The sequence below is a fragment of the Eurosta solidaginis genome, chromosome 4 (assembly GCF_040869045.1).
Source record: "Eurosta solidaginis isolate ZX-2024a chromosome 4, ASM4086904v1, whole genome shotgun sequence".
In the NCBI taxonomy this organism is placed as follows: domain Eukaryota; kingdom Metazoa; phylum Arthropoda; class Insecta; order Diptera; family Tephritidae; genus Eurosta; species Eurosta solidaginis.
The window spans coordinates 214,105,680-214,394,037 of record NC_090322.1 but is presented as its reverse complement, the minus strand read 5'-3'; the positions used below and the strand labels follow the sequence as shown (position 1 = coordinate 214,394,037).

Here is a 288,358-nt window from a genome sequence, read left to right as displayed (position 1 = left end):
CATACATTTTAATAAGCTTTTTCCGTCTAACTCTGCCCTCCCCCACCCCTCTTCACTTTTTCCTGATCCTTTTATTCACTCCTCCCTCCGTCTTTTTCGCTTTATTTATCTCCATATTCGTCTCATTCTATTTCTTTCTCAGTCTCCTTCTCTATTTTCTCTTCTCTCACGTTCTTTTCATTCTTCTTCATCCCTTATTGCCTGTCCCAGAGGGTGGTATGTATTTTGTTCCAGTCCCAGTCCCAGTCCGTCTCTGGTCTACTTCGGGGAAAAAAGAATCGCAAATACTAATATAGGCAAATTTATATACGAAATTTCAGGCAAATCGAATAGGACGTATGTAAATAGGTATGTGGGTATCATTAATTTTTGTCTTTATTTCGGCTTCGCATGCATATTTATAAGTTTTGTCAGGTTGATGCGACTAAATCGAATATCACAATGAACTTTAGAGTTCTCAGCAACAGCTTTCATTTTATATCCATATTGTATAAACACATTCTAGGGGCACCCGGGTCCACGTTTTGATCTCAAGACCCTAGGCACGTAGCGAAAAAAAAGGTAGACGTTGGCCTATTCTCAGAACTACCCAATATGCTCACAATATTTCATTTGAATCGGTTCAGCCATTTCGGAGGAGTTAAGCCTCTAAAACCGCGACAGAAGAATTTTATATATTAGATTAGGGTGGTTCCTATACGAGTGCAAACTTTTTTTTTTTTTTTTGGCAGGCCACCATCACTATTATTGATCTGTCCTGAGAAACTATTTCGGTATTTTTCTCAATTTTTTTGAATAATATTTAGTGGTCCCTACCGAGGATTGAATTTTATAAGGCGCATTTTCTTTTACGCTACTATTTACTATTTTACATTTTCTAGTAACTTTCAACGATTTTTGTGTTCCAAAGTAACTTCAATAATCTTTAGAGTTATAAGCAGACCTTTTGCAAAACCTTCATTAAAAATTTAATTTACGTATCTTTTCCTGTTCTACATTATATTGTAACGAATTTACTTGCAATCCTTTTATTTACAACCCTCTGCTAAGTTCGTATCACTAAACTGTTGAATAAATAACTCCAATAGGTAATAATGGAAAATGGGCTTTATTAAAGTACTTCACAATAACACTCAAACTGTGCAACGAATAGCTTGCTTAATAACCAAACTGATTGATAGCTCAAATGAAACTCTTTCAAAATAATACTGCTATTGCTCGCTAGATATCGTCTTAATCGAAACTGCTTGACAACTCAAATCAAACTGAATTCCAGCGGCTCCACAATTGTCGCCTTTTATACTCTTTGATTTCAAGATTCGCATCTTCTAGACGCTTCCAGAATCTACTAGTCCAGCAGCTCTCAAACTTCTCAGCTGTAAGTACAATTGCACAATTTTATACATCTTCTAGGCGCTTCCAGAATCTACTAGTCCAGCAGCTCTCAAACTTCTCAGCTGTAACTACAATTGCACAATTTTATAGTTTTTCTCATTGCATACTTATAGGAGTATCTCAGATATATGCATGTGTTTGTGCATTGACTCTCCGCTGCTCGTATACGTACATGGTACATATGTGTGGGCGCCATAATTGATTCGTTTATGTAGATACATAATGATTGAATTATTGATGTGAATTCACGTCACTGCTTAGCATCGGCTTAGAGATAGCAGCACCCCTTTGTTTTGCTAATATTCGTAACAATATTATAACAATTAATTTTCGAAAAATGTGTCCTTCGGTTGCTCTCTCTAAATACATTACAAAAAAATATATACGCCATCAGAATTTTTGAATAAATAATTATTTTACGGGGCGCCTCGTTTATTTTCGTCGAAATATAAGAACCACCCTAATGTTTATCCTCGATTTTATATTTAAGTTTTATCGGTATCTATTTTATAACGAATCGATGAGTCTTCTATGAAAAATCCTTAACACGCCGATAAGAAATTGGTAACACTCCGATAACAATTCGATAACTTATTGATAACAAAAGATGTCTTTTCGATAAAAAATCGAGAACATATCGATAAATAATCTATGGCTTCGTTAGCACGTCTGATAATTTTTTAATCAAATATCGAGAAATTTTCAATAAATAATCGATGACTTTTCGTTTGTAAATCGATTAATTTTTGATAACAAATCGGCACCTTGGTAAAATTAGCAAAACTTCAAACCCAAATAACATATCTATAACTTTTCGATAGCGAATCAATAAAATATCTATAATTTTCTGATAAATAGTTGAAAACTTTTCGATATTTTATCGATAAATTTTCAATAACAATCAAATAATCGATCATTCAAAATTCGATAGCACAATTTTTATGCAAAATCTTAAAATTCAATTCCTCTAGAACATTTTATGATACAAAATGTTTTCTGACTAATCGGCATGATATTCATACTACATACGTAGTTACGAATTAGTTTACAACTAGCACGATCGACTATAGGGTTACTATACATTTTTATGTGTCATGAAATGTGTTAATCATAACGACATACTTCATAGTTCAAAGTAATTGCATACAGCATTAACGAAATTAATGATCCTTATTATAACTTGTCAGACAGGCAACTGCCAAGCCTTACACCCACACATACTCAAGTCATAAGTGCTTTTTATTACTACTAAGTAGTGTATCCAGACAGTTAATGCCTTATTACACTTTCACACCAGAGTTCAAAAATAACTCGCAAAAAATGAAAATATTTCACAAGCTATGGCAATAGAGGAATATAAATCTAGGTATTCAAATAGCTGTTTATCCTCATCATCTTCCGATCAATTTCGGCCGTTACCCAGTAAGTCAGACCGGTCATCCCTGTTTAGCAATGATCAACCGTAAGCACCAAAGGGTTTCAAGGCTTCCTGTTTCTCTCAACTTAGGGGAAATCTTCCGGTTCATCTGAATTCTCAACATGTGTAATTTCTGGGCCGTGGCGTTTTCATGCATTTGCATAATCTGAACTAATCAACCCATTAAATTAAATATGGATGAGATCCGCTACTAGGGTTATCTGCTCCAGCATTTCCATAAATGCATAATAAGCGGCCTCTTCCGAAGCCTCCTTTAATTTCGAATAGCTCAGAGCGGTCACTTCCCATCCCTACAGAGGTGATCGTGTTGCTCAACATTATTCAATATTGGTAAATGATGAATAATAAGTGTTCTCGCACTGCTCGGCTACATTGTAAGGTTAAAGTTGGCTTACAGCGATCAAGTGTACCAGACGACTTAAGTAACCATCAGCTGTCTGTTTCATGAGTAGCTTTTCGATGTCGAACTTCCCTTAGATCATAGGGTGCACTTTTTCTTCGGTGAACAGAGGCGATTTCCCAAGTCGTTATTTGGAACCTGAAACAGGCGCATATCACGACTCTATCTTCGGTAGTGATTTGTCAAGCACTCCGAGTATATTTCTGCCATGAAAATCTTCTCAGTGAAAATTCATCTGCCTTGCAGATGCAGTTCGGAATCGGCGTAAATCATCTAGGTCCCGTCCCGCAAATTTGTAGGAAAAACTAAAAGGGGCTTGACGCTAATTTAAAGAGAAGCATAGCCTAAAATTCTTCGGAGGTTATCCTGCCTTATATGGTTTTTTAAACCTTAGTACCACATTTTTCGTATGATTTTGATATAATGGCGGGGGCAGTCATTTGATGTATTTTCCAGTTTTTCAAAAAGGAGTCTTCATCCACGTCGGCCGCATTATCTACTGCTGCGTAGTTGCAAATAAATGTAATATTAAAAACTTCGACTTGATATGGATCACATCAAAATGCCCGTTTACACAGTGAACTATAGTTCTTGGCGGCTAGGGACATTTTCCAACCCAAATTAAAATCCTGGCTTTGTATTTCGGTATACGTCGTAAGGCCCTCTAGCCGTTCTGGCTTGGCCCGGCCACCCTACCTGACCGACTGACCGTGACATCAGCCTATATTATCACGATGACATTCGTCAGATGGGAAACTTAACCTTCTTTTTTAAGAATCCAGGCATTCCAAGTGGAAGGTGTGGTCATTATCACAAGAAATGTATCTGGTCTCAGGCTTTTTTGCCTACTTTTTTATTTATAAGGCTACAAGCCCAGTGCACAATTCGGGTACTGGATTCGGATGCAAAACCTCTCTTTCGACTCATATTTCCTATCTAGGATTAGGGGGCTGACGTGCTGAGGGGATTCTGCTATCGTCTCATCAAAATGTGGGTTTCTCCGGTTAGCTGTTGTGCTAGGCAAGGTTTACTCGACGGCTCGCTTGTATGTAGACCGTTGCTGTACAAATTATTTTCTTTCGTTTATTGTCGGCTTATATTTTTCGGTCATTTTTAAAAGAACTTAAAGCTTTATTGGTAACAAAAGTTTTATAATAACAAACCGATTAGTCTTTGATAACAAATCTATAACATATCGAAAACAAATTGGTTACATTCCGATAAGAAATCGATCGGAATCGAAGTGTTAACAATTAAACATTCCATTGAACAATTGACAACTTTTTAAAACATATTGACATTTTTTGGAGAAATACTCGATAAATTTTTGATCCAAAATCGATCCCCCTTTGATAACGGATCGATAACAACCCGATAACCGATAACAGTGTTATCAATTTAAATATACAATTCTAAATCTATGAATATTTAATAACATATCGACGGTTTTTCGAGAAATAGTCGATGAAGAATCGATAACTTGTTTATACCATGTCGATAACTTTCCGATGAATAATCGATATTTTTCCCATAGTAAATCGAGAACTTCGCTTTAACAAATCGAATAATTTTTGATAAAAAGTCCATAATTTTTCGATCAAAAAGCGATAACACGCCGATAACAAATTGATAACACCCCATTAACAAATCGATAACTTTTCGATAGGTTAGGTTAGGACAAGTGATAACCGTACTGGTATGGGAAGCTGACTTCGACAGCAAGAAGGTGCCTTGTAATACCACATAAAATAACGATGAAATAGCTATAGCCACTTAGAGAATAGTTGCCTAGCAACGATATAGTTTCTAATGAGACTGATCTCAACCTTGGGTAAGGCCTCTGGAGATTCCAGTGTTCAATAGCGACCGAAATTCTTTCGCCTAATTCTGGCGAAAGCTCGGCAATGAAGAATAAAGTGACTGGAAGCTTCCACCTTATCATGCTCCATACAGCAGGGTGGGTTTTCCAGTATATTGAGACAAACCGCATGGATTTCTACTTCACAGTGCCCTGTCAAAACCCCAAATGACCATTGATAGACGAGCCTTAATAAATTTAATCATTTCAGCAGACCTCCTGGCGTCCACTTCCGACCAGAAGGGACTTGCTACACTGCAAGAGGTGGTGTCCAAAGGAGCGAATCACAAGTAGCTAGCGTAGTCCCGAAATTCCTGCAGCCATCTTCATCCTATTCAATTGAACCAATGCAGGCTAAGAGATCTGCTTTACAGTTGCCTAGGATATCACTATGGCCCGAAACCCAGATAATTTTAATCACAAATAGTACGCAAGCGAGGTCAGGCAGTCCCAGACCACCCTTGATAGGACCATTGATAACCGCTTGACTATCAGAGTAAATAATTAATTCCCTAACAGTAGTAGCACTGGATCGCATTTCATCCACCGCATCCTTAGCCGCAACAGCTTCCGCTTGAATGATGCTGTAGTGATCAGCCAACTTAACCCTGCTGCTTACATTTAGGTCTTGACAAAAGGCCCCCCAGACTTTCCGTCTAACTTCGACCCATCCTTGTACAAGCCAACTGGTCCCATGTAACAGAGGAGTCCCCTTCCCCATTCCTCTCACGGTGGAGGGAATGACTGGGGTGAAGGGAGCAGTAATCGGCACACAATAGTCTCTCTTGCCAGGGATAAAGTAGAACTTGGTAAGAAGGCAAGTGTGCTCGAAGTTAGAACTTTTCGATAATAAATAAATAATTTTTTGAAAACTCGTAGATAACATACATACATACCTATTCCGAACCGATAAAACGTCTATAAGCAATTGCTTACACGCCGTCCGGTTTCGGTTTCAGCACCCCTTTTGACTTCTATTTCTTTTTCTTGCTTGATTTACTATCTGATTGACTAGTTCGACATTTATTTACATATTTCCTTCTTTTTATAGTAAACGTTTATTCGGCATAGAAATAAACAAATATCTTCAAGAAATCGCCGAATTTATTATCTGCCAAGTCTTATTTAGGAGCCCTTCTTACATATTTATGGGCATATGAATGGCGCTACATTCATTGAAGTCCTTTTATGTTCTTTACGCAAATAAACATATAACGCTATTTTCTTTTCGAATGTATCTATTCAAAATATTTTCAGAAGAAAAACAAAGCTGAGTTAATTTTCGGCTGAAAGGGCATTGATGTGTGCTAATGAAATGGAAATAACAGCGAAGGTACAGATAAAAAGGGTGCTCATGTTATTAATAGAATTGACTTAACCAAATGACATACGCAAGCAACTGCATGCACACACGCAAACATACATTCAGTGTACGTAAAAAAGCATTTCAATTTCTTTATCGCCGACGGTATATCGCGGTTAGGCTTCCGTTGAATGAATGAATGAGGAGTGACATAAAATAGTGCGGGGCATAATTGATTGAGAGTCGTACTTGAATGATGGCATAATGGGTTTGCGGCAACTCTCTACCAACAACTACAATCACCACCACATTGACGACCTCAACACATATTGCTACAGCGTTATTATTTCAGTTGAATGCGAATACTTCAAAAGCAATACATGCTCTTAGGCGCGTGTATAGGTGTCGCGCCGCGATATTTTTTGTGTGGCGAACTTTTATGACACGTTGGGCTTTGACGGCATTAAGGCGCATCAGAAACCTTTAAATATACATATATAAACAAGTAAGGAAAGCTAAGTTCGGGTGTAACCGAACATTACATACTCAGCTGAGAGCTTTGGAGACAAAATAAGGGAAAATCACCAATTAGGAAAATGAACCTAGGGTAACCCTGGATTGTGTTTGTATGACATGGGTATCAAATGGAAGGTATTAAAGAGTATTTTAATAGGGAGTTCTATAGGTCGACGCCTTTTCGAGATATCGCCATAAAGGTGGACAAGAGGTGACTCTATAATGTGTTTGTACGATATGGGTATCAAATGAAAGGTATTAATGATTATTTAAAACGTAGCACAGTGTTTCGACTGTATGGAGTTAGGTGGAAAAAAGTCAAAACTATTATAGCTGTGCTCCTATATTAACATAACCACTGAAATTGGATTATACAGAAGCCCCATGCTTCTAATACTAAAAATTTTAGTGTGTGTGTGTCTACATATACATTAGGGTGCTTCAAAAAAAATGTTTTTACCAACACTTACCCTTTTAAATCCTTTTTGTTGTAAAGATAATTATACTTTGCCTCAGATTTGCTCAACAGTCGTTTATTTAATAAAAATAGAACTACAACGTACTTCTATATAAGGTTATCATTCACTTATGTATTTGCTGTAAATAAATATTTCAAAATTTGCATTTGTCTCTGACTTTTTTGACTTTTGCTTGATTTGGCTTTTTCTTTCATTGAAAATGCTTTGGTTCTCTCCTCAGATTTGCCAAACTTTTAGGGGCAATCTATATGATATACGTAATAAAAACTTCAATGTTTTTATCAGCGCTGGAGTGTAGACAATTGATAATCACAATTTTCAGCCTTTGCAATGTAAGAAGCAACTGGTGTGTTCATTTGACTAGGTTTGGCATTGCAAATGTACATGTTTTTCCATCAACAATTGTTGAGAGGAGAGTATGTTTCACTAGGAAATTTTTACAATCAGTTGGCCTCAATTGATTAATCTGAGCCCTTATATTATCTGCTTCGCATTTCACTAAATCTGGTGTTTATTTTTGAAAAATAAATTTGATTGGACGACAATATCGTGTTGATAGGGGTTTGGAATTTATCCAAATTGGAGTATCGTGGTCATCATTTAACACAAGCTTTAAAGGCACGAAACAAATTAAAAATAAGTACTCGTCAGTTGCAGCAGCATTTTCAAACTTTTGCTTGTATATGCTATGCCCTGAAGTCCCATCTAAGCCCCATTTGCAAATAAGTGTTGCTGATTAGACTTTGTCAGATCCAGAAATGGACATAGTGTCTAAGACGCGCTTAGTGGTTATGTCTAGCAAAGACTGCAATGTAAAACAAGCATAAATCTCATCCACATGACTGCATTCATCAGGTGGAAAGCATATTTTCTTAGATTTCGTTAAACTATAAAACGATGGAAAGACATCGTGATCTACACCCAGAGCTGCATTTCTCAATAATTTATAGCTTTTGGTAGTTAATTTAATGTGAAAGTAGATGCCTATCGCCAGAGAGACACCTTTGTTTTGAAGCATTTACCTGCGCATTTTTCATATCTTTAGCACTGTCTAAGTCATCGCCTAGGTCTTTAATAATGCTAGCAGCATCTTTTATCCTTGCGAGCCCAGGGCGTGCTCGGCAGCGAACAAAATTTCCTCCAAAGTGTAATTGTTAAGTATAAATCCTACTCTTTTTATTTTAGTTTTCTGCAGTCTTGGAAGTCCTTTGAGGGTCGACCGAATTGCTATTATTTTGTAAAAGTTTCTTCAGCAGCATACGAAGCAGCATTTGGTTCCTCCAGTAGAAAAAGTATATCCTCACCCATTCAACCATTGCTCATACTTAGAAGAGAACCGCTCAATCCGTTTACCAGCGAAATTCCACTTCTTGTCAATTTTCAACATCAACAATTTTATGTTTCTTTTTAATTCATCTTTCGCATTATCGGATATACAAAGGTTTGTCTTTGTAAGTATGTTACTATATATTTTTTCAAGTCTTTCATTTTTAGGGTAGCTTTGCCACAATTGGAAAAATTCTTTTCGTGAAATTATATAAGATGGAACTGAAAATCGAAAATTTAAAAAATTTAAAATTACACATTTTTGCAAATCCGTGCGCTACAATTTGCTTATATGAGCAGAAACTACAATATGAAACAACTTTTATTGAGTTACTAAGGGGTACTCACTTTTTTTTTTTTTCTACTAATCTAAAAAATGTGCAATTCCTTGTTGTTTTTTAAGAAAAAAAAACACCAAGATCCAAAATTAATGATAAATATTTTACCTGGATTAACCATGACTCGTACTGAATAGATATCGTTTAAAAAATTACGGTTTAAATCAAATTTATTACTGCTTAACGCACTTAAACCCATTAATCAATATCACCACACAAATGCACCGTTTTTCGAAGACCGGTGGCAGCTAATTACCCGAAATTTCGCGCACACAACTTTCAGTAATTGCTCTCTAACATAAACAACTTTTCGCTTTTATCTGTCACTATGACTTTTTTCCACCTGCCACCTTATAGCCGAAACACTGTGCGTAGTGGGCCTTAGTTCTATAGGTGGACGCCTTTCCGAGATATCGCCATAAAGGTGGACCAGGGGTGAATCTAGAATGTGTTTGTACATTATGGGCATCAAATTAAAGGTATACATGAGGGTTTTAAAAGGGAGTTGCCCTTAGTTGTATATGTGAAGGCGTTTTCCAGATATCGACCAAAATGTGGACCAGGGTGACCCAGAACATCATCTGTCGGGCACCGTTAATTTATTTTATTCATATATGGAATACCACGAACAGTATTCCTGCCAAGATTCCGAGGGCTTTTGATTTCGCTCTGCAGAACTTTTAAATTTTCTTCTACTTAATACGGTAGGTGCCACACCCATTTTACAAAGTTTTTTTTTTTTATTTTTCGTAAATAAACCAATCCAATTACCATGTTTCATCCCTTTTTTCATATTTGATATAGAATTATGGCATTTTTTTTTTTCATATTTCCTAATTTGCGCAATCGAAAAAGTGGGCGTGCTCATAGTCCGATTTCGGCCATTTTTAATACCAAGATAAAGTGAGTTAAGAAAAGTACGTGAACTTAGTTTAGTAAAGATATATCGATTTTTGCTCAAGTTATCATGTTAATGGAGGGTGGGGCCGTGTGTAGAAGTCCACGAAAGTGGGGAAAGCTTCTGACCGCCATTCACCTGGGAATGGCCAGAGCGAGTCTTTTGCATGCGGTTCAAGCAGCTCACTACTGCCGGTCGCTTGCGGCCAAGTATCCTCTGGGTAGCCGCTAAACACCCGTTTAGCGGTGAGCTAATGTGAGAAGGCGACAACCTGGCTAGGCCACTCTGATATAATCGGTTTAAGGGCTAGCCGGGGGAGATTTCATCGGCAGCGTCTGTACACCTCTAGGTGCGGCTGCAAGCGGGCGTCTGTCTTGGAGCAAGCGGCTCGCTATATAAACGTGCCAAGTAATATTTTCACCCCCGCTGAGCGGGTTGTGCGCTGGGCTTGGGACCCGCCACGTAAAACCATACTCCAATGAAATATAAAAACAAGCCTCGGATAAATACACCTTCTATTGATGACGACCATGGCAAACGTTTGAAGGACAATGAATTGAGGGCATGCACCTGGAACGTCCGCTCCCTGAATGGGATTGGTGCAGATGCCCGGCTGGTTGATGTCCTCGTCAAAGCAAAATCTGACATCACCGCCATCCAAGAAATGCGTTGGACGAAGCAAGGAAGAAAGAAGATCAAAAATTGTGACATATATTGGAGTGGCCATGCGAATAAGCGCAGTTTCGGCGTCGGATTCGTGGTGGGAGAGAGACTTTGTCGCCAAGTGCTGGCGTTCACGCCTGTGGACGAGCGTCTCGCCGCTATTCGAATAAAAGCAAAATTTTTTAATATATCATTCATCTGCGCCCATGCGCCGACAGAGGAGAAAGACGATGAGGTGAAAGACACTTTTTATGAACAATTAGAACGCACATACGAGCGCTGCCCCCGTCATGATATAAAAGTCGTGCTTGGCGACTTTAACGCCAGGGTGGGCAAAGAAGGTGTTTTTGGCCCTACAGTCGGAAAGTTCAGCCTACACAATGAAACTTCTCCTAACGGACTGAAGCTGATTGACTTTGCCGGTGCTCGAAACATGGTCATATCAAGCACGAGGTTCATGCATAAAAAGATACATCAAGCTACATGGCTGTTTCCTGATCAAAATACTCGCAATCAGATCGATCACGTTGTGATAGACGGACGGCATGCCTCCAGTGTTTTAGATGTGCGAACGATCCGAGGACCTAACATCGATTCGGACCATTATCTCGTTGCAGCCAAAATACGCACCCGCCTCAACGCGGCTAAAAACAAGGAACAAAAAACACAAGGAAAGCTAGACGTCGAAAAGCTTCAATCACAACAGACTGCCAATGATTTCGCAACTCGACTCTCACACCTGCTCTCTGAAGGCACAACTCATCCTGAAGGAATACAGGAGCAGTGGGAGCATATCTCCATAGCACTTCATACTGCCGCCGAGGAAAAAATTGGTTACCGGCGGCCACGAAAAAACAACTGGTATGATGAAGAATGCCGCGTTGCAACCGAAAGAAAAGACGCTGCCTACAGGGCTACGTTAAAAGCGAGCGCGACAAGAGGAGTGTGTGAACGCTATCGTGAGTTGAAAAGGGAAGCGAGACGCCTTTTCAGGAAGAAAAAAGCAGAAGCAGAAATGCGTGAGTGCGAGGAGCTTGAGCTGCTAGCCCCCAGGAATAACGCCCGAAAATTCTACCAAAAAATACGGCGACAGACGGAAGGTTTTAAGACCGAGGCAAACTCCTGTAGGAATGAAAGCGGCGACCTTGTAACTGATGTCCAGAGAGTGCTTAGATTATGGAGGGAACACTTCTCTGCTCTCCTAAATGGAGGCAGCAATTCACCGCGCAGAGATGAAGAACCCGATCCAGCAATCGATGATGATGGAATATATGTCCCCACGCCCGATTATGACGAAGTTAGAATAGCAATAACCAGATTGAAAAACAACAAGGCCGTGGGCGCTGATGGATTGCCTGCGGAGCTATTCAAGTTCGGCGGCGAGGAGTTGGTAAGGCGCATGCAGCAGCTTCTTAGCAAAATATGGGCGGACGAAAGCATGCCCGACGGTTGGAATCTAAGTGTTCTTTGCCCAGTCCACAAGAAGGGGGATACTGCAAAATGCACCAACTATCGTGGAATCAGCCTTCTTAATATCGCATATAAGGTCCTTTCAAGTGTATTGTGCGAAAGATTGAAGCCCACCGTGAACCGGCTGATTGGACCTTATCAGTGCGGCTTCAGACCTGGTAAATCTACCACCGACCAGATTTTCACAATGCGCCAAATCTTGGAAAAAACCCGTGAAAAGAGAATCGACACACATCACCTCTTCGTCGACTTTAAAGCCGCCTTCGACAGCACGAAAAGGAGCTGCCTATATGCCGCTATGTCTGAATTTGGTTTCCCCGCAAAACTTATACGGCTGTGCAAAATGACGTTGAGCAACACCATCAGCTCAGTCAGAATTGGGAAGGACCTCTCCGAGCCGTTCGAAACTAAACGAGGTTTCAGACAGGGTGACCCCCTATCGTGCGATTTCTTTAATTTGATGCTGGAGAAAATTATACTAGCTGCAGAACTTAACGGCACTGGAACAATATACTATAAAAGCGTGCAATTACTGGCATATGCTGATGACATTGATATCATCGGCCTAAACACCCGCGCTGTTAGTTCTGCTTACTCCAAGCTGGAAAAAGAAGCGGTAAAGATGGGTTTGATGGTGAATGAGGACAAAACGAAGTACCTGCTGTCATCGAGCAAAGAGTCAGCGCATATGCGCCTTGGCAACCACGCTACTGTTGGCAGCCATAATTTCGAAATAGTAAAAGACTTCGTTTATTTGGGAACCAGCATCAACACTAGCAACAACATCAGCACTGAAATCCAGCGAAGAACCAATCTTGCCAATAAATGCTACTTTGGACTAGGTAGGCAATTGAAAAGTAAAGTCCTCTCTCGGCGAACGAAAATCATACTCTACAAGTCACTTATCGTACCCGTCCTGCTATATGGGGCAGAAGCATGGACCATGACAACAGCAGATGAAGCGGCTTTGGGAGTGTTCGAGAGAAAAGTTCTTCGAAAGATTTATGGACCTCTACGCGTTGGCGATGGCGAGTACCGAAGAAGATTTAATGATGAGCTGTACGAGCTATACGCAGACATCAACATAGTCCAGCGAATTAAAACGCAGCGGCTGCGCTGGCTAGGCCATGTTATGCGAATGAAGGATGATGCTCCGGCCAAGAAAGTGTTTCTATCGGAACCCGCCTATGGAAGCAGAGGTAGAGGGCGGCCCCCACTCCGTTGGAAGGACCAGGTGGAAAACGATTTAAACTCCATTGGTGTGACCAATTGGCGCCGGTTGGCGGAGCGAAGGAGCGGCTGGCGCGCCTTGTTGGACGGCCATAACCGTTTAGACGGTTAAGCGCCAATTAAGTAAGTAAGTAAGTAAGTATCATGTTAACGGCCGAGCGTAAGGACAGATGGTCGACTGTGTATAAAAACTGGGCGTGGCTTCAAACCGATTTCGCCCATTTTCCCAGAAAACTGTTATCGTCATAGAATCTATGCACCTACCAAATTTCACAAGGATTTGTAAATTTTTGTTCGACTTATGGCATTAAATGTATTCTAGACGAATTAAATGAAAAAGGGCGGAGCTACGCCCATTTTGAAATTTTCTTTTATTTTTGTATTTTGTTGCACCATATCATTACTGGAGTTGAATGTTAGCATAATTTACTTATATTCTGTAAATGTATTAAATTTTTTGTTAAAATTTGACTTAAAAAAAATTTTTTTTTAAAGTAGGCGAGTTCGTCATCCGATTTTGCTAATTTTTAGTTAGCACCATATAGTAATAGGAGTAACGTTTCTACCCAACTTCATCATGATATCTTTAACGACTGCCAAATTACAGCTTGCAAAACTTTTAAATTACCATCTTTCAAAAGTGGGCGGTGCCACGCCCATTGTCCAAAGTTTTACTAATTTTCAATTTTGCGTCATAAGGTAAACACACCTACCAAGTTTCATCGCTCTATTCATCTTTAGTAATAAATTATCGCACTTTTTCGGTTTTTCGAAATTTTCGATATCGAATGAGTGGGCGTAGTTGTAGTCCAATTTCTTTCATTTTAAATAGCGATATGAGATGAGCGCCAAGGAAAATACATACCAAATTTCATCAAGATACCTCAAAATTTACGCAAGTTATCGTGTTTATGGACGGACGGACGGACGGACCTGGCTAAATGTATTTCTTTTTTCGCCCACATCATTTTGATATATAGAAGTCTATATCTATCTCGATTAGTTTATGCCGTTACGGATTACCGTTATGCGAACAAAGTGAATATACTCTGTGAGCTCTGCTCAGCTGAGTATAAAAATGTTACTTTAAATTTGTTGGGCTCGAAAGGTGCAATTCAGACACTGTAGCTACTTAAATTGTTTGCTGACAACATAATAATTAAATAAAGAGATTTTCGTAAATTTTTTTCTTTTAATTTTTGTTCTTCGGCTTGAAGCGTTTACAAATTTAATTAGAACTTGTTTGCTCTCATAAGCAAGCGGAATAAAAAAGAAGCACACAGAAGATTGTCACGAATAAGTCATTCGAAGGTTGTCAAATCATACATATATACTTACACCCAAAGTGTGTTTATTAAATTTTAAGAGCTTTAATACAGTTAGTGTGATTTTAAAATCTTGCACGAAGCTGAAGAGAATTTTGTGTGGTACAAACAAGTTGCTATAAAAAGAAGATGAAATGAAAGAGAAAGAGTAAATGTAAGGAGCGTTACACTTCTGAGCCATAGCTAGTAGCTGATGGTATTAGAAAAAGTTAAGAGCTATGATTATAACGAAAATTTGGATAAATATGCCTCCGACTAGAGTAATTAACACGCTGCATAGACTAGTAAATATAGGTAAGAAGATGATATCTATCCGCTGCTTTGGGTGGTGACCTTTAACCAACGAGTACATACATTGGACAGAGAAATTTCCCTCAAACGCTCAGCAATCTAATAAGACAACATTATCAACCATATGTAACTGGGCAAGAACTTCAGTATTTGGTGCAATCCAGAAACAAACTGAACTGGTTTTCTTCTCAAGAAAGTACGAAAACCCGCTTTTTACAACACCCAAAATTGGCGACGGAAGGTGGTTTTCAGCAATAAAGTCAAGTATTTCAAAGTCATTTTCTAGTCACTCTAGTGACAATATATCAGAGCATGTAAGGAAAGCAACAACTACACCATTCTCGCATAAAATAGCAATTCATGCCCCATGTGGTTTTTCTTCCAAAATAGTACATTGGATCTATACAGCCATTGTACGTCCTATTCTTATGAATGGTATTTCGGTTTGGTGGCAGGCAGTTGCAAAAACCACAAACCCCAAATGCTTACACAAATCCAGAGAAGCTTGGAGCTTTGCATTAGTCTAGCTCTTGCTTCTGCTTCGAGTGAAGCACACAAGACCATCCTACATATATAACCACTGAATTTAATAGGTAAGGAAATTGCCACTATCGCAGCCTTGCGAATTAGACAACATGCCGTTGAAAGAATAGGGAAGTGATCGTGCTACGATTTCGAGCACCAAAGCCACATTTTCAGTAGCAGTATTACAGATTATTGCACTCCTAGCCATATTTTCGCTAGGAATTACACAGTTAGTATTCTCAACAACAATAATAAGCAAATAGGCTAAATGCTGCTCAGGGTGCTATCAATATACTAACCGAAGGGTCTAATCTCCATAGGAAGGTGGGGGTGGTATATTTTCACTGAACCTGGTACTAGAGATCTCTTTCCGCCTTCGCGACCATTGTAGCGTTTTTCAAACTTATATGTTCACGAGTGGAAGTATGTAGTGAGAGAGAAATATTCTTCCAAGTCTCAGTCACTTGTCAGGTCGAAGATTGTTCACGGTTAGCAGGTATGAGAGCCGATTGAAGTAACCATCAACTATCTGTTTCATGATCATGTAATTCTAACTGTATTTCCCCCGTCCAATTGATGCAATCACTCACAAATTGTCATCGAAATCCTCATACAGAACGCTTTTTAATCTGAATGAAATTATTCTGTTAATAACTTAAATTTTATTATAATTTTGTTTTGAGGTGATTAACTATAAATGATTGTTTGACCTTCTACTACTGTTATATAAACTCTTTTTAACTGAAAATTATTTTCTATTTTTTAGTTCAGTTAGCTATAAAAGCGTGTTTTTTTAGTTTTTTTAAACTATTATTTATTTAACTAACTTCCCGGTTACCTAGAGACTTTTTACTTAGCACATAGTTCGAGACTAGTTAAAAATTTAATTTATAGAAAACAAAGTTCCGCTAGGTTGCGTGCCAATTGAGATAACTACAAATCCCTGAAAAAAGAGGGGAATTTTTGGATCGACTATTGAGTAACTTGCCGGTGAGCTAGAGACTTGAAACTTGGGCCGCGGGTCAGAATTCTGTGACAACGCAACATTTGATTAAAAAAAATTCGCTAGGTGGCGCATGGATCGAGATATTAGGAAACTTAATTTTAATTTTGGAATTTTTCAATACATTTTAAACTAACTTCCCGGTTACCTAGAGAATTGTAACTTGGCACATGGTTCGAGACTCGGTGAAAATACAATTTATAGAAAACAAAGTTTCGCTTGGTGGCGTGCTAATTGAGATAACTACAAATCCATGTAAAACGAGGGGAATCTTTCGATCGATTTTTGGGTAACTCGGCGATGAGCTAGAGACTTGAAACTTGGGCCGTGTTTCAGAACCCGGTGACAATGCAACATTTGATCAAAAAAAATGCGCTAGGTAGCACGCGCATCGAGATAGTTAAGAAAACAAATTTTAATTTGGGAATCCTTCGATCCATTTTTAACTAACTTCGCGGTTACCTAGAGACTTGAAACTTGGCACTTAGTTATAGCCCTGATGAGACCACAACTTATAGAGAACAAAGTTCCGCTAGGTGGCGCGCTAGTCAAGATAACTGCAAGTCCCTTAAAAACGGGGGGAATCTTGCGATCGATTTTCGAGTAACTTCCCGATGAGCTAGACACCTGAAACTTGGCCGTAAGTCAGAACCCGGTGACAGTGCAATAAATATTCTATCAAAAAAAAATTCCGCTGGGTGGCGCATGGATCGAGATATTGAGAAAACTTGTTTTAAATTGGGAATCTTGCAATCAATTTTTAACTAACTTCCTGGATATCTAGAGACATGAAACCTGAAATATAGTTTAAAACTCGGTGACAGTGCAATGTTTGATCAAAAAATTTGAGCTAGGTAACGCACAAGTCGAACTATTTAGAAGATTAAGCCATACCTTCATGGCTAGCCTCCTGAGTGTTGCAGGCGTTGTAGAATTCCACCTCGTTCCACGATTTTTAGCTGTGCAAATTAAAAAGCTGACAAACGAGGTGGAATTCTTTTGTTATGATGCGAGGTGGAATTCTGTTGTTTTCGCCGGTGTTTTCGGCGAAAATTCCACTAATTCTCTTAAATCTTGCTATTTTTAACAAACAAATAAAGATACGAATTTTCACTTAGGAATTACTTAAATTACTAATCAAAGTTGCAATTACTTATAGTAGGCAGTACCAAAAAATTTAAAATAAAATTATGATAAAACAAATTTAAGTACTACCTTTATATAAATGGACCAAAAAGTAAAAGGCAATTTTTCCTTTAATACAGACATAGTCTTATTGAATATTGACTAAAACACTTTAACAATAGCTCTTGTAAAAGAATTTTGGGATTTAAAATTATAAAGGTAGAGCGCGTGTTTTAATTTTAAATAACCAATTAGTTAATCCCAAGTACATGGTTTGCGTTAAATTGAAAGATTGCGCTCCACCTTTATAGTTTTAAATCCCAAAATTCTTTTACAAGAGCTATTTTTAAAATTTTTTAGTCAAAATTCAACAAGGCTATGTCTGTATTAAAGGAAAAATTGCCTTCTATTTTTTGGTCCATTTATATAAAGTAAGTCCTTAAAATTTGTTTGTCATCTTTTTTTTTGTAATATCTTTCTCAATTTATCAGTTATAAGCTTAAAATTTTGGCAAATGCTTCCATGTATGGCACACATTATTACCTGAAAAAATCGTAGAGATCGGTCGTATACATATACAGCATAGCTTTCATACAACCGGTTGTTCAAATTATTCCAAAAATAAAGTTAGGCAGGCCGCGATTGACTTTTAGCTCAACAGGGGAGCCTTTGGAAAGAATTTGGGCCTAAATCTAAAGGCTGTATATTGGTTTCATGGTCAAGTTGGTTGTACTCTATGGGGTGCTAGCCTAGTGGAACTCCCTGGGCACAGCAACTTACGAAAATGTTATTTTAACTATATCCGACAGTGCCGGTGTTCATCAGCAGAGCTCTTATGCTGCAGCCGTCACTGCGGCAGGTTTCGTTAAAAGGCTTACGGCTTTCCCACATCAGATACTCAGTCAACCTGAAAAAATTTGGCTTTGTCCAATTACTGTCAAAATATCGCAAGGTTAAAGACCTATGTTGTCTGCCAACCTTTAATTGACGAGTTCGAGAATGCGGTAGATCAATTTAAAACCAGTACAACTACGGTTAGAGAACTTAACATCAACTTGAATAATCAAGCGAATATTAATGCTCACAGCACAAAGCAATGGTGCGATTGGTAGTGCCTGAACTCGATCGGGTTTGCAAGGACCAATTTTAAAATTGTGTTTATTCTCATCGGTCAAATAGGTTACCGAGCAACTGCTACATGGAATTTTAGTGCACATTTAAGATGAGAACTCTGTGAAAATCAGAGTTCCGCTGATCTGCTCCTCTACAAATGGCCTTCGAGCCAGCTTAGAAAACTCCGAGCATAAATTTAGTCGCGCAAATTTTTTATTTTTTTCCCCGCAGAAGGAATCATCAAGGGCCTCAGAGTCAGTGTGGAACTGTAACGGCCTGAATTGGGTTCAGCGCTAGGCATGGCATCTGTTGCGGCCAAATGGCATGGTGTTCGGGAGCTGGGGCTGAAACCCGAATACGTATACGGCATATATCACGCAGGGTAGCGAAATCCTTCTGTGTGTGATGGGAACTCTGCCGAAATAGTTGCGTGCACAAAAATACATTTAACAACAGTATTTTGGGCTCTCACACTCTTCGATGACAGACGACTACGGAGTCCACGCGATACATTTAATATTCTGTAAAACTCTTTCTCCTGTAACTGGCATCACCGCGTCAATTTATGCTATAGTATAAGACGTTTGTCAAAAATAGGCAAAAAATTTCATTCTCGGTAATATGCCATTCCAGATGCCGTTAGGAATCGGCGTAAAACATATAGGCATGAGCATACGCAAATTGGAACAGGAGCTCGGCCCAGATTTCTTGGGAAGTATTTATCTATTTTTTAATCCCAGGAGGTTCGAGAACGTCTCATTCCTAATTATATCGTAGCTATGCAAGGAACCTCAAGGCAAGTTGAGAGTCTATATTTTGTTTAAGCATGGCATACCCAAAAGCCTTTTTTCACAGCATAATCAGATATCAAATACAAATAAGGTGAAAGTTACAAGGAACAGTATCGATTTGATGATATTAGTTTTTGGCATTTTCTAATCCGTGGGGCCTGGGAAATACTTCCTTTTTATTAACCAGATGTCGTTGTTGTTGTTGTTGTTGTTGTTGTTGTAGCGATAAAGACACCCTACGAAGATTTTGGGGACTGTTATCGATATTGGTAGTCTTTGCCAGATATATATCCGGTACGTTCCGCAAACAACCACCATCCCTGTAGGAAAAATTACTGGTGCGGTTCTATGATATGAAAAATAGCGGCAACTTTAACATGGAGCTGTCATTTGAGGTGACCAATTTCCACCGAATAGAGACTATGGTGGCAGACCTGTGATGGATTGAAAGGATTGGTCCTTTACCAAGACTATAGTACGAGACCTGTGACGGGTTGAAAGAATTGGTCCTTTAAAAATGTCGCTGTACCGACGAAAAACTCGTTTCGGTGTAAGTTTCTATAATTCAGTGGCGTAAGATTAATATTATAAACCATTTTAAAGTAATTGGTAAAAACACTTTGAGAAATTTAAATAGAATTTTTCAAAAACAATATGTAAACTACGTACATAAATAAGCTCGGGATCTTTTTTGATTAATTTTAAGGCGCATTCGGAATCATTTGGGATAATTTCGGAACTGTTTAGGAACTCTTCGGGTTCATTCCAGCACTATTCCGAGATGATTTTCGGATCGTTTCGGGATCTTATTATGGTCAGTTCAATAATGTTTCGGGATCTATACGGGACTATTCCAGGATCATTTCGTAATTACTATCGTGATAATTTCGAAGTAATTTTTGAACAGCTTCTGTATTGGTTTCAGTATCAGTTTCAGACTGCTTCGAAACTATTTTCATTTCAGCACTATAACCTGATCATTTTACTATTAGTTTCGGAATCATTACAGACTATTTCGGTTGACTTACGTGTCCTGAACTTTTATATTTCCTTGGGTTTCGATATACCAAGTTCTTCTGAATTCTCACTATTCAGGAAAATGCTATAGCAAACCCAACAAAAGCCGAGAATTCACGAAAATTATTACGATTGCCCCTTCAGTGTAATTGAACTGATCAATACAGACCCACTACTACCACGACTCTTGGTGATGCAGGGAGTGGCAACTCACACCATCTGCATCACAAGGGGGCGTTCTAGCAATCCTTTTAGGACAATTCACACCATTTGCCTGAAGGTATTAAGGTAAAAGCACGACCATCTCGGCAATTATTTATTATGACCATATTGAACTTTATAGGCCATATTGCTCCCCCACCCCCTAGTTTCGTGAGAAACTTCGGGACGCCAGAGCCTCGCCTACTAAATATGAGTATGATAGATTTGTATTTGTAACAGGATTCGCCTCGCGTAGGTGAGGTTGACACTGATCAACACTGGAGTGACGCTTTCCAGGTGAAGTTGCATGGAAATATTTTAAGATTTCCTGCTAATTCTAAGAGATTAATATCTCAGCAAACAATCTTACACAACAAATACAGCCATCCGAAAATTTTACAAACAATTTTAAATGATATCGTCTTCTTATGAGTTGAAGATTAATGATGTGCAAAGAAAACAAAAAACCGCCTACGCACAAACAAAATTTAACAAGATGATGACACTAATCTTGTGTCTCACACTTATGTAAGTAAGAACAAGCAGCACTCTTTACAGCTCAACCTAATTGGCTTTAAACTTTTAAAAACTCGAGAGAGATTGAACCCACATTTACTGTACATAATCCTCAGCTGTATTGTTCCATTAAATTCTAAGTATTATATGTTTAAGTAAGCTGTTGATTCCTTATTTTCAATTTCATCCGAAAATTTCCCTTTTCTTTTAATTCTATTTCTTTACTCATTCTTCTTGTTAATGAAGTACTTATTTGAGATGTTCAGCAGTTCAGTTGTTGTTTAGCGAAAAAAATTCGGTTAATTAATCCACTCTCACGCTTGCTTAATTAATAGCAATCATTCAGCTGGAAAATAAATTGGCCAAGTCAAGAATTAATCGATAATTAAATCCCTAGCAAGTTATCCTAATCCACATTATTTTCAAATATATGTATGTTTTTGCTTTGTTTTACTTTTAGTCAACTTGCAAGATACCCAATAAGCAAACACACACAGGCACAAATATTAATTTACATTTGTTTGGTTTGTATTGCTTAATTGCTGGTATTAACTAATCTTTCTGTATTCAAGCAAACACCAAAAACAAAAGAATGTAATATTTTGGTTGTAAACATGAACTTACATGTGTACGCATATAAAATGTACATTTGGGACTTTAGATCAAGTAACATCTGTGTTATTTTGCACATCAAAAGGGCATTTATTACAAATGTTAGTAGGGAGGACCGTCTTTTTACGCGTTTTAGCTTTAACTTAATTTATGCAGTGATTTAGACTCAAAATTTATATTAAAATCCCTCCGACATCTTGCTCATGACGTCTACTTCCTCTTCCTGCCCTTTTGGTTTAAGGCTTTCGAGGTCCCCTTCAACCTCACTTGCTTTTTTATACTCAGTTGAGCAGAGCTCACCGAGTATATTAAGTTTGATTGGATAACGGTTGGTTGTACAGGTATAAAGGAATCGAGATAGATATAGACTTCCATATATCAAAATAATCAGGATCGAAAAAAAATTTGATTGAGCCATGTCCGTCCGTCCGTCCGTCCGTCAGTCCGTTAACACAATAACTTGAGTAAATTTTGAGGTATCTTGATGAAATTTGGTATGTAGGTACCTGAGTACACATCTAAGAATCGCTATTTAAAATGAACGATATCGGACTATAACCACGCCCACTTTTTCGATAACGAAAAGTTCGATAATTCATTACCAAAGACAGATAAAGCGATGAAACTTGGTAGGTGTGTTTACCTTATGACGCAAAATTGAAAACTAGTAAAACTTTGGACAATGGGCGTGGCACCGCCCACTTTTAAAAGAAGGTAATTTAAAAGTTTTGCAATCTGTAATTTGGCAGTCGTTGAAGGCATCATGATGAACTTTGGTAGGAACGTTACTACTATTACTATATATGTGCTAAATAAAACTTAGCGAAATCGGATGAAGAACACGCCCACTTTTAAAAAAAAAATTTTTTAAGTCAAATTTTAACAAAAAATTGAATATCTTTACTGTAAATAAGTAAATTATGTCAACATTCAACTCCAGTAATGATATGGTGCAACAAAATACAAAGAAAAAAGAAAATTTCAAAATGGGCGTAACTCCGCCCTTTTTCATTTAATTTGTCTAGGATACTTTTAACGCCATAAGTCGAACAAAAATTAACCAATCCTTTGAAATTTGGTAGGGGCATAGATTTTATGACGTTAATTGTTTTCTGTGAAAATGGGCGAAATGGGTTGATGCCACGCCCAGTTTTTATACACAGTCGTTCGTCTGTCCTTCCGCATGGCCGTTAACACGATAACTTGAGCAAAAATCTACATATCTTTAATGAACTTAGTTCACGTACTTACTTGAACTCACTTTATCTTGGCATCAAAAATGAACGAAATCCGACTATGACCACGCCCACTTTTTCGATATCGAAAATTACGAAAAATTAAAAAAATGTCATAATTTTATACCAAATACGAAAAAAGGATGAAACATGGTAATTGGATTGGTTTATTGACGCGAAATATAACTTTAGAAAAAACTTTGTAAAATAGGTGTGACACCTACCATATTAAGTAGAAGAAAATAAAAAATGTCTGCAGTGCGAAATAAAAAACCCTTGAAATCTTGGCAGGTATTACATATATAAATAAATTAGCGGTATCCAACAGATGATGTTCTGGGTCACCCTGGTCCACATTTTGGTCGATATCTGAAAAACCACTCCCTTTTAAAACTCTCATTAATACCTTTAATTTGATACCAATATCGTACAAACACATTCTAGAGTCACCCCTGGTCCACCTTTATGGCGATATCTCTAAAAAGGCGACCACCTATACAACTACCACCACTCCCTTTTAAAACCCTCATTAATACCTTTAATTTTATACCCATATCGTACAAACACATTCTAGAGTCACCCCTGGTCCACCTTTATGGCGATATTTTGCAACGGCTTCCACCTATAGAACTAAGACCCACTCCCTTTTAAAATACTCATTAACACCTTTCGTTTGATACCCATATTGTACAAACGCATTCTAGAGTCGCCCCTGGTCCACCTTTATGGCGATATCTCTAAAAAGGCGACCACCTATACAACTACCACCACTCCCTTTTAAAACCCTCATTAATACCTTTAATTTTATACCCATATCGTACAAACACATTCTAGAGTCACCCCTGGTCCACCTTTATGGCGATATTTCGCAACGGCTTTCACCTATAGAACTAAGGCCCACTCCTTTTTAAAATACTCATTGACACCTTTCGTTTGATACCCATATTGTACAAACGCATTCTAGAGTCACCTCTGGTCCACCTTTATGGCGATATCTCTGAAAAGGCGACCACCTATACAACTACCACCACTCCCTTTTAAAACCCTCATTAATACCTTTAATCTGATACCCATATCGTACAAACAAATTCTAGGGTCACCCCTGGTCCACCTTTATGGCGATATTTTGCAACGGCTTCCACCTATAGAACTAAGGCCCGCTCCCTTTTAAAATACTCATTAACACCTTTCGCTTGATACCCATATTGTACAAACGCATTCTAGAGTCGCCCCTGGTCCACCTTTATGGCGATATCTCTAAAAAGGCGACCACCTATACAACTACCACCACTCCCTTTTAAAACCCTCATTAATACCTTTAATTTTATACCCATATCGTACAAACACATTCTAGAGTCACCCCTGGTCCACCTTTATGGCGATATTTTGCAACGGCTTCCACCTATAGAACTAAGACCCACTCCCTTTTAAAATACTCATTAACACCTTTCGCTTGATACCCATATTGTACAAACGCATTCTAGAGTCGCCCCTGGTCCACCTTTATGGCGATATCTCTAAAAAGGCGACCACCTATACAACTACCACCACTCCCTTTTAAAACCCTCATTAATACCTTTAATTTTATACCCATATCGTACAAACACATTCTAGAGTCACCCCTGGTCCACCTTTATGGCGATATTTTGCAACGGCTTCCACCTATAGAACTAAGACCCACTCCCTTTTAAAATACTCACTAACACCTTTCGTTTGATACCCATATTGTACAAACGCATTCTAGAGTCGCCCCTGGTCCACCTTTATGGCGATATCTCTAAAAAGGCGACCACCTATACAACTACCACCACTCCCTTTTAAAACCCTCATTAATACCTTTAATTTTATACCCATATCGTACAAACACATTCTAGAGTCACCCCTGGTCCACCTTTATGGCGATATTTTGCAACGGCTTCCACCTATAGAACTAAGGCCCGCTCCCTTTTAAAATACTCATTAACACCTTTCGCTTGATACCCATATTGTACAAACGCATTCTAGAGTCGCCCCTGGTCCACCTTTATGGCGATATCTCTAAAAAGGCGACCACCTATACAACTACCACCACTCCCTTTTAAAACCCTCATTAATACCTTTAATTTTATACCCATATCGTACAAACACATTCTAGAGTCACCCCTGGTCCACCTTTATGGCGATATTTTGCAACGGCTTCCACCTATAGAACTAAGACCCACTCCCTTTTAAAATACTCATTAACACCTTTCGTTTGATACCCATATTGTACAAACGCATTCTAGAGTCGCCCCTGGTCCACCTTTATGGCGATATCTCTAAAAAGGCGACCACCTATACAACTACCACCACTCCCTTTTAAAACCCTCATTAATACCTTTAATTTTATACCCATATCGTACAAACACATTCTAGAGTCACCCCTGGTCCACCTTTATGGCGATATTTTGCAACGGCTTCCACCTATAGAACTAAGGCCCGCTCCCTTTTAAAATACTCATTAACACCTTTCGCTTGATACCCATATTGTACAAACGCATTCTAGAGTCGCCCCTGGTCCACCTTTATGGCGATATCTCTAAAAAGGCGACCACCTATACAACTACCACCACTCCCTTTTAAAACCCTCATTAATACCTTTAATTTTATACCCATATCGTACAAACACATTCTAGAGTCACCCCTGGTCCACCTTTATGGCGATATTTCGCAACGGCTTCCACCTATAGAACTAAGGCCCACTCCTTTTTAAAATACTCATTAACACCTTTCGTTTGATACCCATATTGTACAAACGCATTCTAGAGTCACCTCTGGTCCACCTTTATGGCGATATCTCTGAAAAGGCGACCACCTATACAACTACCACCACTCCCTTTTAAAACCCTCATTAATACCTTTAATCTGATACCCATATCGTACAAACAAATTCTAGGGTCACCCCTGGTCCACCTTTATGGCGATATTTTGCAACGGCTTCCACCTATGGAACTAAGACCCACTTCCTTTTAAAATACTCATTAACACCTTTCGTTTGATACCCATATTGTACAAACGCATTCCAGAGTCACCCCTGGCCCACCTTTATGGCGATATCTCTGAAAAGGCGACCACCTATACAACTACCACCACTCCCTTTTAAAACCCTCATTAATACCTTTAATTTTATACCCGTATCGTACAAACACATTCTAGAGTCACCCCTGGCCCACCTTTATGGCGATATCTCTGAAAAGGCGACCACCTATACAACTACCACCACTCCCTTTTAAAACCCTCATTAATACCTTTAATTTTATACCCGTATCGTACAAACACATTCTAGAGTCACCCCTGGTCCACCTTTATGGCGATATTTCGCAACGGCCTCCACCTATAGAACTAAGGCCCACTCCCTTTTAAAATACTCATTAACACCTTTCGTTTGATACCCATATTGAACAAGCGCATTCTAGAGTCACCCCTGGTCCACCTTTATGGCGATATCTCGAAAAGGCGACCACCTATACAACTACCACCACTCCCTTTTAAAACCCTCATTAATACCTTTAATTTTATACCCGTATCGTACAAACACATTCTAGAGTCACCCCTGGCCCACCTTTATGGCGATATCTCTGAAAAGGCGACCACCTATACAACTACCACCACTCCCTTTTAAAACCCTCATTAATACCTTTAATTTTATACCCGTATCGTACAAACACATTCTAGAGTCACCCCTGGCCCACCTTTATGGCGATATCTCTGAAAAGGCGACCACCTATACAACTACCACCACTCCCTTTTAAAACCCTCATTAATACCTTTAATTTTATACCCGTATCGTACAAACACATTCTAGAGTCACCCCTGGTCCACCTTTATGGCGATATTTCGCAACGGCCTCCACCTATAGAACTAAGGCCCACTCCCTTTTAAAATACTCATTAACACCTTTCGTTTGATACCCAGATTGTACAAACGCATTCTAGAGTCACCCCTGGTCAACCTTTCTGGCTATATCTCGAAAAGGCGTCCACCTATAGAACTAAGCCCCACTCCATTTTAAAAATACTCATTAACACCTTTCATTTGATACCCATATCGTGCAAAAAAATTCTAGAGTCAACCCTGATCCACCTTTATGGCGATATCCCTAAATGGCGTCCACCTATAGAACTATGGCCCACTCCCTCATAAAATACTCTTTAGTGCCTTTCATTTGATAGACATGTCATACAAACACATTCCAGGGTTTCCCACGGTTCATTTTCCTACATGGTTATTTTCCCTTATGGTGACATAGCTCTCAACTGAGTATGTAATGTTCGGTTACACCCGAATTTAACCTTCCTTACTTGTTTCGTATTACAATTGTTATCCTGGGTGCTCCTCTGTGTGACACACAGCAGCACCGTTTGACTGTTTCTCCCCTCTCACATCTTCGTACTGACGTTCGCGTCTTCTACCTGCCCCTTAGATTTAACGCTTACGAGGTCCTTTTCGACTTCCATCACTTCTAGCTTATTAGGATTGTTATCCTTCTCCCTATCCCTCTTCTTTTCCTAAGTGGCATATAAAGGTGTCCTGTGGACGAAACGGCGCAGTTGCCAGCCCTTAGCCGCTCAGCCACATAATAGGGCACTACGGAGCTCAGCTAAGCCCAAGCACCAACGACAAGTTTCCTATCCTAGTGAAGGTAAGTTATTTCATACGTACAATCAAACTTGGAAATATTTACTTTCGTTCTGCTTTAAATAAATAGCCAAAATATAACACAAATTGTTTAAATATTAAAACTAACAATAAAACAAGTAACGGTGTCTAAGTTCGGGTGTAACTGAACATTATATACTCAGCGTGAGCTTCAATTGATCATTTCATTTCAGAGAAATTACTTTTCTACATAACACGCGGCACCGCCCGTTTAAAAAAAAATGCCTCCCCATTTCCTCTTACAATAAAATTTGATAAATGAAATATCATTGACTCAAAACTATTTTTTGATAAGTTATAGCTTATTATTCAGATCTACGACCCTTTTAAACTCGTTTTATATCTACGGGCCGTGGTCCTTAACCGATCCCGTCCATTTTTACTAGAAATATTTTCTGCTTTAAGGAAAAGATATGTACCCAATTTCATTACGATATGTACAGTTTTCATCGAGTTATGGCTCCCGTAAGATTGAAAATTGCTTAGACAAAAAAGGGGCGGTGCCGAGAGAAAAGTTCTTCGAAAGCTTTATGGACCTCTACGCGTTGGCAAGTACCGAATAAGATTTAATGATGAGCTGTACGAGCTATACGCAGACATCAACATAGTCCAGCGTATTAAAACGCAGCGGCTGCGCTGTCTAGGCCATGTTATGCGAATGAAAGATGATGCTCCGGCCAAGAAAGTGTTTCTATCGGAACCCGCCTATGGAAGCAGATGTAGAGGGCGGCCCCCACTCCGTTGGAAGGACCAGGTGGAAAACGATTTAAACTCCCTTGGTGTGACCAATTGGCGCCGGTTGGCGGAGCGAAGGAGCGACTGGCGCGCCTTGTTGGACGGCCATAACCGTTTAGACGGTTAAGCGCCAATTAAGTAAGTAAGTAAGTAAGTTTTTTCCAATTTAATGTTATAATTCAATTTAGAAAGTAAAATTCTATTGATTCAAAGCTCTTTGTCGCTAAGATATAGCTTATTATTTTCGTCCGCGACCCTTTTAAAAATCTTTTTTTCAAATTTGTATTAGGAGTCTCAATATCAATCCACATGTCATATTTCAGCATTCAAGGTGTATTATTTACTAAATAATCAGGTTTTTTGTGTTTTCCAAAATATTATATATATAAAAAGTGGGCGTGGTTATCATCCGATTTTGCTCATTCTCAATACCAAACTATTCTGGGTCCAGATAAGCTCTTGTACCAAATTCGGTGAAGATATCTCAATATTTACTCAAGTTATCGTGTTAACGGGCAGACGGGCAGACGGACGGACATGGCTCAAACAATTTTTTTTTTCGATTCTTATGATTTTGATATATGGAAGTCTATATCTGTCTCGATTCCTTTATACCTGTACAACCAACCTTTATCCAATCAAAGTTAATATATTCTGTGTGCAAAGCACGCTGAATATAATAAAGCAATTTGTATGTGTGTTCGCTGTCAACCATCCGTTCAAACATGCGTCCAGCAAGGGCACCCACTACATCAGATGTTTAGTAAAATCAAATGGTTAAAAAAAGCCAGCTAGCGAAACCCAGAGACCACAGACCGTTCATTTCAAAAAAATCATTTTTAAAATGCGTATATAATGAGATACTTAGCATACTTTTTTTCTGGGTAGTGGACTAGGGACCGATTTATGCGAAATTTATCATGCTTTTTTTTGTAGCTCGCTTAATTTTGAAGGAAACAGCTTGCTAGAAATTCAGATAGAGAAGACGAGAAAAATCAAAATGGGGGAGAGAGGGGGAAGGAGAAAGGAGAAAGGGATAGAGTTATAAAATGGTAGTGAGATAGAGAAAAGGGGGAGGACGCAAAGAGAGAGAAAGAAGAGGAAGAAGCGGATCCAAACTAGGAAAAGGCAGATATCGGGAGAGAGTAAGTGACAAAAACTGTTTAAAAGGCATTTAGATAGCAGCCGGGTCTGTTATTTAATATTGTGGCGAATGTAAGCAATTTCGTTTCGTCACTGTGCTGCTTGTAAATATATGCACAACAACAGCAAAATAAACAACTGCGCATATGTACATGTAAACATCAAAACAAGCAGTCACACATATATGAAAACAGGAAAGCTAAGAGCGAAGAAATTAAGAGATTATTTCAAATATACAAATGCAGTCATCACCTTAGAGCAAAAGTTAATACTCACGCATATACTTAGAAGACAAAAGTAAATACGAGATACATTAAGTGGAAATAAATAAGCAGCTGCGCGTGGAGGTTTTTCGTGAAAAATCTAGACCTTTGGTGAACTATGCCAACGACGCAACAGAGAGTACAAATGCTGCGCAAGCTGAGGAATAATCAATTAATTTGACTTTAACACGCTATTAGTGAAGTACGCGAGTATTGTTATTATGAAGTACTGCTACCACAGTAGAGTTGTAAATAAAGAACACTTTGCCATATTAAATATTTGAGTTATTTATTTAACAGTTCAGCTATTGGAACGTTAACAGAAGCTCCAAGATAATCAAGAATTTCCCGAAATTCGGTGCAGTGTAAAATACAAATGATCTGCGATCTGCTAAAGTATTATGTTCTTACTTCCCCAGAGCACCTCTGTTGTTTTTGTTGTTGTTGTAGCGATAAGGACACACCCCGAAAACCTTCAAGAGTGTTATCGATCTTGATGGTTTTTTCCGGATGCAGTCCGATACGTTCCGGTAACAATCACATAAGACACCAGCCGGCCCATCTCGGGTACGATTTAGTATGACCGCATGAAAGATTTAAACCCATAACGTCCTCTCACCCCCTTATATCCATGAGGAACTTGGAGTCGCCAGAGCCTCAGCTGTTAAAGTAACAGAATTCGCCACGGGTAGGTGAGGTTGACAACCGGGTTGGAGAAGCTACATTTTAAAGGGTTTCGCTACACAACCCCTTGAATCAGTATGGTATTTTAATCGCCTCTTACGTCAGGCATACCTGTCGCGGGTGGGGGGATCAGAGCACCTCCCTTAGGCTGTAGTTAACGTGATATAGAGACAACCTACCTATAGAGACTACCTCTATATCATATTTTAACGGACTAATCTATATATTTAGTACATTCAATTCAAAAACTTCTGGATATAACAAAATTATTTGAAACATTTTTATATATTTTCATAATAATTACGGTCCCTTTAACAATCCAAACAAATGAACCGAACCATATAAACTATTTAGCTATCCACAACTTGAAAGTCACATTTTACCGCAACTCCAACACTTTTCCGCTTCTCCGCCTTTTTCAGCATTCGCCTTCATTAACAAATGCAATCATTAGCGCCATTTTCTATGCGTCAGCTGGTGCAAGTCCTGCTTTTCCCGCAGGAAACTCAACCTGCAAATATTTCATTTAACTGTACATACCATTACATCCTATCGCTTTGCAGCATTTGCTATCACAATAAAATTTATTACCACCCACTGTGGAATTTAATTACCAACAAGTCATGCTACACTTCCGTTGTTATTGTTCCATATCCGAGTGCTGCTGAAATTACTCACTGAGTATTTGTTAAATTTGGCTAAACTAAATTTGGTAAATTAAATAGCGCGAAAAAAAAATATATATAGAACAGCAATTATTCAATGAGCCACAGATGCGTGAAGTGGGTATTGCTTTTATATGTTGATTGGAACAAATTCTTTATGAAAATGTTTGCTGGGTTGGAGCTGTTTTGGTCGATATGTATAAAGAAAAAACCAAGAGTTTTTACTTTTCTCTTCTATGCATTTCGACGCATCCGCGTCATCATCAGGAAGTCTATTTATTTTCAAACAAACAACATGAAAACACAAAAGTAATCATTATTTTCAATAAACATTGCAAATTCAACATTAAAACAATAACTCACAATAATTTAATTAATTGTACAAACAAGACAATAATATCACAGGACAATCGACACATTCATTTTTTTTATTTTCTATTTTTGTTTTTATCATTTTTTATTATTGCTGTATAAGCGCTATTTGTATTGTCAATGTCTTCTTTAAAATTCATGACATTCGTCATATGTTGTTGGATGCGGAGACTTTCCAGTGTCATCCTCCTTTTGCATCTTCTCTCAACATCTAAAATTTTTGCGTTCCCAAAATCAGCTGTATGGTCATTGTCAGTCAGGTGTTGAGAAAGCACGGTATTTGTTTTTCTGTTTTTTGCGTCCATTTCATGTTCGTGTATTCTCGTTCTCAATGCTCTTTTCGTTGTGCCAATGTAACATTTATTGCAGGCATTGTTGTTGTTACCGTTGCATTGAATTTTATACACTACATTGCATTGTTGTCCCTTGTCTATTTTGTCTTTTGTTTTTGTAAAGAAACGATTAAGTGTATTGTGTGGTTTGTGAGCAAATGTTATATTGTCTTTTTTCATAATTCTCCTGAGCGATTGATTACTTGTTAGTCCGGGTATATAGGTAACTCCAATATAAGTTTTGTTTGTGTTTGCTTCTGTTTGTCCATTTGATGAATTAGGGTGGTCCATTTCTTGTGTCGTATTACTTATAAGCTTTTCTATTAGAGTATTCGGGTAGCTATTTTTGAAGAGAATATTTTTTATTTTCTTCTTGTTTTCTTCTATGAAATCACCGTCACTTAGAAGATGTATTTTCCTTATTAGACTTGTTGCTGTGTTAATTTTCTGCTTCCATGGATGATTGGAGTGATAATTGATAATTCTTCCTGATGCCATCGACTTTGCATACCAGTTGAACGTTAAGTTTTGGTTTTTTCGGTGTATTTCTACGTCTAGGAAGGCAATTTTGTTGTTCTGCTCTAATTCTTTAGTAAATTGTATCCTGGTATGCTGTGCATTAAATACTGTTAGTATGTCTTCCACGTCTTTAGCTTTAACAATTGCGAATATGTCATCTACATATTTGGTTATGTATTTGACATATATGTCTTTGCTTTTTAATTCAGCGAGGCTGTCGTCCAATATTTTGTCCAGAACGATATTTGCAATGGTTGGAGATAGCGGGTTGCCCATTGGCATTCCGTAGATTTGTTGGTATATGGTGTTGTTATATGAAAAATAATTGTTGTCACGTAAGCAGAAATCTAGTATCGTCTGGAACTGTTTTTTGTCTATTTGTGTATGTGTCTCCAATTTTTCCCATTTTCGCATAATAGTGCGTATTGCTAAATGTATGGGTATATTCGCAAAAAGAGATACGACGTCGAATGAAATAAGAATTTCGTCGTCTTGAATTGTGAAATTATTGATTTTTTCTTTAAGTTGAAGTGAACTTTTTATATTAAGATCATCGGTTATAATATTTTCTAAAATGCTTCCAACAAATTTTGATAATTTGTAACATGGTACATTAATAGATGAGCAAATCGGTCTAAGTGGTGCGTGTGGTTTGTGAATTTTCGGAAGTCCGTAAAGTCTTGGAGCATTAGCAGCCGCGGATGTCAGCTGAAATTTTTGTTTTGCATCGAGTCTCCTTTGTTTGTAAAGATTATTTATAATTGTGTTATTCTTCCTCATCAGTTTTTGTGTGGGATCATTCCTAATTGTTTTGTATGTGTTTTTGTCGTTTAGCAACTCTTTCATTTTTAGTTCGTATTCATTTTTGTACATCATAACTGTCTTGTTGCCTTTGTCTGCATTTGTTATTATGATCTCGTTTCTGTGTTGGTTAAGGAATCTTTTGGTGTCTGTCAATGTTTTCAGTATAAACTTGTCCTTAGTGCAGTTTCTAATTTTTTGCTGAAAAGTATTGATTTTTGCCGCAATGTCACTCCTTACAGTATCTTTTTCCCTCTCGTCCTCAAAACTTTGTACGCATTGTTCCAAATCGGCGATTATTTCAATGGGTGAAAATGTTTTTCTTGACACTGGTAGGGCGAATTTGTTGCCAAGTGACAATAACCATATTTTATGTGATGGTAGTAAAATTATTTTACTTTTAATATTCTAGTTTTAATTAAGGAATATTTTCAATTTTAATGACTAAATTTTCAATGACTTCCAAACATATTAAATAAAACACATCTAAATAACAGTAATGATGGTGTGGCTGAATGCGTTTGTAACACTTCAACCGACGTAGGAGAGCGGGTTCAAATCCCACTCCCGGGAGAAAAGGCTTTGAAGAGATTTGCAAGGTATAATCGAAACAGATGTCATTTGTCCGTTCTGATGTCACCTTGTTTAAATTTTTCCCAAATTATCCAATAAATTATAAATTAAAAAATGCTTCAAATATATATTTTCATATATATTAAAAGCAATGAGGGCAATCCCCGCTTAATTCATACCAACAGTACTTAATTTAGTTGAAACAGGCAGGTGAACCAGGGAAATGATTTCCGAGCTGGAGGCATGGCTAGAGTGGCCAAATGGAGAGGTCGAATTTTACTTGACATAGTTTGAGCAACACGAAGCTCGCCACACCTTTTTTGAATGCGATCATTTCGCAGAGCAACGGAAAAGGGTGGGAGCAACACTAGATGACCCATCCCCAGGCGAAATTAATACATGTGGGTGTTCAGCAGATACGCGATGAATATTCTCCCTGTGAAACGGCAAGATGGTTGCTTAGCCCCATAATGTGAGAATAACCAAAGAGCCATGCCCGAAGTTGTGCTAAAAGCGGTCCAACGGTGCGAAAAATGCGCGTGTCATGGAAGTTAGATTTAAGTAGGAAGCCCATCAAGAGAAGAAGCGAGTCCGATTCCTTCATTGATTTTATGATGTAGCATTATTTTGCGGAGCTGAAATTGATGTAAGCTCACGAATAGCAAAGGTCTGGGTGGCGTTTCAAAAACTGAGAAAAGTGTGGCGATCTAACACACTCAGTCGCAGCACTAAACTTAAAATATTCAACAGCAACGTGAAGTCGATGCTACTATACGGTGCTGAAACGTGAAAAGTGAGGCAACTCATCAGCAATAAACTACAGGTGTTCGTAAACAAATGCTTGCGCACAATATGCCATATATTCTTTCCTAACATTATTTCAAATGAAGATCTTTTAAGACTGACGAACACTGAGCTGATTCAAACAACCATAAAGAGTAGAAAATGGCAATGGATCAGCCATATACTAAGAAAAACCGAATCATATAGATCAAAAAGGGTGCTTGACTGGAACACACAAGGAACTCGGCGGAGGGGACGACCACGGACGACATGGATTAGAAGTTTTCACGCCGAATGTCGGTCGGAAGGGTCGTGGAGAGAGGTCAAGAGACTAGCCCATACAGAACTCGGTGGAGACAATTTGTTTTTGCCCTATGCTCCTAAAGGAGTGATATCTATTTTATAATGAAAAAAAAAATTTTAATTTTTAGATATATTGTCATTCATATTATTAAATTAGATATAAAAGTATTTATTTTAATAGAATGTAAATGTATTAATAACAAAATTTCGAAATTTTTGTGCAATAAAAAAAAGTTATTAAAATGATTAGTAATTTAGGATTTTATGAAAAATTTTAATTTTGTGAAAATTTAAAATTTTTAAATTATTTTTTATAAATTTTATTATATTTTTTATTAATTATTAAATTAAATTTTTTATATACACTCTTTTGTTATTTATTATTTTAAAATATAAATTTTTATAATTTAAAAGTAAATTATTTTATTAAATATAGATAATTTAAATTTTTTAAATTATTGATTAATTTTTATTTTATATTTTTTTATAAAATTGATTTTTATTGAAATTTAAGAATTACTAATAATTTTCATTCTTATATTTATTTCATTAAATATTTATTAGTAAATTAATTAGGGTTTAATTATTAATTATTTTTTTAAATTAAAATTTTAAGAATTACTAATGATTTTCATAGTTTTTATTTTTTGTTAATAAATAAACTTATGAAAAATTTTTGCGGGAATCTAAGTACATTACGAAGTTATGTATTTGAAAATGATTAATTGATTTTTATAAACTTTAATTGAATTTTAGTTATTAAATATAGTTATTTATTGTTTTTTAAATTAACTAATTTAATTTCATAATTTAAAATTCAATAACTGTTATTTATTTTTTATTGAAATTTTATGAAAATTAAAAATTTTTAAATTATTTATTTATAAATTTTATTTTATTTTTTTATTAATTATTATATTTAATTGTTTATATACTATATTTTGTTATTTATTATTTAAAATATTATTTTTTTTAATTCAAAATTAAATAATATTATTTTATTAAATATAGAAAATTTAAATTTTTTAAATTATTGATTAATTTTTATTTTACATTTTGTTATAAAATTGCTTTTTATTGAAATTTAAGAATTACTAATAATTTTCTTTCTTATATTTGTTTCATTAAATATTTATTAGTAACTTAATTAGGGGTTAATTATTAATTATTTTTTGAAATTTTAAATTTAAGAATTATTAATTACTATCATAGTTTTTATTTTTTGGTAATAAATAAACTTAGGAAAACATTTTTGGGGGAAGCTAAGTACTTTATGAAGTTATTTATTTGAAAATTATTAATTAATTTTTATAAATTTTAATTGAATTTTAGTTATTAAATATAGTTATTTAGTATTTTTTTAAATTAACTAATTTAATTTCATAATTTAAAATTCAATAATTGTTATTTATTTTTTATAAAATTTAAATTTTATGAAAATTTAAAATTTTTAATATAGAAATGTCAAAAATAGGTATGAAGGATATAAAAAAAATTATTTTACCGTCCTACTCTGAAGCTCTGAATATGACTGTTTTGCGATAGAGACAGATCTACACATGGCATAAGGTCAAGGTCCGAAAAGGCAATTGATGTTATGACCACTTCATATGGAAATAGAACCAATTGGCGTTATAACAAGTTGAAAGAGTCATAAGGCTGATTGACTTTACAAAGGTTTCGGGGAGTGCTACCGATGTTGAAAGGACCATCCTTTGCCGGACACAGGTCTGGTAATTTTCGGTAACAAGCGCCATTAAGGTACAAGCCTAACCATCTGGGGAACGATTTAACACGCACATCTTAAATCTTCTATGCCAACCCACCCCCTACCCCATGATGAACTTGGGGGCGCTTGCAAACGAAACAGGTCTCGCCGCGATTTGGCGAGGATGACAAGCTAAAATTTATCGTGCTGGCAACCTTTCGAAGAGGTTCCGCTACACAACCCCTTGAGTAACGTACTTTTTCTTCTGAATACAAGAAACTTCTGGAGGTTTGGTTAGACGTATTCCATGTATTATTTTTATTTCAAAGCAATTTTACGGGCCCAGCTTTGGAATAACACACCGCGCGATTTTTTTTCCAAACTTTCAATAAGTTTTATTTGGATAGAGTATTCTTCTATTGTAAGAAAAATCCACGCTGGGTAAATAATAAATCCGATTTTTCAATAAAAGGACACCGGAATATGGCCTTTTGAAGTTGGTATAAGGTGAATTAATGTTATGGCAGGCGGCCATATGTCACCCCTTCGTTGCAACCATTTTATATGGTCATAATTAAATTTGATCTAAAAGAGATTCAAAGTTGACAAAAAGTCAATTGATATTATGGCCGGTACAATAACACTTCCTTAACTCCTACCCTTTGTCGTTGCTATCCAAATTCTTACATTTAATAGAAATCATTGCAGAACTGGAAGTAGGCAACGCAAGATTTCAGTACCATAAGCTCTGCTGCTGTTGTAGCGATAAGGTTACTCCCCGAAGGCAACGCAATATATAGCTTCTCCAACCCATAAGTTCTGCTAACATGCTTGTATACTATATAAGTACCGCAGGCCTTCTCGTGAGCAACCACTTCCAATTGGAAGATAAGAGCTGCACTTTGTAGGAAAATGGGAAGTGCAACCAATTTCGCTGTGCAAGCTGAAAAGCCCTATTTAAAAGCTCGTTGATTCTTGAGGGGAAAACTAGCGTCAAAATGTCTATCAAATTTCAATAAAGGCGATGTCTAGCCTGCTGTTACTTTGGTTTTCCCACCCAGGTTCCGTGAGTATTATTGCAGATGCTGTTACAGTTGCAGTTATAAATACCAATGCTCTGTTCTAGTGTAAACACGTCCTGAATTATGGTAAACGCTTTTATTGGACACGATCTTAAAGCTGCCGTTAGTCCGAGGTTCAGGTCAGAGTTTTGCTGACATCTTATTTTACAAGCAAAAGTAATGTTGACATTTCAGCTTGGGCCTCCTCTTTATTTCAATGCAAAGATAATTTATTCTTGTGAACTTTAATAGTATGATGCTGTTAAAAGTACCCGCTAGGGAAAATCTTTAGTTCAAAACTAGTGCGCTTCTAATGCATTCCGCACCACTACCACTTCGCCATCTATCGTTTTTACATGCTTTCATCGGCCGAATTTGACATGGCCTTGCCCCAAACGGTTGAAATTTTCCCCGCCTTTTTCTCGGACCGAAGGAGGTAATAAGTTCCACTTTATAACTAGTTGTTTATTGGCACTTTTTCAAAAGTTCCGAACAAGTTTAAAAATGTACAGCTAAGATCTAGTTCTTTTCTTGGTACTATTTCGTTCGATCCGAAACGGGTCCAAATTTTGTTCTACATGTTGTTTTTAGTACGATAAAATATCTGTTTGGTATCGAAAAGATATCGACTTTTCATCGAAAAGTCACCCATTATTTATTTATAACAGTTGTTACAAAAAATTTACGGATTTGTTGTTGAAAAGTTATCAATTTGTTACCCAAGTGTTGGCAATTCGTTACCGAAAAGTTAAGGTAAGTTTTGTATAATTTACCTAAAATGAATCGATATGTTTTCAAATATATTTTCAATTATCGAGGTGTCAACAATTTGTTATAGGCGTGTTATCGATGTGATATTGATTTCGTATCAAGAATTTATATAATTTAGAATGAAAAGCTATCGATTTGTTATCAAAAAGTTATCGATTCTTTATCCTTATCCCCTAATTGATACCTCGTTGCCAATGGATGTGTTTAAAAAAGAAAACTGTTGACAAACTGTTTCGTGATGTCAATAAAAATCTCAATTGCGTCTATTTGATGCGCTCAACAGTTTACTCATCATACATATTTTGCACCCAACGTGCTGGCTCCACCACCTGGCAGTGGCTTAATATTTCGGAATACTATCAATAAGTAAACTTTTGATGTGAGCTATAATTTAACGATTTCTTAGGCCCACGTGCAGAACGACAATTTATCTTTTTAACTCAGAGTTAACTTGACATGAGGAGTTAAACATATACATTTTTAACAAATTTTTCAAATTAACTCTGAGTTAAAAATTTGTGCAAATGGGACTTAAAATTTAAGAAAGACTATTTAAATTGATAGTGAGCTCAAACAACCTCCCTCAACGTTGAGCTAACCAGTGGCATGACCACAACGCACGCGATAAAGTACAGACTTCCTATGATGCATATGATGCATAGGTGAGAAAGGTCACTATTAGAGATGTGAGTTCAGCGAAAGGAGTATGGGAACATGATTTTTAAAAGTTGCTTTATAGGAAAGAAAGTATCAAATGTTGTTTCGAGGATATCAAATATCCTTTTGAGGCACATGAATTATATAACGGAAACAAAGCTTCGTAACATCTCTATTTCCTATCAACAGTAGGCCTATGTATAAAAGTTAGAAAATATTCAAAAGCCAACACACATAAACTCTCAATTGACTCGTGATCATGTAAACTTCGCAAACTAAATGATTTTTTTAATAAAGCTATACGAAATTTACACGGTATGCAAGCTTCCATGAGCTTCCCTACAATTAACAAATAATAAAACAATTTTAACAATTAATTCTTAGTAATTACTAAGTTAGACTCATACATTTTTCTTTTCTTTCTACTGTAGCCATTTTAAGTACACTCTGCAAAGAATTCCTACAAGCGAATGTCTCAGCCATATTATATATGATGAATAATGAACAATTCGGACATAGCACTGCCTCCGCCCAATATTTTCTACAATTAGCCGGTTATCTGGGTATACCGGTAATCTCATGGAATGCCGACAATTCTGGCTTGGAGAGACGAGCCTCTCAATCGACACTTCAACTTCAGTTAGCTCCAAGTATAGAACATCAAAGTGCTGCTATGTTGAGCATTCTAGAGCGTTACAAATGGCATCAATTTTCGGTTGTCACCTCTCAAATAGCTGGACACGATGATTTTGTACAGGCTGTACGAGAGCGTGTCGCCGAAATGCAAGATCATTTCAAATTCACGATACTCAATTCGATTGTTGTAACGCGCACCAGCGACTTGATGGAGTTAGTGAATAGCGAGGCTAGAGTGATGCTCCTCTATGCCACACAAGGCGAAGCGGTTACTATTCTTAGAGCTGCTGAAGAAATGAAGTTAACTGGTGAAAATTATGTATGGGTTGTTAGTCAATCGGTGATCGAGAAAAAGGATGCACATTCACAATTCCCAATTGGTATGTTGGGTGTACATTTTGATACGAGCAGTGCAGCATTAATGAGTGAAATATCGAATGCTATAAAAATTTATGCATTCGGTGTTGAAGCCTACCTCACAGACCCGGGAAATCGGGGGCGACGTCTCACCACGCAATCGTTGTCGTGTGAAGATGAGGGACGTGGGCGATGGGATAATGGTGAAATGTGAGTATGATATAAATATATATATATTAGTATACAGTAGGGCGGGTCAAATTGTATGGAAAAAAAAACTTCAGGTGCACACCCAGTTTCTGAATCTATGGGTCATACTGAATAATATTGTCCATGGGACCATAGGTCTGAAATGAATTTCGAGTTCGCTAATCAAGTGAGAAAATTTTGATATAAAATTTTCTAACAAAATGAGGGAGGCTCGAAATTCATTTCAGAACTATGGTCCCATTGGCAATATTACTCAGTAAGTGGATGTGCCTTTTCAACAATAAATTTGACCCACCCTAGTATATAGTTTTTAACAAAATCGAAGTAAATTTAGGTTCAATCTCGGTCACAGCTATCCGAATAGTTTCGAAAAGCTCAACTAACAAAAAAATTTATTTTATTTAGTTTTTTTTATAAAAAGCAGTAGAGTTTGCCTAGATAATAAGTGTCCCCAGATTGAATAATTTAAATTGTATATCACACTCGAATTAACATCAGAGGACACTCAGGAATAATTCTCTACGAAGATTTACATTGCAAGCTCTGCTTTGACGTAGAAATAATTGGGGAATTGCTGATCAGCAAAACTTATGAAATTGTGCAATACTTTCTACTCGTAATAACTTCAGAGAGTCTCCCTAAAGCTATGACAAGAGAAGGTATTACTAGTAGAAAGTATTGCAAAATTTCATAAGTTTTGTCGATGTTAAAGTTACTTTGCCGGATATTGGAGCCGTTATGCTGTGCAAACTGGCGCTCCTAACGTGATAGCCCGACCATATTGGGAACGATTAGATATGACCACGTTGAACCTTTTTCGTTATCCCACCCTCTCCTTTCGTGGGGAACTTGGGGTCACCAGAGCCTACCCTGCTAAGTAAAAATTATTCTCCACGGGTAGCTGCAGTTGGCAATTCGGTTGAAATGCTGTGAATGTCGTTAGCGAAACTATGAAATTCGATAGAAGCAGTAGAATTCTTAGTTTGAGTATACCCATCTCGGGTGAAAAAATTTTATTTGGACTTCACGATGATCCGTTAATGATGAAACCACATCTAATGCCACTAGCTTTTTCATAGAGTTCTGGGAAAACTTATGATGTTCAAGCATATTGTGTTCCGGTAATTCAAACTCGCCAGTCTCCATTCATCTGCAAAAGGGAAGGGTTTCCAGTATATCGAGATGCATCCGACACCATCATTGAATAGCAACCCGCCATAACAATAAACTAGCCGTATTAACCTCATTAACCCTCTTCTCTGCAACAGTATCTATCATTTTTTCTTAGCTGACTAGCTTTACCAATCTTCCCTCTTTTCTTTGGTCCATTCGTGATTCACTTGATAAATCCACTTCAACACAAAGACATTTTCACTGTAATCCGTCCTACCTTAGAGAAAAAGGAAGTCAGTAGAATTGCTGTAGTGCCCGAAATTCAAAAGACCATGACAAGCACACCTACAATAGCATCGGCTTGACTGCCTTCTAATAAATACCTGACTAGAAATCGCAGCTTTTAAGATGGCCTCTCTACAGCATAAAAAGGCGGCAAAAGCATCCACCGCCCTAACCTCTACGCTGAATTTCTAAATAAGCTTATTGTCCTTTATATTCCCTTCATACCAGAAAGTACAATCTGGAGAGTTCTGAGATTGGGTTTAGAGCCAACATGACTGCCCATCTATCACAATTTTCAGATAACGAGCTACACATCACGCGTTTTGCTCACACATTCATCCACGATCAGGGTTGTCAGTTCATCTGAATCGTCAGCCCCTTGCCTTCCACTGGCTTTGAGGTCCGCCAAAAGATCGTAAACTACCCCACTTTAAATTAGATGAGACAGACACTTATGTGGCTTGTCTGCACATACTGTTCTCTGGATTGTCTTCCCGTATGATGCCGTTCCTAAATTTCTTTCGCACTATAGCTTTTTATACCTTAGGTTAAGTTGAACTGGCCGGTCCGCGAGTACCTCACATAGACTAAATGAGTCCGTAGTGTTACCAGAAATTTATTTAACAACCGAAATGAAAACCCCTATCAATAATCAGGACATATGTTATAAAATAACTCTGTCCTCTTAGTCATAGAAGGATTCTGGTACTTGATCTTTCTATTACTTCTGTCACTTGCTGCTTCAAAGAATTTTGAAGACTCCTCTAATGTTGAGGAACTCTTTTCTGGATCCCTGTAGTTCAGCGGTTTCTCTAAAGTACTAACGTCATCGCTAAGACGTTATTCAAGACTAAGTTTCCGAAAGCCACATCCCTCTCCTCTCTTTTTTTTTTTTTTTGGTTCATGATTTCAAATAAATGCTCATTTCTATATTCTCTTATTAAAATTTAAATTCAAAATTAATATTCCTTTACTTTGAACTTCCTTTTCCTTTAGATTCTTTCGTTACTTACGCAATGTTTCCATTGAAGGCGATCTCAATAAACCGAATATAGAATTCACAGCCGATGGTGATCTTAAGTCCGCTGAGTTGAAAATCATGAATTTACGACCGGGTGCGAACAATAAGAATCTTGTGTGGGAGGAGGTAAGTAACAGCACTTCTTAAATTAAGCTTGATTGCTTGCACTTCCAAACACTTCACTTTTCTTTCGCTATTCATTTTCAATTTTATAAACCCTTTCATTTTTTTTAACATTTTAATCGCGTCGTCGTCCAACACCGTTAAAGTTGTATATGATTTTTTCACATTTTCTCTCTCTGCCCACTTCATTTACTTCCACATACATCTCATTATTCCTCTGCACTCTTTGCTCTTACTACGACTTTCGTCTTTCCCCAAACTCTTTTTCCGTAACAAAACTTAGATTGGCGTTTGGAAATCATGGGAGACACAAAAGCTCGATATCCGCGATATCGCTTGGCCGGGTAACTCGCATGCTCCACCACAGGGTGTACCCGAAAAATTCCATTTAAAGATAACATTTCTCGAAGAGGCACCCTATATCAATCTATCGCCCGCCGACCCAATCAGTGGCAAATGTCTAATGGATCGTGGTGTGCTTTGTCGTGTCGCTGCCGATCATGAGATGGCCGCCGACATCGATGTGGGACAAGCACATCGCAATGAATCGTTCTATCAATGTTGTAGTGGATTTTGCATTGATCTACTGGAAAAATTTGCCGAAGAATTAGGTTTCACATACGAATTGGTTCGGGTCGAAGATGGTAAATGGGGTACACTTGAGAATGGTAAATGGAATGGGCTCATTGCAGATTTGGTAAATCGTAAAACCGATATGGTATTGACATCGCTGATGATCAATACCGAACGTGAAGCTGTGGTGGATTTTAGTGAGCCCTTCATGGAGACTGGTATTGCGATAGTGGTGGCGAAACGTACAGGTATTATATCGCCGACAGCATTTCTAGAACCATTCGATACGGCGTCGTGGATGTTGGTAAGTTTTTGAAAGCAAAAAAAAATTATGTTGGTGTTCTCATCTCTAAACCTTGGTGTTCTTGTTCGCAGGTCGGCATTGTTGCCATACATGCAGCTACATTTATGATCTTCCTTTTCGAATGGCTTTCACCTAGTGGTTATAATATGAAACTTTATCTACAAAATACGAGCGTAACGCCTTACCGCTTTTCGTTATGTCGTACCTATTGGCTGGTGTGGGCGGTACTTTTTCAAGCTGCCGTTCATGTAGACTCACCGCGCGGTTTCACCTCACGTTTTATGACTAACGTTTGGGCTCTATTTGCTGTGGTCTTTTTGGCTATCTACACTGCCAACTTGGCGGCCTTCATGATAACGCGGTAAGTTCATTCGTTAAACAGGGTGCAAAATAAGTACTGGGTTAGCTGATTTTTTCATGAGGTACAATTTTTAGCTCAAGGTCGAGGTCGTTGATGAGGAACACTGTTATTAATGAGGAATTTGTAGGATTATCTATGCTTTATATATCATGGAACATCCATTAAAGTCAGTCAATATTTCCTGTTTTAATTTCGGCGACAAACACAAAGACTGCAGCGCGCAGATATATGGATCAAAAGAACCCTATGACATGGGTATTATCGAACTCTGATTTAGCGCTCAATCAATCCAAGTTCAAACACGAGCCGTACACAATAGTTGATAGGAGCGGTCTCGAACATTGCTCTTACTTTGGGGTAATCGGTGGTTGGCAAAAGCTTGGGAAAAGATCGCAGGTATAATGGAATCGCTGAAGTTGATCGGCGGAACGATGTTGGGCCACCAATCGTTTTAGAAGCAGCGATAAGTGTAGGGAAGGCAACAAATGGGGGTAAGACAGCAGTTGGCGCAAGTTGAAAAATGCGCTGACCTACAAAGACAGTGAAGCGACGAGTCGTGCACAAATAGTTAAGCCGGAGAGATGGAAGCATTCAAGGCTTTATGAAGGGCAACCCTTTAAAAAGTGACCAGCGCATTTTTTAACTTCACCTACCTGTGGCGCATCCTGTTTATTTAGCAGGCGAAGCTCTGACGACCTCAAGTTCCTAATGGAAAGAGGGATTGGATGACCCAGAAGATTCTTAATGGTGCTATTTTCCGGAGCGTAATAGATGTGTATCCGGCAAATGACCATCAACATGGATACAACTCCTCAAACCTTTGGGAAATATTCGGATCACTGCAAGGAGAAAAAGAATAATATGGGATAACGGAGGTCAGTGTTGACCATTGATCCGTGGCACTTCTTCAAACAGTAGTCAGCGACGGCAGTTGTTCCATTCGGAAGGGTATTTATCTATAATGACTTTGCGTGGACTCACATTATGGCAGATTCACTCGCTGGATACCACTTTATCTAAAGCTGCAGCCTATACGAAAAGTGACTGGATGCTGCATTTTACAAACCGGAACTTCCTAGGCTGACTTGCAGGCTGAAGGAAAGTGCACCCCAAAGGCACAACAGTAGTCTCTCGGACGCATATATTGAACCCCCTTCGCCAACCCCCTCTACTTATCAGGTGACAAGCGCAATCGCCTTAAGGTTACAATACGTCGTTCTTGCAAACGAGGAGTGGTCCACTGGCGTACCCGAAAGGATTGAAGTTCCATCAGTAAATCACTATTTTTAAATATCGACCATTGGAACGTGTTAGACAAAGCGCAATTAGACAAAACACAACTTCAGTCAATTGCTATTGGCTGTCGATCGTCAGCTGATGCTTTCTTAATTGACTATTCCGCAGTTGCTCAATTGGCCTTATTTTGCTATGATGCTGTATTAAGTTCTAGTTTTGAGATCAGGTGATGCAACATTGGGGTCGTAGTATTATAGCGCTATTTCTTATCTTGGAAAATTTCGTAGGTCGACCTCATCAAAAAATATTGACGATTCAGCCATATCAATACTTTTAGCTCACCCTGTTTATATTTTCACTTCTTTTTTCACGTATTCATGAGTCATATCAAATTTTTTAGCGAGGAATTCCATGAATTCAGCGGTCTTAATGACAGCCGTTTAGTGCATCCTTATTCGCATAAACCATCATTTAAATACGGTACAATACCTTATAGTCATACCGATTCGACTATTCATAAATATTTTAAAGATATGCATCTCTACATGAGACAGTGAGTATTCCAGCGTAAATACTTATTTGTACAATTAATGTAACTCAACTACAAACCTAAATTTTTTTCCCACTTCTTATATGCTTAGATACAACAAAACTAGCGTCGCAGAAGGCGTCGCGGCCGTACTAAATGGTAATCTAGATTCGTTCATCTACGATGGCACGGTATTGGATTACTTAGTGGCACAAGATGAAGATTGTCGATTAATGACAGTCGGCAGTTGGTATGCTATGACAGGTAAAGCAAAAATGTATTATATGTAGATGACAGCAAGAATTTGTAAAAATATGCAATTAAGGTATGCAGCTTTTTTGTAACGTTAGCCGATTTTACATAACTTCTGGTAGTACGACATAATCCAACAAATTACTTTGCTCTTCTGCATTTTTATACCCAGCTGTACTTGTACACAGCGTATTATAACGTTGATTGGATGAGGGTTGGTTGTACATGTATAAAGGAATCGAGATAGATATAGATTTCAATATATCAAAATCATCAGTATCGAAAAGAAATTTGTATTATGGTTGTTTAGCGACCTATTAAATTTTACCTTTTTATTTATATGACCACGAGCCAGCAAGTAAAAAGGAAGAGAAATTTATTTGAGCCATGTCCGTCCGTCCGTCTGTCCGTTAACACGATAACTTGAGTAAATATTGAGATATCTCCACCAAATTTGGCACACGAGCTTATCCGGACCCAGAATAGATTAGGTTTTGAAAATTGGCGAAATCGGATGATAACCACGCCCACTTTTATATATATAACATTTTGCAAAATACAAAAAACCTGATTACTTAGTAAATAATACACCTAGAATGTTTAAATTTGACGTGTGGACTGATATTGAGACTCTTGATAAAAATTTGAAAAACAAAAATTTAAATGGGCGTGGCACCGCCCACTTGTGATAAAATTCATTTTACAAATATTATTAATCATAAATCAAAAATCGTTAAACCTGTCGTAACAAAATTATTCAGATAGGTCGCCTTTACTATAGGGAATGCGTTGAAGGAATAATAACGAATTCGGTTAAGGACCACGCCCACTTTTATGTAAAAGATTTTTAAAAGGGTCATGGACGAATAAAATAAGTTATATCTTTGCAAAAAAGGGCTTTATATCAATGGTATTTCATTTTACAAGTGGATTTATAACAATAAATAGGAGAAACTTCAAATTTAAAAAAATGGGCGTGACACCGCCCCTTTTATGACTAAGCAATTTTCAATGTTTCGGGAGCCATAACTCGAAGAAAAATTTACATATCGTAATGAAATTGGGTACACATATTTTCCTTAAGCAGTAAATATATTTATAGTAAAAATGGATAAGATGGGTTAAGAACCACGCCCACATTTATATAAATTACTTTAAAAAGGGCTGTAGGCAAAAATTGTTAGTTAAATCATAGCGAAAAATAGTTTTGTACCAATCGCATTTTGTGCCGTTGTAACAAGATATGGGAAAAAATACAAATCTTGGAAAATGGGCGTTGCACTTCCCCTTTCTTACGATGCATTTCCCAACGTTTATAGAGCCATAACTCGACGAATATTTGGTGCACATCTATGTCTTTTAACAGGAAATATTTTCAGTAAAAATGCACTAAATTGGTTAAATCGCTTTCTTTTATATAACAGATTTTGTAAAAGTGCGTAGATGCAGGTAATAAGCTATATCTAGTAAAAGTTAGAAAATTTCGTTAATAACCCTGCCCTTTTTTTGTAATAACGCTGTTTAGTACAAAGGCACTTGTGTGTTTATGTTCATTGTTCTGTTATATCTTTTTTTTTTAAATAAGCAGTAGGGAAATCCCCATATTTGAAGGAAAAGTGCATTATTACCCGCTCAAGTTCATTGGTGTTAGCCTCTGTATCCTTTTTGCTTCTTTCAAACGAAAATTAGTTCGGAATAGAACCATATGTATATGTATTATTGCGCAGCCTTGTAAGACTATTATTAAGCATACAAAACAAACAACAACAGAATTTCAAGTGTACAGCTGGGTATGTAATGTTCGGTTTCATCCGGTTGCAAAAATTATATTAGTACCTGAAATAAATAATTATTAATGTGAATATTAATATCCCCAAAGAAAAAGATGTAAGGTAACGTCGAAACGCGTCGGGAATAACAAATATACCCTGTTTTAGTTTATGGCCACAAATGCTCATTTTAGCAAACCAATGGTATTTCATTTCCCAAGTGGATTTATAACGTAAAATAGGAAAAACTTCAAGTTTAAAAAAATGGGCATGTCCCATTTATGACTAAGCAATTTTCTATGTTTCGGGAGCCATAACTCGAAGAAAAATTATTTCAGAATAGAACCATATGTATATGTATTTTTGCGCAGCCTTGTAACACTATTAAGCACATAAAACAAGTAAGAACAGCATTTTAAGTGTACAGCTGGTTATGTGATGTTCGGTTTCACTCGAACTTAGACTTCCTTATTTGTTTTCGAAGAATTTTGGTCCCAAATGAAAGATTGGTGTTGCAGCCGTGATTCAGACATTTATCCGAATTGCCAACAACAAATTTCTTTTCAACCAATTGGCCGCCGAGATCGCGACGAAAGGGCTAAGGGCAATTCTATACCCTTTACCTTGCTTCGTCGCTTTTTCATGCACCAATCGGGTGAAAAGAAACGTGTTTCCGAAAATTTGTATCAATGTCTGAATTGAACTGCGACTATCTGTTCGTGACTAAAGAATTCGCCACGTAGGATACAAAACGATAGTATGTATGTAGGTGAAGCTATCCGTCAGCTATTGTCCAACAGAGCTAGCTCTATAATATTATACGCCACACCAGTGTGACACGGATCTAAAATGACCCACCAAAAATACATATCAGCAGTCTACCAAATCACGGCTATATGAATAATAAGTGCTTATCGGACGGTGGTCCTTGACTAGGCGATTCTTGTCGGAAAATCCCAGCAGATCTGCTTCCAAGGAAAATGGCCGATTTGTATGAAATTGGAATGGGCCAATCATCAGAACATTACAAGAAAAGCGCAAGGTCATGAACAATAGCTACACTCAGGAAAAACACTTACCTAAAACAATTACATATTCTCAAAAAAAATTCCTTAAATTTAAGAAAATTTCAATGTTATGAGTAATAAGTTCTCATTTTTGTATAAAACTTCTCATTAATAGGTTAAAAAAAATTTCTTAAATTTTTTAATAAATACTCGTACTTGATAGAATAGTTCTCCTAATATTAACATGGAGATAAGCTTGCGGACCTCGACTAGAAATCCACGGCCATGACAATTACATAATTAAATTTTTAGTTTTTTTTTACGCAATTTTCTCCATATTTAATAAATTATTGGTTATAGACCAAGGAAAAAACACACCCTAATATTTGAGAAAATTTCTTGTCGTGATCAAATCAGTCGCGTTTTTTTCTTCGTTTTCTGGAATTTGTAGCAATTTTTTGTGTATATGGCAAGAATCGAGGAAAGGGCGTTGCAACTTCGCGTTAGCTCGACATATAGAGGAATGGTATGGGCAGAAGCGAGGCGCATATATTGAGTGGGCACGGTTCAAGAAATATTTACATAAGCGTAGGATAGAGGAGGATATTTTCTGTCCAAACTTTTCCACCGAACTGAAAAACTCAGAACACGTAATTTTTCTTTGCCCCCGTTTTCTCGGCAAAAGACTCTCAGTACCCAACAGAGTTTTTGAAGAGGAGTCTTCCATAAGTACAAATAGATTGTTGCACTACTGTGAGCAAAATGGCCTTTCTAGTAACGATAAGGGTTACTTTGTAGGTCTAAGGACGTAAGACCTGCAGATTATCTGCGACACTTTGCAGCCCCGCGCTCCGCGTTTCACGTCTTTCCTGCTTGAACTTTCATGTGCAACTCTCGCCTTCTATTAATATGGCCCAATCAGATTGGAACGTCTACGGTATAAGCTTCTTGGAATGCGCCCTTTTTAATTAGTTCATACGTTTTTTAATTTCCACTTATTCACACATCGCCAGGGACTCAATATAAATGTATATTTCTCCCTATGCCGATTCTTTCCATGGTTTTCTTACACTCTGACTCTGACTTAATTGCTGCTTAGCTGTCAGTATAAAGTTTGCGCGGCTGCAGTTTAAGCTATTCTGCTGCAGTGTATCCACTGCTTTAGTGATTACTGCTATTTTTGCCTAAAAACAGCATAGCTAGGTAAGTGAAATCCTAAACAAATACTTCGAAGCCAATAGGGAATCATTTTTTGAAGCCTTGAACAAAATTTTGCTCTTAAGAGATGTCGGTCAGAGTCCTGAAAAAATACTAAATATTTCAATACCACCACTTTTCACAAAAAAATTCAAAGCTTCAGTGATATCTTTGCTGACCTTAATTTTTGGCAAAAATATGTCAATGAATATGTATTTTGCACACACGAGTGTAAATTGAACAACAATAACAAATTTATCATTATTGGTAGGCTAACAAAAAACGGATAATCACAAATTTATACTACTTTATTCTGAAAAGCTTTTTTATCCTTAAAAAAAAGCTGCTAACAATACTTTATAAAATTTTCCTTATGAACCCTCAATCCAGGTTACGGTCTCGCCTTTAGTCGCAACTCAAAATACGTCCAAATGTTCAATAAACGTCTGCTGGAATTTCGCGCCAATGGTGATTTGGAGCGCTTACGTCGTTACTGGATGACAGGCACATGCCGACCTGGCAAACAAGAACACAAATCATCCGATCCACTTGCGTTAGAGCAATTCTTATCGGCTTTTCTTCTACTTATGGCTGGCATTTTATTTGCAGCTCTGCTACTCTTACTCGAACATGTCTATTTTAAATATGTACGTAAACGTTTGGCAAAAAAGGACGGTTGTCATTGTTGTGCTTTACTCTCGTTGTCGATGGGTAAAGCATTGACATTTCGTGGCGCCGTATTTGAAGCAACCGAAATACTCAAAACGCATCGTTGTAATGATCCGATTTGTGATACACATTTATGGAAGGTGAAACATGAATTGGATATGTCACGATTGCGGGTACGACAATTGGAAAAGGCATTGGATCAACATGGTATTAAGCCGCCGCAATTGAGGTAAGTTGGTCATAACTTTGTATATGCAGTAGCGAGCAGAAATGTTTTACTTCCATAAAAAAAAATATCTTGCAGACTTTATAAAGAGGAAACCCCTACAAACACCCTTATATATATATATACTGGGTTGGGTAAATTTGTATGGACGAAAGTTAGCCGATATCGCGCCATCGATTTTTCGATAGGATTTGGGCTCAAAAAAAAGAGTTGCACTACGCATACCCAAAAAAATAATTTTATTGTAAAAGTTTCATGTATACCCGACCTAAAAATGTCCGCTAAAAACGTTGGCGATAACAGTTTTTTGAAAAAAAAAAAATATTTTATTGGGTCGGACAGGGTATACATATGAAAATTTTATTAGTATGTCAAGAAGAACCCCTTAAAAATCGAAGTCGAAAAAAAGTCAAAAAAATTAAATTTCGCAGGCTCGAGCCTTATTTTTTTGGGTATGCGTAGTGGAGCTTTTTTTCCTGAGCCCAAATCCTATCGAAACATCGATGGCGCGATATCGGTTAATAAATCGATCCAATCTAATATATATGATAAAAAATTAATGGAAATTTTAGCAGACTTACATAAGTAAAAAATAGAAATTTTTGTAAAATTTTCGAATTTTTTCCAAAACGTCTTCGAAATTTTTTTTTCACTGTTTATAGTTAGTTACAACATTTATTGAGGTTTTTTTTAATATCAATAATAAAAATTCAATTTACGAAATTTCAAAAATTTGCCTCTGCTTTTTTTCTGCTCGCTGCTGTATACTCTACCATATGCGCATATTAAAGTTTATGAGCTATTAATTTTATGTATTTGCCTTTTTGTTTTTCTCTTTCTACGATTTTGTTTATTTATAGACTAACGTCATCTACGGATATGCTAAATCATCATCATCTCAAAGAGCGTCCCCCGCTGCTGGGTAATCTGAGTTTGGCTGCGAGTGCACAAGATTTATACAGGTGGTAAGTTTTTTTCAACATATGAATGTACCTTCTTCCCAAACAACATTCTCCTCGCCCTCACCATCCAAACATGGAATGTTAGTACTCAACATTTCCCCCTCCTCCTCCCTTTTGAAGAACATTATAGTTGTAGAGTGTAGAAGTTCGTTCTGTAGCTAAGTTTGCTTACATCTGCATGTGACCTTACCCAACCCATATACCCGGCCTTACGCCTTTTATGCCAGCAAACATTTTGAAGAGTGTTCAGCGATTCCATTCAACATAAAAAAAGGTCCATCTATTTTTTGTTGATGAAAAACAACACATTTTTTGAATTAAGATTTATTTTATTGGAAAGAGGGAAGAATAAGACAAATTTAACAAGTAAGGAAGGCTAAGTTCGGGTGTAACCGAACATTACACACTCAGCTGAGAGCTATAAGGAAAAATCACCATGTAGGAAAATGAACCTAGGGTAACCCTGGAATGTGGTTATATGACATGTGTATCAAATTGAAGGCATTAAAGAGTATTTTAAGAGGGAGTGACCCATAGTTCTATAGGTGGACGCCATTTCGGGATATCGCCATAAAGGTGGACTAGGGCTGACTCTAGAATTTGTTTGTACGATATTGGTATCAAATGAAAGTTGTTAATGAGTATTTTAAACGGGCGTGGGCTTAGTTCTATAGGTGGACGCCTTTTCGGGATATCGCCATAAAGGTGGACTAGGGCTGACTCTAGAATTTGTTTATACGATATGGGTATCAAATTAAAGTTATTAGTGAGGGTTTTAAAAGGGAGTGGTGGTAGTTGTATATGTGAAGGCGTTTTCCAGATTGTCGACCAAAATGTGGACCAGGGTGACCCAGAACATCATCTGTCGGGTGCGGCTAATTTATTTATATATGCAATACCACGAACAGTATTCCTGTAAAGATTCCAAGGGCTTTTGATTTCGCCCCGCAGAACTTTTTCATTTTCTTCTACTTAATATGGTAGGTGTCACACCCATTTTACAAAGTTTTTTTCTAAAGTTATATTTTGCTTCAATAAACAAATCCAATTACCATGTTTCATCCCTTTTTCGTATTTGGTAGAGAATTATGGCATTTTTTTCATTTTTCGTAATTTTCGATATCGAAAAATTGGGCGTGGTCATAGTCGGATTTCGGCCATTTTTTATACCAATACAAAGTGAGTTCAGATAAGTACGTGAACTTAGTTTAGTAAATATATATCGATTTTTGCTCAATTTATCGTGTTAACAGCCGAGCGGAAGGACAGACGGTCGACTGTGTATAAAAGCTGGGCATGGCTTTAACCGATTTCGCCCTTTTTCACAGAAAACAGTTATCGTCCTAGCCCCTACCAAATTTCACAAGGATTGGTAAATTTTTGTTCGACTTATGGCATTAAAAGTATCGTAGACAAATTAAATGAAAAAGGGCGCAGCCACGCCCATTTTGAAATTTTCTTTTATTTTTGTATTTTGTTGCACCATATCATTACTGGAGTTGAATGTTGACATAATTTAATTATATACTGTGAAGATATTAAATTTTTTGTTAAAATTTTACTTTACACAAATTTTGTTTTAAAGTGGGCGTGGTCCTTCTCCGATTTTGCTAATTTTAATTAAGCGTACATATAGTAATAGGAGTAACGTTCCTGCCAAATTTCATCATGATATCTTCAACGACTGCCAAATTACAGCTTGCAAAACTTTTAAATTACCTTCTTTTAAAAGTGGGCGGTGCCACGCCCATTGTCCAAAATTTTACTAGTTTTCTATTCTGTGTCATAAGGTCAACTCATCTGCTAAGTTTCATCGTTTTAGCTTTCTTTGGTAACGAATTATCGCACTTTTTCTGTTGTTCGAAATTTTCGATATCCTTCATTTTAAATATCGATCTGAGATGAGTGCCCAGGAACTTACGTACCAAATTTCATCAAGATACCTCAAAATTTACTCAAGTTATCGTGTTAACGGGCGGACGGACGGACATGGCTCAATCGATTTTTTTTTTTGATACTGATGATTTTGATATATGTAAGTCTATATCTATCTCGATTCCTTTATACCTGTACAACCAACCGTTATCCAATCAAAGTTAATATACTCTGTGAGCTCTGCGCAACTGAGTATAAAAATGAAGACAAAGGTGAAAAAGTCGTGCGTATCAAGTGCTCGTGAATTTCAGTATGTCAACATACTGGTGAATGTCTAGAAAACTAACGGTTTTTATCGGAACCTGCCGACACCGACAAGCTATTGTTTTAGTTTCAACAAATATAGTTATAATTGTAGAGTTCTCGGTTTTTTATAGGCTTGTTATCGATATTTTAAAAAGTTGTCTTCGCTTTTTTATTGAAGTTTAATCGGTCTATGTTTCATAACAAACCCAGTGGTCATCGAAAACAAATCGATAAATTGCCGATAACGAATTGTTAATACTTCAATAAGAGTTTGATAACCTTTCGATATCTAATTGATAAACTATTGTAAAGAAATCGTTAAATTTTCGGTAACAAATCAATATAGTTTTGAAAATATATCAATAACTTTTCGATAATCTATAACATATTCAATCCTTAAATAATTGAAAATATTTCGATATTAATTCGTTATCTTTTTGATAACAAACTTCTGATTTTTCAATCAAGTGTCGGTAAATCTTTGTTATCGATAGCAAATTATTAACACTGCGATAAAAGCGCGATAACTTTTCGATAGTAAATGGATAACACGCCCATTACTTTTCGATGATAAACTCACAATTCATCGATAACAAGCATTTCGACAACTTATAACTTTTTTAGAAATTCTTGTCTTGCCTTAATTTGCTGTCTGATTTCACTCACACCAATTCTATCACGAACATTGTTCCCACATAATTCATTAGTAAAGTGACCAACTTACGTTTACACTTACCTTACACTTACACTATGGATTCAACCATGTAATGCGCAAATTTTCTTTACGACAACGCATGTCCAAAAAAACTGTAAAAAATGGCAGTTTTACTAATACGAATTAAAATACGACGTGGATCGACGAAAGAAAGGCAACGGAAACGTCGAAGAATAAAGCGAATACGTATAATATTTTTACGAATATTAGCAACACTAAGGAATACTGCCATCTCTAAGCGATGCTAAGAGTGATTTGTATGCACATCCATAAATCAATCATTATGTATCTACATAAACGGATCAATCATTATGTCTATACATATGTACGTACACGCAGCGGAGAAGCAACGCACAAACACATGTATATATCTTTCCTGAGTTGCTCACAAGAGAGGGCAATAATTTGTGCAAGTATTACTCACGTGCATATCAGAAGCTATAAACGTAGCTGTGGCTGGTGATTTTGTAACTGATAACTAACTAGTAAGTTAGTTCTGGAATGGAAAAGCCTAGAAGTATGCATCGAGGGAATCAGACAGTATAAAAGGCAACAACAGTAGAGGCGCAAAAATCAGTTTGAGTTAAGAAAGCTATCAGTAAGCGAAGTATAAGTGTTATTGTGAAGTACTTTAATAAAGGCGATTTTGCGTTATTCAAGAGTGGAGTTATTTATTCAACAGCTTAGTGATTCGAAATTAGCTGAAGTTTTCAAATAAGAGTTTGCAGTAAATTCGTTACAATTGGTGTCAGAAGAGGAACTGTTGAATAAATTCCGAAGATTCGGAATACAACTTGGACATGGCAAAGTTGAGTGAATTGAGGATCCAGCAACTGAAGGAGTTGGAGAACCGTTGATTGAATACAACCAGCAATAAGATCGAACTTCAAGCACGGATACGAGAGGTAATGGAGTCGCAAGGAATTGATGTGGACGACTATGTCTTTTATCCTGATTGGGACGAGACAACAACAAAAATTGAAGAGAAAAAAGAAACATCACAGACAGTTACGAGTACAGATTTGAACATGATTTTGGCTGCAATATCTGCACAAATATCGACAGTAACATCAATGTCGTCGCAAATGTCATCTCAACTAGAAGAGCAGAAGACACATATTGCAGAAATGTCATCAGAAATAAATCAAGGATTGAAGCACACGAAACGCGTGTGTCAGAAATGTCGACACAGATTACATCCAAGATGGAAACTCAGCTGGAATCGCAGGAGAACCGTATAACAGCGAAGATTGAAGCACAAGAGGCACGAATATCCGGAATATCGGCGCAAATTACAGCACAGATATCATCGCAGATCTCTGCTCAACTGGAAGAGCAAGAAGGACGTGTTTCCTCGAAGTTGGAGGCGCAAGATACAAAAATTTTACTGTTTGAGGAAAAAATCGAGGCCGAGGTGGATGCTTTGAGAGGACGTATTGAGCAGTTGCAACTAAATCGCCCAGCAGTTTCAACGAGAAATCCAAAGGTAAAAACACCATTCTTTGACGGTTCTGTTTCTTTCCAGGTCTTTAAGCTGCAATTTGAGAAGACAGCAACAGTGAACAACTGGAATGCTGAAGATAAAGTTGCCGCACTCTTCGCAGCATTGAAAGGGCCAGCTGGCGAAATTTTGCAGACTATTCCAGAGTACGAACAGAACAGTTATGACGCATTGATGGCTGCGGTAGAACGACGGTACGGAAGCGAACACAGAAAGCAGATATATCAAAAAGAATTGCAAAACCGTTACCAAAAAGCTAATGAGACTTTGCAAGAGTTTGCTTCGGATGTTGAAAAGCTGGCACATTTAGGGAATGCGGACGCACCCGTGGAATACACTGAAAGGGTAAAGATTCAGAGCTTTATAAATGGCATACGGGACGTCGAAACAAAGCGAGCTAGATACACAAACCCAAAGCCAACATTCGCAGAAACGGTTTCACAAGCTCTGATTCAGGAAACATCGTCGCTTCTGTGTAAGCCAGCTTTCAAAGCACTCCGTGTGGAAGTAGAAAGGCCAGAGTGGGTAGACGCAATATTGGAGGCGCTGAAAGGATCGCGAAAGCGGAGTGAGAGAGTTATCAAATGCTTCAAATGCGGAAAGTCCGGTCACATTGCACGTCATTGCGATCTTGATCCTAGTGGTTGCAACAGCATGAGTGGTTTTAATAACAAAGCTGGACGGGATGAGCAAGAGCGAGTAAGATGTAGAGATCGAGAGCTATCTCCAGCTATTGAAAGTCCTGTGATATCTGTGTCGCAAACTGGAAGGAAATCAAGCAGTCTTATCGTCAGAGGGAATTTCGATGGCAAGGAGCATGTACTGACTGTACATACAGGTGCATCTCATACCTTGTTTCGATCTGATTTGGTCAACAGGATAGTAAAGCCATTACCTGGAGCAAGAATGCGTACGGTCACTGGCGAGTATAACCAAGTCCTGGGAGAAGTGATCTGTGAAGTCTTAATTGGGAAGGTCATGGTTCTACACAAATTCGTTGTGGCGGAGATCGTTGATGAAGTCATATTGGGAGTGGACTTCTTGGTTGACCATGACATCAAGATCGATATGCAGAGAAGGGTGATGCTTTATGAGAACCAGGATGTGCCACTTAACTTCAGTTTGGAAAAAGGGTTCAGCAGTAAGCGAGAGCTGGTGGGGGAGATTCCATAGAGACCACGAAAGTCAAGGAAAATAGATCGAGCAAAGGTTGATGAAACAAATGGGCCAAACAAATCACAACCGAAGGTACCTGTGAGAGAAACACTGGCATTGAAAAGCCCTAACGGACGCACTAAAACGAAGGAAAAATTTCGCAGAATGCAAGGGTGCTTTCAAGGCAGGGCACACTACTTTTGTGAAGCGTCGGAACGATACTGATTATGCAAAGAAAATCCGTCCAGCGCAAGCTCTACGAAGTAGTTCATTGGGCAAACAACAGAGTGTGAAGGAACGAACCAGGGTAATGAGTAGTACGATGAAACCCAGGTACGATGAGAACAATAATTCGAAGGGTTTCTTGGCGGGAGATTTGGTACTGTTATACAACATTCACCGGAGGAAAGGTGTTTCATCCAAATATGGGTGCAGTTGGGAAAGCCCGTACAAAGTTGTGAAGAAGATTAGTGACACCATCTACCGCATACAAACCATTGGGAAACCACGAAGTAGAAGAGTGGTACATTTGGAGATGCTAGCGGCGTTTAGGTCAGGAAATTTGTTTGATCGGGACAATCAGACTTAGGTGGAGAGCAGTGTTACGAATATTAGCAACACTAAGGGGTACTGTCATCGCTAAGCGATGCTAAGGGTGACTTGTATGCACATCCATAAATCAATCATTATGTATCTACATAAACGAATCAATCATTATGTCTACACATAATCAATCATTATGTCTACACATATGTACGTACACGCAGCGGAGAAGCAACGCACAAATACATGCATATATCTTATCTGAGGTGCTCACAAGAGAGGGCAATAATTTGTGAAAGTATTACTCACGCGCATATGAGAAGCTATGAACGTAGTTGTGGCTGGTAATTTTTTAGCTGATAACTAACTAGTAAGTTCTGGAATGGAAAAGCCTAGAAGTATGCAACGAGGAAATCAGACAATATAAAAGGCAACAACAGTAGAGGCGCAAAAATCAGTTTGAGTTAAGCAAGCTATCAGTAAGCGAAGTATAAGTGTTATTGTAAAGTACTTTTACAAAGGCCATTTTGCATTATTGAAGAGTGGAGTTATTTATTCAACAGTTTAGTGATTCGAACTTAGCAGAAGGTTGCAAATAAGAGGATTTGCAGTAAATTTTTTACAATATAATTAAGGCCAAGAGGAAGACGAAGAAAATGAATAGGAAATCACATTAAAAGACTTAAGTTAAAGATAAAAAGGTAGCAAATATGAAAATGAAAGAAAGGCAAAGGCAAATACTAAGATATTGACTGCTACGCAGTCTAAAAGAAAGGCGAAGCAACCGATTTTTAATTTGTTTTGCACCCCGTATGTAGTTTGATCTAACTTGAAATATAGGATAGGTGACTGGGTGACTAGAGTCTCGAGATATAGGCCAAAACGTGGACACGGGTACCCGTAGAATGTGTTTATAGAATATGGATATCAAATGAAATCCGTTGATGAGTGCTTTAGTAGAGGGTAATTTTCATATACCTGGGTACCCGGGTCTCGAGATATAGGCCAAAACGTGGACCCGGGTACCCCTAGAGTGCGTTTATAGAATATGGATATCAAATGAAAGCCGTTGATGAGTGCTTTAGTAGAGGGTAATTTTCATACCCCTGGGTGACTCGGGTCTCGAGATATAGGCCAAAACGTGGACCTGGGTACCCCTAGAATGTGTGTATAGAATATGCATATCAAATGAAAGCTGTTGATTAGTGCTTTAGCAGAGGGTAATTTTTATACCCCTGGGTGGCTATAGTCTCAATATATAGGCCAAAACGTGGGTCAGTGAATGCCTAGACAGTGTTTATACAATATGGATATCAAATGAAACCTGTTGATGAGTGCTTTAGAACAGAGTAGTATATTATCCAGAGACGGACTGGGATTGGGATTAGGACTAGGAATGGAACTGAGACTCGGACTGGGACTGGGACTTATGTATACTCTGCCGAATTCAGAAGAAAAACAATCCCACAAACCGTGCCAATTACCGCGGAATCAGCCTGCATAATATCGCGTGTAAGGTTCTACCAAGCACATTTTGCAAAAGTTTGAAGCCCAAGGTCAACAGACTGATTGGACCCCTCAGTGCGGCTTAAGACCTAGTAATTCTTTTATCGACCAGATCTTCGCGATGCGCCAGATCCTGGAGAAGGTTCAAGGTAAGAGAATCTCACCATCCTTTCGTTGATAGCGCAAAAAGAAGATGCTTGAATGCTGCTATGCCTGAATTTAAATTCCCTGCAATGCCGATAAGACTCCGCCAAATGACGCTAAGCAACACCCCTAGCTCGGTATGGATTTGGAAGGCACTTTCCTAGACATTCGATACAAAACGAAGCTACAGACAAGGCGACTCCCTTTCTTGTGGTTTCTTTACCATTATGTTGGGGAAGATAGTCCTAGCAGCGTGGTGTTAGAATCTATTATAAGAGCGTACAATTAATGGCGTATGTTGATGGTATTGATAATATTGGCCTGAACAAATACGCTGTGAGTTCTGCCTTCTCTGGGTTAGATAAAGATTCAAAATAGTGTATCTTGCGGTTAATGAGGACAAGGCGAAGTACTTGCTGTCACTCAAGAAAGAACGGGGCATTCGCGCCTTGGCAACCACGTCACTGTTAACAAAAACAAATTTGAGACTGTAAAGTATTTCATCTATTTGGGAACCAGCATTAACAGCAAAAAAATACCATCTTAGAAATCAGACGGAGAGTAACTCTTGCCAACACATGCATAGACAATTGAGAAGCAAGGTCCTTTCTCGACGAATGAAAATCACGCTCTAAAAGCCACTCTCATACCTGTCCTAATGTATGGTTCGGAATCATGGAAGCTGTCGAGTGAAGTTGAGTCATTTTCGAGTGTTCGAGAGAAAACTTCTCCGGCCCGTGATTCCGACGGCGAGTATCGAAGGAGGTATACTGATGAGCTGTATGAGATTTACCCAGACATGACGATAGCGCAGCGAATAAAAACTCAAAAATGGCTAGGTCATGTTATGCGAATGAACGAGGACGCTCCGGGCAAGAAATTATTTCAGTCGACAAGGCAGTTTGGAAGCAGAATAAGGAGGTGACCTCCACTGAGTTGGATGAAGCTGGTGAAAGAAAGCTTGAACACCCTTGGTGCTTCCAATTGCCGTCAGTTATCGCGAAACAGGAGTAGCTAACGTGGCTTCTTACAAAATGGCCATAATCGCTTAGGCGGTTAAGCGCCAATCAATGATGATGAAGCTTTGCGACAAAGACTGTTGCTCCTTGTTTTGTTCGGTGTGCAGAGAAATATGTTCTTTTATATTTTCTTTCTTAATTTTTTCCCCTTCGGATATATATCCAAAATTCGCCCTAAACGGGCCAAGTAAGCATCCTGTGAGCATCAAAAATGAGCAGTATATGGCCGTTATTGCTACGACTTAGGACACTTTTATCGTTTAAGAGTCCAAATGTTTACTGGGAGCTCACTCTGAATTTAGATAAGAAAATAAATTTGTGAGTACGTATTACTCGTGAGGATTGATGTGTAACATTTCGTGGTGACTGCCTCGAGAAACGTTAATATAAATGTTTTCAGAAAGGAAAAAGCGTTCTTAGTGACGCACGTATAAAAATTTGATTAAATATTTTGACATTCAATGCAGGAGTGATGAATTATGATAACGAAAAAACGTTTTATATCATAATTTCAGCGAATTAAGCAAACAACCTTTTCGACTAGAGGTTTTAACAAATGTGTCGAATGACTTTGTAAGTGCACGTACTGCGTTCAAAATGTATATAAGGGCCCATGAACTGATGAAATCTGAAAAGTTGCATGATCATATGATATGCGAGGGTTATTTCAACGGTAATTTGGGACAAACTAGTTTTGAACAAATTTGCCCTTACAATGTCTGTTGCGCCGGCCATTCATGTAGTGCTGGATGTATGACAATACTGGTGACAGACAGCTCCGACGACCGACAACACTGCTGACAGATGATACTGAAAATGAACGAACTGAACGAATCTTGACATAAAACGACCTATATTTGAATAATGACGAATACGAACGGACAGTTGAAGTTGGGAAGTCAAGAGGGTAGGACTATCTGAAGAAGACGCCACTGAGCGCAATTACTTATTAATTCCTAAATATAAAACTTGAACTATTAATTTAACCATTTATTAATAAACAATAAAATATGATTAATATACGTATATATTAATTTTATAAACAAACGTACATGTGATTATTTGTCTTTTGGTGAGTGAGTTTTGTACCCAACTCGACTCGAAGTCCTACATTCATTTGAACGCATATATTTGTAAAGAAATTATACTATTATCATAAACGTAACTGTAATCGTTAACGTAGCCATTATCGGACCTGTAATTGTGAACATAACTGTAATCGTAATCGTCATAGTTATGTTGACCCTTACTTTAATAGTAACCGTAGCTGTAATCTTAATCGTACCTCAAAAAATAACTGTAATCGTAACCGCAACCATTGACGTAATCTTAGTAATGAATTGTAATCGTAACAGCAAACGTTGATTTAACCGCCGCCATTTCAGTAGCCGTACTTGTCACCATAACCGTAAGCCCAATATAATCCGTCTCCGTAACCACAAAAGTTTTTATAACAGTGCCGGACACGTAACCCTAATCGGTTACATAACCGTAAAAACAACCATAACTCTAGCCGCGAATAACTGTTATTGTAACCGTAAATGTTGTTGCAACCATAACCACAGCCGTCACTTTAACCGTGTCCAATTCAGGAGATCTAGGCCGAGCTCCTCTACTAATTTCCTACAAATTAGCGGACGAGACCTACATATTTTATACCGACTGTAAATAGCATCTGATAGTTAGATACATTTTCTTAGCGAAGCTTTTCATAGCAGAAGCACACTGCTTTGAGCTTTTTTTTTAACTTTTATCTAAAGAGTTGAGTGTTGATATCCCCTTTAGTGTGGTAGGCGGGCATGCTACATGGTGTACAGTTCCCGCTTTATACCTTCCCTTTTAATTATTTTTTCTTTTTGGCTCGACTTTTTTCGTCACTGTTTCCTAGTTCTCAATTTTTTTTGTACTCAGTTGGTTTATGTTCACTTACTGGATTTTTTTAAACATACTCGTGCTCATGTCAACTCAAGCATGCATATACACTTATCCAGTTACAACAATGAGTCACCTCTACCTCTATCCACATATCTAACTCTACTTCTAGCTCTACCTCTACCTATCCCACTTTCCCTCTTCTACATCTATATTTGCTGTTCTTATCTAAAACTTTCCTTTTCTTAATTCTTTGCACTACCCTACCTCCCACACACCACCTCCTCTCTCATACACTCTCTCTTTCTTTTGCCCATAGAAAAATCTTCGCTAAAGTTTTAATGAAGAAAGCTAAGCGAAATTCGTTTAATTTATATTTGTTATGAAACACATACATACACGTTTCACCTACAGAAATGGCAGCAGAACGCTAGTTGTTATTTGCTTTCTGTTATCTATCTAAAAACCGACTGTGCTTATATCTATAAAAATACTTTCTGCCAAATATTTAAATTCGTTTACATTGTCGTGATTGAAAACTATTTCTATTAAACAAGTAAGGAAGGCTAAGTCGGATGTAACCGAACATTACATACTCAGCTGAGAGCTTTGGAGACAAAATAAGGGAAAATCACCATGTAGGAAAATTAACCGAGGGAAAACCTGGAATGTGTTTGTGTGACATGGTTATCAAATGGAAGGTATTAAAGAGTATTTTAAAAGGGAGTGGGCTATAGGTGGACGCCATTTCGAGATATCGCCATAAAGGTGGACCAGAGGTCACTCTAGAATGTGTTTGTACGATGTGGGTATCAAATTAAAGGTATTAATGAGGGTTTTAAAAGTGAGTGGTGGTAGTTGTATATGTGAAGGCGTTTTCGAGATATCGACCAAAATGTGGACCAGGGTGACCCAGAACATCATCTGTCGGTTACCGCTAATTTATTTATATATGTAATACCACGAACAGTATTCCTGTAAAGATTCCAGGGGTTTTGATATCGCCCTGCAGAACTTTTTCATTTTCTTTCACTTAATATGGTAGGTGTCACACCCATTTTACAAAGTTTTTTCTAAAGTTATATTTTGAGTCAACAAACCAATCCAATTACCATGTTTCATCCCTTTTTTCGTATTTGGTATAGAATTATGGCATTTTTTCATTTTTCGAAATTTTCGATAGCGAAAAAGTGGGCGTGGTGATAGTGGGATTCAGGCCATTTTTATTACCAAGATAAATTGAGTTCAGGTAAGTACGTGAACTAAGTTTGGTAAAGATATATCGATTTTTTCTCAATTTATGGTGTTAACGGCAGAGCAGAAGGGCAGACGGTCCACTGTGTATAAAAACTGGGCGTGGCTTCAACCGATTTCGCCCATTTTCACAGAAAACAGTTATAGCTATAGAATCTATGCTCCTGCCAAATTTCACAAGGATTGGTAAATTTTTATTGGACATATGGCATTAAAAGTATTCTAGACAAATTAAATGAAAAACGGCGGAGCCACGCCCATTCTGAAATTTTCTTTTATTTTTGTATATTGTTGCACCATATCATTACTGGAAATGAATGTTGATATAATTTACTTATATACTGTAAATATATTAAATTTTTTGTTAAAATTTGACTTTCAAAATTTTTTTATTAAAGTGGGCGTGTTCGTTATCCGATTTTGCAAGTATTTATTTAGCACACATAGTAATAGGAGTAACGTTCCTGCCAAATTTCATCATGATATCCCCAACGGCTGCCAAATTACAGCTTGCAAAACTTTTAAATTACCTTCTTTTAAAAGTGGGCGTTGCCACGCCCATTGTCCAAAATTTTACTAATTTTTAATTCTGCGTCATAAGGTCAACCCACCTACCAAGTTCCATCGTTTTAGCCGACTTTGGTAATGAATTATCGCACTTTTTCGGTTTTTCGAAATTTTCGATATCAAAAAAGTGGGCGTGGTTATAGTCCGATTTCGTTCATTTTAAATAGTGATCTGAAATGAGTGCCCGGGAACCTACATACCAAATTTCATTAAGATACTTCAAAATTGACTCAAGTTGTCGTGTTTAAGGACAGACGGACGGACGGACGGACCGACATGGCTAAATGAATTTATTTTTTCGCCCACATCATTTAGATATATAGAAATCTATATCCATCTCTATTAGTTTATGCGGTTACGGGGTACCGTTATGCGAACAAAGTGAGCTCTGCTCAGCTGAGTATAATTATAGGGTACAGAAGTTTTTATTCAAATATTGCTTGCATAGACCACTCTAATATGTGCTCATAAATATTACGTATACGTCATGTATGTGCATACATTAACTTACTATGTAGATATGTATATATCTTTATTTACATACACATATTTAGCATACTCGATTATATCTAGATAATTAAAGCTATAAAAGCACATGGAAATTACTAAATTAAATTACTGTAACATAAAGTTGGTTATAGTAAAAACTCTTAATTGTCTAGGCATCTGTTTATATGACAAGGACTTAGGTGGCATTACGGAAAGTGCTTGATTAAAGTCACGCGCCACACAAATTTTCACATGATACTAATTGCCTTGCTATGCGTTGTATTGATTTTTTTGCTATTTCCACGAAAATATGGGTATGACCATGGTTCAACTATATGATTGGCTCATCTCTACAGCAACAAAAGTATGTTTGTTCAGATGGCGCAAATCTGCGTGTTGGTGTTAGGCGAATGGAATGCAATTGTTGGGTGTTGTGGGGAAATAATGCACCAAATTAGATGGATTTACTAAAAAAATAACTTAAAGTGATGTGAAACTATTTTTTAAAAAAAATTTACCAGCACGGCAGTAAATTATGGTCAATATGTTGGTTACATTTTACGTTTGCCATAACCTTTTGACAATCCCTATACCAGTGAAATGAAAAAAATAAAATCAGTTGATGGGATGAGCCAACCAAATAATTGAGCTATTATTGTGACTGCATTTTGTATTCCTTGAGGTAACCATGAATGTAGATATTTAAGTAAACTTTAATAGAATTATGAACCAAAGCAACCACGCATTAATGTGAGATAGGGGCAATTAAGTGACACATTCACTTGCACTTCACTTACAAATCATAAATCTAATGACTGACGTAAAAACAACTAAAAAACTAGACAAAAAACTATTTGAGTTCTTCACTGAAAGCATTGGAAGTAAACTCATCACAAAATTCATTTACTTTGTGTGTGACCAATATTTGATGCCAATGGTTTTGTTGATTGATTGGTTGATTCATTAGCTCCTAATCTATCAAAATGCACCAAGAAGCCATTTTTGGGGCAAAAAGGTTCTTATCAAGTTTACACTTTAAGCAGATCATAAATATTTATGTATTCATTCTAGAGCAATGATCTCGTTGTTCTGTCCTAAATTTGGCCTATTTGCATACATTTTAACAAGCTTTTTCCGTCTAATTCCGCCCTCCCCCCCACCCCTCTTCACTTTTTCCTGATCCTTTTATTCATTCCTCCCTCCGTCTTTTTCGCTTCATCTATCCCCATATTCGTCTCATCCTATTTCTTTCTCAGTCTCCTTCTCTCTTTTCTCTTCTCTCACGTTCTTTTGATTCTTCTTCATGCCTTATTGCCTGTCCCAGAGGGTGGTATGTATTTTGTTCCAGTCCCAATCCCAGTCCGTCTCTGGTCTACTTCCCGGAAAAAAGAATCGTAAATACTAATATAGGCAAATTTATATACCTAATTTCAGGCAAATCGAATAGGATGTATGTGGGTATTATTAATTCATGTCTCCATTTCGGCTTCGCATGCATATTTATCAGCTTTGCCAGGTTGATGCGACTAAATCGAATATCACAATGAAAATTACTTTAGACCTCTCGTCAACAGCTTTCATTTGATATCCATATTATATAAACACATTCTAGGGGTACCCGGGTCCACGTTTGAACAAAATCGACCGACGCATCTCTTCAAACACCGGCGACCAACTAACACACATTTTAGCCTTTCTTTTCATATATATAGATTTTTATTTTTCACACTTCACTATAATATTAAAACGAAATGCAGATATTCGTTGCTTTTGATATTCGGTTTAAAAATTGCACATGGAAAAACTAAAGACTCTCCTGAGTTAAAAAAAAATGTCTTAGTACTTCTAAATCGCGGACCCCCTCAGAAACCCCGGGTCCGGGGGTAATCCCCCCATTCCGTGCCCCTCTCGCCGGCCTGGTGATGTTTAATTAAACACCAAACAATTACACGGAAGTATATCCGCACCACCTGAAAATACGAGTGCCGGTGCGTATACGTAACATTTTATTATTACGTATAAACATATAAAAAAATGTGCAATAAAATAATATTGCGACTATAAACTGAGATATAGGTAGGTAGGTTGAACTGGCAGGTCCATGAGGACTTCACATAGACTGATTGAGTCCGTAGTGTTACCAGAAGTTTGTTTTAACGACCAAACTGAAAAACCCTATCAAAAACCAATAACTCCGTCCTCTTGGCAAATACTAGAAGCTTCCTAGGACTTAAGCCACTTGCTGCTTCTAGATCTGACAGCTGTATCACTCCTAATAGCTGGAGTCTTAGCCTGGCAAGTGCAGGGCACGAGCACAGAAAGTGCTCGATCGTTTCCTCCTCCAACCCGCACTTCCTACATCTGCTATCACTGACCAAGCCTAGTTTAAAGGCATGTGACGCCAGAAGGCAGTGTCCAGTCAGAATACTCGTCATGAGTCTACTGTCCTCTCTTTTTAATGATGGGAGCAACTGTGTTAGTCTAAGGTTGTAAGACCTACACATAATCTTCGACACTTTACAGCCCCGCGCTTGAACCCACGCCTTTCCCGCTTGGTCGATCATGTGCACCTCTCGCCTTCGCTTAATCTCGCCCAATCTAATTGGGACATCTACGGAGCAAGCTTCAAGGGATGCGCCCTTTTTAGCTAGTTCGTCCGCTTTTTCATTCCCATCTTTTCCCATATGCCCTGGCACCCAATACAGATGTATGCTTCTCCCTGTTCCGATTCTCTCCAGAGACTGCTTACACTCTAACACGCATTTAGATGCTGTGCTATGCGAGATTGTTGCCTTAATTCCTGCTTGACTGTCAATATAAAAGTTAACACGGTTGCAGCTTAAGCTATTCTCTTCCAGGGTTTCTACTGCTTTGGTTACAGCTAATATTCCCGCTTGGAAAACGCTACAGTAATCCGGCAGCCTGTAGGATCTGCTTATTTCCGGATCAGTGCAGTATACCGCAGACCTTACTCCTTCCACTACTTTGGAACCATCGGTGTACACACGTATCGCCTCCTCCGCCATTTCCGCACCCTTGTGCCAACCGTCCACCTCTATTGTGGCCTTAAGATCTCCCTCGAAGCGCAGATAGGTAATCATGTAGACTGTTCGTCTTGTGATTGATGACGCTATACTACTATGGCCATATGGTCGGCGCTCAAGCTGCCCCGAAGCACCGAGCCTGGTTGCGGTCGTTAACGCTTTGTTCTTTGCTAACAGGTCTACAGGTGGGATGGGCAAAATGGCATACAGTGCAGCCGTCGGGGTTGTTTTCAGGGCTCCCGTAATGCTAAGCATCGATAGTCTGCATACCCCCTCTAATTTTTTGAGGTATGTTATTTTTTGTGTGGCTTTCCACCAAACAAGAACTCCACAGTATAGAATAGGGCTTACAATCGCTGTAAAAACCCAATGAGAAAGAGAGCGCGATAGGCCCCACGTACACCCCAGCATTATTTTACATGCATAGAGTGCCGTTGAGGCCTTCTTGACCCTCTCCTCCACGTTGAGCTTCCATGACAGCTTACTGTCTAGGATGATTCCTAAATATTTTGTGCAAGGTTTTTCCTGTAAGGTCACCCCTCCTAACTTAGCCCTAGTCCAATTTGGGACCTTGTACCTCTTTGTAAACAAGACCATATCCGTCTTCTCCGCATTGACTTTCAACCCGACATTAGATGCCCAGGTATGACTATCGCGAAGCGCCCGATCCATCAAAGAACTAATCGTTGGAAGGCACTTTCCACTTATGACAATTGCAACATCATCTCCGTAAGCCGTAAGTTTTACGGGTCCCTCATCGAATTGCCTGAGCAGTTGGTTGATGACCAGCGTCCACAGCAGAGGTAATAGCACCCCTCCCTGCGGCGTGCCCCTGTCCACTGATTTCGTGGCTTCGTACAATCCCCAAACTGAGATATAACCTATCCTGTATTTCAAGTTAGATCAAACTACACACGGGGTGCAAAACAAATTCAAAATCGGTTCAGTAGTTTAGGAGTCCATCGCGGACAAACAATGTGACACGTGATTTTTATATATAAAGATATATGTATATATATATATATATAATATTTTTTAGTTTATCCATAAAATCGGGAAATAATAAAAAAGTTTTTTAATTTATTAGAAACGAGTTGGCCTTAATCTAACTAACGAGAATACTTGTATTTAAAAATTTGGTTTTCTGCTGCTAAATATGTATACTAATTTACAAGATTTTCTAAATCCCGGTATTAGCACATATTCGAAAATTAAATTATTTTCCATTTGCACAACATTTTTGTTTAATCGTAATACTTGAAAATTAACAGAAAACACGTGCATTGTGGATATGAAAAGTGTGATACCTTAGGCTTTAAGGTCAAACTTATAAACAGCTGTGATCACCTGATTTTCTACCTAACTATATTGCATTCATCCCCCTTCTCTTTCTATCATTCGTTAAATATAGGAGTTCGGTTTGGACCGTATGCACAACCATCTGTTTTGATTTTGAGCGGGTACGATTTTAAATAATTACTTTATTACTCATTTGATAGCATTTTTATATGGCCTTATTTCCAATCTGTACGATTATTTCCAATCTGCATTGGAAATAACGCCATATGCTGTCATTTCTCAAACAAATTGGAAATAACGCCATATGGCCTTATTGCATATGGTGTTATTGCAACCCACCAACAAAAGCTGTCAAAGTCTTCCCATTGCAAGCCTGAAGTATGTAGTTTGGGAACCCATTAGTGGAGAAGCACTGCTGAAAAATCTGTAAATTATAGATTGGCATGAATAACGTGTAGTCGGAGGGAAATCGCTCGTGATATTTGCTGTAAGCATGCCACTTCACCATTTGCACAGTTTTTTGACTGACTTTTTGTGGGTACCCTTCCAGATTTTTTTGTAAACTGTTTTGCAATCTTCGCAAACCCATTGATCAATATAACTCCATAACATGTAGGGCTGTGCAATTTGGAGGATTGCTTATTTTTGCTAAAATATCGACTCCGCTATTTCAGAAACCTTGCACTCTATAGCACTCAGCTTTACCACTTTTTTGAAGGGGTTATAACGATTGTAGTTGGCGCACAGGGAACGTATATGAAATGGAAATAATAACTGAATTAATTTAATAAAATTATCGAACGTAAAGTTGGGAGGATGGGCCGACAGTTGAACGCACGCACAGACGGCGTTGGGGTTGGAAGTCTTCACTTATATGGTTCCGTTAATGCTATTTGGATTCAAGGGGTTGATAAGTACAATACGAAGCCTTATAGCTTTAAGAAAATATGTTCCCACTGCTCCTTAGCATCGAAGAGTGCTCTCAGATAACAAATATGAAATCTGATCAGGAAGTCATTAGCTGTTTGTCTCGTGAGCAACTTCTAAACGGCAAAAGTTCCTTGTGTAAGTGCGCGCATTTGTTTCGATGCACAGAGTTGTGTAAGGAGCTGATGGTGACATGTGGTCAACGGCCAGAAGGTCAGTTGCCGTTATGACCACTTCAAATGGCCATAAGATTAATGGGTCGTATGCCCACTTCATATGTTCACAAGATCAATGGAATTTGTGACCTTTCTTAATATGACTTTATGGCCATTTAAGTAATTTCTGCCTTATGATCCTTTGAAAAAAAACCATAACCATAATATGGTATATTAATGGCCGTTAATCTTATATCATCCATCTTCTCGAATAATCCCAAATTCATCAGGTGAAGTTCTCGTTTTGCGTTCATGCAATAGCAGCTAAACTTATTTGCAAAAGCGTTATTGTAATTGTGGGTAAGCAACATAACCACAAAATTTATGCTAAAAAGTTTTAAGTCAATAGCATTAAGCTAATAATTCGTAAAATCTGATAGTAAAGTGAAATAAAATTCAAATAAACAAATTGCATTTATCATGTTTTGCTATATGAAATTAGAACAAATGTGGTTAAACTAATCCCTTGGTGTAAAATCTGTTAATAAATGAAAATGAAATGTTTACATACATATAAATATATCTTGTTATTTCCATATATGGATATACCTGCATACCACATTAATACCTGCATATGATTGATGTTATCTATATATGTATGTAGAACTCATCTCAATTAAGTACTTGCCACACTCGTTTAATATGTACTTACATACATCGTTTTACAAATGAATATTTTATTATGTGCATACATAGTTATATGCATTCGCTGGTTTCCATTACATTTTTGTAAATCACGAAAGGAAATTATTTATTCAATGGGGATTACCTTTTCGAGATTTTCGCCATTCATACATGTTTGTAGGTATGAATGTATTTTTGGTTACGAGCAAACTAGCGGACTATTGGAAGCAGTCTAAGGTGGGATGGGAGAAATCGTACGAAATTTTAGAGGTCACGTTTATACATACATAAATGACAAAAATTATCGATGTGCTTTTAATTTTTATCGACGTTTGATATGTAAAATGTATTGATCTATTTTCAAACAACTTATCGATATGTTATTAAATAGTTATCGTGTTAGTATTGAAAATGTATCGAAATATTACCTGTTCATTTTCGAAAAGCTATCGATTTAGTATCGAAAAAGTTATCGTTATGTTATTAAAAAATTATCGCGTTGCTATCGAAAATGTATTGATTTCTTATCTGCTTACTAGCTTTTGCTGAGAAACTATCAATTCATTTTCGAAATCTATCGATTTGTAATCACAGAACTATCGATTATTTATCGATATATTAATAAAAGTTGTCAATTCACTATCGAAAAAATATCTTTATTGAACTTTTATCGTCTGTTCACCTTATACATTTGTAAATTTTAATGAGTTATAGACGTATTTCACAATAATTTGAGTGGAATACTTTATTAGCCGCCGCGTCCTTGTCCATTCACATAATACGACCCAGCCATCGAGCCTTTGAGCTTTTATTCGCTGCACTGTCGTCATATCTGCGTAAAGCTCACACAGCTCAACATTATACATACCTCCTTCGATATTCGCCGTCGGCATGACGGACAGGACCATACATTTTCGGGAGAGTCTCTTCTAGCTCTATGAAATTTATAGACATTAGTTTTCTAAGCTTAGATACACGTGTATGTTTACTCGTCCAACTTCACGAGTACTGGGTACTCACGCCTTTTATTTCATTATACTCAATGTGCTTTGCACGTCTGTTAACACCGTTAACTTATTATTTAAATATCTTCACCAAATTTAGTATACGGGCATATCTGGGTCCAGAATAGATTGCTATTGGAAATGGGCGAAATCGGACGATAACAACGCACTTTTTCGATATCAAAAATTTTGAAATGTGGAAAAAATGAGATAATTCAAAAACGTAGATCGTAAATCTAATGAAATTTGGTGGGTAAATTGGTTTCATGATGCAAAATATGAATTCCAAAAAATCTTGGAACATGGGCGAGGCACCACCCACACTTTGGAGAAGAAAATTAGGAAGTTTAACAATGATATTTCACATACTAAGTTTTATTGTAAGAGGAAATCGGGAGACACTTTTTTTAATAGGCGCTGCCACGCCCCTACTCCGATGAATCATTACACAACATTTCTAGGGCCTCAAAAAAATTAATCCCTTGTAACAAAATTCGAAAAAGTAATTTACCTGAAATGAACTGTAATTGAAACTCACGCTGAGTATATAATATTCGGTTACACCCGTACTTAGAGATCCCTACTTTTTTTGTAGATTTGTTTTTTTTTTTTTTTTGTTTTTTTTTTTTTTTTGTGGCATGTTTTGCTCATTCAGGTTGCCGACAAATGTGATTTAACGGGGCTGCTTCAACTAAGTGTACACCGTGTGGCCCGAAAATGGCTATTTTCCCAATGGAGCTACACCTCCGTTACTGACGTAATATATTCTATTTATCGACACCTTGCAACTTCCTAAGCGGTGTAGACTTTTATAATCCTTTCACCTGTTACAAAGCCATATAGGTCTGCGATATAGAAAATGTTATCTTTAATGTAGCAGTATATCTCGCCATCTTTGACTTTACTGAGGTAATACTTAAGTTGAATTTACTGAATCTTAATACTCATTTAATCCCATTAAATAACTCGTGCTGATAAAAAGCTTCATCTTCAAGTTTGTAAAAATATCAATCGAACTCTATTAGCTTGCATTCATGTGTGTATTATGGTAACAGAGGCCTCAGATGAAGAAATCTCACCCATGTAAAAGCGCGAAAGCATGGGTTTAAGTAGCAATCAACCGTCATTAGTTTAATGCATATTTAAGAGAGCTGCTAGGTTAACGAATGCTCAAGTGACCTCATTTACTAATATTATTACGAAAGTTGATGAAACAGCATTAAAGGTAGTTAGCTGCGAGCAAACCATGTTATTTGGTTACGTTTAGCTAATAATTGGAGTTAATTAGATTTAGTTCTGGTAATTACATGAAATAATTTACTAAAAAGGGTGTTTCAAAAAAACACCAAATAGGTATTAACAGCGACAATTTTTATTGCCTGGGAATATCGCAATTGCAACCAAGTTCTATTTTGAGCCAATCAGGCAGTCAAGAAGTAAGGTCCACAATATAGGGCCAAAAACCATGGCTAGAAATGATGAAAATTAAATTTCTCTGTATGATTTTAGTATAAATCTATTACGTTTTTTGGTACTACTTCGATAGTTCCGAGCTAGTGGAAATATTTAAGGTTTAGATCACGTTCTGTCTCTCGTTTTTTTAACAAAATAAAATCTTTTTACTATCGAACTAATAATTATTTAGTACTTTAAGTCTAGTTCTGAAATAGTAAATATGTTTCACTACTTTCTAACTTCCCTACAGGGTTGATACTGATGTACTCCCTACTAGTACACCAGGGCGTATGAGCAACATATTGGCTTGGAATTATTAGTACGCAGGGCAATGCAAAGTACTATGCAAAAGCATGTAAACATTAAATCAATCAAATATGTATATATTTACAGATTTTTAATGTTATTGTTGCTATCGTTGCTATTGCTATAGAGCCATAAAATTGCACACAATATTTGAAAAGTGAATTTGAATATATGTCCAATAGAAATCCGGGTCTTTAAGATGTCATCATAAGCTTATAACCTCTTTTTCGAATATACATATGTATATGCATATGCAGATTATTGTTTTTGACTTTTATTTTTGGTTCTGCTTATGATATATTTCAATACTCATTTAACCGATAAGAATTTATTCCATCGAGCCCAGAAAATTACATCGCCCAAGTAGTCGCCGCCAGAGTTGATTATCCGTTTTATGTTAGCCCCATCACTCTTGCCAGAACTCCGGGCGACATGTTTTCAGGCCTTTCTGACAAATACTCATCTTAAGGGTTTGAAGAATCTGATGCTTATTGACTTAATCGACCAGTTTCCCATAAAACCCATAAAAAGAAGTATGGGGAACTCTTGTTATGTGAAGTGCTAAAATATAAACAAAAAAAAAACACAAAAATTTATTCAAATGTATGAAAATTTATTTTCACTTCAACTTTTCTCAGCTCAGGATTTCTACCCGCCCTTCCTCCTAGTAAGATATCCAGTTAAATTAGTAAATCTTCTGTAGTTACGAAGATACGAGGTAGCCGATTGCTATTTTGATTGCTTTCTATAACAACATATTAAGACTGAGATCTCTATATATGAATGTGCTCGGGGAACTAGAAACTATTATCGGTCCCGTAAAGTAGTATTTCTCTCCATATTTTAAATTCAATTATCGTGTTTCATTTCGCAGCGATTGCATCATATTGTGGAGCATATTTCTGTGTAGTAAATTTTTCTCTTGACGCAAATTTATCGTCAGGTTTTGAGCCGCTTCTTCTCACATATGAAGATGTTGCTAATGGTATTTCCAAATTGATGCCTTCCTCACGTACTGACGTAGAGGAATCTCTGCACTGTTATTAAGGAATTGTTCTGCTTTGATATTCCCTTTATTGACTATATTTAACAGATCGCTATCAACAGGTGACTTTATAGATGCTTGGAAATTGGTATCCATAAGCCCGGTTTTTAAAAGTGGTAGCAAAAACAATATAAGTAATTATAGACCAACTAGCTTTACCAGGCGCACGTTGTAACGCCCGAGATCGAATGGATGTTGCGTTATTTTTTCTGTTTTATTTGTTGATAATTTAATTTATTGTTCTGTAAATTGAATTGTGTTTTGTACGCATATTTGGTAAAATTTTCTGTTAAAACATTTTATTCTTGTATCTTATTTTATATTATTGTATTGCTTTTACCGCTGATGATTGCTGCTTTGATTACATTCGGAAGAAGCATGACTGGTGAGTCAATTTTCAAAGTTGATATATGCGCAGGCATTCCTTTTGGTTCTAAGGAGTATAGAAATTCATTTGGATAATTCACAATTTTATCTTCATCTGTAACTGTGTCGATCGATTTATATTTCGTCACTTCACCAGGAAATTAATTTTGAAAGCGATCATTGATTTTGTTAACATGATCATTTTTGGGAGCTAAGATAGTTCTTTCGCATAGCCAAAAAACAAAAACATTTAAATTTAAAAACTTTCGTCCTGATCGAAGGAACCTCGAGCCAAAATTTGGTGATGATCGAAGTATAGCAAACACGTTTTCATAGAGAGCACACACACAGAATTTGATTTTTATAGAAGATGTAGATAGACTGTAGCTAAACAATTTTTTAACAGCGGCAGATTACTAAACGTCCAAAAGCCATAACAGCTAAACTCAACAATGCAGTCAAACTTTAGGTGTTAAAATAACTTAAGTTTGTACGGCAGCCATAGTTTTCCCCATTCCACATTTTACTGGAGGTTTTAGGACTTAACGTCACATAGCTCCTTACCAATTTTAATTCTCCTACCATTACGACATCCAGATATATGCAGTATAATATATTCCATTTGTATGGGAGGTGCCACGCCCCCTTTTTGCCAATTCCATATTTTCTTGGTGGTGTTAAGGATTGACCTCAAATAATTCCTTACTGAATTTCAATGTTCTGGCATGTATACCTTCAAAGTTATGCAATACCAAAGATTCCATTTGAATGGGAGGTTCCACGCCCCCTTTTTCCCAATTCCGCATTTTCTCGGTGGTGTTAGGGATTGACCTCATATAACTCCTCATTGAATTTCAATGTTCTGGCATGTATATCTTCAAAGGTATGCAGTACTAAAGATTCCATTTGTATGGGAGATGCCACGCCCCTTTTATATATCGAAATTATTTTTAGCCTAAAACCTTTCCGTTCATCGAAGGAACCCATAACCAAAATTTGGTGATGATTGATGTGTGGGAAATACGTTTCCATAGCGAACACACACACACACAGAATTTGATTTATTTATATATATATGGCTAAACCGATTTGGGATTTCAAAATCAGCTAAACATCATCTCTCCTTCCTGTATCTTTCCTAAAAATTACATGGCAATCTGTCGAGCCGTTCTCGAGTTATGGAGTGACAATCAAAATGTACACTTCTTTTTATATATATATAGATCTCCAAACTATCTACTGTTTCAAAACATTTTGAATCTATTTCTAACCCTTCTTGCATGGTGATGGAAATTTCCATCATAACATATAGCGATCAAAAAATTTAGCACCAAGCATATATATTGTAGGTTTTTTGCATCTGGCATGTCTGTTGACCTCTTATAAACAGTTGGTAACATCCCTGTTAAATGAAAAGCTATCCACGCCATCAATATAATGGTTTAAGGTTGACATTCTACAGTTTTTTGTGGTTGGAAGCAAAGTGTAATTTCGTGAATTTTTTTTTTTTAAATAATTTGAAAGATATTTTCATTAAAAAAGACAATTATGAATGTGAAAAAGGTTTGTTTTTATGTTTTCATTACTTTCTTTAAATTATATAAGGCATATCGCACGTAATCTGACCAAAACGATGTGACAGAAATTTACATCATTGTGCAGATACTCTACCTTTAGTGCGAGTGAAATTGTGGTGTTCTATTATTATGTTTTATTTTTTTCTTTTAGAGAAACCTAACCGATCGGGAGATTGAACTTTATTTTAACTATTTAGAAGACGGTGGGCTATTAGAAGATGATCTTGATGACGAAAATTCTGACGATGAGTGTCGCGATGCAGATGATGTAATAAGAGTCTTACAAGAGGAGAGCGACGATTGTGACGAACAATTCGGAAGAACAAGAAGCTACTCTTTCATCTTCATCTCTGACTAGTTTGGCCACTTTTTCTTTTGATAAAAGGAAGTTGATATGGAAAAAGGGAAATATGGTGCATCATAGAGATAATATCAGTTTCTCTGGAAATTCTTTTGTTTCTAATGAGATATCACAACTGGAAACCCCATATCAATGTTTCACCCTTTTTATCACAAAAGATTTCATCAACAGATTAGTAGAGCAATCAAATTTATATATAACTCAATGTGATCCCAAGTCCACTACATCTATCACAGACTCAGATTTGAACAAGTTCCTCGGCATTCTTTTATACATGTCGGTACAGAAATTTCCTAGCACCAGATCATACTGGTCTCCACAATTTGTGTATGGCCCGATTTCGTCAACAATGCCACTGAATAAATTTGAGAAAATAAAATTGTCATTGCACTTCTGCAACAATGAACATCACAAACCTGTGGGCCATCCAGAACATGACCGGCTTTATAAAATCCGGCCTGTAATTCAGCATCTCAATGAGAGATTTGGCACAGTGCCTATGGATCAAAGACTATGTGTGGATGAACAGATGTGCGCCACAAAAGTAGGGCACTTTCTGAAACAATATTTGCCTAATAAACCCCACAAATGGGGTTTTAAATTATATGTGCTTTGCGATTTGATGGGATACGCCCATAAATTCGAAATATACTCTGGGGAAAAAATGCTGACAAACTTGCTGGTGAGCCCGATCTTGGATCAACTGGAAATGTTGTTATTCGCTTGCTTCGTGAAGTACCAAAAATGATTAACCACAATATCTATTTCGATAATTATTATACCTCCTTACCATTAGTGCACTTTTTAGCAAAACAAGGCATACACACTGTTGGAACTGTACAACAGAACAGAATTCCAAATAGTAAATTGCCAGATCGCAAAAGTTTTATGAACAAGTCAGTGGCTAGGGGTAGTTATGAAGAAAGAGTATCTACAGTAGATGGTGTTGATCTAAGTTGCGTGGCGTGGAAGGATAACAAGGTGGTAACGCTATTATCCACATATGCTGGATCCTTGCCAGTCACTGAAGTTAATAGATATGATAAGTCAAAGAAGGAGAAAATTAGTATTACTTGCCCGTTCATCGTTCAAGTGTACAATAAATATATGGGAGGAGTAGACTTTATGGATAGCTTCTTTGGAAAAAACCATATCACTGTGCGGTCTATAAAGTGGTACCTGCATATATTTTTTCATTTACTGGATCTTGCGGCAACAAATTTTTGGATTCTTTACAAAAAAAACTCTCAAGAAAGGAATGTACCTAAGAAAAATATGCTTACATTGGCTCAATTTCGAAATGAAGTCGCCTTTGTGTTATGTAACAAAGGACCCTATACAAGTGCTAAAAGAGGGCGCCCAAGCAACAGTACTCTTGAAGAGGAATTGGCAACAAAGAGAAAAAAGGGTTCTTCTCCAGCTCCTCCACACCCAAACGATATAAGACAGGATGGCTTCGATCATATGCCGAAAGTAGGTGGCTCACTTCGATGCAAATACCCTAAATGCAAGGGTTATTCTACAATTTCTTGCGGCAAATGTGGAGTTAATTTGTGTCTTAATAAGAAACACAATTGTTTTGATAATTATCATCATCAATAAAATGTGATAGAAAAATATATTGCATACATAAGCTTTATATGTTTTGTACTAAGTTTAACATGATTATTTGCATGATGATGGAAATTTCCATCATACAGTTTTTTTGTTACTTCAGAAAAAAAAAACACACTAGGATTTTTTAAACATTTTTCCGTGAATATAGAGCTTGAATTATATCACCCAGATTTTTTTCACATAAAAATAAAAAATCATGCAAAGAAGGGTTAAGGACAAAATTTATTTTACATTCAAAAGTTTAATTGTTCCAAAACAGCATGGTTTTATAATGTTTCAAATTTGGCAATGTTTAGCGAATATTGTGTTTCGGCTTTTTCTAGCAGATGCCAGGTAGACTGTGTCTGCACGGACTTTGCTAAGGCCTTTGGCATAGGATTCTGGTTGTGAAACTTGAGTGTCTTGGCTTTCATTCTAGATTTTTAAATTGGCTTAAGTCGTACTTTTGTACGGACATGCGTTGTGGTATGGTTATGGTTATGGTTATGGTTGATAATGCCTCCTCTTATGCGTATGTTGCGACATCGGGTGTCCCCCAAGGTAGCATTCTAGGTCCATTGGTTCATTGCTATTTGTGTTGTTTATCAACGATATTTCCTCATGCTTTAAGCTCTATTACTTTTTGCTATATGCCGATGATTTGAGGATATTTTCGAGAGTTACTAATTTAACGGACATGGTTAAAATTCAATTATACCTTAATAGTTTTTAATTGTGGTGCCTTAAGTCGCACCTTTCGCTTAATATCAGGTAATGTTTTCTTGTTTCTTTTTCAAAATCTAATAACCTTTTAGCATCATCTTACAGTATTTAATTTAATTAAATTTATTTGGATTAAAGTCGACCCAGACACAATGCGGTCGACTACTAAGATATATAAAATAGAAAATTAATGTTACAATTAAAAATAATTAATTTCAACCATATATATGAAAGAAAGTACAAAATATCAGGCCAGACGTGAAAGTATTGAATTTTGCAACTCGGAAAACGAACATTCAAAACTGATGCAGTTATACAAGTTGTTGTAGTGCAAACACCAGCTTCGCAGTGGTTTATTTTTGGCAAAATTTTGCCGGCAAAGTGGTAAATAAAAAGGCACAAAGTGCCTAGACGTTCTACCAGGAAGAGCAAAATTTAGTCTACTAACATGGTCAGATGAGTCAATCTCGCCCATAATGAGATTGTGAATGAACATTACCCCGAGTAAAGTTCTTCGATTTTCTAAAGTTGGCAGATTTATAAGGAGAAGCCTATTTCTATATGGTGGCAAATGCACACTAGAATCCCAGTTAAGATCACGTAGTGCAAATATAATGAATTGCTTCTGTACTGACTCAATACGCTTTATAAAGTTTTGATACCCTGGGCAGCAGACACACGAACAATAGTCTAAGATTGGTCATACCAACGATGTGTAGAGGGTCTTAGTCAGCTCATACTGTGCAGATATCCAGTGAAATTAGGGATCTTGGTGTTATTTTCGAAGCCAAGCCCTCCCTCAACAGCCACATTGATTTTATCGTATCGAAGTCTTATGCTATGATAGATTTTCTTATAGGAAATAGTTCCGGTTTCTCAAATGCCTATACCTTAGATTTGCTTTACACCACTTTTGTGCGTCCCCATCTGGAGTATGCAGCTTTTATCTGGCGTCCATTCCATCAATTTGGGATAGACAAGATAGAGCGTTTTCAAAAAGTGTTTCTTAAATACGCTTTGCTTTGCCTTCGCTTCTCGGACCCAGTTCCTTCCGACAGGTCTCGCTTATTGTTAATAAGTCTTAAATCTTTAGAGAGAAGAAGGTCTCTCCTCTCGCTAACTTTTGTTTTTGGCACTATCCAAGGATCTGCTGACTGTAGCACATTTATCTTAATGGCCCGCAAAGGACACTGCGATATTCAAATATTTTTTATTGCAAAAACTTTAAGGCAAACTATCTTCGGAGTGCTCCTTTGTCAAGGGCTGTTAATGAATTCAATATGTTCTCTAATTCTATTAATATTGATTTTTTGGTCCCGAAATCATATTTTGCGTATACCTTGAATTTAATATAATCTATTAAGTCGCTTAAATTTTAATTTTCTCATAATCTGTAAGAATGTTTGTTATGTTCGTAGACTAATTCAAATAAATAAATAAATTACATGGTAATATCGCATTTCCTGATAAAAACTCACAAAAAGTGCCCCGCTGCGTGTTGACTTTGGAAGTTCATAACAAGCACGAAACTCAACACATCAACAAATTTCTAAGCATTTGTTTTTTTTTTTTGGAAAAAATACTTGCTCCTGACATTAATCAATAACGATGTGATTAAAATTCGTTATTTAATAACATTTCATCTAATGCTCATATGTACGTACTTATATAATACATACACGCCAAATTTATTGACGTCCGACATATCTAAGAGTGATGAAGATATTTATTTCCTCATGATACAGCGTTGATACACAAAGCCACATAGAAGTACTACAGAAGCCTAAACCAGGTTTCACTAACCTCCGAGGAGATTTAGGCCGAGCTTCTCTTCCGATTTGCGTCGGTGTGCCACGGGGCCTACATGTTTTATGCCGACTCCGAACGGCATGTGCAATGCAGATGAATTTTCACTTAGAACCTTTTCATGACAGAAATGCACTTGAAGTGGTTGCTAAATTACTTCCGAGGAGCGACCCCTGTTAGAAAATTTTTTTTCGAATTAAAAATGTATGTCTTTATAAATTTCTTGATGTTACTTTGCTCGGGAGGTGAACCCAGGACCCTCGGTGTGGTAGGCGGAGCACGCTACCATCACACCACGCTGACCACCCAGTTTATCAATAGCATCAGTATTTATATCATCCGTTTAAATGAGCATCAAAAGACCTAATCAATCAAAGTGTTTTCATTAAAGCATTAACGACTTTCATTGTACCATATGACACTCACAGACGTTCTTAGTTCACATTGAGCTTAGACTTTTTAGACACAATTTCGCTTTATAAAATAAGCAAAGGGATGTTAGCTTTGCTACATAGGAATAGTTACTGCTCGTTCTTTCTATGATGGTCAATCTGGTCGTCACCATTATGGAAAGAAAATTAAATGGAGACGAAAGGAAAGGAAAATAAAACGAAATTTGAGGAAAGGAAAGGAATGTTAAGTTAGGTAAGGTTGAAAGCGCTGAGCCGAAAAACATATTTTGCAGCACTATACTTAGGCGGAGTTTCCAAACAGTCTATATCCCTTGCTGTATTTTACCACAACTGGCTTTCACTACTACTCCCACTTCGCAAGTAGCTCACCGCATTCTATTTAACTCTGCACGTTTTCCTTCTCCTCAGTAGAAGAAGTGAAGGACTTTGGAACAGTGTTCAGTGTGTACCGTTAGCAGTGATCCCTGATTTATTTATCATAGGAAAGCAAAATTATTATTGATTTCCCGCACTTGTAAAGAATCAACTACATCACAAGAGCTTAAAATAATTGTTTTTTGAAGGCTGCATGCGGTTCTGCTCCTTTCAGCCAGCTCAGCTGTTCTAGTTCTTTCTTCAATATCCTGTTGTCCACATATCCATATATGTTGAATGTGATGCCATCTGACTATGAGATCTGCAGCATTCGTGATCAGTTTTGTTTCGGCATTGTTTTCGGTATAGTTTCGGATATTTTACGAGATCAAGTTAGGTTACCGAATCAAGTCGGAGTAATTATACTCAGTTGACCATAGCTCACAGAGTATATTAACTTTGATTGGATAACGGTTGGTTGTACATATATAAAGGAATCGAGATAGATATAGACTTCCATATATCAAAATCATCAGTATCGAAAAAAAATTTGATTGAGCCATTGTCCGTCCGTCCGTCCGTCTGTCCGTTAACACGATAACTTGAGTAAATTTTGAGCAATCTTGATAAAATTTGGTATGTAGTTTCCTGGGCACTCATCTCAGGTCGCTATTTAAAATGAACGATATCGGACTCTAACCACGTCCACTTTTTCGATATCGAAAATTTCGAAAAGCGGAAAAAGTGCGATAATTCATTACCAAAGACGGATAAAGCGATGAAACTTGGTAGGTGAGTTGAACTTATGACGCAGAATAGAAAATTAGTAAAATTTTGGACAATGGGTGTGGCACCGCTCACTTTTAAAAGAAGGTAATTTAAAAGTTTTGCAAGCTGTAATTTGGCAGTCGTTGAAGATATCATGATGAAATTTGGCAGGAACGTTACCCCTATTACTATATGTACGCCTAATAAAAATTGGCAAAATCGGAGAACGACCACTCCCACTTTAAAAAAAAATTATCAAATTTAAAAAAAAATTTAATATATTTACAATATATAAATAAATTATGTCAACATTCAACTCCAGTAATAATATGGTGCAACAAAATAAAAAAATAAAAGGAAATTTCAAAATGGGCGTGGCTCCGCCCTTTTTCATTTAATTTTTCTAGGATACTTTTAATGCCATAAGTCGAACAAAAATTTACCTATCCTTGTGAAATTTGGTAGGGGCTTATATCCTAGGACGATAACTGTTTTCTGTAAAAAAGGGCGATATCGGTTGAAGCCACGCCCAGTTTATATACACAGTCGACTGTCTGTCCTTCCGGTCGACCGTTAACACGATAACTTGAGCAAAAATCGATATATCTTTGCTAAATTCAGTTCGCGCACTTACCTGAACCCACTTTGTATTGGTATAAATAATGGTCGAAATCCGACCATGACCACGCCCACTTTTTCTATATCGAAAATTACGAAAAATTAAAAAAATGCCATAATTCTATACCAAATACGAAAAAAGGGATGAAATATGGTAATTGGATTGGGTTATTGACGCAAAATATAACTTTAGAGAAAAACTTGGTAAAATGGGTGTGACACCTAACATATTAAGTAGAAGAAAATGAAAAAGTTTTGCAGGCCAAATCAAAAGATCTTGGAAACTTGGCAGGAATACTGTTCGTGGTATTACATATAAAAATAAATTAGCGGTACCCGAAAGATGACGTTCTGGGTCACCCTGGTCCACATTTTGGTCGATATCTCGAAAACGCCTTCACATATACAACTAAGGTCCACTCCCTTTTAAAACCCTCATTAATACCTTTAATTTGATACCCATAGCGTACAATAAAATTTTAGAGTAACCCCTGGTCCACCTTTATGGCGATTCTCGAAAACGCGTCCAACTATATAACTAAGGCCCACGCCCTTTTAAAATACTCATTAACAACTTTCCTTTGATACCCATATCGTACAAAGAAATTCTAGAGTCACCCCTGGTCCACCTTTATGGCGATATCTCGAAAAGGCTTCCACCCATAGAACTAAGGCCCACGCGCCTTTAAAATACTTATTAACACCTTTCATTTGATAGCCATGTCGTACAAACAATTCTAGAGTCACCCCTGGTCCACCTTTATGGCGATATCTCGAAAAGGCGTTCACATATAGAGCTAAGGTCCACTCCCTTTTAAAATACTCATTAACTCCTTCCATTTGATACCCATATCGTATAAACAAATTCTAGAGTCACCCGTGGTCCACCTTTATGGCGATATATCGAAAAGGCGTCCGCCTATAGAACTAGGGCCCACGCCCTTTTAGAATACTCATTAACTCCTTTCATTTCATACCCATATCGTACAAACAAATTCTAGAGTCATCCGTGGTCCACCTTTGTGGCGATATCTCGAAAAGGCGTCCACCTATAGAACTAAGTCCACGCCCCTTTAAAATACTCATTACCACCTTTCATTTGATACCCATACCGTACAAACAAATTCTAGAGTCACCCCTGGTCCACCTTTATGGCGATATCTCGAAAAGACGTCCACCCATAGAACTAAGGCCCACGCCCTTTTAAAATACTCATTAACACCTTTCATTTGATAGCCATGCCGTACAAAAAAATTCTAGAGTCACCCCTGGTCCACCTTTATGGCGATATCTCGAAAAGGCTTCCACCCATAGAACTAAGGCCCACGCGCTTTTAAAATACTTATTAACACCTTTCATTTGATGCCCATATCGTACAAACCATTCTAGAGTCGCCCCTGGTCCACCTTTATGGCAATATCCCGAAAAGGCGTCCACCCATAGAACTAAGGCCCACTCCCTTTTAAAATACTCATTAACACCTTTTGTTTGATACCCATATTGTACAAACGCATTCTAGAGTCACCCCTGGTCCACCTTTATGGCGATATCTCGAAAAGGTTTCCACCCATAGAACTAAGGCCCACGCGGTTTTAAAATACTTATTAACACCTTTCATTTGATACCCATAGCGTACAATCAAATTTTAGAGTAACCCCTGGTCCACCTTTATGGCGATTCTCGAAAACGCGTCCAACTATAGAACTAAGGCCCACGCCCTTTTAAAATACTCATTAACAACTTTCCTTTGATACCCATATCGTACAAACAAATTCTAGAGTCACCCTTGGTCCACCTTTATGGCGATATCTCGAAAAGGCGTCCACCTATAGAACTAAGCCCACGCCCTTTTAAAATACTCATTAGCACCTGTCATCTGATACCCATATCGTACAAACAAATTCTAGAGTTAGCCATGGTCCACCTTTATGGCGATATCCCTAAATGGCGTCCATCTATAGAACTATGGCCCACTCCCTCTTAAAATACTCTTTAATACCTTCCATTTGATACAAATGTCATACAAACACATTCCGGGGTTACCCTAGGCTCGTTTTCCTACATGGTGATTTTCCCTTATTTTGTCTCCATAGCTCTCAGCTGAGTATGTAATATTCGGTTAAACCCGAACTTAGCCATCCTTACTTGTTTTGGGATGGTTTTCATATGGAAATTAGAACTATTTCAAGACAATTTCGGAATTGTTTTCTTGATCGTTACGGGAAAGTTCGAGATTGGTTCGGGCTGTTTTGTGACCGTTTAAGAACTGTTTTAACATAATTTTTGGGATACATTTCGGTATTGCTTTCTTGATAGTTTTTTGATTCGGACTGTTTGCATATCAATCGCGGGTAACAATCAGTGCCACGCTAGCATTTTTTCATATGCAAATACTTTGTCCGTGAAATGCGAGTACCTTTCTTGTTTTCTCGTTCTTTCTTTTCGAGAATTTCCTGCAACTGATCATCCATAAGGATGTGCAGGGTCTCAGCTGCATATCATGCCTATTTTCCATCAGTACAAAGGTTTTATTTAAATGGCTCCTGACCAAATATTTCAAAGTCTTGTTGAGTCATTCATTAACTCCACCGAGCCGCAATGCTATTTCCAGTATTTAAATTTGCAATATGTAGGGCTATATATCATAGAGCTCCTAAACTCTTTCAGTTACTTGTATTGCTAAAGAGACTACCCGAATTTTTTGGGGCGTATTTCGGATGAAAATGGTCCTTTGCTATAGGTCTATGAACCTAAATTGCCATTAACCACATACACGCTCACCTGAGATGCGATTATAGGTCGATAATATGTTTATCTCACCATGTTTCTTCATACGCTACTTAAAAGGTTTTTTATAGAGGCTCAACCTGATCCTTGTTAACAGTGTATTGTTTCTACAGAGCTTTTTTGACTGACAGACATTGTGGTTTTGTGGTAGTGTACTCCGCTTAACACGCCGAAGATTGTTGATTCAATTCAAGGCCAAAGCAACAAAAATAATTTAGAAAAGCGGGTTTTTCATTTAGAGGCAAGTTTTTCTAAGCGGGTCGCTCTTTGGCAGTGATTCTCAAACACTTCAATTGGAAAATCTGTGGAAGCTCATCTGCCTAGCAGCCTCCAGTCCGTAGTTGGCTTAAAGCCGTCCGTAATCGGCTGCCGCTCCAATTTTTAGGCCTATATCTTCTCGAAGGTAAATCACGCCAAACTTTTTGACCATGAGCGTATGTTGTAAGGCAACGGACCAACATCAAAGCGTTGTTGTTGTTGTAGCAATGCTCGCCCCACCTAATAGCCGCGACCGATCACAAATTGTCATCAATATCCTCTAACGGGAGTCCAAGGAAACTTGCCGTTTCAACAGGGGTGGACCATAAGGAAAGGGGTGTTAGAGGCGTTGGTTCCACATTACAATTAAAGAGATGGTTGGTGTCATGTGGGGACACATTGCAAGCAGGGCATACATTTTGTATGTCGGGGTTGATTCTGGATAGGTAAGAGTTTAACCTGTTACAGTATCCAGAACGAAGTTGAGCAAGAGTGACACGCGTTTCCCTGGGGAGTATGCGTTCCTCTTCTGCGAGTTCTGGATATTTTTCTTCAAGTACTGGATTCACCGGGCAATTCCCGACATAAAGGTCCGACGCCTGTCTATGGAGTTCACCAAGGACCTGCTTGTGTTTTACCGCTTCATACGGCTGGGTTCTCAGGTGCCGTATTTCCTCAAAATGCTTACGGAGATGACACCTTAGGCCCCTAGGCGGTGCTGGTTCGTCAATCAGATGTCTGTTGGGATGCCCAGGTTTCTGGGTATTCAACAGAAACTGTTTGGTCAGCATCTCATTTCTCTCCCTGATGGGGAGTATTCTCGCCTCATTATGCAGATGGTGTTCTGGGGACATAAGAAGACAGCCCGTGGCGATTCTGAGAGCAGTATTTTGGCAGGCCTGTAGTTTCTTCCAGTGGGTGGTTTTTAGGCTTGGCGACCATATGGGTGACGCTTAGCACGTAATCGGCTGGCTAATTGCTTTGTATGTGGTCAAGAGCGTTTCTTTATCTTTTCCCCAGGTACTGCCAGCAAGGGATTTGAGGATTTTATTACGGCTCTGAATTCTTGGAACAACTGCGGTTGCGTGCGCACCAAAATGTAGATCCTGATCAAACGTCACACCCAAGATTTTGGGGTGTAGGACAGTCGGTAGCGTAGTGCCATCGACGTGGATGTTCAATATGGTCGACATTTGGGGCGTCCATGTTGTAAATAAGGTCGCGGAAGATTTAGTCGGTGACAATGTCAGGTTTCGCGAGGTGAAAAAACTGGAGAGATCAGGGAGATAGCCGTTTATTTTATTGCATAGCTCATCGATCTTTGGGCCTGGGCCTGTGGCCATTATTGTGCAGTCATCGGCGTAGGAAACGATTGTGACTCCTTCCGGTGGTGAAGGTAGCTTAGATATGTAGAAATTAAACAAAAGCGGGGATAGGACACCACCCTGTGGCACCCCTTGTTTAATTCTCCTTTGTTTTGATGTTTCGTTTCTGAATTGCACCGATGCCTGCCGACCACCCAGATAATTTGCGGTCCACCTTTTAAGACATGGGGGAAGGGTGGACCCTTCCAGGTCTTGCAGTAACGAGCCATGGTTGACCGTATCAAAAGCTTTTGATAGGTCTAACGCTACGTGTACTGTTCTATGGTGGGGATATTGATTCAAACCGCAATTTATCTGGGTGCTAATGACATTTAGCGCGGAGGTAGTGCTATGGAGTTTTCTGAAGCCATGCTGATGAGGGGCTAGCTGCAAATGTGCTTGGAAATAAGGGAGCAAAATGGCTTCAAGCGTCTTTGCCACTGGCGATAGGAGAGATATCGGACGATATGACTCACCTACGTTAGCTGGTTTCCCAGGCTTTAGTAGCGGGACCACCTTGGCCATTTTCCATTTCTCGGGTATGACAAAGGTGGAAAGAGACAGTTTGAAGACATGTGCCAAATATTTGAAACCCTCTTTCCCTAGGTTTTTAAGCATCGGCATGGCTATGCCGTCTGGGCCCACTGCTTTGGATGGTTTAGCGCGACCAATGGCGTCCTCAACCTCTCTAGCGGTGATGGTAATTGGTGACGCGCTGAGTTTGTGTTTATGTGCGTGTCTATTGGCTCTCCGTCTATCTTTGTCGACCGTAGGATGCATTATATATTGTCGGCAGAAAGCGCTCGCGCATTTTTTCGCATCCGACAGCGCCTTATCGCCAAAGGCGATGGAAACTTTGTCTTTGTGCTTAGTCGGATTCGATAGGGACTTTACGGTGGACCAAAGTTTACCTACACCGGTAGAGAGGTTACAACCTCTTAGGTGCTCTTCCCATTTCGCCCGCTTGTGTTCGTCCACAAGCAATCTGATGCGTTGGTTTATATCCCTTATTTGGGGGTCGCCTGGATCGAGCTGTCTTATAAGGTCGCGTTCCCTCGCTAAGCTCGCGGCCTCCGCCGGGAAGTGGGGCCGGATTTCGGGAATTCTCCCGGCGGGAATGAAATGTGCCGAGGCGGATTCAATGACCTTACGGAAGGCACGCTCCCCTTGGCGGGCATCAGTCGGGATAGGGAGGGCAGCAAAGCTGCTGTCTGTTGCAGATTTATATTCTTCCCACTTTCCTTTTTTTCGCTTCCCAAGGCAGTCGGTTCTATGTACCGGAGCGACTCTGGATTTTTCCCGACCAATGACTGTCATTTCAGTGTGACCCCATTTAATTCAACATCAAAGCGTCGAAGACAGCTGTTCCTTAACTAAGCACCTATCGACTAACCTACTTAACCTAACTCACGAGGGGCATACCTACCGCTGGAATATTTTAAGTCCCTTTACCTGCGGCTGCCATGGTGTGGTAACATGCTTCGACTACCATGCCGGCTCAAGTACTGGCAAAATAGTATCACATTTAGAAACAAGTTTTTTCAATTAAAAAAAGTTTTTCTGAGCGTAGTCGTAATCGGCTTAATACTGAAGCACGACGCAAATTAAAACAGAAGCTCTACTTTAATCTCTTGGGAGGTACTATATAGCGCCTTCTATTAATTTTTTTATTTTACCGGCTGGAGAGGTTAAGTAGCAGCAAAGCCACATCAAAAATTTATAAACCAGTTTTTTCAGTTAGAAAAAGTTGTTCTAAGCATAGTCGCCACTCGGCCGTGAAAAGCTTCTCAGTGAAAACTCATCTGCCTTGCAGATGCCATACGGAGTCGGTGTAAAACAGAGGCACGACGCAAATTAAAAGAGAAGCTCGGCCTAAATCTCGACCAAATTGCAGACCAAGGGTGAAGTTTTTTGGAAGGATTTTCCTTTCCTTTGTCAAATAGGGGAAAATCCCCATGTAGGAAAATGAACCTAGGGTACCGCTGGAATGTGTTTGTATGACATGGGTATCAAATGGAAGGTATTAAAGAGTACTAGTATCGCCCGTGGTCGAAATTCGACCAACTTGTATTTTTTTCAACTCACTCTATGCATCCAGTGTTGGGGTAGTGCAATAGTGCGTTAATAGTTGAGCAGTGAGTGGAAATATAGCAAACTGATCTATCTTACTTAAAGTTCTCATTAAAATTTTGAATTTGACCTAAGACGTTATAATCTTTGATTGTATGTTCTTAAATTTTCTACAAACATTTCAAATGTAATTATAAGTTTTGGTATGGAGCTCCTTAAAAAAAAAATATAACAAATATGTAAAATCAAATGAAATTTACATAGAATTGTGGTGAAGTTACTTAAATTGAATTGAAAATTTGCTTTTTCCACACCACCCGGGAGATACGCCGTTGGCGCGCTACCGAAGTTAGTTTTGGGTGCTCAGTTCCCAAGTAAGCCTATATCACCAATATAAACTACATATATCGCCCATTTACTTCAATAGTGTCATAATTAAAAAAAACACGAATTTTTAGTTAAGAACGAAGAAATGTGCTAAAGGAATTAAACCTATTTCGCACCACCGGTTAGGTATGCAATTGGGGCTTTCGAAAATTTCGAATAGAATAGAGGATACCTTAATAAAAAATAAAATAAAAATATAAAAATAAATTAGCATAAAAGACAATATACAAATTTTAATGTAATATCTTTGTAGCAAATTTATTTATTTTTTGTTCACTATAAGACCTGCTATATCTAAAATGAGCATAAAATCCGGAAATGCAAAAAACATTTGGGTCAAATTTGCAATTAATTGTTATAAATAAATAAATTTAGTGAGTTTGAACAAAAGTTGACTCATTATTTCTGATTTCATTCTTTTAAAGCACCTAAAATGAAAAACAAAGAATCGTGTAAGTAAAATTTGTCCAAAAAAACAGGCCGGTTATGTTATTACTTCTCTTTAAAGTTTTTTTGTGTGCAAACAATTATTTTAGAACAATTTTTTAAGAATTTTGGACCAGACCAATATAGGTAATTGGCAACAATGGGACAAAATATTTTATTTCCACAGAGAATGAGCGAAGCAGTAGTTCTCTCACCGTTTGGCGTGTACAAATAGCGCAACAAGCAATGCGACAATTGAGAATTTGTAGCTATGTACTCAGGGGGGTTTGTGAACATAATCCGTCTTACAGATGGCAATTTCGATAGTTGCACAGATTTTCGAATTTACAGAAAACTTTTTTCTATTAATTATAAACAAATAGAGTAATATTTGTTAACAAAAATAGGTCTATGCACTGCGGCTGATCAATACGAATCGATTCATATAACTTTTATATGATTTTACGTATGCTAAGTATGCTAAACAGCCTGTCAATTAATTGTATGGAAATTTTGTTAGCGTATTAATATATAGATTTTAAAGGGAGTGAGCCTTATTTCTATAGGTAGACGCCTTTTCGAGATATCGTCATAAAGGTGGACCCGGGGTGACTCTATAATGTGTTTGTACGATATGGGTATCAAATTAAAGGTATTAATGAGGGTTTTAAAAGGGAGTGGCCCTTGGTTTTATATGTGAAGGCGTTTTCGAGGTATCGACCAAAATGTGTACAGGGTGACCCAGAACATCATCAGTCGGGTACCGCTAGTTTATTTATATATGTAATACCACGATCAGTATTCATGCCATGATTCCAAATTCTTTTGATTTCGCCCATGCAGAACTTTTTGATTTTCTTCTACTTAATATGGTAGGTGTCACACCCATTTTACAAAGCTTTTTCTTTAGTTATATTTTGCATTAAAAAACCAATCCAATCACCATCTTTCATCCCTTTTTTCGTATTTGGTATAGAATTCATTTTTTTCTTTTTTCGAAATTTTCAATATCGAAAAAGTTGGCATAGATAGTCGGGTTTCGCCCATTTTTAATACCAAGGTAAAATGAGTTCAGATTAGTACTTGAACTAAGTTTAGTAAAGATATATCGATTTTTGCACAAGTTATCGTGTTAACGGCCGAGCGGAAGGACAGGCGGTCGACTGTATATAAAAGCTGGGCGTGGCTTCAACCGATTTCGCCCTTTTTCACAGAAATAAGTTATTGTCCCAGAATATAAGCTCCTATCAAATTTCACAAGGATTGGTAAATTTTTGTTCGACTTATGGCATTAAAAGTATTAAATGAAAAAGGGCGGAGCCACGCCCATTTTGAAATTTTCTTTTATTTTTGCATTTTTTTGCACCATATCATTACTGGAGTTGAATGTTGACATAATTTACTTATATACTGTAAAGATATTAAATTTTTTGTTAAAATTTGACTTTAAAAAAAATTGTTTTTAAAAGTGGGCGTGTTCGTAATCCGATTTTGCTAGTTTTTCCTTAGCACACATACAGTAGTAGGAGTAAAGTTCCTGCCAAATTGCATCCTGATATCTTCAACGACTGCCACATTACAGCTTGCAAAACTTTTAAATTACCTGGTTTTAAAAGTGCCGCGCCCATCGTCCAAAATTTTACTAATTTTCTATTCTGCGTCATAAGGTCATAAGTAAGTTGCATCGCTTTATCCGTCTTTGGTAATGAATTATCGCACTTTTACGGTTTTTCGAAATTTTCGATATCGAAAAAGTGGGCGTGGTTATAGTCCGATTTCGTTCATTTTAAATGAGATGAGTGCCCAGGAACTTACATACCAAATTTCATTAAGATGCCTTAAAATTTATTCAAGTTATCGTGTTTACGGACGGACGGACGGGCATGGCTAAATGAATTTCTTTTTTCGCCCAGATCATTTTGATATATAGAAGTCTATATCTATCTCGATTAGTTTATGCCGTTACGGGGTACAGTTTATTTTTAATAAAAATAAAACATAAAAAATGTTTTTAGATTTTATCAAAATGAAAACATTCAAAACAAGCCCGCTTCTGACTTGTACCGCATTCCACAAACCCATTTCTTTAAAGACATATCGGTAGCTGTTACACAACATCTTTATAGCTTGTCCTTCATAGTATCTCTCCCTTCCACACTACACAACCTCTTTATGACTTCTTATAATTTATCTTCGACCACCCGTAGAAGTCGCCCATGTAATATAACTTAAGACATTTCCATTTTGCTGCAACTATGCAAATTTTAATTTTTTTCTTAAAAGCTAATAATAAATTGTATTCATTAAGGTCTTACAAAACGGAAATAGCGGAAATGGAGACTGTGCTGTAAGAGCCCACATCAAAACCCAACCACCAACCAATTTTACTACCAACATCGATCTACACCACCAATAAAGCAACAAAGTTCAACCGTCATGGAAAGGGTGCGAGCTGCATGTGCTAATATTTCAAAATGAATAAAATAAATGATGGATGCTGCTGTCTGCCCGACTCAGCCAACGACTTTTGTATATACATTAGTCTGGGTCGAATTATTAACCGATATCGCGCCATCGATTTATAGGATTAGATAGGATTTGGGCTCAGGAAAAAAAGTTCCAGTACGCATACACAAAAAAATAATTTCGAGCCTGCGAAATTTCCTTTTTTTTACTTTTTTTCGACTTTGATTTTTAAGGTTTTTTTCATGACCTGCTAAAAAAATGTTCGTATGTATACCCTTTCCGACCCAAAAATGTTCTCTAAAAACGTGGGCGATAACAGTTTTTTGAAAAAAAAAATATATATATTCTTTAGCGGACATTTTTGGGTCGGACAGGGTATACATATGAAAATTTTTTTTAGCAGATCATGAAAAAAGCCTTAAAAATCAAGGTCGACAAAAAGTAAAAAAATTAAATTTCGCAGGTTCGAAGTTATTTTTTTTGGTATGCGTAGTGGAACTTTTTTTCCTGAGCCCAAATCCTATCGAAAAATCGATGGCACGATATCGGTTAACTTTCGTCCACACAAATCGACCCAGGTTAATATACATATATAGACTTGGTGTACAATGCGGAAGCAATCGCTAATAAATTGTCGTCATCCAGTGGCAAAATACTGAGCCAGATAAATAATTTTGCATGTAAATGCAACAACAACGATTTGAGCCAGATAAATCCAGATAGAAATCTGGTTCAATTTTTGAGCCAGATAATTTGTTAATTACTTCTTTTTAATCTGGCAACGCTGCCTTTAATAAACCTACTTTTTCAAAAATAGAAGTCGCTGTTGAGCCTTTTTCCGTACGAGTTAAATGAAAAATAACAGCGACATCTGCGTATCACATTTCACGTGTGCGAAAATTTCACGACATCTGCTTCTCAAGCCTCTCAATGATCCAGAGCATTCCCGTGAGAATTGAGCGTGAGCCGGAGCTGTAAAACTCACTGGATGACGGCAAGTATGTATCTTGTTAAGGTGTGAATACAATATAGATAAATATGCACAAGTAACGTTGGTATGAAAATAAAGTATACAAAATTACAAAAACAAGTATGTAAAGGATGAGGCAGAGCAGGGAGATGGGCTGAGAAAGCAAGGCAGCAGAGTGCACCAGCTTTATGGTCTACATTTTGCTGCTTTTATGGAGACTCATAGCAATAAGTTAACAGTAGAAACAGCAACTAAATATATACATAAATGTGAACATACATACACACATGCATACATACACATAGCGTTAAAAAAATTAAATATTTGAATTTAAATGAATTTATAAAACAATGTCAAAGCAAAGCATCAAAAAAATTGTATAATATCCATTATGTATTTATAAATGTATGTGTGTGAGTAGTAAAGCTTCAAAAAAATTGTAAAAATTTGAATTCAAATTACGAATAAAACTTAAACAACAAAAGGTAACAAATGTGTAATTAAAAATGTATTAATAAATAAAAATCAAAATAGTTTTAAAATACAGAAAGCTAACGAACAAACAGCCCACACAAAATTAACTAAATGTGAGCAGAAATAACTAAATAAAAAGAATTAAAAAAATGCTTTAACAAATTCAAGAAAGAAACTAAAAAACAAAAAGCGCAATAAAATGTAAAATTAAACTTGATTAAATGAAAGCACTTAAATTAGACACTGTACAACAAATGAGAGATTTTTCAATGCAACATAAAAAGAATCGCATACTTCCCTTATACATTTTAGATGATTAAACTCTGCAAGTCTTGCCGGAAATATTTTTATACTCAGCTGAGCAGAGCTCACAGAGTATATTAACTTTGTTCGCATAACGGTAATCCGTAACGGCATAAACTAATCGAGATAGATATAGACTTCTATATATCAAAATGATCTGGGTGAAAAAAGAAATTCATTTATATGTCCGTCCGTCCGTCCGTCTGTCCGTCCGTCTGTAAACACGATAACCTGAGTAAATTTTGAGGTATCTTGATGAAATTTGGTATGTATGTTCCTGGGCGCTCATCTCAGATCGCTATTTAAAATGAACGATTTCGGACTATAACCATGCCCAATTTTTCGATATTGAAAATTTCGAAAAACCGAAAAAGTGCGATAATTCATTACCAAAGACGGATAAAGCGATGAAACTTGGTAAGTGCGTTGACTTTATGACGCAAAATAGAAAATTAGAAAAATGTTGGACAATGGGCGTGGCACCGCTCACTTTTAAAAGAAGGTAATTTAAAAGTTTTGCAAGCTGTAATTTGGCAGTCGTTGAAGATATCATGATGAAATTTGGTAGGCACGTTATCCTATTACTATATATGTGCTAAATAAAAATTTGCGAAATCGGATGACGAAAACGCCCACTTTAAAAAAAAATTTTTTTTAAGTCAAATTTTAACAAAAAATTTAATATCTTTACAGTATAAAAGTAAATTATGTCAACATTCGACTCCAGTAATGATATGGTGCCCTTTTTCATTTAATTCGTCTAGAATACTTTTAATGCCATAAGTCGAACAAAAATTTACCAATCCTTGTGAAATTTGGTAGGGACATAGATTCTATGACGATAACTGTTTCCTGTGAAAATGGGCGGTTGAAGCCACGCCCAGTTTTTATACACAGTCGACCGTCAGTCCTTCCGCTCGGGCGTTAACACGATAACTTGCGCAAAAAAAGATATATCTTAACTAAACTTAGTTCACGTACTTATCTGAAGCCACTTTATCTTGGTATAAAATACGAAAAATGAAAAAAATGCCATAATTCTGTACCAAATATGAAAAAAGAGATGAAATATGGTAATTGGATTGGTTTATTGACGCAGAACATAACTTTAGAAACAACTTTGTAAAATGGGTGTGACACCTACCATATTAAGTAGAAGAAAATGAAAAAGTTCTGCAGGGCGAAATCAAAAGCCCTTGGAATCTTGGCAGGAATACTGTTCGTGGTATGACATATATAAATAAATTATCGGTACCCGACATAATATGTTCAGGGTCACCCTGTTCGACATTTTGGTCGATATCTCGAAATCGCCTTCACATATACAACTAAGGGCTACTCCCTTTTAAAACCCTCATTAATACTTTTAATTTGATACCCATATCGTACAAACGCATTCTAGAGTCACCCCTGGTCCATCCTTATTGCGATATCCCGAAAAGGCATCCACCTATAGAACTAAGGCCCACTACGTTTTAAATAATCATTAACACCTTTCATTTGATACACATGTCATACAAACACATTCCAGGGTTACCCTAGGTTCATTTTGCCAAATGGTGACTTTCCCTTATTTTGTCTCCGAAGCTCTCAGCTGAGTATGTAATGTTCGGTTACACCCGAACTTAGCCTTCCTTACTTCTTTTGAATTGCAACGGCCGCCGTGTGCATTCAGTGAGATATTCAAACCAGAGTAAAGTCCGTTTATTTTCATAACATATTGGGCTTCTGGCCCAACTCCCGGGCAAAGCAACATCACAATTTTAGAAATAAGGTTTTTCAATTAGAAGAAAATTTTTCTAAGCGGGGTCGCCCCTCGGCAGTGTTTGGCAAGCGCTCCGGGTGTATTTTCTGTCATGAAAAGCTCTCAGTGAAAACTCATCTGCCTTGCAGATGCCGTTCGGAGTCGGCATAAAACATGTAGGTCCCGTCCGGCCAATTTGTAGGGAAAATCAAGAGGAGCACGACGCAAATTGGAAGAGAAGCTCGGCCTTAGATCTCATCGGAGGTTATCGCGCCTTACATTTATTTTTTTATTTTTTATTTTTTTTGGGCTTCTGGCTGGTTTGTTGATATTTTTTACGTACGGTCACAAGTATTATCAAATTTCTCCTATGTTGGTTCTAACCAAAAAAATCTAGATATAGTGTTTTCTACCTTGTAAGTTAATTAGAGCTTTGTTATTACGGGGCCCTTAAGCTGGATTCGATTAGATTTTTGGAGCTGGATTCAATTAGATTTTTGCATCGAAAATCTTTGATTGCTGCTTAATTGTTTAAGCAATTTTTACCGTTTAATAAAGCTCGCCTGTTTCTTCCACGTTTCCTTAACTGGGGTTCAATTGTCAACATCAAGTAGTACTACATAGTTCTTCCTTTGGTCCTCCCATCGGAGTGGGGTTATTAGTGTAATCGATACTGAGATATCGTACTTTCTGTGTTGTTTTTTTTTTTTCAAATTTATGTATAGTAGAGAGAAAAAACGACCTCGGTGCTATAGTGGCTTAGAAATCAAACGGAGAATAACACTTGTCAAAAACCCTTGATAAATATCTCATTATAGCTGTCCTGATGTATAGGTAGGAATCATGTATCGTGTCGAGAGTTAAAGGTATGGTCCTTTGCAGTGTTCAAGAGAAAAGTTCTGCCGACGGTTTATGGTACCGCCGTATTGGTTGTTATTTTGTTTTGAGTGCTAAGTGACTTTTTCACAAGAGAAATAAATAAAACGCAAACACCTTATAAGTCACTTATATTTTTTTTTTTTTTTTTTTTTTTTGTTATAAGTGACTAATAAGGTGTTTGCGTTTTATTTATTTCTCTTGTATTGGTTGTTGTTGTATTGACGATAAACAGACTCCCCGAAAGTTTTCCCGACCATATCGGGAACGATAATATGACCACATTATTTCTTCTAGGCTAACCCCCACCCCTCTCACCCCTAGTTCCATGAGGAGCTTAGGGTGGCCAGAGACTCGCCTGCTAAATATGTGTATAATACTTTCATATTTGTAAAGCTCTGAATCTATCAAGCTTTGTATTGTGCTTAGCATCCCCTTGAATCCATTTAGGGTCCCGTCTGTGATGCCAATCGCTAGGTCATGCCTGAGGAAGCCTCAAAGGTGCTCCGGTACAGATAGTATTCTTATCGGTACCCCTATTTGGAAACAGACAAAGGGGGAAACCTCCGCCATGAAAACTTGATGTCCTTTGGTTCTCACAATTTGTGTCAATTATGTTGGAAAAGGATAACTGGCCCGACTTGTTACACAACGCCGAAATCTTCTAGGCAGCTTGGAGCCAATTTGTGGTAATAATAAATAGTCTTTATCTTTCTTCTTGCTCCCAAAGCTACCACCACAGAGACGGATATGGATTATGGTTCTAAAGTTTTATTTGGACTGCGAATATAGGCCAATAAAACTAAATTTATAATGAAAAAATTACAACAAATGTATTTTCTATCAATATATATGAAATTCCACCTTCTGTTACTTTAAGATGACCAATATTTCGAAGTTTAAAAAAGTCTAACGACTCTAAAAAAATCTATTCTTCATTTCTTAAAAAAGATCGATTGAATCGATTAAAAATCGAATCGAAATCCAGCTACACAGGTTGCGATATCTTTGCAGGCTCTACATGTGTGTTAAAGAATATTGTAAAAGCTTTAAATTAAATAAGAGAGCTGACATCTTGGATAATCTAGAAAAACTATACAAGCCCCTTTTAGCAACTGTATATACTTTTCTACTCAGCCAAATTATGAAATAACTCTTTCTTACTGTCGCTTAGCCGTTTAAACGGTTATGACCGTTCATCAAGACGCGCTAGTCGGCAGGACGTAAATGCGTATCTTTTTCACACCTTCTTCTAGTTTGAGGTAAGCCGAAAGCCTCGGCAGAGCTCTAGCTGCTTATTTAGAATAGCAATTTTCTTGCTATTTTTCATTTAATTGATTCATAAAGGCTACCCGGCCAGGGAAAGTATTTTTTGTAGCATCGCTGAGCGGACTTCATCCAGACTTGATGATTACATTAGGAGGAAATGTTCTTTGCTCATTCAATATTTTCCGAAGGTATAAGTTAGTTTATTATCCAAAGAAAAGGTGTTTTAAATCGTAGTGAAAAAGTGCTTCCACTATTACTAAAGTAAACGTTCTACTTTTGATGACTTTTAAAAGTGGTATATGTTTTTTGTGCCACAGAAAAATATTGTTGTACAGTGTAATTGTACAACATATAAATTACCACACACGCACGTATGATGCATTTATGTATACAGTGGAGAGCAAAATGATAGCATAATTTCATTTAAACCCAGAAAAAACAGACCGGGTTTTTCAGTGTGTGTTTGAACACCAGCTGAATTTGACTGGAGTAAACTGTGCATCTTTGACCGCTAAAACTAAGTTGAACAGCAAAGTTTTATGTCAGCGATCAAAGTGGATAGGTTAAACTCCAACGAACTTTGAGTGCTGTTTTAACTTCCACTGAAAAACCGGTCACCTTTTTTATACTCAGCGTGCTTTGAACACAGAGTATATTAACTTTGATTGGATAACGGTTGGTTGTACAGGTATAAAGGAATCGAAATAGATATAGACTTTCATATATCAAAATCATCAGTGCCGGAAAAAAATTTGATTTAGCCATGTCCGTCCACCCGTCTGTCCGTTAACACGATAACTTGAGTAAATACTGAGATATCTTTACCAAATTTGGTACACGAGCTTGTCTGGCTGGACCCAGAAGAGATTGGTATTGAAAATGAGCGAAAAGAAAAATTAAAAATTAGTAAAAAGCCGTTTTGTGATAAGAAACTACTATGTTAATTGGAACCGCGCATGGCTTTATATCAATGGTATTTAATTTCCCAAGTGGATTTATAACAATAGAAAAAACTTCAAATTTTAAAAAATGGGCGTGGCACCGCTCCTTTTATGACTAAGCAATTTTCTTTGTTTCGGGAGCCATAACTCGAAGAAAGATTAACGGATCGTAATAAAATTGGGTACACAGATTTTCCTTATAGCAGAAAATATTTCTAGTAAAAATGGAATGGATCGGTAACTTAGATATAAAACAAATTTAAAAGGGTCGTAGACTAGAATAATAAGCTAAAGCTAAGCAAAAAATTGTTTTGAATCACTGATATTTCACTTATAAAGTTTTACTGTAAGAGGAAATGGGGAGACATTTTTTTTTAAGCGGGCGGTGCCACATGTTATGTAGAAAAGTAATTTATCTGAAATGTAATATGTAATTGAAGCTCACGCTAAGTATATAATGTTCGGTTACACCCGAACTTAGACACCTTTACTTGTTGATAACAATTTTAATTTTCAATGAATTCAAATTGGGGTTTTATTGTTTTCATACACAAAATTCATTGTGTATCCGACTTTAGTTCGGACTCACCAAGAAAGTGCTGTCCAGTGATTCTCTTTGATATCTGAGTTCAATGTAGGACGCTTAATTACGCTCTTGCTATACAGAGCTGTGTTTCTGTCAAAATTGAAGCTAAAGGCAAAGTATGTCAGGCTTAACCCGTTAGTCACATTGCCCTTTTTAATTTCAAAAGTATGCACGTCAAAGATAAAAAAACAGGATACAAATAATTAGCTACAAAAACTTTCGAAACATAAATCCTCAATTTTCTAAAAGGGACAACAGATAACTTTTCAAATGCTTTTACTTCTACCAAATACTGATCGAAGAGTAAAGATGTTGCAGGGACGAAAAATAGTGTGAAACAAGCTTCACAAAATTCTAGTAGGTCACTTCCACCACACCACAAACTTTAACACAAGTTTTAACATAATTTAAGGACACAAGATACACTTATTGTAGTTGTTGAGTGTAAAAATGTAAATTCTGAACAGATTAGCTGAATAAAAGTGTACAAATAATTGTTAAATAACAAATACAAACATTGGTAGTTTCACAAACTCTGCTGTGGTAAGTGGTGAATGTGACCTACTAGAATTTTGTGAAGCTTGTTTCACACTATTTTTCGTCCCTGCAACATCTTTACTCTTCGATCAATCTTTGGAGAGGCGAAACATATATCTTTATTTCAAAAGGCATTGCTATGTGTGTATGTGTGGAATTAAAATATTAGCCGTGTCTTTTTTTTTTTACACGCGTATACGTTTACGTTTGCGCTTAAAAACGCTTATCCTCGATTAGACGCACCAGTTTAAGAAGTGATACATAGAATTAATGTCGAAGTGAAACATAGACACATATTTCAGTTACATCTGAGTATAATGAGTATTGAAATTTAGTAGTACTAATTTTATACGCAGCAATTTCAGAGGTGTATTTAGAGTTTGATGCTTAGCAGTCCATATAAAGTTTAAGCGTAAACGTCTATAGATATAAAAAAACACAGCTATTATCACAATGTGCGTTTCCTCACAAAAACACTTCCGTGCTAAATTTACCAAAAGAGTAAATTTAATCGGACTTAAGCTGGAGTCATTGGTGCCATATGTCGTATCGCTGTATCCGTATCCCTAACGTAATCAGCTGTTAATCGTTACGACGGTAAACCAAAACCCAATTGGTTGGCTACGATACGGTTACGACCTTAGCGGAGAATCCTTATGAGAATCAATGCAATCGATTATTGGTGCCGCTAAGGTCGTTACCGTATCGTAGCCAAGCAATTGGGTTTTGGTTTACCGTCGTAACGATAAACAGCTGATTACGTTAGGGATACGGATACAGCGATACGACATACGGCACCAATGACTGCGGCTTTTGGTCCGGTTTTTAGTGAGAGTTTAAACTCGTGTTAAAATTTCCCACGGTTTAACCTTGCCACTTTGTTCGATTTGATGCTCAACTCAGTTTAAGCGGTCGAAGTGGCAAGGTTAAACTCTAGACAACTTTGACTGGAGTTCAAGCGCGCACTGAAAAGCCGAACCTAATTCATGGTCAAAGTTAAGTAGGTACTTGAATTTTATTGCAAGCTGCAATAAACTTTAAATACATTTTAATTTTGCTTCTACTACTAAATATAATTATTTTAACTAAAATTAAAAGAGCTGAACGAGAAAGCTCAACTATATACCAGAAAAAAGATTATAATAAAATCTCCCACTCATAATCGTAAATGCCTCATAAGAATTTGTTATCGTGTGTAAAGATTTCCATTAGTAGTTTTAAGTTAATTAAGTATGTGTAAATATAAGCTGAAAAACTATTTTAAAATATAAGAAACATAATTTCACGTTACCTTAAAAGTAGTTTTTAAAATCGGATTTAAAGTTGGCTGGTGAAAATTGAAAACTGCAAAAGCTTAAAGTATGTTAGCAGATATTAAAAGAGCACAAATTAGAACAAGGACGTACAATAAAATATATAAGAGAGCTGAAAAATTTTGAAAAAAATTTTTTATAACCTCACTTTTTGGCCAAAGATGCTTTAAAGCTTCCCCTACAGCTGTCGCATTTACAAAAACATACAATACTTTGGATACGACAAGCAGCATTTTTTTCAATTTTCGCACAACTGTGCCGAGAGGTTTTGCAGTCGAAGTACCTTAAAAAACTCCTAATAAATTTTAAAGATCTTAGTTATTAAAATAAAAATGTTTTACTGTTAAAAATTCAATTAAGAAATTGTTAAACCCAGAATGAAAATATGTAAAGAATATAGACGCTATTGCTACCATTTAAATTTTAGTATAAAAAAACTTGAAAATTAAATGTAATACGGTATCCTCATTGACATAATTAAGTAGTACGTAGGGTTAATTGCAGCTTGTTACCTGGTAAGGATTGTCTGTTCAAAACACTCTGAGTAACTACTTAATTTTGACCATAAATATTCCTCTATATTACTATTACTAGGAAGGTAAATCCAATTTTTGTGCATTGTGCCATGATTTAATATGTAGGTCTCCATGTATACGCTTATGTGAAACCCCTATTGTTGTAAACGCTATTTAAAAAATCTAACCTCAATTATTTCATTATTGCATAAAAAGGCATTGTTAACGAACATTTGCATGATTTGTTAATTACTCAGCTTTTAGTTTATCTTTTTTTTAAAAATGTTGTTCAAGTTAAACTTTAAAATATTGTAAATAACAAAATACATCAAGAGCACTAGAATCAGAGCCCGTATTATGTTTTACGATCAGTGGTCGAAACTCATTTTTTAAACCACAATAGCTCTGAATTGTTGGATCGGATTAATGATATATGTGAACTAGCGACAAATAGGGCGAGCAAAGCTTGAATATTGTTCATATTCTTCAAGAGGCTGTAACGCTTAGGCCCGGTTATCAGTGGCTGGCTAAGCTAATACTGTTTTCACACAGAAACTTAATGATCTCATTTCACCTGCTAATGAAATCGTAAATTTTTTGCTTTCACACAGAAGTAACTGCTCGATTAGTATGAAGCAGGCATGCTTAACGAACGAAACGATATCATTTCGTTACGATAATCAACGTTAATAAACGAAACGAAGTCACTTCGTTTCGTTTATTAACGTTAAGATCGTCAAATTAACGTTAATTTGGCGTTCTTAACGTTAATAAACGAAACGAAATGACTTCGTTTCGTTTATTAACGTTGATTATCGTAACGAAATGATATCGTTTCGTTCGTTAAGCATGCCTGGTATGAAGGATGAGACAGACAATCATGGCGGAACGATACAAGGTGGGAGCATGGTGACATACCTACAAACAAACAAAATTCCATGTACTTGTAAATTCGATGGACAAATTTCAAAATCGTACTGCGCCAGTAGTTGATGTATCAAATCAAATAAAAAAGGTTAAGCTGGAGACATTGGTGCTTTATCGGTAACCGTATCGGTAACCTTATAACAGCTGATTCGACCAACCTTATGAGAATAAATGCAATCGATTATTGGTGCCGCTAAGGTCGTAACCGTATCGTAGCCAACCAATTGGGTTTTGGTTTACCGTCGTAACGATAAACAGCTGATTACGTTAGGGATACGGATACAGCGATACGACATACGGCACCAATGACTCCGGCTTTATAATCAGCTGTTCGATGCGGCCACCTTGTATCGTTCCGCAATGCAGACAATGACATTTGCTTTGACAAATGACATTTGCTTTGACAAATGACATTTTTAAGCACTGAACACACCAAAAACTAAGAAGCGGAAACGGAAGCGGAACGCTGCCAACAGAGTTGCATTGTGCTTTTGACTTCATTAGGCATTCGATTAGCTACTAATGAAATAATAATAGATTCGAATTTTGTAGGGAAGATTGAGCTCAATAAGCGTCTTAATGTAGAAAATTGCCTTTATTATTCAATAAGCCGCCTGTGTGAAAATAGTATAAGCTTAAACTAAATGGGTTTGTTGGCAAAATCAGAAATTATCAACGTAACAAATGCTTGACGAAACGCAAGCGCTAAAACAACGCAAAAGTCGAATGCGTTTGGGCCTTAAGTCTTTCTTGCCTATATTTTTCAATTTTTGACTTATATAACATGCCAACCTAATAAAAACGCACGCAAGTCATTTTCTGTCAAAAATGTCTCATGCACATACAACTTGTATGAGAGCAACCGAAATTGAATTTGCTACGTGAAAAGCTAACCTAACCATTTTTGTTTTGCGTGACATTTCAGTTTGACGTTTGCACACATGCTTTAAGCCGGAGTCATTGGTGCCGTATGTCGTATCGCTGTATCCGTATCCCTAACATAATCAGCTGTTTATCGTTACGACGGTAAACAAAAACCCAATTGGTTGGCTACGATACGGTTACGACCTTAGCGGCACCAATAATCGATTGCATTGATTCTCATAAGGTTGGTCGAATCAGCTGTTAAAAAGTTACCGATACGGTTACCGACAAAGGACCAATGTCTCCAGCTTTACATTGTCGCAACGCATGCTTATTTCGGTTCGGGCAAAAAGCGCCGGTTGTTTGCGTGCGCTAAAAAAACGCAGTGCGGTTTTATTAGTTTGGCTTGTAAGTCATCACATAGAGCTGTGAGTTAGAATTAACTACACATGCGTTTAAAAAGCACAACTAATACTATGTTCAAACAGAAAAATAAATTTAGGAAATTTCGATTTGAATTGAGTGCTGTTCATACAACTCGATTTAGCTTGCACAATAGTAATTTGATAGCTGGTTGGCTCATCTCTACAGCAAGAACATACCTTTCTTCAGACTTTCAAAATAAACACGCACATTATATGGCGAATGAAATAGAATGAAAAGATAAAATTTTGAAATTTTTGTGTGCTGTAAGAAAATGTGTTTAATGTTTTGGTTTCATTTTGAGTTTGCCATCTTCTTTTCGTCACTCGTGTTTTTTAGGCATTTACTCGATGTAAACTGTGAGGTAGTCGCTACTTTTTTTTTGGGCGAGATGTTTATAAATGTCTTCTATACATTTTCATGGGGTATTGGTGTTTATTTTTCCGAGTGTATTTAATTAATTATTTAATTCTCTTTCCAAAAATCTCGTTTGCATAAAGTGACAACACCGATAAAACGAGGCAATTCAAAAATGTCCCTCGTAAAAAAAGTAGCGACTACCTCACAGTTTCCATTGAGTAAATGCCTAAAAAATAACTAGCGACGGCGGCTACCGAAACCCGAGACATTTTATAGGTACAATGCCCTGAGATACTTTTTTTAGTTACATCAGGGTCGAAAATACCGACCTTTCAATTAGGACAGGGGCTGTTAAATAATATTTGCGATTTTTTTTTTTAGCTTATGGCACAGTGGCGAGCACACATTCCTTTTGGTGACAATTTTTAAAATATAAATTATTTATATAATAACAAAAAGGATTCAATTTTTACTGTTCGACGTCGACCGCCAATAACTGAACGAAAGTGGAATTCAGCCAGAGACAATTTTAAGATAGAGATGTTGCAGGCGCGAACTTGGGAGCTTCACAAAATTCTAGTAGGTCACTTTCACCACACCACAAACGTTAACACAAGTTTTAACATAATTTTAGAACACAAACACTCTAATTAGTGTAGAGTTTTAGAGAGTAAAAATTCAAATTCTGAACAGATTATCTGAATAAAAAGTGTACAAACAATTGCTAAATAATAAATACAGACAGTGGTGGCTTAACAAATTGTGCTGTGGTAAGTGGTGAATATGACCTACCAGAATTTTGTGAAGCCTTGCTTCACACTATTTTTCGTCCCTGCAACATCTCTACTTTAAATTGTCTCTGCTTCAACTCTTGCCGCCTGAACCGGTAACCCAGAAATAGTAGACAACGCGAAATTAAATACAAATGTGAGTGCTTTAAATAAGCTTTGCCTTGAGATCCTTCAAATTTCCATCTTATTAATTTCCTGAATTATAAATAAAACTCGTAGCTAACGATTATTCAGATTTTGTGTCCACATTTTTCGAATTAATGAAAAAGTAGTAAAGTTTTTTTTTTTTAATAAGTGATACACTGCTTTAAGTTCAAAACAAGAAAACCTATAAAGTATAAAAAGTTTATGCATGCAAGGAGCGAAAGAAAACGAGCAAACATTTTATTTGCATTAAACGTAAACAATTTTTTGGATATTAAATTTTTCGTTTTTGAAATTTTACAAATTTATATATATAGCACTGTCAAGTTATTAAGTGTTAGTTATTAAAAAATATTTATGCAAATGTATGTATATTTATATGTTTTGGGGGAAACGTTAAAAGCATTTTAATTAAGTATTGAAATTCAAGTTTCAGTGAACATTATGGACAAATTAAAGAAAGCAAAAAAAGTTAACATTACATTGTATAAGTAGTTAGTAATTTGAAGTTATAACAAAACAGTAAGATAATTTAAGGTAAACTATAAGCATTCCAAGTGAAAAGAAAACGTATTTCAAAAAACTAAGATGGAAGAGCAAATAATTAAAAAAAAAGCGTTTTAACTCGTTGAAACCAAACCGAATTATTCATTTATAAATAATAAAGCTCTTCTAATTGGTGTGCATTTATGGATAAAGGGAGATTATGCTCATAGAGATAAATGCATCAATGCACATGTTGTGAGCGTTACCATAGGCAGTGCGCAATTAAAAAAATTGCTGAATAAGCATTAAGAAATTTGCTTAATTTTGCAATATAAGAAGCACGCCCCAAACAATTTTGCCAAATAAAAGTGCAAACTAAAAATTTCATCATAAATGTTGCATTAAACATAAGTATTGTAAAGATATAAACAAGCGAATGCGCCTAAAAATTTAAAACACTGAAAATAACTTTTAAACATATGTAAAAATTAAAACATAAAACAAGATTTAATGATATGGAAAAAAATGTATTTAAAAAAATCTAAATTTTTGTGGTAGACACTGGAGGGTCAGTAAAAACTTGCAATAAATGTATACAAAATTAAAAAATAAAAGATTTCCTATTCAGGCATTTCATTTATGAACAAAAGATACTGGTAAGTTCATAATGCTTTTTTTTATTAAATTATAAACGAATTAGTAGGAATGAGTAAAAATCAAAAGCCAATGATCATAAGGCATTAGTGCAACATCACAAAGCAAAGGGCGACTTCCAATTATTGACTACATTTCATTTGATTTAAATTGAGAGATGTTAAATTATATCGAGAGTCAATGGCAGTGTCATTAATCATTAACACTTAAGCCTTGAAGTGATTTTAGCTTGAAGTAGAGGGGTCAGCCATTTTGATCGACTCTCGACAAATATGATAAGTTTAATTATTTTGTTGCTAAACTTTAAGTGGCTTATCAACCTACTCCGTAACACTTCAGGATTTATAACGAGGTTTTTTTAAAATTCTTTGCAGAAACTTGCTTGAATCATGTAGAAAAACAGCTCTGATTATTTCGTTTTTTGTTTTATGACCTTCAGAAACTCAAAGCCCTCAAAGCTTTGCTAAGGGACTACTGACAGTAGGGCTGATTATATTCAACACGGTGTCTATAGCCCACTACCACAATAACCGTAGCCAAGCATTGGCTAGTTGATTGCTTTGATAGCGGCAGCATTCAATATAAATTATAGCAAACAGTAGCGAAAAATTAAGAAAAAAATATTATTTACACATGTTTAAAAAGCGACAAAAACAATGATTTTAACTTTTATTATCGGTTATTTACTTATAATTTAGTTCGAATTATGTTTAATTTGGCTACAACGATGTTCGTGGCAGCCCCCGTCGCGCTGAAAATAACGACACTCATAAGAACATGTGTAAAAATAATATCGTCGGTACAACGCCAAGGTCACAAATGTGCCATTTTTGTTTTAACGAAATATTATATATGTATGTCAAATGTGAATTTTTTTTTAAAGAAAAATTAAAAAATCATTTTCAATTAACATTACTTATTAGTTTACAAAAGTAAACCTTCCAATAGTGGTTGAAAAATACAAAATTAAATCTCTATTAATTAAATCTCTATTTTTAACAATATCTTACGCGTTTTTCTCAAAACATCTAATATGCACATTCGTGGCTTTGGCATTGGACCGACGATATGACAGATGTGGCGGCTACACCGCCGTGGTGAATGTGATCAGCCCTAAACATTTAATTGTTGGGTTCCAATGAAGCGTGATCCAGATACGGATAGAAATTTAACATGCAAATGCAACAACAAATTGATCCATATGTTAACCATTTATTTTTTTATTATATAATGTGTTCATAGCAATATACATTTTTAATCATTAAAATTCCTAAAATGTTTTGATTGTCTAAAATGGCAGCTGTTCGGAAAAAAATCTATTCCATTATTACTGCAAGATTCAAATGTCAAATTCTTCTTCTTATGCTTTAGATCATGGCTCAATTATACGGTTATACGGCCCATACACGACACAAAAGCCATGCGCAAATATAAAACGACGAAATTTGTGCAAAGGAGAATTTTGACATACACGGCTCAAAAACACTGCACAATATTCATTTTTAAACTAGCGCAACAAACGAATCATGTGTTCTAATTGCATAAAGAAGGCAAGTGCGGCTTTACTTCTTTCGATTGCATTAAAAAGAAAGAAAAGAAAGCAAAAGGGTAAACGGATTTGGTCACAATTGTGGTATAAAAAACGAAATGTATTGGGACAGAAAAAATTACTTCGGGAACTTCAGTTTACGTCTCAACGTGACTTTAAAAATTATGTAAGAATGGATAAAGAAACATTTGAAGTACTTTTGTCTAAAGTAGCGCATCGAATTAATAAACGAGACACTGTGATGAAGAAAGCTATTCCTGCGCGTCATCGTTTAACTTTAACATCGCGTTTTTTGGCAAGCGGCAATAGTTTTGAGGACCTAAAATTCCTTACAGCAATTTCTCCACAAGCTATCGGCAAGATTGTAAGCGAGACTTGTGATGCTATAATAGAAGAGCTAAAAGACTACGTAAAGGTATTTGTTACATATTTTAAACAATTAGTACATTTCAATCATCTTACAATTGCCAACAAATGAAAACGAGTGGAAGATGGAAGCAAACGCCTTTAACCAGCGATGGAATTTTCCCCACTGCATCGGTGCGATTGACGGCAAGCACGTTAACATAAAAAAACCACCTGGGTCGGGGTCGTTTTACTTTAATTATAAAAAGCATTTCTCTATTATTATGATGGCTGTAGTAAACGCAAATTATGAATTTTTGATGGTCGATGTTGGTGCAAATGGAAGAGCTTCAGATGCTGGTTTATTTAGTCAAACCAAGTTTTTCAAGCAGCTTAAAGAAAATAAATTACGACTACCAAAACCTGAATTGCTTCCAGGATATAATGAAAAAATGCCATTTGTGTTTGTTGCTGACGACGCATTTCCACTAATGGAAAATATAATGAAACCTTTCAGCCACAACTCCCTCGAAAAGAGTGATATAATATTTAATTATAGGCTATCGCGCGCACGTGGATTGGTCGAAAATGTTTTCGGAATCTTGGTTTCGCGTTTTAGAATCCTTTTGAATACTTTAAATTTCTCGCCAGATAAATCCACAAAATTTGTTTTGGCGTGTTGTTATTTGCACAACTTCTTGCGTAAATCAAAATGTGAAACATATTTTACTGCTGAGCCCTGTTCAAATGTGGAAACCACAGAAGCTTTCGAAACACCTGGATCGCAAGAAAAGGAGATGTCTTAGATTCTTTAAGTTCCACAGCAATTATAAATGCATCCGCAAATGCAAAACATATGAGAAACAAATTTAGAATATATTTTAGTTCTGTTGGCACGGTTCCATGGCAAGATAAAGTGTATAATAAACTCGTAAACAAAAATGCCAATAGTAATAAGCAACTAATATAATATGTATTAACATTTGTATTTATGAGTCAAAATAAAAAAATGTATGAACCAACCAGTGGTTAATTATGAGTACCTCAAGTTCCCTTCCCTACCAGAAGTATTTACCATAGCATCGTACGCCGGCGGGTGTACACAATGGTAACAGAAATAAAAAGGAAAAATAAAATTGCTTTAGCGCAGGCAGTCGAAGTTATCTGAGTTTTTTTTCTAATTGAAAACAGTTTAGATCCAGTACTCAGGGAACAGTACCCAAAACTTGTGGAAGAGGAACGCATACTCCCCAGGGAAACACGAGTCACTCTGGCTCAACTTCGTTCTGGATACTGTAACAGGTTAAACTCTTACATATCCAGAATCAACCACGACATACAAAATGTATACCCCGCTTGCAATGTGTCCCCACATGACACCAACCATCTCTTTAATTGTAATGTGGAACCAACGCCTCTAACACCCCTTTCACTATGGTCCACCCCTGTCGAAACAGCAAGTTTCCTTGGACTCCCTTTAGAGGATATTGATGACAATTTGTGATCGGTCGCAGCTATTAGGTGGGGCGAAACATTGCTACAACAACAAAAACTAGTTTACGGGGCAAATTTATACCACCCGATTGAATGGAAGAAAAAATTTTAGATGAACTTAAGAAACCCTTTCCAACAAGTAAAAAAAGATGTCCAAAGTTCAGTGAACGCAGTGATACAAACCCATCGGTATGATAATTATGATTAAATTTACAGTGTAACATTTTTATTTAAACCTATTAAATACAAACAATAGCTTTTCTAATGTTTGCTAAATGCTTACACATTTCCTATACGAAATACTTCCAGCAATTTCAAATGTTTCTCCAAACACATCAACAACTTATAAATAGCTTATATGTACATGTCCTTTAAAACTTGTCTCAAACCACTTGCAGCTGCAGCGTGCGCTCCTCCATTTGCTTTGGCCTTGCATTATCGTAACGTACAAATTTATTAACTTGGAATGCTTCATCTTCATGATAATCTGTATCTACAACAAATACATCAACCACTTTTTCTATAATATACTGTTCCTTTTGTAGTATATTTGTTAGTAGCAACGGACTAATTTTGATAAGTCCCAAACGCGCTGGACACACCGTAAGCGGAAATTCACGTTGTTCACCTGATGCTAATTTACCAATTGAAAACTCTGCAGCACCACTATAATCACAATTGAGTTCAAGTTGTGTTTCTAATTTGACGACTAAATCCATTGGACGTTCTGCAGTATTGGACAAACGACAAACAAACAAAAAAGCTTCACCTATTTTGACAATATTTTGTGCATCAATAACTTCGAGGCGTACATCTTTGTATTCAAAGGGCTGAAATATAAAACCAATGGTAAAATTAATATTGTTATTGAATCAACTATTTCAGTGTTCTTGATATGCACATACCAATCGTTGCAATTGACTCGTTTGCAAACGTCCTTTTTCGCCAAGATTCGAGCGCCATACAATATCTAATTTTCCAACAGTGTTCTCTAGTCGCAGGGTTTTAATGTATTAGATTGTAAATCGGCTTTAACAGTAACACCATCCACAGACCACAACCTACAAATGCTGCAGGACATCTGAAAATTTTACCTAAATATATGGAACCGAAAGATTGTGGCAATAAGATGAATTTTAGCTTTTTAGCGTTCTATTGCTGTAATCAGCACTCCTTATTTTCCACAGTGCTGGTAATTCACGATACAAGTCAAAAAACTGGCACCAGAAGCGTTTATTTTCCATTTTATTTATAATTACGCCTTTTCACTTTTATTGAATTCCTGGTACAAGCTAGATATGGTCTTTACGCCTTCGATAATAAAATTTTTAAGCGATGTTATGTTATCAGAAACCACAGGTAAACTGTATAACATTCACCACACACGAAGAAAAAAGCATGTGCAATTTTTGCAGCATGCGTAAATATCAAAATCGTTTTGATTTTAGCGCAGTTCTCTGCGCAAATAGCGCAAACACTGCACAAACCGGGCAAATCCTTGTGCAAATTGGTAATTGGCACAAGGATACTTGTGCCGTGTAATTGGCGTATTAGCTCATCTCATCAGCCGATTTTTTTTTTTAATTTCACTGGTATAGGGATTGTCAAAAGAAGATGAAAAACGAAAAACGTAACCACACATTGGCATTAATTTACTGCCATGGTGTTAATTTTTGATAAAAAAAATTATTTTCACATCACTTTAAGCTATTTTTTTAGTAAATGCATCTAATTTAGTGCATTATTTTCCCACAACACACAAAAATTGCCATGGTATGATCTTAATATTAAATTCTTAGTGAATCACCAGGTGATTCATGTTGCTTAATACAAAATAAATTTTACAATATCGATGCGTTTAATTCATGATGAGTGGATTACACGTATTTTTATGGAGAACGGTAGATCGAACGATACTGAGCCCATCTGACATGAAAAATTAGCTAACTTCCAATTTTTGTTGCAAGCAAAGCATAAGAAAAAGAATTCGACATTTGCTTTGGCTAAGGGTGCTTTCACATTTTCCAAGTAAAATAATTTTTCCCACTCTTTGGTACTTTTCCACAGATTTTCACAATTAAAATCAAAAGTACTTGGCGACCGAGGCTTGCTCGGCAATCTTCGGGTATGCCGCATAACATACTTTGTTCTACATGTCATCATTAATCAAACTCTATTTTTTTATATGTACATATACTATATATTTTTACTTACCATAATTTGATTTCCTCAAAAATAGAATTATTAATTTCAAACATTTTTTTAGTTATACACTATGAAATTACATTCACAATTTTATTACATTCCAAAAACTTTTGTAAATTTCTCGAATGACAACTATCAGTTAGTTTAATTAAATGCTAACTTACTTCCCTAAGCGCCATGTGTTGGTAAGTAGTTAAATGGTTAGATGTCGTTTTCAAATTGAACATATGCTTCTAGTGTTCAACGGTAGCAAATTACAATGGTGAGATATCTTTTTGCTATGGTGAGAAATCTTTCTAATAGTAATCTGTGAGAAATTGCAATTATTGATTTCATATTTTCCAGAAATATGCATTTAAATATATTTTGCTAGAATTTGCCACGGTGCCTTGATATTGCATTTCAATTTTATTAGCGCGTGTGAAATTAAGAAAATTAAGTCAAATCATGTGTAAGATTTTTTTACGAACATTTTTAACTTTAATGTTCTCCTTTAAAGCTTTAATAGAATATGAGTAAGGAGAGTTCTATTTCGTTTAACTACCCCAACCCTAGATGGCAACCCTAGTCAAAAATGTCCCTATTGTAATGCGGAGTGAAATACTTTCGTTTGATACCCATATCGGCATATCTCATGCAATTTTTTTTTCGATTAGGTGGCAACTCTAAATGGCAACCCTACTCAAAAATGTCCCTATTGTAATGCGGAGTGAATTACCTTTCGTTTCATACCCATATCGGCATATCTCATGCAATTTTTTTTTAATTTCGGTTAGGTGGCAACCTTAAATGGCAACCCTACTCAAAAATGTCCCTATTGTAATGCGGAGTGAAATACCTTTCGTTTGATACCCATATCGGCATATCTCATGCAATTTTTTTTATTTCGAATAGGTGGCAACCTTTTGAAACATTCTGAGTGGCAACACATAGGTAGAAAGTCTTAGAAGGTGATACATTATCTCTGTGCCAAATTTCAATCGGTTGAGCCGTTCCCGAGATCGTTCGGCTATACAAACATACAAATATACAAACATACAAATATACAAGAATTGCTCATTTAAAATTATAAGATATGTTAGCAAGTATTTTCTTGTATAATGAGAATTTATATAACAATGCTTCGCGCAACTTTGTATGTCAATGGGCAAGGCGAAACAGTCTTCAATCATCTTGCAACAAAGTACATGGAACTTTTATTTATTATTACGTTCCATTGGTGCGTGAACCAGATACGGATAGAAATTTAACATGCAAATGCAACAACAAAGTTGTGATCCTCATATTTATCTGGTTCAATTTCTGATCCGTATAGCAGTTCTGTTCGTTTCGTTTTCTGTAGTAGATTTTTTGACAGCTAACCACTTTTGAGTTGGTACCACTCATGGCTCAACTATATGGTTGGCTCGTCTCTACAGCAACAACATACCTTTGTTCACATTGCCAAAATCAGCGTGTTGGTGTTAGACGAATGGAATAGAATGAAAACATAAAACTTAGCAGCATTTGTAAGTAGTAAGAAAATGTTGTAAATTCGTTGGTCTGATTTTAAGTTTGCCATCTCCTTCTGACAATCCCTACTCCAGTGAAATGAAAAAAATAAAATCAGCTGGTGAGATGAGCCAACCATATAGTTGAGCCATTGTAGCACTGAACTAAATACGTGTACATTTGGGTATACATATATTTAAAAGCAAAAACACTGAAAGAGTAAACAACTTGATGATGTAAGGAAAATAAATGGTTTGCTTTCGTGCGAAACTATTTAAATGTTAATAATTCTATCAGTATCTTAAAATTTTGTGTACGTTTCTTCTTATTTTCAACAAAACAGATGAAAATTATATTGGTGTTGCCAGCTCTCATAAAGTTGATTCAGATCGTTTCAATGAGATTTGAGCCAGAGCCCGAGCTCGATAAACCAATGGAACGGCCCTTATGTTTGTGGTAGGTCACCGTGTTGCCACCTTATATGGTTTCGCCATGAGTATTTGGCAGCACAGGGTTGCACAAAAAATCTATTACAGTTTTCGAGTTCGCCGCAGCACTTCGAAAGAAAAATGTCAATCTTCCATTTTGTCAACGCTCCCAGTGGCATCCACAACGTAAGTTTTTTCGTTCAATGAAAAAATAATGTGTTATTCAGCAAAAATGTGAAAAATTAGAGTTAAAAAATGTTAGTATGATGTACTTTATTCATTATTTATATTTAACTTAATTGTTTTACAAAATGGTTCCATATTTCGTTGTATTACGGAAAAGCCTACACGTGTATTTGATTTGAGGTTAGGTACATGGAGGTACTAATTTGTTAATGTCTTCCAATAGGTTCCGTTACTCTTAAAACGTTAAAATGTCGGGAGGACTAGATATTCTGTCCCTCAAAGAGGATGATATCACTAAAATGTTGGTGGCTACAACCCATTTAGGTTCGGAGACCGTCAACTTTCAAATGGAACAATACGTTTACAAGCGCCGGGCTGATGGTATCAACATAATTAATCTTGGCAAGACCTGGGAAAAGCTGATGCTAGCTGCACGTGCAATTGCTGCGATCGAGTACCCACAAGATGTAAGTGTTCGCAAATGCAGCAAGTAGTTACTATGATACCTAATAAAGTGTGAAAATGATGATTCTAATCTTTCGGGTCGGAAATTCAATGAAGACAACTTTACTCCTGACAGCACACCTAAAACAAGCATGCATTAGCTTGCAAATAAAAAAAATTTAATTATTTTTAACCTTATTTTATATTGCAGGTCTTCGTCATTTCGTCGCGTCCAATAGGTCAGCGTGCTGTACTCAAATTTGCCAAGTACACTGACACAACACCCATTGCCGGCCGTTTCACTCCTGGTGCATTCACCAATCAAATTCAACCAGCATTTCGTGAACCACGTTTGTTGGTTGTCACAGATCCAAATACCGATCACCAACCCATCATGGAAGCTTCATATGTTAACATCCCCGTTATTGCTTTCACCAATACTGATTCTCCTTTGCGTTATATTGATATTGCTATTCCTTGTAACAACAAGTCTCCACACTCCATCGGTTTATTGTGGTGGTTGTTGGCACGTGAAGTGCTTCGTTTACGTGGCACAATTTCACGCATTGCTGAATGGCCTATTGTAGTTGATTTGTTCTTCTATCGCGATCCTGAGGAGGCTGAAAAAGAAGAAGCAGCCGCAAAAGAATTGCTACCAGCCCCCAAGATTGAAGAAGTTGTTGAGCACCCCGTCGAAGAAGCTACCAACTGGGCTGATGAAGTTGCTGCCGAAACTGTTGGTGCTGCTGAAGATTGGAATGATGACGCTGTGAAGACCTCATGGGGAGGTGATGGTAACTTTTAAAGTGTATTTAAATACAAAAATTTGAGCAATGCTGGAAGACTTGAAGCAGTGGCGCTTGGACGATTTTTGAATAAAAGTAAATTTGATTTATAAAACATCTTTGTATTCTTTCATATTGTTTTGCTTTAAGTTTGATTCTAGAATTTAGTAATCTGCATTTCGAAACTTCAGTTTGTGATAAGAAAATGGTCTTGTAAAAAATGAAGCATTAGGGTTGAGCAAACACAAAAGGGATTTGTAAATATGCAACTAAAAACTTGTCACGAGCTGCACAAAATCTCTCAATTTCTATAGAATATCGTATTTTAGCTTAAACGCTAGGTTTTAACATTTTTCACTTGAATATCGTATTGGATTGTTTAGAGCTTCGAGTTGCTTTAAAGAATGCAATGTATGTACATGTACCTGAGCAATGAGTATTTGATAACGTGTCTGAAGTATGTAACCATTCTATACTAGGCAGTTACAACAGCAACGATTCACAAGGCAGCCGGTTCTATGTACCGGAGCGACTCGGGATTTTTCCCGACTTTTTGGATGGGGCGAAGCACTGCTACAACAACAGCAACGATAATATTTGAGATACTTTCACCTTACGTAACGAAAGCAGGATGTATTTGTTGTAGCACGTGATTGCAAGGGGGATCCATTGTATGATGTCTGTAGATAAGCCTTCGAACTGCAGCCATTTCGGCACGTCTATTTGAAGATTGTCCTCAAGATCACCTGTAAGCCCTAGAAAACATTCAGTTTGATACAGATTAACTAAAATATTAAACTTTTACAGAATCCAGTCGAAGTTTACAAGGAACATAATTAAACATACCATAAAATAAAAAACCCAAATTGAAAAAAGCGTATTTGTGTAAAAATATTTGTTTTATTTTAGAAGTTTTCATATTCCATTAGTGGGTTGATTAAATTGGAATGTTAAATACATTTTCGATAAATATAATTTTTATATCGCTTGACGCCCTAGGGACTAGGGACAATATTGGTTTTCGAAAACGATTCAGTTCAACGTCGGGTTAGAGTGCAAACCTGCTAAGGCCCACTTGCAGAACGGCAGGTTGTCTGGGTCAATACGTCGTTTGACACCTCTGAATATTTTCGAGCCGAAATACTAGCACTTGAAAAAGAAGAAATCAATAAATGTTTAGTCCCATAAAAAATTTCTAAAGATAAAAATATTCATACATACTACATATATCGTTAGCTTAATTCACAAAGGCCATTACTAACAAGTTTGAAATTTTACAGAAGCAAAAAACATTTTATTTTCTCATTCACTGGTCCTAACAGTTTAAAATTCAAATTGACGGTGTTTTCAATATATCACGCCAAAATCTGAAAAACGCAGTTTTGAAAATTCTATTGATTAGGGCCTTTGAGAATTAAGCTAACGATATGTATTATTTTGATCATATCTCCATTAACCCTTTCGGACCTGTTGGGACACATACATCCCAGAAAGTTTTCTTATAACTAAGTTCTTAATTTTCCATTTAAACTCATTAAAAACTGTCCCGCTTGGTTTATTGAAGTTCAGGTAACGGTTCTATGTGTCCCATTAGGTTTATTTGTTGGTATAAATATGTCGTGTTTAGAGCTTGCCGACATTCTCTAACTTTTAGTAATTAAAAAAAATTTATTATAAACCTCTTCCTGTCCCAGCGGGACCTATACGTCCCGCTCAAAACACCGAATGGGACACATATGTCCCACCCCCTAGACCTCCCTGGATGGAGTAGAGACTCCACTTCAAAATTTTCTACTTTTAAGGCCTATACTAAAGCTAAAATAATCAATAAACCAGGAATTTTCGGTGCAGTGTTATAAAGCCATATGGCCTTATATCTCAATGAAACGAGAAATTAAACCATATGCCTTTATTGCATACACCCAAGTGCAATATCATCATAATCGTTGAGGGACCGAAGTGGAAATAACGCCATAATAGTGTAATTTGGAAAAGCTGTTTTTTGGTGGCCATGCACAGTATTCTGCGTAGAACACCTTTCTGCATAGGTGGCCTTCGGCCGCGCTTATAAAAAATAACTCTGGGCTACGCCATGCCAAGTCCGGGTGTGTGGTATAACCGTGGCTACCGCCACGGTGATGTCCTTCTGCGTTGTTGTTGTTGTTGTAGCGATAAGGTTGCTCCCCGAAGGCTTTGGGGAGTGTTATCGATGTGATGGTCCTTTGCCGGATACAAGTCCGGTACGCTCCGGTACCATAGCACCATTAAGGTGCTAGCCCGACCATCTCGGGAACGATTTGGCAACCTGAAAGGTTGCGCTACACAGCCCCTTGAATCTGGTATTTTAGTCGCCTCTTACGACAGGCATACCTACCGCGGGTATATTCTGATCCCCTAACCCGCTGGGTGATGTCCTTCTGCGTAGTACACCCTTGTGCGTAGGCGGCCTTCGGCCGCACTTTAAAAAAATAACCCTTTGCCGATCCAACACCGGATACGCCATGCCATATTTATATCTTGTTAATTATTAAAATTGAACTAAAATTTATAAACTGCAAATAAAAGAAATCAAATAAATATGAATTATTTCAAAAAAAATTTTTATGTGAAATAACACCATAATGGCTTTATTTCACTCCTTACATGTAAATAAAACCATATGGCAATATTTCACACTCCATTGAGAGGTAAGGCCATATGGCTTTATTGCCTATGGCTTTATAACACTGCACCGAATTTTCCTGCTGGTTGCTTTCAGGTTCGAAAGGGTTAAGACAATTTTTAAAAATTCCTATAGAAGCAACATAAAAGTACAACGCTTTATTAGCGCAATTGGGCAATTCACAGGAGCGTCGAATTCATGTTGAATTATAAGATTTGAGTTTCATGGTCTTCAATATCAAATTTGATCAAAGCATGCAATATATGGCGAATAGGACCCCTTCTGAATTACCTAAGCATGTTCCTTTATTAACAAATTCGTTATGTTGTTCGTTATATAAGTCGTGTTATATAAGTTTGCGTTTTCCCAACAAATGACAATTTTGAATTACATCGTTCCACAATAAAACGTGCTATTTATTATCTGTTTAGTTTTTACTATTTCATGTTAAACAACTATTTTATAATTTTAATTTACATTTTAATAAATTTGGTAATACAAACATACATTTAGTATACGATAAAAACACCTACACCTGACATTATTAAAGTTTCTCCGCAATGAAAAAATTTCAAATTTCTCAACTACACACATATTTATTTTTTTCTCAAACAAAAACAAATTTGAATATTTTACTTTGTTTATTTTTTGATTTCTTCTGATCAATTTCTTCGGGAATTTTTTTTTTGCGCTGTAATATAGTTTTTTTCAGTTAATCACAGTTAAGATGTATGCAGGTGTGCTACGTGTGTGTACATTAGTGTGTACCTTATTTTGCAACTTTGTAATACAAAGTAAATGTTTTTCAGTTCATGACATGCTTTGTGAAGATTTATTTAAATTGGATAACGGAAAAACGCAGACCCAGAAGTCGAATTGGTTGTAAAAACATCAACAGCACAATAGATTTTTTTTCGGTTTTTTCAATTCAAGTGAGAACCTAGCCCGTTGTTGTTGTTGTAGCAGTGCTTACTAACCCGTTAGTCTAGCATGTCACATTTCCAGATTTTGTAGCGATAGACATTCCCCGAAGGTTTTGGGGAGTAATATCGATGATAGTCCTTTGCTGACTTTTGATGCGAAACGTTCCGGGAATTAAAGCCACAGCCCGGACATCTCGAGAGCGATTTGATATGACCACGTCGAGCCTTCTAGATCTGTGTATTTTAGTCGCCTGCCACAACATGCATTCCTATGACGAGAATATTCTAAGCCGCTTAATCTGTTGGTGTGGGTCGTTTCTGTGACTGTAATATATTTCACAATTTGTTTTAAGAACGCTCTACCTACATATGAATTTTACTCAAAAATACCCTATTTCGAAATTTGTAACAAAGAACGCTCTATGTGAGAACTCGTTTGAAGAATGCTATATCTCAGAATTTCAAAGTAAAATTAGCCTTAGGACTTTAACAGGTATACTCACAGGTCACTGTATGCTAAAGAGCCATATGCATAACTTGGGCATATCGTCTAGTAGCCTCTGTCGATTCTGTGATGTCGAAGATGAGTCTGCAGAACACATCCTGAAGGAATGTGATGCAGTCGCGAGGCGAAGACTTAGGATCCTAGGATCATCGAAATTAGAAAACAGTCACATACACTCTCTAAAGCCGAGAATCATTCTGGATTTTCTCACGAGAACTCGGCTTGGATGAGGTATTGTAAAGAGAATGAGGGCGCAATAGACCAATAGGTCGCAGTGCTTAACCTCACAACATCTATCTATCTATCTCTAAGTGTTATTTTGAATAAAAAACTGGACAAGATCGTTTTTAATAATTTTTCCGAAATAGGCACATGCCGAGCATGCAAAATAAAGTTTTTTTCGATGTCTTGCTTCAACTGAATGTGGCTATTTATGATGTAGTACCTCAAGATTTCTTACGAAATTTAAACATTAATATTTGTATGTATATATTACGATAACGTTTTTTATTTTATTTTAATAGTAATTTTTATTTTTTAAGAAAAAATATTACAAGTTAGAAAAATAAAAATTGTTATAATAATATTAGTAATTGTTAACATAGTAAAAGCAATAGTTAAAACATGTTATCTCATTTTAAACTCTTATTTTGGCTTACAGTGACCGACAATTGTTTAAGTTAAATTTCAATTGTTTTTCTATTATATTGTATGTTTCAATGAAAACTCTTGCTACATACATATGACAATCGTCAGTAGTCACGAGCCAAAATTTGGTTGTTAAAAAAAAAAAAGGATATGAGATATTTTTTTATTTTGTTTTAAATTTAATTTAATTTAAATTTTTTTATTCAAAAGTGATATTGTATTTAAGTTTGTTTCGATTTGTGTTCTTATATGCATATGTACGTTTGTAAAGTAAATAGAATTTATGTTTGCTAATTGCATTGATATATTTAAATGTATTATTACTGTGTGGTATTTAAATTATATTATAAAGTATATTATTTTTTAAAAATGTTTTGCAACAAAGCTTCATTTAAAGGGATTTGGTCGTGCCTTAAATTTTGTAAGCTTTCGAAGCTCTTTGATGCGTATCTCTTCCCGTTTTCTACGTTCTTCTTCCTCCTGAAAATGAAGAAAAAATATAATTTTAATCATGGTTTAAGTATACGAGGTAAAATCACTCTTTGACGTACGAAGCCTCTTAACCGTTTGACTTTAACTGGAGTGATGACATTTCATGCTTCCAGAGTGAATATCAATTAAAATGATAACTCTTAAAATAAATTCATACACAATTTTTTTATAATTTCCCCACAACCGCTCTTATGAGTAGTCAATGGATACAAGTTTCAGGGAAATCAGTTTCAGGGATGGCATCAAGTGAATTGACTACTGCCGACATGAGAGACATCGGACGATAGGAGTCTGCTTGGTTCGGGTTTCCCAGGCTTTAGTAGCGGTACCACCCTCACCATTATTCATGGACAGAGACAAGTTGAAGTAAAGTGACTGTATCCCTCATTGCCAAGGTTTAATCGGCATGGCAATACACTCCGGACCAACTGGTTTTAATTGTCTAGCATGTTCGATTACCTTTTCAACCTTTTTGATGGATATGGTAATGGGAGGCGCACTGTGTTTATATTTATTTGCGCATCTACTGGCATGTCCTGATTTGAGGGTCGTTAGAGTCTTGTTATCTCAAAAGGTCATGTTCTATGGCCAAGATTGCGGCATTCATATGTGATGAAATTGGCTTATCGTTAGAGCAAGAAGAGTATGAGAAGCTGGCTGAGTAGTGAGATTAGCATTGGCTGCTGTCTTTCTTGTGTCCTGATGAGGAAAGTGCGCCAAGGGCAGTGGATGGAGCGCTGGGAACGGGGTCAACAAATAAGATACATATTTTCCGGCAGATTCAGGTCATGTATGTTCTTGAACGGATGTTACGTTCAATACCTGCCTAGAACAGCTTGTTGAACAAAAAAATAAAGACGGAACGTTGGTTAGGTTAGGTTGAACTGGCCGGTCCATGAGGACCTCACATAGACTGATTGAGTGTTACCAGAGGTTTGTTTTAACGACCAAACTGAAAAACCCTATCCAAAACCAGGACCTATGTTATAAAATAACTCCGTCCTCTTGGCAAATACTAGAAGCTTCCTAGGACTTAAGACACTTGTTGCTTCTAGATCTGACAGCTGTATCACTCCTAATAGCTGGAGTCTTGCCTGGCAAGTGCAGGGCAAGTGCAGGGCACGAGCACAGAACGTGCTCGATCGTTTCCTCCTCCAACACGCACTTCCTACATCTGCTATTACTGACCAAGCCTAATTTAAAGGCATGTGACCCCAGAAGGCAGTGTCCAGTCAGAATACCCGTCATGAGTCTACAGTCTTCTCTTTTTAATGATAGAAGCAAGTTTGTTAGTCTAAGCTTGTAAGACCTACACATAATCTTCAACATTTACAGCCCCGCGCTTGAACCCACGCCTTTCCCGCTTGGTCGATCATGTGCACCTCCCGCCTTCGCTTAATCTCGCCCAGCCTAATTGGGACGTCTACGGAGCATGCTATACAGGATGCACCCTTTTTAGCTAGTTCATCTGCTTTTTCATTCCCATCTATTCCCACATGCCCTGGGACCCAATATAGATGTATGCTTCTCCCTGTCCCGATTCTCTCCAGAGACTGCTTACACTCTAACACGCATTTAGATGCTGTGCTATGCGAGATTATTGCCTTAATTGCTGCTTGACTGTCAATATAAAAGTTAACACGGTTGCAGCTTAGGCTATTCTATTCCAGGGTTTCTACTGTTTTGGTTACGGCTAATATTTCCGCTTGGAAAACGCTACAGTAATCCGGCAGCCTGTAGGATCTGCTTATTTCCGGATCAGCACAGTATACCGCAGACCCTACTAATCCCACTATTTTGGAACCATCCGTGTACACATCTATCGCCTCGTCCGCCATTTGCGCACCCTTGCGCCAACCGTCAACCTCTATTGTGGCCTTAAGAGCTCCCTCGAAGCGCAGATAGGGAATTAGGTAGTCTGTTCGTCTTGTGATTGATGACGCTATACTACCATGGCCATATGGTCGGCACTCAAGCTGCCCGAGGCACCGAGCTTGGTTGCGGTTGTTAATTCTATGTTCTTTGCTACCAGTGGAATGTGCAGAATGGCATACAGTGCAGCCGACGGGGTTGTTTTCAGGGCTCCCGTAATGCTAAGCATCGATAGTCTGCATACCTCCTCTAATTTTCTGAGGTATGTTGTTTTTTGCGTGGCTTTCCACCAAACAAGAACTCCATAGTATATAATAGGGTTTAGGTAGAAGACTCCTAGAGCATACTCCTTATATTCGAGGGATTTCTTATGCTTATTACCACCCTATGCAATGCGGTGTCTACCGACTTGCCTTTGGTGTACGCATGCAGTTTTGTTGAGAGCAGCTTTTCATCGACGTTGGACTTTATGTACACATCTATCAGCCTCTCAAAGGTTTTGAGCAGAAATGATGTTAAGCTAATGGGTCTATAGTCTTTGGGATACACGTGACCGATCTTCCCCGCCTTTGGCAGGAAAGTTACACGAGCAGTTCTCCAAGAGTGCGGTATATGATTCAGCCTTATGCACCCATCGAATATTATTTTAAGCCATTCCACGACCGCCATACTTGAAACTTGTAGCATGGCCGGGAATATACCGTCTGGGCCAGGCGATTTAAACTTAGAAAACGTTCACTGCCCATTCGATCTTGGTATCGGTCACCAAGCCCGGCACTACCCGCTCCGTGATCGAAGTGTGAGTGATGTCTGCTGGCTCTTCTAAACCGTCTCCCGATGGGAAATGTGTGTCGAGAAGCACCTCAAGGGATTCCTCACTATTACGTGACCATTCCCCTTCTCTTTCTTTATTAGGGACTATGTTTCCCATTGCTAGGACTTTTTTCAACCGTGCTGTTTCGCTGGCGCACTATATGTCCGTACAAAAACTTTTCCATGAGATTCTCTTCGCTGTGGAAATTTCACGCTTGTAGATCCTCAGTAGATCCCTGTACTCGTTGGGCTGTTTGTCCCCCTCCAGCACCTTCGTCGTGACGTCGTCGTCCTCCCTTTGACCTTTTGGTTTAGAGTATTCGAGGCCCCCTTCAGCCTCTCGTAACTGTTGTGTCGGGTGTTCCTCTGTGCGAGTCACAACACCATTTGGCGGTTGGTCCTCTTCCAACACCTTCGTGGTGACGTCGGGGACCTCCACCTGTCTTTTTTCCCATAGGCTTTTGAGGTCCTTTTCGACTTCGCCCACCTCTAGCGTGTTAGATTTTTATCCTCGGAGTTCTTTTCCTGAGTCGCATGTAAATATTGCCAGTGCCAAAGGACATTTTGCCAAGCTGCGTGTACAAAATGTCCTCCGCCTGCTCGTTTATTTGGAAGATGTAGAACTGACCTTCCTCGGTAGGCCGAGATACAGTAAGCACCTTCCAAACCTGTGTCGGTATGTTCGGATTCTGATTCTGCAGAAGTCGCAGTGCATCCTCCGACTTCATCACGCATGGTATCCATACCTTAACTTTTGGTATCGTGGGGATTTGCGCTTTATCCACCACCTCCAACCGCGCGTTCGGGGCTTGCCTTTGGAGGTTTGGAACCACTTCCTCCAGCCACCGCAAGCTCGCGATGTCGCACGCTATCATTTTCACACCATTATACCATTCCCCCGAATCAAAGGTTGGAAGGGGCTCACTTGGTTGTTCCCGCATCATCTTAAGCATTAAGCTAATAAGCTCTCTATCCACAGATCTCAACCTTTCAGTAGTTATTTGTCCGAAAGGACTGCTACGTTCAACCAGCGCCACAGTTAGTGACTGCTTTGCCACATCACTCATCTTCTCGGGAAAAGCCGGAGTCTTAGTGTTATCTCCTTTTGGCTTATCTCCACTTCCGTAGTTGCAACTTCCCTCTGACTCGCACCTTTCGAGGTAGTCGCTACCTCGCTATTAGGGCCCATCTGTCTTACAGCTTTGGGCCTACTTGTCTTGTCTATGCGACTGCCTTGCCTCGCGGCTCTAGGACTGGGTTGTTGTTGTTGTTGTTGTAGCAATGCTCGCCGCACCTAATAGCCGCGACCGATCACAAATTGTCATCAATATCCTCTAACGGGAGTCCAAGGAAACTTGCCGTTTCAACATTACAATTGAAGAGATGGTTGGTGTCATGTAGGGACACGTTGCAAGCGGGGCATACATTTTGTATGTCGGGGTTGATTCTGGATAGGTAAGAGTTTAACCTGTTACAGTATCAAGAACGAAGTTGAGCGAGAGTGACACGCGTTTCCCTGGGGAGTATGCGTTCCTCTTTCGCAAGTTTTGGATAATTTTCGTTAAGCACTGGATTCACCGGGCAATTCCCGGCATAAAGGTCCGACGCCTGTTTATGCAGTTCACCAAGGACCTGCTTGTGTTTCTTCACTTCATACGGCTGGGTTCTCAGGTGCCGTATTTCCTCAAAATGCTTACGGAGATGACTCCTTAAGCCCCTAGGCGGTGCTGGTTCATCAATCAGATGTCTGTTGGGATGCCCAGGTTTCTGGGTATTGAACAGGAACTGTTTGGTCAGCATCTCATTTCTCTCCCTGATGGGGAGTATTCTCGCCTCATTATGCAGATGGTGTTCTGGGGACATAAGAAGACAGCCCGTGGCGATTCTGAGAACAGTATTTTGGCAGGCCTGTAGTTTCTTCCAGTGGGTGATTTTTAGGCTGGCGACCATATGGGTGACGTGTAGCACGTAATCGGCTGGCTAATTGCTTTGTATGTAGTCATGAGCGTTTCTTTATCTTTTCCCCAAGTACTGCCAGCGAGGGATTTGAGGATTTTGTTACGGCTCTGAATTCTCGGAACAATTGCGGCTGCGTGCTCACCAAAATTTAGACCCTGATCAAACGTCACACCCAAGATTTTGGGGTGTAGGACAGTCGGTAGCGTAGTGCCATCGACGTGGATGTTCAAAATGGTCGACATTTAGGACGACCATGTTGTAAATAAGGTCGCGGAAGATTTAGTCGGTGATAATGCCAGGTTTCGCGAGGCGAAAAAACTGGAGAGATCAGGGAGGTAGCCGTTTATTTTATTGCATAGCGCATCGATCTTTGGGCCTGGGCCTGTGGCCATTATTGTGTAGTCATCGGCGTAGGAAACGATTGTGACTCCTTCCGGTGGTGAAGGTAGCTTAGATATGTAGAAATTAAACAAAAGTGGGATAGGACACCACCCTGTGGCACCCCTTGTTTAATTCTCCTTGGTAGGACTGGGTCCTTTCTGCCTCTTGAAAGCAGGCTTTGTCGCCTTCCCCGGAACGTTGCCTCTTCATTCTACCTTTCGACGCTTCTTCCTCCTCGTACCGGTTGCAGAAACGATGGTTTCTCGCAGCAAACCTTTTGAACTGCCTTCGACCTACTACCGCCTCATGGGCCCATTCCAAGCGTTCGATCTCCACTTCTGTTGGGTCGATCACTGCTCCCAAGTGTTGTACAATCTTTAGTGCTGCACGGTACTGCGAGAGAGCTCTTTTACTTCCTCTGCTCCGTACACTTCTCCACTTTTCTACTCCGTTTTCATTTGTGTGCTTCTCCAACACCGAGTTCATTGAATCAGCACTACTCTCGCTCCCGAGTCCGACGCATCGCTTAATATTTGTCGTCCTTGGCTTGCGACTCAGTCCTCCTTATTACAATCAGGTAATGAGTCGTTCATCTTGGTCGTACGACCACCTGCCCGACAAGGCGGGCTCAGCGGTCCAGTATTATATACGGGGAAAGAACCGTCCGCCACAGCAGCGCCCCTTACTGTGGTAAGGCCATCAATACTTCCCGAGGTGGCCCGGTATCGGGAAGGCTCCGTTCGAATACAGCCGAATTTATCCTCTGGCTGCAAATCGTCCAATAGGCACGGTCCGCATAACACCCTGGATTAGGGGGTTGGCCGTTCTTGGTCACCGACATCCCGCCGCTCTCCTATGAGGCGAAACGGCGTAGATGTCAGTCCTAAACAGCTCCGCCTCATAGTCGGGCGCTATGGAGTTCGGCTAAGCCCTCACACCAACGACAAGGTGCCTACCCTGGTGAGGGGAGAGGGAACGTTGTTTCAAAAGGAAATGCCAAAACACAGTTTATGTCAAATGGCGGAGAAGAAAAAGTAGCAAACCTTTCTATATTTGTATCATGCGTATAGCCAGTAGAGTATCAACCAGGTCAAAAATTAAAGTGTTTAGCGATTTCTAGGCCCCTCACCTTTGAGTTTTTACCATTTTGTTGTTGTTGTTGTAGCGATAAGGGACTCCCAGAAGGCCTTGGGGAGTGTTATCGATGTTGATGGCCCTTGGCCGGATGCAGATCCGGTACGTTCCGGTAACAAGCACCATTAAGGTACTAGCCCGATATCTCGAGAACGATTTAGTATGACCACATGAAACCCTCTAAGCCAAACCGCCCTCCCACCCCCTAGATCCATGATGAACCTGGGATCGCCAGAGCCTCGGCTGTTAAAAAGGATTCGCCACGGGTATGTGGGGTTGACAATTGGGTTGGAGAAGCTATATATTGCGCTTGGTATTTTAGACGCCTCTTACGACAGGCATACCTGCCGCGGTTATATTCTAAGCCCCCAAAGCCGCTGGGGGTTTGGTCGCCATATTAAACATTTGACTTTTAATGCAATTATGACATGTACTAAAATCGTGGCGGCGACCACGGGCATAGTAGAATATACCCCGGCTGGTATGCTTGTCGTAAGAGGCGACTAAAACACCAAACTGATTCATGAGGTTGCAATTTATAGCTTTTTCAACCCAATAGTTAACCTCACTCCACCCCCCAAAATATTCGGGGATTGTCCTTATCGCTACAACACCTACAACAACATATGGATGCTGTATCAATGAAAGCGTATGTTTATAAAAAATACACTTCTAAAATTTACTTCACGTATGTATAAATTTTAAAACTATGATTTTCCATTATCGTCTTAAAAATTTTTGTATCAATTTAAAAAAATAAAATGTGTTCATGAAATATTCCATTATCGGAATGGTGCAACTTGAAACTGCTACAACAAGAACAACAACGAAACCACCAAACGTTTGACCTCAGGATGGTACGTCGTTATTGATCTTCCTTGAGGAGCTTTGTCAAGAAGATGGGATTGTACCACAACATTTGTGTAGATAATAATTGCCCAGTCAAACAAACCACCGCTGTATAGCTAAATGGTTAGCGCAGCATGCCTAAAGCGTACTGATGATGAAGGCTTAGCACCCTTCGAAATGGATCTATCTGCGCAGCTATGGCAGGTTGTCTGAAAAATTTTCTACTTACTATTCCAAAAACAAAATACAATTTTTCAAATTTAGAAAAATTAAAAAATAACAATAATTATCATTAGAAAAAAATTATTGTTTTGGCCTTGAGCTCGATTCGAACCTTGAATGATTTATCAATAGGCCGTTAAAACAAAAACAATTGTTAATAAACCATGAGCACTTGGGAATGTCAAACAAAGTAATTGACAATAAACAAAAATCCAGCATTATCAGTGATTTGCACCAGATGGCGCAACACTGAATAAATATAGTTGGTAAAAAGGAATAGAAGTAGCAAATTTGCCAGTCAAACAAACCACCGCTGTATAGCTAAATGGTTAGCGCAGCATGCCTAAAGCGTACTGATGATGAAGGCTTAGCACCCTTCGAAATGGATCTATCTGCGCAGCTATGGCAGGTTGTCTGAAAAATTTTCTAATTACTATTCCAAAAACAAAAAACAATTTTTCAAATTTAGAAAAATTAAAAAATAACAATAATTATCATTAGAAAAAAATTATTATTCTGGCCTTGGGGTCGATTCGAACCTTGAATAATAATTGTCCATATATTGCAAGTGTCATCATGTCTGCTGATTTTATGAATGATAATGCCTTTGTAAATTTTATTTAGATCCTATAATATCGATTCATAAATGCACAATTTGTGCTTTTGTACGTACGAGACATCCATAGGGATGTATGCACGCCGCTCTGGTGCTTTTGAATGCTTTCGGCATCAATACAGGCCTATGCATACAGAGTGGTTCCAACGCTGGTATGGAGTATGCATGCTACCTGAGAAACTACACGTGTTGCAAAGAAATTAACGTTCATTTATACTGGCATGCAATCACAGGCCCAATTCAACGTCTGAAATACTGATGTTGCATGCATACATTTTCGATTGGGCTTTAAAATCTGATAGGACAAGAATTATGTAATGTATGTGGAATTAAAATTCAAAAAGAACACAGTTTACGCAAATTTTAATGACTTCAAGCCCAACTTTCACTCTTTGGAAACACGAATTATTTAGGGATTCAAGGGGTTGTGTAGCGCAATGTATAGCTTCTCAAACCCAATTGTCAACCTCACCTTCGAGCGGCGAATCCCTTTTCACTAACAGACGAGGCTCTTGCGACCCCAATCTCCTCATGGAACTTGGGGGTGGGGAGGGAGGGATGGCCTGAAGGTTTAATGTGGCCATATAAATCGTTCCCGAGATGGTCGGGCCAGCACCTTAATGGAGCTGTGTTACCGGAGCGTATCGGATCTGTATCCGACAAAGGACCATCACATCGATAACACTCCCCAAAGCCTTCGGGGAGTAACCTAATCGCTACAACAACAACAACAACAACAACGAATTATTTAGCAGAAAGTGTTTCTTCAGAATTCTAATGAAGCGTTTTTCTTGTATTTATTTGTTAGGAATATTTGTTGTTGTGTTAACAATGTGCATGACTACTCACAAATTGTCATCAAAGTCCTCTAACGGGAGTCCAAGGAAACTGGCAGTTTCAACAAGGGCGTACCATAGGAAGATTGGTGTTAGAGGCGTAAGTTCCACATTACAATTGAAAAGATGGTTGGTGTCATGTGGGGACACATCAGATGCAGAACATGCATTACGTATGTCGGGGTTCTATATTACGTATTTAGCAGAAAGTGTTTCTTCAGAATTCTAATGAAGAGTTTCTTGTATTTATTTGTTAGGAATGCTTCTTTCTTGTTATATTGTTATTTCAAATTGATTATTAATAAATATTTATTTTTAATTCTTATGGAAATATTCTATGCATGTGTGTATGATTCATATTGCAGTAGTGCAGAAAAACAATTAATTGGCGCCGTCAGCACGAAGAATATAAAAAGACAAATTTCTTGAATTGAGAATATAGATATTAGGTTGTGCATTGCCAACCCTTCCAATTAGGAGGATGAAGGAGTGACCCCAAAAAGTCCCGACATGACCCTACAAACAACTGCAAACTTGAAATAGTCTTGAAATGATCCGAGACCACGGCATGATCTTGAATTGATCTCGAAAATAACAACTTATTGATGCGAAGACAGCCCAACAATAATCTTGAATATATTCCTAAAATAGTCTTGAATTTATCCCGAAAATCAAAATGAAAAAATTCCGACATGATGTGATAATATGTGTATGATTTATTCAAATTTGTAACAAGTTAGGTTGGAAATTGGGTTGCGAAAGCTGCAAATCTATAAAGCTTTGAATTGCGCTTATCAACCCCTTGAACAGAAAAAAAATTCCATGACTCATTTCTATTTGTTGCAAAGTTTGAAGAATTAGGCTCGATAAATTATGTTTTTAAAACGACATACATACTTAACACAAAGTATTACGGAAAATCCGATGACAAGTGCAGACTTTATAAGGCGTATATGTACATAGATTTACGCTTACAAACGTAAATATTTTAGTCATTAATTTGGTAAGCATGCATCTTTTGTTTACGCTAACATTAAGGTGGGCACGACAATGCGTTTGCATTATCATAGAGAATTCATTAGATATAGATACATCGATACTTTAGAGCGGGTCGATTTCGGATTGAAGGGGTTGATAAGCGCAATTCACAGTTGCAAGCCTATTGTGCGCCTCACCTACGCAAGGCGAGGAAGGTTCAATGTGGTTATGTTAAATCGTTCCCGAGATGGTTGGGTAGAACCTTGTTACCGACACGTATCCGGCAAAGGACCATCAGCATCGATAGGACTCCTCAAAACCTTCGGGGAGTGTCTTTATCGCTACAACAACAACAGCAAGCGGGTCGATTTGTAGCATATCGTGTATACGGAAAATTATTTACGAGCAAAAACAAAACTGCAATTTTGTATGAATTGATAACAGAAGCGGAGTGCAATACAATTAAATGCGGGTTTACGCTCTTAAATGTATGAATACAAGCTCACATCTACAAAATTTGCATTGGAGAGAGTTTCTCAAGACTGCAATATGTACTTTTATTAATTTTTTAATAAACTTCCTTAGAATTCTTTACATTTGAAATTCGCGATTTATCGGAGAGCAGATCGCCTGGTACGGATACCAACTATTGATGTTATTGTTAGTTTTTGTTGCCTTCCCAGTTGCGTTTACTTTCATATGGACTTTGACGCTGAACGTATTTATGTTTGTGGTGAGTCATTTCCACTTGCGATCCAGCCACATGTACATTATACATACATACATACATCAGTATATTAACGTTTATCGGTGCGACTTCAACGGTCGAGAGCCGGTTCTATGACTTTTACTTGGTTTTGCTTATGTCAAAATGAAATTATAATATACAATTTTCTTGTCGCTTTCACTTATTGGCACATGTAATTGTCCTTTGTAATCAAAACGGACGGCAAACGTTTGTTTGACAAGCGGTTTTCATGATATGGGATTGAGGGGGTGGTGTAGCGCAATATATAGCTTCTCCAACCCAATTGTCAACCTCACCTTCGAGCGTCGAATCCCGTTACACTAACAGACGAGGCCCTGGCTACCCCAAGCTCCTCTTGCAACTTGAAGATGGGGAGGGAGGGATGGCATGAAGGTTTAATGTGGTCATATAAATCGTTCCCGAGATGGTCGGGCTAGCACATTAATGGTGCTGTGTTACCGGAGCGTACCGGATCTGTATCCGGCAAATGATCATCACATCGATAACACTCCCCAAAGCCTTCGGGGAGTTACCTTATCGCTACAGCAACAACAACAATATATGGTCAAGTCTGTAGTCAAATTTGACCTTGTGAAAACCAAGCATTATGGTTTATCCGAAAAATTACCGTAATGCCTTAAAAACTCTTGAATCTCATAGGGAGCTTACTTTGAATGATTTGCTAAAACTTGGCGAGGCGTATAGATATTTTCTGTTTGCGGGCACCAAGTTACGTTAGGTCTAAGAAATTTCGGACTTGTTCTCATTACGGCTAATAATATTTCAGGGGTCGGGCGGGCATCGCGTTGTACATTCATAAGTATGGCTCAGTTCTGAATCTCTTTTGTTTGTTTTTTGGCACCTCTACCTTTTATGCAGAGCTTCAGAAAGGAAAAGTCACTAAACTCAAAAATCCTCTTACACTCTTGGGACGAGTAAGGGTTCATGAAAAGGACATGGTTTTACCGTAACTACCGGTTACAGGAGTTTGTCAGTAAATTTTCTTTGGTAGGCGTCTTCATAATATGGGCCAGCGAAAGCTGACAAGGCTGCTTAGGCGCTTCCCAAGGCAGTCGGTTCTATGTACCGGAACGACTCGGGATTTTTCCCGACCAAGGACTGTCATTTCAGTGTGACCCCATTTAATTTGTTTCGTCCTTCCCACAAATTGTCATCCTCCCAGCAGCTCCTTGCAGCAGGACTTCTCCATACTCTCTTACTCCGGGAAGGCATCGAATCCAATCCGGCTCCGTCTCCTGACCCCGGTCCTGAGAAATGGTTTTGCTGCATCTGCCGGAAAAGAATCTTTTTAGGACGGTCATACTCTGTTCAGTGTGTCTCGTGCAAGGGATGGTTGCATCGGACAGGTTGTTCTGGGCTTGATCCCAAAACCCGACGTCCACGTAACTTTTATAAATCTTTTGTGGCTCCTTGGTGTTCACGCCCAAGGGCGTCCCGTAGTCTACGCCTAAGCGCCCCCCACTACCTTCCAGCAGCCCCGCTGCTCAGCAAGCCACAACAAGTACCCGCTGCTGCTCGCGCCCCACTCAAACAGCTGATACCACTCATAACTACTACCTTCGTAGTAGAGTTGGTAGCAATGCTGAGCATCAGCCCCTGCCCCCGTCTTCTCCCCCTCTTTTCCGGCAGCAATCGTACAGGTCAGGGAAACAGACTCTTAGTCCCTACCTCCGTTTGCACCGTCTGCCAGCACAGAATATATAGGTTTGCGACATCCGCCCAATGCAGCTCCTGCCTTGGGTGGTGCCACTTTCCTAGATGTTCTGGTCTTCGCGACGGCAACCCCCCGACGGGTTTCATCGCGCCATGTTGGCAGGTCGCAAACCCAAATCATCCGGGTACCCCAATGCTTGCCAAAGGACGCCCAGTCCCAGAGCCACAACAGCAATTGCGTCCTGGCCTTCCACAACCCAGGCGTAGTCACCCGTCACTTACCCCCAGAGTGGCGGCGTCTCCCCTTATGCACTTCAGAATTCTGCAGTTAAACTGTAATGGACTAACTGGGAAGATTACGGAGATAGTCGATTTCATGAAGCGGCACAACATCCGCATTGCTGCGATTCAAGAGACTAAACTCAAAGCAAGATCTGGATTGCAGACCTGATCTGGGTATAATGTCCACAGGAAAGACCGCGAGAGCGGGAATGGAGGCGGCCTCGCGTTTATCATACACCACTCTGTGCAATATTATATATATGATCCTGGCATCGACCGCAGGGACAATGTCTTAGAACGTCAAAGCCTATCTGTCCGGTCAGGCGATGCAAACCTAGAAATCATCAACATCTACATCCCTCCTGCCACCTGTTGCCCCAGTGGATACCGCCCTAATATCAGGGCCTTACTCACTGGCAACAATCGCATTATCCTAGGCGATGTCAATGCCCATAATGATCTATGGCATTCAAACTTGCGGGCGGACAGTAGGGGTGAGATGTTGGCGGATCAAATAGAAGAAACGACGTTCTGCACGATAAACGGAGACGCCCCCACACGTATGGTAGGAAGCTGTCACAGCTCGCCAGATATCTCAATCGTGAGCGCAGAACTCGTAAACTGCGTCAACTGGCAGCCGATGGTAACATTGGCATCCGACCACCTGCCCATGCTTATTTCGCTCGAGCGTACCGCCGACTTCATCGTCACTGAAAAACGCACTTTCATAAACTTCAAAAAAGGAAAGTGGGAAGATTATAAATCCTTTACAGACAACCGCTTTGCTGCCCTCCCTATCCCGACTGATGCCCGCCAAAGGGGGGCGTGCCTTCCGTAAGGTCATTGAATCCACCTCGGCACATTTCATTCCCGCCGGGAGAATTCCCGAAATCCGGCCCCACTTCCCGGCGAAGGCCGCACACTTAGCGAGAGAACGTGACCTTATAAGACAGCTTGATCCAGGCGACCCCCAAATAAGGGATATAAACCAACGCATCAGATTGCTTGTGGATGAACACAAGCGGCGAAATGGGAGGAGCACCTAAGTGGTTGTAACCTTTCTACCGGTGTGGGTAAACTTTGGTCCACCGTAAAGTCCCTATCGAATCCGACTAAGCACAAAGACAAAGTTTCTATCGCCTTTGGCGACAAAGTGCTGTCGGATGCGAAAAATGCGCGAGCGCTTTCTGCCGCCAATATATAATGCATCCTACGGTCGACAAAGATAGACGGAGAACCAATAGACACGCACATAAATACAAATTCAGCGCGTCACCAATCACCATCACCGCTAAGCTTGGACGCCATTGGTCGTGCTAAACCATCCAAAGCAGTGGGCCCAGCCGGCATAGCCATGCCGATGCTTAAAAGCCTAGGCAAAGAGGGTTTCAAATATTTAGCGCATGTCTTCAACCTGTCTCTTTCCACTTTTGTCATACCCGAGAAATGGAAAATGGCCAAGGTGGTCCCGCTACTAAAGCCTGGGAAACCAGCTAACATAGGTGAGTCGTATAGTCCGATATCTCTCCTATCGCCAGTGGCAAAGACGCTTGAAGCCATTTTTCTCCCTTATTTCTAAGTAAATTTTCAGCTAGCCCCCCATCAGCATGGCTTCAGAAAACTCCATAGCACTACCACCGCGCTAAATGCCATTAGCACCCAGATAAATTGCGGTTTAAATCAATACCCCCACCATAAACAGTACTCGTAGCGCTAAACCTATCAAAAGCTTTTGATACGGTCAACCATGGCTCGTTACTGCAAGACCTGGAAGGGTCTACCCTTCCCCCATGTCTTAAAAGGTGGACCGCAAATTATCTGGGTGGTCGGCAGGCATCGGTGCAATTTAGAAACGAAACATCAAAACCAAGGAGAATTAAGCAGGGGGTACCACAGGGTGGTGTCCTATCCCCACTTTTGTTTAATTTCTACATATCTAAGCTACCTTCACCACCGGAAGGAGTCACAATCGTTTCCTAGGCCGATGACTGCACAGTAATGGCCACAGGTCCAGGCCCAAAGATCGATGCGCTATGCAATAAAATAAACGGCTACCTCCCTGATCTCTCCAGTTTTTTCGCCTCGCGAAACCTGGCATTATCACCGACTAAATCTTTCGCGACCTTATTTACAACATGGTCGTCTCAAATGTCGACCATTTTGAACATCCACGTCGATGGCACTACGCTACCGACTGTCCTACACCCCAAAATCTTGGGTGTGACGTTTGATCAGGATCTACATTTTTGTGAGCACGCAGCAGCAATTGTTCCGAGAATTCAGAGCCGTAACAAAATCCTCAAATCCCTCGCTGGCAGTACCTGGGGAAAAGATAAAGAAACGCTCATGACTACATACAAAGCAATTAGCCAGCCGATTACATGCTACGCGTCACCCATATGGTCGCCAAGCCTAAAAATTACCCACTGGAAGAAGCTACATGCCTGTCAAAATACTGCTCTCAGAATCGCCATGGGCTGTCTTCTTATGTCCCCAGAACACCATCTGCCTAATGAGGCAAGAATACTCCCCATCAGGGAGAGAAATGAGATGCTGACCAAACAGTTCCTGTTGAATACCCAGAAAACTGGGCACCCCAACAGACATCTGATTGATGAACCAGCACCGCCTAGGGGCTTAAGGAGTCATCTCCGTAAGCATTTTGAGGAAATACGGCACCTGAGAACCCAGCCGTAGGAAGTGAAAAAACACAAGCTAGACCTATCAAAAGCTTTTGATACGGTCAACCATGGCTTGTTACTGCAAGACCTGGAAGGGTCTACCCTTCCCCCATGTCTTAAAAGGTGGACCGCAAATTATCTGGGTGGTCCGCAGGCATCGGTGCAATTTAGAAACGAAACATCAAAACCAAGGAGAATTAAACAAGGGGTGCCACAGGGTGGTGTCCTATCCCCACTTTTGTTTAATTTCTACATATCTAAGCCACCTTCACCACCGGAAGGAGTCACAATCGTTTCCTACGCCGATGACTGCACAATAATGGCCACAGGCCCAGGCCCAAAGATCGATGCGCTATGCAATAAAATAAACGGCTCCCTGATCTCTCCAGTTTTTTCGCCTCGCGAAACCTGGCATTATCACCGACTAAATCTTTCGCGACCTTATTTACAACATGGACGTCCCAAATGTCGACCATTTTGAACATCCACGTCGATGGCACTACGCTATCGACTGTCCTACACCCCAAAATCTTGGGTGTGACGTTTGATCAGGATCTAGATTTTGGTAACTCTTGCTCAACTTCGTTCTAGATACTGTAACAGGTTAAACTCTTACCTATCCAGAATCAACCCCGACATACAAAATGTATGCCCCGCTTGCAATGTGTTCCCACATGACACCAACCATCTCTTTAATTGTAATGTGGAACCAACGCCTCTAACACCCCTTTCCTTATAGTCCACCCCTGTTGAAACGGCAAGTTTCCTTGGACTCCCGTTAGAGGATATTGATCACAATTTGTGATCGGTCGCGGCTATTAGGTGGGGCGAGCATTGCTGCTACAACAACAACAACAACAAGGCTGCTTAGGCCCAACTATCTGGGGCAATCACAACGGAATCTCAGCTTTTTTTTTCGTCTCTTACGACAGCCATGCTTTACCGCCTGATGTTGTTGTTGTAGTGATAAGGACACTCCCCGAAGGCCTTGGGGGGTTATCGATGTTGATGGTCATTTGCCGGATGCAGATCCGGTACGTTCCGGTACCAAGCCGACCATCTCGTGAACGATTTGTTATGACCACATGCGACATTCTAGGACATCCCATCATCCCACCCCCTAGATCCATGAGGAGTTCGGGGTCGCCATAGCCCCGGCTGTTAATGAAATGGAAGGATTCGCCACGGGTAGTTGAGTTTGACAATTGGGTTTGGAGAAGCTATATATCGCCCTGGCGCTACACAACCTCTTGAATCCGGTATTTTAGTCGCCTCTTACGACAGGCATAGCTACCGCGGGTATATTCTAACCCAGGCATGCTTAACCAACGAAACGATATCATTTCGTTACGATAATCAACGTTAATAAACGAAACGAAGTCATTTCGTTTCGTTTATTAACGTTAAGATCGTCAAATTAACGAAATGATTTCGTTTCGTTTTCTGCCATATCAAAACGAAATCAAATCGTTTATGTTGATTATTAATTTCAAACTATGCTGGCAAAGCTGATTGATGGCGGAGTTATTAAAGGTGAAAGCATTAGCCAAGCTGATTGCAACTTTTCTCATGAATTTTGACAGTACGAACATTTCTCAGAGTATTTTTGACATTACCACCAACGAATTACACAAACAAATTACATAGAGTTTGTGTGTGTATGTGCGCTCGTTGTTGCCACCTTACGGCTTCACCATGGCTATAGCATTGCCAGCACAATTCAAACATAAAGTATCACGTTTTCGTTAACGTTTTTAACGTTAACGAAAGCTTTTCGTTTCGGTTAAAAACGAGATACAATTTATCTTGATAATTTCTTTATCGATAATATTTCGAAGTGTTACAACGGAAACGGTGGAAATTTTTTGATAAACGATTAGCTTAACGTTAAGGTGCATCCCTGTTCTAACCTCCAAACCAGCTGGGAACTGCTTTATCGCCTCTTAACAGCGCATTCTACAATGAAAAGCAGAAGATTTCAAAGCTGCACATCACTGTCCTCTGCATCTCTTTCCTAAAATTTTTTTTTCAAAACACTACGTTTTAAAATCAGAATATATATAGCTAAGGTAGGGCTTTCTCCAAAAGTTCCCTGAGATAAGTTCTCGAAGCGGCTACCGAAGTAGAGCACTCCTCTGCTCAGACGTCGATATGTACTCAAAAGAGACTCAACGAAAAGATAAAAAAAACTCGACATAGCGCCAAATTGAAGAAGAATATAATCACAACTAAGGCAATTTAATGTGTAGATCCAACAAAGCAACTTGTTTGCTAATAAACATGTACAGATAAGATTAATACAAACATTCGTACTTATAAGCATAATATATATATATATATGTATATTAAGCAGTATATCATACAAATGTACAGACATATATACGCTCTGCCGTACAATATTTGATGATGATGATGCCAACGAACACAAGTACTTAAATTGTTGACGCTGGTGCGCAAATGAGTTATGCAAATTAAAATAATTCAGCAACAAGCTGTCGACGACGAGAACAACGGCGACAACCAAGATTATAGCAGGCGATTTTAAATAGACTTCAGATAATCTCAAAAAAAAAAAGGACTGGACTGTATTCCCTTTTATGAATTATAATATATCTAAATTTTTGAAAGCTTCATTTAGAGTGGTCAGTGGAATATTACCCTATCTCGGTTGCTATTTCGAAAATGCCCTATGTTGTTGTTGTTGTAGCGATAAGGTTGCTCCCCGAAGGTGTTATCGATGTGATGGTCCTTTGACGGATACAGATCCGGTACGCTCCGGTACCACACCACCATTAAGGTGCTAGCCCGACCATCTCGGGAACGATTTATGTGGCCACATTAAACCTTCAGGCCATCCCCTCCCACCACACCACGAAGTTCCATTAGGAGCTTGAGGTCGCCAGGGCCTCGTCTGTTAGTGAAACAGGATTCGTCGCGGATAGGTGAGGTTGACAATTAGGTTTGGAGAAGCTATATATTGCCCTGGCAACCTGAAGGGTTGCGCTACACAGCCCCTTGAATCTGACATTTTAGTCGCCTCTTACGACAGACATACCTACCGCGGGTAATTCTGACCCCCTAACCCGCTGGGGGATTTAAGCCCAATCAATCAATCAATATGATAGGAATGTATTTATAGATACAAGCGCAAAATTATATGCGTGTGGATGTTTTAAAATCTCACCGTTTTTAAGTAGAAATATTTTCGTTGGTCCCTTCCGTTGCCAGACAAAACGTCACACCTTTTTTTTACGTTCATCATCCTGTTGCTGTTCTGGTTGTTGTTTAGTTCAGTTTGTTCCTTTTCTTTTTGTTGATGCTTAAATTTATGATTTTTTTTTATATTTATTTCGCTGCTTATTGTCACACCCTACTTTACTTGTGCCCGTGTGACGGTATGTAACCCCCTATCCGCTAATAACATTACCGTCACCCCCACCTTTATCTAACACACCTCCCGCCTCCACCGCTTTCATCTGTACGCATCAGTTATTAGTACTGGGTGTATGACTTGAATTGAGCGCCGCTGATGATGCCGTTGACTCATCAGCTGATAAAGTGGTATCACCGTAGAAACGTGGTTCATCATGGGTTTCATTACCAACTCCAGTACCTTCCTCATCCGAATCATCATCACCAGAACTATCAGCTAATTTTCCAACTGCGCCTGCGCCATTGCCGTCCATAGACGCTGAAGTCGGGGTAGCTTGATTGCCACCGGCAGCAGCTAGTGCTGCTTTAGCAGATTCCGTTTTGACTGCTTTGGAAAGCCGTTCATAACAAGCAGTGCAAACACGTACTGGTTTCGAGCTTTGTTGAGGCAGTAGGAATTTTTTTGATGAACATGGACCGCATACAACAGCACCACAATTACGACAATGGTGACGACGTACAATCATAGTAAATTGTGTTTTCTTGCAATGCATACAATGTGTAGCTTCCGCATCGGGCACCCAAACTGCAGCATGATTCTCAACGGGCTTTTTGCCACTCTTGCGCAATAAATCCTCAACACACTTATTGATGTGTGCCATCCATTCTTGTTTCTCCGTGCTTGTAGCGGCATAAACAACAAACGATTTGGTCATGGTACGTATGAGCCAACCATTACGATATTGTCCATTATCCTCCAAAGATTCTAGTGATACCTCTTCCAAAGGCATAATGTGTTGTTTATTATATTTTTTTTTACCGATTACTATATTTCCATAAACTAAGATATCATTGAATAGAAAAAATTGCCTTGACTTTGGGCGTTTGCGGCACATCTTTGTAAGAACGCCTTCACCAACAAGTACGCGACCTGGAATTGCTAATGGTACACCTGAGCTACCAAAGCAACTTTCAACCATTGCAATGCGTCTGGAGTTAGCTTCCGAGTTTACTAGACGATCGACCATGATGAAGAAATATCCAAAATTCCAGGTATAGTTAGTAGTTTATTGTGTGTAGAGGTGTGGCTAGCAGTGATTAAAATGTTAAATATCAAAACCTATAAGATATGCTCTTGATGTTTATTACGTAGGCGGTGCACTCGTTGGAACGGCGATTCAGGTGCAGTTCGCTGATTCCGAAGCAGTTTACACGATTTCCTTAAGTTTCGGCAAAAATTTTTACACATTTAACAAAATTATCTATATTTAACTTTAAAAACTTTCTATTTGGGTTTTCAATATAAAAATTTACTCCAAAGATGAAACCGTAACAATTACGTAAAAATCACGTATATTCTTATTTTCTCATTGAGAAAAGTAACACGTATTTTTTTTATCTATAAAACCTTTCTTGTTTTCGCAATGATCGTCGTAGTTGAATACAAATTAAATATGCTCGAAAATGAACAAAAATCAAATTACTCAATTACTTTTCTGTCTTCACATTATTACGTATTTTCACTCTTGTCAACACATTCCTCCTCTGTTCTCTTCCGTAACTGACAGATTTAATGTTGCCAGATCCGTAAGGTTAGGGCCCTTTTACATTCAGTTTCTTTGCATACTAGTTCTTCCAATACTTAACAAGGGCCAACGTATTATCGTGCCGTTATCAGCCACCGTCATATTTTTCGAACGACATTGCCTTTTTTATTATATGTACATATCTTGAATTCAGTTCTTTCGAATTTTTATACCCACTGTACTTGTATACAGGGTATTATAACTTTGATTGGATAACGGTTGGTCGCACAGGTATAAAGGAATCGAGATAGATATAGACTTCCATATATCAAAATATCCGTATCCAAAAAAACTTTGATTGAGTCATGTCCGTCCGTCCGCTTGTCCGTTAACACGATAACTTGAGTAAATATTGAGATATCTTCACCAAATTTGGTACACGAGCTTATCTGGACCCAGAATAGATTGGTATTGAAAATGAGCGAAATCGGATGATAACCACGCCCACTTTTAATATTATAACATTTTGGAAAACAAAAAAAACTTGATTATTTAGTAAATAATACACATAGAATATTAAAATTTGACGTGTAGACTGATATTGACTCTTCATAAAAATTTGAAAATATTGTTAAATGTGCGTGGCACCGCTCACTTGTGATGAAATCAATTTTACAAATATTATTAATCATAAATCAAAAATCGTTAAACCTATCGTAACAAAATTCGACAGAGAGGTTACCTTTACTATAAGGAATGCTTTGAAGAAAATCGGTTAAGGTCCACGCCCACTTTTATATAAAAGATTTTTAAAAGGGTCGAGGACGAATAAAATAAGCAATATCTTTGCAAAAAGGAGATTTATATCAATGGTATTTCATTCTCCAAGTGGATTTATAACAGGAAAAACTTAAAATTTTAAAAAATGGGCGTGGCACCGCCCCTTTTATGACTAAGCAAATTTTCAATGTTTCGGGAGCCATAACTTGACGAAAAATTAACGGATCGTAATAAAATTGGGTACACAAGTTTTCCCTACAGCAGTTAATATTTCTAGAAAAAAATGGACGAGATCGGTTAAAGACCACGCCCACTTTCATATAAAAGATTTTTAAAAGGGTCGTAGACGAAAATAATAAGCTATAACTTAGCGAAAAAGAGCTTTGTATCAATTGAATTTTACTATCTAAATTGAATTATGACATTAAATTGCAAAACACTAAAATTTTTGAAAATGGGCGTGGTACCACCCCTTTTTTGTCTAAGCAAATTTTCAATGTTTCGGGAGCCATAACTCGAAGAAAAATTTACATAGCGTAACAAAATTGGGTACATATGTTTTCCTTATAGCAGGAAATATTTCTAGTAAAAATGGATAAGATTGGTTAAGGACCACGCCCTCTTTTATATAAATGACATTAAGAAGTGTCATTGGCAAAAATAATAAGTTAAATCTTGGCGAAAAATATTTTTGTACCAATCGTATTTTGTGCCATTATAACAAGAAATGGGAAAAAATTCAAATCTTGAAAAAATGGGCGTGGCACTGCCCTTTCTTACCATGCATTTCCCAACGTTTTTGGAGCCATAACTCTACGAAAAATTTGGTGTTTAACACTAAATATTTTCAGTAAAAATGGACTAAATCGTTTAAATCGCCTTTTATATAAAAGATTTTGTAAAAGTGCGCAGATGAAGGTAATAATATATTTCTATAAAAGTTTGAAAATTTCGTTATGCAACTCTGGTGGCAGCGTTCCGCTTCTTAGTTTTTGGTGTGTTCAGTGCTTAAAAATGTCATTTGTCAAAGTAAATGTCATTGTCTACATGGCGGACCGATACAAAGTGGCCGCATCGAACAGCTGATTATAACCTTTTTTATCAGATTTGATACATCAACTACCGGCGCAGTACCATTTTGACATTTGTTCATCGAATTTACAACTACATGGAATTTTTTTATGTTTGTAGGTACGTCACCATGCTGCCACCTTGTATCGTTCCGCCATGATTGTCTGTCATATAGCATTGTCATTTTATTCGCTTGACATTTCATCCTTCATACTAATCGAGCAGTTACTTCTGTGTGAAAGCAAAACATTTACGATTTCATTAGAAGGTGAAATGAGATCATTAAGATTCTGTGTGAAAACAGTATAATATACATAAACAAATCAATCATTATGTCTACACATATGTACATACAAGCAGTGGAGAGATACTCACAAAAGTATGCAATCATCGGTGGAAGTATTACTCACATATACACGCGCATATGGCTATGCGAAAGGCTATAAACGTGCATCTGTAGTTTATAGCTGGTAACTAAGTAGTAAATTGTAGAAGAAGAAATGCCTAGAAGTATGCGAACGAGACAGCAGGGAGTATAAAATGAGAGAAAGCTGAGTAAGCAGCAATCAGTTTGATTTAAGTACGCTATCAGTTGCGAAGTATAAGTGTTATTGTGAAGTATTTTCAAAGTAGTTTAATGAAGACCATTTTGGATTATTGAATATTGGAGTTATTTATTCAACAATTTAGTTCGTATCGCTAGTATCGTTAGTATAAGGTGTAGAATAAGGGGAGTGTTCACTAAATTCGTTACAATATGTATTATTGCGCAGCCTTGTAATAATATTAAGCACACAAAACAATCAACAACAGCATTTCAAGGGTACAGCTGGGTATGTAATGTTCGGGTTTACCCGAACTTAGACTTCCTTACTCGTTACTATTAACATTTGAAAAATTTTTCTTGAAGTTGTCAATTGGTGTCAATGTTACAAAAGGGTGAGAGTTATCAAAAAAAATTTAAACAAGCTTGACAGTTACGGACACAGTTGGACTCTTCTCCTTGTTAACTTACAACGACTAAAAAAAACGTGCGTTGAGCGATAAATATTAGTTTTTTGAAGTTATTTTGTTAAATTTCCATTACCACCATTTCAATGTGATTGCGATTTAAAAAATTGAATCCGATCACGGACGGTACAACACAATACAGACCCAGTTTACATTTTCAATAAGTTTTGGAAATATCGTTTAAAATTTGACTCAATTCGCTGCATGGAGCTGGCAGACATATGTCCACAAAACAAGGAAGGAGAACAAAGCTAGCCCCCAGCGGGTTAGGGGCCAGAATATACCCGCGGTAGGTATGCCTGCCGTAAGAGGCAACTAAAATACCAGATTCAAATGGCTGTGTATCGCAACCCTTTCAGGTTGCCAGCGCAATATATAGCTTCTCCAAACTCAATTGTCAACCTCACCTATCCGTGGCGTATCCTGTTTCACTAACAAACGAGGCTCTGGCGACCCCAAGCTCCTCATGGAACTAGGGGGTGGGGAGGGAGGGATGGCCCAAAGGTTTAATGTGGCCATATAAATCGTTCCAGAGATGGTCGGGCTAGCACCTTAATGGTGCTGTGTTACCGAAGCGGGAACGATTTATGTGGCCACATTAAACCTTCAGGCCATTCCCTCCCTCTCCACCCCCAAGTTCCATGAGGAGCTTGGGGTCGCCAAAGCCTCGTCTGTTAGTGAAACAGGATTCGCCGCGGAAAAGTGAGGTTGACAATTGGGTTTGGAGAAGCTATATATTGCGCTGGCAACCTGAAGGGTTGCGCTACCCAACCCCTTGAATCTGGTATTTTAGTCGCCTCTTACGACAGGCATACCTACCGCGGGTATATTCTGATCCCCTAACCCGCTGGGGCATGTTGTCACTTTCTGTTCCAATTATTCATTTTGAAATGGCAATATCCTTTTGTGGCTTCGTACTCAAATCACATATCGCACACCTAGATCAAATCATCAATCAGTAACTAAAAAAATCTGAAACTTCGAAGTTCGGGCTTCCCAATTCAGCAATTTGATCAAAGTTGTGTGCAAAATACATAAAAAAAAAAAACTTCAAAAAAATGAGCAACATATATGTTAAAACGGATGTAAAACTTGGTCCGCACTTACACAAAACCGAAATACAAATAAAACATAGTTCACAAACTAAAATCCAAATCAAAATGAAGAAATAATCAAATCCCGACAAAAATTCTAAATTCGGGAACGAAAATTCCCATCAATTATGGACTGTCGTATTGGGAATTGGCATGTCGTGATAATGAGATGCACCTAAAACACAGCAAGTAATTTAATTCAATTTCGACTATAAATACTCCGTGACTTGATTTTACACGAGTGAATTTTTTGACGTTGAACCTCTAAGTCGGGAATTGCACGGCGAATCCAGTTCTTAAAGAAAAATTCCCAGAACTCCTAGAAGAGGAAGTGCCAAATCGACAGTGTCACAAGTCGAATGGAGCATCACTCTACTGGGCTCCAGTTTTGAAAGGCAAATATTTTAAAACTTGCTTGAAGAACGCCTGCTTTGAAATTTTCTCAAAAACTACCTGGATTAGTGCAAATTCAATACATTCTGACCTGAGATAGGACGTTAATGAGCGTTCCGTTCAAAATTCTGAGTTTAAGCGTTTAAAACAAATTCTGAGACAGAAATAAAAAACAACGCCCGTATTACGTTCCACGATTAGTGACTGCAAACGATTTTCACTCAAACAATAACTACGCCACTGTCGAACTTTTTCTACAAACTATAAGTTACGGATCTAACGAGAACTATTTTTCGCCAGTTCACATATGTCATTGATCCTATTCATCATTTCAATGCTGTTATGATTTAAAAAATTAGTTTCGAAAGGCTTAGATAGGTGCAAACCGAGACAGGCGATAAGGGTGGCATTCCACCCAACCATGATAAAATATCGTACCAGTCATATTTGCAAAAAAAAGGCATTCCATTGATTTTCTTACAATTTCTACCTGTTTCTGTTTTTCCTCGTTAGCACGTTGCATAGCTGCATCATATAATTTCCGTTCTTGAAGCCTGCGCTCTGAACGAAGGTTGAATGGACATGGTACTAAAACTGTTGGCATCTTTTTGGGCACAAAAGGTTCTTCATATACTACGGTTGGTGGCCGTGGCTCAAACCGTGGTGGATGCAGTTTCTTTAATTCTTCTAACTGCAACAACGTAAATTTTCAAATTATAAAATTTTCATGTGAATAGAGTTAGGAAAATCATAAACTACCTTTTGCTTTCGTTTTTCTTCAGTTTCAAGTGATTTTTTCAAAACTAAGGGTGTTACTGGCATAGTAACAGCATGTACGACCTTTTTCATTTGCAGCGATTTATGGCAAGCGCTAAAATTTGGCACTGGCCTACTATGAAACTCGCGCTTTTTACGCTCTTCGTCTAATTGTTTCTGCAATAGTTCCTCTTTTCGGCGTTTGTACAAATTTTTGCATTCATAGGCATGAGGTGCTGCTGGTTGCGCCTGCGGCGATGTTAGTTTTGTAATGGTGCCTGTTTGGATAGCATTAGCAGCAAGAATTTTTGCTGTTGTCGTCGTTGCACATTTCTCTTTTTTCACACCGGGATTGATGCGTGCTTTGTTACGTGTAATGAGCGACTCTGAGAGCATTACAGCATTCGATGTGGCGGGTTCGGTATCTTGTAAGGGTGATTTGGGAGGCGAGATTTTCTTGTTGCCACCGGGGTTTATGCGTGCTCGATTTCGTGCAATCAGGGAATCTGAAAAATTTATGGGACTTGCTGCGGATGGTTGTAATTCTTTTGCTGGTGAAGTTTTTTGATCCACAATTTCTTCATCGGAATGATGTTGAACATTTTTCGCATTAACAGGATTTATTCTTTGGCCTTTTATATATTTTTCGTCTTCTGGCTTATTGCCTTCGTTTGATGTCATGAGCGTTTGTATTTGCTTCAATGGTGATTTCTTTGATCTTGGTGTATTTACGAAGTTGGCGTTCTCTTTATCATCGAATGTGATAGCATCTGAAACATGAGGAGCCAAATTTATAATCTGAACAATATTTATGCACTTTTGCCAGTTACCTAGTTCTTTTAACAAATCCATTCCTACTACCGAATCGTCCATGCGTTCGTGCTCGAAATGTTTCTTTGCTGTCATAATTCAAATTGACAAAAGAGTAGAGGCAAACATTAAAAAGTAATTCTTTTGGATAACAATTTTGCTACAACGTAAAACATTACACAAACCAACGCTTACCAAAAAATTGCTGCGAGTGATTCAGCACGTGATTGCCAACATCAATGTCATCCCAATTAAATTTATCTGTTGGGTTTTCAGGCATACTCAAGCTATCCAGTTAATATATGAAAAATATTAAGGATAAATACAAATAACTTAGTAGAGGAAATATATTAACATTAATACAATACACACAATTTCGCTACGAACAAAACAAAAATTTAGCGCCAGCGACGTTTCGAATTTGCAATTTGAAAATAATTTTTATTGGCTTAAGGAATTCACAATCCAATTGCACTTCCGTGTGTTAGAGCGAGAAAGAACCAGACACAAAAATGGTGAGTTAAACAGAGGGTGATATAAATAAAAAGGATATGAGCAGTTTCAGAGGGTGTCATGAATAAAAGAAAAGAAAAATGAGCCGCAAGCCTTGGAAATATTTTAATACTAAATATCAGCCTAGAAAAGAAGGTATTTAATAAGTTTTTCGAGCTCCCGAAAATTGTTTTTATGGAAGAAACATGGATCGAAGTATGCAAAGCAAGGGAATATAGCCTCGTTAAGTGCCCGTACGTTTGCTCAGAATATTTTGAAAAACATACACGTTTGTCAATTGCTTGCTCAAAGGAGGTCATTATAAACAGACACCGCAATTAGTTGATAAATTGGCTACAAGTCCTCATTTTTTATTTTTTTATTTATTGTATAATTCAAGCGTTGCGCTTTAGGAGGGAATTGTTAAACCATTTCTTAGGGAGACCATTACCCTGTAGCTCTGCGGGTTAGACACTAGTTATGAGAGTGTCTTTGCCCGTTGTACCAGGGGTCACCTTGGGGCAGACCCGCCTATACATATTCTGTGCCCTTTTAGCATTGACATAGATGTGCAGACTTTGGAGGCACACTTTTTCTCAACATGCCTTGAGAAATATCCACTGCAGGGGCATGATAATAGGGCCATGCTAGAACAACAATATTTTTCGTGAATTTTTTTTTCTGTCTAGCGGTCAAGCTGCCATAAAGATATTAGTCATAAACCAACGTATGAGTAATTATCCACTATTTTTCAATAAAATTGCATCTTTTACTGTATTCTCAATAGATATATATATGCACATAAATCGTGCTAAAGCATATTATTGTCTGAGATGACCTAAAGGAAAATACCATCTCGAAAAACCACAATTTCGCCTTAAGGGCGAATTGATAGTGACTTATAACCATAAAGCCATAACCAGGTAGAACAGCTGATCGAACCTACCTTATGGAAATCAATGTAATCGATTAATGGTCCCATACCATAACGCTAACTCGATTACATTGATTTCCATAAGGTAGGTGTGATCAGCTGTTTTATCTTGTTATGGCTTTATGGTTATAAGTCACCATTTGCTGTCATCCAGTGAGTTTTACAGCTCCGGCTCACGCTCAATTCTCACGGGAATGCTCTGGATCATTGAGAGACTTGAAAAGCAGATGTCGTGAAATTTTCGCACACGTGAAATGTGATAGGCAGATGACGCCGCTGTTTTTCATTTAACTCATACGGCGAAAGGCTAAGAAGCGACATCTATTTTTGAAAAAGTACGTTTATTAAAGGCAGCATAGCCAAACTAGAAAGAAGTAATTAACAAATTATCTGGCTCACAAATTCGCCCTTTAAACAGTAACGGTATGGCAACGCTTCTAGTAAAACAACAAACATTATGAAACTTCAAAAATCACCTAAAACGTCAAAAAAATTTGATTGGAACTACCTCCTTTTTTTATCATGCAAAAAGTTAATAAATTTTCCATTTCAAATATATTTAGGTTATGGCGTGGCACCATTAATCGATTACATTGATTTCCATAAGGTTGGTTCGATGCGTCTGGATATAGTTATGTCACCATTAAAGCGCCAAATACACGACCCGAACATTTCCGCGAACATTCCGTAATCTTGTTCGCAGCTTTGGACATACACCATACGAACTTTTGGCCGAACATTAGTTCTCTTTCAGACAGCGATGAATACGGACAACAATTGTGCTGCAGCAATATTGCTCGCTATGGCAATTAAGCGTAAAAAAATATCTTATATATATATATATATAATCTTTGCTTTTTACTTGCCACAATGATGGCAAAGATTTATACATTTCAATAAATTCACTCAGAAATTTTTTATTGTCCATTTTACTTTTCCGCGCACGTCTGTTCCGTTCAGAAATTACTACGATTATGAGCTATTTCGCCATACATGCACGAACAGTTCGCGCAAATGTTCGCCAAAAATCAAAATTTATTAATTTTTGGCGAACATTTGCGCGAACTGGCAAACACCACCATACACGACAGAACAGGTCGCAGAAACATGACATAACGGGAATGTTCGCGGAAATGTTCGTGTCGTGTATTTGGCGCTTAACTTCAAAAAACTTTGACGGCGCTGCTCACATGAAAATATTGGCGGGAGGAGGCAACTCGGGAAAGCGTTCTTTAGCTATGTTTATTCACATCTATTTAAGTTTTATATGGAAAGTAAGTGTGTAAATTTATCTGCAATCATTACATTCTTGCGCAGAAAATTAGTACTGCTAAATTTCAGTATGCATTATATGTGCTGAGTTGCAACTGAAAGGTGTCTCCCCATGTTAATCTCTACACTATTTCTCCAACCGATAAAGCTACAGGCTATGCACTGTGACACACTGTGCGTGTCTCCGCTATTTAGAACAAACCATATTGTGGCGAGTTATTTACCACTGCCGCGAGTCTTTAAGCCCCGGTTTTTCAGCACAAGTTTAACTCAGTTTGTCAGTTAAACTACGCTTAAACTTATTCTGCAGCTTTTCAGTCTACTTTAACTGAAGTTTAAGCTGAGCTTAAGCGTCCGATCTGGCTGGGTTAAACTCTAGTTAACCTATCGTTGATTTCCGTTAGTTCGAAATGGCGTCGAATATACCCAACAAGCATTTGGGCTTGAGTACCATTAGATCTCATACTCATAACTAGGCGTACTTCTAAAATCTCAAAGCTTTACTAAAATCAATATAAATAACATCAATTTCGCTATTAACCTTAAATCCGTTCAGCACATGAGTTGTGAACTCAAGCAAGTTAGTTACGGTAGATTTACCCGAGCAAAAACCATGTTGAGACAAGTCAATGGTTGAGGATACCCTATGATCTAGTTGCTTTGTGACACACTTTCTGGGAAATATCCCTTCCTTTAGGGATGCATTAAAAAGACATGTAAGAGGTTTATACAGGAATTCAGCACACGTTTTTAGCATAAGAGATGGAATTTCCAGGTCCGCTAGAATAGGAATTTTTTACGCTTTCAAGATGTCTTAGTACGTCTTCCGTATGAATATACGGAACAAATGCTGAATTACCCGAGGACATTTTGAATGGATAGTTCAATGACGGGGAGGCATAGGGAGTGGAGTAATTAGATTTAAAGAAGGTGGCAAACATATTGGCAATTTCATTGTCATTATTAGAACTTAGATCATTAAACTTCATTACGGTTGGAAACCTCTTGATTTTTCTTTTCCAGTTGATGAACGAATAAAACGATTTTGGATTAGAGGAAATTTTATGCTTAATCGTTTTTAAGTAGTCCGCATAACATCTTCCCTGTAGCCTATTGTACCTGTGGCGCAGAATAGAGTATGCCGCATAGTCACTTCTTGATCCGGATAATGGGAATCTCTTAAAAGAACGCGTTTTTCGATTTTTAAGATATTTGAGTTCTTTAGAGCTCCAAGCAGAAGTTGGAATTGCTAAAGAGGTGTTAGATATTGTAGGTACGCATTTTTGGAATATCGCATACAAATCATTGTTAAAGTGAGTACCACTCCTTTCCACATCTCCATCGTAGGCGGGCCAAGAAATTTTGGAAACCTCATCAGTAAGCACAGAGAGATTAGCCTTAATGAAAGGAAAACGGCCAGAACCCACATTCCTAATAGTTTTGCGCTCCGGTGCTTGGGGATAATCCAAGTATAAAACCAAAGCCGGATGGCCTACATATGTAGATTTAACTACAATTATTTTTTTGTTATAACATGTTTATCTGACATCCACGTTTTTAAACTGATAATAGAACATTTTGGTCTTGAGGAGTTCTATCGCACCTTCTTATATTTTTACGAGCTCTGCACTCCCTTTAGTATATTCGACGATATGCTAATGAACTCAAGGCACAACCCTATAAGTACCTTCTTGGATTTTTCAGCCAATTTCCCAATTGTTAGCTATTTCATTTGCATGGCCAACAAAAGAGGTGAAAGTTTCTTATGCGGAAATGTCTGAAAGGACGCTCATGAAGTTGTGGGTTGAGGAACATTGCGATGGTAGAGTATGGTTGAAGGGTATCCAAAACACGACAGACAAAACGAAAAAACTGCAACGACTGTTGATAAGAGATAAAAACGATGTGGTGAAAATATACATACACATATAATCAACACCCACATGAATGCATCACGACCTTTGCAACTGCACTTATGTATTCATACCTAAATATAACCTTGTTGAAAGTACGAGGCCATCACCAAAGCTATATAAATAAAGCTACTAACACACACTAGAACAATTTACTTACATATATGGCATATATGATAAGGACATCCTTGAACTAATAGTGTGAAAAAAGTTGGTCTGAAGCACAGGTGAATGGACAGCTGATAGACTGCCGGAAATAAAAAGTAGTTAATAGCAGACAACTAAGTACAGAAAGGGTGCATGATGGGAAGACGGCATCCAAGAGTTTTGCCTTTGTCACCTACCAAGTAAATATCAAAGCATCATTTCACACGGCAAAGTGGAGCGTTAAAATTGAATAAAATGCCAGTCTAGAAATTTAACGCAGATACAGTCTTGCCAACAAGTGCGACTTTGGAATTGGTAGAATATTGAAAATACAAATTTTCCTCCTATGAATGAAAACTCTCCTAATGTATGGCTCCCAATAATTTGGGAGAAACAAAAGAAGGATGACTTGTACTCCCATGGTATTTCCAATTGAAGTGAGTTATCGCTAAGAAGGTTTCTGCAGTGTTGCGCTTGGTTAAAAGTATCACGGAGTTTAAGCTCCAGTTTATAATGATGATGAGCGATTGGCCCCCACGAAGTTAGTTTTAACTCAGGAAGCACTTAAGTTATATAGATTTTGTATAGTACTGAAATTTCGGCTTCTGGAAAATAATTTTTGTTCTTCTTAATTTGTCGACTACCGTTAAGTCAATTTTGGCAGAGCTGAAAGGACACAATGCTGTTATTGCTATAGCTGAAATGCTTCGCCCCACTCAATGGTCATTGCCTATAACGGAAGTAAAAGGAAACTCGTAGTGTTAACGGGGTTCGACCATAGAGGAGTTCCTTTTAGAAGTATTTCGTATACATTGCATTCGAAAACATTGTTTGTTTCATCGGGGACCCACCATATGCAGGACGAACATCATGCATGAAGAATAACTCTGGATGGGTAAGTGTCTAACTCGCTACAATTTGAAGATCGTGGTTCAGCCAATGACGTAGCTTCTATGGCCCTTAGGGCGATACCTCTGTGCAGTGCAAAAAATCCCCGGGGAGTAACGCCCGCGGGCGTTGTTTCCTTATTTTTGGAATATAAGACCCACCGATTAATTACTTCGTTTATGATGGCACCTTCTATCAACAAATATACGGTATGCCCATGGGAAACACACTTTCGCCCTCTGTGGCAGACACCGTACTTGAAAAAATGATTGACGACAGCATAGCAGAATTGAAATCCAAAGAGATATATGTCAAATACATAAATAAATATGTAGATGACATATTAGCAATTGTTAAACTACAGGACGTGAAAGGCTTAACGGACATCAAAAAATTGAACAAAATAATGGACAAGAACAATACATGCTTTGCCTACAAACCACACTTAACACTTAATAAAATATTCACAAGAACAAAAGACAAAGTAGAGAAGGAACAACACAACGTCATATACGAAATAAAGTGCAATGGGAATGTTGAAGAAAAGTGCAACAAAATATACATTGGCAAAACAAGGAGAGCTTTGGGTGTCAGAATCACCGAGCACAGAGCAGATGCCAAAAATGGAAAAAACTCAACTGCGCTTATTCAACACTTAACAAATAAACAACACTCAGCTGATTTTGAAAATGTAAATATTTTAGATGTAGAAGGAAGAGAAAAAACAAGACTGTCAATGGAAGGCCTTCGAATTCAGCAAAAAAATAAAAAAGGGTATCAATTTTAAGGACGATGTGGACAATATTAATTGTGCTTACGCCACGGCGTTGAATAAAAATAAATAAAATAAATATTTCAGTAAATTAATATGTTTTAAGTGGAAAAATTGTCAAATACAATAAATGTAAGTGTTTATTAGAAAATGCTATATACTTTGTCGATGTTATGTTTATAAATTATTTTATGTTTTTTGTCCAATAAACAGACTTCCCGAGGAAGGTGCAAAATAGCACTGGAACATGTAGAAGAAAAAACCTTGTTTCTTGCTTTAAAACCAACTGCCGAAAAGCTCCATAAGACACAAAAGTAAAACAAATTAAATTAGAATAAGGTGAAATATTCAGATTTCCAATGGGGATTAATTTATTTGAGAAACTTTATTTTTGTTGGCTAATTAAAACACGAGTATTTGGTTTTGTTCACTAACCGGAAGTGTCTTCCTGTTATTTTCCTTTACTTTTCTTTTCTTTATCTTTTCTTTTCTTTTCTTTTCTTTTCTTTTCTTTTCTTTTCTTTTCTTTTCTTTTCTTTTCTTTTCTTTTCTTTTCTTTTCTTTTCTTTTCTTTTCTTTTCTTTTCTTTTCTTGTCTTTTCTTTGTTGTTGTATTTATAAACTTATACTAAAAAAAAGGACTCAGGGTTGTTATAACCACAGAGTCGTTTTTAGAATTATGATGACTTTCGTGATGATTTTACAAAAGCAACAATATATGAAGTAAAATAAAATGAAGCAAAACAAAACAAATGGAATGAAAAAATTTCAAGTAATGCAAAATGATATAAAAAATTAAATAAAAAGATAACATGATATAATATAAAATACAAAAAAAAAAAAAAAAAAAAAAAAAATAAAAAAAATTTAACTTAATTGATTAAAACAAATTTATTGAAATAAACTAAAACAAAACAAGTAAGGACGGGACTGCCTTCGGCTCTGCCGAAGACTTCAGACCTTTCATGAATACGGCTGAACAATGATCTTATACCATTCGTAATCTCCAAATAATGCGATGTATAAGATAAGAAAGAAGCGGCCACCGTGGTGTGATGGTAGCGTGCTCCGCCTACCACACCGTATGCCCTGGGTTCGCACCCCGGAAAAAGCGCAATCAAAATTTTAGAAATAAAGTTTTTAAATTAGAATAAAATTTGTCTAAGCGGGGTCGCCCCTCGGCAGTGTTTGGCAAGCGTTCCGGGTGTATTTCTGCCATGAAAAGCTCTCAGTGAAAACTCATCTGCCTTGCAGATGCCGTTCGGAGTCGGCATAAAACATGTAGGTCCCGTCCGGCCAATTTGTAGGAGGAGCACGACGCAAATTGGAAGAGAAGCTCGGCCTTAGATCTCTTCGGAGGTTATCGCGCCTTACATTTATTTTATTTTATAAGATAAGAGATATATAGTGAACAGATGTACATACCTAAACAATTTTAAGATAAATATAAAAAAATGACAAAAACACCCATATCTGAACGATCGGTTGTATGGGATATATATTATATATAGCTCCGATCGAAATGATTTTTACAGAAAATCTTCTATGATATATTAGAATAAATATCACCAAGTTTAACGTTTTTATATTGGAAATTAAGGGAGAAATTGCCAAAAATATTTCTATCTGAACGATCGGTTGTATGGGATATATGTTATATATAGCTCCGATCAAAGTGATTTTTTCAGAAAATCTTCTATGGTATATTAAAATATATATCACCGAGTTTCACGTTTATACTGTCTAAATTAAAGGAGAAATGGATCTGAACGATCGATTGTATGGGAGATATATGTTATAGTGGTCCGATCCTACCGGATCCGACAAATGTCTAATATAATACAAAAATACATACTTGTGCCAAATTTCATTGAGATATCTCAAAATTTGAGGGACTAGTTTGCGTTCAAACAGACAGACGGACGGACGGACAGACGGACGGACGGACAGACGGACATGGCTTTCTCAGTTCGTCGCCCTGATCAATTCGGTATACTTAATGGTGAGTCTATCTTCTATATTTCTCAACGTTACAAACATCGGACCAAAGTTAATATACCATTTCATGTTCATGAAAGGTATAATAAAAAACACAATTAAAATATGTAAAGTAAATGTATATATGTCAACAGAGGGCTTTGTTGCTGCTCTGCACTTTGTAGGCAATTACCGGGCATGTGTGTTAGAACAAGCACTACGATGCGACAGCCGGTAGCGTTATTCAATGCAGCTGTTTAGCGATAAGAAAGGTGGCCCTCGATATGGTCGATGACGATACTAAATCACGCGAGGGGAAACAACTTCCTCGCTGGCTATAAAACACCTTTGAGTCGTATCTCCTAGTTGTGATAGAGCTGAACGTTAAATATACATATCTACATAGTAAATATGAACACATATGTATATATCGCTTATTTACTTCCACAGTGTCATAACTCAAAAAACATGACTTTCGAGTTAATAACATATAAACGTACCCAATATCATGATCTATGTTGTATAAAAGAATCTTTGTGATCAGTTAAAAATTTACCACGTGCTATAAAAACGAAAATATGCCTTTATATGCGCAACATATGGCAGTTAAAATCTATGAATGGCTCTCCTGGAAAATTGTGTTTTTTGAGTTATGACACTATTGAAGTACATGAGCGATATGTTGTTGGCGACAAGCTGTCTATTTGTTGCATTAATAGTGATAAGAGAATATAAAAACAACAGCATGTGGTTTTAAATAAAATAAAAAAAAAAGAAAAAAAAAAATCAAATGAAAGCTTTCAGCAATGAATAACAGAAAAGCTTACAATCTAACACAACTGTTGTTTATCCGTCACACAATTTTAAGTTGTTCGCTACGTTTTTGGTTTCACTCGCTTCAGTTGACTGATAACTGCGGCAGGCTTTAAACAGGTTGTCCGTTAGTGTTAATGTAGCATAAGAAGGCATTTTTTTTCATTTTCTAATACGAGTGAAATAAATATATTTATAAACGCGAAAACTATGCAAGCTGAAAAGCGCGGCAAAACATTTTCGTACTGCTTCCCTATGTACTAATGTGAGAGAAGTAACTTCTAAATAACCAAACAAGAAAAAAATATAATAAAAATCTAAAAACAATCAAAAGAATGCCGCAGAAGTGATAATAAACTGTAAGTTAGCTATGCAGACAAATCAAATGCATAGTGCTGAGCTTTTATTTGAGTATGTAGGTGTTGATATGTCTGTGTGTGTGTTGCAAATTATTGAAGGATAAACAATAACCTCGGTCAGCACAGCTGGCTAGTTATTAATACACGCGCCATATATAAACAGGGACAGATACGAATAACATACTCCCATACGTACATGCAAGGATTGACCACAATTCAGAGTATTGATTGGGTGCGTGTGTAGGAGAAAAAGAATAACAACAAAAATTCGAAAAATGCTTACAGATTCATAATCTTTGACAAGCATGCATGTATGTGTTAGTATTTGTGCACGTCATTATCGCCAAGTGTGTTCATCACTTAACAGTAAATTATTTCTTGTCTAAGTCTACTTTTAGGCGAATGACCATGGCATTGTTTAGACACGATATGCATGCAATTAAGTGCCACAAAGACACTAATTAAGGCAAGGCGATTTAAAAGAAGTAAGGAAGTCTAAATTCGGGCAAAACCGCATATTATATAGCCAGCATTATGGTGTCATATATATTAAGGATACATTTAAGGAGAAATGTCACCTATCGTGTATCGTCTTCCGTAAGAAGATATAAAAAAGTTACTTCCTTTTTGTTCGACTTTGGTATTAAAAGTTTTGTGAAAATCTTGATTAAAAGTAACACATTTTTTAATATTTTCGTACATTGCACTAAGATATCTTTAATGGTAAGGTAGCTACGTGCTTTAAATATATTGATAGTTTTGTGTTTTAAATTTTCTTCTTTTTAATGGAGTTCGTTGCCCATTTTCCAAAATTTAGCAAATCTTTATTTTTAAACGGTTTTATTTACATAAGTTGACTTTGGTAGGCTGCACGGCTGCATGGCCGTTGTGAACGAATTTTGTTATTAAAATTTAAGTAATCTTCCGATAAGCTACAAGCTTGAAACTTGGAATTAGTTCAGACCCCGATGACAATGCAATAATAAAAAAAAAACTCCAATAGATGGCGCATGGATCGAAATATTTCAAAAAATCGTATTTGTGGTCCGATTTGGCTCATATTTGGAACACATAAACATACATGAATAGAAAGCGACATATGAACAAAATCGCCACCAGGTGGCGCAAGTATCGAGATATTCAAAAAATCGTATTTGTGGTCCGATTAGGCTCATATTTGGAACACATATTACACGCATGAATAGAAAGCGACATGTGAAAAAAAATGCCACCAGGTGGCGCAAGGATCGAGATATTAAAAATACTAGTATTTGTGGTCCGATTTGGCTCACATTTGGAACAAATTTTCCATACAATCGGGTAGAAGTGGCATCAAAATATTTTGGAGTTCGAGAAGGGGCAAGCATACGTGGCGCTGAGTCGAGTAAAGTATTTGGAAGGATTATGTATTGAGGACTTAGATTGTAACAAATTGTCAGGAAAGAATCCTTCTAACAATGAGTCACTAAATGAACTAAATATAATGAGAATTAATAGCCCATTAAATAAGGACTAAAGACCTGAAAATAAAATAATAAAAAAAATGTTAAGTTAAACGGTTTTATTTAAAACAATACTTACATGAAGTAATAATAATACTAAAAGCTATAAAATAATTAGGTAGGTCCTAGGTACTATTCATCACACTCGTAATCAATATAGGGCGTTGATCAGACAATTAAATAAAAGCGTTGGACGCGTCAAATCAGGTTATGCTATGCCTCACATTTTTAGAAATTTCACGCGCCCAACGCTTTTATTTAATTGTTTTATCAACGCCCTAGATTGATGAGGAGTGTGATGACTAGTACCTAAGAACTACCTAATTATTTTTTAGTTTTTATTATTATTATTACTTCATGTAAATATTGTTTAAATAAAACCGTTTAACTAAACAATTTTTTTTAAATTATTTTATTCGTCATTAGGACAACTCACATATCAAGTTTCAACGCATTATAGTATTTTGGTTATGAATTATAGTATTCTATTCTGGGCCCAGATAAGCCGTGGTATACCTGGTATTTCGTAAAGATATTTAAATTTTTGTTCAAGTTATCGTGTTAACAGGTCGATAGTTTTGATATAAAGAGGACTGTTTAGATCTCGATTCATTTCTGTCATTACAACCGTTATCCAATCAAAGTGATAATACCCTTCTGTACAAGTACACACTGGGTATACAAATATGCGTTGATGCCTTTTGGAATTTTAAGCTCCAGCAAATTAACTACTGCCTTCCCAAGTCTGCTAAAAAGGCAAATCCAGCAGCGGGTAACTATGCGTAATAAGGTAAAATAATTTGTGCTCGAACGATATACTATAAAAGCGTGCAATTACTGGCATATGCTGATGGCATTGATATCATCGGCCCAAACACCCGCGCTGTTAGTTCTGCGTACTCCAAACTGGTAAAAGAAGCGGCAAAGATGGGTTTGATGGTGAATGAGGACAAAACGAAGTACCTGCTGTCATCGAGCAAAGAGTCAGCGCATACGCGCCATAGCAACCACGCTACTGTTGGCAGCCATAATTTCGAAATAGTAAAATACTTCGTTTATTTGGGAACCAACATCAACACTAGCAACAACATCAGCACTGAAATCCAGCGAAGAATCAAACTTGGGAATAAATGCTACTTTGCACTAGGTAGGCAATTGAAAAGTAAAGTTCTCTCTCGGCGAACGAACAGTCACTTATCGTACCCGCCCTGCTATATGGGGCAGAAGCATGGACCATGACAACAGCAGATGAAGCGGCTTTGGGAGTGTTCGAGAGAAAAGTTCTTCGAAAGATTTATGGACCTCTACGCGTTGGCGATGGCGAGTCCCGAAGAAGATTCAATGATGAGCTGTACGAGCTATACGCAGACATCAACATAGTCCAGCGAATTAAAACGCAGTGGCTGCGCTGGCTAGGCCATGTTATGCGAATGAAAGATGATGCTCCGGCCAAGAAAGTGTTTCTATCGGAACCCGCCTATGAAGCAGAGGTAGAGAGCGGCCCCCACTCAGTTGGAAAACGATTTAAACTCCCTTGGTGTGACCAATTGGCGCCGGTTGGCGGAGCGAAGGAGCGACTGGTGCGACTTGTTGGACGGCCATAACCGTTTAGACAGTTAAGCGCCAATTAAGTAAGTAAGTAGTAATTTGTGCTGGTGTAGAGGTCGTCAGCTCACTTTCGTCCTTTTCAACTGAAAGCAAAATATGTAAGCCGTGCAGAAATTTCTCTATTTGGAAATCAGTATTACTACGGAAAATGTAGTCCGTTTTATTTTTAGACAGATAATAACACTTGGTAATAAGAAGTACTTTTAATTGATTAGTTAATTGCCTGGAAAAGTCCTCTATCCGCAAAAAAAATGATGCTTTACAAGGCATTTATCATATAAATCCTTCCATATGGAGAAGAGACAATATCAGACGGAGCGACCCAATTTTTGTAAGGGAAGTTTCTTTGGACTATATATCAACGTATGCGTGGTTCATGTTATGCGAATAAAGGTATATAAACCCATCAGCGCCAGGAGAGGATGGTAAGACTACCAATGTTGCGTTGGGAAGTTCAAGCGGAGAAGAGATTGCTCTCTGTTGTTATTTCTTGACCCTCGTTTTTCCAACTGAATATGGTGGGAGTGGACAAGATCATCTTGACAATAGTGGGCATTGGGAGGTATCGGTCTCATCATTTTGTCTGCTATTTATCAATGGTGAGATGGGTTACCTCCAAAACATGACTGTGTTCTGTAAGTTGGTAACTAGGAGGCCATTGTTGTTTCTACAAGTGTCACTCCTATAATTGAATTTAAAAGATCATTCAACTAAGATTTTTGGATTCTTGAACTCAGTCTTCGTAGTAGCGTCAATATATCGCTTACTAAACTGCTCGTTACACCAGTACTACAGGGATTTTAGGAAGAATGTTCGACACATATCCGAAGCGGAAAATATAGCGGATAAAATTGTTGTGATGACACTCCCATTAGGATAAGATAGAAATGAAATTAGCATTAGTTGAATTAAGTTTTTAGTTAGAATAAATTGTCACAGAAAAATGTTTGAGTTTTTATTCCGGAGCTGCCTAGTTTACTAATTTTAATATTTTTCGTTTGTTCATACATAAAATTCATAATTCATAAAATTGGAGTCATAAAAGACTCTTAGGTGATAGCATTTTTAAGCTGATATTTTTCATATATTTCGGATCCATATTGAACTCCAGAACTGTAAGCGCATATTTATAGGATACATATATTACGCAAACAATTACCTCAAACATGCTCACGACGCTCATAATTTAAGAATCCGAAACGAGTCCAAAATAAGTGGGCAAAGTAGGAATCAGAAAAACGTCGAAACGCGTAGGAGGGGAAGGGATAATTTTTTTAAAATATGCCCCCAATAAGCGCTGACGATGATTTAGAAAAAGGCTAAATATATGTCATATAATCAGAGTTCATAATGACGCCGGAAAAAGTTTCAGTAGAGTATAATATGAGCTGTTTAAAAGCCTTTAAGACTCATGCCGGACTCTTATTTAGGCTCAAATGATATATGTACGTTAATAGGCTCATATAGGACGACCATTGCAAGAAGGGAAATACATTAGTTTCGGCCTCCCAGATGAGCTCATAGCGACTGTAAACGCTCCAATTTAGAAATTTTTTCTGACTTAAAGTTTTTGCTGCATTAACTAAAATTTGGACAACGGTATGCATAATCGGGTAAAGATTTATTAAAAACGCTGGATTAGAGATTAAAACTAGTTCAACTGATAGCGCAATGGATAACTACCCACCAATACATTACAATTCGGGTACGTTTTGGATTGAATTTGTGTGTTTGTTTCCTATATTTCCAAAAGATTATTATACCCAGCTATACTTGTACACAGGGTATTATAATTTTGATTGGATAACGGTTGGTTGTACCAGGTATAAAGGAATCGAGGTATATATAGACTTCCATATATCAAAATCATGAGTATCGAAAAATGTCCGTCTGTCCGTCCTTCCGTCTGCCCGTTAACACGATAACTTGAGTAAATATTGAGATATCTTCACCAAATTTGGTACACGAGCTTATCCGGACCCATAATAGATTAGCATTGAAAATGAGCGAAATCGGATGACAACCACGCCCACTTTATATATGGGGTATTCCATCCCATTTCGGCCAATTTTGAACCCGACCCCTTTAGAATTGGCTGAAAGTTTTCTTCTTTTTCTAGCTTACGAAAGACGTTCTTCAGAAGTTTTTCAAATTTTTTCATCCAACTCAAAAAAGTTATGAATTTTTAGAAAAACACCGTTTTTGTTTTCAAAATGCTATAACTTTTTAAAAAATTGACCGTTTGGTATCTTTTTTTTTTAAATGTATTTTTAAATGTACTTTTCGGAAAAAATTCAAAAAATGTTTAAAGTTTTTTTTTCAATTAAATAAAAAAAAGAAGTCTTGGCCCACCCCGGGATTAGTGGGGATGATTGCAGAATTGATTGAAGTTTTTTATGAGAAAAAAAGGGAGAAATTCGAAAAATCTCGAAAAACTGAAAAATTACAAAAAAAAAACTTTAAAAATTTTTTTGAATTTTTTCCGAAAAGTACATTTAAAAACAAATTAAAAAAAAAAAAAGATCCCAAAGGGACAATTTTTGAAAAAGTTATAGCATTTTGAAAACAAAAACGGTGTGGTTTTTTAAAAATTCATAACTTTTTTTGAGTTGGATGAAAAAATTTGAAAAACTTCTGAAAAACGTCTTTCGTAAGCTAGAAAAAGAAGAATAACTTTCAGCCAATTCTAAAGGGGTCGGGTTCAAAATTGGTCGAAATGGGATGGAATACTCCATATATATATAATATTTTGGAAAAACAAAAAAATCCTCATTATTTAGTAAATAATACACCTAGAATGTTGAAATTTGACGTGTGGACTGATATTGAGACTCTTGATAAAAATTCAATCAATATTACAAATATTATTAATCATAAATCAAATATCGTTAAACCTATCATAACAAAATTCGACACAGAGGTTGCCTTTACTATAAGGAATGCTTTGAAGAAAAATTAACGAAATCGGTTAAGGACCACGCCCACTTTTATATAAAAGATTTTTAAAAGGGTCGTGGGCGAATAAAATAAGCTATATATTTGCAAAAAAGAGCTTTATATCAATGGTATTTCATTTCCCAAGTGGATTTATAACAATAAATAGCAAAAACATCAATTTTAAAAAAATGGGCGTGGCACCGACCCTTTTATGAATAAGCAATTTTCTATGTTTCGGGAGCCATAACTCGAAGAAAAATTAGTTCAGAATAGAACCACATGTATATGTATTATTACGCACCCTTGTAACATTACTAAGCACACAAAACAAACAACCACAGCATTTCAAGGGTACAGCTGCGTATGTAATGTTCGGTTTCAACCGAACTTAGACTTCCTTACTTGTTTTTACCCTTCTTTTGGGTAAATATTTGGATATTTACCCATTTTTACCATATATAACCAATTTACCGGGCATTTACCATTTGGGTATTTACCCCTTTCCCATCTCTACGTATTGCACACAACTCCTCATTGAGGATTGAGTAAATCCATAAAATGGCCCTGTACGTATTTTTTTTTAGTTGCAAAAACAGTTATTTTAGAAAGAGAAGACATTTAATTAACATACCTGAAATTTATTTCGATTTCCACTGAAAAAAATAACACAAAAATTATGAAGCCTTGGGCAAAAGTAAAAATGAAGGTTACTGATTTATGTATATGTACTATATTACATATACAAATATTTTGCTGAAGTACGTATATTACGTCGGCACTTACATATGTATGTATGTAAATATTTTTGTTAGACCGTATCTCAAAAGCAAAAGTTCGCTGTGCATGTTTTAAAACGAAATATTTCTGCAAGAAAGTTGAAATGAAAATGCTTGTCCCCCTATGGGTCGCCTGTTACCATGTTTGGGCACATGTATGTATAAAAAATGAAAGTGAAGGCCCAAGAGCTACCTTCTTTTCCCCCCAACAATTGTCGGGTGCGGCGAGATAGACTTGCGAACTCCAGGTGCTCGTACGAGTTGTCGCATCCATTGAATGGACACAACAACAACGTTGACTCATGGGTTCATATGGATGAAATATTAAGAAACTTGGCTTTATCCAGATCATGGTGAAAAGCTCGTACATAAGTGTGTTGAAAGGCAGTACTTGGAGACGAAATATTACTTCCACCACAAATCTGATACAGGAATCTGCATATACTGTAGATGACTTCAGTTAACGTGAAGAGGTGTAATGGTTATATTTCCTTGCCATCCATTGTTTTGTTTCGATGTCAGCTTTTGCCTTAACGAAGACAACATCCAGACAAAAAGAAGCACCATCGCCATCAAAGAGCCGAACTTTCCCTCAAATCATACTCCTTTAAAAGAGTTCCGTGGAAGTCACTAGCAAAATTTACTTAATTTTCCGAGGCTTTATTGGTATGAGGTTTAATGTAGTGGACCTCTAGCTCAGTGTACCACCTCAACTGTGGTAAATAGTGAAACATTACATGTTTGCATAGCAAACCGCTTGATCTTTGTAAAAAGCCCACTTGCGGGTGCAACTCACAAATAGTCAGCCGCTGCCAATGAAATCACCTACTTAATGCTTATTATTTTCACGTTCGCAATTAAATAAATGTGCAGTGCCCAATCAGAGGACATATGAGTATAATTAGTAAGCTGCTTGAATTTTATGTATCATAAAACAATTGCTCTGCCCATTCCCTAGTTAATGATGATCAGAAGCTTACTTTACAGAGGTTCCGTCCCTGGTGACTTGAAAAATATAATTTTTACTTAACAGTGGCCGGTGTACTCTTGTATTTTCATTACCTTCTAATATATGTATATTAGGGTGCGTCAAATTTATCGTTGAAAAGGTACATCCAGTTTCTGAATCTATGGGTCATACTGAGTAATATTGCCCATGGGACCATAGGTCTGAAATGAATTTCGAGCCTCCCTAATTTTTTAGAAAATATTTTTTTTAGCAATTTTAATTATTACTTTTGTTAGAAGATATTTTGGGCTATTTAAAAGTTGAATTTGCAATATGGAAAAGTAAAATATTCGTTGCTATAGGGCGCTTTCCTACTATTTTTCGCATTTTATCGCTTCTTTTTGGGGAAAATCGACGAAGTTGTTGCGAAAATCGGCGAATATTTTATTTTTCCATATTGAAAATTCAATTTTTAAATAGCCCAAAATATTTTCTCACAGAAATAATATAAAAATTTCTAAAAAAACATTTTCTAACAAAATTAGGGAGGCTCGAAATTCATTTCAGACCTATGGTCCAATGGACAATATTACTCAGTATGACCCATAGATTCAGAAACTGGATGTGCACCTGAATTTTTTCTCCATACAATTTGACCCGCCCTAATGTATATGTACCCTTATATAAGGGCTGACGATCACGGCCTTTTTCAAAAATCTCGGGGTTATTGGACTTTAATAGCGGGATTCTTGAAAATAGCATTTCAATATTCATTTTAATAATTTAAAACTTGTTCCACAAGGTCATATCCCTGTTTGTTGAGCAAAACAAGCATAACACTGCGGAACAAAAATAAAACAAAATCGATTTTTCTAATGCTTTCTAAAGTTTTTTTTTTTTCGAACAGAACATAAGCTCGAAGTCATATTTTCCAAATTGGTTCAAGTTTTTCGAGATATTCCTGTTAAAATTGCGTAAAAAGCCATTTTCTTCTATATCACAGGCCGACAAAAATTTAGATAAAGTTTGTAAGCTGAAACAGGGTTATACTTTCTAGAAACCTTCGACGTGGTGTGCACGAATCTTAAATCAAAACAGTCCCGACACTTTAAGTTTTTGAGATATTCGAAACTCAAAGTGCAAAAAACAGTTTCTAGCATACATTTCAGTACATGTCACTCCTAGAAATTTGTTTTATTGTACCGTATTTATTCTACCTCAAAGTACCACTCATACTCTTAAAAATCCATTTTTTAGAAATAATTTTTTTGTTTCAGAGAAATCGTAGACATGACCTCAAATGCAGCTAAAAAACATGTTTTTTTTGCACTTTTAGGTTTGAATATCTCAAAAAGTAGAACCAATTTTACAAAATTGGATATGTTTTCGTTTTCGTTTAATGTAAAACTGATTTCAACCAAGATGGCCAAAAAATGACTTTGACCAGGACCGTACCCAGACTGGTGCAAGCGGTGCGATGCACCAGGGCCCCCAGCTACGAGGGGCCCTCAATCCCCCGAGGCGCAAAAGTTTCACCGAAAAATGTATACACTAAATTATGGGAAAAATTATATTTTTTATTTATTTTAATTAATTTGTTTATTGGCCGTTAATGAATAAATATATATATTTTATTCAAATTCTAATCCAAAAGCAGATATCGGGATGGTCGTCTGGGATAGAAATTGAGTAAAATACCGTATTCTTCACATACTAAACGTCGATTTAGACCATCCACTAAAAATTCTCGGCTTCGCCTTGGATTTTGAACTGTGGATGAGCGAAAATCGACGTTTCGAATGTGCCGAATGAGCTACTATTAGTGTCTGAAAATTATCTAATTATTGAAAGATTTTAAGCCCTTTATTATATAGTCGTGTAAATGAACATCAACATAGTCCAGCGAATTAAAATGCAGCGGCTGCGCTGGCTAGGCCATGTTATGCGAATGAAAGATGATGCTCCGGCCAAGAAAGTGTTTCTATCGGAACCCGCCTATGGAAGCAGAGGTAGAGGGCGGCCCCCACTCCGTTGGAAGGACCAGGTGGAAAACGATTTAAACTCCCTTGGTGTGACCAATTGGCGCCGGTTGGCGGAGCGAAGGAGGACTGGCGCGCCTTGTTGGACGGCCATAACCGTTTAGACGGTTAAGCGCCAATTAAGTAAGTAAGTAAGTAAGTAAGTAAATGGACACAATGAAATTCCACTTATATACGAACGAATCGAGACTCCAGAACCGTGCGCGCAGATTATATTAAAACCTAGTAGGAAGTAGAGGGACCTACAACCAAAATTTTTCATACGTTTATACTGCTTCCATAATGTTCTTGACCATCCCAGCAACACTGCCACCGCTGAGCCATCGTTTTCACAATTAAACTTGATCAAAAATTATTTGCGAAGTTCGATGGGCAATGAGGGATTAAGTGGACTGACAGTCCTATCTACTGAAAATGAAAGAGCTCGGAAAATTGATTTCTCAAAAACAATCGTTGATTTTGCGAGTATGAAAAGTAAAAAAAAACTTTTCTGGAATAAGAGACACAAGAAACTCACAATATATGCAAGAAAATTTGAAGTTATAATGTTTCTGAGATTTTACATTGGGTATTAGTTATTAATTTACTAGTCAAATGTAGTGATATAATAATATTTATTTTTTGTAACACAAGTAGTACGACAATTTGGGTGTAAAAAAGTATGTAAAGAAACTATGTATGCAACATAATATAAAAATATCCTACAAGCAAAACCTTTTGTGTCATATAATCTTTTTTTTTTAGAAAAAGGGTCTCCTGTGAATTTTGCACAAGGGCCCCGACGACCTCCGGTACGGCCCTGATTTTGACCCTATGTTATGCGTTTACAACATTGTTTGTTTAAATCAACTGACGCTATGGTCACCGGAAAATTTCATTCAAAATGAAAAATAAACGTATGAAAAACTTTTGTTTTTCTATAATATCTACAAACCATAAAAATATATACATGGAAAATTTTGAGACAACCAAGGATTCCTTCCGGGATTCAACTTTTAGATCCCGAAAATTCGGGAAGGCAAACAATTTCGTAAATTGTTATCCCTAATACATATAGAGTGAAACTTTGTTTTAAATCACAGCAGCTGTGAAGGTTAGGTTGGATTCAACTGGCCGGTCAACAAAGCGTTACCAGAATTTTTTTGACGACCAAATTCCAATTAGGTACTGAGGCTTATGTTGTAAAATCACGCCATCCTCTTGGCAAATACTACAAGTTTTTAAGGACCTAGATCAATAACTGCCTCGAGATCTGCCAACTCTACCCCCTAATAGCTAGTCTTCACCTCAAAAGCGTAGGAAATGAACACAAATCGTGCTTAACCGTTTCTTCATGCAATCCGCACATACTATATCTACTTTTAATGATGAAGCTTAATTTATAGCAATGTGATACCATGAACTAGTGTCCAGTTTATATGTACATCATGTGCCTTAAGTCATCTCTATTTAGAAATACGAGCAACTTTGTAAGTGAAATGCTATAGATATACATGTATGAACCGGCCTAAGTGAAGTCTCTAATGCGTGTTTATATTCTAGAACACTTCTTGATGAAGTACTGTGTGAGGGTATTGCGTTAATCGTCAACTGACTATCAATATATACATATATTGACGTAAATGCAGCGTAAGCACGCCTCCTCCAGAATTTATGCTGCCTTCTTCACAGCTGAAATTTCCGCCTGTAAGACACTACAGTGATTTGGTATCTTGAAGGATCGACTTCACAACACAGTAAACAGCCGACCCGAGCCTTTCTTTTAATTTGGAACTTTTGTTATTTAGGTGTTTCGTATGTTTCCGCAATCTTGCCACAACCCTCACACTCTATTGTGGCTCCAAGTTCGCTTTCGAAGCTCAGACACGACATTATGTAATCTGTCCGCTCTATATTAGATGACGCCACACTGCTATGACCATATGGCCTGCTCTCAAGCTGCCTCGAGGACTTACATCTTGTTGCAGTTGTTAACGCTATATCCTTACCCATTAGGTCTGCAGGCGGGATTTGCAGAATGGCATGCAGTGCTGCATTTGAGGTAGTTTTTGGTATACGTACTTTTTTGTGTGGCTCTCTACCAAACAAAAACCCAATAGTAAAACATGGGCTTGACATTTGCCGTAAATATCAAATGAAAGGCTGTGGGCGATAGGTCCCAGCATCCTCCCGCACGCATGTTACAGTGCTGCGACGCTGTCTTGGCTCAATTTTCGATATGTAGTTTCCAGTACACTTTACTATCTAATATAATCCCAGATATTTTGTGCTGTACTTTTCTTCTAGGTTTACCCCTTACAACCTAGGCCTAGTTCAACTCGGTAGCTTATTTGTGCTGGCAAACAACATTGATCGTTTCTTTCCTCGTCGGCGCTTAACCCGATTCCAGACGCCCAGGAATGCACATCCCGAAGTGCTTGACCCATCAGAAAGCTCTCTGTTGGCAGAAATAAGGCACTTGTAGTGACTGAAACGTCATCTGCGTACACCGCGCGTTTGACTGGCCCCGTGTCGAACCGGTGGTTGACAGGTTTTGTGGCCTCGTATGGACCCCCTTTGCTGATCCTATTTGTTAAGGCTGGATGTATCTGCTGGATTCATTCGAATTGCGACTACCCATTTAACAGCTACGAAGCCTATTCTCTCATTTCTTTTATTAGTCGTTGCATGCATTCGTGATTCGCAACCAGTTTATTAAATATTCTCAAGATATTCTTTTATGACTCCATCGGTAGTTTTCAAATCAAAATCAGATCGTTGCAACTAACTCAATACGTCAGAGCTACAACTGTTCACCCGCCAATTTCTCTCTTCGCCTTGACTATATTCTAAGGTATAACCATCTTATGTTTCTATGAACGATTAATATTGTAACGATTATTTGAAACCTTCTGCTAACGTTCGAATCGCTAAACTGTTGAATAAATCACTCCACTATTTAGTATTGTAAACTGGTCTTTATTTAGACTTGTTACTGCAAGAGTAGTACTTCACAATTATACTTCACAACCAATAACGTGCTTAAATCAAACTGGTTACTGATTACTCAGCTTCCGCTGCTTCTATACTCTCCGTTGCTTCATTCACATATTTCTACTAAAGTTTAGACGTTTCGCCTTCTAGAACTGCTGCATCTCCTGCTTGGTAATTGACCTACATATATGCGTGTGTATGTGTGAGTAATAACTACGGCGGATGACTATATCTGTGTGTGAGTTATCTCTTCGTTACCTTTTATATATGTGTGTAAATGATGATTCATGTGTCCATGTATATGTGAGTGACTGCTTCATGTTTTTATTTTTGCGTGATTATTTAGTTAGTATCAGCGTAGTGATGCTAACATTCGCCACAATATAAAATAAGGAATACTTGTGTAGACTGTCTTCATCTCTTGCAAGGATTATCTGAGATTTTTAGCCTGGTTCTACTTTAGCCTTTTAAGACTCTCTTTTCCTAAATAAGCTCCACTTATGTGCTCTAAATTTTCACTTGCCGCTACTAACTTAGTGGAGTTCTACGTTCAATACTTTTTTGATGATTTTTAAAGGATACATAGTACATTGAGTGGATCGATTTTTCGTCACCTTTTGTCAAATTTAGTTTGCAGACCTGCCATTTTTGCGTTGTGACCTTGCTCTCTGATCACGAATCCGACACTGAATTTGCGATTATCTGTAAGATCATTTAAGTAAATGTCACATGTTTGAATGGGAAGCTTCGTCCAATCCACCTCTTGGGCGATGATGATGCAAGATTTTGCTCTCACTAGGATATTAAAGGTACTGGGCATTCTAGGTGCGCGCTCAAGTTGTATATCTTTAAACGTTTGCAAGGATCGTCTTAATTAAATAATATGATCACCGTAATTATACCTGTATCTCCTTGCCTATCGTCATTGTAATAACAAGGTTTATACATAAATTACATTTTTATGCTGAAGTCAACTTAATATTAACGCAAATATAGTTCCTTTCAGCATCTTTGTCACAAGTAATTTATTTATGCAAATTTATTAAGAAAATATTCAACTGTCCTTTGTGTAAAAGACTTACACCATTTAAAACTATGCCACATTTCTTTAAGAATGTTGATTTTCATATATGTAATACATACCCGGTCTATGAAAAGGTGGCTTATGACAAATGATTGATATGCTCTGCCCGTTCTCACAAAATATTTATTTGTTCTTAATGCCCCGTCACATAAGCAGTATGTATTTCATATAGATGCGCTTAACGCAATCTTAGGCATGAAGAGTGGGTCGCACGTATTTTTATAGAGAATGGCAGATCAAGCTCCACTGGCGCCAACTGACATGGAAAAGTAGCCAACTTCAAGATTTTATTGCGAGCAAAGCATAAGAAGAAGAATACGATATTTAGAATTCTTTGTAGGTATGTTTGTAACTCTCTAGGCTAGGCGCGCAAAGGAGAGTTAGATAATGTTTAGGTAACCCATCTAGCGGCGATTATTGAAGACTCGCGGTTAAATTTTCAAATGTTATCGATGTTTCCTCTGGCGTCCAATTCTGTTCTTGCTGTTTATTAATGATATCTGTACCACTAAAACTTTTTAGGTCTTATGCGTCTATCGAAGAACGTCCCTTGCTTAAAGCGGATTTAAATTGCCTAGTTACTTGGTACAACGTAAATTCAATGCCGCTGAACTTCAATAAATGTAAATTCATGTGCCTCTATCGAAAATCTTTGCCAGCAGCCTCTTACGTAATTAATAATTTTTGTCTTCTATCAGTAAACTATTTTGTGGACTTGGGAGACACGATAGATACTAAACTTAGTTTCAACCTTCATATTAATGCTACTGTCAATAAGGCTAGATGTGTTCTTTCATTCGTGAAACGGTGGTCCATAGAATTTAGTAACCCTTACGTAACTAAAGTTCTTTTCATCACTTTGGTTAGACCGATACTATAATACGGATCAATAGTCTGCAATCCACAATATCGAGTTCATGCAGATAGACTTGAATCAATACAAAAGCAATTTCTACTTTCCTCTTTAAGGAATATTCAGTCGGACTCTGCATATAATCTTCCCACTTATACTAGTTGGATGAAGCTTATCAATCTTCCAACTCCTGCAAGTCGTAGAGAAATGCTAGGCATTATATTTATGATTAACTCCTGAATGGATTGATCTATAGTCCAATTCTTTTGAACAAAGGAAACTTTAACGTCCCATCACGGGTGTCATGACATTACAAACCTCTTCTTTTGAGGCAGTGTAGAAATAATTTAGAATTTAATGAACCTTTTCGGTGTTTGTGTCATGATTTTAATACCCATTCTAATTCATTTGATATAACGGATTCACTTTTTACCATAAAGAAAAAAAAAAAAAAGAATAAAAAAATTAAATAAACTAAAGATGTTCACGTATTTAACAATGTAGTATGTATATGTATAATTTCTAACTGTTATGTAATTTCTAACTGTTATGTATAGTACGCAGCTGATGATTTTTATTCTGTAGCTAAGCAATTTTAGATCTCAACGCTTAACAAACCTCCGCCTATCAACAACTCGGAATTTCTTAAAAGTGATAATATCGTAGTTAAAAGTTCATTTTAGGCAAATTTCTCATAATTTAAGCCTGATATCTCTACTAAAATTCAAAAATACTATAGATATTAACACAGATTCTGAAATGTACGTAAAATACCTTTAAAGTATGCCCAATATGATATTTTTCCTACAATTGTATCAGAAGCTATGAAGATTTTTTGGCCAAACCCTACATTCAAATGCAAAAATTTATTTGCAAAAGTCAGGACTTCGAAATAGGACTTAGAGCTATGGTGTCTTCAGCAATTTTTCTTAGAGTCCTGTGTAGATTACGTTTTTGCTATACTTCTGTAGGGCAAAAAATTTGACCCGCTCTAGTGTAAACACATACATATGTATGTATATATATGAGCAAAATGGTTAGCAATAAATCCGTGTCGGCCTTTATCAGTGGAAATTTTCAGACTCATACTAACAACAAAGTGTTTTTTTCGGTTATAAAATCCAATGATTTAAAAGTTATTTTATCATTTTGGGAACATACAACCCAGCCAGCATTTTTTGAAAATTTTGATCAAAAATTATTCACATATCATACCCCAAGATGATTAAAAACGTTCAAATTTAAAAACATTTTCTGTTCGAAAATTAACGTATCGTCTGGAGAAAAATGTACCATAAATGTGATTATTCTTGAGCAATCATTTATGATTCATATTTCGAAAGGTTATTTGTTCATATTTGATATCATTATAAAATTGGGCTTTAATTGTTTTATAGTAATATTTGAATGCTTTTCACAGTCATTTTCTGATCATATTGGTGAACATATTTCAATCATTTTGGTTGAGATTTTTGAATAATTTTTGGAATGCGATTATCATACATTTATTCTTCATATCCCCTACAAAATAATATACTACATAGTAATCTTATTTCATCAGGGGAAGAACGCATGCGGAAGTGAGCTATTGAACAAAAGGTAATTCGCAAACAAACTAGAACAATATACACCTGCGACTACAACATCCAGCATCAGCTTTGATCGTCAACATCTTAAAATACGATATGGTACGGGATGTTGAAGCCATATCCAGGTACATATATCAAGAGAGTTTCACTTACCTGGGGTTCAAATAGTTCACAACTTTTGTATTGTCTAATGGTATGATTTGTATTTTCTGGGAAGCCGATGGTGGAGAAATGGTTGGGGACATCTTTTGTTAGGAGCAGTATATGTATACATTATTTCTTGTCTTGAAAAATAAAATTTTAATATATTTTTTCTGAACTTCATGAATGAAAAAATGTGTGTATGTGAAAAAAATAAGATCTTCAATGAAAAGTAAAAGTTTAACAAGTATAAAATTCATTATTCACTTAACAAAGATTGTCAGAAAAGATTCAGAAAGCTGAATGAAAATTGATTAAAATTTTTGATCACCTAACGTAAACACATTTGATTCAAATATATTCCAAAATGTGATTGAAGAACTATATTCAGTTTTTGATCATCAAAAGTATTCATATTTGATAATTTCTTTTGTTAAATTGTATGATAACTCATTATTTAGTCAGAAAGAGTAATCAAATTGTATTGATATGTAGGGAAATTCAAAATTTCATCACCTAAATGCTGAGTGGGAAATACTCTTAAGTGCAGGGCGCTGGTGGGTTAAGAAATGTAGAGCATACATCAAAAAATTTCAAATTAATCATAGTAAGTAATCATAAGTGTGTAAACGCGGTTTTGTTAAAAATTAATTTTTAATTCAGCTTGATAGAGTAGGAGTCATTAAATCATCTAGGCATAACAGTAACAACATATAGACGCCAGAAAGCGTAATTTATATTGAACTTCCTATGATTTCAATACAAATTTAAAATAGTTTTTGACTGCCATCAAAAACGGCTTGTATTTGTCTCTTATCAAGTTTACGTCGAATAAATTTAAGTCGAAAATTATATATTTAATTTTGTATATTAATGGTGTTTTAGAAAAGAATTTTATTTTCACTACCACATTACGTAGTTTCAGTATATTTAGTGTCACCATCCACTATGACCCACAAGCAGTTACCGAAAATAATAATTTTTTTGTTGTTGTTGTTTTTGTGGAAAAGTTTGAGTTCTCAGGTGTCCCTATAGCAATATCATACCGAATCATGCATCCTTTTTTATTTTTCGAACTTTTTTCATAAAAGTTCACATATAAAAGTAAAATTTGTATTTTTATTTTTTGAGTCCGATAGAACTAGTCAAACTCGGTTTTTTGAAAATAAAAGTTAAATCCGGACTTTTATTTTTTAAGGCCAAAATAAAAGTCCGGCTTGATAACAAAGCAACGGCTTATCCGAATAAAAAATTTTTCAGGTAATAAAAATCGGGAAAAAATTTTTATCTTGATCCAAATATATTAACAGTCCAAAATTAATAGTTTTGCAAAGAATTATATTATAAAAGGAATCATAGTTTCCGACCCTGCCCACAAGTATGTCTGCTAGACTGGGTCGATTTTTTAACCGATATCGCGCCATCGATATTTCGATAGAATTTGGGCTCAGGAAAAAAAGTTCCACTACGCATACCCAAAAAAATAATTTTGGAGCCTGCGAAATTTCATTTTTTTTTACTTTTTTTGACTTTGATTTTTAAGGTTTCTTCATTAATATTTTGTTTTTTTCAAAAAACTGTTATCGACAACGTTTTTAGCAGACATTTTTGGGTCGTATACCCTATACATATGAAAATTTTTTTAGTAGGTCAAGAAAAAAAACTTTAAAAATCAAAGTCGAAAAAAGTCAAAAAAATTAAATTTCGCAGGCTCGAAAATTATTTTTTTGGGTATGCGTAATGGAACTTTTTTTCCTGAGCCCAAATCCTATCGAAAAATCGATGGCGCGATATCGGTTAACTTTCGTCCATACAAATCGACTCACCCTAATGTCTACTTAAATCGCGCATCACTCATACGCAGTGTAGCACAATTTAATTCAATAAATTTATTGAAAAGAGAAATTAGATGTTGAAATTGAGTTGATGCAACTAAGAATGGAATTTGGTTGATTGAGTAAATAATGGCTGGTAATGGCATAGAGTTTTATTGTTTTATATATGTACTTAACCACAACGTTTATATTACTTGATATATTTCACAGTTTCAAACATATTTATGCACTTGTGTATATCGTGGCATGACAGATAAAATTCACTAAGTACAGTTTTTGAAGAAACTACCATTTTCCATGAAGAGTGTTATTTTTTATAGACCTTTTAGATACGGAACGTAATAGGGATACAAATTAAATGAGATGGTAACAATGAAATATTTTCAGTTTCAATATTATATTAATATTTTCTGGGAAAAATATTCAAATGTTCGTGAAAATAAAAATATTCAATACAGAAAAAGAAATTTTTTTTTGTCTCAGAGAGAACTCATATTGCAATAATAAAGGCGATGTCAACAACATAACCTCACTTTTTCGCAGCTTAATTTGCCAGTATTGCAAAAGTAATAAATTTTGATTCCTTCATTTTTCGTATAAATTCTTCAAAGAAATCAGTTTTCTGCAAAATGTTTACTTTATTCTGTTGGGGAATGCAAAGTTATGTTAAGGCCAGATTATGTATGACGCCGTGACATTTTGCTCCGAAGTCACTTAAATTCACATATGCCATTATGTGTAATGCCAACAAATTTCACAAAGGCAATCAGTAGTAATTCACTAACTTTTTTAACCACATTTGCCATCGCTTTATTTGCGAATCGATAACTACAACGATTTCGTTATTCAGTAACTATTTTTTATCGATATTTGTTTATCGACGATCAGCTGTGCTGTTAAATGAACAGCAAGTATATTGGCTGCGTTAAAAATCACGAAATTAATATTTCTGGCAGTTTTAGTTAAAAAGAAAATCGGAACTTTAAATTATATTTTCAAACACGAAAAGCTGCTTTATAAATCAAATGGCATTTGAGTATTTGACGTACGTTTTATCACAAGATGAAGAATTACTAAGTCCATCGCCTGCGGACAGACACCTTCTTAGAAAAGTAGATAACCCATTCCACTTGAATGCAACGGTTTTTGGAAAGCTGAACCGACTAACCCCAGACTTGGCTTATGATATTATTTCTCAACTTGTTTCTGAATTAAGGGGTACAAGAATAACTGCGATATCAACACAGGGTAAGTAGGGCATGCGCGCCATAATTACTAACGCAGCAGGGCAGATGTTTTTTATACGATCCTCAATGTGGCTTTGTGTGCATGCTTATACATAGCTCAGCGCGAAAGATAATATGCTCCTTAGGTACTCATACTTGCTTTTTGAATATTTTTCTTTTTTATTTTTGTATGAAGTTATGTGTAGTTATTGGCAAATACATTTTTATTTCCCTTTCGCCACAATCATATTTTTTCATATGCAGGACATTGACAACTTAAGTAAGTTACATACATATATGTAGGTTTAACAAGTAGTTAAAGCAACAGTTCACATCTTTAATATGTGCAGTATATTCCCGCTATTTCAAGTTTTCGGTTTCGCCCTGATCGTTGTTTGAAATTTGTACATTTGAACACATAAGAGCTTTGGTTATTGCTATCGAGTTTCTTGGATTTTTTATACTCACCTTTAAATATCGTCGAAGTTTTCGAAATTCGCAATATCGTTAAATTGCAAAACCATCCCTGGTGTAATCTTCCGATTTTTTAGGCCTGAGCTCAGTACATCTAGCACCAAATTTTTTACGAATTTCAATTTAAATAGCATTTAGTAAAATGATGGTTAAACTAAATTTTATTCCAAAATTGCATTTGAGCACATCCAGTTGTATTAAGAGCCTAACGGGAAAAAGATGAACATTATTAAGTGAATATAAACTCTATGTTCTAACACTATGGATTCGCCCAGTCTATGTGCTACCATATTTAGAAAAAAGATTACTTTAACTTCACGGTTGAAAAGTTTGGTTTATTTCTTAGACTTTTTGGTCTACATTAATTTTTTGGCTTTATATGCAGACTTTGCAAAGTTTAAAACGAAACAAGCTCATATCATTGGCTTTGCATTAAAACATTTTGATTTAAAGTTTCGTCCAGAAAATGTACATTTTTCAAATTTCTGGGCTAAATTTTAAACCCAAACATATATACAATTGGGTTTATTCTCTCAGAGCATATAATATAGACCAGAAAAGTTTATAAACACGCTAAGAGTAAAACCTTATGGTTTTAATATTAAAATTTTTCATCGAAAGTTATAGTTTTCTATTATCTGGACTAAAATTAAAACCAAGACATCTTAGACATTGCTTAAAACTATTTAGTGGTTTCAAAAGTAGTATAAAACGCTTAACCTCATCAATAAACTTTGTCAGGTCTAAAAATAACCTAAAATTTTTGATCGTGATGTCATGGAAATAATATGTTTAATACGTTTTTTTATTCTCCTTTAAAATTTAAATGCCCCCCGATTTACAGATTTGTAATTTGTCGATAATAGATTTTGCTAAGGCATCGACGAATATAAGTAGCATACTTTAAAATTTACTGACAAAGCCTGCACACCCCAGCCTCGAAACAAATACTGCAACATACTTTGCAGGGGTCAGTAGGGTCTTCAATACAGGATGCCAGTCTTCTGTTGTACTTTGTAAAGTCAGTCAGTCGTAGAGTCAACGTTTGTAATTTCTCCATATTACAAGATAAAAACCGGAAGCTTTCAGCCGTAAGCCAACTTTCAAAATATCTTGGAATTGTCAGCATTAACAGCAAAAACAATGCCAGCCTTGCAGTTAAACAGATAATTCCTCTCCACTTGCCTACAACTGACACTTTGAAGTGAGTCGGCAATTAAAAAGTAAAGTCGTCTCTAGGCGAAGAAAACGCACGCTCTCTAAGTTCCTTATCATACCTGTCTTGATGTATAACTGGGAATCATGCACGGTATCGAAAAAATATGAGATGGCTCTTGAGGTGCTCGAGAGAAACGTTCTCCGTAATATTTATGGTTTTGTCGTGTTGCCATTGATTTGAGTTTTACGCACATACAAGAAGAATGCCGTTAGCTCATGCTAAGCAATTGCTCCTGCCTAGAAAGTATACCTATGGCCCCCGCCTTTGGAATCAGGTAAAGGGGTCGGCCTCCACTGTAGTTGAAGGGACTTGTGGAAGACAACTTTATCTCACTTCATGCTCCCAGGCGTCGTCAGTTTTCACGAAACAATAACGTAGAACGCATCGACCACAATCATATAGGCATAAATTTGTCGCCAAATACATAAGAACTTGAAAGAATACAACTTCCTATTGTTTGGGTATGCCGAAACAAAAACTCTTTGTTTCTTGAAGACAATCAAAAATATTAATTTAAGCTTTTTTATCGATTCAAAGATCTTTGTTTTAATTTTTGGAAAATCCAAAAAATTGTATTTGTAAACACTTACTTTTAAAGTAAATTGGGTTTAACAATTTAAAATAAAAATTTAATTAAAATTTTTGTAGGAAATGGATAATTTATTTAATAATTTGGGAAAAAATTAAACAACGTGATATCAGGACGGACAAGGCGACAGCTGTTTCGATTATACCCTGTAAATCTCTTCAAAGCCTTTTCTCCCGGGATTGGGAGTCGAAATGGATAATGCTGTTCAGCTTTTTCCAGTTGGATTTGAAAGTAAATAAGCTATCATTGTATTAGATATTTGTAAAACTTACTGGAGCTGCTGATTGTATGCGGCAAAAAAAATTTGTTTTCCAAATTTGTAAAAAGAGAAGACTCCAAGCCCCGAAATGCAACTTTCACTGGTAAACGAGCGTATTTTGAAGCTAACCCAGGAAAATGGTGAAGTTCATCTATTTCCAATATTTTATTAACAATCAGCAAAAAGCTGATTTTGCAAGTTTCATAAATTACTGGATTGAGTTCTTAAGTCTGCCAAAAGGGAACGATAGTGTGACTGGCGGTGACTGCGATGACGAAGCGGTTGACCGATTCCCAAGCAACTGCTGGTATATGAAAACCTAGCCCAGTAGGTATGTGGGCGGCGGGCGCCCCTGTGTCTGAGAGGAGGAAGGACCTAGGTTCTCTCACACTCCATATCCGTATACATCAAAGGGTAACCCACGCTGGAACCAAACAAAATGGCAGCATGGGGGCATATATACAAACATAAATAAAATTTATAAGTGTTTTGTTTTTGTAAATCGATGGACTGGTGTCAAAATCATACTACGCCGGAATTGGCAGTGTCCAATCATAGTAAAGAAGTAAAAATCAACTGATTTATGGCTGTCACCTGTTCCTGGTTCACGGAAAGTGATTTCAGTAAGACTTCCATTATCGTAGATAGCGCCTCTGTTTATAATACTTAGTCATTATAAGCAGTTTGAGGAGTTTGCGCACCAGCTTTATTATTTTCATTTTGTTTGTCATTTCCATTCGCTTGGTGATCGATGTTGCAATCGGGCATGGTGATTGGTGTAACAGCGGACCCGTATGTAGTGATAACTATATGAATGTGGGGTGGTGATGCTACTGAAAGCGGCATTAATATATGTATCTTTGGGGGTAAATCGCGCCAATAATTTTTATACTCAGTTGAGCAGAGCTCACAGAGTATATTAAGTTTGATTGGATAACGGTTGGTTGTACATATATAAAGGAATCGAGATAGATATAGACTTCCATATATCAAAATAATCAGGATCGAAAAAAAATTTCATTGAGCCATGTCCGTCCGTCCGTCCGTCCGTCAACACGATAACTTGAGTAAATTTTGAGGTATCTTGATGAAATTTGGTATGTAGGTTCCTGAGCACTCATCTCAGATCGCTATTTAAAATGAACGATATCGGACGATAACCACGCCCACTTTTTCGATATCGAAAATTTCGAAAAACCGAAAAAGTGCGATAACTCATTACAAAAGACAGATAAAGCGACGAAACTTGGTAGATGGGTTGAACTTATGACGCAGAATAGAAAACTAGTAAGTTTTTGGACAATGGGCGTGGCACCGCCCACTTTTACAAGAAGGTAATTTAAAAGTTTTGCAAGCTGTAATTTGGCAGTCGTTGAATATATCATGATGAAATTTGGCAGGAACGTTACTACTATTACTCTATATGTGCTAAATAAAAATTAGCAAAATTGGATGAAGAACACGCCCACTTTTTAAAAAAAAATTTTTTAAAATTCAAATTTTAACAAAAAATTTAATATCTTTACTGTATATAAGTAAATTAAGTCAAAATTCAACTCCAGTAATGATATGATGCAACAAAATACAAAAATAAAAGAAAATTTCAAAATGGGCGTGGCTCCGCCCATTTTCATTTAGTTTGTCTAGAATACTTTTATTGCCATAAGTCGAACAAAAATTTACCAATCCTTCTCAAATTTGGTAGGAGCATAGATTCTATGACGGTAACTGTTCTCTGTGAAAATGGGCGAAATCGGTGGAAGCCACGCCCAGTTTTTTACACAGCCCACCGTCTGTCCTTCCGCTCGGCCATTAACACAATAACTTGAGCAAAATCCGATATATCTTTACTAAACTTATCCCACGTACTTACCTGAGCTCACTTTTTCTTGGTATAAAAAATGGGCGAAATCTGACCATAACCACGCCCACTTTATCGATATCGAAAATTATGAAAAATGAAAAAAATGCCATAATTCTATACCAAACACGAAAAAAGGGATGAAACATGGTAACTGGATTGGTTTATTGACGCAAAATATAACTTTGGAAAAACCTTTGTAAAATGGGTGTGACACCTACCATATTAAGTAGAAGAAAATGAAAAAGTTCTACAAGGCGAAATCAACAGCCCTTGGAATCTTGGCAGGAATACTGTTAGTGGTATTGCATATATAAATAAATTAGCAGTACCCGACAGATGATTTTCTGGATCACCTGGTCCACATTTTGGTCGATATCGCCAGAACGCCTTCACATATACATCTAAGGGCCACTCGCTTTTAAAACCCTCATTAATACCTTTAATTTGATATCCATATCGTACAAAAACATACCAGAGTCACCCCTGTCCCACCCTAATGGCGATATCTCGAAAAGGCGTCCACCTATAGACCTAATGCCCCCTCCCTCTTAAAATGCTCAGTAACACCTTTCGTTTGATACCCATATCGTACAAACATTCTAGAGTCACCCCTGGCCCACCCTAATGGCGATATCTCGAAAAGGCGTCCACCTATAGACCTAGTGTCCACTCCCTCTTAAAATGCTCAGTAACACCTTTCGTTTGATACCCATATCGTACAAACATTCTAGAGTCACCCCTGGCCCACCCTAATGGCGATATCTCGAAAAGGCGTCCACCTATAGACCTAATGCCCACTCCCTCTTAAAATGCTCAGTAACAACTTTCGTTTGATACCCATATCGTACAAACATTCTAGAGTCACACCTGGCCCACCCTAATGGCGATATTTCGAAAAGGCGTCCACCTATAGAACTAAGGATTACTCCCTTTTAAAATACTCATTACCACCTTTCATTTGATACCCATATCGTACAAACACATTCTAGAGTCACCCTGGCCCACCCTAATGGCGATATCTCGAAAAGGCGTCCACCTATAGACCTAATGTCCACTCCCTCTTAAAATGCTCAGTAACACCTTTCGTTTGATACCCATATCGTACAAACATTCTAGAGTCACCCCTGGCCCACCCTAATGGCAATATCTCGAAAAGGCGTCCACCTATAGACCTAATGTCCACTCCCTCTTAAAATGCTCAGTAACACCTTTCGTTTGATACCCATATCGTACAAACATTCTAGAGTCACCCCTGTCCCACCCTAATGGCGATATCTCGAAAAGGCGTCCACCTATAGACCTAATGCCCACTCCCTCTTAAAATGCTCAGTAACACCTTTCGTTTGATACCTATATCGTACAAACATTCTAGAGTCACACCTGGCCCACCCTAATGGCGATATCTCGAAAAGGCGTCCACCTATAGAACTAAGGATTACTCCCTTTTAAAATACTCATTACCACCTTTCATTTGATACCCATATCGTACAAACACATTCTAGAGTCACCCTGGCCCACCCTAATGGCGATATCTCGAAAAGGCGTCCACCTATAGACCTAATGCCCACTCCCTCTTAAAATGCTCAGTAACACCTTTCGTTTGATACCCATACCGTACAAACATTCTAGAGTCACCCTTGGTCCAGCTTTATGGCGATATCTCGAAAAGGCGTCCACCTATAGAACTAAGGATTACTCCCTTTTAAAATACTCATTACCACCTTTCATTTGATACCCATATCGTACAAACACATTCTAGAGTCACCCCTGGCCCACCCTAATGGCGATATCTCGAAAAGGCGTCCACCTATAGACTTAATGCCCACTCCCTCTTAAAATGCTCAGTAACACCTTTCGTTTGATACCCATATCGTACAAACATTCTAGAGTCACCCCTGGCCCACCCTAATGGCGATATCTCGAAAGGGCGTCCACCTATAGACCTAAGGCCCACTCCCTCTTAAAATGCTCAGTAACACCTTTCGTTTGATGCACATATCGTACAGACACCCCTGGTGGAACACCCCCTATGGAACTAAGGATCACTCCTTTTCAAAATACTCATTAACAGCTTTCATTTGATACCCATATCGTACAAACACATTATAGAATCACCCCTGGTCCACCTTAATGGGGACATCTCGAAAAGGCGTCCACCGATAGACCTAAGGCCCACTCCCTCTTAAAATGCTCAGTAACACCTTTCATTTGATACCCATATCGTACAAACAAATTCTAGAGTCAGCCCTGGTCTACCTTTATGGCGATATCCCTAAATGGCGTTCATCCATAGAACTATGGCCTACTCTCTCTTAAAATACTCTTTAATACCTTTCATTTGATACACATGTTATACAACCACATTCCAGGGTTACCCCAGATTGATTTTCCTTATTTTGTCTCCATAGCTCTCAACTGAGTATGTTATGTTCGGTTACACCCGAACTTAGCCTTCCTTACTTGTTATTTTTTTAATTTTATATCTTGTACGTTGCTAGGCTTAAATTGATTTTGTTATGAGTTATATACTGCAAATACTCAAAAAACGCAGAGAACTCCAAACAGCAGGTTTGAAATTTTCGTAAAATTTTCTCAAATTTCAAAAAAAAAAAAACTTTTTAGTTTGGTTTACATAGCTCTGGTTTCAAACTTCATGGAATTTTTTTCTTCAATACCGAAAAAAATATACTTGACTTGATTTGATTGCCACTGCTATTTTTCTGCTCGCTATTATACAATAATGTAGTATTTATTCTTCCTATTATCTATGACACTAGCCATGCCACAAACAATAAAGATATAAAGAAGTCAAAACAAATAAAAGGATTGTATTAAGTAGTAAAATGAACAGCACAACGTTTGCTTACGTATGTTTATATGTATGTACTTCGTAGAATAAGTAAGGGAGAAAATATGTTTATATGTAGGTATGTACTTGTTGTATAGCAAAACAGCAACAGTTTAAGTGCTTTTGTAGCTACCGAGCGCTGCTGGAAATAAACTTAAATGAATTAATGCAGGCCAGTAAATAATGTAAAGAATCAGACCGTGACAGTTAAAGGCTCCAAACGACAATATGTTTGAACAACAATAGGTCATTTAACAAGTGTTCAATGTAAAAAGTGTGATAAAGTTAGTACAATAGTATTTGACATTGGAGACGGGTGTATTATTTGGCGTGGAGTGAATTTAAGTAAATTTGTGAATGTCTGAATATGATCTTACATAGGAAAGTTCATCAAAGTTTTGGCTTTTGTCACTAGATCCTCTTTCGACCTCTGATTTCTCATACGCATACCTGTTTCGATAAATCCACTTCCGTAACATCTCTAGTTCGAACTACTTAGCCGAGACCCTCTTCAGAGTGGCTCTTGTGTTATGAAAATCCATGCAACTCTTTCTTATTTTACTGCAAGAAGCACAGGTAATACTGAATTTTCACATATATAAATATAGTTTAAAAAACTAAAAAACACGCCGTAGCACAGAGGCTCATGTCTCCGCTATTAAGCGCAACTCGTTTTGTAGCAAGTTTTTTAACCACTGACGCGAGTCTTCATTAATTGCCGCTAGATGGGTTGTTGTTCTTGATGTAGTAGCGAAAAGGACACTCCTCGAAGGCCCTGGGGAGTATTATCGATGTTGATGGTCCTTTGCCGGATATATTCCAAGCTCCCTAAGCCGCTGGGGTTCGCTAGATGGATCTAGAGAGTGACAAACAAGCATACATACAAGTGAAGCTAATATAATCGTGTTAAAAATTCACATTGAAAAGTCACAAGAGTGTCGTATTGATTGTAAACTTTTAAGCTTTTGGTGTTTTTTATGATTTTCAATATAAAATTTGATTGAAACATAGCACATACGATGAATAGGAGACTTTTTGTATGCATCCCCATGGGGAATATAGCAATTTCCCTGCAGGGTTATTGATTAAATTTAATCTCAAGCCTCCACTATACTAACATTTCCCTTATCATTCTAAAGTTGTTTTTTGATATTTACATATCTACAAAAGAAAAACAAACGTCTTAACATTGACATTGGTACTCTTTGCAGCTCCCGTGTTCTAATGAAGCTCTCTCTTAGCAATGACAAACAAAGAAAGCTCTCACCACACTCAAGCTTAACATTAATAACAATAAACATATAAAGTTATAATAATAGAAAATAATTAATATGAAATTGTATTCAATGTTGGGTAGGACACAATCCCAGTAATGCTAATGGAAGTCAAAGACTTTATGCAATTATTTCAAAGGCAGTTGTCGCACGAAAGGGTTAGAACAAACTTTCATAGATAGTGAAGAAGCTTTGCGTTAATTTTGTTAATTACTTGCTTAATTATTTGGTGAATTTACAAAGGACATCATTAATATACATAACTGAGGAAGAAGTAGAGGATATACATTAGGTCGGGTCGATTTGTGGGGAGGCAAAAAAATCACCCATTGCTCTGTGAAAATCATATTCTAGGGATCAAAATAAGAAACTTTGCCGAAGGAACCATACCTCTAAAACGAATTCTGATGTCCCCCCCCCCCCCCCCCCTCTTTGGGTCGTAGGGGCAAATTTTGAAAAATCCCACTTTGAAATGCCTATGTTTTTTCGTTTTGGAGTTTATTTTTCTCTTTAGAAATTTATTTAGTCAGAACATATGTAAAAAAATGAATTTAACTTAGTAATAGAAAAGAAATTTAAAAAAATTATTAGAAATTAGCGTTTTTACAACCCCCTTTTAAAACCAATGCATTACTGTGATGCATTTGCATGTCGTAAACATAGCTGTGTGGGTTTTTTATTCAACCGTTTTAAAAAATGAAGGTATCACTGTGACACAACTGCAGATCGCAAAATTGCTTGTGTTGTTTTTTTAAGCCACCACAAGACACAGCAGGTAGAATTGAAATTTCCCCTACCCAAAAGTTCGACCCAAAGGGGGGGACATCAGAATTCGTTTTAGAGGTATGGTTCTTTCGTCAAAATTTCTTATTTTGATCCCTAGAATACGATTTTCACAGAGCAATAAGCGATTTTTAAATCGACCCGCCCTAATATACATATCTGCAGACATGGCTGGATTCATCAGACCATTGGCTATTTCTTACATACGAAAATGTTAAGAAAACCCACAAATGATGATCTGATAAGCAAAGTTTCGCAAATTTGTAGTTTTAAAAAGCTTTTATTAAATACATTTCAAATATTGCTAAGACAAGCACATTGTCGTTAGTCTTAGCGCTTAGCCGAAGTCGATAGCTAAAGGGTATTTATGTATGTAGCTGACTGGCCTATTTGCTTGCATCCAGGTCTAGCCCAGAACAAAAAGGGGCGCCGAGGAAGCGTAGGGCTTTTCTTTCCTACATTTAATATTAGACCAGAAAGATAATCGTACGACTAATATAAATCACTCAAAACTTTACGATTAATTAGAGTTAGGAAGCTAAGGTAGCAAAAAGTCAATGAGACGGTGAGGAAGCGGTTGATGCGTTTGAACAGAGAAGAAAATAACAAATAACAAGCATAGAAGTTAAAACAACTGTGTCGCAGATCGATAGGCATTTAGAATTCTTCATTGCTTTCAAACCGTGTCCGGCACAAGGACAGCGAGTGCTGAGCATGGCAGTTCACGGACAAGAACTTTGTCGCTAGATATTATCAATGCTGTATAAGATTATTAGTTTACTTTTAAGAGGCAGAAATGACGCATCATTAATACTCGTAAATCCAAAGCTAGAAGATACAGGTGGAGCAGGTAACTACCTGAAAACCTACAAGCCAGAAAGCGACGGAATAGTTCTAGTATTAAAAAAATGGGTGGATAAAGTGGTTGCTAAGTCAAAGAGGGATAGCGCTGTAACTACAGGTTTCCCGTCATGGTATTAGCTGTGGGCAAAAAGATGAAGGACGAACCAAATACACCAACACCGTATTTGATTCGGGGGGTTGGCTAAAATAAGCACTTCGTATTAAGAAAAGTTGTAGATATAAGGAAGTCGGGAAGGTAGTCTTAAGGACAACAATTATAGTAGCCGAAAATAACCCCGAGAATCTCAAATCAAGATTGAATTAAGAAGACATAGACGTTACGACGAGTGTGTAGGTTTAATCCAAATTCGTTTACACTGGTAATCTCCGTACACCAATTGTGTTCGATATGCTTAACATGATGCCGAATTAATGAGGTATGAAGTTAAACTTGTGTTGATTTGAAATAATATTTTTTTTTTCATCACCATCTCCCCCCAAATCCTGAGCTAGTATACAAATTGATACCAAAAGCTTGCTGATTATACAATTTTACATATTCAAATGATGTAATGAAGTCAGTCGAACATTATATGCACAGCTGAAGGTTTTCAGTAGGACTTCCAAAGTTAGCTGTTTACTGTTACTTTCATAGATATGAAGTTTACAAAGTCCCCTAATTTGTGTTATTCGTCGTATGTTAAGAAAGTTTCAAATAATTTTAATATCACCAATATCTCATATGAACAACGTAGAATCTAAGGAGGAAAGAGGGAGAATGCAAGCCGAGGAATACAAAAGCGAGCACCATCATCGAAATATACAAAGGAAACAGTGGAATGCAGAAGGGTACGGAGTAGAGAAAGTAAGAGAGATTTCTCGCAGTACTATGCAGCACTAAGAATAGTCCAACGCTTAGGAGCAGTGGTCGATCCAAAAGACCTATAGAGTGAGCGCTTAGAACGGGCCATTGGGGAGACAAACTTTCTTTCAAGAGGCAGAAAGGACACAGTCCTTGGGCCACGAGGCAGACCAGCCGCATAGACAAAACAAGTGGGTCTATAGCTGTAAAGCACATGGATCCCAATAGCAAGTTAGCAGCAGCTTCGAAAGCTGTAAGTCAGAAACCAGACAACAGGGGTAACGCTAACACTCCGGCTGTTCCCGAGAGGGACAGAGGTGAAGCAGTCACTGACTATGGCGCTGATTGATCGTAGCAATTCTTTCAGACAGATGTTTACCGAAAGCTGGAAATCTGTAAAAAAGAAGCTTATTACTTTAATGCCGAAGATGATGCGAGAAAAACAACGTAAAATCATTCCAGTCTTTGATTCGACGGAGTGGTACAATGTTGTGTAGTTGATAGCGTGCGACAATGCTGACAGGCTTGTGCTTGCTTAAGGAAGTCGTTCCAAACCTGTCAAGGCAAGGCACGAACGCGCGGACTGAGGTGGTGGATAGAGCGCGGATCCCCACCATACCAAATGTCTAGGAATGTATATCTTTCGTCATAAAGTCGGAGGATAGGCTGTGCCTTCTGCAGAATCACAACAGCACTTATGGAAGATAAGCCTCGTGGATAAAAATCACAAAACAAATATAACAATTTATATCAGACACAGTAAACTAGAAATATTGAATACCTCACCCTCGTATGGCAAAATCTTGGTTTTACCGAAGTTGTTCACACTGATTAATATACCTATTGGTGAATCGTTTACACGGAACAGATTTAGTATTGAATTTAAGAACACGGCATCGCCAACTTTTAAGTTATTTGCTTTAAAATCTAGATGTGAGGTATACTCAACCTCACATACATTCATATGTATGTATGTATGAATATAACTTTTTATATGTTTATTTCATACTGAAATTGATACGGAAACGAATTTTGGGGGATTCCGCTTATTTGAAACCTTCTGCTAACGTTCGAGTCGCTAAACTGTTGAATAAATCACTCCAATATTCTGTATTGCAAAATGGTCTTTATTAGACTGCTTTGGGAGTAGTACAATTATACTTCACTTCGCAACTGATAGCGTGTTTAAATCAAACTGATTACTGATTACTCAGCTTGCGCTGCTTTTATACTCTCCGTTGCTTCGTCCGCATATTTCTACAAAGGTGTAACGTTTCACCTTCTAGAAGTCTTGTAGCTCATGCTTGGTTACCAGCTTTATACGTGTATATTTGTAGTTTGTAGCCATATGTGTGTGTATGTGTTAGTAACTACTTCGGCTGATGACTACATGTGTGTGTGTGTGAGATATCTCTTCGTCGCCTTCTACATAAGTGTTGCTAGCTTTAACGTGGACATGTATATAAGCAGGCCCGACAAGAGGGCGGGGGGGTCATTTACCCCGGGACCGGGCTTTGAGGGGCCCAGGAATCTCAAAATGCTATCCAAGCTTTTAGCTTACAGAAAATAAACAAATCACACCTTTAATCACCTTTCGTAATAGAAATTATTTTAAATTTCAACAAATTTTAAAAATCTCTTAACGTGTCTGCACCCCGCATAAGGTGTTGTTAGTTTTTGGCGTCGGCTTTGTAGCATAAAGTTGAATTCGTTTTCTGTTGCAGCAGAAATATTCGGCATAATGCAAATTCTTATACAGCGATATACATGTATGTATGTATGTAAAAACGTTGGCGATAACAGTCTTTTGAAAAAAAAAAAACAGATATCTTTTGGGTTTTGGGGAGTGTTTTCGTCGAAAAAATGACCCTTTCGCTATTTTTTTTCCGCAGGCTCGAAAATTATTTTTTTGGGTATGCGAAGTGGAACTTTTTCTTCCTGAGCCCAAATCCTATCGAAAGCTCGATGGCGCGATATCGGTTAAAAAATCGACACAGCCTAATACGTATGCATGTATACACTTAAATATACATGTGTATATACAATTGCATATAAATATGTAAAATATGGTAATTTTGATTTTGAGAATTGTTTCATTCTCGTATGGGGGCCCGTATTTTTTTTGCCCCCGGCCCCGGATTTTCTCTCGGCGACCCTGTATATAAGAGTGGCTGCTTCATGTTTTTGTTGTTGCGTGATTATTTACTAACAGCCTAGTGATGTCAACATTCGCCACAATATAATTATCTATGCCGTGTACTAATGCATGAAAATATTACGCATAAATATTACACCAGCTCAGATAGTTTAAGCAACGTGTGGACAGCGTCATGTTGGTTCTTTGTGGTGTTACTTACTTAATTGGCGCTTAACCATTTAAATCGTTAACTGGCACCAATAGGTCACACCAAGGGAATTTAATTTTCCATCTAGTCCTTCCAGAGGAGTGGCGGTAGCCCTCTACCTCTGCTTTCACAGGAGGGTGGAGCCGTGTACAGAAGTCCACGAAAGTGCGGAAAGCTTCTGTTCGCCAATCAGATAGGAAAGACCAGAGCGATTCTTTTGCATGCGGCTCAAGCGGCTCACTATTTCCGGTCGCTTGCGGCCAAGTTTCCTCTGGGAAGCCATTGAACATCCGTTTAGTCGTGAGCTAATGTTAGAAGGCGACAACCTGGCTAGACCACTCCGACACACTCGGTTTAGGAGCTATCACACAAGGTGCGGCTGAAAGCGGGTGTCTGTCTTGGATCAAGCAGCTTGCCATATAAACGTGCAAGTAATACATATATTTGCATCCACGCGCTGGGCTTGTGACTCGCCATGTCAAACCATACTCCAATGAAAACTTAAAAAAAAACAACTCTGAGACTTTCTACAGCTTAGCTCCGTTAGGTTGAAAGTTCGACTAATGGTAATTTCAACTTTGAAAAAATTTTAAAATTATTTGCTGAATGTTTCAAAGCTTTGGAACGATTTCCCTTTTCAACTTTGGTTTGTATACAACCCGATTTTGGCGCTGTGCTATCACCAGTGTTCAGTTTGGTTCTTTTTGACCTGTCGAAAAAATAAAAAAATTAACGGCAAGCGATAGAAGGGAAGCTGCACCAAATAAGAGCGCTAGTGCCCTATCCATTTCAAAACAGGTTCGCCAGCGTCAGTTGCACCAATTATGCCAGGAAGCACTAAAAGGCTTGCTCTATTTTGTGTTCCGTGGCATCGAGGGGCTTGTTTTGAGTCAAAAAATACTTATTTTAGATAACAGAATACAATAGCAATTTATTGATTAAATAACTCTAGGAAGACCCAAACAATTATAGAAAAATATTAAACTTTTCAATTCGAATTGAATATTAAATATTACGACCATGCAAAAAAGTAGCATATTCAATGTCCATTTAAAGAGGAATACTAACATACTAGTCATTCTTAAGTCAATCAACCACTTCGAGAGAATTCTTGTTATGGGGGATCTATGCCTTAATACATCATAAAAAGAATAAGATACTAAATATAATGCTCAAGTAATTTCAAAGTCAAAACCCTCCAGTATTGAATAAATACTTTGACATAAATACTCTAACATACATAAATGCATTAGTTATTCAATAATACTTAAACCCCATTTAGAAACACTCAAACAAAATCGTAATCCTATCAAAGCGACAGGAAAACACAAATGAGGCCAACGGGTGTAATAAACTTTCGTTAGGCGTGTGCGTGAATAACAAAAACCAAAATCCCTTTTTATACTCAGCTGAGCAGAGCTTACAGAGTATATTAACTTTGTCCGCATAACGGTACCCCGTAAAGGCAAAAACTAATCGAGATAGATATAGCCTTCTATATATCAAAATGATCTGGGCGAAAAAAGAAATTCATTTAGCCATGAACGTCCATCCGTCCGTCTGTCCTTAAACACGATAACTTGAGTAACTTTTAAGGTATCGTAAGGAAATTTGATATGTAGATTCCTGGGCACTCATCTCAGATCGCTATTTAAAATGAACGAAATCGGACTATAACCATGCCCACTTTTTCGATATCGAAAATTTCGAAAAATCGAAAAAGTGCGATAATTCATTAACAAAGACGGATAAAACGATGAAACTTGTTAGGTGGGTTGACCTGATGACGCAGAATAGAAAATTAGTAAAATTTTGGACGATGAGCGTGGCACCGCCCACTTTTAAAAAAACGTAATTTAAAAGTTTTGCAAGCTGTAATTTGGCAGTCGTTGAAGATATCATAATGGAATTTGGCGGGAACGCTACTCCTATAACTATATGTGTGCTATATAAAAATTTACAAAATCGGATGACAAACACGCCTACTTAAAAAAAAAAAAATTTAAGTTAAATTTTGACAAAAAGTTGAATATCTTTACAGTAGTATATAAGTAAATTATGTCAACATTCATCTCCAGTAATAACATGGTGCAATAAATAAAATTTCAAAATAGGCGTGACTCCGCCCTTTTCCATTTAATTTATCCAGAATACTTTTAATGCCATAAGTCGAACAAGAATTTACCAATCCTCGTGAAATTTGGTAGGGGCATAGATTCTATGACGGTAACTGTTTTCTGTGAAAATGGGCGAAATCGGTTGAAGCCACGCCCAGTTTTATACACAGTCGGCCATTAACACGCTAACTTTGGGCAAAAATTTATATATCTTTACTAAACTTAGTTCACGTACTTATATGAACTCACTTTTTCTTGGTATAAAAAATGGTTGAAATCCGACTATGACCACGCCCACTATTTCGATATCGAAAATTACGAAAAATGAAAAAAATGCCATAATTCTATACCAAATACGAAAAAAGGGATGAAAAATGGTGATTTGATTGGTTTTTTTGACGCAAATATAACTTTAGAAAACACTTTGTAAAATGGGTGTGACGCCTACCATACTAAGTAGAAGAAAATGAAAAAGTTCTGCAGGGCGAAATCAAAAGCCCTTGGAATCATGGCAGGAATATTGTTCGTGGTATTACATATATAAATAAATTAGCGGTACCCGACAGATGATGTTCTGGGTCACCCTGGTCCATATTTTGGTCGATATCTGAAAAACGCCTTCATATATACAACTTAGGGATACTCCATTTTAAAATACAAATTAACACCTTTCATTTGATACCTATATCGTACAAACACATTCCAGAGTCACTCCTGGTCCACCTTTATGGCCATTTCTCGAAAAAGCGTCAACCTATAGAACTATGGGCCACTCCTCTTTAAAATACTATTTAATACTTTCCATTTGATACCCATGTCATACAAACACATTCCAGGGTTACCCTAGGTTCATTTTACTACTTGGCGATTTTCCCTTATTTTGTCTCTAAAGCTCTCAGCTGAGTATGTAATGTTCGGTTACACCCGAACTTAGCCTTCCTTACTTGTTATACCAATAGCTAATAAATATTTGTAGTAGAAAAGGAAATTTGAAAAGATATTTGCTAGTGACTTTAAATACGTATGTAAAGCATGCTTAATTTAGGGTTCGTCGAGCTGGTCGTGTTAATAAAAAATAATTTATCTTCCTTTTTCAATCAATTCATAGGTATTTATTAGATCTTACATGTATTTTATTTAGCTAATGAGTTTTTCTCTTTAGCTGAGCAGTTTTAGATCGCGAAGATTAAAAAAAAACCCTAGCTTTCAGTGACTCGCAAAGTTCGATGTATAAACACGTTAATAAGAACTCGCCTTTTTGGCTTCTTCTTCTTAAGAAGGGCTTCATGTTGTTGCTGCTGGTTTTGGAAAGTGTTATCGATGTTGATTATCTTTTGCCGGATATAGATCCGGTACGTTCCGGTAACAAGCACTATTAAGGTCCTAGCCCGACCATCTCGGGAATGATTGATATGACCACATCAAACCTTCTAGGCCAACCCGCCCCCCCTCCAGTTACATTATTAAGTTGTGGTCGCCAGAGCCTCGCCTGCTAAATATGTATGTGTATGATGCATTGTAACAGGATCTCCTCGCGTCGGTGAGGCTGAAAATTGGGTCGAGGAAGCTCTGAAGCATAAAGTTTTTTTTTATGGTGCCTATCAATCCCTAGAATTCCAAGAAGAGCCAATACCAACAAGCTGTTGTTTTATTTTCTACTTATTATTGAAAGCTAAAATTATCGTAAAGTTATCGACTTTTTATCTTTAAGTCATCTTTTGCATAAGAAACTGATGTGTCGTCAATAGCACGCCGATAACAAATTGTTAGCAATCAGTAAAAGAATCTATAACTTTTTGATATGAAATCGATAACACGGCGATCACAAATTGGTAATACCACCATAAAAAATCGATAACTTTTCTATAGCAAATCGATAAAATTTAGATAACATACTGGTAAATTGCTGATAACATATCGATAGCTCTTTGGTAAGATATCGCTTATTTTAATTTAAGTAATCGATATTTTATCAATAATAAGGCATTAACTCTTCGATAACAAACCATTAACTCGTCTTAAGAAAATTAATAACTCATTTATAACCTTTGTTATCGATAGAAATTTCGTAACACATTGATAACAAATCGCTAACTCGTGTATGCATACCTCGCCGAAACCCCCATGCAGCATACTAATTCCACACAGTACACATACAGTGCACACTACGCCTACATTATTCATTATGTTTATATTCTGTATTCCCCCATTTACTATACCACTTCTAAAGACTACGCTTACGGGTCCATCTCTATTCCACAATACCAGAGCAAAGATGTTTACACATCAAAAATAAATAACCCCGAAATCATGCGAATCTGCCCCTCGTGCCGGTTGGGCGGAATATGGTGCATAATCTGTTGGGTTTATTTTTAATATTGGATGTGTAATAAATATATTGGGTTGCCAATATTGTCGAAAAAAAATCGATATTCAAAATGTCGATAGTGGGACTATACGAGTAGATTGTTTAGATTCCATACAAAGCAATTTTATTGGAACTCACAGAAGTCCGTAGGGTACAAATAACAAAGACATGGCGTAACGCAAAAAAGTTATGCCATGTTTTGTTTTTATATTACGAGGATTAATTTGTGAGTCGAGGGATACTGAAACAAATTTCAAGTTTGTAAGTTTTTTGAGGTTTTTAAGCCCAGCTTCAATATTGCAAGCTCATCGTAAGTGCAAATAAAAAGGTAAAGCAGGTGCATATCAGAACATTGAAAAAATGTATATACATATTCCTTTCGCAGCTACAACAACAATAACCAAAAAAGATTTTTGACATATGGGACTAATAATCATTTCTGGATTGATTTCGGGATCTGTACGGGAACCCATCAGGGTAATTTCGGGACTATTTCGGAATCATTTGGGGACCCTTTAGGGGTCATTTCGTCACTCTTTCTGTATTATTTTGGGATCATTTGGGGACCCTTCCGGCATCATTTCTTGATGGTTTGCCGGATCAACCAGGGTCATTTCGGGACCATTTTGGGATAATTTGGGGACTCTTCCGAGATCATTTCTGGATCCGTCCGGGATGCCGTATGAGTCATTTCGAGATTTTTTGTTACTTTTTCGGGATAGTTTTTGGACCTTCCGGGATCATTTCTGGATCCGTGCGGGATGCCATCGGGGTCATTTTCGGATTATTGCGGAATCATTTTGAAACGCTTTCGGAATCATTTCTGTATGGTCTTCGCGATCCGTCGTGGATCCCCTCGGGGTCATTTTTAAACTTTTTCTGGACAATGGCGGGATAATTTAGGGACCCTTCTTGGATATTTTCTGGATGATTTTGAGATCCGTCTGGGAGACCTTCAGGGTCATTTCGGAACATTTTCGGGAATATTTCGGGATCCTTTTGGAACCCTTCAGAGATCATTTCTGTGTTGTTCTCTGGATAAGTCTAGAATCGTGTCGTTGTCATTTCGGGTTTTTGGGACTATTTTTTACTCAATTACAAAAATAAAATGCATTATACAGAAAAAAAATATTAAAGAGATAACTTGATAAGCAGGCTAACGTGAATAGGCCATATATTTCATTTTCTCCTTGCGAACGGGGTCGCAGGTAAAGGCTAGTTTATTATAATTTTTAAAAATACTTCTACAGCTATATATGTATACATCGTTTGTGTGAAATGGTTTTCGACTTGTGATCGTAGTTATGCGTCGATTCGGAACCAGATTGGTTCTTAAAAGACGGTAAGGTACTAATGTGTCGAATTTGTTTTATGGGTTCGTTTAACTGATTTGTCAAACAATTATACGCAAATTAGTAGTAAGCTTTTATCATCTCTAAGAATAGTAGTAGAAATGCACACTTCACCGTACTGCAGCTACAACGAATTAAACCATACTAATTGCTATACCTTGTGCTGCGCCGTCTTTTATGAAACTGCAGGGTGACAATGTCAACACATTAACCCTAGAAAGATAACGTTATTTTTTTAGCCTAGAAAGATATCGTACGTCTGAGAGACGTGTTCAAGTTTAAGGACACTAAAAATATAAAAAAAACTTATATTTTTTTCTTTGTTTTTTTTTTAAATCATTTATTTGATATATATTCACTTGTTTTAAATGTCTTTTAAAGAAAAATATTGTTTTTTTAATATATTAAAAATTAAGGTTGGATTGCCTTGGACTTGTCCTTACAAAAATAAGTATTTTTCGAAGGACCTCAGTTGATAGCAAAAAAATTAAAATAAAGTAAATTTTTTTGTACTTCCAATGAATGAATTAACTGTTTTAAACTATACTTAAAAAAATATTAGCTAAAGTTACCATTTTAGGCAAAAATTACATACAAAATTTGTAGTCATGTAAAACATAATGATACGTCTCTTAGACGTATTTTAAAAAAAAAATTGTATATATTTCAGCAAACAAAAAAGTTACTACTCAAAAACACCCCCAACTTACAATGGTAGCTGAGAACTCTGAGAATGAGAATGTTCTCTCTTTACGATTGTGGGAGACTGAGAGTAAAATTAAAACGACGTACGTCTCAGAGACGTGCGTTATCTCACTAGGGCGTCTACTCGTCCATTTATTGTTGGTATTTCACTTTAATTCCTCTATATCTCATATTCGTTAAGTACTGTTGTCTTCATAGATGCATACAATTCGTTATCTGTTGTTCCGTTGTCCCTTTTGTTGTAAAATTGTACGTTTATAAGTCGCAATTGTAAGACCCTTTTAAAATCCGCTTATATTTACTTCATATATAGATGGCTTTTCTAAGCATCGTTATACGTTTCTCTTCGAAATTTAATAAAGAGTCTAAGCATATGAATTAAGACTGACATAAATCTTTTTATAGGCCCCGGTGCTACTTAATACCGATAAAATGGAAATTGATTTGATAAAAGTGCAATAAAACAAGGAAATTTAATAAATCATTCACATCTTTAAACTTTTATTATTTTCAGATATTATTGGCGCTTTTTAATGGAAAGCAGTAGCGCAGATTTGCATGTACAAAGTTTAAGTTTTATAACTCTGGCTAATACAATTGCTTTGAGGACCTCGCTTTCAGTGGAAATAAGCATAATGGTAGAGCATAAAAAAGTACAAAATTTGCTTAGCTTAAAAAACTTGAATACACAACAACAAGCAATGTGCTTGCAGATATAAATACAACAAAAGTAAACAAGATGAAGTAACTAATGGCTTACGGTATAGATAAGTTTCTGACATTGAAATTTATTAAAGAAAATTCAAATTAGCCGTTGAATGTTCGCTGAGTTGAAAAAACGACAAAAAAGAAGAGAATTACAAAGAGTCTGTGTGATTGCTACATTGTTGTTCGTGGTCTTGTAGTATCTGCTACTCTGCTTAGGTTAGGTTAGGTTGAAGTGGCTGCCTGCGCTGCCCAAGCGGATACTCACGTAGGCCGTGTTTCCTATTTCCCTACTTCCGAAGAATGTTTAGACCCCAGTGAGGCTAAACCAGCGCGTTTGTCTGATGAAACGCACGATGTCGTTTTTGTGTGCAGATAGAAGATCCGCAAGACGCCCAAAGGAGTGTCTGTGGAGGTATCGGTACCTGGTTTTTGACAGTGTGGGACAGTGGCACAGATAGTGCTCTACACTTTCTATCTCCTCCTCGTCCCTACAGCTGCGGCAGAAGTCATTTGTCTGTAGGCCCATTTAGGCACCATGAGTGCCTATGAGATAGTGACCTGTAAGAACGCCCACTAGTGGGCTTATAGAGATACGGTTTAACAGTATAACCGATTGCGATCTCCTTTCATCGAGGTTAGGCCAGATTTGCTTGGATATTCTACGTGTAGGTTCCATGGCCCATCTTGCGTTTGTTTGATCCCTGAATAGAGATCACAAGAAGTGCTTGCAGGTGTATAGAGGAGGACTGGCCAAACCAGCGGAGGTTATTGTTTGTAGGTTGGTACCTTCCATAGCTAGCTCATCCGCAACGCAGTTTCCGGAGATGTCACAGTAGCCAGGAACCCATATAATGCTCAGCTCGCATTTATCAGCTAGCTTGTTGAGGGTTTCTCCACACTTCAACGCCACTGTTCTTCAGTTTAGAGCCATATGTAAAAACTGAGATTTCGTGAGATCCCGGCTCCCACTCGTTCCTCTTTGGGATTCTTGTGGAAAATTTGTTGTCCCAGCAAGGGGGACTACTCTGCTTATTTGTAGAAGAACTTTCCTTAGCTGTTATTTAATTTTTCCTGTAAGGTAGAGCTTGTAATTTCAACTTACTAAGTATATGAAAACGATAAAATGATTCATTAATAAACACAAAACACAATAGGAACACGTTTTGAATTCGGAGCAATCAGTCGTTAGTAAATCATCTAAAAGATTGCTTAAGAAAATGCAGGAATATGAGACATGTCATTCTTGCATAATTCAAATCGAATTCACTGCGGTAATTATTATTATTTATTTATTTCGACTGTGGCAAATTTGACAGTGAGGTATATTATTTCGTGATATCTCCAAGTGTCTGTGGGCCTATGTACCTTTGGAAGTCTTGACTTCAGGATGCTTCTGTATCATTTAGCTTTGTTTAGTTAATAGATGAGCAAAAACGACATACATACATATGGGGTATTCCATCCCATTTCGACCAATTTTGAACCCAACCCTTTAGAATTGGCTGAAAGTTTTTCTTCTTTTTATAACTTACGAAAGACGTTTTTCAGAATTTTTTCAAATTGTTTCATCCAACTCAAAAAAGTTATGAATTTTTATAAAAACACCGTTTTTGTTTTCAAAATGCTATAACTTTTTCAAAAATTGGCCGTTTGGGATCTTTTTTTTTTTTAAATTTGTTTTTAAATGTAATTTTCGGAAAAAATACAAAAAAATTTTTAAAGTTTTTTTCAATTAAATAAAAAAAAAAAAATAAATAATGGGGATGATTGCAGAATTGATTGACGTTTTTTATGAGACAAAAAATGGCGAAATTCGAAAAATCCCGAAAAACTGAAAAATTACAAAAAAAAAACTTTAAAAATTTTTTTGTATTTTTTCCAAAAAGTACATTTAAAAACAAATTTAAAAAAAAAAAAATCCCAAACGGTCAATTTTTAGTTATAGCATTTTGAAAACAAAAACGGTGTTTTTTTAAAAATTCATAACTTTTTTTGAGTTGGATGAAAAAATTTGAAAAAATTCTGAAAAACGTCTTTCGTAAGCTAGAAAAAGAAGAAAAACTTTCAGCCAATTCTAAAGGGGTCGGGTTCAAAATTGGTCGAAATGGGATGGAATACCCCATATGCACACTAGACATATTCGAAAATTTGTTTGTTTGATATTTAAAAATCTTTGTTCACGGTACGGGCTCCCCAGAATTTGAGCGTTAAGTAAGCGTAAGCGTACCAAGTGGTGTGCTATTAGCGAACAGTTATCGGATTGTTGTCGATATACTATTGATTATTTATCGAAGAGTTATGTTGTACAAAAATTATAGATTCGTTATCAAAAAGTTATCAATTTATTATTGAAAAGTTATTGATTATTTATCGAAAAGTTATTAAAAAGTTATTGGTTTGTTATTGAAAAGCTATCGTTTTGTTTTCACAGTGTTACCAAATCTGTTATTGGCGTTTTATTTGTATGTTAACTACGACTAATATGTTTCTTATTAAAGAGATACCAATGCAACCTCAATATGAAATTAACGACACATCTGTAAGCCGCCGATAATAAGCCGATAAGAGACCAATAAGAAGCTCGGCGATAGCAAGCCCATAACAAACGGATAGCTCGATAACAATTACTCGATATCGATAGTGAGCCGATAGTAAAACAATAACTTGTCGGTATCGGTTGTTACAGATAAGAATAAATAAAAAAATAAATGTAAAGTGCGATAACCTCCGAAGAGATCTAAGGCCGAACTTCTCTTCCAATTTGCGTCGTGCTCCTCCTGATTTTCCCTACAAATTGGCCGGACGGGACCTACATGTTTTATGCCGACTCCGAAGGCCATCTGCAAGGCAGATGAGTTTTCACTGAGAGCTTTTCATGGCAGAAATACACCCGGAGCGCTTGCCAAACACTGCCGAGGGGCGACCCCGCTTAGAAAAAATTGCTTCTAATTGAAAAACCTTATTTCTAAAATTTTGATGTTGCTTTGCCCGGGGTGTGAACCTAGGGCATACGGTGTGGTAGGCGGAGCACGCTACCATCACACCACGTTTGTCGGTTACAGATAAGAAGACGACAAAAATCTTGAATCCCAGCGGGTTAGGGGTTAGAATATACCCGCGGTAGGTATGCCTGTCGTAAGAGGCGACTAAAGTACCAGATTCAAGGGGTTGTGTAGTGCAACCTTTTCAGGTTGCCAGCGCAGAATATAGCTTCTCCAAACCCAATTGTCAACCTCACCTTCGAGCGGCGAATCCAGTTTCCCTAACAGACGAGGCTCTGGCGGCCCCAAGCTCCTCATGGAACTTGAGGGTGGAGAGAGAGGGATGGCCTGAAGGTTTAATGTGGCCTTATAAATCGTTCCCGAGATGATCGGTCTAGCACCTTAATGGAGCTGTGTTACCGGAGCGTACCGGATCTGTATCCGACAAAGGACCATCACATTGATAATACTCCCCAAAACCTTCGGGGAGTAACCTTATCGCTACAAAAACAACAACAACAACGAAAATTTTGTGTTTTAATTTCAACCCAGGGGCGAGCCTACTTAGTTTAAAAACATAAGCTTACTAGATATAAACTTGTATGTTTACACATTAGGAGTTACGAGTGTTTGGTAGTAAAGCCTTTTTTTACTGTCTATGTTTTCAACAGGGCAAAAGGTTTAATTATTTCGGAACGACTTTCGTCATCCCTTCTAAATTTAGGTCTGAAGAAAACCAGTTTAGGCATAATTTCTGGAACGTACCGGATCAATATCCGAGAAAGGACCATCATTACCGATACCACTGCCCAATAGCTTTGCGCGTGTTTTTTCGCTACAAGAAGAACGTTTTCCCCGAAAAAGTATTGTTTTTTGCATTTGTAAGGGGTAAAATATGCCACTTTTAGTACTTTTACCGTATACGCTTAAGCGGATTATCGAGGGATCGTAAGTGGATTTGGGTATATTTTGTGTTGCCTTTTATAAGTAAGGCTGAGGAGCCAAACTATTATAATTTAAGTGCACGGCCAAAAATTTTATTTTACTGCTATTTTTAAGTCCCACCAATTTGTAGGGAAAATTTAAAGAGCACAACGCAAATTGAAAGAGAAACTCGACCTAAATCTCTCCAAAGGTAAATCGCGCCAAGTACTTATTTTGTATTTTCAATTTTTTTTATATTACTTTTAAAACCACTAAATACTTTTAAGCAATTTCTAAGAGATCTTGGTATTAAATGTAGTACAGACATTTAAAAATATAATTTTCGATGAAAATTTGAAACTTAAAACCAAAAAGTTTAACCGTTCCGCGTTTTTGAAATTTTTTGGTCTATATTATAAACTATTAGAGAGTATTTTTAATACATTTTGGTTTAAATTTTAGTCCAGATGTTTGAAAAATGGAACTTTTTGAATCTTTCAATTCTAAACCAGTCATAATATGACGTCTATTCGGTTTTAACTTTGCAAGGTCTGCATTTAAAACCAAAAAAAGTTTGGTTATATATATATTTAGACCAGAAAGTTAAAGAAAATTTTCAAACGTGTGGCAACAGCTGAATTTTTAACTTTTATTAAAAGCTAACAGTAATTTTAACTCGCACTGGTCTTTAGCATTCCCTGCTGCATCTTCAAAAGGTCGCAGTGCTAAGCTGCAAAATACAGTTTCTGTAATGGCTTCCATAGAAAGCCATTTATTTTTCTACTCCTTTGTCAAAACGGGTAAAAATTTTACCCGCTTCTGGCCATTTCTTTTTCATTTTACTTCACCTGGTGATTCCACCATGAAATATACATAGGAAAGTTTAAGTTCATAAACATTTTAAATTTTTTTCATTTTAAAGAAGTCTTGCATTTTGTGGTGACAAACAGCTTCTACATGGACTGACAATATTTTCAGATATGGAAAAATTTAGCCTAGATTCTTTTGATGTACGGATAAAAAAATCGAATTTTTGTACCTTGTACATAAACTTCAAATTAAGGTGTGGTCTTTTGCAACCTTTTCCAACCCAGTCTAATGTATGTTACTTAGATGCCACAATTGTTCAAATTTAGTAAGCGAATAAGCTGTTTTTGGAAATTTTTTAGATTATCTTTAGCTATTGATAATTTTTCTGTATATCAGATAACAGTAAAATGCTTTACCGTCCTCTTGGCTTCTATGTAAATCCGGCCTTATTCTGATTAACGGTAAATTAGGTACAATATTGATTGTCGCTTTTTATGCTTTTAGCCACCCACGATTCAACGCTTTGACAGATATAATACCTAAATAGCCTCAGAGAAAACTAAGAGGCAGAGGAGGAGGGAGAGCACCTACTTTAATGTTGGGCATGGCGTATACGCAACTCAGCATCATACAGCCGTAAATAAAATCTAATAAAAGCGTTTATTTGCGATTATTTAGTTACGAACAATAAATTTAGCGCGAAATAATTTGAAGCGCGTATAATAAATACTTTGGTTACAAAGCAATGAGGGACTGGTTTTATGTATGTATGTATGTAGATTAGGGTAGCCAAAACAAAATCGCTTTGGCTTAACTTACTTTTGAAGCATCTATTTAATGCTAGTGTTTATTGAGGAACCTTCTCCGAAGATTTCAAATGCGCTATTATTATTACTTTGTTTAAAAAGGGTAATAAGAAAGACAAAAATAAATACAGGCCGATTTCTCCACCTCCTTCTATTTCTAAAGTTTTTGACAGGGCTGTTAAAAGCCATCTTTTGCTATTTTTGGAAAGCAAGTCCGTTTTAGTCGTGCCCAGTTTGGGTTAGAACTGGTCGCTCAACCGAGGATGCTTTATTAGAATACTGTTCCTTCATCTATCGGGAGTTGGTCAAAAAAAAAAAAAAGAATTGCGCGAGTCTATTTGTGGACATCACCAAAGCATTTGACACAGTGGATCATTCCATTCTCCTTAATAATTTATATTATGCCGGGTTTCAAGGATTCATACATAAGTGGTTTGTATCTTATCTTACTGGTAGGAAACAATGCATTTGACACAATGGATCATTCCTTTCTATTTAGTATCGCCTGTGGTCGAAATTCGACCAACTTGTATTTTTTTCAACTCAGTCTATGCATCCAGTGTTGGGGGTAGTGTAATAATGCGTTAGTAGTTAAGCAGTGAGTGCAAATATAGCGAACTGGTCTAACTTACTTAAATTTTTCATTAAGACGTTGTAATTTTTGATTGTATTTTCTTAAATTTTCTACAAAATTTTCAAATGTTATTATAACGTTTTGGTATGGAGCTCCTTAAACAAATATAAAAAATATGTAAAATCAAAAGAAATTGAAATAGAATTATGGTGAAATTACTTGAAATTAAATTGAAAAATAGCTTTTTCCACACCACCCGGGAGGTCCCCGCTGGCGCGCTACCGAAGTTAGTTTTGGGTGCTCGGTTCCCCAGTAGGCCTATATCACCCATAAACATATATCGCCCATTTACTTCAATAGTGTCATAATCCAAAAAACACGAACTTTTAGTTAAAAACGAAGAAATGTGCTAAAGGAATTTAGCTTATTTCACGCCACCTGTTAGGTATGCAATTGGCGCTTTACCGAGTTTAATTTTGTATAAATACATATGTAGTATGTACATAAGTGTGACACAAAACGAAAATTTAGAATAGAATAGAGGATAACTTCATAAAAAATTATGTAATGAGAAAGAAGGCAGAGTTTACTAAACAAATTTAAATGAAAGAAAAAAAATAAAATACTTAAAGTGCGAAAAAATTAAGTGAAGTGAATAAACATTTCCATATAAAAACGCAGTAAGTGTACTTAGAATTTTTTCCGGGTTTTAATGTTATCATTGTGGAAATATGAAGATTCTAATATTCGGATATTTAATGTTGGGATTCCCATTGAGATCTATGTACGTAATTAATTTGTATTAAATTTGCAACACTCCATTTCATGAATATATATTACCATATTTACCATCTGTGAACAATATAAAACTAAGATATAACAAAGCAGAATAAATTAGAAAGAAAAGAAAAACATTGAAATTATTCACGCAAACATATTTACTAAAATAACATTGATTTCATAACTTTAAGCGACATACACAAATTAGGATTATGGGATCTAAGCATCCGATTAATGGACATTTAATCCAGCAAAGTTAGCCTAATAATAAATATAGTAGGTAATATACTGCCTATGCAATATTTCGATCTTAAATCGAAAACGATTTTGGGTTGTTTTTTTTCGTTTAATATACAACGTGAAATTTTACGATTCAATCAAGTTGCATTTAAATAATAATAAACTAAGTTGAAATTGTTTAGGCAGGATGCCTAACTTTTCCGCATCTGATTGCGATCCCCCAAATGCAACTCTGCAAATCGATACTCGATACTCGACTTAATTTATAACCACCCACACCATCACCGCCACATGCATGTGCATGCATGTACATGCACGTGTATGTGTGCTTTTTGTCAGCACTCATGCATATGCATTTCGGGATTGATGTGTGGGTGCCTTTCCCCTCCAAAACGGAGATTTTGCGGGCCAACAGTTGTAGCTTTCTATACAACCGGCCTCTTCGATTCTAACAGCCAACGCGTACACATCTGCCGCCTGCGATCTCTGCTATTTTTCGACACTACAGTCAGGTAATATTGTAATCAATTTATTTTACTTCTACCCAATAAAACAGATTATTATAACGAGAAATTCTCGTCTTATCTGCTTTCTTTTATCCACACGCATATTCCCATCGAGATCGACCTGGTGCGCCCACCTCTCGCAAGGATCAGAAGCACCCCGGCCGAACAAACAATATTAAGCCGAATTACCATTGCAAGGAGCAGTCAATCCAGTATTGCTTGAACCATATTTCAAGTTTATCGTAGTCTTCGTTATGTATCTTTTGGTGAGCTCAGATAAGGGGCTTAAACCAAAAAATACTGCTGTGGCACCCTGTTTAGCAAGGTGTTCAGTTTGATTATTTTCATCAATCCCCTGAAAAATTCATCGTAAAAAAACACAACTAAATCTCCTCGTAGGTAAATCGCGCCAAGTATATATTTATATTTATTATGTATCCATCTACTTAGTAGCTTAAAGGGAGTTATGCAAGCACACACGGCTACCTGACTATATGATATAACGTAAATACGCCTTGAGGATTAATTCCTTAGTAAATATTCTCTACCGCAAACTTCTATTGCGTGAATTACGATCTTTAAGTGATAGTGTAATAGCGTGCCATTGGTATCGATTTCTTGAATTTCAACCTAAGATAGCAGTTTCCCATTAAGCCATTGTCAAATTTGTACTCTTTCGTAAACCAGACTTCTGAGTCAATGTGAGTAAATGGATTCACTGTTTCGCAGAGCAATCTACCCACTGGACACTCTGCACATCTCAAAGTGCTGTAAGCTTCTGAGTGTAACAGCTATTGTAGCACTTGGCTGCAATATAGGATTGCTTAGTTATTATCATCATACTTTCTTAAATATTTTCGACCGTCAGCTCAGAGATATTTTGTTGTTTGTGCACCATGTGCTGCCCTTTTCTCTATCAGAATAGTAAAGTGAGTTATTTCACACAGAAAATGCACAAAATGCGTTTTCAGGGGATGTTTTCATCGCGGCTCTTCTGCTGAACCAGTTTGTGCAGTTTTCCTAATTTAGTGAATGCTATTCTTTACGTTGCATTCAACGACCAGACTAAGGAAGAGTGGGTTATAAAGGATTAATAACAAATGACCAGCCATTTTGAACTGTAGACTCCCAATTTTGCCGTCGAGTCGACAGCAACAGCAGAACGTTTTTGTTGCTTTATTAACGGTAGCATCGAAATAGGCATTCCACATGAGGCTTTTGTTTAGTGTTTTCCTCCGCTAAAAACTGATGATTTTAACATGGATACTTTTTTTCTGCCGATAAAAGTCACTAGGATAGTTTTATTAGGGTGGATGAACAGTTTCTTGTTATCACACTATCGTTCTATGATGCTGCGGACATGTTGCATGCGTTGAGATGCTGTTCCCTCATATGTCCTGTGATGCAAATTACTAAGTCAAATCCATTGGTTTCCAGTATACCAATAAAAACCACACTCTGAGGTCCATAAGATAGGAGTGAGAACATCCCCATAAGGGTATCTATCTTCTTGTTATCACAATTTACTCTTTGGGATCAAAATGTACTAAGTTGTCCTTCCTAACTGCAGACTGATTTTTCTTCTCCTTATCTTGCCAGTCAGAGTCGTTATTCTAATGCCTTCTCATTAGAGTGAAGGTCTCAGTTTTTTACTTAGCATCTTCAGCATTTTCCATTTCTTGGAAATCTTTTGGCAAAATACCGAAAGTCAACCTAACAACTAACTGCCCGTACTATAATCAGCCCTAATTTTGCGATGATTTTGATATTTTGCTTTTATACCCAGCTGTACTTGTACACAGGTATTATAACTTTGATTGGATAACTGTTGGTTGTACATGTATAAAGGAATCGAGATAGATATAGACTTCCATATTCCATATATGGTCCGTCCGTCCGTCTGTCCATTAACACTATAACTTGAGTAAATATTGAGATATATTCACTAAATTTGGTACACGAGCTTACCAGATTAGATTGGTATTGAAAATGAGCGAAATCGGATGATAACCACGCCCACTTTTTATATATATATAACATTTTGGAAAACACAAAAACTTGATTATTTAGTAAATAATACACCTGAGTGTTGAAATTTTACGTGTGGACTGACAATGCGACTCTTGATAAATATTTGAAAAAAAAAATTTTTTTAAATTGGCCCACTTGTGATAAAATTAATTTTACAAATATTATTAATCATAAATCGAAAATCGTTAAACCTATCGTTACAAAATTCGGCAGAGACGTTGCCATAACAAAATGGAATGCTTTGAAGAAAAATTAACGAAATCGGTTAAGGACCACGCCCACTTTTATATAAAAGATTTTTAAAATTTTCGTGGACGAATAAAATAAGCTTTTTATCAATAGAATTTTACTTTCTAAATCTATATATATAAAAAGAAGTGTACATTTTATTGTCACTCCATAACTCGAGAACGGCTCAACAGATTGCCATGAAATTTTTAGGAAAGAAACAGGAAGGAGAGATGATGGTTAGTTGATTTTGAAATCCCAAATCGGTATGGCCATATATATATATAAATCAAATTCTGTGTGTGTGTGTTCGCTATGGAAACGTATTTCCCACACATCAGGCTATAGGCTAAAATAATTTCGATATATAAAAGGGGCGTGGCACCTCCCATACAAATGGATTTTTGGTACTGCATACCTTTGAAGGTATACATTCCAGAACATTGAAATTCAATGAGGAGTTATATGAGGCCAATCCCTAACACCACAAAGAAAATGCGGAATTTGGAGAAAGGGGGCGTGGCAGCTACCATACAAATGGAATCTTTAGTAATGCATAACTTTGAAGGTATACATGCCAGAACATTGAAATTCAGTAAGGAGTTATATGGGGTCAATCCCTAACACCACCAAGAAATGGCGGAATTGGGAAAAAGGAGGCGTGGAACCTCCCATTCAAATGGAATCTTTGGTACTGCCTAACTTTGAAGGTATACATGCCAGAACATTGAAATTCAGTAAGGAGTTATATGAGGTCAATCCCTAACACCACCAAGAAAATGCGGAATTGGGAAAAAGGGGGCGTGGAACCTCCCATTCAAATGGAGTCTTTGGTACTGCATAACTTCGAAGGTATACATGCGAGAACATTGAAATTCAGTAAGGGGTTATTTGAGGTCAATCCTTAACACCACCAAGAATATATGGAATTGGGAAAAAGGGGGCGTGGCACCTCCCATACAAATGGAATATATTATATTGCATATATCTAGATGTCGTAATGGTAGGATAATTAAAATTGGTAAGGAGCTATGTGACGTTAAGTCCTAAAACCTCCAGTAAAATGTGGAATGGGGAAAAACTATGGCTGCCGTACAAACTTAAGTTATTTTAACACCTAAAGTTTGACTGCATTGTTGAGTTTAGCTGTTATGATTTTTGGACGTTTAGTAATCTCCCGCTGTTAAAAAATTGTTTAGCTTCAGTCTATCTACATCTTCTATAAAAATCAAATTCTGTGTGTGCGTTCCCTATGAAAACGTGTTTGCTATACTTCGATCATCACCAAAGTTTGGCTCGAGGTTCCCTTGATCAAGACTAATGTTTTTTTATATTTCAGAATTAAGAATTTTAAGTTTAAATGTTTTTGTTTTTTTGGATATGCGAAAGAGCTATCTTAGCTCCCAAAAATGATCATGTTAACAAAATCAATGATCGCTTTCAAAATCAATTTCCTGGTGGGGTGACGAAATATAAATCTATCGACACAGTTACAGATGAAGATAAAATTGTGAATTATCCAAATGAATTTCTATACTCCTTAGAACCAAAAGGAATGCCTGCGCATATATCAACTTTGAAAATTGGCTCACCAGTCATGCTTCTTCGGAATGTAATCAAAGCAACAATCATCAGCGGTAAAAGCAATACAATAATATAAAATAAGATACAATAAGATACAAGAATAAAATGTTTTAACAGAAAATTTCACCAAATTAGCGTACAAAATTCAATTCAGTTTACAGAACAATAAATTAAATTATCAACAAAGGAAACAGAAAAAATAACGCAACATCCATTCGATTTCGGGCGTTACAACGTGCGCCTTGTAAAGCTAGTTGAATTACAACATTAAATTGGAAAGCACTAAAAGTTTTAAAATGGGTGTGGCACCGCCCCTTTTTTGCCCCAGCAATTTTCAATGTTTCGGGAGCCATAACTCTAGGAAAGATTTACATGTCGTAACAAAATTGGGTACACATATTTTCCTTATAGCAGAAAATATTTCTAGTTAAATGGATAAGTTTGATTAAGGACCACGCCCACTTTTATATAAATGACTTTAAAAAGGGTCGTAAGCAAAAATAATAAGTTAAATCTTAGCGAAAAATAGTTTTGTACGAATCGTATTTTGTGCCATTATAACAAGAAATGGGAAAAAATTCAAATCTTGCAAAATGGGCGTGGCACTTCCCCTTTCTTACAATGCATTTCCCAACGTTTCTGGAGCCATAACTCGACGAAAAATTTGGTGCGCATATATACCTTTTAACAGGAAATATTTTCAGTAAAAATGTAAAAGTGCGTAGATGCAGGTAATAAGCTATTTCTTGTAAAAGTTGGAAATTTTCGTTAATAACCCTGCCCTGGGTATGTAATGTTCGGTTTGACACGAACTTAGACTTCCTTACTTGTTTAGTATCATATTTAAATGCCATTACATTCTGTTTAAGTTAATTACCTATTCTCTTTTTCCAGTGGTATTTGCAACATTTGAAACCAGACTCCATACACTGCGGATGTTGTCAATAATCTACAACAGGCATACATACTCGTACGAGTCTTTATCGATTCACAGTAAAAAAGCTTATAAGCATTGTTATCGCAAATACTCTGCGTACAAGGATTTCGCGCCAATAAACATTGCCCACACATTCATTCATACGTATAAAATAAATTGCTTCATTGTTCCAAAATCAACGAGACTTTAATATTGCTAAGCAGAGTTAAAAATAGAATGGCGCTAGCAAATATCGATTATGATTTTTTGATGAAATTCTTAGCGCTCGGTGATTCTGGTGTTGGTAAGACAAGTTTCCTATATCAATATACGGATGGTCAATTTCACTCACAATTCATATCAACAGTGGGGATTGATTTTCGAGAAAAACGCCTGGTGAGTAAGGAAATAAGTAGAAATGTGTCTATTTTAAAGTAGACATGTACATTAGGGTGGTCCTTATATATCAAATGAACGATTTTTTTCTCGTCTTAACCTCACACACGGTAACACCAATTGGAGGCGGTGAAGGGGTGTCACACGGGGATCAAAGTTAAGTCATCTCTACGGAGAATCAATAAATTAAAATTTAACTTTTGGTCTTCTAATACCCAAAATCGATCATTTGATATTAGGCGATCTTATACATTGATTACGGTCCTGATTGAAACCAGTTAAGGGGTATCTTATATGGCCAACTATAGAAAACAGAAAACAAAGACTTTAATTAAAATTTGTTGAGCTCGCAGAGAGAAATCTTAACGTTGACTCCTGTGTGAACCTTGGTGTTGCCGTTTTCACGGGTGATATTTCAAATATCGTTTATTTGATTAATAAGAGCCACCCCGATCATGTTTACTGTGCTATGTATTGGAAGGGTGACACGGATGTCAGATCCAGAAGCAACAAGTAGGATCAGTCCTAGAAAGCTTCTAGTATTTGCCAAGGAAACGGAGGCTTTTTAACAAAGGTGCTGATTTTTGCTAGGGGTTTCAGTTTGATCATCGAGCAAACTTCTGGTAACAGTATTGAAACATTCAGTACATGTGAGGTCCCCACGGAACTGCCAGTTTAACCTTGGTTTCATGAAATGAAAAGGAAACTTTAAAGCCAGGCTGCAAGACTTCTGCGTCGATTTCGTAAACTTCTTTTATTTCTTTAGTGAGCAGATACGTCGGTATTAGTTTGACTCGGTACAACCGTGTTTCTATTTGCTGGTACCCAGCCTTCATATAAGAGATAGTTGGGATTTGCCTCATCGTGAAGTTTCATACTATCATGATAACAACAACAGCTTCTGCGATAGTGACAAGGGAGATGCTTTCTGGTATCCCAAGACGAAGAAAACTTTCGTAAGTAGCATACCAGAGATCGGCACCTAGCATTAAACTCTAGGCTGCTTCGCAAATAATCTTCAACAAACCTTGGCGATACGTCGTTTCGTGCGATAGATATACTTTTAAAATCATTTCCGACGTCCACCATGGCCGCCGTGCTGCAGAAGAGTGCTGATATTTTCTTCTGAAATGTTCAGCATGTACAATGGGTGGAAACGCGAGCGAGAATTAGAGTCCCATTTCGAAATTAGAAATACCCGTGCTTTCTTCCTCCCGGTAGGGAAGAACCTTGCTTCGAGGCATTTTTTGTAGATGTGCAATAAACGCTCTGGGTAGTTCATCAGGCCCAGGGGTTTTCCTAAATTGTATGCTAAATTTGACTGTTTTGAGATTTACTTCAATAAATGCTTCCATTTTGAGGTGCTTTTGGGCAGCGATCACTCTTTTTGAGTGATTGGATAGGAAACAAAATTTGCATAATGCGCCTCACGTTGTCCTGATCTATTATCTCATTCGGCAGACCGAGTTCATTCATTACAATTCTATACTTGCCCGCTAGTGTTTACATTCTGTGGCATGTTTTGAGCAGCTTCTCAATTTCAATACGAGCTCGTTGGTTCTCCACTTTCCATGCCAGTTAAAACACCGCCGGTTGGAAATACATTCTGGCCAAAAGCACTTTAATACACTTTTATTCGCTCAACTATGTCTATGTGCGCTATGCATTACAGAGGCTCGGGTCGTAATTAGCATCATGGAATAACAGGAATTTTTATCCTAGAAGGATAGTGTTGTTTCTGATATCATTTCATTAAATTATATAGAAAATCGTTTGCTTCCATCCTCATAAATTCTGTATTTTTTACTCTTTAATTCTATCCAACCACATAGATCTACACATTTCGCGGTCGTAATCATCGCATCCATCTTCAACTATGGGACACTGCCGGTCAGGAGCGTTTTCGTTCATTAACAACTGCCTTCTATCGTGATGCTATGGGCTTTCTGCTCATCTTCGATTTAACCAACGAGAAATCCTTTCTTGAAATAACCAATTGGCTAGAACAACTGCGCATGCATGCCTACTCTGAGGATCCGGATGTGGTTTTGTGTGGTAATAAATGTGATATGGAAGCCATGCGAGCTGTAAGTCATGAACAAGTACGTGCATTGGCTGATCGATATGCTCTACCTTATATCGAGACAAGTGCTAGTACCGGCTGCAATATAAGACAAGCTGTGGAACTATTGCTGGAACGTGTAATGTTACGAATGGAAAATGTAGCAACGAATTCTGAACTCTCACGGCTGATGACACAAACACGTTGTATGCCAAATATAGGATTTCCTGGTGGTGGAGGTATGGTGCGACTGGGTCATACCGATATAGAAATGACTGACGAGCAACAAACACAAAAGAATTGCAAGTGCTAGATAAAGAGTGAGGAAAGGAGAGAGCTGGATAAACTCAATAATTCATATAAAAAATTTCTCGGTGATTGGATAAATCAATTAAATATTTGGCTGCAAATCAAGGGATTGAATTACATTTTCCAATCCCTAAAAAAAAAGTGAAAACTTATATTTTTTTCTCGCTCAAGTACCTGAATTATTATAGACAGATGTAGAGTCCGACCGAACGTTTGGCTTCGGTTTCGCTATGATTTAGTTAAATATTTTTGCAAATTTATTTTTTTTAACATGAAAAACTAAAAAATTTAATTCAAAACAATCTTACGAAGAACCTTAAAAAGAAATCATTTAGCAGTGTTCAAACCCTGCTCGTTAACACAGTAGGCCCACTTGCAGAACAGAAAGTCAAATTTTTAACTCTGAGTTCATCTGACATGATCATATATATTTGAAAAATTTTTATACTTAGCGTGCTGTGCACACAGAGTATATTAACTTTGATTGAATAACGGTTGGTTGTACAGGTATAAATGAATCGAGATAGATATAGACTTTCATATATCAAAATCATCAGTGTCCAAAAAAAATTTGATTGAGCCATGTCCGTCCGTCTCTCCGTTAATACGATAACTTGAGTAAATATTGAGATATCTTCATCAAATTTGGTACACGAACTTATCTGGACCCAGAATGGTATTGAAAATGAACGAAATCGGATGATAAGCACCCACTTTTCATACATATAACAGAAAACCTGATTATTTAGTAAATAATACACCTAGAATGTTGAAATTTGACGTGTGGACTGATATTGAGACTCTTGATAAAAAAAAAAATTGTTTTAAATGGGCGTGGCACCGCCCACTTGTAATAAAATCAATTTTACAAATATTATGAATCATAAATCAAAAATCGTTGAACCTATCGTAACAAAATTCGGCAGAGACGTTGCCTTTACTATAAGGAATGCTTTGAAGAAAAATTAACGAAATGGGTTAAGGACCACGCCCACTTTTATATAAAAGAGTTTTGAAAGGGTCGTGGACGATTAACTAAGCTATAACTATGCAAGAAAGATCTTTATATCAATGGTATTTCATTTCCCAAGTGGATTTATAACAAAAATAGAAAAAACTTCAAATTAAAAAAATGGGTGTGGCACCGCCCCTTTTATGGCTAAGCAATTTTCTATGTTTCAGGAGCTATAACTCGAAGAAAATTTAACGGATCGTAATAAAATTGGGTACACAAATTTTCCCTATAGTAGAAAATATTTCTTGTAAAGATGGACGGGGTCGATTAAAGACCAGGGCAACTTAGATATAAAACAAGTTTAAAAGGGTCGTAGACTAGAATAATAAGCTATAACTTAGCAAAAAATAGTTTTGAATCAATGATATTTCACTTATCAAGTTTTATTGTAAGAGGAAATGGGGAGACATTTTTTTTAAACGGGCGGTGCCACGTGTTATGTAGAAAAGTAATTTAACTGAAATAAAATGTACAATTGAAGCTCACGCTGAGTATATAATGTTCGGTTACACCCGAACTTAGACACCTTTACTTGTTTAAATTAACTCTATGCTAAGAAAATAATCTGCGGTTCTGCCAGTGGGCCTTGGTTGGTAGTTTTATTTATGCCCTTTGTTTTTATAAAATTTTAGAACTACAATTTAAAAAAATTTAGTTCTCCTATAAAATCACATCCCTGCAGAAAAAATGCGAGACAGTGGGCGGTTTCAGCGAACACAAGTTTTATTGATACGTTGCGAACATGTTCCCGTCAGTTGAGTGATAGAAATGTGGGTTTTATAAACGACGAGTTGAGATATCAGCGCTTGGCCTTTAGCCGTATGCGACACTTGCCTATCACAACTCATGTGTACAAAAGGGGTGCTCCATCCCATTTCGACCAATTTTGAACCCGACCCCTTTAGAGTTGGCTGAAAGTTTTTCTTCTTTTTCTAGCTTACGAAAGACGTTTTTCAGAATTTTTTCAAATTTTTTCATCCAACTAAAAAAAAGTTATGAATTAAAAAAAACACCGTTTTTGTTTTCAAAATGCTATAACTTTTTCCAAAATTGACCGTTTGGGATCTTTTTTTTTAATTTGTTTTTAAATGTACTTTTCGGAAAAAATACAAAAAAATGTTTAAAGTTTTTTTTGTAATTTTTCAGTTTTTCGAGATTTTTCGAATTTCGCCATTTTTTTTGTCATAAAAAACTTCAACCAATTCTGCACTAATCCCCACTAATCCCGGAGTGGTCCGATTTTTTTTTTTTTATTTAATTGAAAAAAAAAAACTTTAAAAATTTTCTTGTATTTTTTCCGAAGGGTACATTTAAAAACAAATCAAAAAAAAAGATCCCATACGGTCATTTTTTGAAAAAGTTATAGCATTTTGAAGAAACCACCGTTTTTTTTTAAATTCATAACTTATTTTGAGTTGGACACCGTTTTTGTTTTCAAAATGCTATAACTTTTTCAAAAATTGACCGTTTGGGATCTTTTTTTTTTTTAAATTTGTTTTTAAAAGTACTTTTCGGAAAAAATACAAAAAAATTTTTAAAGTTTTTTTTATTTCAATTAAATAAAAAAAAAAAAAAAATCGGCCCACTCCGGGATTAGTGGGGATGATTGCAGAATTGATTGAAGTTTTTTATGAGAAAAAAAATGGCGAAATTCGAAAAATCTCGAAAAACTGAAAAATTACAAAAAAAAAACTTTAAAAATTTTTTTGTATTTTTTCTGAAAAGTACATTTAAAAACAAATTAAAAAAAAAGATCCCAAGCGGTCAATTTTTGAAAAAGTTATAGCATTTTGAAAACAAAAACGGTGTTTTTTAAAAATTCTTAACTTTTTTTGAGTTGGATGAAAAAATTGAAAAAATTCTGAAAAACGTCTTTCGTAAGCTACAAAAAGAAGAAAAACTTTCAGCCAACTCTAAAGGGGTCGGGTTCAAAATTGGTCGAAATGAGATGGAATTCCCCAAAAATATCACGACCTCTGCTTTTCAAGTCTGCCAATGATCCAGAGCATTCCCGTGAGAATTGAGCGTGATACGGAGCTAGAAAACTCACTAGATGTTAGCTTAAGAAATTATCTGGCTTACAAATTGAACCATACTTCTATGTGGATTTAATTGCCTCAAACCATCATTGTCGCATTTACATTGCAAAGTTTCAGGCCAATCCAAAGTTAGGAAAAACAGCGATATTTCAGAACAATGTTTTGTGTTTCGTCAGGAAAAGTGAAACCATTTATGCCAGGAACTTGACTCGTATACTATTGAATATTGTAATGTCCATAGACGTTTGCATGGAAATTCAAAATTAGGGATATGCAATATGACCTTATCTGATAAATACTAAATACTGCTAAAAATAACCGTTTTATAAAAATATTATTAAGATTAAAATCAATACAAATAAAATTACCTATCGAATGGTGCACGAGTCAAGTTTCTGGCATAAATGGTTTCACTTTTACTGACGAAACACAAAAAATTTTTTCTGAAAAATCGCTGTTTTTCTTAACTTTGACCTCAATGAGGCACGTGTTAACATTATCGGCTTGGCCTGAAACTTTGCAATAATAATTTTCTGATCTATTGGCATATTTTAGGAGGGTGCTCCGAAAGGTATAACAATAATCGGGGTGCTCCAGCGGAAAATCTAAAATTGATTTCTTGTGGCCACCCTAATGTACATATATCCGGCCTTATAGTTAAAAAGTTTATGAAGTTAGTGAATTCCACCACAAGTGTGAATACCGCTATTGTAAACGAGCTACAAAGAATATAATTTCTTACGCTATTTTGTTTAAATAAAATAGAAAATGTAATCAACTCCTTTGCTGCAGAGTAAGCTTATCAATAACTTTTTTTCCAACCCTTTCCAACCACTCGTATATATGTAATTAAAGGTAATTTGATTCCTAAAATAAAATTTATACCTAGCTGTGGGCAAGGGATTTTATTACATGTGCTTTTAGCTTAATACTCTTAAGTATTATTCAAAAATAACTAATTGCTGTTTGATACAATAATTTTAAATAATTGTGTATGTATGTATTTAGCTGTGCAAATAAAAAAAAAAAAACAAATATACTTATTAGGGTGGGTCGATTTGTATGGACGAAAGTTAACCGATATCGCGCCATCGATTTTTCTATAGGATTTGGGCTCATAAAAAAAGTTCCACTACACATACCCAAAAAATTATTTTCGAGCTTGCTTGTTTTTTTTTTACTTTTTTTCGACTTTGATTTTTAAGGTTTTTTTCATGACCTACTAAAAAAAATTTCATATTATGTATACCCTGTCCGACCCGAAAATGTTCGCTAAAAATGTTGGCGATTACAGTTTTTTGAAAAAAAAAAAAATATTTTACAATCATATGAAATTTTTTTTAGTAGGTCATGAAAAAAACCTTAAAAATCAAAGTCGAAAAAAGTCAAAAAAATGAAATTTCGCAGGCTCGAAAATTATTATTTTTTGGGTATGCGTAGTGGAATCGATGGCGCGATATCGATTAAGAAATCGACCCAGTCTAATACTTATATACATCTACATTTGTATATATAACTAAAAGAGGTGCCAATGTTAATACAATTAAACCCTAAAAATACAGAACTCTAAAATCAATATGTTCAATACAATGTAAAGTTCGCTCAAATGTACCGTTAAGAGATATACAAGAATATTGTATTTATAAAGATTTTAAAAAATATATTTATAGTTATTGTATTAAAACAAAGTCTTACCAATAATAAATATACATAAATATTAAAAACTGGAGTATGTATGTAGGTGTATATGTAAGATCATTTATATGTTGATTTATTTGAGAAAAAGTAAGATCGTTACTGTTGTTGTAATTATTATGGAAAGACCGGTATTTAACGTTGCCATCGTCGCTGTGTTTCGACTCTCAATCCAATTGCGATAGTAACTCACATTTGTGTAAACACCAGGAAAGCCAGGTAGAGCACAACCAGTGCCCCAGGATACAATGCCTACAAGTTCGTTGTTACAAACGAGCGGACCTCCTGAATCACCTTGACAGGAATCGGTACCACCTAGCAAATCACCAGCACATATCATACCGTGATATAGACTATTGCGATAGGAGATTTGGCAAATATTCTCTCCTACAATGCTCACGTTAGCTATCAGTAAATATGTAGAGAGGGTGCCATTCTGAAAGTGAAAAATATGTTTTAACAATATAGGTACCAATTAAAGATCGCTAATAAGTTCTGCAGGTAGCGCCTTTCACCTAGATATCTCAACTGATTTCAGATTTTTACCGTGAAAAGTTTAGATAAATATAGGCCCTAAATCTGTTTCTACAATATGGCTTTCAATAGAAAGCCCTAATGCGAATTGTTGAGTAGGAAAACTTTAAACTTATTTCGAAGATAGCATACATGCTCAGTAAATATGTGAGTCAAGCTGCGACTCAAGTGAAAAGTAATGCAGAGTGTTTATAACCAAGCTCTTCTGCTAGCGCAGCTCGTGATACACGTTGCTGACATCACGGCATTAAGATGAATATTAAACGAATTATTCCTCTTGAATTTATGGATTTACACGATTGCAGCCTTAATCACTTCCACGGATTTACTTCTCCTTTTCCGCAAAAGTCTAGGAGGACTTATTGAATGGTACATAAGAAATATTTTGTCCCTTCATGCAGTTGAGAACCTCCAGTTTAGTAACCTCCACCCTCAGATCATTATCGAAACGCTCTTACGAATAGGTTTGGATTCGACACAGGTGGATTTCGCTAAGCATTTTCTACCAAGAACAAAAATCAACGCAAATTAGGATACGCATCTAAAGAGGTATCCTATCCGCTCTATAATGAAAACTAACTGTGAACATTTCTCTTATAAGATTTGAAAGTATTAGCTGAGGTGCAATATTCCCGAATTCAGATCACCCTTTTTCGGGGAGAGTACCGCTCGTGCTGTCTGGCAGAGTTAAGTACCTTGGGAATATTTAAAGCAAGCTGTCATACAAGTTTACTACGGAGTACAGGGTTAGGAAGGCTGTGTAGGAGCAATTGGAAAACGCTGAGGGGAAAATCTGAGAGTGATACATTGGCTGAAGGATATGGTGTTGAACCCGATCCTCTGCTATGGCATTCTGGTCTGGTAGAGAGTAATAGACACCTTTCCATAGTCAAAAGGATGGAGGCAGTGGAACTATTGACGCTGTTTGGAATAAGCGAGGCTTTTCGTACAACACCAACACTGCTACAAGCCGCGATTCTGAATCTATAACCGGCTGACATTCTCTTTCAAAATTGCCGCAGCTCGGGCGGTAATACCGCGCAGTGACGCGGAATATAAGCTTTTGAATTACAAGCACTCCAGGATTCTGACCGACTTCAACTTCCTCCCTGACAGCAGACTATGGCTGCCGCTTCTGTTGCTATATTCAACAATTATATTCCTTCAAAGGGATGGATGGAGTGGGGAATTAGTATGAGACGAGAGTCTTGCGAACCTGTTCACGCATGGATCTAGGTTGAACGGGTCCATTGGGGATGAAGCACTCTGCCATAAGCTCGGTGCAAGCCGAAAATTTAGGCTGTCCGATCATTGCACCGTCAGAGGATGCGGTAGATGGGATGCCGGGGAAGACTTTGGGATTCCGCTGTTCACTAGCTCTCTATTTCTGGACAAGTGGGAGTTGAAACAGTTTAATAAACGCTGGGCTGGCACCTTCTCTTACCATGTGGTTTTTCTGGCCCATTGTTGGGTTCACAAAAGCTCATCCATTTATGGTTATTGGGGTGTTAATAGGGCACGACCCATTTAGGAGTCCATGCTGCGCATCTAAATATACTTGACAGCTCTGTGCTTTCTGTATTGAGGACGACGAGGTGGAATCTCTCAGTCACTTTAGGGTAAGCTGTACAGCCTTCGCGAGGGTAATGCGTAATATCTCGGTCGGGAAGTATTCGACTCCCTGAAGGAAATTTTTAAGATTTCGTTAGAGTATGCGATAAGAAAACGGATGAACATACAATTTTTCAACTGAACTGTTCCTTAATTGGACAGCTGCCACGCAAGCTAACCTCTACCACATCTAAGGTCTTAGGTTAAAGGCTCGGGAAAATCAACATCAAAAAACTTTAGAAACGGTTTTTCTTATCGGTGGCGCCCCTCGGCAATGGTTTGGCAAACATTCCGAGTGCCTTTTCTACCATTAAAAGCTTCTCGGGCTTCCTCAATTTCTCCGAAAAATTAAAAGGAGCAAGACGCAAATTGGAAGAGATGCTCGGCCTAAAATCTCTTCTGAGGTTATCGCGCCTTACATTTATTTATATTTTAAAAATTTCTCAGCGAGAGTTCATCTGCTTTACAAATGCCTTTCGGAGGCGGCATAGAGCATGTAGGTCCCGTTCCGCGTTTGGAAGAAAAGGCCGGCCTTACTTTATTTTTATACATTCCCATCATCTAGTATCTTACCTGCTTTGTTTTACCCCATCCCGACACCTGACATTGTGTTTTCGCCGGTGTTGAGGAATTACTCAGCATAATGGGCTCTATCGACAAATGAGTTTTGTTTACTGCTATGCCAGTTTTAAGGAATATTAAGCCAACATCATCCCGCATCGTGTCCGAGCTGAAGGTGTTCATATAAGCAATGGCACGCACTTCCGATACAATTGTGCCATTAACACGTACATATCGATTCTGTGTACCCATGACCACAAGAAATTCATGAGGTCTGCGATATCGTCTTTTGTCCATGCTGAAGATATAATAGTTACAAAGAGTATAAAATGTCATATGTGTGTCGGTATAGAAAGAAATATTGCTTAAATAGCGACTAGTGAGTGGAAGATTTCCTTATCTCAGAGTTCGGTTGAAGAAAATTCTTTGAGATGTGCCAAGATAGAGTTGTCTGCAACCGAAACCCACCCCTTAGTAGGGTTTGCGTTCAAAAAACTCTGTAATACAACGGTCTCGTGAGATATGAAGAATTTAGCATTCGCGCCTAGATTATTCAGAGCTGAGTATAAGTTTTACAAAGATTTAGTACTCACTTAAAAAGACAGTGTGCAGCTGTTAACACTTTATTGTGACCAATAAGCGAACCACCGCAGATATGGCCACTTCCAAATAGGCGATCTTCATATTTCCTCAGTCTTATGGATACTTGATATTTCGTCCGAGAAACTGGGGCCCTCGTACCATTTACGATTCGTGACTCAAAATGTATCTCATACTCTCCTCGAGCTAATGTAGAGAACAATCAACAATTGATGAAAGTTCAATGAAACAGAAATGAAAAGAAAACTTTCAATAACGAAAAAAATGTATATTGACCTATCCTAATAGAAAGGTCGTAACTTAAAAGTTTTGTTAAAGAGGACGTATCTCAGCGAAGTTAATTATAAAGTCGTATATCAAAAGAGCGCTAAACAATTAAGTTACGACCTTTCTATACAGATAGATCGATATGTGTTTGCTAAAATCTTCGTATGTACATCGCAAAAAAACAAAGTATTTAGGCCGGGCTTCTCTTCCAATTTGCGTCGTGCTTTTTTCAGGCCTTGAGTTGGTGGGAAGTGACCTACTCCAAATGGCAGCTGCAAGGCGGCTGAATTTTCACTGAGAACCATTTTATGACACAAATACACTCGAAGTGTTTTCCAAACAACTGCTGAGGGGCGACACCGGTTGGGCAACTTTTTCTATGCAATTGAAAAATCTTTTTTCTTAAGATTTTGATGTTGCATTTACTGGGCCTAAAACCCAGGACCTTAGGTGTGGTGGGCGTCGCACGCTGCCATCGCACGTAATTTAATACAATTACAATTGAATCTTCATCTGCTCCCGCCGATAACTGGGCCGATTCCCTGTTGTTGTTGTTGTTGTTGTAGCGAAAAGGTTCCTCCCCGAAGACTTTGGGGAGTGTTATCGATGTGACGGTCCGTTGGCGGATACAGGTCCGGTACGCTCCGAAAAAACAGCACCAATAAGGTTCTATCCCAGCCAACTCGGGAACGATTTATATGGCCACATTAAACTTTCAAGCCATACCTCCCTTCCCACCCCCTAGTTCCATGAGAAGCTTGGGGTCGCCAGAGCCTCGTCTGTTGATGAAACAGGATTCGCCACGGATAGGTTGACAATTGAGTTTGAGAAGCTATATATTGCGCTGGCAACCTGAAAGGGTTGCGCTACACAGCCCCTTGAATCTGGTATTTTAGTTGCCTCTTACGAAAGTCATACCTACCACGGGTATATTCTGACCCCCTAACCCGCTGGGGGAGGACCGATTCCCTCGCGGGCACTAATGGGCTGTCTACCAGAATTAGCCTGGTGCCAGCCAAAATCTGGCAAGAGGACCGGTTGGTATGTTCCCGGTTCAGCTGCCAACCAATCTTCCCAGAACTAAAGGTTCTATTTGTAAAACTAAATAGCCACATTATGGAGGACATCAGGTTAAATAATCGCATGGTAGATAGTCGTGTTGCTTAAAAGCCCGGTTGGAAATCCTTACGATATCAAGCAGGCTGATTTTGTCGTAATTGGCAATTGGGTAGAGTACATTTCAATCTGAGGGCATGCACTTTTCGGACCGTGTTTTGCATAAGAATTGATGCATGCGTTTATCAGCTTCTAGAATCTGCTTTTAGAATCCTCGTTCGAAAAAATCCGATAACCCGATGTTTCCGTCCCTTTATTAATTTGAAGGCAGGATAAGATTTCTTCATAATCGGGTAGCTGAGCGCATTTCCCTTTGTCAAGGATTTGGGTATCAGAATAGTTGTTGTTGTTGTTGTAGCAGTGTTTCGCCCCATCCAATACGTGTGACCGATCACAAATTGTCACCATTATCCTCTAACGGGAATCCAAGGAAACTTGCTGTTTCCAACAGGGGTGGACCATAATGAGAGGGGTGTTAGAGGCGTTGGTTGCACAATACAGTTGAAGAGATGGTTGGTGTCATGTGGGGACACGTTACAAGCAGGACATATGTTTTGTATGTCGGGGTTGATGCTGGATAGGTAAGAGTTTAACCTGTTACTGTATCAAGATCGAAGTTGAGGACCAGCTTGTGTTGTGTTGGCTTCATACAGCTGTGTTCTCAGGTGCCGCATTTCCTCATAACGCTTACGGAGATGACTCCTTAAGCCCCTGGGCGGTGTTGCCTCATCAATAAGATGTCCGTTGGGATGCCCAGGTTTCTGGATATTCAACAGGAACTGTTTGGTTAGCATTTCATTTCTCTCCGTATTGGAGAGTATTCTCGCCTCATTATATAGATGGTGTTCTGGGGACATAAGAAGACAACCCGTGGCGGTTCTGAGGGCAGTATTTTGGCAGGCTTGTAGCTCCTTCCAGTGAGTAGACTTTTGGCTTGGCGACCATATCGGGGACGCGTAGCATGCAATCGGCTGGTAAATTGCTTTGTAAGTGATAATGAGCGTTTCTTTATCATTTCCCCAAGTACTGCCAGCAAGAGATTTGAGGATTTTATTACGGTACAATTGCGGCTGCATGCTCACCAAAATGTAGATCCTGATCAAATGTCACACCCAACTTTTTGGGGTGTAAGACAGTCGGTAGCGTAGTGCCATTGACGTGGATGTTCGAAATGGTCGACATTTGGGACGTTCATGTTGTAAATAAGGTCGCCGCTGATTTAGTTGGTGGTAATGTCAGGTTTCGCGAGGTCAAAAAAGTGGAGAGATCAGAATAGTCTTCCCTATCGCTATTTAACACTGAAGAGAAGAGATGTCATACGACGTGGTTGTCTTGGTTTGATGAGAGACAGCATTTGTGGTAAAATTTTGAACTTGAGCAGACGACTCGATTGCTTGAGTGTTGTAGGAATGAAGACTGACTAGTTGATGTTAACCTTCATTCTAGATGCAAAGTAGTTTGCAATTAGTTCGCTTGACTGCAGGGTACCTACATTTACATATACTCATATACATACAAATGTATATATGTATCTATTTTATATAGGTGCTGCAATTACACGCCTTACTAAGAGCCACCTCGACATCATCACCTTAAATTTTTATCGCGCTTTTTACAGTTAGCACTTAACTTTATCAAACAAAATTAAGCATTAGACAATTTTCAATTGCAACCAAACTCGGCCTTCGGAAGTGTCATGTTATTTGCCCTGACAACGCACTAGCCGCATTTACATGAACCAGAAATCATGTTCCTATCAACTAATTTACATATATACTTTTCGTGGTAAGTGCTGTGGTGTAATGATTGTGTGCTGCCCTAACTTAATAAAAAAGCCCCCGATTCAATTGACGGAATAACTAACACGACCGAATTCAGCCCCATTCAATTTTTAGCGAATCGCGTCAAATATTGTCATCCTCGGAGCATCTAGCTGCTCCTTACTATCTTACTTCGGGAGGGCTTTAATCCTTAATCGGATAGGGCCCAGATATTTATGCGTTACTAAGTAGCGAAAATCGTACAATGGCAACTTTAGCACATACCATGATCCCACGCATTCCCGCTTCCCACGGCAGTCGGTTCTATGTAACGAAGCGACTCGGAATTTTTCCCGACCAAGGACTGTCATTTCAGTGTAACACTGCTACAGCAACAACAACATCGCTGGCATTCCAATTAGCCTATCGTAGGGCACCGGAATTTAAGCGCGGTGAATGGAGGCGCTCCTACCCGAGTCGTAGGAAAGTTTGGTAGGTTAGGTTAGGGTGAACTAGCCGGTTCATGAGGACCTCACATAGACTGAATAAGTTGACAGTGTTACCAGAAGTTTATTTAACGACCAAGCTGTAAAACCCAATCAAAAACCTGGACCTATGTTATACAATAGCTCCGTCCTATCGGCAAATCTAGGAGCTATGACACTTTCTGCTTGTAGATCTGACAGCTGTATCACTCCTAATAGCTGCAGTATTTACCTGGCAAGCGCAGGACACTAGCAAAAAACCTGCTCGATCGTTTCCTTCTCCAACCCGCACTTCCTACAAGTGCTATCACTGACTAAGCCTAATTTAAAGGCATGAAAGGGGTGCGCTACACAACCCCTTGCATCAATTTGGGATTTTAGTCGTCTCTTACGATAGGCATATCTGGCGCGGGTATATTCTAACCCCCAAACCCGCTGGTGGCATTCGATAACATTCCCCAATGCCTTCATGGAGTGCCCTTATCGCTATAAGAACATAAAATAAACAAGTCAGGAAGGTTAAGTTCGGGTGTAACCGAACATTACATACTCAGCTGAGAGCTTTGGAGACAAAATAGGGGAAAATCACTATTTAGCAAAAAGAATGAACCTAGGGCAACCCTCGAATATGTTTGTATGATATGGGTTTCAAATGGAAGGTATTAAAGAGTACTTTAAAAGGGAATGGGCCATAGTTCTATAGGTGGACGCCATTTCGGGATATCGCCATAAAAGTGGACCAGGGGTGACTCTAGAATGTGTGTTGTACGATATGGGTATCAAATGAAAGGTGTTAATGAGTATTTTAAAATGGAGTGGGCCTTAGTTGTATATGTGAAGGCGTTTTCGAGATATCGACCAAAATGTGGTCCAGGGTGACCCAGAACATCATCTGTCGGATACCGCTAATTTATTTATATATGTAATACCACGAACAGTATTCCTGCCAAGATTCCAAGGGCTTTTGATTTCGTCCTGCAGAACTTTTTCATTTTCTTCTACTTAATATGGTAGGTGTCACTCACACCCGTTTTACACAGTTTTTTCTAAAGTTATATTTTGCGTCAATAAACCAATCCAATTACCATGTTTCATCTCTTTTTTCATATTTGGTATAGAATTATGGCATTTTTTCATTTTTTGTAATTTTCGATGTCGAAAAAGTGGGCGTGGTCATAGTGGGATTTCGGCCATTTTTTATACCAAGATAAAGTGAGTTCAGATAATTACGTGAACTAAGTTTAGTAAAGATATATCGATTTTTGCTCAAGTTATCGTGTCAACGGCCGGGCGAAAGGACAGGCGGTCGACTATGTATAAAAACTGGGCGTGGCTTTAACCGATTTCGCCCATTTTAACAGAAAACAGTTACCGTCATAGAATCTATGCCCCTACCAAATTTCACAAGGATTGGTAAATTTTTGTTCGACTTATGGCATTAAAAGTATTCTAGACGAATTAAATGAAAAAGGGCGGAGCCACGCCCATTTTGAAATTTTCTTTTATTTTTGTATTTTGTTCCACCATATCATTACTGGAGTTGAATGTTGACATAACTTACTTATATACTGTAAAGATATTAAATTTTTTGTTAAAATTTGACTTAAAAAAAATTTTTTTAAAAGTGGTCGTGTTCGTTATCCGATTTTGCTAATTTTTATTTAGCACACATATAGTAATAGGAGTAACGTTCCTGACAAATTTCATCATGATATCTTCAACGAACTGCCAAATTACAGCTTGCAAAACTTTTGAATTAACTTCTTTTAAAAGTGGGCGGTGCCACGCCCATTGTCCACATTTCCTATTTTGCGTCATAAGGTCAACGCACCTACCGTCTTTGGTAATGAATCATCGCACTTTTTCTGTTTTTTGAAATTTTCGATAGCGAAAAAGTGGGCGTGGTTGTAGTCCGATTTCGTTCATTTTAAATAGCGATCTGGGATGAGCGCCCAGGAACCTACATACCAAATTTTATCACGATACCTCAAAATTTACTCAAGTTATTGTGTTTACGGACGGACGGACGGACATGACTAAATGAATTTCTTTTTTCGCCCAGATCATTTTGATATATAGAAGTCTATATCTATCTCGATTAGTTTATGCCGTTACGGATTACCGTTATGCGAACACATTAATATACTCTGTGAGCTCTGCTCAGCTGAGTATAAAAAGGCGCGATAACCTCCGAAGAGATTTTAGACCGAGCTTCTCTTCTCTTCCAATTTGCATGCATCGTGTTCCTTTTAATTTTTCTTACAAATTGGCGGGACGGCACCTACTTGTTTTAAGCCAACTCCGAGCGGCATCTGCTAGGCAGAGAAGTTTTCACTGAGAGCTTTTCATGGCAGAAGTACACTCGGAGTGCTTGTCAAACACTGCCGAGAGGCGACCACGCTCCGCCCACCGATTCTCTCAACTTCTTTAACGGCTAAACGGGATGGAAATCAATATAGCACCATTGTCCTTTCATTAGAGGACTTTGAGAAGTGATCACCCCTGTTGAACGCGAACATGACGAAGTAATATTGGCAAAGTATTTTCATTAAAACTTTAAAAATATTTGTTAGTCGGTTCAGTGCACTTCACTCTGTATATTTGCAAGCTTTTTATACCCAGCTGTACTTGTACGCAGGGTATTATAACTTTGATTGGATTACAGTTGGTTGTACAGGTATAAAGCAATCGAGATAGATATAGACTTCCATATATCAAAATCATCAGTATTGAAAAAAAAAATTGATTGAACCATGTCCGTCCGTCCGTTCATCTGTCCGTTAACACGATAACTTGAGTAAATATTGAGATATCTTCACCAAATTGGGTACACGAGCTTATCTGGGCCCAGAATAGATTGGTATTGAAAATGAGCGAAAGCGGATGATAACCACGCCCACTTTTTATATATATATCATTTTGGACAACACAAAAAAACCTGATTATTTAGTAAATAATACACCTATAATGTTGAACTGATAATATGTGTGTGTGGACTGATATTGAGACTCTTGATAAAAATTTGAAAACAATTTTTAAAATGGGTGTGGCACCGCCCACTTGTGATAAAATCAATTTCACAAACATTAATCATAAATCAAACCTATCGTAACAAAATTCGGCAGAGAAGTTGTCTTTACTATAAGGAATGCTTTGAAATCGGTTAAGGACCACGCCCACTTTTATATAAAAGACTTTTAAAAGGGTCCTGGAGGAATAAAATAAGGTATATCTTTGCAAAAAAGAGCTTAATATCAATGGTATTTCATTTCCCTAGTGGATTTATAACAATAAATAGGAAAAACTTCAAATTTAAAAAATGGGCGTGGCACCGCCCCTTTCATGACTAAGCAATTTTCAATGTTTCGGGAGGCATAACTCGAAGAAAAATTAGTTTAGAATAGAACCATATGTATATGTATTTATTGCGCAGCCTTGTAACACTTTTAGGCACACAAAACAAACAACAACAGCATTTCAAGTGTACGGCTGGGTATGCAATGTTCGGTTTCACTCGAACTTAGACTTCCTTACTTGTTTTCACTATGCTTCCTTGAAATGCATTCCACTGATATTCTACTTTACTTATCAAAATTACAAGAACTTCGATTGCTTTTTGTTTGCAAAAAATTGCATTTCCAATCGAAAATTCATATTTGCAACATTTTGTTTATATAGATGAGCCACTTTCCTCTTGTTCCAATGGTACCTGAACCAGTTACGTATAGAGATTTAACTTGCAAATGCAACAACAATGTGAACCATATGGATCGGAACACGAGGTTTGTGTATCATGACGGAAGATGGTTGACTATTGAACAAAAACAATTTTTGTAATTTATTTATACTTGCTTACTTTTTTCAAAAATAATCAAAAGCCACATAAGATTTAAGAAACATATGGTCTTCATTGTTAAAATACCGCTATTTAATTATAATTAGTATTTTTAGTATTAAGGAAGTACCGATCTAAACAGTGATATGCGCTCGACGAGGAATACCTTTTGAATAAACAATAATTTCTAATAAATTCACATACTTCGACCAATAAATAGTAATAAATGAGTTTAGCAACAACAAAATATAGCGTTCAATATTATCAGAAGTGAATGAGATACGAGAATGATAACAAAAGAACAACATATATATGAAGGCGTTGATTCATAGACGACTGTTTTTGTATGCGAATGCTTAGAAATATAAAAAAATATTTAGACATCTATGCTAAAAAAGATATACTTCTAATATACATATTTTTTGTGTTTGTGGAATGTCTTTATTGTAAAAAAGATTTATTGTAAAATTCGAACATATAAAAAATGTGCATCATCATTGCATTACTCTATATACCACAAATATTTATATTTCGATTTTGTTTATAAAAAACGGTTTATTATAAACCTGTCTGTGTAAAATTTTGGTCGGATTAGCAATACCAAGATATGATTACTACTGACAATATAATTTGTGATTTTGTAGACATTTGAGGTACAAAGATAAAATTATTCATACGTATGTATATATTGTATGTATACAACTTTTTGCTCAAACATGATTCCCTACATATTAAACAAGAATTCAGCTATAAATCTAAGGCACATAATTGTTGAACAATGTCGTTAACGACATAACTACAATAAAAAAAATTTCTTTAAAAATTGGCTGCCGACGGTTTTCCGACTGCACTCAGGAGGTTCCTCAAAATTTAAGAAAATCTTATGTTAGAAAAATTCAAGTTAAATTTAGTATTTTGTGAACATGCGATTAAAACTAAACGACAATTATTTAATTAGAAAAATATTTCTTACAATAATATGAAATATCGTGCAAACATACATACATATATACGAATAGTACTTTAGTCAATACAAAAAAAAAATCTTTGTAAAAGACATGATAATACATTACAATTAAATGTACATAAATATGTATGTTGCTCATATTTATTCATCTCTTATATGTAACCATGTAGACTACGTGATGTGCTGTGATGATGTCTGGATGGCTGATAGCCAGGCTCTTGCATTTCCATTTGCATAACCAAATTTTTTTGTTCGCCCCGGATTTCATAAGCATTACGTGCTTCACGATGTAACATTAAAGCGCCGAAACCGAGCGTGATGAAGGAGACAACAGCTACAGCATACGACCAACCGAGTACATTAAATTTGGGATACATCAGCCAATCGCGTCGATAGGCACAACCACCAAAAATGCATACGGCGAGGAAGAGGAATAATGCTGTAAAATACAATTTAATCCCAACAATTAAAAGATGTATACAACCTAGTCCAAATAACAAAGATTACAAGGCTGTATTAAGTCAACTAACAAGTTTACAAGATATGTATGTATATGTGGGAGTTACTTAAGTTTGTTAGTTAGTTAAATGTTAATAGAAAATTGGACACGTGAAATTTAATAAGTCACAAGGTTTTTATTATTCCTCTACTTTGTTCTAAGTAAATTTGCATTTATACTCCGATTGCCACAGATATATCTAAATTTTTTTATTATAGATATTAGATGCTCGTTGTTGTTGTTGTTATAGCGATAAGGTTTCTCCCCGAAGGTTTTGGGGAGTATTATCGATGTAATGGTCCTTTGCCGGATACAGGTCCGGTACGCTCCGGTAACACTAGCCCGACCATCTCGCGAACGATTTATGTGGCCACATTAAACCTTCAGGCCATTCCCTCCCTCCCCACCTAGTTCCATGAGGAGCTTGGGGTCGCCAGAGCCTCAGCTATTAATGAAACAGGATTCGCCACGGATAGGTGAGGTTGACAATTGGGTTTGGAGAAGCTATATATTACGCTGACAACCTGAAAAGTTGCGCAACACAACCCCTTGAATCTGGTATTTTAGTCGCCTCTTACGACAGGCATATATACCGCGGGTATATTCTAACCCACTGACCCGCTGGGGGATTAGATGCTCGTCGTTGTTTATAGCCATGTACCAAAATCAAGAACCAAATGTTAGGTTATAAGCAAGGCCTGCTATTGTTGTAGTATCGACAAAGACATATGTTTTGTATGTATTTTCTTTTTCTTTCAATGTTTATTGGCGAGTGCATTCGTTAATATAAGCCTTTGTTAGTTATATCTTCGGAACAAATTTAGTTGTAGATACCAGGAGTTGGAAGATATAATGCGGTACCAGCTTCTCTTGGTAGTAAGTCAGACTGCTTCGAGAACGATTTTTACCCCTTTGACTTTTGATTCTGTGGATTTTTGTCGCCTCTTAGGATAAGTATTTGGTACGGTGGGAATATTGTAAGTCTCTTAGCCTGCTTGGGTTGGCCTTTCCACTGCCTCAAAGTTGGTCAACATAGATAACACTCAACAAAACGATCATAGATTGCTTACCCTCGCGTGTTAGGGGACTTAGAATATACTCGCTGCAGGTATGCTTGTCGTAAAAGGCGACTATAATACCGAAGTTGATTTGTGCTACGCAACCCCTTCAAGGAGTTGCTAGGGCAATTTAAAGATTCTCCAACCAAATTGTCAACCCCACCTACCCGTTGCGAATAGTGTTTGTTTAGCAGCCTATGCTCTGGCGATCCCAAGTTCCTCTGGAACTATGGTGTGGCGGCGAGATGTTCCCAGAACGTACCGGATATATATGTGGCAAAAGGCCATCAACCTAGATAGCTCTTCGCAAAACCTTTGGGGAGTATCTTTATTGCTACAACAACAGCAACAGATTGTTAAGTAAATTTTAAACAAAAGTCGGGACAAAAAGGAGAGGAAAATCTTCTTCAGAACTTTTTTTTTCAAATCAGTACAGATTTGGCGAAATATTGTTGTGAAAGATATTATAAGAGCCATATAGAGCGTTTCCTTTATTCTTCGGATGAAGACGTTAACTTAATAGTTTCGAGCTTATGTCTACCAGGCATGCTCTGGTCCAGCACCAGAAGGTGAAACGATAGAAAGCTACAAAAGTATGCGACTTTAGAAAGTTAAAAAAAACTATTGCAAATTTCATAAATTTTTATATAAGAATTTATCTACTTGAAAGATAGAACGCCATGCTGCTGTTGTTGTTGTAACAGTGCTTCGTCCTGTTTATACATAGTTTCTCGGGTCATAAGAGATTGGAGAACAAGGCCACTGTTGATATTGTTGTAGCAGACTACTTATCTTCTTATTAAAATCAAACTTTCGCTGTTTGTTGAGTTGAAGCCAATTCGATTCAAATATCAAAATTGCTGAAGCTATAATATTCACGGACAAAGTGGACTTATAGCGTTATCAAGCGTTAATACGTTATGATGTTACTACATAAAACACCCTCAAAAATAAATAGGGAGTGGTTCCTGTTTAAGTTTTAAATATATTTGTGCACACTTACAGGAACTTGCAGTACAAATGTAGGAAATGCGTATCAACAACCATTCATATTGCAGCACACCCTTCAGCGGTAGACGAATAACCACAAGCGCCAACAACGAAAGTGAGATGAATGTCAAGAGAAAAGCCAAAGTAACGAAAGCTTGCACAGACATCAACCAGCCGGGCAGCAAATACTCCCTTATAACATAATATTCCTGAAAAAGTAATAAAGTTTAATAAAAGTACTTAATACAGATATAAATGCACTCGCAATATCTGTGTACTTACATGACTAAATACATTATGGCAGCCATTAAATTGACGTGGAAATTGATAGTATGGATAGACGAAATTCTTAAAACAATATTCCCATAAGCCCATATTCTTGAAACTACTATGTGTCTCCTCGTAGGACTCAATCCAATATGGCGAGCAGAATGCCATCATGAGAAAGAAGTATGCCACAAAAGTGACGATACCACCAAGCACAACGCCATCTAAATAAATAAAATACAAGTTAATTAATACACTTTCCTGATATTTCAATAACGTATTGAACCACAATTGTTTATTAACTTAGTCATGATTCAATATTTAGGGCATTTAGGGCAGTGGCTGTTGCGGCCCTCAGATGCCATCACAGTTTTGGTTGTCTTTCGTACTTACTTGAAGCTCGTGGATAATCTCCCTTTTCAATGCTGGTATCTGTCGTATCTTGCGATTGCTGCTTGATGAAGTTACGCATTTTTAATACTATGTAATTTTCTTGATTTAATGGACGGATTTGTTTATTTAAATACAATTGTTGGAAAAAATGCAACAGATTAAAATGTCAAAAAATGCAAACGACCACCACCCTACTAAAGGTGTGAACACAAATAAAGTGACTTGAAATGTCAGATAGAAACGTCAATAAGCAAGCAACAGTTTTAAAAGCCGTGTAATGAAGTGGAAATATTGCACATTCTAAAAAAATCTTGTTAAATCATGTACAATCCCCCAGCGAGTTAGGTCAGAATATACCCGCGGTAGGTATGCCTGTCGTAAGAGGCGACTAAAATACCAGATTCAAGAGGCTGTGTAGCGCTATCCTTCAGGTTGCCAGCGCAATATACAGGTTCTCCAAACCCAATTGTCAACCTCACCTATCCGCGGCAAATCCTGTTTCACTAACGGACGAGACTCTAGCGACGCCAAGCTCCTAAAGGAACTTGCGGGTGGGGAGGCAGAGATGGCCTGAAGGTTTAATGTGGCCATATAAATCGTTCCCGAGATGGTCGGGCTAGCACCTTTATGGTGCTGTGTTACAGGAGCGTAGCGGATCTGTATCAGGCAAAGGAATCACATCGATAATACTCCCCGACAACAACAACAAATCATATACAACCCCCTGTTGCTGCAATATCTTCATAAATGATGGGCCCCATATTAGAATTACCAACTTCAGCTTTCGCGTTGCTTGTGAATACTCCATGAAGTCGTTTTTAGGAAAGCACTCTCCCTTAGGTGGTCCACATAGTACCTGCTCAGAAACAAAGAAATGGAGTGCTCCGAGTTGCTGCAGGCGATCTTGTCGTAGGATATCTCATTCATCATTTTTGGGGACTCTTATACTCCTTAAAGGGTATTTAAGTATTCCTTTCATGATTGAACAGAGTACCCCCGATTTTTGGAGGGTATATAGCTGCTAGAACTAAGTACCCGGTTCGTATTAAAGGGATTGTGTGGGGCAACGTCTCCTTCAAGTCGATAGCAGTTCCCAAAATAGGCCCCTCCTGGAAGGGAAGAAAAATATTAAATTGCTGCCTGACTTTGGTGATTTGACAATCATACCCGAACCTTGGGGAACCTGTGATTGTTTTGTAGTTATAAGAGTCCTGCGCCATATTTAATATTCCACACCACTAATGGAATTATCAGAATAATTTAGCGGAGTCCAAGGCACATCTGTGTTAGTGTTGCATCCATACTACAACTAACAGGATGCCTTTGTCATACGAAACAACTGCATGATATTCATTGGATATGGCACGGTTTAGTTTAGCATGCCATAATAGGTAGTAGTTTAACTTGTTACAGAACTCAGATCAAAGTTAAGCCAAAATTACCCTTCAATCTGGATAACTCAGATCAAAGTTAAGCCAAAATTACCCTTCAATCTGGATAACTCGCTTTCTTCTTCTAAAATACTTGGAAATTGAGCTTTGGTGATGTTGTTCTCCGGGTAGGAGCTAATAAAGGAGTTTGCCGCCTCTGTATGCATGTGCCTCCTTATTATATTCATAACTTATGTTCGGGCACTAGGCATACCGAAACAATTCCAAGCGAAGATTTCTGGCAGACCTGCAAGTTTTTGCAATTGCCTTGTATATTGCGAGCAACGTTTCGCTGCATTTTCATTAGGCTAGGTTGAACTGGCCGGTCCATGACGACCTCACATAGACTGATTGAGTCCGTAGTGTTTCCAGAAGTTTGTTTTAACGACCAAACTGAAAAACCCTATCAAAAACCAGGACTTATGTTTAAAATAACTCCGTCCTTTTGGCAAGTACTAGAAGCTTCCTAGGACTTAAGCCACTTGCTGCTTCTAGATCTGACAGCTGTATCACTCCTAATAGCTGGAGTCTTAGCCTGGAAAGTACAGGGCATGAGCACAGAACGTGCTCGATCGAACGCCTTTCCTGCTTGGTCGATTATGTGCACCTCTCGCCTTCGCTTAATCTCGCCCAGTCTAATTGGGACGTCTACGGAGCAAGCTTCAAGGGATCCGCCCTTTTTAGCTAGCTCATCCGCTTTTTCATTCCCATCTATTCCAATATGCCCTGGGACCCAATATAGATGTATGCTTCTCCCTGTCCCGATTCTCTCCAGGGACTGCTTACACTCTAACACGCATTTAGATGCTGTGCTATGCGAGATTATTGCCTTAATTGCTGCTTCACTGTCAATATAAAAGTTAACACGATTGCAGCTTGGGCTATTTTCTTCCAGGGTTTCTACTACTTTGGTTACGGCTACTATTTCCGCTTGGAAAACGCTATAGTAATCCGGCAGCCTGTAGGATCTGTTTATTTCGGGATCAGCACAGTATACCGCAGACCCTACTCCTTCTACTACTTTGGAACCATCTATGTACACATGTATCGCCTCGTCCGCCATTTGAGCACACTTACGCCAACCGTCTTCCTCTATTGTGGCCTTAAGATCGCCTGTATTTTCCTTACGTATGAGCTAATGACCTAGAGATTCTGGAGCCACAGCGAAGATTTTCGCTGGCATGCGTCAACCTCGTCATCTTCCATGCAGCTATCACAACAAAGTGCAGCCCAACACCCTCTGATCCGCGGCCAATCTTCAAAGAGTCAGAATGTAACCAGTGGTGTTCCAAAGTTCCTATTAGAATCCCTTCATGTCGCATGCTCCGGATCGAGTTAGGAGATCCGTGCGGCAATTGCAGTCATATCGCTAAACGCTGGCAACCAGGTAATTTTTATCGAAAAGTAGCTTGGTCCGATCATGGACGAGTTTAGAACTTGGCAAAATGAGTTGACGACCACACTTGACAGACTCCTGCCCCAAATAAGCTCTGAACCCCAATTCTCCCTATTATAATGCGGAGTGAAATACGTTTCGTTTGATACCCATATCGGCATATCTCATGCAATTTTTTTTAATTTCAAATAGGTGGCAACCCTAAATGGCAACCCTACTCAAAAATATCCCTATTGTAATGGGGAGTGAAATACCTTTCCTTTGATACCCATATCGGCACATTTCATGCATTTTTTTTAATTTAGTATAGGTGGCAACCCTAAATGGCAACCCTACTCAAAAATTTCCATATTGTAATGGGGAGTGAAATACCTTTCGTTTGATACCCATATCGGCATATCTCATGCAATTTTTTTTTTTAATTTCGAATAGGTGACAACCTTGTGAAACATTCTGAGAGGCAACACCTAGGTAGAAAGTCTTAGAAGGTGATACATTATCTCTGTGCCAAACTTTATTTAAATCGGTTGAGCCGTTCCCGAGATCGTTCAGCTCAGGCATGCTTAACCAACGAACCGATATCATTTCGTTACGATAATTAACGTTAATAAACGAAACAAAGTCATTTCGTTTCGTTTATTAACGTTAAGAACGTGAAATTAACGAAATGATTTCGTTTCGTTTTCTGCCGTATCAAAACGGAATCAAATCGTTTATGTTGATTATTAATTTCAAACTATGCTGGCAAAGCTGATTGATGGCGGAGTCATTAAAGGTGAAAGCATTAGCCAAGCTGATTGCAACTTTTCTCATGAATTTTGACAGTACGAACATTTCTCAGAGTGTTTTTGACATTACCACCAACGAATTACACAAACAAATTATATGGAATTTGTGTGTGTATGTGCGCTCGTTGTTACCACCTTACGGCTTCACCATGGCTATAGCATTGCCAGCACAATTCAAACATAAAGTATCACGTTTTTGTTAACGTTTTTAACGTTAACGAAAGCTTTTCGTTTCGGTTAAAAACGAGATACAATTTATCTTGATAATTTCTTTATCGATAATATTTCGAAGTGTTTCAACGGAAACGGTGGAAATTTGTTGATAAACGATTAGCTTAACGTTAAGGTGCATCCCTGGTTCAGCTATACAAACAAACAAGAATTGCTCGTTTAAAGTTATAAGATTAAAGTTATAAGAAAAATCTTTTAAGTTTTATTCTCCCAAATTTTGGGCGGTGATACGCCCATTTTCAAATATGTTACAAAATTTTTGTTTTGAGCTATAAAGCTAATGCACCCGCCAAGTTTCGTCAGTTTGCCAGTATTTTTTAAATCATTGTCGCATTAGTTAAATTGTTTTGAAATTTTCGATATCGGAATAGTAGACGCGATTATTATCTTATTTCAACCACTTTCAAAACAAATATACTTTGTTCAGAGCCCATGTGCTCAATTTGGTGAAGATGTCTCAATTTGTCCTATAAAAAGGGGCAGTGGTTTCAAACAAATTGCGCCCATTTTTACAAGAAACAGTTTTTGTCATAAAACCAACCATAAAATAAATTTTGTTAGAATAGATCGGTTTTTGTTGGATTTATGGCATTAGTAGTATTATAGAGAGACTACCAAAAAAGGGGCGGGGCTAGGACGACTTTCAAAAACTTTAAAATATTCGTACTTTTTAACACGATATTACTACTGAGGAGAAATGTCAATATATTTTAGTTATAAGGCGCACAGGTATTAAGTTTTTTGTTACTCGGTTTAATAAAAGGAGGAAAAAATCTGATGGAAGGAAAATGTGGATGAAGGAAAAACAATACCATCATTAAGTTTTTTGTAACCATTAGACTTTGAATAAGAATTCAATTTCCAAAATGTTTCCTAAGTTCTGATTCTCGTCAGAGAGTCAACCCACAAACAAGATTTCATGACTAAATCGGTCTTTAGTAATGCATTATAACATTTTCCATTTTTCGAAATTTCGTTATCGGTTTTTATTAAAAGTATGTGTGCTCTTCATAAAATGAATATATAGTATCAAAGATAACCTCCTTGCTAAATTTTAGCACGATACCTTGAACGGCTTACAATTTAATTTTAATATTTTTATACTCAGCGTGCTTTGCACACAGCCATGCCCGTCTGTCCGTCTGTCCGTTAACACGATAACTTGAGTAAATTTCAAGGTACGTTTATGAAATTTGGTATGTAGGTTCCTGGGCACTCATCTCAGATCGCTATTTAAAATGAACGAAATCGGACTATAACCACGCCCACTTTTTCGATATCGAAAATTTCGAAAAACGGAAAAAGTGCGATAATTCCTTACCAAAGACGGGTAAAGCGATGAAACTTGGTAGGTGGGTTGACATTATGACGCAGAATATAAAATTAGTAAAATTTTGGACAATGGGTGTAGCACCGGCCACGTTTAAAAGAAGGTAATTTAAAAGTTTTCCAAGCTGTAATTTGGCAGGAACGTTACTCCTATCACTATATGTGTGCTCAATCAAAATTAGCAAAATCTGACGAAGAAGAAAACACTTTTAAGTCAATTTTAACAAAAAATTTAATATCTTTATAGTATTTAATTAAATTATGTCAACACTCAACTCCAGTAATGGTAAACAAAATACAAAAATAAAAGAAAATTACAAAATGACCGGGGCCCGATCTTTTTCATTTAATTTGTCTAGAATACTTTTAATGCCATAAGTCGAACAAAAATTTACTAATCCTTGTGAAATTTGGTAGGGGCATAGATTCTATGACGATAACTGTTTTCTGTGAAAATGAGTGAAATCTGTTGAAACCACTCCCAGTTTTTATACACAGTCGACCGTCTGTCTTTCCGCTCGGCCGGTAACATGATAACTTGAGCAAAAATCGATATATCTTTACAAAACTTTGTTCACGTACTTACCTGAACTCACTTTATCTTGGTATTAAAAATGGGCGAAATCCGACTATAACCACGCCCACTTTTTCGATATCGAAAATTCCGAAATATGAAAAAAATGCAATAATTCTATAACAAATATAAAAAAAGGGATGAAACATGGTAATTGGATTGGTTTATTGACGCAAAATATAACTTTAGAAAAAACTTTGTAAAACGGGTGTGAGTGACACCTACCATATTAAGTAGAAGAAAATGAAAAAGTTCTGCAGGACGAAATCAAAAACCCTTGGAATATTGGCAGGAATACTGTTCGTGGTATTACATATTGTCACGGATATTAGCATCCCTAAGCTATACCATCACTAAGGCGATGCTAAGCGATGTTAACGTCAATAATCAAATCATGTATACACATATATAAGGCAGCCGAGAGATGTCGCACACAGATGCATTTACTTATACGGCTATGTGCGCGCGAGAGACTGTAAACTACAAACATTCACATCAATAATTCAATCTTTATGTGTTTACATAAACGAATAAATAATTGCGTCTACACATATGTACGTATACGTATATCTTATCTCAGTGGTCACAAGAGAGGGCAATAATTTGTGCACGTAGTTGTGGCTGGCGATTTTGTAGCCGAAACAACTAGTAACTTCTGGAAATCGAAGAGCCTAGAAGTATGCAGCATAAACTATAAAAGCGGTGCAGGCGAGTAAGAAGTTTCAGTTTGATTTGAATTGTCAAGCAGTTACGAGTAAGACGATATCTAGCGAGCAATACCAGTATTATTTTGATTAGTGGAGTTTCATTTGAGCTATCAGTTTGGTTATTAAGCTATTCGTTGCACAGTTTGAGTGTTATTGTGAAGCATTTTAATAAAGGCCATTTTTCCATTATTCAATATTGGAGTTATTTATTCAACAGTTTAGCGATACGAACCTAGCAAAAGGGGCAAATAAGAGGATTTGCAGCAAATTCGTTACAATTGGTGTCAGAAGAGGAATTGTTGAATAAATTCCGGAGGACAACAAGGACATGGCAAAGTTCAGTGAATTGAAGATCCAGCAACTGAAAAAGGAGTTGGAGAACCGTGGATTAAATACAACCGGCAATAAGATCGAACTTCAAGCACGGCTACGAGAGGTAATGGAGTCGCAAGGAATTGATGTGGACGAGTTTGTCTTTTATCCTGATGGGGACGAAACAACAACAAAAATTGAAGAGAAAAACGAAACATCGCAGACGGTTACCAGCACAGACTTGAACATGATATTGGCTGCAATATCTGCACAAACATCGACTGTAGCATCAATGTCGTCACAAATGTCATCACAACTGGAAGAGCAGAAGACATATATGGCATCACAACTGGAAGAACAAAAAACGTATATGTCATCTCAACTGGAAGAACAGAAAACGTATATGTCATCTCAACTGGAATCGCAGGAGAACCGTATAACATCGAAGATTGAAGCACAAGAGGCACGAATATCCGAAATGTCGGCACAAATATCAGCGCAGATCTCTGCTCAACTGGAAGAGCAAGAAGGACGTATTTCCTCGAGGTTGGAGGCGCAAGATACAAAAATTTTACAGTTTGAAGAAAAAATCGAGGCCAAGGTGGATGCTTTGAGAGGACGTATCGAGCAGTTGCAACTAAATCGCCCAGCAGTTTCAACGAGTAATCCAAAAGTAAAAACACCTTCCTTTGACGGTTCTGTTCCTTTTCAGGTCTTTAAGCTACAGTTTGAGAAGACCGCAGCAGTGAACCAATGGAATGCTGAAGATAAAGTTACAGCTTTGTTCGTGGCACTGAAAGGGCCTGCCGCGGAAATCTTACAGACTATCCCAGAGTATGAGCGGAACCACTACGAAACATTGATGAGCGCTTTAGAGAGACGTTACGGAAGCGAGCATAGGAAACAGATATTCCAAATTGAGTTGCAAAACCGCTACCAAAAAGCAAATGAGACATTGCAGGAGTTTGCTTCAGATATTGAAAGATTGGCTCATCTTGCAAATGCAGACGCACCCGTGGAATACACTGAAAGGGTAAAAATCCAGAGCTTCATAAATGGCATACGAGATGTGGAAACGAAGCGGGCTACATATGCGAACCCAAAACTGACATTTGCTGAAACGGTATCACATGCATTGACTCAGGAAACTGCCTCCCTATTAAGTAAACCAGCATATAAGGCTCATCGTGTGGAAGTAGAAAGGCCAGGGTGGGTAGACACAATTTTGGAAGCACTGAAGGGATCTCAACAGAAGAATGCCAGAGTTATTAAATGTTTCAAATGCGGCAACCCAGGTCACATTGCACGTCATTGCGATCTTGGTCCTAATAGTTCCAACAATGTGGGTGGCCGTAAACGCAAAGCTGGCGGAAATGAGCAAGAGCGTGTCGAATGTAAAGAACGAAAACTTGCACCGGCTATTGAATGTCCCGTGATATCTGTGTTGCAAATTGGAAGGAAATCAAGCAGTCTTACCGTCAGAGGGAACGTGGATGGTAAAGAACGTGTACTGACTGTAGATACGGGGGCATCTCATTCCTTGATTCGATCTGATTTGGTCTACAGGAGAGTAAAGTCATTACCTGGAGCAAGGTTGCGTACGGTAACAGGCGAATATAATCAAGTCCAAGGCGAAGTGGTATGTGAGGTATTAATTGGAAAAGTCATGGTTCTACACAAATTCGTTGTGGCGGAGATCGTTGATGAAGTCATATTGGGAGTGGACTTCTTGGTTGACCATGACGTCAGGATCGATATGCGGAGAAAAATTATGCGCTATAAGAACCAGGACATACCACTTAACTTTAGTTTGGAAAAAGGGTTCAGCAGTAATCGGGTACTGGTGGAGAAGACTCGACGAAGGCCACGAAATTCAAAGGTAAAGGTTGATGGAACAAATGGGCCAAACAAATCAAAACCGAAGGTACCTGTGAGAGAAACACTGGCATTAAAAAGCCCTAACGGACGTACTGAAACGAAGAAAGAATGCAAGGGTGGTTTCAAGCCAAGGCACACTACTGTTGTGAAGCGTCGGAACGATACTGATTGTGCAAAGGAAATCCGTCCAGCGCAAGCTCTGCGAAGTAGTTCTTCATTGGTCAAGCAACAGAGTGCGAGGGAACGATTCAGGATAATGAGTAGTAAGATGAAACACAGGTACGACAAAGAAAATAATTCGAAAGGTTTCTTGGCGGGAGATTTGGTAATGTTATACAACCCTCACCGGCGGAAAGGTGTTCCATCCAAATTTCGGTGCAGTGGGGAAGGCCCGTACAAGGTTGTGAAGAAGATCAGTGATACTATCTACCGCATACAAAGCATTGAGAAACCACGGAGTAGAAGAGTGGTACATTTGGCGATGCTAGCAGCGTTTAGATCGAGAGATTTGTCTGATCGGGACGATCAGACTTAGGTGGAGGGCAGTGTCACGGATATTAGCATCCCTAAGCTATACCATCACTAAGGCGATGCTAAGCGATGTTAACGTCAATAATCAAATCATGTATACACATATATAAGGCAGCCGAGAGATGTCGCACACAGATGCATTTACTTATACGGCTATGTGCGCGCGAGAGACTGTAAACTACAAACATTCACATCAATAATTCAATCTTTATGTGTTTACATAAACGAATAAATAATTGCGTCTACACATATGTACGTATACGTATATCTTATCTCAGTGGTCACAAGAGAGGGCAATAATTTGTGCACGTAGTTGTGGCTGGCGATTTTGTAGCCGAAACAACTAGTAACTTCTGGAAATCGAAGAGCCTAGAAGTATGCAGCATAAACTATAAAAGCGGTGCAGGCGAGTAATAAGTTTCAGTTTGATTTGAATTGTCAAGCAGTTACGAGTAAGACGATATCTAGCGAGCAATACCAGTATTATTTTGATTAGTGGAGTTTCATTTGAGCTATCAGTTTGGTTATTAAGCTATTCGTTGCACAGTTTGAGTGTTATTGTGAAGCATTTTAATAAAGGCCATTTTTCCATTATTCAATATTGGAGTTATTTATTCAACAGTTTAGCGATACGAACCTAGCAAAAGGGGCAAATAAGAGGATTTGCAGCAAATTCGTTACAATATAAATATAAACATAAATAAACATAAATAAATTAACGGAACCCGACAGATGATTTTCTGGGTCACCCTGGTCCACATTTTGGTCGATATCTCGAAAACGCATTCACATATAAACCTAAGGGCCACTCCCTTTTAAAACGTTCATTAATACATTTGATTTGATACCCATATCGTACAAACACATTGTATGGTCACCCCTGGTCCACCTTTATGGCGATATCCCGAAATGGCGTTCATCCATAGAACTATGGTCCACCACCTTTTAAAATACTGTTTAATACCTTCCATTTGATACCTATGTCATACAAACATATTCCAGGATTACCCTAGGTTCACTTTCCTACAGGCATGCTTAACCAACGAAACGATATCATTTCGTTACGATAATCAACGTTAATAAACGAAACGAAGTCATTTCGTTTCGTTTATTAACGTTAAGATCGTCAAATTAACGAAATGATTTCGTTTCGTTTTCTGCCATATCAAAACGAAATTAAATCGTTTATGTTGATTATTAATTTCAAACTATGCTGGCAAAGCTGATTGATGGCGGAGTCATTAAAGGTGAAAGCATTAGCCAAGCTGATTGCAACTTTTCTCATGAATTTTGACAGTACAAACATTTCTCAGAGTATTTTTGACATTACCACCAACGAATTACACAAACAAATTACATAGAGTTTGTGTGTGTATGTGCGCTCGTTGTTGCCACCTTACGGCTTCACCATGGCTATAGCATTGCCAGCACAATTCAAACATAAAGTATCACGTTTTTGTTAACGTTTTTAACGTTAACGAAAGCTTTTCGTTTCGGTTAAAAACGAGATACAATTTATCTTGATAATTTCTTTATCGATAATATTTCGAAGTGTTTCAACGGAAACGGTGGAAATTTTTTGATAAACGATTAGCTTAACGTTAAGGTGCATCCCTGCTTTCCTACATCGTGATTTTCCCTTATTTTGTCTCCAAAGCTCTCAGCTGAGTATGTAATGTTCGGTTACACCCTAACTTAGCCTTCCCTACTTGTTTCTTATAAATATAGGCGGTGCTACACCCATATTCCAAAATTTTTCCAAATTTCTCGTCATGAAGTTATCATGTTGCAGCTCTTCATCGGCCTATGTTAAAGAATTATCGCATTCTTTCCTTTTTTCGAATATTTCGATGTCGAAAAAGTGCGCGTGGCTGTTTTTCGATTTCGCACATTTTCAACACCAATGTATTTTGGCCAGTATACCACCCGTCATGTGGTAAATATCTCAATATTTACTCAAGTCGACGTGTTAACGGACTGACGGGCGCAAGGGCGGACGGACATGTGGCTCAATCAAAATCTTGTTCGATTCTGACAATTTTGATATATCGAAGCCTATATTTTTATTTTTTTTATTTTTATATCCACTTCGACCCCTTTATGCCGTTACGTGCCAGCGTTAGCTAGTAAAATAAGTTATAGTACCATTGTGTACAAGTACCTACACGCTGGGTATAAAAACAACTAAAACCGTTGATATTGGGGCATATGCATAGTCGGAATTCAGTTGGTACGTTCTTAATTTTAACTATTTGTTCCAAATTAAATTAAATGTTTGAATATTATCTAGATCCATATATTTTTTTCCAAATACTTTACAATTTTACTAATTTTAACCTAAAAAATTATTGATATTAGAGACTAAGAAGTTATAATTTTTAGTTTTATTTTTTAGTTTGTTTTGAGGTAAATAAACCGTCTATTTCATCAATATGTTCATGTTCCAAATGCTTCATGTAAGCTAGAAAGCACGTCCATAACAAGCTACAAACACTAATAAAAGGCACACGATTCTTCTCTGGTACGACTGAAAAATTAATAAGGCCGACAATAGGCCAAATTGACATTGCCACCTTCGAAAGATAGTACAACAAATGAATAAATTATAATTAATTATTCATATTTGAAAATTTTTTTTATTAAACTTACCTTATATGTGGGTATAAACTTTTTGCTAACCTCGGCTGCCGCTTCACCCACAGTTTTCATTTCTAGCAAGCTCATTATGAAATAGAAACATGTCATGGCAGCGGGTGTATAGGAAATTTGTTCGACAGCTGTTTTAAAAATGGCCGTTTGTAATGACGTTTGCGGCCACATGGCGCTCGAAACTTTAATCCAACTGTAGAGAGTGGGAGCAACAAATAAACCGCCATAGAGACTGAAACGGAGTGTGCGCCACCAATCGTAATCAGCTAAATAGTAAAACAAATTTAAGAAAATTGAATAATAGAAGAAATGGTTTTAGAAATTTTTAATGAAGAAAAAAGTTTAATATTTTTTTAAACTAACTAAAATTATATATATAAAATGAATAAATGAAAATAAAAAAGTAATAAAAACAAAACAAATTAATATGAAAGAAAAAAAAATGCTATAAGGGAATTCACCAAGTAAGCCCAAGCGTTGGTACTCTGTCAAAAACGTAGATTAGCTTTAAACTTGGTGGATACCCTTAACAGTTTATGAAAAGTACATTACGCCATCTTCTGCCTTCAAATGTTTGTTGTATAAGCGAACTTGTTGGCCAAATAAGACTGTACGACACCATACCGCGCGTAACGGGATAACGCTGGAGTATTGTTTTAAAACTTTGCAAAATGGCAGTCATGATTGTGTAGAGTTAATTCTTTAACACAATTTTAGTATAGTTAAATTTTTTTTATAAATATTTTAATACTTTGAAATGTTCTAAATTTGGAAAAAAAATTATATTTATGTATACATCTAATTGAGGAGCTTATATAAACTTATAAAAGTATTGCGGCGTTAAAAAACCATACCGGGTTTAAGGGCTAATTAAACTTCCTTAACCCTAATGCCGAAGTCTTAACCATACCCATATCCATAACCAATATTGATTAATGGTGCCTTAACCTAAAAATCGTGAAAATTTCATAAAAATGAAGAAAACGCAAAAAATTACAAACACATTCTACCAAAAATAAGTCTCTTCGTCATAAAGTATCCAAAACAATGAATAAAATCTACAAAAAGTTATTAAATTCACCTACTCAAATATTTTTAGGTTATGGATATGGCGAGAAACCAAAAACCAATTGGTTGGCTATGGTATGATTATGGCGTTAGCGTTATGATATGGCACCATTAATCGATTACATTGATTTCCAAAAGGTAGGCTCGATGAACTGTTTTATCTGATTATGGTTATAAGTTATCATTAATTAACCCTTTATACGGTTATAAGTTTATACGAATGCACTGAATGACTTTTTATAAAATTTTCATTTTGAAACAACAACTCGTAATCATAAATATCTATGTATGTTTATACCCAGATGCGTTTAGAAAGGATCATTCCGTGTCAAGTCGACTAATCGTGTTTAATCGACTCCCATTTAATATATAATGAAATATTGAATAATGAAAATATAATTAAAGTGCATATCAAAATCTAACCGCCGAAAGATTTGAAGTGATATAAACGTACGAGGGTGCGGCCACGTGTAGAGGTCTACGCAGAAAAGGGAAGCTTTTGACCGTAATTTACCGATAATGGTCAGGGTGATTCCTTTATATCTAATTACTTCCAGTCGCTTGCTCTGGGTAGCCTCGCAATAAGCGTTTAATGGTGAGGTAACGTGAGAAGGCGACATCCTGACTAGACCACTCTCAGCTTCTGACCAACATAAGGTTAAAGCATTGCGATGGACGAAATTTGAGAAATACGAACGAATGTGACATCAACTGAAGTGGTCATGAAAGTAAGCTCAATTTCGCTGTCGGGTATCTGGTGCTAGAGAGATTTCGTTGCCAATAGTTGTAGTTCATTCAAGTGGACGAACGTCTCGCAGCTATCCGCATAAATGCGAAATTCCACATATCTTCATCATATCTTTCATCTTTGTCCATGAGCATAGGGAAGGACGATGAGCTGAAAGACGCATTCTACGAGCAGTGCAACCGAAAGGAAGAGCCTCCAGGGCAACGTTAAAAGAGAATGCAACAGGAAGAGTGTGTGCAAAATCTGCGAGTTTAAAGGAAAGATATACCCCTTTATAAAAATAAACAGGTAGGGATGGCACTCTCTTCGGTTGCGCCGAAACCCTTATACCTTTCATGAATAGAGCTGTACAATTATCTGGTGAAACTTTAAAAATTCATAAAATCTGAACAATCAGGTATGGAATCGTAACATACGATCACGGATCGAAAGCGGTTTTCACACAAGCGATTGAAATAACTCTACAAGTCACTTATCGTACCCGTCCTGTTATATGGGGCAGAAGCATGGACCATGACAACAGCAGATGAAGCGGCTTTGGGAGTGTTCGAGAGAAAAGTTCTTCGAAAGATTTATGGACCTCTACGCGTTGGCGATGGCGAGTACCGAAGAAGATTTAATGATGAGCTGTACGAGCTATACGCAGAAGCAACATAGTCCAGCGAATTAAAACGCAGCGGCTGCGCTGGCTAGGCCATGTTATGCGAATGAAAGATGATGCTCCGGCCAAGAAAGTGTTTCTATCGGAACCCGCCTATGGAAGCAGAGGTAGAGGGCGGCCCCCACTCCGTTGGAAGGACCAGGTGGAAAACGATTTAAACTCCCTTGGTGTGACCAATTGGCGCCGGTTGGCGGAGCGAAGGAGCGACTGGTCCGCCTTGTTGGACGGCCATAACCGTTTAGACGGTTAAGCGCCAATTAAGTAAGTAAGTAAGTAAGATTGAAATAAGGCTATCCAACTATTTAAAAAAATAATAATACATATATTATGGATTTAGTGAGTACGCTTTGTCCCTAGTTCACATATTTCATTAATCCAATGCACCATTTCGGAGCTATAGTGATTTAAAAAACGGCATTCGGCCACGGATCATATGTAACAATTCGGCCCCAGCTGTATGGGATTTATATTGTATTGTAACCGATCTTGACGATTTTTTCAGACAATAACATTTGTCATATATTTAGGCATCTAAAGCTTCCAGTTGTTAAAAGCTTTCCATCCATGCACGTAATCATCTGGTGAAAATTCAAGCGTCTAATTGTTAAAATGAGGAATATCGGAAGATATGTATGTGCGGTCGGTTCCGACAAATGTTGAATCGGACACCAAAACATATCAGATCACCAAATTTCATCGGGATATCTCAAAAATTGAGTTTTTGTTCAAACAGATGGACAGATGCGCCTCGTAATCCTGATCATTTTGGTATATATATTGGTGGGTATATTTCTACTCCTTTAAAGACTTACAATTTTACCATATCATTTTCAAGAAAGGTAGGAAAAGCAGAAGCAAAAAGCGTGTGTACGAGGACTTCAGCTGATAGCCACCAGAAATAACACCAGCAAATTTTAACACAAATATTGGCGAAGGTGGTCTTTTTCCGAATGTAGATCCAGTAATTTATAGAATTAAGGTATAAGCTCGACCGACCATCTCGGGAACGATTTGATGTCACAACGGTGAACCTTCTAGGTGAACCCACCTTCTCCTCTCCATAATCCCGCGAGGAAGAAGGGGCTGTCATTTTCCGCCTCCTAAATATGTTCGTGATAAGCCATAAAGCTTTGTAGCGCGCATAACAACCCCAATTTTAATGTATAAACTCTGATCTTGTCTGGAGATGTGCTACACAGAGGCTAAATTAAATATTTTCTTTTTTTTATGGAATTTAATAAGCAAAATCGATAATACTATAGCATACGATGTAATATATACATTGGTGTGCGGTTAAAGGGAGTCTAAAAGTGGTTTAAGTTGAAATTTCAATATCGTGAGTCTTCGTAGGGTAATCTGAACTCCAACCCCTGAACGACATATATTAACCATACCGTTTCTTAATAAATAATCTAAATTCGAAAGAAGTCAATTTAATGGTTAGTCCATTTGACATAAAATAACCCTTAAATTCCTTTACTCTTTTTGCTTAAAATACTAGCCTTGATTTTGAAAATTTTTCAAGTGCAGCCCGTATTGTAAGGTGTTTGTGCATATACCAGTACTAAGAACACTGTGGTGTTTATCTCTTAGGCTTTTTTGTGTCGATTTTGAATTTGTTTATTATTTGACTTTCAGCGTCAACACAAAACGCATGTATGTAAAAAACTAGACTGAAAATTCATTTTCCACTAATGTATTTGCAAAAACAAAAATTAAAAGAGGCATACGAAAAAAAACACATGTACCTATATCTGTATACATATATATTAGGGTGGGTCAAATTTATTGGTGAAAAGGCACATCCAGTTTCTGAATCTATGGGTCATACTAGTAAAATATTCGTCGATATAGGGCGCTGTCCTACTATTTTTCGCTTCTTTTTGGGGAAAATCGACGAATTTGTTGCAAAAATCGACGAATACTTTACTTTTCCATATGGGAAATTCAATTTTTAAATAGCCCAAAATATTTTCCTAACAAAAATAACAATAAAAATTTCAAAAAAAAAAAAAAATATTTTCTAACAAAATTAGGGAGGCTCGAAATTCATTTCAGACCTATGGTCCCCTGAATGTGCACCTGAAGTTTTTTCCCCATACAATTTGACCCACTCTAATGTATATGTATTCTTATCATTATTTTATGCAATTTAGGCAAAGGTCGAGCATTTGCAACTCCTCAACTCCGGCCCCATGTTGTCGCAATTAACCCAAATTCGCTGCAATGCAACTTGAGCGTAAATTTTTGTTTTGGTTGCAATATAAACAAATTCTAAATGCAAAACTTTTCATATTCGATATTCAGTCTTATAATTGAGCCCAACAAAGATGTCGCGTATTAGAGGGCAGTTCGTATTTGTCGTTTTGAGTATTTTTAGTGAAATTTACAAATGTGAAGCAGGCTTTTATTCGAGAATTGTGAATGGAACACAAGCGAATGAAGGAGAATTTCCATTTATGGTGAGTTAACGTGACAAAGTGTTTAAAGGATATTTGGTGCAAAATGTAATGTATGTGTGCGAGTAAAAAATGAGCCACAGAAATACATATGATCAAATAGGAGTCCTTCAGGGCTCCAAAATGATGAAAAATTTGAGTCCAAGAGCAGAGCTGCTCCACACCTATACACTTATAGCACTTTAGTTTTTGTTTTGCCCTGAAGAATAGGCACAGATACAAATTCACACTTTGAGTATAAAAATAAATTTGCATAGTACTCCTATATGTTCTCACATATAAATACGATTTATATGAAAGTGCCTGAATTTCATATGAAAATGCAAAGAAAAAGCACTTCCATATGAAGCCAATGCACTTCGGTATGATATTAAAATTTTGTTGTTTATTGTAAGTGATTAACAACAAACAATTTTTCAAAAATATTGTAGCAATTCTTTAAACATTTAAAAGAAATTATTATTTTTTAATTTAAAAAAGTTGCAGTGTACATATAATTTTGTGATTTGCACTTCAAAATAATACAATTTGTTTAACAGCCCTCACCAAGTGTGTTCTGCAATCAAAACAACTTCACAACAGATATTCATATTTTATTTTGGAAAAATTTTCGTTAAAATTATATTTGAATATAATCATAACGTTTCTTGCTTTCCCCTTGTAAATTGGTAGGGATTCTTCTCCTAATAATTTCGGCATTATCCGCATTTTAGGTGTTTTGGACCTTTTTGATTGAGCCAACGTTAAGGGCTTTCGTTCCAAATAACATACCTTCCAACAAGGCTTCCCAATTCGCCACCCTATTTAATACATAGCGTCAAAAACCCGTCCTGAACGGGGAAATTGTAAACCCTTATATAATGCATACAAATGACGCGGAGTCATATAAGAAGTTAGTTATGAGCTTTTTATGAGCGTAATAAAAGTCTGGCTCACCATTCGGGCGACCTTTGTAAGAAGGAAAGTACCCTAATTTCGGGCTCTTGAACGAGCTCATAATGAGTGCAAGCGCTCCGATTTAGGTGTATTTTATGAAAATTTTTTCATTCCGAATGTTTGCTGGGATATTAATTGTTCAATGTTTTGCTGAAGAATTCAGTGTTTTCAAAAAAATTTTAGAAAATCAGTTTATTAGAAAAATAGAACACAATTACATGCATTGTGGATAAGCAAGTGCGATAAATTTACAAATTGAACCGATCACCTGATTTTTATTTTACTATCGTGGTCTCATTCAGTATCTCTTTCTATCAGCCCATGAAGATAGACTGTCCTATGCGCGGCCATGTTGAATCCTGTCAAATCGCCGGCGGAATTTATGTGAAAATTTATAAAAATTGAGCTTTTTTGAGCAGTAAATCTGCGTAACATTACATAAGCGATTTACTGAGAAACAATTTTGGTTTTTTTTTCTACCCAAACTATGACTTTCATATCGACGGCTGAGTAGAATATCAACCTATATCGGCTGTCAGGTCGAAAACGTCGTATCTTAAAATATTTTTTAAAAACTCTCTATCTCTATATTGTTTCCAAAGTTCTCTCTCCCAGAACTTGTTCATAAACGACCCAAATAATGTAAAAATATATTGAATTTAATCTCCCCTCGGACTCATGCATTCTATGTGAGGTCCTCATGTAACGGCCAGTTCAATCGAATCTCAGATACGGCGTTTTTTTTTTTTAACAAATACTCAGAGGTGGCGTTCTTCAGCCGAATTCGGAGAAAGAACATTTTTTAAACAAATTAAAATCGGAAATTTACACGTTTCTTGAGATAGGCGTTTTCGAAATGAGATACGTTGATATTACACTCGGCGGTCGATATATTCAAAACTTTTTAATTTTCCTTTCTCAACTTCAAAATTTTTCTCTTCTTCTCATTCTTACTCATACTTCTTCTCACTTGCAATGCCATTATACATCTTCCATCTCTAACACTCTCTCTCTCTCTCTATACCACACTCACTCGCTTATTTCAAGGTTTTTCGCTATCACTTCTATGCCAACATGAATAAAGGGGTGTGTCACTGCCCACTTTTTTCAAATATTTATACAGTCTCCCGGCAAAAATATTATCTACATAGAAAAATCTCTACAAAAGATCGTCTCCAGACATGCCCTATGATAGAAATCTCTACCTAGATATACTCCTGAATAGGCTTTTTAGGTCAACTATACTTGAGTGAATATTAATCGGGCCAACCTAAATAAACTATATAGTGCCTAGATTGACAACACTAGATGGCGTCATCCATAACATCATTAAACAATTTTTCAAAGGTCTTGCACTGCTTTCCCAAACAGGAATTTTGCAAAATAGAAGAGAAGTTGCAGCTCCGTACGAGAAGAGCCTCACCGAGCTATTAGAAACCAAATGATACTTAAAACAAGGCGACTACCTTTTGTAGGTCTTGCTATAAATGATGTCAAAGCGAAGTATTTGCTGTCATGCAAAAGGAATTTTAAATTCGAGATTTTGAAGGGTATCGTCTAAACCAGCATCAAAGCTAAAACAATGTCAGCTTAGAAATCTATCGGAAAACAATTGCTACCTTCGACTGAGTTGGCAATTGAAAAGCAAAGTCCTCTCTTGACGAACATCACGCTCTTCAAGTCGCCCATCATACCTATTCTGATGTATGGCTCGGAATCATAAAAGATTTCGAGATAAGATGAGATGGATCTTGGAGTTTTCGAGAGTTCTACGGAACATTTATGGTCCTGTTCATGATGCTGAAGGCGAGTATCAAAGATGGTATAATTATGACCTATATGAGCTTTACGCAGATATGAAGATAGTGCAGCGAATGAAAACATAAAGGTTTCGCTGGCTGTGTAATGTCGTACGAATGGACAAAGACGTTTCGGCCAAGAAAGTATTTCAGTCAACACCATAGTTTGGAATTGGAGGAAGGAGCGACCTCCACTTAGTCCCCCAGCGGGTTAGGGGGTCAGAATATACCCGCGGTAGATATACCTGTCGTAAGAGGTGACTAAAATACCAGATTCAAGGGGCTGTGTAGTGCAACCCTCCAGATTGCTAGCGCAATATTCTGCTTCTCCAAATCCAATTGTCAACCTCACCTATCCGCGGAGAATCCTGTTTCACTAACAGACGAGGCTCTGGCGACCTCAAGCTCCTCATGGAACTTGGGGGTAGGGAGGGAGGGATGGACTGAAAGTTTAATGTGGCCACATAAATCGTTCCCGAGATGGTCGGGCTAGGACCTTAATGGTGCTGTGTTTCCGGAGCGTACCGGATCTGTATCAGGCAAGGGATCATCACATCGATAACACTCCCCAATCCTTCGGGGAGCAACCTTATCGCTACAACAACAACAACAACCTCCACTGAGTTCGTAAGGGCAGGTCAAGGATTTATGTCAAATATTACGAAACAGGGATAGCTGGCCTGACTTGTTACGAAATGGCCGAAAACGCTTAATTTGTGTTCTTTGGACAACTTTGAAAGACATGTGAGAATATTTATCCCTCACTCTCTATTTACCCCGTTTTCTCATTCTCGCCCTCCACTACCACTACCATTCTATAAAAGATAATAGCTATGCAATATATGTATTTATATTTATATGAGGGATCTCTTTTTCTAAATAAAGGATATCGACTGCTGGGTGGAATATCGTCCTATCTCGAGTACCGGCTCGATAACGCCATATCTCAGAATAGTTTTCAAAAGGGCTTTATCTCACAAATTTGTTTCAAGCCAACTCGGAAATGAAGTGTTTTTCAAGGGCTTAGAATATGCGCTAAGGTATTCCCGTATTATGGTCAACTCCGACCCAAAATCTAAAAATCAAATCGTTTCCATGATAGTTTCTCCATCACCAAAAACTAGTCGAAATTTTATTTTCCTCTTACTGCTGTGATAAGACAGGGGGCGAAATTCGTCAGGATTTCTATATACGATATATTATGAAGCACTACATCTGCGACGTTATAGTACTTAACAAGTTATGCTGCTAACATATCGTCTACCAGTTTTCGCGATGTTAGCCCCTATCGACTTTTTTTTTTAATTTTTTGCTATTTCTTGTTCAGGACGCTTTCTATAGAGAAATGACTTATAGGCATATGAATGTTCTGAGCGTTAGAAACTAAAATCTTAGTTCCTATAAGCAATTCTAATTCATTTACATACATACTTCAAACCTTAATCTCTCTCTCTTCCGGTAAAGGTATCGCTTCGCCGCGCTTCTGATGGGCGTCACAAGTGCGGTGCTTCACTGGTAAATCGCGCTTGGGCTCTCACAGCGGCACATTGTGTCGTGAAAGTGCAACCAGAAAGATTGCAGCTGCAATACGGCAGTACCGAACTCAATGCGACTGGAGCCAAACTGGCTAATATTAGTAAAATAATAGTACATGAAAATTATAAACCAGCAGATTTACATATAAACGATATTGCACTGGTGCGCCTGCAAGCACCCATTCGATTTAGTGCAAAAGTGCGTGCTGTACATTTACCAGCTGCGCAACAGCATACGGCAGAAGCGATGCCAGCAGTACTATTAGGATGGGGTTTAAATGCGGTAGGTTTCAATCGATAAACCATTAATTTTATACGCTACTTAAAATTTGTTCTGATATCTCTTACTATGTAGAGTGGTGGCGTCTTACAAAAACAACTACAAAAAGTGCATTTACAAATCTTTAGCGATGACGAGTGTAGTCAACGTCATGAAACTCAAATACATGCAACAACAATTTGTGCTGGTGTGCCAGAGGGTGGTCGTGGACAGTGTAGTGGCGATTCAGGGGGTCCATTACTTGTAGATGGTCAGCAAGTAGGCATTGTTTCGTGGAGTCGGAAGCCTTGTGCTTTGGCACCCTATCCGGGTGTATTTACCGAGGTTTCGGCATATGTGGATTGGATGGGTCAAGTGATAAGTAGAGATCGTGATGATGGAAATTGGAGTGAAAGTGAAGAATCATGGGAAGAGTTAAAAACGGGTAATTTAATTATAGTACGAGTAAAAAATGGCGCAGAAAAAAATAAGAAGATTAGAAAGTTAATTTGATTGAAAAAATATAAAGCTTTTGTTAAATCAATATTTTTTATAATAATTTAATAAAAATCTAGTTTAGAATTTTGTTATTATTAAACCATGACTTTGGATTTTATTGTGAATTGCGGAATCGGATCCTAAAAAAAATTTCATAACGAGTATGCATAACGGCTTCTCAATGAGCGAAACTTCTGTATAGGTTCATCCCTTTTATTTGTCTTCGCTTCCTAAATAACAGTTATTTAGTGAAATAAAAAAAAAATTAGTATCTTCATGGGAAGAAAAGGTGGTTTGCTACATCCCAAGAATAAGATTCTTAAAGCCGGAGTCATTGGTGCCGTATGTCGTATCGCTGTATCCGTATCGCTAACGTAATCAGCTGTTTATCGTTACGACGGTAAACCAAAACCCAATTGGTTGGCTACGATACGGTTACGACCTTAGCGGCACCAATAATCGATTGCATTGATTATCATAAGGTTGGTCGAATCAGCTGTTATAAGGTTACCGATACGGTTACCGATAAAGCACCAATGTCTCCAACTTAAAGCCATAAAGACTAGAAATATACGACGCCGATAAAAATATCGGCGCGGCGCCGGCGGCGGCGGCGTTTGGCACGTTACTATATTTTTTACTCTTTTAAGACTGTAGAGGTCATTTATTGTTCACTTCGAAAATTGGTCCGATATGGTCGAAAGATGTATCAAGGGATGAGCATCACTGCCTGTTATGAAAATCCATTTGCGAAATTTAACACTTTCTAACCATTCAAAAGTTATTTGAGAAAACAAGCGCTTTCCAATGCCAGTTAAGACGGATTTTGCATCACCGAATTCACCAAGTTATTGAATCAAGACACTAAAAGAAGAGTTATATAATAAATGTATACGCTTACTTGGCATAATTTTTTTCAAAAAGTTAATAAAGAACAATGAATTTAAAAAAAATTGTCCTCACGTCGCACGGTGGGGTATTTGAACAATCTAGCTGGCCAAAATTAAAACAGCATTTATTTCTGTTCAAAAAATGATTGTATCACTTCATTGCTATGAAAGGAAATGTTTGACAGTAAATTCTCGGTGTTCCGCGCAGAATTTCTATGGATCGGGCCGCGGACTTCGGATGGACCCGATGGGGTCATCCTGACCTTCTTTTTTATGTTTATCTATATATCCACTAACATCTCGGAAACGGCTTAACCGATTTGAATCAAATTTGGTAGATCGATATAATATTACATTTTAAAACGTTTCACCTAGGTGTTGCCAATGAGGCTATTTGCACAATGTTGCTACCTTTCGCCAATAAGGGCATCAGTCTCTTACAAAATTGATCACTACTCAAGAAATCGCTGGTATGCGCAGCCGTTTTTGTTATTAAACTTTGAAACAAACACAAACTTATGTATTGCCAAAAAACTACTGCCATGATATGCCATGAAAAAAGATATGTCTTTTTGTTTGCAAGGTTTTTAAAAAATTTAATATTGGAAAGTAGTAGTATTACAAGTAGAATAACTCAGTTAAAACATGCGGTATAAAAAATCTAAAATATTAATTAAAAACACATTTACCTGCCCTAAAAGAAAATGTAACTAGATTTGATTAAGGCTTAACAAGTGAACAAGTATTTAGATTAGAAGGGTACATTGCTTTTTAATCAAAAAATATATCGAACTGCGCACAATTTTTATACAATTTTAGATGTGCGCGGTTAGCTCCGTTGACGTTCCAGATGGGTTTTGGGATATGCATACTATTCAGTGGGCATCTAGGAACGCCAGGGAGTATATTTCTAAAAAAAAAAAATTGGAATATTTTGAAAAACCGACTTTTGGCCAGCTAGATTGATCAAATACCCCACCGTGCGTCATTAAAAAAGCAAGTTACCCGAAAAAGGTGCCGATTTTTTCAAAAATTCTATATCTTGATTTGCTGAAAGAATAAACGAAATCAGTGATGTAAAATCCTTTAGTTGGCTCCAGGGGTTTAAATACTCCTTTGAAATGATTCTCAGCTCATACTAAAGTTGAAGTAATATGCACGTATAGAAGGGTTTGAAAAATCACTTTATTTGCTTAACTATAAAATAGCGTCTGAAATGTTAATTTTGATTTTCATACTTCATCATTCAACACCCAAGTCTCCCGGTTTAACATTTCCTAAAGTTGGCGGCCCTATCCCCAACTAGTCCCTTGGAGTGAATCACCTTGGATATAGCCTATCAAAAAAGGGCGCATCCCTTGAAGCTTGCTCCGTAGAGGTCCCAATTAGACTTGGCGAGATTAAGCGAAGGCGAGAGGTGCACATGATCGACCAAGCGGGAAAGGCGTGGGTTCAAGCGCGGGGCTGTAAAGTGTCGAAGATTATGTGTAGGTCTTACGACCTTAGACTAACAAAGTTGCTTCTATCATTAAAAAGAGAGGACTCATGACGAGTATTCTGACTGGACACTGTCTTCTGGCGTCACATGCCTTTAAATTAGGCTTGGTCAGTGATAGCATATGTAGGAAGTGCGGGTTGGAGGAAGAAATGATCGACCACGTTCTGTGCTCGTGCCCTGCACTTGCCAGGCTATGACTGCAGCTGTTAGGAGTGATACAGTTGTCAGATCTAGAAGTAGCAAGTGGCTTAAGTCCTAGGAAGCTTCTAGTATTTGCCAAGAGGACGGAGTTATTTTATAACATAGGTACTGGTTTTTGATAGGGGTTTTCAGCTTGGTCGTTAAAACAAACTTCTGGTAACACTACGGACTCAATCAATCTATGTGAGGTCCTCATGGGCCGGCCAGTTCAACCTAACCTAACATAGCCTATCAACCGTGTTTAAATGTCACCTATACGTTACGGCTCCTGTTACAAATAAGAATACGTAGGCACATATTTTTACCAGGTCAATCTTTGTCCATCGCAAGAACACTCAAAATGGTGAAGCAAACGCTTTCCCAAGACAGTCGAACAAATGACCGGGTGTTCTACTACTTTAACGTAGGGAATAGTCGAACTAGTCTAGAACTATTTACTTCCTAACGTTACAAGGTGTTTCTTTGGTATAGCTCGGTAGCCTATCGCCACAAAAACATCCGTAAGAAAGTTTTCGAAACTGCACACAGAGCTTCTAGGAAAGTGATGTCGACGAAGGTATGAGTTCAAAGTCGCAATTTCGTGGTTGTTGTTGTAGCAGTGGTAGCGATTGGTGGTCGGGATTGCTACTGCTCGCACTTCGGGAATTGTAGCTCTTAGAAACAGCGGCAACAACTTAAGGCCCTCTTTGGCGCGATAAACAATAAGCCATTGATGTTAATCCTTGAAACTGTGCCACGAGAGTCATGACTATTAGTAGATAATTGATAGCAACCGTAAGTCACCTTTGGTGTGTGACCTGCATGGAGCCACAAATGATTTAAAGAAATCGTGCCGACGACGAGTATTAGAGTTAGCCCAGAACATCTCTTTCGGTGAAACTACGTTACAAAAGTGTGACCATTTTAAGTATTTCTCCTTCCCTATGGAAGGAGCTACTCGTGAAATTTTTTGAACGAGTCGCGAGATTTTGAGGCAAAACCCCCGGATCTTTCCGATATGGCCCAAACGTCTATTCCCTTAACCCTTTCGCCCCTACTGGGACAATACGTCCCAGCAAACTTCAAAGATGTGTATAACTTTTAATCTTTATCCAATTACGCATTGAAATGCGCCCAATAAAACCTTGAAGCCTTGTTTGATGATCAGTACCCACATTCCAGTATTATTGACATCAATTTCCCTTTACGCAATATTTTGCACAGACATGTCGCGAAATTTCATCAGTAACGCGTTGTATTTCAGTGTGAAACGTCTATCTGGTACAGTTTTTATTCACAATATATCGCTTGCTGTAAAATTTAGGTTTGAATAAATATTATTCCTTCGAAATTGGAAAGCAATTATAAGGAAAAAAGTAAGTTTTTTATATTTATAACTGCATTGGGACATATATTCCCAATAATGCATTTGTTTGGGATAATAAATCCCAATATTTCTTTATACCTTTAGATGTGTACAATTTTTTGGCCCTTTTGGTATTATTGGGACTTATGCGTCGCACCTATAAATGTTATTGGGATTATATATCCCAGAATAACGGTAAGGATTCAGGTATGCCAAACATCTTATATTTTAGCCATATTACAGTATTTGCTGTCGTAATGATGAAAATCCCGCCTGATTTGAAAAAAAACTCAGGGGTGAAAGGGTTAAATACATATAAACAAAACATTTCCAAATATTTGTTTTTAACTTTCGTATTAAAAGCCTCTCAGATACTCATCCACAACTTTATGATATTGTTCCAGGTCGTCAAACATATCATTGACGTCAGCAGTATGTTTCCATATTCATTAGTTGTGGATAATGTCATACTCTGAAGTACAGCCATTCAGTTTAGAAGTTTACGCCGATCAATAAAAATACCTCATGCACGAAGCTTTTGTACAGTATTATCGATGACATTCCCGAAATTGGCACCACTTAAGTTTACTTTTATGACAAGCATGCCGATCGCGAAAGCCCGTCAACCATCTACCTGTCCTTCCTAACTCAGTGGACGTCTGGGGAGACTTTTTCATTGTATAACATGACCTAGCCAGCCAAGCTCTATTCATTGCACTCACTTTTTCGGCTCTACATCCAGCCCAGAGTAGACCAAACTTAATATCATCAGCATACACCAACAATTATACTTTCCTATTGTCACGGATATTACCATCACTAAGTTATCCCATCACTAAGGCGATGCTAAGGCCATGCCAAGCAGTATTTACGTTAATAATCAAATCAAGTATACACATATATAAGGCAGCCCAGAGAGATGTCACACACAGATGCATTTACTTATACGCCTATGTGCGCGCGAGAGACTGTAAACTACAAACATTCACATCAATAATTCAATCTTTATGTATCTACATAAACGAATAAATAATTGCGTCTACACATATGTACGTATACGAGCAGCGGAGCGGCAATGCACAAACACATGCATATATCTTATCTCAGTGGTCACAAGAGAGGGCAATAATTTGTGCACGTAGTTGTGGCTGGCGATTTTGTAGCCGAAACAACTAGTAAGTTCTGGAAATCGAAGAGCCTAGAAGTATGCAGCGTAAACTATAAAAGCGGGGCAAGCGAGTAAGAAGTAATTCAGTTTGATTTGAGATTTGGATTAAGCGCTATCTAGCGAGCTATAGCAGTATTATTTTGAATAGTAGAGTTTCATTTGAGCTGTCAATCAGTTTGGTATTAAGTAAGCTATTCGTTGCAAAGTACAAGTGTTATTCTGAAGTACTTGAATAAAGGCCATTTTGCATTATTACATATTGGAGTTATTTATTCAACAGTTTAGCGATACGAACTTAGCAGAAGATTGCAAATAAGAGGATTTGCAAGTAAATTCGTTACAATTGGTGTCAGAGGAGGAATTGTTGAATAAATTCCAGAGAACTACAAGGACATGGCAAAGTTCAGTGAATTGAAGATTCAGCAATTGAAGAAGGAGTTGGAGAGCCGTGGATTGAATACAACCGGCAATAAGATCGAACTTCAAGCACGGCTACGAGAGGTAATGGAGTTGGAAGGAATTGATGTGGACGAGTATGTCTTTTATCCCGATGTGGAAGAGCCAGCGACTAAATTGGAAGAGAAGATAGAGACTCCGAATGTAGACACTAACGCGATACTAGCAGTGCTGAAGCAAATGTCATCGCAAATGTCATCTCAACTTGAAGAGCAGAAGACATATATGGCATCCCAGCTGGAATCACATGAGACACGTATTTCAGAAATGTCGACACAGATTACATCAAAGATGGAAACACAACTGAAAGAGCAAGAGGCGCGTATATCATCAAAACTCGAAGCGCGTATAGACGAGAAAATAACGCAGTTTGAAGAAAAATTTGAGGCAGAGGTGGATGCTTTGAGAGGTCGTATACAGGAATTGCAACTTAATCGTCCAGCAGTTTCAGCGAGTAATCCAAAGGTAAAAACACCATCCTTTGACAGTTCTGTTCCTTTCCAGGTCTTTAAGCTACAGTTTGAGAAGACCGCAGCAGTGAACAACTGGAATGTGGAAGATAAAGTTGCCGCACTCTTCGTAGCATTGAAAGGACCAGCTGCCGAAATCTTACAGACTATTCCAGAGTACGAACGGAACAGTTATGACGCATTGATGGCTGCTGTAGAACGGCGATACGGAAGCGAACACAGGAAACAGATATTTCAAATAGAATTGCAAAACCGCTACCAAAAAGCTAACGAGACTTTGCAGGAGTTTGCTTCGGACATTGAAAGATTGGCTCATCTTGCAAATGCGGATGCACCCGTGGAATACACGGAAAGAGTGAAGATTCAGAGCTTTATAAATGGCATACGGGACGTCGAAACGAAGCGAGCCACATACGCGAACCCAAAGCAAACATTTTCTGAAACGGTATCCCATGCATTGACCCAGGAAACGGCGTCATTATTGAGTAAACCAGCATACAAAGCTCATCGTGTGGAAGTAGAAAGGCCGGAGTGGGTAGATACAATTTTGGAAGCTCTGAAGGGATCACAGCAGAAAAATGCCGGAGTTATGAAATGTTTCAAGTGCGGTAACCCAGGTCACATTGCACGTCATTGCAGTAGCAATTCCAATAGTTCCAACAATGTGGGTGGCCGTAAATGCAGAGCTGAAGGAGACGAGCAAATCTCCAAATCCACTCAATCGTTAAACTAAAGCGAGTCAGCCGCAAGGGGCGACAGCTGGCTCCCTCAATTGAATGCCCATAATCTCTATCTCGCAAATTGGAAGAAGGTCAAGCAATCTTACTGTTGGAGGACATGTGGACGAAAAGGAACGGTTACTGACTGTAGATACAGGTGCATCTCATTCCATCATTCGAGCGGATTTAGTCAACAAGAAGATAAGACCATTGCTTGGAGCAAGATTACGTACAGCCACGGGAGAGGACACCCAGGTAATTGGAGAAGTAGAATGTGAAGTAGCAATTGGGAACGTCACGGTACTTCACAATTTTATAGTGGCAGGTATTGTTGATGAAATCATAATTGGAGTGGACTTCTTAATCAACCAAGGCATCAAGATCGATATGCAAAGCAAGACGATGCGATATAAGAACATGGATGTGCCACTTAATTTCGGCTACGAGAGAGGCTACAACAGTAAACGAGTGCTGGTGGAAGAGAGTCAGCAAATACCACCAAAATCAGAAGCAGTCATCTGGGCAAAGGTAAATGGAGATTGTGGGACAAACAAATTGTGGGTTGTCGAAGCAGCAAATAAATCAGCACTGTACTTGTAGGAAAACCCCTGGCTATGACAAAACAAGATGGACATATTCCGGTAAGAGTACTCAATGAGTTCAAGTCACCATTCAATTTGACCAAAGGAGCTATTTTGGGAAGATGCCAAGAGGCCCAAGTAGTTATTAACTGTGAACAGCTCCAGGAATACGTTTCATCTAGTAATGCTGATCTTTCAAATGATATCATGGCATGGACGCATGGGCTAGAGGACCCCTATCAGAGTAAGGCAAAACAACTGCTCCTAAAGTACGCGAACATATTTGACCAGGACATTAAACCAGGACGCACCAACGTTGTGAAACACCAAATTGACACTGGAGATGCGAGGCCGATCCGTCAAGCTCCACGTAGTGTTCCACTGGCGAAGCGGGAAGTTGTGAGTCAAATCATTCAAGAAATGAGCGACAGCGGCGTAATCGAACCATCAGCTAGTCCATGGAGCTCACCGGTAGTACTTGTAAAAAAGAAGGATGGAAAAATGAGGTTTTGCGTGGACTACTGGAAGTTGAATGACGTAACGAAAAAGGATAGCTACCCATTGCCAAGAATTGACGACACTCTGGACTCGCTATCTGGTACGAAATGGTTTTCCACGCTGGACTTGAAAAGCGGCTACTGGCAAGTGGAGGTGAAGGAGGAAGATAAAGAGAAAACAGCCTTCAGTGTCGGTGATGGTCTTTGGCAATTTACAGTGATGCCTTTTGGACTTTGTAATGCACCAGCTACTTTTGAGAGACTCATGGACCAGGTACTGAAAGGACTACATTGGAAAACATGCTTGGTGTACTTGGACGACATCATCGTATTGGGCAAGAACTTTGATGAACATCTTAAGAACTTGGAGGAAGTTTTCCAGAGAATAGCTGGCGCTGGTCTGAAGTTAAGTCCCAAAAAGTGTGCGCTGTTTAAAAAGGAAGTCAATTATTTGGGTCACAAGGTAACGACAGAGGGCATCTGCACTGCGAACGAAAAAATAGAGGCTGTAAAGGATTGGCCAAGACCACAGAACCTACATGAATTGAGAAGTTTTCTTGGGCTGTGCACATATTACCGCCGATTTGTACCAAATTTTTCCAGCGTAGCCCATAGCCTCCATGAGCTTACAAGAAAAAACAAAGCTTTTGAATGGAAGAAGGAGCAAGAAGTGGCTTTCCAAACATTGAAGGAGCGTTTGTGCACTGCCCCAATGTTAGCATATCCGATTCCAGGAGCAACATTTATTCTGGATACAGATGCGAGTGGATATGCTACAGGAGGCGTTTTATCACAACTGGTCGATGGACAGGAGAAGGTAGTTGCATATTACAGCCGTTCGATTGGAAAACCAGAGAGGAACTACTGTGTTACGCGGAGAGAGCTGTTGGCATTGGTAGACTGCATTAAACATTTTCACAAATACCTCTACAGCCAGCGATTCCATGTCAGGACAGATCACGCAGCGTTGAAATGGCTTCTGCAGTTCCGCAATCCGGAAGGACAATTGGCACGGTGGATCGAGCGACTACAAAGCTACGACTTTTCCATTGAGCATCGAAAAGGTAGTACCCATGGAAATGCTGATGCAATGTCACGAAGACCATGTAGTTTGGAATGCAAGCACTGTTCAAAGCCGAGGCTAAAGAAGACATTATAGATGTCCGGCTAATGAATATAACATGTACAGATGAATGGGACAAGGAACAGCTAAGAAAGTGCCAGCTAGAAGATGCAGATCTGTCACGTGTTATGCAAGGGCTCGAACGAAATGAAAGACCAAACAGAGAAGAGATGTCAGCAGAGAGTCCCATTGCGAAGTCATATTGGGCACAGTGGAACAGTTTAGAATTGATATCCGGTTGCCTTCATCGAGTATGGGAGAGTGAGGATGGTAAATACAAGAATAAACTGATAGTTGTTCCCAGAAAGAGGATTCCTGACGTGCTCAGCGAGCTGCATAATGGTCCAAGCGGAGGTCATCTTGGAATCACGAAGACGCTCGAGAAGATTAAACAGAGATTCTATTGGGTTGGTTGCCGTCCGTCGGTCACTGAGTGGATTGCGAACTGCGAGGTTTGCAGCAGAGCGAAAGGGCCCAGAACACGAAGTCATGGCCAGATGAAGCAATATAACTCAGGTGCGCCATTTGAAACGATCGCCATGGATGTCGCAGGTCCATTTCCTACTAGTAACCGCGGAAACAAATACGTACTGGTGGTTATGGATTATTTCAGTAAATGGCCAGAGGTATACCCAATCCCAAACCAAGAAGCAGAAACAGTAGCAGAAGTGGTTAAAAACGAATGGGTTGCAAGGTATGGTGTACCAATGGAGTTACATTCTGACCAAGGCAGGAATTTCGAATCAGCTGTGTTCCAGGAAATGCGTAAGTCATTGGGCATTCGAAAAACACGGACAACTGCATTGCATCCTCAATCCGATGGTATGGTAGAACGATTCAATAGAACACTGGAGGAGCACTTAAGGAAAGTAGTAGACAAGTACCATAAAGAATGGGATACCCGCATACCATTATTCTTGATGGCTTACCGATCAGCAGTGCATGAGACAACGGGCCAAACCCCTGCAAAAGTAATTTTTGGCAATGACCTTAGACTGCCAGCTGATTTGAAGTTTGGGATAGATGCCAATGCGGAGAGAAATGTCAGGAAATCCACTAGTGATTTGGAAGAAGAGCTGAGAGAAATACATGATCTGATAAGGCAACGAACAAAGATTATGAGTGACAAGATGAAAGCCAGATACGATAAAGCAATTAATTCAGAAGGTTTTCAGGAAGGAGATTTGGTGCTGTTATACAACCCGCAACGTAAAAAAGGTTTGTCCCCGAAATTGCAGTGTAATTGGGAAGGCCCATACAAAGTTGTAAAACGGATCAACGATGTTGTGTACCGCATACAAACCATCGGTAAACCACGAACCAAAATGAAAGTGGTCCATTTGGAAAGGCTGGCAACGTTTAGATCGAGAGATTTGTCTGATTGGGACGATCAGACTTAGGTGGAGGGCAGTGTCACGGATATTACCATCACTAAGTTATCCCATCACTAAGGCGATGCTAAGGCCATGCCAAGCAGTATTCACGTTAATAATCAAATCAAGTATACACATATATAAGGCAGCCCAGAGAGATGTCACACACAGATGCATTTACTTATACGCCTATGTGCGCGCGAGAGACTGTAAACTACAAACATTCACATCAATAATTCAATCTTTATGTATCTACATAAACGAATAAATAATTGCGTCTACACATATGTACGTATACGAGCAGCGGAGCGGCAATGCACAAACACATGCATATATCTTATCTCAGTGGTCACAAGAGAGGGCAATAACTTGTGCACGTAGTTGTGGCTGGCGATTTTGTAGCCGAAAGAACTAGTAGGTTCTGGAAATCGAAGAGCCTAGAAGTATGCAGCGTAAACTATAAAAGCGGGGCAAGCGAGTAAGAAGTAATTCAGTTTGATTTGAGATTTGGATTAAGCGCTATCTAGCGAGCTATAGCAGTATTATTTTGAATAGTAGAGTTTCATTTGAGCTGTCAATCAATTTGGTATTAAGTAAGCTATTCGTTGCAAAGTACAAGTGTTATTCTGAAGTACTTGAATAAAGGCCATTTTGCATTATTACATATTGGAGTTATTTATTCAACAGTTTAGCGATACGAACTTAGCAGAAGATTGCAAATAAGAGGATTTGCAAGTAAATTCGTTACACTATTATAAAAATCACGCGATACGGACCCGCCTTGTTTAAGTCTCATTTGAATTTGAAGGGTTCGAAATGGTCCTTTGATTAAAGTCTATTTCTTATCATGGCTCTTACCTTATGATTTAGCATATAGGAAATATCGCCTCGAGAGTAGATTTAACTTCGGGTTGTTGTGTTTTGCAACAATACAATAGAGAACTTTATGCTATGTAAAGCAGGTTCTGTCATCAGATATAAGAGTATCGGGGTCGTACTCACACACACTCCATAAGTTGGTTACCAGCAACTCGATTTCATTCCGCTGAAAACTTGCGTCGGTCCAGAAACCTCAGCCAGCATCTTAAGCTTTTCGCACTCATACCAATCGTCATCACGTTACTTTCTTTCAAGTAGGTGTTTCTCTTCACTCATACATACAGAGAGGAATGTGCTCCCACTGATCGATTACATCGTTCTATGCTTGCCGTTAATCACGATGTGATCAATTTGTTTTCGTAATTTCTGATCAATGTTTATCAAGTAGGTGTACCATTTAATGTCGAAAACTGACACTACATATTAATATTGTTGCGAATATTAGCAAAACTAAGGGGTGCTGACATCTCTAAGCCGATGCTAAGCAGCGCCTTGCATGCACATCCATAGATAATCATTATGTATCTACATAAACGAATCAATCATTATGTCTACACACATGTATGTACACGCAGTTGAGAGCAACGCACAAGCACATGCAGATATCTTATCTGAAATACTCCTAAAGGTATACAATTGTTATTGTGGAAGTGTCGCTCACACATACAAGCGCATGGGGTATAAGAGAAGCTATACAAATTATACATCTGTAGTTGTAGCTGAGAAATTTATAACTAACTAAGAAAATTCTGGAAGCGCCTTGAAGATGCCACGAGGAAATCACAGAGTATAAAACACCAGCGGTAGAGGCGCTATGGGCAGTTTCAGTTAAGCACGCTATCTGTCGGGCAATAGTAGAGTTTCATTTAAGCTATCAGTCAGTTTGGTTATTAAGCAAGCTAGTTGTAAAGTATAAGTGTTATTGTGAAGTACTTTAATAAAGGCCATTTTTCCATTATTCAATAAAAAAAAAAATAAATGTAAGGCGCGATAACCTCCGAAGAGATCTAAGGCTGAGCTTCTCTTCCAATTAGCGTGGTGCTCCTCTTGATTTCCCCTACAAATTGGCCGGACGGGACCTACATGTTTTATGCCGACTCCGAACGGCATGTGCAAGGTAGATGAGTTTTCACTGAGAGCTTTTCATGACAGAAATACACCCGGAGCGCTTGCCAAACACTGCCGAGGGGCGACCCCGCTTAGAAAAATTTTCTTCTAATTGAAAAACCTTATTTCTAAAATTTTGATGTTGCTTTGCCCGGGGTGCGAACCCAGGGCATACGGTGTGATGGGCGGAGCACCCTACCATCACACCACGGTGGCCGCCGCCATTATTCAATATTGGAGTTATTTATTCAACAGTTTAGCGATACGAACGTTAGCAGAAGATTGCAAATAAGAGGATTTGCAAGTAAATTCGTTACAATATATAATGGGCTAAAGCGATGTCGCTCAAACTTAACCCGTTATGAGATGTTTCATCTTAGAGGCTGAATTTTGAACTGAAGGCCCAAATACTTCTCCCTTTCCTATCACGGCCTTAAAATTGCCCATCAAGAGAGGATCCGGGCATTCTAGGTACATTCCCTCAAAAACGTAGTTTATATTAGGAGGTAAAAAATAAAAGCTTTCCTATTAAATATAAGTACTATTAGAAAATATCATATTTATTAATGCACTTTTTTTGATGAGTTCACGCCGAGATCAGAACTCCACACTCCTAATGAAATTTTACAGTGAATCATAATCATTCATGCAAAATGACGTTGGGAAATGATATGTTATTCAGCCATTCAAAAAAAGGGGAAATACGATCGTAAGGGAGCTAACCGCTTAAAGTGTTCAACAGAAATATGCCAAATAAAACTTCTGGTAACTACCCACTAAAGCAAATCATACAAATTTCCGCAACTCAGACTCCTTTTAAGAATTTCGGAAACCTATCGATCGGCTCTGATTCTGGAACAATCTTTATGCGCATCCAAGTATTTCGACCAAAGCTCGAACCACCTTGTTAGTTGTTACATATTTCGCTGCTCACAAATAATAAATAAATAGGGCGCTATATATCTCCGAGAGGATTAAGGTCGAGCTTCTCTTCCTCTATGCTTGGTGTTACTTTTTAATTTTGCTACAATGTGGCGGGACGTAGCATCCGCCAAGCTACTATCGAAGGGCTACCTCGCTAGGAAAAAACTTTTCGAAAGCATTTTGATGTTGCTTTTCCCGTGGCTTGAACATAGGACCTTCGGTGAGGCAGGTGAGCACGCTACCACCTCCCCACGGCGACTCTAAGTTCGCTGCTCACGTTAAAAGAAATACTAGAACAAAACAAAAGCAAACCTCATATCATTTTAGCAAATTTAATCTTAACATGCACTAAGAGTTCGGGGTTTTGTATATGGATTGTTCTAGGTCTTTCAGCATGAGTTGGAGTTATTCGAAAAGCATGCAAGTATGTACTTATAAACAAAGCGGCATCTTAATATAAACTTAGATCGAGCAAACCCATACCTTTTCATAAAATTTCAAATGATATTTTTATAAATCTGTTCAACTTTCCCAACAGGTATCACTGCGCCATCGTTCCAACTTACAACATTTTTCGCAGGCACCATCATACATCCTCAATGGATTCTAACTGCTGCTCATTGTTTTATGTACATTAAAAATGCCAAAGACGTGCTAATACAATACGGCTCAAATGAGCTAAAACCAAATAAATCGAAAATGATGAATCTGAGTAAGATTTATAAGCACGAAGGCTACAGTCACACTATAGCGATACATGATATAGCGCTTCTGAAGTTGGTCGATCGGCTTTCATTTAACAACAACAATATCGGCATGGTTAAGCTTTTCAAGCACGAACCTTTTACAGAGTTGGCACGAAAAAACCAACCAGTTCTACTTGTGGGCTGGGGTATCAATGCGGTCGGTTTGCAAATCTAAGTAAAACAAAAATTTAAAACTTAATAACTACCATTCTTAGACAAATGGCGGCTTGCAGCAATATCTGCAGAAAGTCGAACTCAGTTTACTCGATTCCAAAGAGTGCCACGGGCAAACTCAATCGTTAATTCATGGTAGCAACCTTTGTGCCGGAACAATTAGGCCTGGCGACATTCATGGTCAATGCAATGGCGATTCTGGTGGACCTCTTTTAATGAGCAAAATACAAATTGATGTGGTTTCTTGGAGTCTTAAGCCATGTGGAGCATACCCTGGTGTTTTTACTAATATTTCATATTATTTGGGATGGATATCTGGGTTAATAGAAAATAAATTTAATAAAAGTAATAAAAATGTGTTACAGTAAATAACAAGTGGAAATTTTTTGTTAATTGGTTAATATTTTTGATAAGAAACTTAATAGTGAGGCAGCTGGGCTCATCTTGTAGGTGCACCGTTCTGAAACCGAATCTATAGCAGCATTTTTTAAAATATCTCGCTTTTCAGTAAATAGGGTCGGAAATTTCAAACATGGTATAATATCATTCCCCTGCGTTTGAGGATCATCTCTAAAACTTGCCATATACCCATAAAAGAAGAAAAGAAAGAGGATTAAAGCGAGATATTTCGCGAAAACTAGGTGATGCGAATTTGCCTTAAACGGATATTCGGTCTTTTGTATGATCAAAGAACATAGTTTTTGACGCCATTTTTATACTCAGTTGAGCAGAGCTCACAGAGTATATTAACTTTGATTGGATAACGGTTGGTTGTATAGGTATAAAGGAATTGAGATAGATATAGACTTCCATATATCAAAATCATCAGTAACGAAAAAAAATTCGATTGACCATGTCCGTCCGTCCGTCTGTCCGTTAACACGATAACTTGAGTAAATTTTGAGGTATCTTGATGAAATTTGGTATGTAGGTTCCTGGGCACTCATCTCAGATCGGTATTTAAAATGAACGATATCGGACAATAACCACGCTCACTTTTTCGATATCGAAAATTTCGAAAAATCGAAAAAGTGCGATAATTCATTACCAAATACGAATAAAGCGATGAAACTTGGTAAGTTAGTTGAACTTATGACGTAGAATAGAAAAATAGTAAAATTTTGGACAATGGGCGTGGCGCCGCCCACTTTTAAAAGAAGGTAATTTAGAAGTTTTGCAAGCTGTTATTTGGCAGTCGTTGAAGATATCATGATGAAGTTTGTCAGGAACGTTACTCTTATTACTATATGTCTGGTTACTAAAAATTAGCAAAATCGGAGAACGACCACGCCCACTTTTTAAAAAAAAATTTTTTTAATTCAAATTTTAAAAGAAAAGTTAATATCTTTACAGTATATAAGTAAATTATGCCAACATTCAACTCCAGTAATGATATGGTGCAACAAAATTCAAAAATAAAAGAAAATTTCAAAATGGGCGTGGCTCCGCCCTTTTTCATTTAATATGTCTAGGATACTTTTAATGCCATAAGTCGAACAAAAATTTACCAATCCTTGTGAAATTTGGTAGAGGCTTAGATTCTAGGACGATAGATGTTTTCTGTGAAAAAGGGTGAAATCGGTTGAAGCCGCGCCCAGTTTTTATACACAGTCGACCGTCTGTCCTTCCGCTTGGCCTTTAACACGGTTACTTGAGCAAAAATCGATATATCTTTACTAAACTCAGCTCACGTACTTATCTGAACTCACTTTGTATTGGTGTAAAAAATGGTCGAAATCCGACTATGACCACGCCCACTTTTTCGATATCGAAAATTACGAAAAATGAAAAAAATGCCATAATTATATACCAAATACGAAAAAAGGGATGAAACATGGTAATTGTATTGACGCAAAATATAACTTTAGAAAAAACTTGGTAAAATTGGTGTGACACCTACCATGAAAAAGTTTTGCAGGGCGAAATCAAAAGCCCTTGGAATCTTGGAAAGAATACTGTTCGTGGTATTACATATATAAATAAATTAGCGGTACCCGACAGATGAAGTTCTGGATCACCCTGGTCCACATTTTGGTCGATATCTCGAAAACGCCTTCACATATTCAACTAAGGGCCACTCCGTTTTAAAACCCTCATTAATACCTTTAATTTGATACCCATATCGTACAAACACATTCTAGAGTCAACCCTGATCCACCTTTTTGGCGATATCCCGAAAAGGCGTCCACCCATAGAACTAAGGCCCACTCCCTTTCAAAATACTCATTAATACCTTTCGTTTGACACCCATATTGTACAAACGCATTCTGGTGTCACCCCTGGTCCCCTTTATGGCGATATCACGAAACGGCGTCCACCTATGGAAATAAGGATCACTCCCTTTTAAAATACTCATTAACACCTTTCTTTTGATAGCCATATCGTACAAACAAATTCCACCTTTATGGCGATATCCCTAAATGGCGTCCACCTATAGAACTATGGCCCACTCCCTCTTAAAATACTCTTTAATACCTTTCATTTGATACACATGTCATACAAACACATTCCAGGGTTAACCTAGGTTCATTTTCCTACATGGTTATTTTCCCTTACGTTGCCACCATAGCTCTCAACTGAGTATGTAATGTTCGGTTACACCCGAACTTACTTGTTCAACCTACTTTTACCAGCAGAACGGTGGGTAATAAAAAAAATAAATGCAAGGCGCGATAACATCCGGAAAGTTTTTAGGCCGATCTTCTCTTACAATTTACGTCGTACTCCTTTTAATTTTTCCTACAAATTGACGGGACGGGAAATACTTGTTTTATGCCGACTCTGAACGGCTTCCGCAAGGCAGATGAGTTTTTACTGAGAGCTTTTCATGGCAGAAATACACTCATAGTGCTTGCCAAACACTGCCGAGGGGCGACCCCGCTTAGAAAAATGTTCTTCTAATTGAAAAACCTTGTTTTCTAAAATTGTTGATGTTGCTTTTGCCCGGGGCGTTAACCCAGGATCTTTGGTGTGATAAGCTGAGCACGCTGCCATCACATCACGGCGGCCAGCTTCAGTGTTTTTTGGTTGTCTATAAGAGCGTATCATCACATAAGCTTAAAATATACCACCGAGTTCGGATACTTACTCCGTAGATACTTCAAAAATGGGGAAAAACTAAACAATTTGCTTATTTTTTTCTTTTTAACCTGTCTCAATGAGTAAAATACTCCTGTAAGGTCACTCATGGCAAAATTCGTTCGATGAAGTCATTAACCTATTTGGCCATCTTAAAAGCAACATCCTTCATTCGAGCCATGTATGGGAGTTTCCACTAAATCACACCCGTCTAGCAAATAGATAATTTAAACAAGTAAGGAAGGCTAAGTTCGGTTGTAACCGAACATTACATACTCAGCTGAGAGCTATGGAGACAAAATAAGAGAAAATCAGCCTGTAGGAAAATGAACCTAGGTTAACCCTGGAATGTGTTTGTATAACATTCGTATCAAATGGAAGGTATTAAATAGTATTTAAGAGGGAGTGGGCCATAGTTCTATAGGTGGATGCCATTTAGGGATGTCGCCATAAAGGTGGACCAGGGCTGACTCTAGAATTTGTTTGTATGATATGGGTATCAAATGGAAGGTATTAATGAGTATTTTAAAAGGGAGTGGACCTTAGTTCTATAGGTGGACGCCTTTTCGAGATATCGCCATAAAGGTGGAACAGGGGTGACTCTAAAATTTGTTTGTACGATATGGGTATCAAATGAAAGGTGTTAATGAGTATTTTAAAAGGGCGTAGGCCTTAGATCTATGGCTGGACGCCTTTTCGAGATCTCGCCATAAAGGTGGACCAGTGGTGACTCTAGAATTTTTTTGTACGATATGGATATCAAATGAAAGGTATTAATGAGTATTTTAAAAGGGAGTGGACCTTATTTCAATAGGTGGACGCTTTTCGAGATATTGCCATAAAGGTGGACCAGGGGTGACTCTAGAATTTGCTTGTACGATATGGGTATCAAAAGAAAGGTGTTAATGTGTATTTTAAAAGGGAGTGGGACTTAGTTCTATAGGTGGACGCCTTTTCGAGATATCATTATAAAGGTGGACCAGGGTTGACTCTATAATGCGTTTGTACAATATGGGTATCAAACGAAAGGTGATAATGAGTATTTTAAAAGGGAGTGGGCCTTAGTTCTATAGGTGGACGCCTTTTCGAGATATCGCCATAAAGGTGGACCAGGGGTGACTCTAAAATGTGTTTGTATGATATGGGTATCAAATAAAGGTATTAGTGAGGGTTTTAAAAGGGAGTGGTGGTAGTTGTATATGTGAAGGCATTTTCGAGATATTGACCAAAATGTGGACCAGGGTGAACCAAAACATCATCTGTCGGGTACAGCTAATTTATGTATATATGTAATACCACGAACAGTATTCCTGCCAAGATTCCAAGGACTTTTGATTTCGTCTTGCAGAACTTCTTCATTTTCTTCTACTTAATATGGTAGGTGTCACACCCATTTTACAAAGTTTTTTCTAAAGTTATATTTTGCGTCAATAAACCAATCCAATTACCATGTTTCACCCCTTTTTTCATATTTGGTATAGAATTATGGCATTTTTTTCATTTTTCGGAATTTTCGATATCGAAAAAGTGGGCGTGGTCATAGCGGATTTCGGCCATTTTTTATACCAAGAAAAAGTGAGTTCAGATAAGTGCGTGAACTAAGTTTAGTAAAGGTATATCGATTTTTGCTCAAGTTATCGTATTAGGGACCAAGCGGAAGGACAGACGGCCGACTGTGTATAAAAACTGGGCGTGGCTTCAACCGATTTCGCCCTTTTCACAAAAAACAGTTATCGTCCTAGAATCTAAGCCCCTACCAAATTTCACATGGATTGGTAAATTTTTGTTCGACTTATGGCATTAAAAGTATCCTAGACAAATTAAATGAAAAAGGGCGGAGCCACGCCCATTTTGAAATTTTCTTTTATTTTTGTATTTTGTTATACCATATCATTACTGGAGTTGAATGTTGACATAATTGACTTATATACTGTAAAGATATTAAATTTTTTGTTAAAATTTTACTTTAAAAAAATTTTTTATTAAAAGTGGGCGTGGTCGTTCTCCGATTTTGGTAATTTTTATTAAGCAAACATATAGTAATAGGAGTAACGTTCCTGCCAAATTTCATCATCATATCATCAACGACTGCCAAATTACAGCTTGCAAAACTTTTAAATTACCTTCTTTTAAAAGTGGGCGGTGCCACGCTCATTGTCCAATATTTTAGTAATTTTCTATTTTGTGTCATAATTTCAACTCACCTACCAAGTTTCATCGCTTTATCCGTCTTTGGTAATGAATTATCGCACTTTTTCCGTTTTTCGAAATTTTCGTAATCGAAAAAGTGGGCGTGGTTATAGTCCGATATCGTTAATTTTAAATAACGATCTGAGATGAGTGCCCATGAACCTACATACTAAATTTCATCAAGATACCTCAAAATTTACTTAAGCTATCGTGTTAACGGACAGACGGACGGACGGACGGACATGGCTCAATCAAATTTTTTTTCGATACTGATAATTTTGATATATGGAAGTCTATATCTATCTCGATTCCTTTATACCTGTACAACCAACCGTTATCCAATCAAAGTTAATATAATTTATGAGCTCTGCTCAACTGAGTATAAAAATCATTAAAATCATAATCGTATTTGCAAAGATTTTTTATGAAGTTGCCCTTATTTATAGACATAAAATCAAGCTGTCGCGAATTTGACAAACTTCTTCCCGAATTCGAAACAAATCTCAAGATCTTAGGGAGTATATACCATGGCGGAACCCGTGACAGGTGACTGCCGAAAATCAGCTGATTGGTACTTTTTTAATACCATTTGACACATCAACTTCCGGCGCAGTAAATTTTTGTTCGACTTATGGCATTAAAAGTATCCTAGACAAATTAAATGAAAAAGGGCGGAGCCACGCCCATTTTGAAATTTTCTTTTATGTTTGTATTTTGTTGCACCATATCATTACTGGAGTTGAATGTTGACATAATTGACTTATATACTGTAAAGATATTAAATTTTTTGTTAAAATTTTACTTAAAAAAAATTTTTTTTCTAAAGTGGGCGTGGTCGTTCTCCGATTTTGGTAATTTTTCATAAGCAAACATATAGTAATAGGAGTAACGTTCCTGCCAAATTTCATCATCATATCATCAACGACTGCCAAATTACAGCTTGCAAAACTTTTAAATTACCTTCTTTTAAAAGTGGGCGGTGCCACGCCCATTGTCCAAAATTTTAGTAATTTTCTATTTTGCGTCATAATTTCAACTCACCTACCAAGTTTCATTGCTTTATCCGTCTTTGGTAATGAATTATCGCACTTTTTCCGTTTTTCGAAATTTTCGATATCGAAAAAGTGGGCGTGGTTATAGTCCGATATCGTTAATTTTAAATAGCGATCTGAGATGAGTGCCCATGAACCTACATACTAAATTTCATTAAGATACCTCAAAATTTACTTAAGCGAACGTGTTAACGGACAGACGGACGGACGGACGGACATGGCTCAATCAAATTTTTTTTTGATGCTAATGATTTTGATATATGGAAGTCTATATCTATCTCGATTCCTTTATACCTGTACAACCAACCGTTATCCAATCAAAGTTAATATAATCTATGAGCTCTGCTCAACTGAGTATAAAATCATTAAAATCATAATCGTAGTTGCAAAGATTTTTTATGAAGTTGCCCTTATTTACAGACATAAAATCAAGCTGTCACGAATTTGACAAACTTCTTCCCGAATTCGAAACAAATCTCAAGATCTTAGGGAGTATATACCATGGCGGAACCCGTGACAGGTGACTGCCAAAAATCAGCTGATTGGTACTTTTTTAACACCATTTGACACATCAACTTCCAGCGCAGTACGATTTTGATATTAGTCCATCGATTTACAAAAACTAAGTACCTACATGGAACCATTGTGGATAAAACAAGTGTGATATCTTATCCGTCAACTGTTGGACATGTTGTTCAAGATGATTACTTTTTAGCGTTTTGGCAGCGTTTTGACAGAATGTTCTATATGTCGGCGCATAGGGCCGACTATCTTCAGCGGATGATGGAAAGAGATACAGAATGAGACCATGATAGTCAATTAAAAATCAGGTGATCGGTTCTATTTGTAAATTTGACGTCTATGCAAATGTTATATCACTTGTCTTATTCGCAATGCATGAAACTTTTAACTATGTTTCTAGGTATATCACCGTGCTGCCACCTCGTATAATTTCGCCATGGTACGTACGGCTCACAGTAAGTATCTGAAATTTAAAAGAAGTGGTGTCGCGTCTGTAACAGAGAAAGGGGAAAAGTTTAAAAGGATGGGAACTAGAATTTTTGCATATTTAATTCTTTACAAACGTGTCAAAGAACATCTACGAATTACAAAACCAAAATTTTGATAAGAAATGTTTGACCGTTTAACTTTTTTATACATTTTTATATTTGTCGCGACCGTAACATTTGATACATTCTCCTTTAATATTGAGGCCAATTTTTAAACCGGAAATTTTATTTTTAATCAGATGGAAAAAAGAAGAGGGAAACAGCTATTTTAAGTCGGCTGAATTCAGTGATACTATTAATTTTTCTATGCTAGCCCGCTATGCTTAGTGTTGACCAAAGTTTCGACCTTGATGACCTTAAGATATTTTACGCCAATATTGATATCGCACGAAAGGAGCTGCTTAGAAAATCAAGATATGACGCCTTTCGTGGGCATATAGCAACCGCTTGTGAAGATATCAACCAAAATACACTAAAGACCCCAACCCATCACAAAGGGTTAAGAATACTTTTAAGACTCCCAGAAGGTTTTGGGGAGTGTTATCGAATTTGATGGTCCTTTGCCGGATACAGATCCGGTACGTTCCGGTAACAAAGCACCATAAAGCTACTAGCCCGGTCATATCGGGAACGATTAATATGACCACATTAAAACTTCTACGAAATACTGCCCCCACCTCCTAGTACCATGAGAAACTTGGGGTCACCAGAGCCTCGCCAACTAAACACATCTATGATACATTCGTATTTGTAACAGGATTCTCCTCGCGTAGGTGAGGTTGACAATTGGGTTACGGAAGCTTTGAAGCTATAAAGCTTTGTATTGCGCTTATCAACCCCTTGAATCCCATACCAAACTCGTCTAACACTTATTCGTTTTTGTTCTAATGTGTCAAAACTGCACTATCTTGGGCCTATCGTTAGACGAACTTGATGAAAATCTAGAAATTGACATTTTTAAGAATAAAAGTCTAGTCATTCAAGTTAAAGTAGTTTATTTAAAAAAAATCGTATATACTAAATAACAAGTATGGCTTTATATATCAACAGTTATATGAATGTATCTTTATAGTAGGTACATCTGCACATTGTACATATGGATTGGTTATATGTAAATATATATACAAATTTAATAAATATTCTTATTATGTAGTAGAAAAAAGAATTTCAGTCATTAGAGTGCCAATGAGTTTTTCACTTTTGACACCAAACTCTCGTTCGTAATTACTTGTAAATGAGGTAATTGAGTTGCATAAGGTAAATGCGACATTTGTTGTTTTTGTTTTAAGTACTCTTTAGGCTGCTGTTCCTTTATCTCTTTAGATCCATTTTTCTGCATATGAGCCAAGAATGTAATCCAAAAGAGACTAACGAAACTAACAAATAAAATTCTATTTTGCTCCGGAATCAAACCAAAATTGATGGTTTGCAGGAATGGAATGACACAAATGGCAATCTGAAAAATATAATTAATTTCAATAGTAATAATCGTATTAAACATTGCTTATAATTTTTAAACGCACTCTTAAAGTTTTTGGATATTTGTCTTTTACTTCAGCTATCGCTGCATTGACACCCTTTCCCTCCAATAGAGTCATGCCGAAGTAGAAACTAATGCTGGCAAATGGTGCATAGGAAATTTGTTCGACAATTGCCTGAAATGTGAAGATAATTAGAATTGATTCATTAAAAATGTATTTTAAATAAATAAAGCGAGCCGGACGCGTGCGCATATAGCGCTACCAATATAAAAGTCGCTTATCAAATATCAACAGAAATCAGCTGTTCTATCAATCAATTAAAATTACAGCTTGCGCTGCCGTCTAGCGTATGGTAGCAACTGCCGGTAATGCAGTGCAAATATTCACAATAGTGCCATAGTACAAATAGCTTTCTTTGTGTGTTCACAATCGTTTATTTTTAACAAATTATTTTAATAAAATATAGATAAACAAAAGCACTACGACCAAAATTGCCACCCCCAGTGAGTTAGGAGGTCAGAATATACCCGCGGTAGGTATGCCTGTCGTAAGAGGCGACTAAAATACCAGATTCAAGGGGCTGTGTAGCGCAACCCTTTCAGGTTGCCAGCGCAGTATATAGCTTTTCCAAACCCAATTGTCAACCTCACCTATCTGTGGGGAATCCTGTATCACTAACAGACGAGGCTCTTGCGACCCCAAGATCCTCTTGGAATTTGGGGGTGGGGAGGGAGGGATGACCTGCAGGTTTAATGTGGCCATATAAATCGTTTCCGAGATGGTCGGGCTAGCACCTTAATGGTGCTGTGTTATCGGAGCGTACCGGATCTGTATCCGGCAAAGCACCATCACACCGATAACACTCCCCAAAGCCTTCGGGGAGTAACCTTATAACTACAACAACAACAACAACAACAACCAAAATTGCCCAAAGCTCGCGAATAGCCCGCATCTCCATCTTTACAACAAACACTTTATTTATAGGTTTGGATTCCAAATAAGAGCGAAAAAGAGACCCGTACATAAAAACAGCAATTAGAAATAATATATATGATTTTTTTTTAAAATCAGGAATGTGACATTGGAAATATTTAAGGAATGCGCATAAAACTAGCGAAGGTATTCCCCTGAAATCTGTGCTGCTCATTTAATTACTCATAATCCCAATGGTTTTACTTATACAATTTCTACACGGTATTCCACACATGTAGTTCTTTTATCCTTTTGTCGCTCGACCACGAATTAGTATCCAATTAGCTGCAATGTGAGCACTATATTATATACTGTAGAGACCATAATGGTTAAAAGCTCATCCTCATTCTTTATCCCGAAACTACGATAATATAGATTGAAAAAAAGGTTCAAGCACTAAAGTTTGTCGTCTTTCCTATCCTTCCTCTTGTAAGGATGTTTTTGGGAGTGTTGTCGATGTTGATGTTCTTTTGCCGGACGAGTTCTAAAATTTTCCGTCTCTGTAAGTGGTGAACTTGCGCGTGCGGTATGGTGGGTGCTGCCGAAACTAATTTCGCAAATTGTGAATTATTCAAGGTTTCGATATCGTTTACAAAGGCCAAACTCTTACTCGTGGTATATGCGTCGGGTTTAGCGACAAAATATAGAGAATCTCAGAGCACCAACGAAAGCCTGATTAAGCTTCTTCAAACAAACAACACGGTTAGAACAGAGGCGCAATGTGTCGGAACTTGCCTTCCTGACCTGTGCACAATTCGATGTATCGTCAAGACATCACATAGATGGTTTTTTGGCGATGGGATTGTGCTAAGGCTGACTTAACCAGCTTCAGCTAAGGTTGGCTTAACAAAATAGCTATGTTTGCAGAGAAGCTTATTTTGTCCTTTTATTATTTAATTTGTTCGTAAGCATTTCCGAAGAGTCCACAATTGCTACTGATCAACTTTGCGAGGTTTGCAATTTGAAATAAGTCTAAAACTGTCTTATATTCAGAAGTATACACTCAATCAATCCCTGCCAAGCATTTCGGTACTCTCTAGCTGCGCTTGCCTTAACACCCAAGAATAAAAGAGGAAGAGCTTATTTGTGATTTACAATTAAGTAGTCAAGACGATACCGACGTAATGAAATTTGTCTTATCTACAATGAGCCCGGAAACAGTAAGCATACATTTGCTTGTTGGAGTATGTATATGCTGCCACGCTGGTGGCGCGCAGACCAAATTAGTGCACTACATGCACTTCCAAAATGAAAGGTCTTCAATAGACTCGGTTTCTAAAGCTTAGAGAAAAATTCTGATCCTTAACTCTCAAGAAAACTTCGGTGCCCCCAGAAATACATTTTTTCAGAAAACATTCGTCAGAACCATTTTTCCAGGAAGAAAAAATTCAGAGGTCAAAATTCAGAACTGAAGTCTCAAAAGCCAAATTTCGAAGTCAAATGTCAAAAAGTAATCAGACGACAGAAAAAATATTAAATTTAAAAGTAACACAATTTAAAATTTTAAACTGTGGGGAATGGCAAGCATGTAATTAATTAAATAGTTTTCGCGTTTATCTTTTTCAAGTGAATTTTCAGGGATTGAGGCGGTTGATAAGAGCAATACTCAGCTGTATGGCTCCAAAGCTTCCACAACCCAATTGTCAACCTTACCTACGCGAGGGGAATCCTGTTACAAATATTAATGTATCATACACATATTTAGCATGCGAGGCTCTGGCGATCCCAAGTTCCTCATTGAACCAGGGGTGGGGCGGTATGGTCATATTAATCGTTCCCGAGATGGTTCAGCTTATACCTTAATGGTGATTTGTTACCAGAACGTATCAATCTATATCCGGCAAAGGACCATCAACTCGTCCTTCGGGGGTCTTTATCATTAATACAACAACAACAAATGAATTTACAATATTAAACAAATGCTGGCCGGGGTCCTTATATTTTTTCTTGCATTTTCGATATGGCTTGCCTCCAGCTGAAAAATGCTGAAATTTTATTTCTGTTATTCGTTTTTTATTTTATTTATGAAATTAAATATGCTAGGGTGTATCCCAATCGCACTTCGATTGACGTTGTGCCACCCTTCTATAGAATTATTTGTTCGAGCTACACTCAATTTGGTGCTCTTACACATAATAAATCCATAATTCGATTGGATATAACATCTTCTTTCAACGTTGCTATGAATGAAGTTACCAGACGGCTGAAAAAAAAATTCAGAAGTTAAATTTCTTAAGTCAAAATTCAGAAAGTAATCAGAGGATAAAAAAACATTCAATTTTGCGCAAAATTTACTGTTTTTTTGCTCTCTGATTACTTTCTGAATTTTGACTTCTGAATCTTGACTTCTAAAATTTGACTTCTGATATTTGACCTCTGAATTTTTGTTTCGGAGTTGTGACTATTGAATTTTGGCTTTCTGAAAAAAGAATTCTGACTAATATTTTCTGAAAAAATGTGTGTTATGAATTTATGGAGGGAACCGAAAACTTCTCAGACAATGTAGATAATACCCTGACGTAAGAAACAGCTAAGTTAAAATTTTATAAATACAATATATTTCTGTAGGAGGATTGCTAACTAACATAGGGACCATATCTGTAATATTAGTATTATTCTTTTTGCCAATAAACTTACCTTAAGCGCTCCAACTCGTAAATTTGTTTGTGGCCACATACTAGAAGCTAAACGTAACCATCCGTATAAAGTGGGCGCCACAAAACAGCCACCAAAGAAACTGAAACGCGCAATGCGCATCCAATCATAGTCTTCTGTTTGTCAGGTAAGAAAAAATTATGAGTAATGAATGCTTGCTTTGGATTATTTGTTTAAGGAGAAATGTACTTACTCAATGGTTTGCCTTCCAGTGATTGTTGTACGAAACTACTCGTTGGCCATACAATTGAATAGGCGATAACACCTTTGTGTAAAGGATGGGCGGTCATAAAAAGACGCCACTTGGATTTTAAAAAGTTTACTGTTGCCGTGGCGACCATTTTTTCAGTTTTTTTTTTTTTTTTTTTTTTGTTTTTTTTTTGTATGAATAACACACTAAAATATGAAAGATATAATTAATAAGTATGTTTTATACACTTTACAAAATATATTACTCAATGCAAACGTACATACCTACATATTGAGAACGAAAATGGAAACGGAAATGCGACATTTTGAGATACGGAAGTCATAGCGAAACAAAATTTTTCTTCTACATATTTTTTTCTTTTTATTTATATAGGCGCAGACGAAGTGGCGCCTAGAGAGAGCTGCAGCATTTTTCAGCACAATTATAGCCGAACTTGCTCGGATGCATTGTGCTTGGCTGCCATGTAAGAGGTGTTACGTTTAAGTTCAATAAAACGAAACATACATTTTTTTTATTTCGTTTAGCATTTAATCTTTAGTTGCATTACGTAATCTACCCAAAACAATGAAAAAGTTTGTCATAAAACACAACCTATCGGATGCGATCTAAAGTTTGCCGGGTCTTGCGATTTTTGTAGTGCTTGGCCCGAAACTAGTCAATATTAAACTCAAGCCGAAAGTATAATAAACATCTTATCTCGAAACAATACAATTTATATATATGTACAATCATACATATATACATATAAGTACTAGACCGACAATCCAACTAATACAGGGTGTAGCAATTAAAAAAAATAAAAATAAATGTAAGGCGCGATAACCTCCGAAGAGATCTTAGGCCGACCTTCTCTTCCAATTTGCGTCGTGCTCCTCTTGATTTTCTCTACAAATAAGTTCTAGAAATTTGATGGCAAGTTATTTTTTATGTAAGGCACACTCATACCATTCCATTTTATAAAACTTTGACTGGGTATTAGGTTAAACTGGCGGGTTCGTGAGGATCTCGCATGGACTGAGTAAGTAAATAGTGCATACAACTTATTGGGCATTAGAAAGAATCAACTATATTTTAAAAAGTCAGCTGAATTTCGGAAAACGTTTATTAGTGTTTGGAATGGTCAATTGGATTTCAGAAGAAAAAGATTTAACGATCATAGTCCAGCGAATTAAAACGCAGCGGCTGCGCTGGCTAGGCCATGTTATGCGAATGAAAGATGACGCTCCGGCCAAGAAAGTGTTTCTTTCGGAACCCGCCTATGGAAGCAGAGGTAGAGGGCGGCCCCCACTCCGTTGGAAGGACCAGGTGCAAAACGATTTAAACTCCCTTGGTGTAACCAATTGGCGCCGGTTGGCAGAGAGAAGGAGCGACTGGTGCGCCTTGTTGGACGGCCATAACCGTTTAAACGGTTAAGCGCCAATTAAGTAAGTAAGTAAGCAATTGTATCTTAGAAAGGTTAGAAAAGGACAACTTAGTATTCGCTAACATGAAAAAGTCATATTTACCCTTTCCAACATCCATTTTCTAAAATTAAATTAACTATTCTTCAAAACTTCCAAGTGGCTTGAAAAAAGGATGAATAAAATAGAAGAATATTTCAATTGCATTTCTTTAAACTTCTTCTAAAATCCAATAGATGTTTTCTAAAGTAGTATTGAAAATTCAGAAATCCGATTGACACTTTAAAAAAATATAATCCATAATCTTGAAAAACATAACCTTTTTCAGGAATACAGAAGGTAGAAAAAAAGAGCAGATGCTTATAAAAGGTTAACGAGCTTACGCTATCCATTATAAAATCGGCTTGAGGGCCTTAGAATATATCAGGAGTAAAGCTTACATGTCGTAAGAAAAATGAAACAAATACTTGGTTTGATTAACCTCCGAAAAGATTTGGGCCGATCTTCTCTTTCATATGAGTCTTGGTAGATTTTCTTTTAATTTTTCCTAAAAATTGGAAGGACAGGATCTAAGTACATATTTTACGCCCAGTCCAAACTACAGCAGCAAGGCAGATAAATTTTCACTCGCAGCAGAAACATTGCTGAGGGGTTACTTCGTTAACAAAAACTTTTGTTTAATTGAAAAAAAAAAATTTTATTTTTAAATTTTTGATCTTGCTTCGTCCGGGATTTAAGCCCAGGACTTTCGGTGTTGTAGGCGGTTTAAACAATAACAACTTGAACTTTTTATATAACGCACCAAGCGTTTTCATCCCCGATTGTCTCAATGAAGTGGTAGCTACTCCAGCAGGAGAAACCTATGTCGACAGAAAGAAGGTGCGTTATGATACGCCATAAGGTAACGCTGACGTACGCATTATCTTCTTAAAAAATCATCATATACATAGATATAGTTTTAATTACGACCGATCTTGCGGCCACCGTGATGTGATGGTAGCGTGCTCCGCCTATCACACCGTATGCCCTGAGTTCAACTCCCGGGCAAAGCAACATCAAAATTTTAGAAATAAGATTTTTCAATTAGAAGAAATTTTTCTAAGCGGGGTCGCCCCTCGGCAGTGTCTGGCAAGCGCTCCGATTGTATGTCTGCCATGAAAAGCTCTCAGTGAAAACTCATCTGCCTTGCAGATGCCGTTCGGAGTCGGCATAAAACATGTAGGTCCCGTCCGGCCAATTTGTAGGGAAAAATCAAGAGGAGCACGACGCAAATTGGAAGAGAAACTCGGCCTTAGATCTCTTCGGAGGTTATCGCGCCTTACATTTTTTTTTTTTTTTTATCTTGATTAATCACAGCTGGTAGCTGAGATTTAGTAAGTCCTGTAATCTGCTATCCATTTCCGGCCAGAAAGATTTCGTTGCCTTGCAAACGGTAATATCTTTCCAGCGTTTGCACAGCTCACCGAAGTTCATCTCTACTCATAGTAGACTTTAAACTTACAGCGCAGCACCAAATTTCCTACAGCCTTTTCGCCCAGTTCTGTTGTACCCATCCATGTAGACTAAGAAGTGCACCTTATAGCAGCCTAGGATACCGCTCTGACCCGGAATCGGTTGAACTTATGTAGATTACATCTAGCTAACCAAACCTGATCATAGATCGGGCTGCAGCTACCTTGTTCGTATATCAACCAAACCAGAAAAGGGTATCAAGTCGAGTTTGTTTCAAGAACCGTTGGAGCTACTGAATGAACTTAGGCCCTGTTATTTGGTCCTGTTTCGTTACTTTTAATGTTCGCTTTCAGGCATGTAAATGCAAGGTTTTCCTTTCAGCGAATTTAGATGATTTAACCATATTTTATAATAACTTAGACCAAGTTTACATGTTACAACATTATCATCATATTCGTATTTAACGGCTAATCGGTTATTAGTTTCATATATAAATTTTTGCCGTTGGAAATCGCCAATTTTTTTATAGGTGGTTCCATTGTTGTTTCTAGATGGAAGCACGAAGTAAAAGAGAAACATAAAAAAAAAAAAAACAAATTATAATAAACAAGATGACTGACTGAGAGATTTTACAGCTTATAATTTTGTTCCCAGGGGTGGGACACATTTAAACGGGTATACTGACTTTTGGGGATTGGTTGATAAGAAAATTTTGTAAGGCCCACTTGCAGAACGGCAAGTTAACTTTTTTAAATTAGAGTTAACCTGACATGAGGGGCTAAACTAACTTTGAGCTAAAAAAATTACTTTATGTTTTGAACGCGGGCCTAACTTGCGAACATTTTTAAGGAATATTAGAACTAGTACTCAGTTGCTCTTATACCATCCCATTCTATTGGATTTGCATTGATTCTCCCAGATTCCCAGAAAACTGTATTATTATCGCAATACTATTGCGGTACCGACAACGATTAAAGTCAAAATGTCCTTTTTCGTATCCTTAACTAGAATTTGATTTATAATATATAAGCCATTTCATAAATTTATATTTCCGTACTCTGACAGCTACTATCTTAAGAAGAATATACGCTTGTTTTGCAACATTCATAATTTAGCGTATGATGTGACAGTTTTTTTTTTTTCAATTCTAGAGTGCAAACACTCTTACTATTTGACGAGTACATAGTATGATGATCAAGGCATAGTATTTTAAGCATCTATTTTTAGATTTGGCATTTTTACATTATTTTCAATGACTACAATTTGAATAGTTTTCTTTTTTTCACTATTATGCATATTTTTCACAATAAATCACTTTTCTAAAACACTTATTTGCATAAAAAGTATTATCTATTTTTGACACGCTAACTATTACTTTTATTGCTTTTTTTATTTAAAAAATTCCATTATTATTTAATTTTCTTTATATTTCACTACACCAACTTTAAGCGAATGTTGCGGAAAAACTACTGTTGAAAAAAATTGCAAATATTCACACTAGGACAATAGAATTTTCTTCTGTAGCTGATGCAAATTGAGCAAACAATTGTTGTAATGTACTAAGCTTTTTAGATCTTTTTGTTTTGTAAAGCTCTTCATTACATAGAGATCGTTTCATGCAATACTGGTATCTAATTTGTTTGATGTAGTCAGTTGAGAGAAGTATGATTTTGTGGCAAGAGAAGGTAAACATTGCATAATTTTGCATGAAATAGTCTAGTACAAATACTGAGTATGTATAAAAAACCTTCTAATTGAGGGAATATTAAAAGAAAGGTTTGTGATACTAACTAACTTAGTGACTTACCTTAGTTGAGAGCAAAGCTTTCATAGTAAAATAAACAATAGATGATCGGAACAGAAACAAACTGAAGTACTTTTAAAAAAGACAAACAAACACGGAAAGAATTATCGTATAAAAACATTGTAAATAAAAATGTTTGGTTAAGAGAAAAAAGAGAAAAGTAGAGTTCGATAAATGCAGAGCAAATTGCAAGAGATTGTCAAGTGTAACATCGGTGGTGTGCATGAGCATCCTTGAACTTGAACGTGATAAAAAATCGAGCATTTTCTAGAAATAGTTGCGCTACATACATACATATGTATGTCACTGAGCGTAGAGGACAAAATAAGGCCAAAAAGGGCGGCAACTCGATGAGTGATCTAAAGAAATTATGTCTCTCACTTTTCAGTATCAATATTTTACCTTCACCCAATTTCAACTTCATTTAAGTAACCTCGTCAGACTACGAAAAGGTTTTATCTGCAGTTATGAACATCTAAAAACAATGCGAAGTGAATCAGCTTCCTTTCACCTCATACTGACGTTGATTATCGTAACGAAATGATATCGGTTCGTTGGTTAAGAATGCCTGCTGCAGAGAGCGCCCGGTTGAAGAACGCCTTGTCTCAGAAGTTTTTCATAAATGCCCTATTTAACGTCAATGTGTACTGTATTTGTGCCCAGGGCCGCAGAGATCCGAGCCGGGCCCCTGGGACAGTTCGTGTTTACGCCCTGGATTATTACATATATGGTAATACTCCTATATTGCTACAAAAGGCTAGGTACATTCCCAAACATCAGAGTGCCGATATATTGCTGTTTAAAGGTTTTTGTTTTTGTATTCAATAATCGAATGTACCTAAATTAAAATTTGTTCTTGTCACACTTTTATATGTATGCTGCTATAATCACAAAAATTGTATAGGCTGTTTTGTTTTGATTTCGAATTCAAAACGCATTGCGAGCATTTTCTATTAGCAATATAGGAGTATTACATATATGTTATCATGTTTTTTGTTTTTGCACTTAATATTAATTTCTTGAATATCATCGGTTTAGAGTGCAAACTTCCTAAATACCATTTATTCCAAAAATGACTTTGGCATAAAAAAAATTGTTTATGTCGGTTGGCCTTTTCTTATGACATGGGTAAGAAGTTCGATAAATTCGATAGTCGATACCTATGTTTTCTAGTGTTGGGGAAAACTGTGAGGATAGTTCATGTTTGAAACGAAACAGTTTTATTTTTTAAATATACGCAGCAGCATTAACAGGCTGACAAATTTAAACCTTCAAAAAAGAAAAAGTACTTGCCACGTTTTTTCTCGTGGACTTTGTTGTCTGCAAAGCCTTTCACGGCGATTTATGTATGTATAATAAACTGGGTCAATTTATTAACCGATATCGCGCCATCGATTTTTCGGTAGGATTTGGGCTCAGGAAAAAAAGTTCCACTACGCATACACAAAAAAATAATTTTTGAGCCTGCGAAAAAAAAAATGGCGAAAAGGTAAATTTTTCGACCAAAACCGAAAAAATATTTTTTTTTCAAAAAATTATTGTAAAAACGTTGGCGATTACAGTTTTTTTAAAAAAAGGAAAAAATATTTTTTGGGTTTTGGGGAGTGTTTTCGTCGAAAAATTTACCCTTTCGCCATTTTTTTTTCGCAGGCTCAAAAATTATTTTTTTGTGTATGCGTAGTGGAACTTTTTTTCCTGAGCCCAAATCCTATCGAAAAATCGATGACGCGATATCGGTTAACTTTAGTCCATACAAATCGACCCAGGTTAATATATAGCGCGATTAAGTAGTAGCAGTGATGCCATATATTTCTTATTTTTCAATTACTGTGAAAAAATCGCCAATATCGATTTTTCGTTCAACACTGTTATTTCTACTCCATATTAGAAGTCTAGTGTAATAGTAAGTTGAAGTTGGATTTTGATACCATTTTTCTACAATTTGAACTAAAAATAGTAGGTGTTGTGTTAGCGTTGTTAAAACTGAACTAGTTAATAATACAATCGTTATAGAAATCGAAATATTGATAGTAAAAATCTAGACAAATCTTTAATGGGATTGTTCGATGCTTAGACCACGTTCACACATACTTTAATCCACAATAAATCGTCAATAGATAATCTATGCGTTTAATTATGTTTCATCCCTAGGAACTAGATTATTTTCTGTCAAATTTTCACGTTTCTCTTTTTTTGTGCTCTCAGTTAGGGAAACCTTTTCTATGAAAAGAAATCCGCATCTCTAAAATTTGTTCATAATAATATCGATATAACTAAAGATTAGGAGTTAAGTACGAAAACGAAGATAATCTCGTTATATGTAAACTCGGTCTTAGTTCTTACTTAATGGTTCATCGCTCAAAACTTTAACTTTGCTACCGATTGTCTTCTACAGTTTAAAATAGCCGGCCATCGTGGCGTACTAGCCTTACTAACCGCAGGTCCGCGACTGAAAAACCGAACCGGACGTTTTCACCATCTGCAGTTAACGCTAGCACGTACTTTATTTGGCAGATCTCTGAACAGTTTTAGATAAATAAAGTAACTGGCGTTAACGGTAATGGAAAAAAAACCACCCTAAAAGCATTAAATAAATTTCATTAACGCAGCCCAAATACGCAACCCTCTAACGAAATTAGCGATTTGTCCGATGATTAATGCATGTGTCAGACCGGCGCTAGACAGTTCGCGCATATGAAGTTTATATGTTTGATGTCTTGTTAATTGAATTGATACTTTGTCCATTCTACGTAAACGTGATCGTTAAACTTTCTCACACACTTCCATTTCCATTTCTTCCGTTGATAACAATTTTTTAATAAAAAAATTTTTTTTAAGAACTCACCTCTCGTTACTGTGTTCTTCAAGACTTTTGCTATGTTGCTCCGAAACTTTAAAAATATGTATTTAGTTAATTGATTGAAAATTGTTATTGTTGCAAAAAAAACTTTAAAGAATATAGAGCTACTACGTAAGTAAATTAGAGCTTCTACTTCTGCTGCAATCACTTCAATTGACCAAATGCGTATCCCGCAGACTTTTAGATCGTGATGTATTTATACTGTGGCTTCAAGCCGATGTGGGAGTCTGGTGGAAAATTTGTGTTTGTTTATCAACACACTGTCGATTCTTCATGGTTCACAGAATCGGCAATCAGCAATTTCTTAGAGTCAGGATGCATTAAAAAATGGTCGCGTGCTTATTTGTGCAAGAGTGACTGGTCAGACAAACAGCTATTAAAATAA

The 288,358-nt window shown here is 37.5% G+C and overlaps 8 protein-coding genes across 31 annotated transcripts in view; 4 read left to right on the top strand and 4 right to left on the bottom strand.

The window, feature by feature from the left end:
* The window catches only part of Nmdar2 (NMDA receptor 2), a 446,956-nt gene extending 353,697 nt beyond the window's left edge, over positions 1–93,259 (top strand). For 6 of the 7 annotated variants that reach the window (XM_067784740.1, XM_067784746.1, XM_067784743.1 and 3 more), the window contains 9 exons: positions 39,547–40,318; positions 42,713–42,863; positions 43,144–43,737; positions 43,809–44,098; positions 45,735–45,887; positions 45,976–46,127; positions 50,479–50,986; positions 51,844–51,948; positions 92,993–93,259. In XM_067784740.1, the coding sequence (XP_067640841.1) occupies positions 39,547–40,318; positions 42,713–42,863; positions 43,144–43,737; positions 43,809–44,098; positions 45,735–45,887; positions 45,976–46,127; positions 50,479–50,986; positions 51,844–51,948; positions 92,993–93,035 (2,768 nt within the window). In that variant the 3' untranslated portion in view covers positions 93,036–93,259. The remainder of the gene's footprint in view (positions 1–39,546; positions 40,319–42,712; positions 42,864–43,143; positions 43,738–43,808; positions 44,099–45,734; positions 45,888–45,975; positions 46,128–50,478; positions 50,987–51,843; positions 51,949–92,992) is intronic. The other variant, XM_067784747.1, reaches the window with a different exon arrangement.
* A 21,698-nt stretch (positions 93,260–114,957) lies between these two features.
* On the top strand, positions 114,958–121,515 carry sta (stubarista 40S ribosomal protein SA). 6 transcript variants are annotated; one of them, XR_010953127.1, is made up of 6 exons: positions 114,983–115,096; positions 115,249–115,492; positions 115,681–116,350; positions 116,405–116,665; positions 116,734–117,002; positions 117,062–121,515. XR_010953127.1 is itself a non-coding variant. In XM_067784739.1 (3 exons), the coding sequence occupies exons 2-3, from the start codon at positions 115,274–115,276 to the stop codon at positions 116,272–116,274; spliced, it is 813 nt and encodes a 270-aa protein (XP_067640840.1). In that variant the 5' UTR covers positions 114,958–115,025; positions 115,249–115,273; the 3' UTR covers positions 116,275–116,369. The 6 variants fall into 6 exon arrangements, 2 of the variants coding, with proteins under 2 accessions (XP_067640840.1, XP_067640839.1); XR_010953128.1 differs by having other exon boundaries at positions 116,416–116,665; positions 116,734–121,515; XR_010953126.1 differs by having other exon boundaries at positions 116,734–121,515.
* Positions 119,512–147,803, bottom strand: mei-38 (meiotic 38). 3 transcript variants are annotated; one of them, XM_067784736.1, is made up of 5 exons: positions 147,538–147,803; positions 147,363–147,431; positions 146,536–147,302; positions 146,258–146,467; positions 119,512–121,472 (listed from the first exon to the last, which is right to left on the bottom strand). In XM_067784736.1, the coding sequence occupies exons 1-5, from the start codon at positions 147,620–147,622 to the stop codon at positions 121,380–121,382; spliced, it is 1,224 nt and encodes a 407-aa protein (XP_067640837.1). In that variant the 5' UTR covers positions 147,623–147,803; the 3' UTR covers positions 119,512–121,379. The 3 variants fall into 3 exon arrangements, 2 of the variants coding, with proteins under 2 accessions (XP_067640837.1, XP_067640838.1); XM_067784737.1 differs by having other exon boundaries at positions 146,267–146,467; positions 147,538–147,802; XR_010953125.1 differs by lacking the exons at positions 146,258–146,467; positions 146,536–147,302; positions 147,363–147,431; positions 147,538–147,803 and adding an exon at positions 139,714–141,413.
* An 8,860-nt stretch (positions 147,804–156,663) lies between these two features.
* Rab27 (RAS oncogene family member Rab27) lies at positions 156,664–216,989 on the top strand. 2 transcript variants are annotated; one of them, XM_067784733.1, is made up of 3 exons: positions 156,664–156,908; positions 209,389–209,806; positions 211,639–216,989. In XM_067784733.1, the coding sequence occupies exons 2-3, from the start codon at positions 209,648–209,650 to the stop codon at positions 212,179–212,181; spliced, it is 702 nt and encodes a 233-aa protein (XP_067640834.1). In that variant the 5' UTR covers positions 156,664–156,908; positions 209,389–209,647; the 3' UTR covers positions 212,182–216,989. The 2 variants fall into 2 exon arrangements, with proteins under 2 accessions (XP_067640834.1, XP_067640836.1); XM_067784735.1 differs by lacking the exon at positions 156,664–156,908 and adding an exon at positions 184,221–184,249.
* On the bottom strand, positions 216,970–227,974 carry LOC137250955 (trypsin II-P29). The gene is made up of 4 exons (XM_067784731.1): positions 227,717–227,974; positions 220,226–220,418; positions 219,645–219,930; positions 216,970–217,362 (listed from the first exon to the last, which is right to left on the bottom strand). The coding sequence occupies exons 1-4, from the start codon at positions 227,769–227,771 to the stop codon at positions 217,003–217,005; spliced, it is 894 nt and encodes a 297-aa protein (XP_067640832.1). The 5' UTR covers positions 227,772–227,974; the 3' UTR covers positions 216,970–217,002.
* A 199-nt stretch (positions 227,975–228,173) lies between these two features.
* pck (Claudin superfamily protein pickel) lies at positions 228,174–232,085 on the bottom strand. Its single transcript, XM_067784732.1, has 4 exons — positions 231,870–232,085; positions 231,492–231,700; positions 231,223–231,418; positions 228,174–229,101 (listed from the first exon to the last, which is right to left on the bottom strand). The coding sequence occupies exons 1-4, from the start codon at positions 231,946–231,948 to the stop codon at positions 228,815–228,817; spliced, it is 771 nt and encodes a 256-aa protein (XP_067640833.1). The 5' UTR covers positions 231,949–232,085; the 3' UTR covers positions 228,174–228,814.
* Positions 232,086–243,319: 11,234 nt separating this feature from the next.
* Positions 243,320–288,125, bottom strand: LOC137250952 (uncharacterized). Of its 10 annotated transcripts, XM_067784718.1 has the most exons (6): positions 287,959–288,125; positions 280,721–283,856; positions 280,440–280,642; positions 280,229–280,362; positions 276,662–276,793; positions 276,117–276,594 (listed from the first exon to the last, which is right to left on the bottom strand). In XM_067784718.1, the coding sequence occupies exons 2-6, from the start codon at positions 280,777–280,779 to the stop codon at positions 276,313–276,315; spliced, it is 810 nt and encodes a 269-aa protein (XP_067640819.1). In that variant the 5' UTR covers positions 280,780–283,856; positions 287,959–288,125; the 3' UTR covers positions 276,117–276,312. The 10 variants fall into 10 exon arrangements, with proteins under 10 accessions (XP_067640829.1, XP_067640825.1, XP_067640827.1 ...); XM_067784721.1 differs by lacking the exon at positions 280,721–283,856; XM_067784719.1 differs by lacking the exons at positions 280,721–283,856; positions 287,959–288,125 and adding an exon at positions 284,685–284,905.
* Positions 248,487–253,740, top strand: LOC137250951 (trypsin-1). The gene is made up of 3 exons (XM_067784717.1): positions 248,487–248,633; positions 252,830–253,183; positions 253,256–253,740. Exons 1-3 carry the CDS (start codon positions 248,502–248,504, stop codon positions 253,670–253,672), a joined length of 903 nt encoding a protein of 300 aa, XP_067640818.1. The 5' UTR covers positions 248,487–248,501; the 3' UTR covers positions 253,673–253,740.
* Positions 288,126–288,358: the final 233 nt, after the last annotated feature.

Excerpts from the sequence above, each read along its gene's own strand:
- sta (XM_067784739.1), top strand. The coding sequence starts at position 115,274 with ATGTCGGGAGGACTAGATATTCTGTCCCTCAAAGAGGATGATATCACT. Across the intron at positions 115,493-115,680 it reads CGATCGAGTACCCACAAGAT|GTCTTCGTCATTTCGTCGCG; the intron begins GTAAGTGTTCGC and ends TTTATATTGCAG.
- mei-38 (XM_067784736.1), bottom strand. The coding sequence starts at position 147,622 with ATGCCTGAAAACCCAACAGATAAATTTAATTGGGATGACATTGATGTT. Across the intron at positions 147,432-147,537 it reads TCACTCGCAGCAATTTTTTG|CAAAGAAACATTTCGAGCAC; the intron begins GTAAGCGTTGGT and ends GAATTATGACAG. Across the intron at positions 146,468-146,535 it reads AAGAAAAACGAAAGCAAAAG|TTAGAAGAATTAAAGAAACT; the intron begins GTAGTTTATGAT and ends ACGTTGTTGCAG.
- Rab27 (XM_067784733.1), top strand. The coding sequence starts at position 209,648 with ATGGCGCTAGCAAATATCGATTATGATTTTTTGATGAAATTCTTAGCG. Across the intron at positions 209,807-211,638 it reads ATTTTCGAGAAAAACGCCTG|ATCTACACATTTCGCGGTCG; the intron begins GTGAGTAAGGAA and ends CCAACCACATAG.
- LOC137250955 (XM_067784731.1), bottom strand. The coding sequence starts at position 227,771 with ATGAAGACCATATGTTTCTTAAATCTTATGTGGCTTTTGATTATTTTT. Across the intron at positions 220,419-227,716 it reads TTTGATTATTTTTGAAAAAA|CTCGAGGAGAGTATGAGATA; the intron begins GTAAGCAAGTAT and ends TCTCTACATTAG. Across the intron at positions 217,363-219,644 it reads GATGGGGTAAAACAAAGCAG|AATGGCACCCTCTCTACATA; the intron begins GTAAGATACTAG and ends TTTCACTTTCAG.
- pck (XM_067784732.1), bottom strand. The coding sequence starts at position 231,948 with ATGCGTAACTTCATCAAGCAGCAATCGCAAGATACGACAGATACCAGC. Across the intron at positions 231,701-231,869 it reads AGATTATCCACGAGCTTCAA|ATGGCGTTGTGCTTGGTGGT; the intron begins GTAAGTACGAAA and ends TTATTTATTTAG. Across the intron at positions 231,419-231,491 it reads GCCATAATGTATTTAGTCAT|GAATATTATGTTATAAGGGA; the intron begins GTAAGTACACAG and ends TTACTTTTTCAG.
- LOC137250951 (XM_067784717.1), top strand. The coding sequence starts at position 248,502 with ATGTCGCGTATTAGAGGGCAGTTCGTATTTGTCGTTTTGAGTATTTTT. Across the intron at positions 248,634-252,829 it reads AAGGAGAATTTCCATTTATG|GTATCGCTTCGCCGCGCTTC; the intron begins GTGAGTTAACGT and ends CTTCCGGTAAAG. Across the intron at positions 253,184-253,255 it reads TAGGATGGGGTTTAAATGCG|AGTGGTGGCGTCTTACAAAA; the intron begins GTAGGTTTCAAT and ends CTTACTATGTAG.
- LOC137250952 (XM_067784718.1), bottom strand. The coding sequence starts at position 280,779 with ATGACTTCCGTATCTCAAAATGTCGCATTTCCGTTTCCATTTTCGTTC. Across the intron at positions 280,643-280,720 it reads TTTTCGTTCTCAATATGTAG|TGTGTTATTCATACAAAAAA; the intron begins GTATGTACGTTT and ends TTCATATTTTAG. Across the intron at positions 276,595-276,661 it reads AATATCCAAAAACTTTAAGA|ATTGCCATTTGTGTCATTCC; the intron begins GTGCGTTTAAAA and ends TATATTTTTCAG.